Genomic DNA, 288,358 nt, shown 5'->3' with positions numbered 1-288,358 from the left:
CCGAATGCCGGTTGTAAAAAATGCCCCATAAAAGTGGTTCAAGAAATTTTTTATTTGACTAGGACAGTTTTGATGTATCACAGAGCAAAGTTGTTGAAAACGCTGCTTTTCGCTCCGCTGGCAACGTGGGATTCTGGACTGAAAGTAGCAGAAATAAATCAGGTTTAGAGTTAAAGATGTAAGTTAAACTTTAAGTGTTTATATTTTTAAAGGACATTATAAAAAATCTGGTCCTGCGATGAAAATTCCGTCCATAAGTCAGAACGAGGCCTCTAAGTTGAGAATCTGTATCTTAGAAGGTGTTAAAGAAACATTTCCTATAAAATGTTCAGTAATTCTGTTTTTGCCTTTAAGACAGAAATATCATTATTTAAAATAAAAACAGTTTATTTATTGAATTTGATCTCAATTGGCATCTAATAAGGTTTTCGCTAAGGAATACTTAAGGATACTATTCGTTCAGTCCAACATAGATAATTATAACTACCAAAATTTTCTTGCATTGAGTGGAATTAAGGATCGAAACGAATGAACTTGATTCTTAGGACATTTGAAGATACAATGGATAAAAGAATGCATACAAAATATAAGCGTTGCATAACGCAAGCAAGCATGTCTTCTAGTAATTAGAATCTAGACTTTTATGTTATGGACAATAATTTACAAGCAAGAAAAGCAGGTGAACATTGAACTTTCTAGCAGATGTTAAGCAAAATAAAATACACCTCGTAGTTTGCCTTTCGTAATTAAGATTATTCTCACCAATTTGTTAATGTCTTGTTTTTTGAAAATTCTCATTCATTAAATATTATTGCGCTGAAAATTTTACGAAAGACGAGGAATATTAATTACTCGCAGGGCTTTCTTCAGTCAAAACGGATGAGACGCTGCCATGTAATGTGAATAATTTGAGTTTATTGGAAATAGAAGCAAGAATGCATGTCCCGCGCTTTTCAAACGACCTTTCCAAATCAAAAATAACCATTCGCGCTTAATAAGCGTATGCACTTCCAGCCTTCACTCCCTGCTATTCGAAAGCACTATATTACGAATGAGCAAAATGGAAAAGTGCCCATAAAACGGGAGAATCCTTCACTTTCGGAAGACGCATTTTTTTCAGCGAAAGATAGCGAACATCATCGGAGGAGACATTGCAAAATGGCTCAGGGAACTTGTCGTCCAGGTATAAAACTCTGCGGGGAAACTGTACAAACAAACAATTAAAACTAATTTGGATGCGGTAATTGTCGATTAGACGGCTTAGAGAACGTGACAAATGAACAGAGTCGGCTTCGCAGGAATTTCTTCAAAAAGCTCGCAGAGTTTTCAATCCACCGACTTCCCTGGTTCTCTGGGAACAAGTTCTAAATAGAGCCATACATTCGCTTTTAACGTTTTTAATGTCTTCGCTGCTAAATGGAACGGAAAGTTTTCTGCCTTTCTCTCCTTTCATAATGGCCCTAAAATTAAAGCGTTTCTGCAATTTTCTTCCGAGCCTTATAACCGCTTCACCAAGAAGGGGGGTGCGGAGGGAACCGACCCCACATTTAAGAAAATCTTAACTTTTAAAATATATATCGGATTTTTAACCGTACCTATGTAGTACCACTTGCGTTATTGCCGAAGCGGGGGGAGGGGGAGTTGAATCAGAAACGGAGGATTGTTATTGGTCTGGGTTGTTTTCTATGTTGTTCCACCAGTCGTTAGCAGGGGGTTCGGGAAGGACCGCGTTTGGAAGTACTTTACACTTCATTGTGTTTTTCCCTTTTGATCGCGCCGGCTTTAATCGGCGGCTCCAGAACGTTCTGGAATTCGGAAACCCCCTCTAATGTGCCGCCATTAACGCATCAACCCCTCCTCCACGCCGATTACTCCACTACCCTATTTGAAATTAATGGCCAAACAGCGAGGCTCCTTAAAGAGAAAGAGAAGGAGAGAACTCAGGAATCTTTAAGTACAGATTTCACGATGCGAGGTCCTTAATACCGAATAGCGTTTGCTTCTAATGTTAACAAATGAAAAACTACCCGCCCCGAAAGCCGTCGATAAAAGACAACCCGCCAGCATAAACTGTCGACGATTATAGACGTTTTTAGGACCATTTTTCGATATTGTCGATGACAGTTTTCTTGCCTTTCGCTGCGTTAAGAGTTAATGGCTCAGAGATGCGAGCAAAAATTTCAACAGAGGAAAGTCACTTTGCCCGGAATGTTTTGTATTGCTCGTAGACATTCGAAATTTGCAACAAATAAGTTCAGATTCCGCTATTTGATGTAGGAGCGAATGCTAGGAAAAGCCATTATCACTCTTTCACAAAAATTAAGCACCAAAGAGAGCATGTGTCATTTTTCTGAAAAATTGGATTTCAATAGATATTTAGCTGGAACATTTGGCAGCACTTTTTGAAACGAAGAGCGGAACGGCCTAAAAGTTTTTTTCTTCCGCCATAATGCTGAAGCAGATCATTCCCGTTCTTGGAAGCTAATTAATTTAACTAGGGATAGTTTTCGAGCAAACTTTTGCTAAAGACATTTTTGCCTATAAAATGGCAAAATTACCCCAGTTCTTTAATGCTACTGTAAAAGTTCGAAATGCAACAATTGAACAGTGATTAAACTTATTGCGCTTGAAATGTAGCTAATGCATATGAACGAACTAGTTCGTGTGCAAACAAGGAGTAATTAAGGTTGAAATTAGAATTAGAGCTAGATTGATTTTCTTTACACACATTTGCAAATTTTATATGTAGTGCAATAATTTTATTTGCCAAAGCTGCAATCTCTTATTTAAATAGCAATAACTTGAATAAAAATAAATCTAAAATCCCATTACTTGCGTAAGGAAGAGTGATCTAAACCTGACACCCAAAAAAGTGACTTAAATCTGATATCCAAAAAACTGGTCCTAACGCACACATCTTTAAATTAAAAAAAAAAAAAATCCTAAAGCATTAACAGTTTTTCAAAAAATTTTAGTGTGAGTTTTTTCTCTTTCGAGGGTTATTAACTATTAAATTATTTCAGAAAATTGTTAATGCTTTAAATATATGTTTTGTGTTCAAAAAGGTCTAGTTGGGGAATTGTTCTTTTGTTATCGACTTAAGGGAATTTCACTCAGCAGAAAAAAATCTAAAACTTTAGTTTGAATATCTTCCAGTTAAAGCAGCATTGCAGCACTGCACATGCGGCGTGCAAAAGGGTAATTCCACCAAAAAAAAAAAAAAAACTTTCATGAGGTACGAAAAGAACCAAGATATGGGAAATCCCTTAATGCTTTGGTTTCTTAACCTGTTGTTAAGCGATGCAATATCATACACTAGTTCATCTGCGACGCCGCGGGTGATTTGTAAAATAACAGCAGTAAACTAATGTTGCTATAGTTCCGTAAAACATAGCATATAGTGTAAGTATTTCTAACAAATATCATTTTCCCGCAATTTTTGCAAGACATTCATTTTTCGATGTGTGCAATGATATTTTCACCATCCTTATAAATAGCTAGGTATGCACAGTTACATGCAGGGTGTTTCAGTTAAATGTTTCAGAACTCCGAAGAGGGTTAGGATGCATCCTGAAGAATCGAAATCACATAGCAATTCGGGGTCAGAAATGCTTTCCCTACCCGAGAAATTAGAGATATGCCAGGAGTATTCCTGATTTTTCGTGGTTCCATGCGCCGGAAGATGTGAGATGTGCATTGTAGCAGGTTCAAAAACTTCCAACACTTAATTGGATCCATGTACCTTTTGCTTTTTTACATGCATGATCAAAAATATTTTTCACTAACGGTTTCTTTTCCTTTATGGTGCTTCTGTGTATATCACCACTTTAGGAAAGCATTTCCAACCCCACATCGCTATATGATTTTGAGTCGTCAGGATGCACCCCACCCCTCTTAGGAGTTCTGAAACGTTTAACGGAAACACCCTGTATAACTGTTCTGTGGTCTCTTCGAAGTGCTTCTTCATATTTGCATCTATCTAAAACTATCTCTTCAATTAATTAGTACATCTGAAATGCCGAAGCTTTCTGGTTCTTTTGAGATAAAGGACACGAGTTGTTACTGTAACTTTAGGTTTAAATAGTGGCACCCGCACAGCTTTGCCCGTAGTAGAAAATTAAAAGGTCTTTTGGTTCGCCTGTTTATTTACAAATAATATATGATGAATTTCGCGGCAATTGGCTTGTCCATGTTACGGTTTCAAGTTGTGATAACTTTGTAATTTACTCGTTCATCTTATGATAATTTTGCTCGGGAAAATGCTCTTGAAATTGGAATAGAAAAATAACAAAATCGAATTTTCGAAAAATCGCTTCTGGGTGCACTTTCCCATGCTACAAACTAACTTTTCGACAAATTTCATGAAAAGCGGCCGAACAGTCTAGGCGCTATGCGCGTCACAAAGATCCTGACAGACAGAGAGAGATCCGGACAGATAGACTTTCAGCTTTGTTATTAGTAGAGATAACTAGCTAAAAGAAAGTTAAAAGTTTTACTCTTCAGGATACACAATTTATCCTACATTTATTTTCATGTCCAGATTAGTATTTTTTTTAAATCTCTTTATGTACTATACAATGCATATCTTTTAATACACTGAAAACAGCGTTAATACCTTCGTAGGGTTCTTCTGCTAAGAATGCAAGATGTGGAAATCTAAAACAAATTAGTGAGACTTTGTAATACGGTTTATGGATTTTCTCTCTTCAATCAAGTTGGCCTAATAGACTCATTCCTCAAAGTATGTTTTTTTCATCGATTGTCCCCCATACTCTCTCTCTCTCTCTCTCTCTCTCTATATATATATATATATATATATATATATATATATATATATATATATATATATATATATATGCAAATTTTAAATTTTTCATTTGCTTTTTTTTTCTTTTTTTCTTTTTTTTTTGCATTTTTGTCATGTATTGTACTTTAGCTTGATTGTACAAGCTCACTTATTTGGTTCACGCTGGAAAAAAATAAACACGAAAAACACGTCTTATTAAAACATTTCCAAAAAGTTACTATTGAATCCAAAATGCATTTCTTCATATATCTCGAAAACTCATTTCCGCAGATACTGCACTTATACTGTACATATATATAGTGCATAACACGGCAATATATATATATATATGTATACCAACACTCAAACATGCTCATTATAATTTTCGATTTCATGAGCATCTTGATTAAACATTGGATGCAATTTCGCCGCATTCTTGCCTCAGAAGGAAGAAATAGAACCAAATTGCTCTGTTGGAACCTCACCCAAGACGGCCGTAAGTTAGAGAGTCATGGCGTCCATTATGTTCTTTCCGACCGCAGGGCCATTACTGTTAATCAATTTGGTGATTTCGCGGCTAAACAATTCATGGTGTGTTCTCCATCCCCCCTCTCGCTTGGAGCCTCCTGTCTTCCTTCGCCGAATCTTTCCTTTTCCTCCAACGAAATGCTTAGCCAAACGGAGGACAACTTAATTGCGGTAGAGATAATTGAAGTAGGAGACTTAGCTGCTAGAAGTATCGCTGAATGAAAAATCCAGCGAATTGAGGTCGCAGGCTGATATGAGGAAGTGTCCGAAATGAATGAATTTCTCCATTTTATAGGATTCTATAGCGAATTTATTAAGGGGAGTTTATTGGGGGTGATTTTATTACGGACTATATCTTGTGCATTAAAAAAATTAATAACTGTAAGCAACTTAATCAGTTACAATTTGTATCATTTTATTAATGTTGTGGTTCAAAATGAGGTCAATAAGAGAGTGTGAAGCAAAGTGATGTAAGGGAAAAAATTAAAAATTTGTTAAAGTACAAATAATAGCAGATCCTCTCTTTTGCTTTGGGTCCAGAAATAATATTAGTAGCGCTCGTAAGTGCAGTTGTACAGCATGAATTAGAAAAAAGAATTTAGTGAAAGTCTATCAAGGGTCTGAACTTTAAACGCGTTTTACTCAAAACTTTATAATGTCTACTTACATCCCATTTCTTCTTACTGCCTTGTACGGTATCGTGAAAATCCGAAATATGGCACATTTTTACATCAGTAGGTAAATATCAGCGTTAACATAATAAAAACATCGGTGAAAGATTGAATATTTCTGGTGAACTGCAGGTGAAAGTCGACATTCCCCAATTTTTATCTTTTACTCTAATATATATGTATACACGATATGGTTTTTTCCGTATAACGTTCCACAACAGCTTTCTCAATCAACACAACTAAAACCCCGAGATCCCCAAGACAAGAAGATTGGTAATGTTAGCAACATTTCTCAAAAAAAAAAAAAAATATATATATATATATATATATATATATATATATATAAACTAATTTGAGTTCTGAAATTTTGAATTCAAATTACGTTTTTCGCAATCACGAGTTGCGACAGGCCCTTCTTATTGGGGGCTATTGTTTCTAGAAACGGTTCCTCCTCCTGGGCGGTTACGTGTATGCAGGCGTATGTGTGTGTGTAGGCACGCGTGCGTGCATGTGTAGGCTTGTGTGTGTGCGTAGACCAGTGTGTGTGTGCGTATACCAGTGTGTATGCACGTAGGCGTGTGTGTATGCGTGTAAAGGCTTGTGCGTGTGTGTGTATGAGCGTGTGTGTGTGTGTATGAGCGTGTGTATGAGCGTGTGTGTGTGTATGAGCGTGTGTGTGTGTATGAGCGTGTGTGTGTGTGTGTATGAGCGTGTGTGTGTCTGTGTGTATTAGCGTGCGTGTGTGTAGGACATGGACGTCACCGACCTGGAGAAACTGATTCCAGGTGGCAGTGCTCGGGGCAGCGCCTGCAGAGGACAGTGGTCGGTGGTGCTGCAGAGGCCCCTGATCCAAGCTGAAAAAAGCACGGACATCAAAAACGGTCAAATGAGAACAATAAGCAATCGTGTTTGCCCAAAAAAGAAACTTATTGAAAAAGTAGCACAGTGCACAATGCAAAGGAAGATCTAAACCTTCTCGTGGCAGGTGTTCTCTAAGAAACATACAGCCCTTGAATAGAATATTAGCTCCCCTCACTGATGTGCAAGTTTCACATCGTCTGCTCCTTCTAAATATGATGCTGCCAATGAGTTGTTGAGGTAATGATGCTCATTCCTATTGCAGTGCCAATCGCAGCTTCAGTATATTACTGGCCTCAAATTACCTGGTGCCAAGCGTCTCCCCAGAATGTTCTATACATTCTCGATGGAATATATATATCTGAAAACCTGGCCTGTCAATCTATGCGTCCAGTATTATCATTCTCCAACCTTGCAATGTTTATAGTGACCATATTAGTATTGGACATTTTTATTTCTATAATAAATATAATGATCGCACGACAACATAATAACATTGAAACAACTGGTACCTATCGGTTTCTTTTGCGCAGGTGACTAAGTCGCCAAATGAGATACAACCGATGCCAAACAAAATATCCATCCTAGAAAGATTGAGAAGGGTTGATTTCAAATAGCTTTTTAGTGTGATAGTATTTACAAAAAAGAATAAATTTATGGAAAAAAATTGGAAACTTATGGATTGAATCGATTTTATAATAAATGCCTTACATTTTATGTCATCAAGAAATTCGAAATTTTCTGTAAGTTGCGAAAATAATTTGCAGTAAAAAAGAAAAATTAATTAACGTAGGCAGGAACTGAAAATCTATGTTTCAACAACTCATATATTTTTTTCAATCACTAACCGTAACAGAATGATTTTACTTTTAATACAGTTCGTAATAAATAAACAGAAATAAATTAATCTAAATTTTTTGTTTTAAGCAGTTTAATTAACAAAAACTCAAACACGTGAAAATGTGATCCTTAGTATTTACGCGTTTTAAGTTCTTAAACTAGTAAAAAGGAAAAGCGAACGAGATCAACAATACCCAGTTTATCATAAACAAGTACATAAAATAAATTTTTTCATCAAATTAGTAATCATATTTTATATGGAAGTAAATAAAAGCAAAAACTTCCCAGCAACATGCTTCGGTACTTAAATTAAAAAAAAGTGAGAGCACTCTCGATCATCTTGATGCCAAAGATATATTTTATTCCCTAAGATACCCACGGTATAAGTAATTATTTTCATAATCTTTACTCATGAAACGAGACAATTTATAGTTATGAAATCCAAAGTTTTTGTTTATATTGTAGCCTTACCTTTTTGGGGGGGGGGAGGGTTACTGCATCAACGAAGAGTGAAACCCATAATACACTTTATACTTTGATTTTTCAAAAAAACATGGAAAATTGCCTTTAAAAACTTTTTTTCCTAATTTAGAAAAAATAGTATTGACGTTACTATGGTTATACTGATTTTAGGTGACAAGGGACTATCAATTTTTTTCACAGTAATTTTCAACGAATTTCATTGAAATTTGCAGCATAGTTACATGTTGCTAATACTTACACAAATACAAAATTTCATTAAAATATTTTAAAATTTAATTCTTTTTCAATTTAAAATGTGAGTTTTTAACGTTTTTTTTCATATTACGACTCGCGCCTGAAATTTCATCAAAATGACAAAATACTAGCAACATATGATACATAAAACAACAGAAAATAAAATGTCGGGAGTTCTTTTTCAAAATGTTGTGGTAAAAAAAAATTAGAGAAAAAACCCAAGAACTAGACATTTTCGGTAAAATATGTTCATACTTCAATAAAATATAGCAAATATTTTAGACACAGTTAAAAAAAAACAAAAACCATCTTTCTCATCAAAATGTTAAGAACCCTTTCAGGTACTTTGCATAAAGTTTTTAGCCAATTTAAATAATTATTCATTTCAGTGGAACAGTTTGAAATTTGTAAACATGCCAAAAATGATGTTTTGAGAAAATCAACATTTACTATTTTACTGATAAAAATTTCATTATTAAATAAATTATTTAATTTTTCATACAAATTCAAAACAAAAATGGTCTTATGATCTATTTTAGGGATTCAAAAAGTAAAATAAAACTAATTTACTTAGAATCAGCGTGAAACAAAACTTAATTTGACAGCTGGAAGGAGAATCGAAAATGTAAACAAAGGGGAGTGGCTACCACAAAAAGGGTCATAACTTCGTCAATTTTTCACCGATTAAAAATTTTTTTTTTTTTTTGCAAAAGGTTTAGCTAAAAGTCTAATTTTTAACTGACAAACCACCAAATCCCGAGTTAAACACTAATTTAACAAAAGGTGAAAGTCTTTAAAACTAAACCTGCTCAGTTACGTTAGTTAGTAGTTTATATGAGGCCCCGACTTCAAATGGTTATTTAAAAATAAGAGATCGTGCATAATTAGTTAGGTATTAAAATAATTCATCGTATAGTAATTTAAATCAGTGTTTATTTTATAATTCGGTGTTTAGTTTAGTTGATTTTCGTACTGGAATTGTAAAACAAATTTGATTTATACCTTTGGGTAGGAAATCGTAAGTAAGTATGACCAATTATTTTTTACTTTCTAGTTCCTCTTTGTTTTTTGAAGTTGGTTCTTTTTTTATTTGAAAATAATTTATTAGAAATATAATAAAGAGAAAACATTTTTTTTTGACCAATTTTACTCATTTGAAAGGCCTTTGTCGCCTTAAAAGTAAGATCGTTTTTCCCTTTGCGTTGAAATTTTATGTTAGCAACAAGCAGTATGAATAAAAAACATAACTGAACCTACACGTGGAAATTAAATATAGGGGAGAAAAGCGTTGTAAAATTTCTAAATTCATTCGGTTACATGTGTTTCAAAAAATACAAGAGTTTTTTTTTGTAAATTAATGCATGAAAATCTAAGCTTCGGAAAGAAAACATCATGCTAGTTCGGAAAAAACAATTTTATCCCAAATCTCATGGCAATGTGCATTTATAAAGTTACTCATTGTAACTTAGAAATACATGCAGTTGTTTAAATTTGGAAACTTGTTCGTTACTAAGTTGCTTTTACCTCATTGTATTCTGATTTAGTTGTATTGTAAAATTTGAACGTTGAAAAGCGATTTAATGTTGTATCAATGACATCAATGTTATTAATGCATGAAAACGTAAACCTCGAAAAGAAAATCATTCGAGTTTAATTTTTGTTTTCTATCCCAATTGATTTTTGTAACCCAGAAGTACATGCAGCTGTTTAAATCTGGAAACTTGTTCATTTTAAAAATATTTTTACCTCATTTTATTCTGATTTAGTTGTAATTATAAAATTTGTGCGTTGAAAAGCGATTTAATGTTGTATCAATGAGATCAATGTTATCAATGCATGAAAACGTAAACTTCGCAAAGAAAATCATTGGAGTGTCAGAAAAGAAAAATAATTTTATCCCAAAGCTCAATGCATTGTGCATTTATAAAGTTGCTGATTGTAACCTAAAAATACATGCAGCTGCCTAAATTTGGAAACTTGTTAGCTATAAAGTTTTTTTTTAAACTTAAGGGGGTCCGGGACACATTTTGAAATTTTTTTTATTATGTACTTTAGAGTTTTGAAATTTTTTGAACTGATTCATCATTTATTTAATAAGCAAAATCATAACATAAATATATGAAAAAAAATTATTTTTTTATTTAAATTTAATTAGTTTTTTTCAAAAAAATGGGGTTGCTTTAAATTGCTATAACTCAAAATATTGTTGGTCAATTTTCAATTTTTTTTCAAAAAAGTATGCACAAATATCTAAGCTTTAATTTTTATTCGGCGATTTTAAAAATATTGATTCAATAAAAAATAAAAAACATTTGAAGAAAAATTTCGAAAAATTCAAAGATACTTTTTTTAAAAAAAAAATCATAATTTTTGCAGTAAACGTTTTTTTTAAATTCGCCGAATAAAAATTAAAGTAAATTGCTTGAAAAAGATATGCTCCAAGTTTCATTACTTTATCTCTATCGGTTCCTGACTTATAAGAGTTTGAATGCAAGAAATCGGGAAAAATTGCATCATGGAGAAAAACGCGTTTAAAGTTTTAAAGTTATGTACACATTCGTTAGATACATGCAACAAAAATAACTATAACTTTCGTTCTATTTAAGGTAGAAACAAGATTCAAACGTCCTCTTAAGCAGAAAAAAACGGAGCAATTTTTCAAATTATAAAAAAAAATTGCAAAATTTGAGGATTTTTGTGTCCCGGACCCCCTTAATTTTATTCTGTTTTACTTGTAATTATAAAATTTGTGCTTTGAAAGGCGATTTAATGTAATATGAATGATTGGTGTCTGCACCGATATAAAACAAGAACGATTTTGTGTAAAAAATGAAAAATGTAATCTCTCGTTTCAGAGCGGTCCGGCTTACCTAGAAAATAAAGATTTCCACACCTACTTATAAAATACCGACCCATGAAACTTTTTAACCAATGCTCAATTCGTAAGAAAACAATTTTTTTACGTATACTTCAATTGTAGTTTCTGTTACATTCAACGGTGAAGACTGATATTAAATTTATTGATTTATTTAGCAGAAGCGTTTGACCAAGGAACACAATTAAAAATTTTGAATCAAATTTGAGAGCCAAAGTTTGTTAATTGAGAAGAAGACTCTGGGAAAGATTAAACACAAGCTTTATAGGAAACACTTACCTCCATAGCAAACTGATGATTTAATATTAATCGTAGTAACTGTGTTACAAGTAGTAACGAATAATATATGGTTGAATTGTAAGCTTTGTGAATGAAATACTTCAACAATTTCTCAAGTATCTAACACATTTCGTTTTACTTGATCATTCTTGACAATCTCCTCCATTTGAGTCAATTTTTTTGTTACATGTATGCATCCAATTTGATTATGTACCACAACTGGGAAATGCAAAACAGCAATGCTTCCTGTATTTCCACAATGAGATAAAATGCGAGGTCGGAATTATATCATCCAAAATTAAACGATAGTGAACTGCTCCTGGAAGATTCCTTTTTTCTCTCCCACAGATCATTTGCCAATTATTTTCCACCGACTAATACCATTCTTCGGGTGTCTTGAGCGTCCTTTTCGGCAAAGTTTCACAGAGAATTGTTGGAAAGTCCCTCCTTCACGAAAAGGGAATCGGATCTTTTCGGAGAATGTTCTCTCCTTTCACCCGTTGAGTAATCTTCGTCCCCCCCTTTCGCCATCAATTTTCTCTCTCCCAAGCCCCCCACCCGTCCTTTTGCCCTTTTCCATTATGGAGTTCAAGTCCTCGTGAGGCCGCCTTAATTACATGCACCTCTCTTAATTGTCGCCTCTGCGCCTCTTGCTAAAACCGAGCCCAAATTAACCGTCGCCTTCCCTCAAAGGAAATATGCAAATTGCCGAAAGCCGAGACCCCCTTTTCCTTCCAGAACTTTTAAAAGAGAGGGCTTCCTGCCTGGGTTAGTTGATGCGATGTTGAGGTCGCGCGTTTTGAGCGATATTATATTCCCCTGGAGTGGAACTAGAGTTTAGGGGCCACACCAGGACGATGGCTTTTATTGAGTTTCGCGAAGAAGGAAGATCTCTGCAGCTTGGAAATGATAGCTTGTGGCGGTCGCACCGCAGGGAAGACCTGTGGGAATTCTGTAACAGGCTTAAATTCATTTCAGACTCGTTCTGAAGAGCCCCAGCATTGCTCTTTAATTTCGATATTGGCGAGCTAAATACCGCATATGTGGGTTTCGTCCTTTGTTCAGTAGAACTTGCAACATAAGATGAATAGAAAATGTTTACGTTAATTCGATCTACTATGCAATTGTTCGGAAATATTCTGAATGGCATGCAATTGCTCGATATTATTCGATATTTGTGGCTATATACTTGATACTTAATTTATATTCTACGTACCATAATAACGTACGAGAAGTAAATGAAACATTTCTATTATCATTTACACAACGACAACCATTCTCATGACACATTACAAAGGCCACCATTCCTTTTTACTTCCTTTTACAAAAAAGGAAGTACTGTATTCGCGAAAAAATTTTCACTCAAAAATCGACCTTAAATTCCATTTTGCTCACCCCCGATTGAATATTGAGTTTTTTTTCGACCCGACCACACGTGCATATATACCTAAGAACTTATAGAAACCCGAAATATCCATTTTGACGATTCCCGAGTTAATTACAACGAGTTTTCTCGTGACATCTGTATGTACGTATGTGCGTATGTACGTCGCATAACTCAAGAACGGTATGCCCTAGAAAGTTGAAAAATTGGTACGTAGACTCCTAGTGGGGTCAAGTTGTGCACCTTCCTTTTTGGTTGCATTCGGGTGTTTCTAAAGGGGTCTTTTACACCTTTTTGGAGGGGAGGGGGAATCATTGTTAGTTTCGATGCAAACTCAAGAGGTGTAATAATTTTGCGGACACTTGGCGATAGATCGCCAGCCTTTTGGTCGCCCAAGTTTTGGCCAAATTTGTCGCCAACTTGGCGACAAATTCGACGATTTTCTTCTTTTTTTTAAAAACTGGTTTCAATTTGGCCACTGTTGGTGATATTCAGAGAGTTAACAATTATATCACATTAAAATTTCCAATAACGGATAAATAACATTAAATTGGTGTAAAAGGAAGTCATGTGATGCACACATCAGCTCGTTAATTTCATCATTCTAAAATTCAAAATGGATGTCTCGAATTCGTTATTTGTTCACTATAACTTGCGATGAAGTTTAGAGCTAAGTATTTACGTTAAACTTATCTATTACTGCTTTCAACATTTTCTCTTTAATTTGGATGTTAGGAAACTAAGTACTACATTTTTTATTTATCTTTTTTTTCTTTCGGGCGCAAAAACGTTGAAGTTGAAGACACTGAAATAATTTATATCCTTGGCCATTCACACATATTCCAAAAATGTTTCTAGCTCTCTCTTTTGTTAGCAGTGGGTGAACAAAAAGTGGGGGATGACGGATGGGATGGCGAAACTCTTGGTGAGGGGTGGGAGGTTTCCCTCCCCGACTGAAAATGTTTAAAAAATTGCTAAAATGAAAGATATTAGCACTTATTTTTATTTTAACTTAACAACGAAAGTAACTAGCTCTTAGAGAAGTAGTTCACATTTTCCAATGCTAACGTTGGACAAGTGTTCATTAATTTTTTTAATAATGTGCATCTTAGTTTTTACTTGGTAACAACAAATGAAGTAAAGTAATAAGTGCTATACAATGGTTCATCTAAGTTTTAACAAGCAATGTTATACGGAAATTCTAATCCTCCAAAATAAAAATTAAATTATTATTTTACATGCTTAATATAAATTTAAGAAACACTAAAATGTTTTTTATATAGTAGATTGAAGTAGTATGTATTTGTTGTTGTTGCTGTCGTTTCCAATGAAGAGCAGAGTGCGAAAAGTTTAGATGCCTCCAACAGTCTTGATAACAAGATCTGCTACTTCTCGAGCCAGATGGCTGTTGTTAATTTCAACTGGAGGTGCTCGAAGTTGGAGGAGAGCGCGAATAACGGCATGGCAATTAAAAATATGATCAGAGGTTGGTTGTGAATGGAGACTGTGCTTGTAGATGGAGTATAATTTAATATTAGTTGGTAATATCTTCATGTCCTTGAAATGTCCACTACGTAGCCTAGCTATTGTAGAAGAGAGGTTTCTTGGGCAGTGAAGGTCGGGGATTGTTGCCTTGCTGAAATGCTGATTGTAGCTGATGTATTTAAAACACTAACATAAATATATGTTCAAAGCCCTGCTACCAACGTTAAAGGCACTTGTATTACTACACGAAGGACATTTGGAGAACACAGTTTGCACATACAAATCTTTATTCTGGAACTGGTGTGGCCATTGAGGTATAATACTATTGATGTGCGTTGCCCATTATTATAACCGGTAAAAATGTCAGGAGGAACTTAAGTACTGTAAAAAAAGGGGGCGCATTGGTACTTTTTTGAACGCGTCACCCCACATCTACTCGCACTTTTAGAAGACTAACAGTAATACAACGCATCGACAAACGTTTATAGTGTGGACAGGATTCAAACATGAGAACTAAGGAGCAGAGTCAAAGAGCTGTACTGTCTTAGTTACTGGGAGACTATAAGTCAGCGAAGATAACAATAGTTAAACGTTAAAGATCATCTTCAACGCTGAGATATTGCATTTCAAATCTTGGAGCAACTGGTTGTAAAATAGCTAGCATTTTCAGAATTTGTACCTCAATTTAAAGTGCAAAACAGCTAATCAACACGAACTTGGACTTCAAGTCATCTAAACATTGCTGCATCTACATAATGTGTATCATATACTGGTTTAAATTTGATTATTTTCTATGCAGTATATTAAAACATGCATGTGTTTTTCATAACAAACTGAAGTCGGATTTGTCGCTGAAAGTGATTTTTCGAATCAGTATCAGAGAGAACGTGTAGTTAGAAACTTCATTAAATATATCCCTCAAGCAGTGGTATCAAGCATTTCAATTGAAATAGGAGATCATAATGACATTGGTTCCTGTATCTAAATGTTAGAAAATGATGTAGTTGATTATATTGTTGTTTATTTGACAGCGATGTAGTTACCTTTCAGGGGTGAATACAGAAAAATCTTTTTGAGGGGGCACGGGAAATTGAATACCCCCTACCGCGCCTTCATAACAATGTTTTAATGACTTTATTTTTAAATATGCGTGTTTTTTAATTTTTTTAAAGGATTTCTTCGGATCAATGAATCTACTTCAAAGTACATGAATATTATGCACTAATATACATTGAATGCGGACGGAAAACATGTTTAACGTTTCAAGCGATTTAAATACTAAACCCAATATAATGTCACCGAGATGCTAGACAATAAGCGGTTTTGTTTAGGAACATTGTCATAATGATTATAACACGAGGGCAAGGTTATTAAATAAACCCATACCTCACTTGAGTTTTTTAAAATTAATTTATAAAGAAAATCACAACTTCATAACATATAAGTTTTACTGAAGAATTCAGAAAACTATTTCTGTGTGAATTTCGAAACAATTGCTGATTTATTCTTCAAGTCATAATATAGTTCAGATAGCATATTCATACTACATGCCGTTTCCATTAAAAATCATGGTTTTTCCAAGAAACTACCACATGATTTCTTCACTTTGCAATTTTTATAAGCTGAAAGAGAAATATAGTATTTCGCTATTAGGTTCCTGGATCAAAATGACTGTGTTAGGTGCGCCTACACATTTTTTTTAAAGTTAATTATTGATTCCATCAAAGAAGAATTCGTGAACGAATCGCGATAATACGGTCCCTTGAATTCGAAACCAGTGAGTTAAATGTATTCTGCAACTCTTGACCTCTAACTCCAGTAATACTTCTTTAGCAAATAAAAATGCTTTTAGTCAAAATATGCTGTTTGCGTTTTGTGTTCTTTTTAATTAACTACGTAAAAAAATGCAAAAGAAAGGTCAATTAAAAAGTGATAACTAAAATAGTGAAATTAATTCATCCTTTTGGGAAGGGAAAAGAGGGCACGGGCCCCTGGGCCCCCCTAAAATCTGCTACTGTTTCCTTTCAATATCGTTTTCAGATTGGAAACTCTCTTGTTCCATGTAATTTCGTCATAATGTCCGAATGAGCCAAGTACGCGGTTATTTTCTGAGATGACCAATCAGATTATGACAAGATTATGATAATTTTTCTGTAGCATTCCTAGTAGATGGATACATAGATTTTTTTTGAAGCGTATTTTGACTGTTTTTCACTGACCAGTTCAATTTTTTTTTTTCAATTAATTTAGTCCTGCTACTTTTTGATCCTACTCTGTATAGCTTTCTCAATACAACTTTCTTTGAAACTTTTGGGGTAAAAAAAAAATTGTAAAATTGTTGTTTACACGATTTAGAATTTTTCTGCTCTCAACCCAAAGTCCAGTCATTTGCTGAATCTTTTTAGAGTAAAAACCATTTCATGCGGTAATTTCTCTTCTCGTATGAGAAACCTTTTTGGAAAATTTCTGTTCTACATAGAGAGATTATTTTGCTGCCTTTACTCCATAAATACTATTTCTTATCTACTTAAAGATAGAAATCTAGAGCAAAATGTTGTACCATAATTTTGTACAATTCTCAAAAAACACCATGCAATTTCAAACCCCCCCCCCGATAAAAAGTTATACAACCCTATCCTTTAATTCCTACTTGCCCAAGCCCCATTTTATCCTTACGCACCAGAAAAGCATCTTAGAGAAACTGCTTTAAAACCTTCCAATGAGGTCTTAAACTCTAAGAGATAGCGAAAATTCAGGCCTAATCTTTGGGCATGTAAAGCATGGAAAGAAAAATTTCGATCATTTTGGTAGGCTTACCGTAAGCACACACAAATGTTCTTTCACGTCACGTCCCAAAGTCTGGTACATCTTTTCAAACTGTCAACTTATGCACGCAAATGGTTACTAAGTTGGTAGGTCCGCTTACTTTCCCTTTCTTATGCCTCCCAAGTAGGGCTGAGCGTGATTTATGTGTAAACTTATTTTCCGTAGTTCGGTTTTAAATCTCTAACTTTTAAATTTCTTTCGTATTAAGGGAATCAGGACGTTCTCGGCAACGAAAAGAGTCAACTTTTTCGTTGCAAACACGAGGTGTTTATTCGTTATAAAATCAAGTGTGACTTAAAAACTATTATGTATAGAAATAATGTAATCTTCTCATCATAAACCAGTAAAAATATTTTTTTTCCTTAAAGAATATAATTTTGAATAGTAAATAGAAAATATATATCATAATCACAAATTGATATGAATTTTATCTAAGCGTACCTAAAGTTCAAAAGAATTTGTTTTCTGAAAAACGGGAAAACGTGTTGACCTTGACAATGCTGGTAAAGCATGCGATACGCTTCCCAAACTGCTTACACCAAAGAATTTTCTAAGTTTACATTATGCAAATAGAAAAAAAAGAGTAAAAGTAACTCAATCATGAAATATTTGATGAAAGAAAACAGTGGTTTGTCAACATTTAATCCAGATACCGTCCCTTTAAAAGGGGCGTGGCTTTTTTGTTTACATTTTGAATAGTAAATTGATTAGCTTTTGGAATCTGATACCCACACAATATATACATTTTTGGAATCAGGGAAGTGTCCCTTATTTTATGCAGCTAAAATTGAAAAATCGATTTTTTTAACGTATAAAACGTCCCGGTTCCCTTAAGAAGTGAGTTCAACGTATCGTGTTGTTTATTTTGCTAAAACACAATGGAATGGCGAAACATTCTCTAGCAAAGGTTTTATGATAGTATAAATTTGCTATTTTCATGATCAAGGAGGTAATCTTTGTTTTTATTTCATAACTTATTATTGTTAAAATCCTCAATTATTTAATAGCGAATTCACTGATCGAGTAACGCTCCTGACGTCATCAGTAATGAAACTCGCGCCACGGCATGGTAATTTGATAATATTTTTTTGGTAATGTTTGACATGCAGGGAAATGCTTTATTTTGACGAGGCTGAACTGGATCCGCTAATTTGACTGTTTTACTGTTAAGACTGTCATTTTAGGAGAATGAAGAAACGAAAAAGTGGCAAGAGTTTACGCCATTTATTGGAGTTTAGGGTTAATCCTCTGGAGTTTGGGATAAAATTTCAACCGTCAAAATATCTTCAAATAGGCAAATGCTTCGTTCAAATGTAGAAGCAATTTTCCCCCGTCATACCTTGATGGGAGATTTTCTAGTTTATACAAGAATTATCAAGGAGTAAGGTAATTTATTTGGGTAATTTTAGAAGATACATTGAAAAATAAAGATTGTCAATTGATCAAATCTATTTTTTTTCCTAGCATTACTTTTATTTTATTTTTTATTTATTTGTGAATGTTAAAACTAACGATAACTTTTTTATAATAGAGGAAATGAATTTATCTCGTTTCATTACACATTTTAAGTGATGATCAGTCTATGCTTTATCGTGTGATTTATTTATCAATATTGAAATTATACATAGCCTAATTCTCAAGAAAACATAAAGCTAATTGGGTTTATGTTTACCCTATGAATTACCCTATTTGTTAATGTCGAAATTAGAAACAGCCTAGTAAGAAAAAATACCTAGTATTATTTTACCTTGAAAGGGGAATGCCAATTAGTAAGGAGATTTTTTTTCCGAAAGTTTATTTTTATTTGACTGTTTATTAGTATTTAAATTAGTCGTAGCTTAGTTATCATCAGTGAGAACCTGAATTTTCTTGGGTTCTTTTTTCATAATACCTCAAAAGGTAATTGAGTGAATGCAATCTATTTATTTATTTATTTATTTTTTTTGATTTATTTACTTATTTATATATTTAGTCACAGCCTAAATATTAATACAAAATTTAATTTACTTGAGTAAATTTTGCGTGATACTTTGAAAAGTGGAAACGCCTAGAGATAAAAATTCTCAATTTGTTTTGATCAGGTTATTGATTTATTTTGAAGTTTCTCATTCTGTAGTTTCTCACTGATGATAATTAGGCTACGACCAACTTAAATATCAATAAATAGGCAAAAAAACCCTCTTTACTAATTGGCCTTTACCTTTCTAGGTAAAATAATATCATAAATTTTATATGATGCTTTATTGGGTAAATGTCGATAAAAATCAATTGAGTTTCTTCACTTTTACAGTTTATCTATTTAGTCATATATTTATTAACAAAAGGTGAAATAAATTAAAGAATGATTATTAATGGTCAAAATCTTTTAACTGGACTAATAACTCTTGCTGCCTTATAAGGTAAAATTTATTAAAATGAAAAGGATCAGAGGATTCACAAAATTTTTATTTATGATATTTTTTTTCAATTAAGAAATTTGAAATTATTCATAAAAATATAGTACAGACTTAAAACTCCCCTCTTATTTATTTATTTAAAGTCTTTCAGAGACATTTCATCAGACTACTTTAAATAAACTTTTGTATTTGATGCCCAGGGCAAAGTGATATTCTGCTATCCTCACCGACGACCGAAATAAACTCCTTGCATTAAAAAGCCGAGCCATCCAATATCCACAGGTGACAGGACTCACTTCTGATGTCTAAACTTGAAACTGAGATCTTCTCAATATTTCAAAAGAGGAATCTTTTCCCCATTTCCAATACATTCATCTTGATCTGTAAAAAAAAAAAAAAAGGCAAAAAAGGCTCGTTTATATCCTGATCTACGCTCAGAGCACAAGCTCTCTCTCTCTCTTTCTCTTCCCGACAGCCATGGAAATAGAAATAAAACGAATCCGTCACATTCGCGCAAATAGCGACAAAGAACCTGGCAATCCACTTTCGTTGTTGAGCTGAAACGGAGCTGCTTTTCATAGGATATATAACAGCAGGATTGAAAAAAAAAAAAAGAAGTTTTCTATCTTTAAATCTTAAGAGTCATCAGTCTTTATAGATTCTCGACACCACAGATTTTAAGACGGAGCCCCATAAATTTTTGATGATTTTAAAGTGCAGCGCCATGTTTGTTGGGGATAAAGTCCACAACACACAGCTTGCAGGAAAATCGTAAGGTGAATAGGTTTTCCACATATATCCCCCAAAGCGCTCCTCCGGTAAACCTGGTGTTATTATTGGCATATCCGTCAGCTATTTGTTGTTTGTTAGTTTTGGATTTCACTTCGTCTTGTTATTTTTAACTTTTTGGAAACTCTTAGGAAAGAGTAGTTCTAAACTTTAAGAGTTTCTCGGCTAAATGAAAACGCTTTAAAGTTATAGCTCGCGACAGACTGCCACATTAGCTTCAAACGTGATCTCTTGATATTGAAATAAAAACGGTGTTAGACTAAATTGTCTTATTGTGTCTTTTCTAGCTCTAGAAAACAGTAAACAGAAAGTTTTAAAGAACAAATGAAAATATACAGCTTCTCTTTTAACTTTGAAGTAAATGGTTTTGATTAAACGTGATTGATATGGTTTTGTTTTAACTTGATGGAAAGGTTGTCTATTAGTAAACTCACTAGCCGATAAAATTAGTTGCTTACACTCATAAGAAACTTCTCTTTTAACTTTGAAACAAATGGTTTAGGCTAAATACAAGAATAATCGATACGGTTTTTCAACTTGGTGGAAAGGTAGTCAATTAGAAAACTCACTAGCTAATAAAATTAATCGTTTATTCTCATATATACAACATCTCTTTTTACTTTGAAGTAAATAATTTTGACTAAAAGTACTGATACAGTTTTGTTTTAACTTGTTGAAAAGGTAGTCAATTAGAATACTCACTAACCAATAAAATTATTCGGTCACTCTTATGCACAACTTCTCTCTTAACTTCAAACTAAAGTTTTGATTAGACGTATTTATATAGTTTTGTTTTAACTTGATGAAAAGGTAGCTAATTAGAAAACTCACTAACCAACAAAATTAGTCATTTACTCTCATATACAACTTCTCTTTTAACTTCGAAGTAAATGATTTTTATTAAACGTATTAATACAGTTTTGTTTTAACTTAGTGAAAAGGTAGTTAATTAGAAAACTCACTAGCTAATAAAATTAGTCGCTTACTCTCATAATATACAACTTTTCTTATAACTTTGAAGTAAATGGTTTTTATCAAACGTATTGATATAGTTTTGTTTTAATTTAAGGAAAAGGTAGTCAATTAGGAAACTCACTAGTCAATAAAATAAGTCACTTACTCTCATTTATGAAGCGGTGAATGAAATGCATACAAACTTAAAAATCTTTAACCTTTTACCCAAAGTTCCAACTCCGGATTGTAAAATGAAAACGGTAATGTCAACTATTAATTTCATTGCTAATTTACTTTTCTTTCTTTTTTTTTTTTTTTTTGGCTTTTTTGCTACTATAACACTTATTTAAACTGAAGCGCAAGCAATGGTATACAATAAGAAACAAATAAATAATATCTTTGCTTAGCAAAGTAGCAGTACAAAACAACGCAGATAAAGCCCAAAACACGATATGGATTTTAGACATGTTCATCGGGTTTTGAGGAGTCTCTTTTTTGATGTAAGGAAGTGTGAACTTCTAGAAGCAAATTCATCCAGAAAAGAGCTTTCCTGGGTTGACTTAACAACCAAAAACTCAGACTTCTTTACGTTGAAAAACGAATTTCTTGAAACTCCGAAACATGTGTCTACAATCCATTTGCTAATTTTTGCTTTATCTGCGTTGTTTAGTATCATCACTAATGTTAGATAATGCTACTCCTGCTTTAAAAACAATTTATTGTTCTAAGAGTGTAAAAACTGAATCTATCATAGCTGTCTTCAATCAATAAAACCGCAAGGAATCCTCAATTAAACGACCTTACTTTTAAGCTGTCTAGCGACGAAACTATTGCTCAAAAATTGAAGAAAATTTGTGCACAACATAGTGAAGGGATGGGAATTTGTTTGTGAGAATAAAAAAAAAGTTCGAAATGTCACCGCCAGAGTGCGTTTTTCTGATCTTAAACACACATCACGACATGTTTGTAGCATTTTCCAGATCATACTGTTGTCAATCAGAGAAAATGCTGTCTCCCGATTCCTGAAATTAAACAAAAATGATAGCCGTCATGTTCAACATGTTCTGACGGAAGTTTTGTCTTTAAACAATCGTAAATGTATAAAAAATGTGTAACGCATAAAAACGCCCTCTAGTGACGAACTTTGTAACTATTTTTTAAGACAAATTTCTTTCCTTTCATTGTATTCTACACAAAATTTCGTTGATTTCTGAGCAATAGTTTCGGCGCAAGAGAACTTTAAAGTCGGGTAGTTTAACTACGGACACCCTGTACTTTTTGTGTCAGCCTCAATCTTAGTTTGGATGGGAAAAGAAATTCAAAATAAAGTTCATGTAGTTATTTGTTAGTAAATTTATGTGTTACTTTGTTTTTCGTTACTATTGAAATCTGAGTTTATATTACAAAATTTTCAGTATGTTTGAAAATTAAGTCCTGAAACACTTTATCTATATATATAAAAATGGACTTTGGTAAATTTGTTCCCTAAGATCTCAGAAACTACCCGGCAGATTTGGCTGAAACTTTCACCGTTTGTTCTTTTTGGTACTGGGGAGGTTTGTAGACCAGTTCGATAAAAATCCGATTGATAGTTCCTTTTTTATTCTAATTTGTCCACATTTTCGCATAAATGCCCCAATATGACGGTTAAAAAATAAGTGCACATATTAAAATTATGTGTCCATCGAAAGCGCTTATTTTTCTGCTGAAGATGGCAGCTGTTAGAAAGTTCTAAGTTGTATGAAAAACGAGTTATGGGCTTTTTTTGTTCCATGTTCGAAGGTTTTCCTCAACCCAATTCATTATTTAGTGTATCATCTCAACTCCCAGTTCATAGTTAGAATTGTTGAATGTTTTTGTGTTTCGTCTGACTGTTTGAGGCTTTTCTCAAGTCAAATCTTAAAGTAACGTTTTTTCCCCAAGATTGGCTAATAATAATTATAGATTTGGTTGATTATTTTCCATTTAAACGGAACTTTAGTATAATTAATGGTTTTTTTTAATTATTTGTGCTGATTGGATTTTTTAATCATTATCCAATCTAACAGCAGAAACTTTGCCAAAATGTATGCAGAAAGATTTCAGTAGCGGATGCATTTGGCAGTTTTTTCAACTGTCACGGTTTTTGAAGTCAAAGACAACGTAATAATGTTTGTCAGCTTTCACCATGTAAACAAAATATCGTCAATCAAAGAATCTTTAAAAACTTTTTTTACTGTAAAATAATCCAGCAACTAAATTAGGCAAATCCATAAACAGCACAAAAACTTCCATTAATGTGACTTTGTGCACAAATTCAAACCATCGCCAAATTTTATTATTTATTTTGGAAACATTACGGATGAAATTGTTTAGCGCCATTTTATGGTGACCAAAAGTATCTTAGCATATGGCGACAATATCTCTTTAACAAAAATTAGTAACATACCGTTTTACAAAGTAAGGAGGGGGAGCATTATCCAAGGTATCCCAAAACGATTCCCGCAAATTCGGTAGTATTTTAAATCGCACCTAGAACCCACAGTAATTAAGATTTTCCAAAATAACTAAAGCAAGTTTAAGGGGATCACGGGCGCGCGGCTACATTTTTTTAAACAGTTCGTTCTTCAATAGACATACAGAGAAGGTAAGACTCAATGTAAAAAAAAAAAAAAAAAACAAGTATTAACTGATAAATCTTTTTAAACATGTGAAGTTTAATTTCATAATTCGGAAATTCTTCAAATTTGTATACGCTTAAATTTTGTGTTTTCGTTTCTAGATGAATACTATTTTGCTCTTTTTACTTACTGCTACTTTAGTTTTATGAGTAAGGAAGAAGCTAGACTTTAAATTACGTCAAAAAGGTGAGTTTTAAGTTCTTTCACTTAAAACAGAAAACAAATGCAAGTAACGATTGTTTCTGATAATTATTGCTAACCCAGGCAACGCCGGGTATTTTTGCTAGTTGACTATAAATTAATAAGCTTCAGGACGTAAGTCCTCATAAATATAGTTTTGGGCATTAATTGGACTAAAACACACTGTACCAGTTGTAGTGTCTTATTAGTAACAATTTGAACAAACATTTAACAAAGTTAAAACTACTAAAATGTAAATTTTGCATAAAGGAAGGTTTTTCTTAATGGGGGTGGGGATGGGGAGTGTTCTTAGAACAAATTTCTTACCCTAATAAATAGAAATTATGAAACTTATGATGGACCTTACAACTTCTTCTTTTGGTAGAAATATTTTTAAAAAATAGAATATATATATTACAATAAAATAACTTTCAAAACAATTAGAAAATTAAATTGACTGAATTGTTGATACTTAGTTTTAATTTTACATATTTTATGCATTCGTAAAACACTACTTTTTCGTAAACATTAACATCAAGTATGTTAATTTGTTTGTCTATATTTAAACTGCAACGTTGAAAACAATTTTTAAGACTCCACAGGTATTTGCATCTAAAATAAGCAACATGCAAAAATACAGCTATGAAAAAAAAAGAGGAGCTTTTCCGACAAATGTGGGTACATACACAACGCTCTTCTTTCATTAATGATTAAAAAAAAAACATTCAGAAAAGTTTCCAATGGTAAAAAAATAAACCATGCTTGACCACACACACTAAATTTGACCTCATTTCTTTACGAGAAAAGATTCGCAAGATAATCGTCATCAATATATTTACGGAAGCAAGTCTCCATCGTTCCAAAACGAACAAAACACAAAACTTACAAGAACTTTTGCAAGCATACAAATTTATCTACAAAAATCGGTCAAAAAAGATTTATGTCGACTCATAGAAATCTCTGCAGGAAAAAATCTCAGAACGATCTGTATGACGGCTTTTGTGGGACAAGCTGTCGACTAGCCAATGTGACCTTAAATATCGATGCCGAGTCGGCAGTGTGTCAAAACTACCAAACATCCGCTCTTTAGCATATGTGAGCCCAAACCTCAGCCCTTGGTGAAAGAGGAAAAGAAATGTTTCGTCTCTTACCAACGTCCGGTCAGATATCCAGGCCTCCTTTCCCCCATTTCCGACCCGGACCATGATGGCTGTCTGACTCTGGGCCGGGTATAAAAATACAGTGGCTCTTTTGTGTTTCAAAACAGAAGCATACATCAAAAGGGAGAGGGGCCGTTTGCGATTAAATTTGGTCAGTTACGCAGATACACCATACTTGGATAAAAACATGCGTATTAATCGAAATTTTCTAGCAATTCTGCATTAGAACCTCGTTGATCCGGCCGCTGTTTATCCGAATCTCTGGTTCAACTAGATCTCCTGTTTATCCGATAGAATTTGGAGAGTTAAAAATATGAATTCACTTAAATAATAATTGAAGGGTTTACAGCAACAAAGAGTTAACTTCATTTTTTGATTGTTGGGAAGTCTCCTGGAGTTAACTCCATGTTGCCTCAAGCGAATGAAGCAGTATACTCATTCCAGCAAATAACTTAAGAACTATTAACCGGAGATATCTCCTTGTTGAACCAAACGAACTTGAGAACTATCAACCGAAGATAACTCTTTGTTGAACCAAACGCCCAAAAAATGGAGTTAACTTTTTGTTGCTGCAAGCCCTTCAATTCTAAATAGTGATATGTAGTTAAAACGGAACTATACATATATATGTGCCAAATATTCGCTCTTTACTTTGATTAAATATACAACTCCAGCATAGGCCGTGCAATAAATTATAGTAACGTAACAAACAATATGACATATTAAGAGTGTCATTCTGGTAGCTCTGCAGCTAAACTATAAATGAGGCAGTGAGAAGCAAAAGGATGTAAGTGGACATTTTCCAGTTTTGAGTAAAACGCGTTTAAAGATAACATCTTAGGTATGCTTTCATTGAAAAGTTTTTCAAAATTACGCGTAAGCTGCACTTACCAGAGCTACTAGTACTATCTCTTGCCCCAAGACAGAGGAGAGGTTTTCTTACCATTTGTACTGGTTACCTCCAATTGTTTAATTTTTTTTTCACTAACATCCCTTTGCTTCTCACTGCCTCATATGGCATATTAATAGTCAGTCCGACACCTCAGCAGCTAAATTATAAATGATAAAGTGTTTGCGAGTAACGTGGGTTAGAAATAAGTATTCTTAAAAAAAAAATCATCTTCTTTATCGCATGAAAAGAAAATAGCAGTCACGAGAAGAAGATAATTAGGCGAAGCTCTGAACTTTTCTGTGTCGAGAAAGTTATACTTCTTAAAACCGAAATACTTGTATATACAGTATTCTTGAACTTTCCCGCTATAAATAACGAAGCATTTTATCAGTTAAGAATTTTTAAAAAAGTAAAAAAAAAAAAAAAGATTAGTGTTAGCTTAGCATATAACAAATTCCGGTGTGTTTCAAAAATCGAACTAGAAAATTTGAGTTTACGTCAGAAGTTTCAGCATTTTAAAACCTTTCGGTAGTGAACCGCCATAATGAAAACAGAAAGTCCAGTTGTTCAGCAAAGGCTAGCATTAGAATCAAAACCCGAAACCTTTGATTTTCATGTATATTATCGCAATTCCAATACGGTTATTTATATACATGTAAGGACTATTACGACCCCCTCTCACCAGAAGATAAGTTCTGACCGCGCTAGTGATATAGATAAGATATATATTCAGCAATTGCTATTTAATATATGAGGCAGTGAGAAGCAAAGGGATGCAAGTGGACATTTTCAAGTTTTGAGTAAAACGCGTATAAAGATTACGTCCTAGGTAGGCTTTCATTGATTGTTTTCTAAATCATGCTGTACAGCAGCACCTATTAGAGCTACTAGTACTATTTCTTGCCCCAAGACATAGGAGGGGTTCACTTACCATTTGTACTGATTATCTCCAAATTTTTAATTTTGCCACTTGCATCCTTTTGCTTCTCACTACCTCATATGTGCCTGAATATTAATCTAATTATTTTTTGCTAAATAATTCATAAATTATTAACAGTTTGCAATGTACTTTTAGCTTTCAGATGTAAGGGAAAGTGGGGCAAAACCACAAATTTAAACTTTGAAAAGAAGTTGAAAGACATTTTGAGATATTTCTAGGACAAAATTTTACCAGCATACTTCCTGATTCATTTGAGAAGCGTAATTCTGAATTTGCAAGTGTTGATGTACGTAGCTAACTTGTAATTGATTTTTCTGTTCCATTTGCAAAATAACCGGACAATGGGTGGGCAAAACCCAACACCATATAAAATCAGTGAAAACAAGGCCAGTTCAAAACGTTTGACTAAAAGTTGTAAAAAAGGGAAAAAGACACAAATTATGCAAAAAAGAACACGAAATGGTGATGCTTTTATGACTCCTCTAGAAAAATTTAGTACAAGTAAAGCTTCTTTCATCTTCCGTTTCCTTTTCTTCTGTTTCAATTTCCAGTTGCCGTTTTTCAGTACTATTGTATTTTGCAAATATGTAGATAACACTGAAGATGTTAAAGTATTATCTACATCAATTTTATAAAAACAATAATATGTTATTACTTTGCATATTAATTATTTACAAATAACTTTAAAGCATCTTGCTTTGAATTTAAAATTCTATTGTTTTTCTAAGTACTTTTATTATACTTGTTCCGATTTGTCACGGAGAAATCTGAGGTCTGGTTGTGCTTATATCTCTACAACTAGACCACTTAGAGACTTCGGGATTTCACTAAATGATTTGCTTAATCTTAAGGTACAACTTTGCGCTGAAAAATTAATATTCCAAAATAAAATTATTATTTCAATTAGGATGGAAAGCAGAAAATTTCATGTAATTTACCTATTAAATGCTTAAATTAAAACCCATTGTTACAAATTTTGTTGTCTTGCAACAGTAATGTTAAAAGCAACCATAATGAAAATATTGAATCAAGGCTTCTCTGAAGCAAGCATGAAATTATCAATCATAAATCCTAGAGAGGAACAAGGATTAAATTTTATTGCCAACTGCTTAAAGTTTTAGACACGTATATAGGTTTTTCCCCCTTTAGTACCGAGCATTTATATGAAAAAATAAGGTAAAGTTTCGTAAGGGTAAAATTATTCTATTTCTGAATTTATACTAAAAAGAATAAAATAACAGAATTTTTTTAAAAATACCAAGCACTTTTCATAATGCACTCAAAAGGACAAAATAATTTTTTTGGGTCAGAAAGGACAATTTAAGAATTCCTGTAGTTTTCGAAAATTAAATGAAAATGACACCACAAACAAAGAAAAGTTTGGTTCTAGTCATTTCAAACCAAACTTTCCCAATAAGAAAAATATGCATGTTTCAACACTCAAAGTTATGATTGAAAGCTAGATAATGATAAGAAATTTTCTTTATGACTTGAACCACACTTTTCTTCGTTTGTGGTGTCATTTTCTTGGAATTTTCGAAAACTACAGGAATTCTCAAATTTTCTTTTCTGACCCAGAAAAGTTATTTTGTCTTTTTGAGTGCATTACGAAAAGTGCTTGGTATTGTTTGAAAAATTCTGTTATTTATAGCTAAATCTCGTTTATAACTTTGTATCGTTAAATTTAAAAAAAAAATGTTCAGTTTAAATGTTATTTAATAGCTAATGCCTTTTAACAGCTTTTTTCTAAATAGAAAGCAAAAGCTACTAGAATGTAGTTTTGCCGCACAAGGTAGTGTGCATTCCAAACCCCCCCCCCCCCCCTCCCCCACAACAGCAAACGCACGATTTTACCCTTCAGCATATAGCGAAACAAGCTTAAGTTACTTTAGGGCTGCTATAATGCAAAACATGATACTTCATTACTTAGCTAAAATATACAAATAAATACAGTAAATTCATATATTTACTTACATTTCACAAAAACATTACTATTTCCGATGCAAAATAGAATCCTTCTTGACTTAAAATGGGGAAAAAAATATCCTCGAATTTTCAATATTTTTCACAATTAAACTACTGGTTCGCCAGAAAAGAAATGTTAATTTAACTACTTTTTGTAGCACATAATTTAATAAGTGATATTGTTTTTAACTGAAAGTAGCATAAATTAAACCAAATCGGGAGGCGTCGCGTCGGTTTGATCCACCTATACGGTTTTATCCTACTTTCCTCTAAATGAGATCATGTCAATCTTAGAATAAATTTCATTTTGTAGATTTTTAGAGACGTTATACTTTCTAATGCGTTGTTTTCTTAAGAAAAAAAAAATCATTTGTACGTTTTATTTTAATGACAAGAAAACTCAAAAGGGTTATTGGTGAAATGTAATTCAAAACTCAGTTGTCATGTTGGTATTGAACGATTTCAGCTTTTTACTCTCTCTTTCTCTCTCAATAAAAAAAAATAATAATTTACGCAAGAAAACTGAAACATGAAACAGAAAATGACAAGTATTTCATTGCAGAATGTTAGCGATCGATAACGCATTTTCAAAATGTTAAGTGTTTACAAGGTAAATTGTCCGTCGTACTTAGAAAAGAGTATTTATACAGAATAAAAGTTGAGATTTACTTATAGTTATGACTTTTTAACTTTTCTTCCATAATAGGAAGTTTGAGCTTTCTTATTTTTTTTGACTGTTAGGTATTTAAATTCTATAGATTCACCAACTGAAATATTTGACGATTTTAAATATTTTTGTCATACGTTCGCATGAGCAGAGAGTAGTATATGGAGTACAGATGAAGAGGTTTTGTGACATGAATCGTAAACAGTTGAGATTTACTTATAGTTACGACTTTATACTTTTTCTCTCACGATATAAAATGCAAACTTTCCTATTTCTTTTTACTATAAAGTAATTAAATTCTGTAGATTATCTAACTGACATATTTGACTATTTTCAATATTTTTTTACAAGTTTACATGAGCATAGAGTACTATAGACTACAGATGAAGTTTTTTTTAAAAAATATTTCTGTAATGGTTAAATATTGTTTCGATAATATTCACTGCAATTCTATCTTTCAGTTCCTGGCAGGGCCGTACGCAAGGGGGTCGTTTATAGGGTTCAAACCTCCTCCGAAATTTTTCATCAAAAGAAATGCCTTCCATTATTTATTTTTTTTTAAATTTTTTATTTATTTTATTTCTTATTTTTATGACAAAAAATATTGTTGTCATTATTATCATTTCAATTTTATTTGTGAAATGAAATTAGTATGACAAAAAAATCGTACAAACTTATTGTGTATTTATGGTAGTAATTGAGAAATTCATTTATTATGTAACAATATCGCGTTTTGTAAGAACATCCCTTCCTCCAATTTAGATAATCTATTGTATCAAGAATCAATAGAATACACATGAAACCAAATTTGATAGACCTTATAAATGCTTCAAAGAATGTATTTGGTAAAACTCCCTCCGAAACAAAAGTCTAGTTACGGTCCTGGTTACAGGTAAAGCAAACAAAATATTGTTCGGCTTAACTAGACAAAATAGAAATGCCCCCCTTTTTTTTTTTTTAACTTAATCCATTGTGAAAATAACACCAAGCATAGTTTTTTCAAAAATCTTTTTCTCAAAAACTTCTCCTCACCATTTGCAAAACACGAAAACGCACTTGGAGAGCGAAAATATGCAAAGCCCACATCTAATGAAACGGAGACGAATTACTGCAGCCTCCGAAGCCAGCGAACAAGAACAGAGATGTCTTCTTCATACGCAGTAGACATTTGTATAGAATCCCCACGGCATTACCGCCAGATATTTTTGGTGATGTTCTCTCTACTTCCCTACTTGAGATTCACTCTTTATGTCCTCCCTCCACCCCCAGATCCTCGTTTTGTCTGTAAAGACCTAAAAATGGGCTCCGCAGTTTTGGCACCACTGCGGTGAATCCTAATTTGACAGCTGACGTGTATTGTATGGGATCTGAACATCGATACGCACACTTTTGCTGTGCCCGCAATCTCGAAGATAGGGAGACAATTCGACGTACAGACTTAGTTCTTTTTTTTTCATTCCATCGTTCTCCGAGAATTGCGCATGTTGACACTTTTTCCTGAAATGAATCTGGGGACTGAGTGATATTTTATTTATCAAGGAAATGGGCTACTTGAAGTACTATTTAACTGAAATCTTTTTTCAACGGCTCGTTTTAAAAGATCATGATACTTGCCAAACATTTTGTTGAATTGTTAGGAGTACTGTATAAAACATACCCAAGATTCTGTATTTTAATATATAAAATAATAAGCGAACTACAAAGTTATTTCTGCATAAACGTGTCCAAAAACGACAAGAAATTCCTTCCTAAAACTAAAAAAAGAAACGAAATAATAGGACAACGTTGCTGTATGCAAACGTTTTCAGTGGTTGTTTTGACTGTAGGAGCAACATGCCTTTGAAAATAGCAGAAATTAATTAAATTTTATATGACACCAAACCAATAAAGAAAGCCACTAGATTAAGTGAGCTATATGGTTAAAAAAACGAGTGAACTTTAAAGCAGTATATAGTGTAAATTTTTTAGTTGGACTAAATTTTAAGGAATTGAAATCGAAGTTTCTGCAGCTTTCACCATCAATTGGTGTAGAAACTCTTAATTGCCAGCCATGGGGCAACGAGTTGCTACAACTTTTGGAGTTCGATGCCTACATTAAAGGCGTTACTCCTTTAATTTAAGTCTTTGCTAGGCAACCTATTTTATTAATCTATTTATCTAAACCCCACCGATCACCACCGTACCAACTCTGGTGAGTGGTTTAGTCAACCTATGGCTTTCTAGCTGTATAGATGGTAGTTCAAGTTCAAGGAGACTACAGAGTCACGAACCCTGTAGCGCCAAAATCAGTTCCATTGTTCAAGCCAAATGAATCATTGCAGTACGTTGCACCATTTTTTGCGCAACATATACCTACTAGAAAAACATAAAGCATTCAAAGAAAGTAAAAAGAAGAATATAGGATCTGACTTTGGTGTTATTACAGAAAAAATAGTAACTTTTTGTATACAGACCTTTTGAAACTGTCGAAAAGTGGTTAATATTTCATAAACTATGAAACATAACATGGTGCATTTCATTTTTGGAAAAACTTCTGCCAATTTTCGACTGTCGACCATATTGAGATGTGGAGCATTTTCCCCCACATTTCTATATGAACCACAAAATACTAAATTTCGCAATTTTAATGATAAAAGTTATTTACATAATGCCTCTTTATAAATAACTTTTAAATAAAAAAAAAAACCGCCTTCAAAAAATATCCAGGAACTAAAAAGCAAAAAATAACCGATTACACTTACATTTTATTTCCTACCCAAACATAGAAATGAAATTTATTTTACAATTCCTGTACAAAAATCAACTAAACTAAACACCGAATTATAAAATAAACACTGATTTAAATTACTATACGATGAATTATTTTAAATACCTAACTAATTATATACGATCTCTTAATTTTTAATAACCTTTTAAAGTCGGGACCTTCCATAAACAACTACATAACGTAACTGACAACCCACCGAATCCTGAAGTAAACACTAATTTAACTATACGCGAAATCAGTCTTTAAAACTAAACCTACTCTGTTACGTTAGGTAGTAGTTTATGGGAGGCCCCGACTTCAAAAGGTTATTAAAAATTAAGAGATCGTATATAATTAGGTATTTAAAATAATTCATCGTATAGTAATTTAAATCAGTGTTTATTTTATAATTGGGTATTTAGTTTAGTTGATTTTTGTACTGGAATTGTAAAATAAATTTCATTTCTATGTTTGGGTAGGAAATAGAATGTAAGTGTAATCAGTTATTTTTTGCTTTTCAGTTCCTGGGTGTTTTTTTTAAGGCGGTTTTTTTTTATTTAAAAGTTATTTATTTTTTTGCTATTTAGTGGTGTAAATAACACGGTGAGCGTCTCGGAGACTTCCGACGACTGTGAAGAATGGCTTTTTCAAATGCGTAACTATGTACAAAAAAAATTGTCTTCATCATTTGTTCAACTTTATTAAAGTTTGCTTTCCGAAAGCAAATGCACGAGTCACTAAAAAAAAAAAATTAAATCGCTCTAAGTTTAAATTTGTAAAATTGTAAATTTTAGAATTGTAATATTGTAAATTGTAATTTATGTTTCACAATTAGTGTCATGTAACTCGTGATAAAAGTCGCATGTTTCTTCACGTGGCCCCACTATTGATGAAGATTAAAAATTCCACTAGAATGAATTTTATGTTTGCTTCAGAGAATCCTTAATTCAAAATTTTCATGATCATTACTCTTTAATATATATTTTTAGTACTTTCTTTAACTATAGGTGAAGAAAGTATAAACCTTTGTTTTATGGCCTTTGTTTATCAATGGGTTTTAAATTTAATCGATTGTGAGGGAAATTGCATGAAATTTATTGTTTTACCCTTAACTTTTCCCTAAAGAACAAATAGGGTAAATCAAAGATTTGGAACCTAAGTTAGATTACCCCTAAACAAAACCACCACTTAACAAAAAAAAAAAAAAAAAGCATAAAAACCGGTTCACTAAGTGAGACAATTTACAAAGCAAAAAAAGTACAAATCGATTTAAATGTGAGTATGATATTTGAAGAGTTCCTTCAATTTCATCAAACCTGAACTTGATTAACATTAGACCGCCGAGGAACTATGCTGTTGCAAACAAAAAAAGACTTTTCCTTATCGGGGCGTGCACAGAAATTTTAGAGCCCATCACAAATGACTTTTCCGGACCCCTCTCCATGTTGTTTACCCCTATATTTCCCCGTTAGTTACAAAAATATTGGGCCCCTCCAGGCTCGGGCCCGGGCCAACAGGTGTCCCTCCCCCCTCCCTGTGTACGCCTCTGGGTACAGGTGTCTTCGAGTATTTATGGAACATTATACAAAGGAAAAACAAATCCGACGAGTTCAGAGCCTCCTCCTTTTTTCGAAGCCTGCTAATTAATATAACCCTAATTTCAAATTGAACTGTCGGCATCGTGAAATAGTAAATCCAGAATATTGGTCAAACTTCAGAAATCATACACAGTTATAATATATATTATAAAAGAATATAAATTAAATCGTGGGGGAGGGGTGTTCTGTATTCAATTCCCCCTCAATTGATCACTAAATATATTTAAAAATTGGAATATTAAATAAAGAACTTTAGATTTTAGTGCCTAAATAAAGTTATTTATCAGTAAATAAAGTATTAAGGTAATTGATTCAACTATTAAAGTAGCAAAATATATTTAATTTACTGCTTTTCTACGCAGTAATACATACATTAGTAATACCTATAATAAAAAATTACCATGAGGCGCAGCGTTGAGAAAATTAATCATCCATGTGCCGCGAGAATTAAATATCGTTCAAGAGAAAGCCAAAAGCTTAGGTGTGAAAGTACACCGATCACAGCAACACCACGTGACCATGACGTATGAAATTTAAAGTTTCTTGGATTTCTCCGAGACCCTTTATCAGATCCAGACCAAATTACAATGGGACCATCTGGGAAGTATACCCTTCCAAACAAAAAAAGAATTTTTCAAATCGGTCCAGTAGTGTTGGAATTGGAATCATTCGAAAACACACATAAAAAGCCGCAATACGAAAACATAACATCCTTTTTGAAGTCGGTTAAAAATGTTGCACACACAGAGAGACACAAAAAAAAATCTACCATTAAAAATAGGTTTTTTAAAGCAGTAGGAATTATTTTTGCAAGTTTTTTGACGTTCTCCACTATCGGAAAAGCCCGAAAGCAGAAACTGTTGAAGAATGTTATTAGTCCACATTTGGAGCAAAATAGCAACGATTCAAATGTCGGATTTAAAATTAATTTTCTCTTACTTAAAATGCTTTTAACTTTATTCCTTGTTAACTAATGATTTTCGTTCCTTCAGTCCGTAGGTTGAAAATATTGATACGATATAATTGTTATTTTGAGTAGAAATATCCGTTTTTGGGTCCTAAAAAGAAATTTCGAATAAAAAAAACTACTCATGGAATTTTTTTCGAAACGTTCTATAAACCTTCCCAGCACTAACCAACACAAACTGAAAATTTCCACGAAATCGGTCCAGTAGTTTCCGAGTTTACCATAGACACACACATTTGGAGTGTCTATTTTCCCCCCTCTTTTTTTTTAATGAGTAGATTATTTATTTTTTACAGATTACTTCTTGTATTGTATTATGAATTTAAAATATTCCAATATATTCGTGTTTCTTTAGAGTGATGTTTAAATTAAATAAAATATCGGAAAAATATCAGAAATCGATTGAAAAAATTTAAAGATATGATTAATTAACTGTACTTAACTATACTACAGATCATTGAAGTTTGAATTAAGAAAAAATAACGTTCAAAAATATTTTCAAAACTGCAATATCTGTTTTAAGAAAATTAACTTTTTCGAAAAAGGTTTTTTCCTTAATTTTAAATAGGAAATTTATATTGGAGGTTTTTTTTTGTAATTCTTTTTCTTATTTTTGCCTTCTTTGATATGGGAAAAAAAGGCTTTTGAGTTAAAGTTACTTCTTTTAAATAAATTTAAAAGAAAAAAAAAACTTTAAATGGAAGAATTTATAAAAATTTGATGAACGCTTAAGAGAGTCAATTTGCTAGTTTTTATTTGAACTTTATTGTTATCTTCACATTTACGTCATACAATTAGAAGAAAAACTGAATGTTTTAGAACAATATACTTAAATTTTAATAGATAGTGTTCAAAGATGATCAGGGAAGAGAGAAGGGCTTGTTCAAATCTGAAAGAACTTTTTGTTTTACTTCGCTTAAATGTTGCTTTTCGTTAAAATATCCAACTGACAAATAAATAGATATATAAAAATTGTATAATCCTAAAAAAACAATGAACTTTTCCTAAATATAATTAGAAAATAAATAAATATATTATAATGAAATAAAAGTTTAGCGAAAAATACTTCCTGTATAAAAAGATAAATAAATTTAGTTTTTTCTCGCATGTTTAAAATGTGAGTTAATAAAATATTTTGCCCTTGTTAACTAAAATGGTTGAACCTCAGCTAACGACCAAACGGCACGACCTTGAGGGTCACGGATTTGGACAAAATCCTAAATATAGGTCAATTCCCACTAGGTATGAGCCCAGGTAAAGCGGTTTGACTGCATAGGCTCTAGTTCGGCTGCAACGGGGTCCAAAGTTGATAATTTTGACCCAGAAATGCAACGGAGTTACCATTAAAATTACCATTTTTATCGCTTTTTCTACTATTGTACTGCAGTATGAGCCGTTTGCATGCTTACCTTTAAATTAATTACTTTGAATACTAATTTTTAATAAACGGTTCTCAAATTCAAATTGGCAACTACTTTTAATTTCACTAACTTGAATACCAAAATAACATAGTTACAGGATATTTATCGTTTGCAAATGGAACTAATTAATTTCGTTTTGTATTAATCGTCTGCTAGTAAAAAGTATTTACCGTATGCTAATAAAAACAATTACTTGAACTGGATATTTATCGTCTGCTATCAAAGGTATCCCACATTGATAAGCAAAAAATGGCAGAAGAGAAAAAGCTCTGATTTATTGCACATGGCACACTAAAGTACAAAAATTCAAGATCGTTTCGACTTTTCAAATAACTTAGATTATGCCTATAAATAAATCCGTGTTCTCCCTCATATTCAATTTACTAACAAAAGATGCCAAAGGTGTTGGGAGATCGAACCTAGTGTCGAATTCTGAAATTCCAGTGGAAACGCCATAGCATTTCTGGGGCCAAACTAGCAAATTTGGACCCTCGTTGCAGCGAAACTAGGGCCTATGCAGTCAAACCGCTTTACCTGCCCTCATACCTAGTGGGAATGGACCTATAACTAGAATTTTGTTCAAGTCCGTGACCCTCAAGGTCGTGCCGTTTGGTCGTAAGAAAGAGATCTGAAACGAAAATGAATTATTATTATTATTATTATTATTATTATTATTATTATTATTATTATTATTATTATTATATTATTATTATCATTATTATTATCATAACTATTATTATTATCATTATTACTATTATTATTATTATTATTATTTTTATTATTACTATTATTATTATTATTGTTATTGCGTTTTTTGGGACGGTGACTTGTAGTTCTTATGCGGTTCTTGAACGAAAGTGTTGGACATATCTCCTTAGTAGAGGGGTCTTAGGGTTATGTAAAATGCCGAGATGATTTCGGTTTGCTATGTTCAGGTTTATCGGTGAAAACCAATGAGTTAACGGGAAGCAGTAAAAACTACATTTCAAATGTGTTGTGTAAAACTAAATCATCGGACATTGTGCAAAGGGGTAGTTATCATTGCCATATTTAAGACAGATATGAGTTCGAGCTCCAGTTTATTCAGCGTCACTATGGGGTGGAAGTCCAACTTAGCTCAAACAAAAACACACAATAGTGGAAGCATCGTATATCGATATTTCAAATTTTTTGATCCAAATTATGAGACCAACAGCCCCTGATCTTATACAGTGGATTCTCTCTATTCTGAACTCTCATAGCACCAAACAAAAGTTTTCAGTTTATGAAGGGTGCTTGGAGTACAAGGAGACTAAATAATGCATATGCCGAGACAATCAAAATGTGTGCAGAATATCTGGATGCTCACATTAAGGAGCGTTCCGATACAGAGAGTAACTGTACACCCAAAAACATTGCTTTGTAATGGAAACTTAAAGGATTTTGTGACCACTACGAATTCAATGTCCATCTGTCACCATTAGCATACTTTGAGGGCCTTCGACCAGTCAGTATTGAACTCTACTCCTTGACCGCGATCATAGTGTCCACTTCGATCAAGAAATTGTCCTTGAATCTTTCTAAAGAATTCATAAAGTTCCCCGGTTAAAGCCAGTTATGTTTCTGGAACCTTCGGAGCAAACTTGATTAAGGTTTAAGTACTAACTTGGGGTATTTCTGATTTACCAAGAAAGCTCCAAAAGGCAACCAGGGCCAACGCTAAGACAGAATTGTAAGTAAGTACCAAGCAGCTCGCTTGCCTGCAATTCGTGCAAAAATGCGGAATCTAGAGACTTGATCGCTCTCTTTGAGAGCTTAGTCAGTCTGAACGGGACACAATCGATCTGAAGACGATACTCTAAGTGAATCCTCTTAGTTAATCTCTAAACTAGTAGCTAAACATATTTTTCACAACAGTGAGAAGTCCATTCGTACAACTTGTAGTAACTCAGGAAATGTTTTGACAAAAATACTTAATTTTCACAGGAAATTGGGGAAAACCTGTGAAATTCCGATACGCTCCACGGAAATAATCAGTGATGTTTCGCATTTTTTTAGAGTATAGACAGCCCGATACAGTTTGCGAGAAACTACCTTACAATGTGTAAGTTTATAATCTCTACTAATGTAATAAAGCTGAAAGTCTTTCTGTCTGGATCTCTGTAGCGCGCATAGCGCCTAGAACATTCGGCCGATTTTCATGAAATTTTGCACAAAGTTAGTTTGTAGCATGGAAGTGTTTTCTTTTTCCATGATTTTATTTTTACCACCATTGGTGAACTTAATTCCTCTACACCAATCGAATTATCATAACATCGCCGAGCAAATTACCATAACGTGAACGAGCAAATTAGCATAGCATATTGGCGAAAAATTCATCAACCATTATTTGTAAATATACAGGCGAACCAAATGACCTTTTAATTTTCTACAACGGGCAAAACCGTGCAAGTAACACAGGTGTTACCATAAAAAGTTTTTACGAATTCGTGTACAGTCTAATCCCGACTTACGCGAGGGATGCATTCCAAACCCATCGCGTAAGTTGAAATTTCGCGTTGTGGAAGAGGGTACGTGTACAATTTTTTTGTATTCAAACCCAATCCTTTTAGAGACCTCTGAACACCACTTCAAACTATTTTACATCATTCCTTAAGTATACATTTTCATTTCTTACCTGAAGCACTGAATTGTACTTGCATTTTTTTTTTTTTTTAATTGTTTAATTCAACATAAGATACTGTTACGATGAACAAAATCAATGATCAATGGGAAAGAGAGACATAAAATAAACCAGTTTGTAGTATTAATAAAATAATGCACTATAATAGTACTGTACAGTAGATCCAGTAATAATATTTAACTTAAAAAATAAGATGATGATGATTTATGCTGCTTATCCAATTCTAAATACAGTTGCTATGCTAGTTCTTTTATATTATTTCCATCTATTTTAACATCCCTTGTCCTGGTCTCTTTGATCCACAAGAGCAGCTTCTATTTTCATAATTTATGCATTTTGCTTACTCTGTGAACTTTTACGGATTTTCTTTTTTTCGGCTTTTAATTGTATACATATGGAAGATTCACTCACAACTAATTGTCGTGCTACCTTCGACACATTTTTTAATTGTTCTAGCACATCTAAAATATTTAGCTTTTGTCATAAACTTTCTCTGTTTCTTTCAATCTTCAAAAACTTTATATGAAACAGCGCTCTTAGGTATCCCTATATTTCACCAACTTTCGCATTAAGAATGAAAAAAATAAATGAAAAATGATTAGCAATTATTTGCATACACTAACAAAACGATGTTTAGACTAGTACAGTGTGGGAACTTCTGCTGTCAGTGATACTAAAGGGATGGTCTATTCACGAAAAAATTATTTTTAGTATTCAGTAACAAAGACGAAACTTTCATATCGTGATTCCTTTTCGAAAATTTTCGTGCTGCGGACGAGGAATTCGCGTCAGATCTAAAATTCGTTACTGGTGAAAAACTCGCATTATAGCCATTTCGCGTAAGTCAGATTGCCTCGTAGCGGGAGTCGACTGTAGTTATCATTTTATATATGCGTTCGGAAGATATCTGCTTGTTTCTTGTGTATTCTAACGATGAGTCTTCTAAGTTACCAAAAAGTTCAACTTTCTCTAGTTTTACTCATTTATCCTTCCTTACAAATAAATAAGAACTATCTCATATATTCCTCAGCCAGTCTAATGACATTGCAATGAATTCACATTCGAAGTTACTTACTCGAGAAACTCCATGAACTGAATAAGATTCCAGGCTCTTAACAAAGAAGTCCAATACATGAAAGAGACTGCAAGCCTATTTGACCATTATCCACGTACCATCTGTGACCTAAGAGAAAAAAAAAGTGCTTTAAAAAGAAAAAGTCTTGTAAAAAAAAGGTCCTTTCTTAAGAAATCGAGAAACTCTCTCTTTTCTGCGGCCTTAAGGAGGCCGGGGCACTCAACCTAAATGACCTCCCGGAGAATGGGGGCCCAGGACCCCTGGCCACTTCACTTTGTCATTCGACTTGCTGTCCGTCCGTCTTCCGCCATTTCCGAGGTTTTTTTACTCCCTTTTTCCTCTTTCCGTATTTTCTCCGAAGAATTTCCTGTCCTTTAAGCATTCAAGGGTAAACTACAGATAGGGTATAATTTTTCATTTTCCTTACAACTATGCTATGATGGTGAACTAAAGATTTTAGACAATAAATTAATGTAAAATTTTCTCGCTTATAAATTTCTTTGAAAAAAATAAATAAACAAATAAAATAAGTAAGTAATTGAAATTGAAAAGTAGATATTTAAGAGAAAATAGGAAACGAAAAGAATAATCAATTAACAGAAACAAAATAAGTATGGTGACGAAATTAAGAAAGTAGGTAAATAAGTTAAAATAGAAAAGGAAAAGAATAATCAATTAAACGGAAGTAAAATAAGTAAGTAAATACAGTTAAGAAAGTAGATAAATAAGACAAATAAGAAAAAACAGGAAAGACAAAAAATAATAAACTAAACGGAAATAAAATAAGCAAGTAAATAAAAATTAAAAAATAGATAAATAAAATAAAATAGGAAATATTAAATTAACGGAAATAAAATGAGTAAGTAAAAAATAATAAAAAGCGGAAACAAATAGCATGAGATGAGTGAGTAGAGAAAAACAGGTAAGTAAATAAATAAAATGAAGGAAGAAAACGCAAGCAAAAAATATAATTAAAACAATTGGCAAATACTTTTTTTTCTGTCAAAAATTTTCTGTTGCTTTATAGATATTCATGCAAATATTCCGCTTTATGTTACATATTTTCTTACTTTTTCTGTGTTAGGAATTTTAAATTAGTATTTCTGCACATTTTTTTTTCTATTCTATCTCTCTCTTACGACTCTGACATTGGTTGAAAAAAAATAATGTACTGAGTTAAAAAGAATTTTTTAAAAACTGTCTAATGGAAGTTAGGTGATATGAAAGAATGCAGCACGGTGAATCAACAAAAATCTTTCTCATTCGTAATAAAAATAAAACAAAAGGTTACATGCGATAAATGAACACAAAGTGTTTTAGAATTTATGTTGCGAAGTTGATTTTTTTAAAGTAAAATGAACTTTTATGATAAATTATAGTTAAATGTTTTGTAATCACGTTTTATTAAAGAATAAAAAAATTTGCACTTAAAATTAACCTGCTCAAAAATTTTCACTTTTTAATATTATTTAGGTGAAATATAAATTGTTGCACGACGAATAAATGTGAAACTCTTTCTTCCTTTCTAATAAGATCTAATAAACATGCTATCGAAAGAAAAAGCATAAAAATTTCTCTACTTCTGCCGTTAAGTAGGAAGAAATTTAATATACCTTTGATAAATGAAATAATAATTAGAAAATCTAAATTAATTAAATTTAAACATTTGTTAGTTTGTTGTGTCTGCCTGGGGAATCGTAGCTCTTTACGAATGGATCAACTTAATATTTTTTTCGGGAGATGAATTAAACGAGAGTATTGTTAGTTGTGCCGAATCTTTGCCAAACTTTAATTACGGCAGACATTAATTGAAAACAAAATTAGTTATTCTTTCGCATATTTTTCATTGAAAATTTACTTGCACATTAAAAATATTGGTATCAATCGAAAGAAAGATTTTTTCTGCGAATAATGAAATTTGTAACTATTACGACATAAAACCGGAAACATAAACTTTTGAAAGCAGTTTTTAAATAAAATTTTAAGCAATTCTCATGATTGATTAAAGTAAAAAACCAATGTAAATAAAGCACAAATTTTGAAGAAAATACAGCATATAGCTATTTTAAGGCTACAATGGAGCCTCTTCATCAGTGAAAAAAAGCTCACCAGCACAATGCACTGCAATTGCACTGATGAAGAGGCTCCATTGTAGCCTTGAAATAACTATGTGCTGTATTTTTTTCAAAGTTAGTGCCTTATTTACGTTGGTTTTTCACTTTAATCATATTGTAGCAAAAAGTTTATATGATAATTTTTTATTTAATTCTCATGATTGATAATAATTTTATGGCTCGCATAATCGGCTCAATTATGCGCTCTGCTCAATGAACGTTCAATGATTTATAAGTTTTATTTATCGACAATTTCTATTCGTTCGCAAATAAATTACTTGAAATTGGTTTTGGTATAAAACAGGGCTGTAAAATTTTTTTCAATTTTTCCTCTTGATTTTGATTTTTCGAGTAGCTTGAAAAACGAGACGATTCGCCGTCTTTTTCAAGTTTTTGCATGTTATCAAGCAAATAATAATAATAATAAAACTACTTAATTTTATCTGTGTTCTGGTCCATCAGATGCATTCTAATACGAAGTGAAATCTTCGAGATCAGGGATTTTTTTTTTTTTTTTTGAATTTAAATATAATGCTAGTTTTTGTTAAACAAGGGAAAAGAAAATTATAAGAGTTACCAATGTTGATATGTTGTACAGATTAAAAAAAACTATAAGTTAATGGACAAATTGCGAATAAATTAATTAAATAAATGTAATGTATTCGATATTACATATTACATGCATGGTCGCAAGTCTAAATTATTTTTGTTAAAGGGTTAAAAAAAAAATATATATATATATAGCTGGAATATTTAATTATTACTGTAAAGAAAATTTAAAAACGTTATGCATGCGATATAAAGGTTAAATACCCCATATTTTCTCTTGTAAGTGTGTCTGGGGGAGGGGAACTATGCATATTAATTTTACGTGAAATTTTAACTTCTCTTTTAAGGATCGAATAATTATGTGAAACTCTATATTTGTATAATCAAAAAATATATACATTTTAATTATTCGTAAAAAAGTAAATTACGAAAAATCAAAGAAAGTTTCACTGTTATTAATCTGTTACAGATTAAGATGATAAGTGTTTCAAAATGAGTTACTGGAAAAATTGCGAACTAATTTAGGAATACATGTGACACATTCCATACGACATACGTAACAAGTATTGGCGTATGTTAGTAATTTTTCTATAAGAAGGTTGAAAAAAATAGCTGCAAATCCACTATAATATTAAAATCTGTTCGCGTCCGTCTGTCTGTCTGTCTGAAGATCGATCTTCTCGAGAACCGCTGCGAATCGAGAGTCAAACGAGATACCGATCAATTCGAAATTTTCCAAAGAAAACAATAGGACCAATTTCGTAATTGTGCGACTTTAATTAGCGAAGATATTAATTAAAACGTTAATTAACAACGTTATTCAGGAATTTTTATTTCTTTCCTGTTGCCATTCTGCATATGGGTGAGCAAGTAAAATTCTAATAATTCTTTTAAAAGAGATTTTTTTGGCTGCTGTCCAAATCTTAAAACAACGTTTCCATCTAGAATTTCATATTAAATTAGTTTAAAATTGGTTGCCCCATTCGAACATAGCTTTTATTTTATCGTCTGTCTTTTTTTTACTTTTTAAATTCAACGTTCTTAACTCTTTTCAGCATATGAAAGTTGTTTCTTTAGCTATGTTTATTGATTGTAGTGTAAGTTTATCATTCACCGGCCTCATATTTTGGTACATTTAGGATGTCCGACTAATTATGTTTATTTTGTTGGACTTTTTCCCGTCACATGAGTGAGTTTTCAAATTGTAATAACTCTTTTTCCTTCCTGTTGAAACACAGTTTGTATCGTTAAAAGAACATGTTAAATTAAGATTGTTTGGATTTCTTTAAGTGAAACAAAGTTGAACAAAAATTATTGTTTTTAAGGATTTTAACTGAAGCTAAATTGGAATCTGATGACTTGGTATTAAGTTAATACTTATTGGTATTTATTTAGTCTTGGTGCTTTATTTTCTTGTAATCAACCAAAAAGTGTGTGTCATTTTATGTAAAAAACTGATTGTAATTGTCCATAAATTAGTCTATCAGATGTAATTCATTTTAACGTGAGTACAGATTATAGTTGATAATGCATATATTTTCTTCTTTTGTGCTAATTGAAAATACTCTTAACTTGTATCATTGATAACTATGATTAACGATAAAGAGATTTCTGTCAAAAATATGCTCTACTGGTGTTTTGCAAACCTTGCATTACGCGTATTTATTGAGCAATTACGATTGCTTATTGTTCTCACTTGACAGTCCTTGATGTTCCGGTTCCTTTTTCAGCTTGGACCAGGGCTGCAGCACCACCGTCCACCGGCGGCGGCGCGGCTGGTCCTGAGCACTCTCCCCCGGAATCCACTTTTGCTGGGCGGTGGCGTCCATGTCCTACACACGCATGCTCATACACAGTCGCCTACGCGCGCACGCCTTTACACACGCCTACGTGCACACACGTAAGCCTACACACACACGCACACAACTATATACACGTAAGCACCAAGGAGGAGGGACATGCTTGGGCGGGGGAGCCATTTCTAGAAACAATAACTCTAACCAGTAGAGTCTTGCCGCAACTCGTGATTGCGAAAAACATAATTTGAATTCAAAGTTTCGGAATTCAAATTAGTTTTTTATATATATATATATATTTTACTCCTTAGCGCTTTAGAAACTGATGTCAGAGTAATACAAAAACATCAATTGGACATCTCTTTCATTTTTTAAGTAGCCCGTGCAACGCCGGGCAAGCAGCTAGTTTCTACTATTATTGTGTGAATGGATTGAAGAAATAATGCATGGGGAATAAAAACGGTATATTCGCTACTTTCTCTTGTAAAAATAAATCATGATAATTTCAAGTGAAATGTTAGTTTAAACTATACAGGGCCATTCCACCGCCACGTGCGGGACAAAAAGACGCTTAAATTTCATTAACATTTCGTCATATCTCTTAATATTTTAATGAATTAGGGTTAAGCATTTTTTTAAAATCTTTACATTTGATACAAAGATACTCCGGACACAATTATACTTTTATTAAACAATTTCGTTATTTAAAATAAAATTTATTTACATGCGTCACGTGCGGGACATCCAAAGTAAACCTCTGGTAACTTGCTTATGAATAAGCTAATATTTTTGCTCCATTAATACAGCAATGACAAAACAAATTATAGATTTTGAAAGCTATGGTTCCAACGTAAAGGAAACATATCTCATTATTTTAGAAATAATTATTTAAACCATTAAAAAAAATATGTTTTGCCCATTCCATTGAAAATGGTCATTTTGTTCCGAACGTGACGGTTCTTATCTCTACATAGTATAAAATGAAGTCTCCAAAAAGCGTCTGTGTGTTTGAACTCGAAAAGCTCAAGAACTACCCGGCCGATTTTGCTGAAATTTTCACAGTTGTTCTTTTAAGTCCTGAGAAGGTTTGCAGATCAGTTTGTAAACAATTCGATGAATAGTTCTTTTTTTATTCCAATTTAGGCCTAATTTTCACATAAATTCCCGAATAGGGGTTGAAAACTTACTTGCACATATTACTATTACATATCGTTCGAAAGGGTAGAATTTTCCGCGTTCTACGCTATTTGTTTCAATGCTCTAACTTTATTACAGCGGGAGTTATTTGCGTTTTCAGCTCGAATTTTTTTAGGCTTAGCTGAAATTTAGGTACTATTTTCTACATTAAAGAAATCAATAAAAAGTGAAGGAATTGCCTTACAGCTTTCTTTTTGACGCCATTGGAAAAAACGACCTTTTTTACTCCAGAATTAACTCGACCTATGGTCGAAAAAACAAGCTTTTATCTCGAAAGGGAAAAAAGTTACAAGCTTTTTTAAATCAATTTTCAGAAATCTCGATTCCATTCAAATTGTGGACCATTTTCTTTCGCATTTTAATTCCTTAAACTTATTTTATTTTGTGTTTCCATGGTTACGCATTTTAAATCCATCTTTCTGGATTTAATTTCTTAAAAGTCTTTTAATATCTGTCGTGATTGTTTAGAAAGGAAATCATGATTTTCTTTTATTTATTTTTTATGCCTGATTGTTGAATATACGTCACTTGGCACAATTTTTATTTTCAAGGTGGACCGGGCAAAGCCGGGCAACGCAGCTAGTCTCTACATAGTATAAAATGAAGTGTCCAAAAAGCGTCTGTGTGTTTGAACTCGCAAAACTCGAGAACTACCAGGCCGATCTCGCTGAAATTTTCACAGTTTGTTCCTTTAAGTCCTGAGAAGGTGTGCAGACCAGTTCGAAAACAATTCGATGAATAGTTCTTTTTTTATTCCAATTTAGGCCCAATTTTTATAAAAATTCCCGAATATAGGGGTGAAAAATTACTCGCAAATAGTAACATTATATATCGTTGGAAAGGGAAGAATTTTCCGCGTTCTACGCAATTTGTTCCAATGCTCTAACTTAATTGCGGCGGGAGTTTTTTACGTTTTTAGCACGAATGTTTTTAGGCTTAGCTGAAATTTAGGCACTACTTTCTTCATTAAATAAATCAATAAAAAGTGAAGGAATTGTTCCACAGCTTTCTCTTTGACACCATTGGAAAAAGCGACCTTTTTTACTCCAGATCTAACTCGACCTATTGGTCGAAAAAATAAGCTTTTATCTTGAAAGGAAAAAAAGTTACAAGCCTTTTTAAATCAAGTTTAAAAATCAAGTTCAAATCTCGATTTCATTCAAATTTTGAACCATTTTCTTTCGCATTTTAATTCTTTAAGCTTATTTTATTTTGTTTCCATGGTTACGTATTTTAAATCCATCTTTCTCGATTTAATTTCGTAAAAGTATTTTAATAGCTGTCGTCATTGTTTGGAAGGGAAATCATGATGTTTTTCTTATTTATATTTTACACCTGGTTGTTGAATATACGTCACTTGACACAATTTTTATTTTCAAGGAGGACCGGGCAAAGCCGGGCGACGCAGCTAGTATTTCATAAAAAGAAATAATTTTGAAGAAAGTTTTTGCTTAAGAAGTCACACATGCGTTTGTGAATTCTTAAGCAACAAAATTTTGTTCATCATCCTTTTAAATTATTTTTTTTCATAAAATATATGAAGCGTCACGTGCGAGACAAAATTACCGTTTTCCGTGGAATGGTCCTACAAAAGAAACAATAGAAAGAAAGTGAATATTTATGTTCATGTATTATGTACATTATTATGTATATTATACTTTAAGAATGTAAAAAATTTCATTTTTGGAATCGAAAAAGAAGTATTAACAAATTCTTGAAACTTCCATTGTTGATATATTTACAGCAGGTTAAAAAAAAACATTTTGCGCAATGCGTTCGTACGAAAAAGTGTTAACTAATGAAGTAAATAAAAACGATGTGCTCTATACGGCCAAAGTTACATTTACTGACGTATGTGTATATCCTTCCTAATAGATCGAAATGAGAAAACAACTCCAATTTTTAACTTTCATATTACGGGCGAGTTGAAAAATATGATATATTGTTAATAAATACGAAATATTTTACGCTCTCTATTGTAAAGTTGAGAAATAACTACATGATAGTTTTGTGTGAAGTTCTAATTTATCTTTTAAGAAAGGATATAATAATAAAAAATACCAGTATCTAAGCAAATTATAAAAGTTGTAAATTCTAATTTTTGAGAAAGAGTAATTGAATAGTAATAAATTATTATTATTCTTATTTTTTGATGTTGTTCAGTTACGCAATTTAGAAAGAAAATGTTGCGCAGTGAGCTCATGGAAAGTTTTCAGATTAATCAATTGTCAATTTATGTTATGAGCTTAAACACACTTAATGAAAGAGTTTGAATTTTTAAAAATTATTACCATTTTTGCTTTCTCTTTGAACGCCGCTTATGGTATTCTGATCAGAAATACAATAAGTAATTTTTAAAAACTGGAAAAACAAACTAAAATAAAAATTAAAAAATAAATTAAAAAATAAATAAAATAAAATGCAAATAAAAAAATAAAAATAAAACTAAAAATAAATAACAATAATGAAAATAAATATAAATAAAAGTAACAAAAAATAAACTAAAAGTAAAAAATAACACAGAACAAAAAATAAATAAATAAATAAATAAATAAATAATAAATGAAATAAAATAAAATAAATAAATATATATGTAAAAAAAATCGAAAAATAAAATAAAATAAAAATCGTAAACTTTTAAAATGTATTTTTTCAAATTAAAAAAAAATAAAATTAATTAAATTTAAAAAAATAAAATAAATTTAAGAAAATTAAAATGAATACATTAAACTCTTATTGAATACATGTAATAGAACTGATTACAGAAATATAGAAAATGTGTCCAAGATGCTATCGCTTTATATATTTACTTTTATTACCATCATTTAAGTTATAGATGATTCTATGTCTCCCAGAAGATCATTAATGTATGTTTCTATGCTTAATTCGAAGCATGTACGTTAAAGTGGATTGACTGAGTTTGATGTGTTATGAATACTGATTTTATTTTAAATATTTATTTGTAATTCTTCTGTAATAAACGTTTTTACTATATATTAATAGCCATGTATAATATGTGACACACTTTTTATATATAACTGCACAGCTAATGCAATGTGCATGCATTTAGTATGTAACATTTAAATTCAATGATTAAGGCATGAAATGTATATAAAATATACTGTCGTAATACACTAAATATCAACAACTAAACTATCAGTAATCTGACTTATAAACAAAACACTTCCATCTCTGGAATTACAATGGTGAGTTTGCGTGGAACCAACGAACCTTAGCGTATGCTGCTGTTTCAAAATGTGGTGAGAGAAATTCCTGATGCTTTAAAAGGACAACAGGAAACCGCAACCAACCAGAAGGGTTGGGAAATAACTAAGCTGATGGAGCTTACTAACAAAATAATATAAACAGTTTAATAGGAAAATGAAAGGAAATGGATATGCTTATTGATATCAATGTTAGATCTCGTTCAGACAGGGCTATTCCATAGAAAAGTCGCCATTTTGTACCGCATGGGACAGCTGATGAATTTTCTTTAAAAATAATAATTTTAAAAGATATCACACGTATTTCGTTGATAATTTCTTAAGCAACAAAATTTTAATTTCTCTTTAAAACATCCTTTTTAAAGAGATAAATGAGCTTTTATGTGGGAAAAAAATGTCTGTTTTTCCGTGGTCCATTCAAGTTATTGGCCTTTTAAAGTTTAAAACCCTTTAGAAATTGTTAGATATAATATTTTGTTTTGATTATATCTTACTTACATTTTAAACCAAAACTCTTAAATTGTTCCAACTTATCTCTATTAAAGTGAAAGTAAAGTTTTCTTCAGAAGGAACTAAATTTGACGTTTCGATTTAGCGATCGTGAAAATTGAGATTTTCTGGCTGTACTTTTTGCTTTTCTACTTTTACACAATCTGCCATAAAACTACTTACACTTCATTCTGTAATACAGCAATATTTATACAGCCTGAGTAAAAACTTTAAGGCCAGTATAATTTTCTTTGAAAAAAGGAAAATGAAATTAAAGGAATTTTAATATTATTGTATTAGTAATTATTAATGTTCACTGGTAAGAAATAACGCAACAGACAGGATTTGTAAAGCATGCAATAACCAGAAAAGCAATGGTTTATTCAAAGTTAGCATTTCAGCTAGAGTAAAAACCTTAAAGCCACTAGTATTTTAAAAAACTGCAAGTACTTATACTGTAATAAATATCACCTCAGTTAACAAGATTGTGGAAACCCTTCAACTTGCAGTTTTGTGATTAATTTCTTCAAAGTTTTTGTCCTACTTGTCACGATATCGTAAGGTAAAAAGTTAACTGTTCAAGAAAGAGGGAGATTGAAACTTTTTCTTCAACAAGGATAAGTAGGCGTACTGTTGCGACAAAAGAGGAAGATCGAAGACTGAAATTAACATTTTTGTTTGATTTAAACACATTTAGGGTAAAAAGAAAACCCGGGAAAACATAAAGCTTTGTCCTCGGTCATGGAGGAAGAGTTTGGAAATTATTACATTACCTGAAAAGTACTCAACCAGGAAACTTATTCAGACGATAGGTTTAAATGTTTGTCAAAAACTATATATAACACAATTAGAGGGTGTGGAAATTTTATTAATGCTGCAAAATTGCTTAAACATCATTTATTGAAAATGCATAATATAGATCGTTTCAACTTTAGATAGGAAATCATGAATTGGGATAACCAATGAATACAAATATTTTTTTCTAACGAAAAGAGGTGGAGTTTGATGGACCAAACGGACGAAAGTACTATTGGCATGATTTACGAAAAGAAAAAGAAATATTCTACAAGCACCAATTAGAGGGAGGCTCTATCAGAACTTGAGAGTGCTTCGCTTACAATGGTGTGTGCTCAGTTGCGTTTGTTTCCGGTAAAATGAACTCACAAGCATATCAAAATGTCCTCCTAAGTCATCTTTTATCAAATGCTGAATTTATTGCTGGAGAAAACTGAAAATATCAGCAAAACAATACATCTATCTATCCGAGTAACAGTGCAAGAAATAGGCTCCAAGTAAACAATGCTAAAACTTTGAAATGACCAACTAAGTCTCCAGATCTTAACCCAATAGAAAACTTATTGGGTGACTTAGCAAGAAGAGTTAATGCAAAGGAGAGACATTTTACTTCATCAATAGAGCTGAAGTCTGCCATCGAAGATGAATGGCAAAAAATACATCACGAATTTTGCCAAAAACTAGTTTTATTCATGAAAACAAGAATATTTGAAGTAATTTGAAGGAATGGCTCCCACACAAGCTTATAAATATTTGAATTTTTGTCCTCATATGCTTTTTTTCTATGTTGGCCCTAAAGATTTTACTCAGGTTCAAATAGTGATCTGTAATATTTTCTGATAATGAAACACTTACAATTAAATTTTTTTGTCTTTTTTACTTATATTTAAGGTTAATAATTATCACTCATATGACTTTTTGATACTAAGATTAAGGTGTGTCCAATTTCTCAAAGAAGTGCACTGGAGTTGAAGTTTTTACTCAGACTGTATATATATATATATATATATATATATATATATTAAAAACTTTATTACGTGTGAGTAAACTTGAATATTTCAAGATAAAGATGTCCCAAATGTATTTTTAAAATTTTTTTAGTAGTTAACTTTTTAATAGTCACTGGAACATGTAGGAACTAATTTTTCTTAGAAATACCTAAATATTCTTAAAATGGTATTTTGCTGATTGTAAATATTCGCTTGATAAATGGAAATTACAAACTAAATAATAACGAAAATTGAGCTATAATTTTCTGAAAAAAAAGGGGGGGGGGGGGTGTTGGGTTGTATTTATGCGCAGAAGTAAATAACACAGAGCTAAGGGTGAACTTATAGTTCCTTTTCAGGAATGTGGAACCGGAGTAGGAGCCGTGGAGTCGGACGGATTTTAGGGTAAAGGAGCCAGAGTTGGAGGGTTTAATCGCAAGAGTCGCAGTCGGTCATTTCGTCCGGAGCTCATCCATGGCTATTGAGTAAGAATCGGAGGCATGGAGTCGGAGATTGATTGATTTTGGGTTTAGAGGAATCGGAGTCGGAGTCGAAAACTCTAAAATTCTAGGAATTAGAATCGGTAATTACTAATCCCACTCTGCATTCCTGATCTTTATGCAATGCACATTTATATAAGCCTTCTTTCATGAAGTTCTGTGATTAAATTAAGTGTTGAATCTTGTCATCGTTGTTTCTCAAGACACCGACTTTGTTTTTCTGAGGGAACAACCCCCGAGGAAGAGCAGTAAAGCAGATCAGATTCACCGGATCTCTTCTCCAGACAATGGTGCAGTTGCGGTGCCGACCACATCGTCCATAAAAATTCCCCCAAACAATGAACTGCGGACGGTCGCCGAATACGAATATCTAATTATGCGACTCTTTGGAACGTCCCACGTGACCTGGCCAATCGTCTATCTTCCCCTTTTGTCCGCTCAAAAGCTCCCCCCCCCCCACTCCAGCTAGGGACTTTTTTTATTCCTGCTACAGATTAGTTAGTTACTTGTTCAGATGGTGCGATAAAAAAAATAATAATGTGGTGTATATTTTGCTGCTGACATATCTGACAGAGTGATCGAGAACAATTAATCATCGGATTCAATCCAATGAGTTCTTTCTCAGCTACTTTGCGAGTTTTCATTCCGATTGCTTTCGCAACGATGCCGAGGATGGGAAAATTATATATAATCGAGCTAAGATTTCTCTTCAGATGGTTACACGATAATTACATGTATTGCGTGAAATATATCTATGTAAAATATGTAAAGAGCACCAGAAAATAAATGTTGTTGAAAAATATTTCTCTGTGAAATATGCGCATCACTAAAAGGCATTGTTTTGAAATTATATTATTTTCTGTATTACGAGTTGTCAAGCTGCTCTGAAAGCTACGAATTGATAACGTTTTAATAGAGAAGTTCTAACTGGTACTAAGGTTTTCAGTCAACCGACTGTTAATTAATCATTTACTTCTTTATATTATTATTATATATTGAAATGGTATCCATAAAAAATTATTGTAATTGCACAAAGATTTTCCGTCAACTATTAGTTATATAGGGGAGACCGGGGCAAGATGACTTTGATAACGATTTTTGTTGTTTATTAATTTATTTTTAAGGATAATAAAATTTCCTTTACATGAGCTGTTAGAGCGGTCCTTTGCAGTGTTAAAATAATACCATTTAATTTTTTAAATGAAATAAATGAAGAATATTTTTATTTTTTCATAACCTTGACAAATAGTCATCTTGCTCCAGTACTGGGGCAAGATGACTTTGGCCACGGGGCAAGATGACAGCACTGAAAAAGGTTGAACACAATTTATTTTTTGAATATATTACATATTTTAACAAATTTTCACTGTGTTTTTACATCTTAGAAAAGCATCAAATTAAGTGTAATGAATTGCAAAGAAATGTTGAAGTGTTTAATTGTGCAGTTAACAAAAGTCACAAATAAAAATGCCATTTTCATAATTGGAACATTCCCCACGCCAGCACTCTTGGCATTACAGCACTAGAACCATTCTTTTGTTAGAGGGTCGCAATATTCCTCTTTACAAGCAGGACTTGTAAAGAAGAAGTATTGTCATCTTGCCTTGTAAAGTACATAATTATATATTAAAGTCTTATCCACCAAAAATTATTGTACTGTACAAAGACTTTCCGTCAATTATTAGTTATATACTCAGAAATCTTTTCTGAATAGTAGCTTTTCATGTTTTTTATTATTAGGGAGAAACAATTCTAAAAATAATCTTTTAATTGGTGACAACATAATCAAAAATTATTAATTATTCCCAAAAAAATAATATTTATGAAAATTTAATCATTGAAGTACACCTAGACTAAGTAAACAATGGCTCATTATTAAAGTACAATAAATTGTTGATGTGCTTTGAATCAAACATTTTTATCATATTCCAAATACGAGTTATTTTTCTTTTTGTAAGAAAAAAATAGATTATCTTCAGAATTTTGAAGAAATACAATGTCGCAGAGAACAGCATTTAAAAGCCGTTGCCTGGTTTTAACATAAGAAAAACACTTTTTTTCCCCTTACTTTAGCTATTATTCATTTTAAAAATGTATGTTACGGAAGTTTGCAGTTTTGGCCGATCGCAATCTCTTTGAAGATAATTCGGGGGAAACTTGACAAGGTCAAGTATAATGGTGAAAATATATCCACAGCTAGGAAATGATGCAGAATGTATTGCAGGATGAAATAATTTTTTGTTACATTGAAATTTCATACTCGATAACTATCATTTGTACTTTTTTTAATTGGTGCATCTTGCTCATTCAATAGCAATTTAACAGTTTGTTTCAAAGTGATGTAAAAAACAAAACCCACCGACTATTTGAAGAACATTGACTGTAGTTAACATGTCAAACTGTAGTTATTTTCAGTGATATTGATGCTTTTATATCTAATATCTCTTCATCTTTAATTACACTAAAGCTGAAAGCCTGTGTCTCTGAATGTCTGTGTCTCTGTATGTCTGTTACGGGCATAGCGCCTAGATCGTTCGGCCGATTTTCATGAAACTTGACACAAAATTAGTTCGTAGCATATGGGGGAGCACCTCGAAGCGATTTTTCGAAAATTTGATTTGTTCTTTTTCTATTCCAATTCTAAGAATATTTTATCGAGCAAATTGTCATAACGTGGACTAGCAAATTACCATAACGTGGATGAGCAAACTACCACATGCGACCATGGGCGAGCAAATTAACATAGTAAATTGGTGAGAAGTTCATCATCCATTATTTGTAAATATAGAGGCGGACCAAATGACCTTTTAATTTTCTACTACGGGGCAAAGCCATGCGAGTACCGCTAGTTTTAAATAAAACCATTCAGAAGGTTGCCACTTTTTTTTAAAGATTGTGATTAAACAAAATTTTGTTTTTGTTTCGAGGTAAAAATTTCCCCTTTTGATTATTATTTGGCGATTTATCTTATTTATTTATTTATTTATTTTTTTTGGATTTTCGGTGTTGTATTTAATTTATTCGAGAATTTTTGATTTGCCATTTCCTTTCTTTAAGAATGATTATTTTGACAGGAACTTTTACAGTATTCTTTTTCTCTAATTAAAGCCTGATTGTTGAACATGCGTCACTTGACATAACTTTTATTTTCGAGCTGGGCAATGCAGCTAGTCTGTTATAAAGTTAAGAATTATGTCTGGAACAGGAGAAAGTACGGTCATTTTATTCATATTTCTTTCAAATATTTTTTAACTTTATGTGCCTTTTTACTATCATATACGTTCAATTTCCATATTTGATTTATTGATCAGTTTTTTTTTTTATGTGCATTCAGTTACAGCATGTGATTTTTCTACATATAAAGTTATATGTGATTTTATACACAGCATACAGCTGCCTGTAATTTTCATTCATATTCAATAATAGGTGAATTTTATACATATCCGCAAGGAGCATCAAGAGCAAATAAAATATCAATAACAAATATGCATGAATGTTTAAAACGATGGAGCGTTTCTCTTTCAGCTTTTCAATTGATTTTGATTTTTTCTACTTTCAAATTTGTTTAAATCTAAACTACTATATAGTTTCATAATTCAAATTTTACTGCTGACAAAAAATTATCCTCCCCTCCCCAGATGTATTTTTATTCTCGCTTATTCATAAATCAGTACAAAAAAGGAAAAAAAAAAAAAGAAACAGCTGATATCCTGAATAAACAATTAAGCAGATCCATTTACCACTTTTCTCATCATGTTTAAAAATAGAAAGATAGGATTGATTTATAATTTATAACCATAGATTTTTAAAACAAAGTGACAGCGTTAAACAAAAACAAAAAAAAAAAAAAAAAAAAAAAACCTTATTTGTTCAAACTACGACTAACCATCGTTTCTATTGCAAAGACGGTAATAGTAATATACAGTCGATTCGCGATAGCTCGAATCTATAGCGATCAAAGAAAACTTCGACTTATCGGAGTTGGACTTACCCACTAATTTCGGTTTTCGACATTTTAATATTAAAAACCAATTACCAAATATGTTCATATAACAGACAAAATGGCAGCACTTAAAAGTTTTTAAGCACAATATGCACAGTTTAATCAAAAATGTTGAGAGAAAAAAAAATCAAAAGCATGGTTTTGATTTCGATACTGCTGGAACCACTTGAATAGAGCTGATTCTATTTCAGGAAAGATGCACATCTTTATTCCTTTCTAATTCGTATTCATGGATTCTACCGCTGTAGAAGTTTCTCTTTTTTCTTTTAATATCATTGTCTGAGTGTATTTGCTTAGACATGTTCAATAGTAAAGTAAGCTTTTTCTGTCTCTCAGGAACTTACAGCAACTGATCCAACTAAAAAATGAAGGGAAACTCATCTTAGGTCAGCCTTTAAATAAAGGTACAATCATTTGACTTGACAGCTTAAAAGCAAATTCTTGGTCCAGCAACATGACAAAGTGTAAACAGTAGAGTACAACAAAAGAAAACAAACTATCTCATTTCCACACGTGCAACTCCTTTATCGTACATTGGCTCAACAGCTGATCTTCTTGCTTTAGAGATCTATTGTTCAGGAATTGCAAGTGACGATGAATTAAGTTTTCTCTCATAGTCACTTGTTTCTTTTTTAATCTTTTTTTTCCGTTGCTTCGAAATAAATTTCGAGTCATCTTGTAAAAAACTTCGAGTTAAAAGAAGTTTAGTTCGAGATATTGACAATAATTAGCATGGAATTAAAGACAATGGGGTCGGTACTTGATAAAAACTTCGAGTTATAGTAATACAGTGAAACCTGTGTATAACAATACTGTCTATAACAATAAACCTGTCTATAATGATATTTTCCGTGGTCCCATCAAAATGTCAGCATTAATGATCAAATAATAACTGATAACTGCGGTTAATAACCACCTTCAATACACGACTACTTTTCCAAACGACCAAAATTTTGCTACTCGAAATGACCCTATTTCCTTCAGAGAAAACGCATTTCCCTCTTCTTACCTGCGCTGATTTTGACTTTTAACTGGATTTGACTAATCACTAGCGTTGCGCCTATGTGTTAGAGTTTTTAAGTATCTTTTAAATACTTCTTGTTGCGGAGTTTACAGCAATTTATTTCGGGAGGGTCCCAAGGGATAATGAGAGGTTTTCCGAATCAAATTTGATAATATCATCCTTTGACTAGTGAGGTGTCATACCCCCATGGAAATTGAAATTCTAACACATTGCTATTTTCTTTTACAAGATTGCGCTGTGAGCAAGGTTGTCAGGTTTTACTAAGATTACCCATTTTTGATCTCACTTGGCTAGAAAAAATTCAAAAGCATTAGCCATACCAATCTAACTTTCTCTCAATATTTATTAAACATAACGTGATCAATTCTAAGAAATGCAAAATTTACTGATCAAAGGATTTTAAAAGAATATTAAAACAATAGAAATAGAAAATATCAAACTATTTAATTAAGGATCAATAAATGTTGCACATAAAAGCACAGGAAATGTCTTAACTGTAAGTGCTTCAGTATAGTTGCTTGTAATGAAGATTTCAAATATATCTAGAAGGGAGAGCGCTTTTCTGTAGGTTGATTAACTTCTTGAACAGTTTTGGCTATTTTCCTTCCTGGCTGTGAGTCCATATAATTTTTTTTTTCAAACCAAATTGAAAGTGATGGCGCACAATAGGGTATGTCAACGTTCTATGCAGAGGATAATTTCGCTGGTTAGGTTATAACAACCCCCCCTCTCTCACTAAAAGAGTTAGAATGCTTCCTCATTATTAAGCAATTAGTTTTTTTTTGGGGTAGTTATTGCTATTTTGTATTTATATCGATTATTTTCCTTCTATATGACGTAATTAATTTGTAATTTTTTCATCAAATCGTTTACTACTATAAATTCAAAATTTATAGTTGCGTACAAAATTTTGTAATATTTTCATGTATGGCGCTTTAATTGAAATTCAACTAAAAGTCACTCAATTTCAGATCCCAAGAATGTAAATCTTGAAAAAACCAAATTCTTCTGAAATATTTATAGCAACAATTCTGAAACTAAAAGCATGTTACAAAATGAAATGGATGAATTAATTAGCATAAATAAAGTTTTATCAGTTGCTTTGAAATGTTCGTTCACACCAATTAAATCTTTTAAAGGAGAGAGAGATAGAGAGAAAGATAAAAAATGTGAAACAGTACAAGTTTTCTTAAGAATACAAATAATAAATATTAATCAGAAATCTGCTGGAAGAAAAATGAAACATAAATAAATAAATTAAAATCAATAAATGAAATAAAATACGTTTAAAAAACGTAATAAAAATAAAAATATATAAAAGTAAATAAAAAATTGAAATAAATAAAACGAATGAAAAATTAATTTTAGAAAAATAATAGTTAAAAAAAAATTGGAACAAAGATAAAAAACGTGTTTAGGAAAAATTTGAATTAAAATAAAACAGATAAAAAGACAGATTTTTTTTTCTCCTTTACGGTGCCGTTTTAACGCATCCCAAGATTCATGTCAATTGCTGCTCCCATAGAAACTTTTATTCAAGTTTAAAGATCCCGCACTTCTTTTCAAGAGCGGCAGCATCGTAAGGAGGGACTGGCGCGGAGGGATACATCTCCGACAAACGAAGCAGACGATTCTGTTGACGCCTCTCGCGAGAGCGGCGATTTAGCAGAGAAGAGCGTGGCACTCCCGCTGACGCGAACCGCCGCGGTTAAAGTTAAAACCGAAAATCGAACCAAAACACAAATAATCGCGTGAAGTAGCTCTGAAACATTTCTGCAGACGACTTGGCAGGATGCTGTGATCGCTCTCTAAGCAGCAACTTAGCGATCGGCCGTCGTCTGGTTGAGAGGGAAAAAAACAAAACAAAAACAAAGTCGGAAAGTGTTCGAAGTAGGCCTAATCGGGCACGGCCGACACCGATGCACTTGTCGGCGGAGAGCGGCTCCCGCGATGCGATGGCTGAGTTCTTCGTGCCCGTGGAACGGACACTGACGGAAGTTCTGAGCGAGCACCCGGGCGAGTTGGTGAAGACGGGCAGCCCGAATGTCGTCTGCTCGGCCCTCCCGACGCACTGGCGGTCGAACAAGACGCTCCCGGTCGCCTTCCGGGTGGTCAGTCTCGGGGAAGTCGTGGACGGGACGGTGGTGACGGTCCGGGCGGGCAACGACGACAATTTTTGCGGAGAACTCAGAAACGCGACGGCTGTCATGAAGAACCAAGTGGCCAAGTTCAACGATCTCAGGTTTGTCGGCCGCAGCGGAAGAGGTGAGATTATTTTTCAAAATATTTATTTTCATTGTTTTGAGACCAAGGCAGGCCCGCGTCATATGGGGGAATCAATTGCCCCCCCTCCCCCAAATGACCGTCAACTGCGCCCTCCTTGTCTTTGAAAAAATAATGCTTTTACAGGAAAGGGGGCGTGGTGTTGTTGTTACCCGATAAAATTTGCATAGAGTGTACACACTTTGCTTCTGCTTGTAAAAACCTGCAACCGCCTAATCAGCGTGTAAAAATCTGAAATGACGGACCTGTGCCAAATTTTTGCAAATACTCCTAAAATTCAAAAATCCCTCTTAACACTCTCAGTCATGACGTCGTCAGTAGGAGAAACTAAATAACACTTATAAAAATGTAATTATAATGTGTCAATGCAGCACAGTATTAGTTAATTTTCTTGTCAGTATATAACAGTACCGAAAAAAATGTTTTTCATTGACAGATATTTATTTATAGTTTGCTTACAGTCAAATGAAAATAGCATTTTCTTCCAAAAATTGAAATTACTTGTATGCGAATAGGAAACTATCTCTATTTCTACTACTTGTTTCATAAAAAGTTATTAAAAATGATACTGAATGCCTTAAATAGTGTGCTTTTTTATGTGAGATAATCAGTTTCCACTCATATCTTTCTCTTTCTGATTTAAAGGAATATTATTTTAGTGTCGCCCCTCCAGACGAGACACTAGTTTTCTCAAAAATAAAATTAACATAATTTTCTGAGTATTTTTTGCGTTCTTTTTTATGTATTTAGAACCAATTAATACACATTTTTCTTTTGAATGTATCATTCAAAGTTGGTCTTTTGTCTGAAGATGATAAAGTTTAGTGAAAAAATCTGTCTAATACATATTTAGCAAGTTATTGTTGCAAGCAGCACCATAAAATAAAAAAAAAATAAAAAAAGATAAACTTGAAACTGGAGAGGGAGGGATGGAGTTTTTTTCTTACTCTTTTGATATTAAATTGAAACACAATTATCAGAAAAACAAAATTTTTTGTATGACTAAACCCAGAAAACTATTGTCATCCTTTCCAAGGCTTGTGGGCCATAGTTTGGCTTGAAATATTTTACAATTTAATGCCATTCTCATCAGTTTTGCGGAGTTTTACAAGTTAAGTGATATTCAAGAGAAATATTATAATTGATTGACTTGTTAGCTGCTGTAGGCGAAGTAATACACCTTTTTCAATCATCCTTCCTCAATTACGACCAACATTCATCCCTTTATCAATTTTAGAGCAAAAGGCATGACAGATTTGTATTAGTCCCACTTGGGAACACTGCAGCACCACTAAAAGCTGTTATTTCACCACAGTCTATGAATTTATATATCAATGTACGATAATATACAGCAACAGCTATTCTATGTTTGTTTGAAGTAAATCGCATTTACTTTGAGTCATTTATTTATTTATTACTTCAATGTGATTGAAATATTATTTCAATAATTATTCAGGGTGTTCGAAAAGTCCTAATTACATTCTAAAAATTCATTAAAAAAAGGCTAAAATTTGTCGTATGAATATGCGGCTTGAGCTATAACACGTAACAGGTTTAAGATTTTTTTACGAAACCATGAAAAGAAGGAAAAAAAAAGAAAAAAATATATAGTGTAACTGTAAGTAATTTGTATTGACGACTGTATCCTCACAGTTAGAAAAACAAAGGTAATGTGAGGTGTTTCATCATTTTATCTAACAGAAAGCAATACATTTCGTTTCCAGAGTTCAATGTTTGTACCATTTGTAGACATGGGGTGAGCAGGAGTACTGCTTAGATATGTTTTGAGCAACATATTCATACCTTCTGGTATTAAAGGTTACTAATTTCTGTTTAATAAAACGATTAAATACCTCACATGCCGTTAGTTTTTTTTACCGTAACGATACAGTCGTCAATGTTGATTACTTTTTTCTATTCCTTTTTTCCCTTTCTTTACGATGTCATAAAAAATTCTTGAACCTGTGAAGTACTAAGCACAAACTACAATCTTATGCGACGATTTCTTACGTTTCATTGAATTTTAAAAATAGGTCAAGAACTTTTCAGACACACTGTACATTTACATGAAATACTCCGAAAGCTCAGACAATTCCAGACGAGGACTGCAGTTTCGAGCTTTTAAGCACTCATCAGCCCGGCATAGGAGTGACTGAGCTGGACGAAACTGCAGTCCTCGGCTGGAATTGACTGAGCTGGCGGAGTATTTCATGTATTTCTGCCTTAGCCCTGGCTATAGAGCGGTAACTTACTGAATACTTTTTTCTGTCTTTAAAGACAACTTTTTGCTTGCTGGAAAGATTTGTGCTACTTTAAATGAGAAGTTCTTCCGTGTTCATCACTGTATACCACGTGTTTAGATAGAACATGCGATTGCAGATTTAACAAAAAATTAGTCACAAAGTATAGCTTCTGAACTACTTTTATTTTAATGTGGTTTGAATTGTATGCGTTTATCTTATAAGACGGCGAAGCGAAATAACAGATGAAGCAATTTGAGGGGTGAAATAAGGACTCCTAAAGCGGATAATATACTTCCACAAAAGCATTCATAAAAAGTAACTCTGAAACAATTTAACTAATTAAATCTTTCATAAAAATTACAGTACAAAAGTTTTTAGGAAATTACAGAAGTTACTTTTGTCATGAGCAGTGTTAACATACTCCATATACGCCGTATACTCTCAAACATTTTTTAGATATGTAGCGTATACCCTAAAGCTTCAAAAATTTTCATATTATGTGTATGATCGCATATACATATTGTGCGTAATGGATTACTGGGAGTATACCCTCAGAAAAATTGATGGGAACTGGTCATGAGTTTCATTTTTACACATTTAAGAAAGAGATTTCTTGCAAGTCCGAAACAAGAGTGGGTTAAATTTTGTTGTAACTAATATCCTTAGTTCGTTGTTTCTTTGTAATTATTAGTCAACACGTTAACTCTTTGAATTTCACTTCATTGGTGAATTTACCTTGTCGCAATTGCGAAGAACCCTTACGTCCCTCAGTATTTCGATTAATACAAGCTAGCTGGACAAAAGTCAAGCTCAGAACTCATCATTTCATCACACGAAATTAAAGTGTTCCTTCATTCACATAATTTAATTGTTTAAGATGGATATTATTTATAATGGTAAGTGCTTTCTTTTCCTAATTTGATTACTCTCTCTGATAATTAAACAATATTAAAATTTTTTGAAGATAAACGAAGGAGTTCTTTCTCGTTTAAAACATTTCAAGTGGTGGTAATGATTTTACCCGTTTGTACCCGGGCCAAATTTTCTGTATATGATAGCTGCACTTTTCCCATTAGTATTACGGCGTATTATAGTCAGCACACTCTAGTACAACACATTTTTTTTCTCTAGAATACTTTCTTTCGAGTAGGGATTTCTTTGAAGAATTATTGAAGCACCCAAAGCTTTGGGTAAAAAAAATATGTTGTACTCGAGTGTGCTGACTATAATACGTCTTATTATTAATAGAAAAGCTGTAGCTACTATATACAGAAAATCTAGCCCGGGTACAAATGGGTACAATTCATTGCCATCACTTGAAAGTTTTGAAACAGGCAAAAAATCCGTCGTTCATCTTTTATATATATTTTTTAATTATTTCACTATCAGATAGATTAATTAAATTAGGGAAAAAAAACTCTTACTAGTATGGAAAATATCCATCTTGATCAATAAAATCATATGAAATTAGGAACATTTTAATTTTGTGTGATGAAATGATGACTGGAACTCAACTGATTTATTCAATTACAAACGTATACGTACCTTTGAAAATTATTACTCACGCGACGAAAGGGAGTTAGACATAAACAAATAACTAAGTATCATGCTTTGGTTTATTGTTTGAGTTATCCCAACACCAAAGATTAGAATTTTGAACATGACTTTTGTCCAACTAGCTTGTAGTAATCGAAACACTGTGCGTCCATAGGGTTCCAGAGGGGATTGAAAACTGAGCGTGTTGAATATTTTATATAGTTGTGCGGTAGACAAAAGAGCCCTCTAAAACGCGTTATGACGGGCCCCCAAACCTGTACATTCATCACTGGTATTTTTTTTTCGTTTTATTCCTTGTAAGATTGGCCAAAGATGAGCAATAAATTGTTATATCGTTGACGTAATACACATATGTTTTGAGTGACAATTTGATAGATTTTTAGTACAGCATCCCAATAGTTAAATGTTGAATAAAGTTATAAATATGTTAACCAATAATTCGAAAATTCCGATATTGAATTAAAAATTTAAAAAAATCAGAAACGTTTCCCCCCCCTTTTTTTTTTTTTACAAAATGTCACTAATTATGCTTGTGCACTACACAACTGATCTTTTATCAAGAACATGCTCATGAAGCGGGAAGAGTTGACTAATTTATTTTGTAAAATTTAAGGTATTTAAAAAGATAGAGTAGGAAGAATTAAGTATAAGTTATTGTTAAATAGAATAATCTAATATGTTGTTCAAACTAAATTCAAATCAGAAAAAAAGGAGAAAATGAAAAAAAAAAAAAAAAAAAAAAAACAACAAAACGCAAACTTATTAAGTCTTTATGAAGCTTTGTTTTTTCAAGGAAAAATTTTACATCGTGTATCTTTCACACATACATATTCAACATAATGACTCTTCAAATTGTGTAGAAAAGTGAAAAAAAAAAAAAAAAACTTCATTTCATGCCTTAATTTTTTCTTCGTAAAAAAATTAAAAATGTATTGAGCTTTTGAAGAAAGACTTATATTCTAAATTTTCACATCACTTCTTTTAGTTTTTCATATTTATTGTCATAAATGCTTTAAGTCAGTGGCGCCCAACCGTTTTCTGCCCGTGGGCCGCACCTCATATTAAAATCCTTTACGCGACCCAGAACACATATAAAATTTCAAGACAGTTCTCCCTTTTCTAATAACATGGGAAAATATGGAAAAGGAAGCAAAATTACAAACAAATAATAGTTGCGATCAATTATTTGATGCTTATTTTATAAAATGCATTTGTTTTTCATAAACCAATTTCTCAATTTTACAGTAAGTTACAGATGAGTGCTAAAAAGCACGAAACTGCAGTCTTCGGATGGAATAACTGAGCTGGCGGTGTATTTTATCAATTTCTAAATATTTGGCATGAAATTTGTGACACTGTCACTAATCTTGCTTTTCGGGTAGAAAATACAAGTTGTTTGAATCAGCTTCGCGGACCGGATGAGGCCCATGAGCCGTAGGTTGAGCACCACTGCTTTAAGTCACAAAAAAGGCAAGAAATTTTCTTTGTGTTGAATTTTGTCGAAAAATATTAAGAAAAATTAAATTTTCATAGGAGAAAACAGCCTTCATCGCGTTTCGTTTACTCTTACAGAAATCAGGAAATGAGTTTTTTTTTTCATGCGAGGGTAATAAAAAGGGGGTTTTGCATGACTTTTCTTTTACGATTAAAATTTTGTAATATCGTATGTTATGCATAAAAACTAAATGCATATAAAGATTAGGTTCATCCTTTTAGTTTTTTTTTTTTTCACATTAACTAATATTGAAAACCAGTTTAGCTTTTTACAAAGAAAAATAAGTTTTACATCAATTTTCTTTCGTTGTTAGATCTCTCCACAGATTTGTTACAAATTATAAAATGACGAAAAAAAAATAGGGGGGGGGGGCGGAGTGGGACTGGAGCTTAACTTTATAAAAATTTAAGTGTTTTAGAAAAGAAAAAATAATTAATCATTTTTTTTAAATATTACTTTTCTGTATAAGTATTATAAGAAAAATCTGACAACTCTAACGAACTTGAAACTTTTACTCATCGTTAGAGCTGAAGTCGATGATTTCAATAACATTGAAATGGTAAATCTCTTTTCAAAATATTTCAGTCATTTAAATTATTAATCAAATAAATTGAACGAGATTAAATTAAGATTTAAAAGTATATATCCGATATTAGACTTATTTGATGAAGCAATGTCACTACACGAAACTTCGAAAAAAATATTTATTCTACTAGAGGGCTCCGCCACCTGCTCGTTAGCTCTTCCCAACCCCCAATTATGGAATCTTCTTTGGTTCGCGCAGATTTAAATCGTCTGCTATTAAGAATCAGATTAGAGCACGCATTACGGTTTGAAAAAAAAAAAAATGAAGATCTTGCTTACTAAGCAAAACAGAACTACTTGATTAAAATAGGTATAGCAAGTATATATATTTTACACTTTGAAGATCACCTGTTCCCCGGGATCCAAACGAACTTGCACTAAATTTCACGACACAATTACTATGGGGATCCAAAGCAAAAGCAAACGGCCTTTTTGTATATATGAAAAGTCATTTTCGAATACGTTGTCTCCAGCAACTTTTTGATCTTAAGCTCTGCGCTTAAATTAAGCTTAACGTATGATTTTCGCTAAATTAGAATTCCTTATAATGCCGTGTTAAGCGCAAAAGTCGTATCTGCATCAGTTCAAAATGAAAAATTGCCGTTTAAGGTTGTGTGCCTCCAAGTATTTGATACAATTGCAACTTTTTCAGAATTTTTTAGAAAATATTTTCCATTCACAAATGAACATAAAGCATTGTATTTAGGTAAAATATGTGACAAAGAATCACTTGGTGACTGTAACTCCATTTTGATAAAAAGTGCAAGCACTAAGGGTGGATTCAGGGGAGGGTCAAAGGGTCAGCTGATCCCCCCTGTGACAAAAATATTATAATTTTTATTAAACTTCAAATTTTTAGATAAAAAAATAGCAATGAAATCGATGTTAACCTTTTTGTTTTGCTTAGTTCTGTCTGGTATTTCCTTTCGACGTCATAATTCAACGGAGTGACTGGGTTCGTTTATTGAACTATTGCTATTTTGAGAGTTTTGTTAATTTTCAAAAGAACAATCATCTCTGATGAGCTTAACGCTCTTTCGGACCACTCTCCCATCTCAAATCACAAGACCGGCCTGTTTGCCTAAAGAAATGTGTCTTTTGATGAAAATTTGAGGGAATATGATCCATGGCGCATGTTTTGCCATTAAAAGATTTAGAGGAAGAGTATAATTTGAAAGGGTTTTGATCTCATTCGGGGGGGGGGGGGGTTGCTTCGTAGTATGTGAAGGGGTGCCATGGGATGGGTACCCCTGCTTAACTGATACCTTTTTACGGAGGAGGTATAACGCTGGCCATTGAAACTTGCCCCCCCTTACAAAAATTTCTGAATCCGCCCCTGCTTAGCACGGCAGTATAGCTCCTGTTACAATGAATTGAAAATAGTAGAACAAACTCCATCTAGTGCAATTAAAAAATAATTTTGTACCAAAATAATCGGGGGTTGAAATAATTTTGTACCAAATTTCATGGCTATTTTTAGTATAAAGAGAATCGAGAGAAATAAATACTAATTCCAAAGTAAATTCTTACCCTTACCAATGATTGCAATATAGATGCTGGATTTTGGGACATAATGTTTAATTTTGTTTCTCTTTAATGCAATCGCTAGAGATTCTTTCCTTAGTCATGGTTTCTCGTGCGTTTTTTTTTTTTTTTTAATTACGTCGCGATAACACTCTTGTAACTTTTGAAACAATATTGCTAGCAGAAAAATTATATTTAATAATGTATTTCAATTTCGCGGGATATAATCGTTTTAAAGCAATGAAATTCGTTTGCGGGAATAATATCTTCATCAACTCTTATGAACATAAATTTGTTCACGATAATCCTAGTTATGTAAGAAAACATATTCATGTTTATTAGTTATAATTTTGCGGCAAAACTGTATTAATGAAAGCATCACTATAGTAATCTTTTTACACGATTTAAGATTTTAAAAATTGCTTTTTAAAGTTTCGCACAGCCATATACTTGATTTACAGGCCACTTTTTCAGATATTTAACAACTACTTTCCGTGTTCCATGAAATAGTGTATCTAATTAAAATATAATACTAAGAACCGCCTGGAGACAATAATTCAACTTAGATAAAAAGAGCAGAGATATGACTTCTGTGCTAAACGTTTCTATGCTACAGAACACGAAATATCCTTTTTATTTCTAACTAGTGGTACCCGCACGGCTTTGCCCGTAGTTGAAAATTAAAAGGTCATTCGGCTCGCCTGTATATTTACAAATAATGGATGATGAATTTCTCGCCAATTGGCTATGTTCATTCGCTCTCCCATTCCACGTCATGATAATTTCGTAATTTACTCGTCCATCTTATGATAATTTTGTTCTTAAAATTGGAATAGAAAAAAAAAATCGAATTTTCAAAAAATCGCTTCGAGGTGCACACCCACATGCTACAAATTAACTTTGTGCCAAATTTCATGAAAATCGGCCGAACGGTCTAGGCGCTATGCGCGTCACAGAGATCCAGATATCCAGACACCCTACAGACATCCAGGCAGAGAGACTTTCAGCTTTATTATTAGTAAAGATAATCAACTTTTACCTGGTAAAAACGTTAAGATTCATTATTGATGTAGGTGTAATAATTTTCATATCCAATCTAAATGGCAGATGAACATTTCTTGAATCTTTTTGTGAAATTTTCATGTTTATTACGAGCATAAAAATCTCCAAAGAGTCACAATTTAAATCTCAAATCTCGAAATTAAACATAGAAGGCAAGAAAAGGGTCATTTAATTTGATTTACGGACAGGGGAGAGATAATTAAACAGTAAGAGTTTTGAAACTACCCCTAAAATGCGGCTTCCGCACATCCCAATTCATTTTAAACATCGTCATACATTGCTGAAGGTGACGACCTTTAATCGTACGCTGCTACAACTACTGGTTGCTTATGGCACCTTTTTAGGGTGAAACGTTGCAGCATTAGAGGTACCTCCTTCAGGGTGCTATTAGGTGCCAAAAAGAGCCACATTCATCACATGACTCACACAAAATAAGAAAAAAAATCCACGTGAAAATGTAAGTTTCAATTATTTTTTAGTAATTTTAACAAACAGACGAAGTGGCCTTATTAGGAACACGGGTCCTCAATAAAGCTAACGCTGAGAAAACTATATTACTATTAAAGAAAAGGGAAATTCTTTATTTTCAGGCCAAAAATCAAATTAAACCACATTTGATGAACTCAAAAACATTATCAAAAAAATTCATATCTCTTTCAAATCAAAGGAGACGGATCAATTGTCACATTCGGGGCACAGATAAATCGGTATATTCTATTTTTGGGCCATTCCACGGAAAACTAATTTTGTCCCGCACTTGATGCTTCATACATTTCATTAAAAACAATAATGTAAAAGGGTTGTGAACAAAATTTCATTGCTTAGGAATTCACAAACGTACGTGTGACTTCTGAAATAAAAAATTTCGTCATTACCTTTTTAAATTATTCCTTTTTTTTTTATTTAAATTTAGGAACCGTCGCGTACGGAACAAAACAACCGTTTTCAGTGGAATGCCCATATACATATTTACTTTAACGGTTTAAATTATTATTTCTCAACAAATGAGATATGTTTCCTTTATGTTGGAACTTTAGCTTTCAAAACCTGCTTTTGTTTCACCATTGCTGTATTAATAGAAAAAAAATATTAAGTCATGCATACGGCAAACTACAGAAGTTGACTTTGGATATCCTCCACGTGACACATGCAAATAAATTAAATTTTATGTAATAAAGTTCTTTAATAAAATTAAAACTGTGCCAGGAGTATCTTTGTATCAAATGTAAAGATTGAATAATGTGCTTATTCCGGTGCTGTTGAAATTACAGAGTCGAAAGTCGAATTGTCCCGCGCGTGTCGGTGAAATATCTCTTTTAGCCACTCATGTTGCACATCTTGAAGACATTACATTTTGGTGCATGCATGATTGGAAGAACATTTTTCTGGGTCTTTTAACCAGAGTCTGAACCAACTCAGCTCAGTTTTCTGGTTTATGGTTTCAAAGGAAGGACTACTTTGACAAAAATGATCCATGCCTCACTCTCATTTGATCTGAGAAGCTTGAAAAACATCCTGACACTCAATAACTTTCCTGTCGCATGAAAACACCAGCTTTAAACTTTTGCTACGGAAAACTTTTGGGAGCAGAATTTTAAATGCTTGAATATTGCAGATTTCTTGCCTAAAGCTGTCAGAAATTGATCATGAAAACTTTTTTTTAAAAAAAAGTGGCATCAGTTCCTTTTATGAGTATACAATTGGCTCCTATTAAACGGTGTGCTTCTCTTTAAGAACTCGGTGCATTTTAGTCAATATCGTTTATGTTTTAGCCTCATCAGGACTCCACAAATAAAATTGTGTATACAAAGACTTTTCGACAATTATATCTAAAATTCATCTACTGAGAAAAGTAGTTTAAAAAATAAGGAAAATCATAAAAATCTACAAAAGTCATGTTTTAGAAAAATAATTAAGTACTTTTATAATTTCTTCTACATCATACTTGCTACTCAACCAAGAACCTGAAACCGAGATTTTTTCAATATTTGTTACATATTGACTTATCAACTCCGAAAAGTCAAAACTTTACAAATGAGTTTTTCTAATTTTGTCAACCGAATTCAACGCCAACAACACAATACCAATTAACTATGTCAATCAAATTTGTTTCGTATATTTAATCAATATGAGTTTTTTTATTGTACTGCACAACTGCTAAATGCTATATTCTCACTTAGATTCGTGAGAGTATTTTTTTTCCAAAACAAACAAACAAACAAAGCTTTGCAGCTAAGAAACGTTTTTGAAATGCTACAAACTCATTTGAAATTTCAAAGCAGAGAGGAAGAGGTATTCCAGTGGGAAAATCTAGATTGTATCTTGAGAGAGCGGAGAGTGGCTATTTGTTTTAACTATATTCTGGTCGCACAGTTTTTCATTTGCAGAATAAATAGAGGAAAGAATAATCTCACGAGAACAGTCCGCTCTAGATATAATCTCATATTTTGCTTAATGTGAAGCCCTGCTAAAATTCCATAATGTACTGAATCATATTCCCAACTCCAGAGCTCGAATACGCTCCTTGCGGTGATTAACAATACTAAAGAAAAAGGTAAAACATTCTATTCCGCGTGTTTTCTTTGGGGGTAAATTACAGGCTTCAGACAGTTTATGATGTAATGTAATTTCAGAAGAATAGAAAAGAAAACTTCCCACAAACACGATGAAAAATTACTGTCATTCACTAAGCGTCAGAGCAAGTTATAAGTTACGGCATTTGTTTGTTTTACCTTTTTCATCCGCCATTAGGCAGCACCCCCTATAGTTTATTGGAGTTGCGAATTATAAAAACTGCCGCTTGGTTTCTCTTATTACTGTGGGAGGTTTCAAACTTCATATGTTGAAGAATATTACTCTACGGGAAGGGTTTCTCTCGCTATTTAGGAAACTGATATCACTCTGATTTTCCGGAATGAAATTTGAATCATAGTACTTCGTACTAGAGCTGTGGAGTCGGAGTCGGACTAAATTTGGGGTAAATATTATGAAGTCGAGGGCTATAAAATTTCTGGAGTTAGAGTGAGAGTCGGTCATATTCCCCTCCCTAGTCCACGGCTTTGCCAGGTATGAGGAGCATAGTTTAACGCTGTATAAAAAGAATTTTATGAAAAGCCAGATCTTTATTTACTACAATACCTACACAGTTTCTGAACGTATGTTGAGGATTACTCTACGGGAGTTATTTCACGCGCTATATAAAAAAAGAATATCATATAGATGTTTCAGAATAAGGCTTAATCATATAGCATATACTACATAAAAATGATTTTATGAAAATTCAGATCTTTATTTACTACAACGACGTATAGAATTTCTGGATGTATATTGATGATTACATTGCAGGAATTATTTCTTGCGATAGAAAGAAACAATATCACATAGATGTTTCAGAATAAGTTTGAGTTTCTGTACTTAACACTACACGAAAAGGATTTTTCGAATGTCAATCTATCGCACCCCGGCAAGAAAAATGACACAACACTGAAAAAAAAAAAAAAAAAAACTGTAGAAAAGGATGTTTTACGCGATAGAAAATTTGAATGTTTTAATAGGTTCAAAATCATTACGATGTGATTATTTCTGGTTAGTTTTTGTTGTCTAAACTAATAATGCTTACTTGGTAAGCATAGGTTTGAAAATTTTCATTCTAAACTATATGAAATTTTAATGATTTGTTAGTATTGATTATATATTTCCTGCGCCACCACACACCAGTTATGTAAGCTAACTTTGCGAGTTTTGTGGCAAGAGAGTAAAATGAAGATTTTAAATTAATATTTAGTACGTTATTCCGAATTTCAAGTAATGTCACTTTCCTTGCCGGGGTGCGATATGGTAATAACTTACGTAGTTTCTGTACGTACATTAAAGATTATTCTGGGGGAAGGGTTTCTCGTACATTTTTTAAAGCTAATATTACTTAGCCTTTTCAGAATGAAGTTTGAGCCATAGTCTAGGTTTATGTTGAAGAGTTGTTGTTTGGAACTGACGGGAGCTCAGCTTTTGCACTTATTTTTAATTTTATGCTAGATTTTATGGATTAAATAAAGTTCATTCTGCTTTCACATTATAATAGGTGAGGCAGAAGAGTGTACGTTTTGAGAAAAGAGCACGAAATTGTTAAGAGCGAATTTTGTTAATTTTATCATTTATGTTTACGAATGGGAACTTTAACAGTGCCAAGCAATGTGTTCCAATTGAGAAATTCTCTAAAGTATATAGGGTCTGGTGGGGGAAAGTGGTCAATGGGGTAAAGTGGTCATACGTCAAATAAATGGCTATAGCTTGGAAATAAACGTTCGAATGAATGCGAAACTTTTATTTTAGAGTAAAGCAGTTAGAAACTACATTTTGAATACAAAATTTTACAACTGGAAAAATTTTATTTGGTAAAAAAAAATATTTTGCGTGAACATGAAAAATTTTAAAATCGAAACACCTATTTTAACATCCTTGGGAAATTTTGTTTGTTAGAATTAGGAACAGATTGACTGTACAGGAAGCTTCCTACATTTCTCAAGAACTCTTACTCATTAGCAGTTAGCTGAATCTATTTTAGATAATTTTTTAGAGCAATTTAAGTAAGATGGGGTAAAGTGGTCATAATATTAGGCTTAACGAATATTGTTCTTCTAATGTCACTTAATCTTAGGTATAAGGCAGATACAAATTAAATATTAATTTTACTCAATATGTATTGTTTTTACAGTAAACGGGGTTAAATATACGAGTATATGCGTTATACGCATATATACTCGTGTAGACATGTACATAGACGTATTCACATAAATGCGCCAATAAATACATATATGGGTATCTGCAAGTATTTTTTATCCACACAGCTATACATTCTACTATACACGTATATGCTCGCTTATACTCGTATATATAAGAACACTTATATACTCAGGTAGACACGTATATACGCGTACGTACTCGAGTAGACACTTACATACAAGCATATGATATACATGTATACAGGGTGAGTTTGCATTCTTGAGCAAATTAATAAAAGGTGTTAGAGGAGAGGAGAAGAAGTAAGAGTTAATAAGGAACATATGGTCACAAACACAATGCTGACGCGCTACATGCACGCAAAGTGAGAAACTGATGGATGCAAAAAAAAAGGCAAATTTATATATATATATATATATATATATATATATATATATATATTACACAAATGCAATTTTATACAACATTTTAGGACTTAAGAAAGTTTTAAACCGATTGATGAAATTTACGGCCTTTAGCTGAAAAAACATCATGCGTCGCATTTACAGATCCCTCTCTGTTGCAATAACGAGACTTTTGAAAAACTTTAATCAGCCGCTGGGCCTTTGTTGCGATGCGGACCGTAACTTTCAACAACTGCTCTAAATATTCCTTAAAAACTAAAATGTTAAGTAAAATCATCTGTGTGCAACAAATTTGTGCCCTGCTTTGCCTCCTGGCTTTGTGTGCATGTAGCCCGTCAGTGATTATAACTTCCTTATGATTCTTTGCTTCTTATCTTTCTTCCTCTTATCTTTCTATCCTCCCCTCTCACACACCCCTTTGATTTTTGCCCAAGAGCTTAGATTCACTCTGTAGGCCGACTTGTATATAAGCGTATATTCTCGTGTGTACATACATGTACTGGTGTATACACGTTAGTGTATGTCTATACGTCTATACAGGTATATAATCGTGTGTACACGTGTACATGTGTATATACTCGTGCTTCCATATTATATATACGTGAGTAAACACGTACAAAGACGCACTGGATGTATCCACGAATTAACTCGTGTACATCCGTATATGTATGCATGTACGCTTATATATGCGTATATACGTCTACTATACACATGTATACTCAAGTATGCACGTATTTTCTCGAGATACAAGTGCATGCGCGCATATGATGTTCGTTTATACGCGTATATACTCGTATATACACGTGACACGTACATATACGTGACACGTATATACATGTGATACGTATGTACTCATGTAGACACGTATAGACTCCTGTAGGTAATCAAGTATATATGCTTATATACTTGTATATACACGTATATACTTGAGTAGGCACGTTCATGCATGTATCTAATGTATACGTGTATCTACTCATATAGAAACGTGTTTACTCGTGTATAACACGACACGTATATATTCGTGTACACACGTATGTACTCGTGAATATACTTGTAATTATAAAAACAACTGAAATATACAAGTATTAGGGTTTTTTATAATGGTTTTGCTACTATTTTTAACTATGACCACTTTACCCCATGCTATGACCACTTTCCCCCACCCCATGGGTAAAGTGGTCATAAAAACATAGGGAAAAGAAAGTTCTATAAAACTACTAAAATCAATATTTTTCTTCCTAAAATTTAATGTACCGTGTTCTTTAATAATGCAATGTAAAATAACAACAAAAAAAGTTGAAGTGTTTAAAGAATTTGTTGCATTTATTATCCACCTAAGTTGAAAACCTACGATTTTATGACCACTTTACCCCACCAGACCCTACATATTTTCAATAAAAGGGGGCGCCGATACGATTTGAAAACATTGTTAATTACTGTCAGAGGTAGATACGCATAGATCGTATAGATAGACAGATAGATAGATAGATAGATAGATAGATAGATAGATAGATAGATAGATAGATAGATAGACAAATGCAGAGGTCGATATAGTAGATGGAGAGCAAGAAAGAGACATGCCCGTTATTTAAGGAACTTCAACAGGGTGTCAATGCCCCCCCCCCCCCACACACACCATGACTTTGAAAAAACAATGCTTTCAAGTAAAAGTAGAAGTGTTTTTTGTTATTTTTCGACAAAATTTGCATGAAGAGCAAGCAGTTTGTGTCTCCCCTCCCATCCTTTAAAAATATTCCAAACGACAGAACTGAAGATAGATCTAGAAAATATTTTATTTAAATTAATAATGATATAGATTGATTGATACCGCCACGAAACATTTAAGCAGCCGCCGAAGGCGGCAACATTGGCGTAAAAAGGCAGATGATAATATTGATATATTGAGAAAAACATTGATTAATACCGTTGCCAAATTGTCTATGCAGCCGCCGAAGGCGGCAACCCTGGCGTAAAAAGGCGGACCAGCTGGTCGCCGAAGGCGGCTAGTTTTCAATAAAACTTTCATTATATTAGGGAAAGTGCCCTTATGCTTAATACCAGAAAAACAATTCCTTAATACGATACCTTTAGATGAAGCAAATATGTAAAGTATTACCAATTTTCTAAAATTATTTAGAATCAGTTTTTTTCTTCATAGCAAAGAAAATATTTCTAAGTCGGGGGTCTCCCAAACTTTTTTGATTCGCTGTACCCTTTGAAGGATTAGAATTTTCTCACGCACCCTAATCTATCTCTTACTATATAAAACACATTTATACCGTGTACTACGTTGAACATTTTGCGGTACCCTTGCCCTTCCTTGTAGCACCCCAGAGTGCCGCAGTACGCACTTTGGGAGCCCCTGTTCAAAGTCATTAAAAAAAAAAGCAATGCTTTGAATATTTGCTTTATTTAAAGATGTCAGCTTTAGGAATTGTTTTTGGGTGTCAGTTTTAAGGCTCTTCACCTTTGGTAGAAATGTAGTTTTTCTTGTCCCATCTTTTTGCTATTATTATTAATCTACTCGCTAAACGTTACTCGCGTTGTGAAATAATGGACTGGTAAAGACGTGAGATGATCTCATTTATTTTTAGATGCATCTTACTGCAAATATTTTTCATCAGCCTGTCGAGCTTCCAAGAGGACTGGCATTTATGGCACTTCAGCCTTAAACAAAATATCTTGCCCCGCTGAAAGCCGCCATGTTTTAATAGCTGGGGCGCCATGTTTGATGGCGTTTTTAAGCCTAACGATGCAATCAAGTCGATTCCCAACAAGCATTTAATGAAGGAGGGAAGACAAAGGCCATCCATTAATCACTGCCATTGACATCGGACACAGCGCGATTTCCAGAGAAGGGAAAGTTTTTTCTTTTTTCTTCTTTGCATCCCTTCTGTTTTTGTTCTGCATTTTTGAAGCTCGCGTGCCATGCAACTGTTGTATCTTCAACAACTTGTATCCTTTCCTAGGATGGGTTTCATCAAATGAGAAAAAAAATGTCGGCGGGATACGTCAGGCTTGTTTTGCGGAGACTAATGGATTTCTGACTTTTAATCAGGTGTGCAGGTTTAGGTGACATGCAGGACAACCTCTTCTTCCATGTTCTTCTGTTCGTTGAAAACTAGTTGTGGAACTAACTGCAGCTGCTTCTGAGATTCTTAATGAATACTTGTAGAGATACTTGCCTTTGGTTTTTCAATGTCCGTGGCTTTACGTTTTTGTTTAGCATATATTCTCTTTTGTTACTATTTGTTTTTAATCTCTTCGTAGAATTTGCGCCGAATGAATTCATTTATTATTTTTGAAAATTAATTCATTACTTCTTTTACACTTGGACCTCTTAATCCATGTAGACAATCAGGTGCAATGACACATATATAAATAGATTACTATTTTCAAAAATTGTAAAGGAAAAAAACGATTATGGATAAGTGAAGCATTTTGATGCCACTTGGGATTCTATACATCCGAAGGATTCAAATTTACAAAAAACAAAATTTGAAAAGTAAAAAACAAGTAAATATGGTTTAATGAATTAATATTCATAATTAAAGTACCTTAGCCTTAAAATAAAATAATAATGTACAAATAAACAATCTGAAAAAAAATCTCACCTCCGCCCTCCCTTGAAAAGAATAAAAATAATAATTTTAAAAAAGGAATTAATAAAACTAATTTATGAATACGAAAAAAATCAGATCATAATATTTATTTCAAGAATTTTTATGAATTTCTTTAGTCTCAACGCAGTGAATGACGTGACTCGCTCTCTACCAATCACAAAGCGAAAAAGTCTAACATTAAGACCAATGCAAACTAAAAAACAATAAACAATGTTGATTGCTCAAGAAATTTCCGTTCATTTTCAAGAACCCTTTAGTGCGAAAAATGAAAATTCACTATTTTTCTGTTTACCCTCTCTCAGTTAGAAACGCACGAAAAAGCAAATCAAGTTTAGAAAAACGACAAAAGTTAAACTTTTAACAATTATCACAAGTTAACAATACTGGTTTTTTAAAGAAAGTAAATTTCATGCTTTTTGAAATTAAAAACATACGTTAAGCCCCAAGAAGACATCACAAAATAAATATGAGTTTTACTATCATCATGAATTCCCTAATATTTATCTATGTTTTAAAAATATTCATGCATAGCACATATTTATATTAATATTTATAACCTGTGGCTGCGGTTTTTGAATCCACCAAATGGCGGTGCACGAAGTAATTTTCCCTCAAGTTATGCTGATGCACGTTTCTGTGGAAATTTGTCGTTTAGTTGGTTTTCTGAATTTTGTCATTGGGTTGTTGGCTAGATTTTGTTACCATACTTTCCTCTTACTTTAGGAAAATTAAAATAGGCTAGTTTAAAATAGTAAAAACTTAGTTTCAAGGCTTTTTGCATGTTTGTGCATTTTTATGAATATGAAAAATGTAAATTAGTTTTCCATTCAATTTTAGAAACTTGATTTTTGTTTACAAAATGAATGATTTTTTTTTCTTTTGATTTTATAACAAAACCTCAATTACTGAAAATAGTTCCAGCTGAAAACTAGCGTATCTGAATGAAAAAAAGGCAATAAGAAGATTTTTTATTAGTAGTTGAAATTCTTAAAAATATTTACAATATATTAAAAAAAAAAGAAGATCTTAAATAAAAAAGTAAACCATAGCACAAATTTTTGCAGGTTTGTACATTTAAATGAATAGGAAATGTAAATTAGTTTTCTATTCACTTTTTAATCTCGACTTTGGTTTGGTTTTAATTTGAAAGATGTTTCTAAAATTTGCTACAGAAACCACAATTATTGAAGTTAGTTCGAGTTCAAAATTAACATACAGGCGTCCCTCGTATAACACGGTACTTCTACAACACAGTTTCGATACTACACTGTACAAAACTTTAATTCATAACTAAACGGTTTTGATGTAACACGAATTTTAAAAGAAGGAATTCCAATTTTCTTCCATACACTGTTAGAAAATGTATGATAACAACTGTAATAAGTTTTTACTTTGTTTTTATGAAACTTTTACGAAAAACTATCTGTCTTGGGCTCAAAAGTTTGGTTTCCCCGTATAATACTAACTTTTAAATACATACTTTATTTTTCTCATCAGTGTTCTAAAAGCGAAAAGGTGAATATTATTTTGTTCCCAATGCATTGTAAGAAAATAATATTAGGATTAAACATAAGCTAAATTTCGCAAACAATAAATAAAAAATGTAGTCGAAACAAAATATGAAATAAAATAAATCGAATGATTGTATTTATTTTATTTTAAATTTTGTTTTGTGTTAGTTGCTCAGACAAACTTGATTGCTACAGAAAAGCTCTCGGATTTTTTTCTTATATAATGTGTTTTGTTCTTAGTATAGATAGAAAAGTGGGTTAAGTTTCTTCTTGTTGTGCATAACAGTTTTAATTTGAAGAATGTAAAATAATTAAGTTTTATCGTTCATAACAGCTCTTATTTTTAAATCAGTGGGTCTTTGTATGTTCTGGTTGCCAGTTTTTGTTTGTATGTTCGATTGAGCCGAAATTTAAGCTAGTATAAAATTTGCACGTTATGAATACGTTTCGATATAACACGGTACACATTCCTTGATTTACATTATTTCAAGGTTTCGTATAACACGGTTTAGATATAACACAGAACATGGTTTCGACATAACACGGTACACATTGACATGATTTATGATATATACATGATTAATTAGGTTAAAAAATGAGATAAAAAACCATTTATTAAAAAATTCTCGTATAACACGGTTTCGATACTACACGGAACGAATTAACTGTGTTATAAGAGGGATTCCTTTAGTGTCCTGAAAGAAGAAACTGCAGTAAGATTTTTTTTATCAGTAGCTGAAAGTATTAAACATGTTTTAAATTTATCAAAAGAAAACAGAAGTAGCTAATTGAAAATAATAAAATGTAGTTCCATGACTTTTTGTGTGTTTAGCAGTGAAACTATTAGTGAACGTAAATTGAATTTCCATTCAACTTTAGAAATTTAATGTTTTCATATAAATTGAAGGTTTTCTTTTTTGCTCCTCCGGCAAACAGACAACGACTAAAAATAGTTCAAACTTAAAACAAATTTAATGATCTTAAATAAAAAAAAAAAAAAAAAAAAAACTGGCAGCAAGATGACTTATCAATTGTCCCAAAATCTTACACATTTACTCATTCAGTGTCTAGGGGATCTAACAAATTAAGATTTTATCTGGTTTACGTAACGTATCAATTGTGGTAAATTTTAAAATAGAAATTAGTGCTGTATTATATATGTGTATCAAAATTATAAGGTGGTCCTCCTTTAGAGCAAGAAAATGGAAAAATGTGGCATATGCATAAAATTTTGCTTATTTTTTAAAAATACATTTTAACTTTTTTTTAGCAGTTCTTCAAAGCTGCTTTTTTTTGTTCTATCAACATTCAATCCTATTGTTGTATACTATACACTATACAGTACAGTATACCACTACATACTTGACAAAACAGAATAAAAACAGTGCACTGCTGAGAAAAAAACCTTAGTCTACAGTCAATCTTTTTCACTGGAACCCAATTGACGCATATATATTATTTTCCAATTTATCTTGGTATAGCTCAAAATTCCGAACTGACACAGAACCAACATGAACTTTCATATACATCTATATTCCAAGCGCATCCGACATTTTCCTTGTTGGAGTCATTCTAGGGATTGTTACCCTCAAAACTCCCTCACTGCACCCCTAATACATCCATGATACATTAGGGGCGCATAGCTATACATGCATGAATGCATGTAAATATTTACATATTCACAAAGTATAAATATTTAGTTGGTATGTATATTTTACTATTTGTCGAACCTTAGTATTTGGGAAAAATCAGAATTGTATATTTATCTTTACTTACTGGAAGATCAAATCGCTCAAATATTTGTAAATATTTGATGACTTTCAAGTTCTAAAAATGATTTTAAACGCGGTTAATTTTTCGGAATTTATGTGTAAGTTATGGTTGCTGTTTCGCACTCACAGTTTATAAGTCCAATTCTCTCGCATCAAAATGCGGTTGAAATTATTATTTCGCTCATTAATTCGACATTTTGCGGAAAGCGAAATTCCCTTTGTTTTGAGATGGAATGTTTGAGCCAAGGAATAAGCAACGGAATGTTTTTATTGTTGCGCCTGTGTCTACAAACGGAGATATGGTGTGAATTAATTTTAGTATTCCGCATTTGAGAAGATGCGGACATAATATATGGTTAGACGTTACTATATGCTCACAAAGTAAACAGACCGGCTGGCATTGTTTGAGAGGATTTGTTTGCCGAGTTTTCTTTCTTTTCGTAATCTGGCATCTTTCTAGTGTTTTGAATTAATTGTGACATTACCAACTTCCTAGTTCTGTATTTTTATATTTTAAGATAAATATACCATGATATTTCCACATTGTTAAGATAACTTAGTCTGTACTTTAAATCTAAACAAATAAATAGAAAATTTATGAGATTTTCTGGTTCATCTCTCAAACCGTTTGATATTTTGCTTACATGTTTGATACAAGTTGTAGCAGGTAACAGTTTTCTTAAGACACTTTAAGAATTAGCCTATCAAAGAAATTTTTAACTTGTAAAAACTTTTATTGTTTCAATTTAATATTTCTGCCCCTGAGACATAAAGGGTGTTTTTGATCTCATTTTAACTCGAAACCAGCATGTGAAACGAGCCAATAAGTTTTATTTTCCATTGTCCGACCTGCTTACTGTTTGTAATTGGATTTAGTGCTCAAGAACTCTGAATAGAGAATGATTAATAGTATAGTGCTGAGATTCTGGTTTTCGAAAAATGAGCATACTGTCCTTTACCCAGCAGACAAAGATTTGTTTTTGAGTTTTTTCAAGCCAATTTAATTTTTTAAAAACATTTTTCCAACTTTTGCGCATTTTTACTTCCTTTTACAAAAAAAGAAAGTATTGTATTCGCAAAAAAATTTTCACACAAAAATCGGCCTTAATTTCCATTTTTCTCACCCCCGAATGAATGTTGAGTATTTTTTTCGACCCGATCACTCGTAGATATATGCCTACGAACGAACAGACACCCGAAATATCCATTTTGACGACCCCCGAGTTAATTACAACGAATTTTCTCGTGATGTCCGTATGTACGTGCGTATGTATCTCGCATAACTTAAAAACAGTATGACCTAGAAAGTTGAAATTTGGTGCGTAGACTTCTAGTGGAGTCTAGTTGTGCACCTTCTCTTTTGGTTGCATTCGGATGCTCCTAAGGGGGACTTTTGCCTCTTTTTGGGGGGAAATCATTGTTAATTTCGATGTAAACTCAAGTTGTGTTATAATTTGTCGGACACTAGGCGATATATCGCCAGTCTTTTGGTCGCCAAGTTTTATCGCCAACTTGGCGACAAATTTGGCGACTTTTTTTTCTTTTTTTTTAAATCTGGTTTCAATTTGGCCACTGTTGGTGATATTTAGAGTGTAAACAATTGAATCACATTAAAATTGCCAATAATGGGGAAATGACATTAAATTGGAGTAAAAGGAAGTCATGTGATGCACACACATCAGCTCGTTTTTTTTTTTTTTTTTTTGTACATTTTGTATCAAGCATAAAAATGCACTTCTGAGTCGAGTATAATTTTAGTTATCTTTTTTAGAAGTGTCCATATAAATGTGTTTTTGTCGTATAATTCACCATTGAATCTAAGCACAAAATCAAACGTTCTTCTCCTTCCGTAACATACGCGTGTTTTTAGTTTCAACGAGCTCTTTTTTCATTGAAAAAAGAAATGAGCATACGGGTGCTTTTGATAGTTGTTTTTTCGTTAATGAGCATTATTTGAAGAGGTGGGCAATGTCGTTCTTTTTAATGATCCGTTCATCAGAGGATCGTTCATTCTTTTGATCCGTTCATTCAATTCGTTCTTTTGAACGACTTCGTTCATTTAGAAAAAGCTTCAGGTGATCTCTCTTTACGACACACTCAGGTACGTTCGAAATGTTTCATTAGATCAGTAATATTCTTTGAAGGAAAAATAACTAAAATGGTCTAAAAGTAAGATATTATGACCATGAAAAATGAATCAAAAACTATTTTATTCAGGTTTAGATGCATAAAGCAATTATAGTTCTTTTTGTGAGATATTTCTCATTTGCCGAATGGTAAGATATGTTTTCCATTCCAAAAATTGCAAGTTCCATTTCAGCATTTCAAAAAATTAAGTTATTAAATTTTTCTATCTATTGGAAATACTATATGTATATATCACTGTAATATACATATAAAATTTCCAATAGACCATGTATAACGAAAAAAAAGTAACACAAATATATCGGTAGCTCAGCCGGAGTAGCGGATAACTTATTTTTTTTTTAAGAGTCATCTTAAATATTAGGGAGCTTCAAAATTATTCCACAGCATCGATAAGAACAGGAAAAAAAAAAAAAACAACACTTTTTTAGTCGTGGAAAAAAAAATTCGTGATTAATAATCCTTATTAAAAATCACTGAAAATTGAATGTAAAATAAGTGACTTGGAAGTCGCCAAGCTAGTTAAAATAAAGCCTAATAAATATGGATGGTAGTTAATAGAGATGTTATAGAACAAAAGGGTCGCTAGAAAAGTGTTAAAGGGTATTTTTAGAAATAATTTTGGCGATAGAAAGTGTGAGAATGATTTTAGCAGGTGCGTGGGACAGGAGATGGAACGTCCAAACATTTTGTTAGTAGCCTAAACAAATTGCACAAAACATTAGTAATGAATGCGTTGGAAAATTGCAAATGATCTGCAACGAAAAAAGAAAATGATGAATAAAGCAGAAATTAAAATGGTTCAAATGTATACATTGTACTGCACTGAGAAAAATGAAATTTGAAATTGATTCAGACATAAAAATTTGAAGATAAATGTAACTTTTTTAATGCGATTTTATCACAAGTGAATCAATACAATGCTCCAAACTGCTCACCGTTCAAAAGAACGATCGTTCATTTTTTAAGTGAACGAGCGAATTCGTTTATTTTAAGGATTCGTTCTTTTTGACCCGTTCGTTCGTGAACGACACATCCCTAATTATTTGGCACGGTTAAGGATGCTACCTACTACCTTCAAACACGAATAGACAATTATTAACAGGCCTGTGTAATAGTCATTAAAAGTTCTTCCCTAACTAAACTGGTTTTTGTCAAGAAACTATGCCTTAATATCTCTGATATTTGTTTCTCTAAGAGGTTAAGAATAGGTTGAACTTTAAAATTTGAAAGATATTAAAATACGTAATTTAATAGATATTTATTCTATAGATGTTTTCCTTAATCACCATACTAAATTTTTTTTAAATCCCTAGCTGATGAATTATTTTTACTTCAACCACCTTTCTAATCATGAATTTCTTTAATATACTTATTAAATTCGATCTAGATATATTTGAAATTGTACATAAAGTCAAACGAATTTTGCATTAAAAAAAATCTTCCCGACTGAAGCAAGACGTAGAATTTTCCTATTTTGACTAACGGTACCGAACGTACTAAATTTGAAAAATGTGCTAAAACACAACTTTCTCAAAAGTTCTAGCTCTTGAGAAACATGTTTTCGATTCAATCTTGATTTTTCATAAAAGAGCTGCGCTAAAACTATTTCCTGGTGGTATTTTCGATTATTTTTGCGATTTTTTCAAACAAGGGGGGGAGGGGGGGGGGAGCTATTTTTGTATCACACAACACAGTTTACGATTCGAGACATAAGATGCATCGAATCAGCATTTGCTTATTGGCTTGTCTTAGAATCTCGCAAATCCTGTCACACGTGTCTGTCGTCTGCCTAAGATTTAATCTTTTGATCATTTCTTCAGGACTCAATTTACATTTCCATAAATAGCAGAAAAATATTATTTTCTGCCTCAAATTATGCGCGTACCTCCATTCAAGCGTGAAACGCAACCATTATCAGTGTTCAGAATTAACGCATTTCCAACCATTACATGCTGGAATGTCGGTCCAACCAGACTTCGCTCAACTATCCGGTTTAGTTAGTTCCCTCGAATTGTCGAACTTGATGAATTATGCAAAGTGGCGTTTCCTCAAAACTTTTAAATAGCGCAGGACTTTGAGTTCTAACGGGCCCTGAGCTCTGAGGTCCTGCAGTAGATATTCTGAGGGTAGCGGGGATTTGCATAAATCTACATAAGTTCGACATTTTCGAGCCTGGGGTGGATTCGGTGATAAGAGAGGATGGTTTGGTATCGTTAGCAAAAGGGAAGACGATTCGTTTTCGAGATGGCTTTCGATAATAAGAAAAGGCTGCTGTTTGGGGCATAAAGACAGGAGGAAAATGGCTGTCATTTGGTTGGAGTTCTGTTACTTAAATTTGGAAATGACAAAATTGTTTTCTGCTTGAAGACATGAGAAGAAAGGTTTGAAGCAATTATGGAAGGCTATTAGCCTACCGCAATGGTGAATAATGATACAATTTTGCACAAAGTACTTAATATTGATCGGAAAGAAATCTCGACAAGGAGAATGTTTTTGCAAAATTCATGTAATCTGTTTGCATATAAGTGTTCGCAATTGCTTTTTTCCAATTGAGCTTTTTCGCATTCATGTGTTGTTTTAAAAGACTGTAGCTGAGACAGAAAATAATGAAGCTTTATTTGGCAAATATTTAACAGATATGTAGCTATTTAAGTACAAATCCATGCAAAACTACATTGTTAAAAATTAAAAACACTTTGTGTAAAAAAATAAGTGACACAATAAAAATTATGAAAACACAAACGAACAAAATTAAGGTAGGTTAGGATTTCTGTATTAAAAGAAGCCCATCTTTCAATACGATAAAGTTTTGATCATTGGTTACGGCTGCTGAGGGTCAAAGCGCAAACTTTTCCTGTCTGACGCTGAAGTCTGGTAACCAAATTCATACTCAAATAGAAATTTATTGCAGTATTTTCGTGTCCATCTAACTTGTGGAGCGGGGCAAAGATAAGTGAGCTCAATTCGTAACCAGAAAATAAAGTGCAAGTTTCTGTTTTATAGTCAACATATTACAAAGAGAAAAGTAGACATGACTTTCCACCAGTTGTTCGACTAATTTCCATGACATTGACTTTTAATTGCGAATCAGCTGAAGATAATTTCTGACTCATTCAAATATTTTTTTCACGCTATGAATAATGCATCAAATGCATAAAAGGAAATTTTCAATACCAGATAGTTAAATATGTAACCTTCATTTAAACATTAATGCAAACGCAGCATTGTTACATGCAATCATGGAAAAGTCAATAAGGTTGAACCCCAACGTACAGACAAAAAGCAACGAATATCAAAATGCTCGAAACTGATAATGAATTTAAAAAACTCTGCGGGAAATAAAATATATAGCGTCGCAGTGTGTTAAAATAGTTAAAAAGCGTAAACAAATACTAGAATAAAGAGTCCTACAAACATCATATGTATGGACGGAGACCAGATCGATTTTAAGCAGGTGGAGATAATTTTGTAACATGTAGTGCAATCCTTATCGAGTAATAATTGAAGTGTCTCTAGCTTTTTCTTTTCTATTCAACATGTAAGCGTTGTGCAGCCAAGGTATCAAATCCAACCAAATGGTATATATATCTTTGAAAAGTATAACATGCGGCAAAAATACAACTTAAAATTATGTAATGGATATAGCTAGTGTTACTTTAAGAAAAAGTTAGCGCTTCTTTTAGACCAACTGATATTATTAATTAGTAAGCCATTGGCCTTTCTAACACCAAAACGTGGTCCTTCATGTCACTAAGTATTCACGGTGTCAATTTGTTGTTTATATTACTGTTTAAAATTCACAAGACAGTGCTATAATTTTTCATTTGAAGGAACATAAAAAACTCCATCGTTAAAAATTTTTAAACTGACGAAAAGTTGATTAGTTAATTGATTTTTGCAAAATACTTCATTCTTATAAGTTATAGACTTGAAAATAGAATGAATTGAAATTTAAATTGCTTGTTCGGCAGTCAAACTATCAAAAATGAATTTAAACTAAGCAAAAATTCCTAGCTACATTTCCAACACTTCATATTTTCCATATGATTCATTCAGGATATGACTAGTCTTAGAAATACGGTAATGAAATGTTTAGTTGCAAAATCCCCCCCCCCCAATTGGAATTAACATCAATCATTTTGATTTCTATGTTTACACCTGTTACAAACCCAGCAAACAGGTAACAAGAATCCCTATCCCAAGTATCGAAGTTCACCTGAAGCAAGACCATCGCAAACAAATTCTCTTCTGGCTGAGGAGGCGGGCGCGAACCTTCAGCTTCGAAGACCAGCCCTTAACTGGCGATATTGCTCTTTAAGGACACAGAATCCCCTTGATTTAGGGGCCCTCTGGGTGAAAAGGCCGTAATGGAGGTTTTGTGTTAGACCAACGGTTAACGAGCCATTTTGGGCTGCGGTCCAGTAATTTAAGAGTCTAATATTGGGGAAATTAGCGACAAGATTCTGAATGCAAGGGAATATTGGAAGTTTCGATCCGCTGCTCCAGAGGAAAGTTGGGCACTTCCCGAGAAAGAAAAGACGGCTTAAATGTTGTTTAATCTTCGGTTGGATAGCATATTTTTTGTGAATCACCAGTTTATTTGAATATAAATTTTGGAGTGAAGCGATACTGCAGACACTTCTGCTTTCTTTCAATGTGTTATTAAAAATATATTTTCGCTTTGAGTAATATTTTATAAATACTCTTACTTTATTAATATTTTTCAAAATGTTTGATTTTTTGCAAGTACATATTGAGTAAACAAAAAAAAAAAAAAAAAAAAAAAAAAAAAACCCTAAATTCTTAAATTTTTCTTTAACTTTCTATGCAACTCCTTAAAAGTTTTTCACTTCGTTCAATAAAGTTCATGCAAAAATTAGTGAATTAAGTTAGCAAATGCTTTGAATAAAAGCAGAAGTTATTTTAATGATGGAAATTATTTAAGTTTTCTTTGGTTTGTAACATCGAAACAATAGTAGCAATACCTAACTGCTGGCACCAGATGTAGTAACTTCATATGAATTCGTATCCATGTAAGTCTTTTTTGATCTCTGGTTCATATGCTGAGTAAACATGTGTCTCATAATTTGCTGGAGATCTCAACCGGATTTTTTTGCAGTGCACTTCAAGTTGGGGTACAAGTTTCTACTTCGTATTGAAGCACTAGTAGTAGACATTGGTTAACCTCTTGACATACAATGACGTCTCGGAGCCGTCAAAATATCTGCGATAGTTCATAAATGATGTCTTGGAGACATCCCTCTACAATGGCACTTGAAATGAATGATGTCTCAGAAACTTCAAAGCCTTCAATGGTACATCAAACGAATGACATCTTGGAGATGTCACTGTGCAATTGCAGTTGGTTTTACAGAGGCTCAAGGAAAGAATGACGTCTCCCAGGCGTTATGGTACGTCAAGAGGTTAAAACAGTTTTCGGATAAGGTGTTGGACTTTTATACACACATTTAATTCTTATACATATGTGAACATAGATTTAAAAACATTTTTTTATTTCTATGGTCCAAGATTCACAAGCACTTGAAAGAGTAAGCAGCGTTAATTCCTTGTTTACCATTGTGAAAAATATACTCGGTGGCAACTTGTCTTTCTTAAGCCTTGAAAATATATGGCTTCTCTTCCACTTTCATTAGCAGCCATGTTTTTATATTTAGAGCCTGACGTGAGAGACGTTAACTCACATCAAGCACAATTTATAAAACCTGCTTGTCTGGTATCTTGCTCGAAGCACGACCGATTAGAACCGTAAAAATTTTACTTCGCATCTTATCTAACATTTGCTGATTCGGACGTGCGGTGTGCCGATGTACATTGTGTGGCTTCCGCTAAAAGGATTACACTGTGATATTAGTTTCCACACCCCTGTGAGTCGATGTCATGCATGTTTAAAAGCGCCGTTAAGCAGCTTTCATTTTCCGGCTGACAAAAGTTGATTTCCAGCAAAATGATTCACCAAATGCCGTTTAGAAAGATTTTTTGAGGATTAGTAAATTGGATTGTATCTCTAAGAGTCCGTAAAGTTATCTTCTGCTTTGTGTAAAGTTCAATTTATTAGAGAAAAAGAAAAAAACTTTTCAATTCAATGTGTTTACATTTGCTTTTTTATGTTAAAGTAATGATTTTTAATTTTATTTAACCAGATCTAAATTTTGTGCGACTTTGTGGTTTCGCTGTTTATGAATTTTCCGCTTCACTTGACTTAGATTTTTTTACTTTTGGCTCCTGACTCTTTTATTGTAAACGTTTTATGAATCTTTGATAGACTCTTTTCGGTTTTGAAAACTGAAAGATTTTCTATTTGTTGGGAATTTGGTCAGTAGCATTGTATTGAATTACCTTGAGAATTTTTTTTTTTTCAACATTTTTGCTTGGCATTTTAGAATGAAACAATTATCGATAAGAAACACGTACTAATTCACATTAATACCCAACTTTGATTTTTTACTTTCGGTTTCTGACTTACTGTAAATTTGGGTGGTTCGAAAAAAGCGATTTTTTTTTTAAATTTCGAAATCGCGTTGCCTTTCAAAAGTTGTAGTTTAGTAGCCTCATTCAGAGAAAAAAAATAATAAAAAATTTAAGTTGACATCTTCAGTTCGCGCATGAGGCTGAAAATTTGAAAACATATGTTAAAAATTGAAAATTTCAAAAAATAATAACTACAGTTTTTTTTTTTTTTCATAACGCAACAGCCATAAATTGTCAGTATATTCCGTAGTTTGAACCTAAAAATATTTTATAGCTTTTACAACAGAATCTTTAGTTCGCGTATACGCCTTAAATTGGGCTTCAAATTTCATGGTGATTTTAGCCCAATTAAAGGTATATGCGCAAACGAAAGATCTTACGTAAAAGCTATAAAATAATTTATTAGATTCAAACTACGCTATATACTTACAATTTATGGCTTTTTCCTTACAAAAATATTTAAAAAAAAAATAATTTTGTTATTTTTTAAAAAATTCGATTTTTAGCATATTTTTTCAAATTGCCAGCCTCATGCGCGAACTGAAGATGTTAACTTCGATTTTTTTTCATTTTACGCCAACTGAAGATAACAAACTACAACTTTTGAGAGGTAACGCGATTCCGAAATAAAAAAATCATTTTTTTCAAACCCATCCACACTGAATGTTTTATGATCCTTCCACAGACTCTTTTGCCACTTTTAAAAGCTAAAAGTGTTAATGACTAATATTAATTTAGGATGTACATTGTATCGATTTTTTGAGAGATTTTTTTTTAATTGTCCTTTGGCATTTTTGAATGAGACAAATAAAAAATGCGTATTTGTCCACATTACCACCCCACTTTATTTTTTACTTTTGGTTCATGACTTACTCTAAACATTTTATAATCTTTTGTTATCAACTTAATTGGCTGTTTTGAAAACGACTAGGATTTTCGAATGTTGTTTATATGGTTTGCAGTGCTTTATTATCTTCACATACTAAATTTAATATATTTTTTAGCATTATGGAATGAGACACTCATAGATTAGAAACGTGTTTTTTTCCAATTCATAAAAATAATAACATAAAAGATAAATGACTAGTCTCACTTAGCGTACTTTTTAAAGAAATATTAAATTTCGAATAAAAATGATTTAAATTTCTTTTCTCCGAATTTCAGATACTTCTAAATTTTGCACTTTTCATCATGTCATTTTTAATCGTTTATCCGTTGTATGATGTGTTTATTTTATTTATAACTAGTGATACCCGTACGGCTTTGCCCGTAATAGAAAAATCAAAAGGTCTTTTGGTTCGCCTGTATATTTACAAATAATGTATGGTGAATTTTCTCGCCAGTTGGCTTGTACCCATCTTACGGTTCCACGTTATGATAATTTCGTATCTCGCCAATTGGCTTGTGCCCATGTTACGGTTCCATGTTATGATAATTTCGTAGTTTACTCGTCCATTTTATGATATTTTTTTTCTTAAAATTGGAATAGAAAAAGAACCACATCGAATTTTCGAAAAATCGCTTCGAGGTGCACACCCCCATGCTACATACTAACTTTGTGCCAAATTTCATGAATATCGGCCGAACGGTTTAGGCGCTATGTGCGTCACAAACATCCTACAGACATCCAGACATCCTCCGGACAGAGAGACTTTCAGCTTTATTATTAGTAAAGATGATGTAGAATTTAACTTTCCATTTAAAATTTTTGTCATTAAACGATGCCAGCCACCATGAGAGAGACCACAAAGAGCGCCAAAACGGAGTAGAAGATGCTTGCTACCCATCATTTTCCAGACTTACAAAGTGTGCAAAAATGTAAGGTAATAACTGTTTTGTGTAGATTTAATGGTTAAAATGTTTCAGCTGCAAGAAACGTTACGTAATTTCTCATCCGAAATTTAAAAAAAAAAAAAACGTAGTCGTTGCAAAGAAAATAAAACGATCTCTTGCGCAGAGCTCGTATTCTTGCATAATCTCATGAGCAGTAAGCGACAAAAAACTCAAACTCTTAAGAACCAGGAAATTTTTTTTAGCCTCCAGCAAAATTATTTCTCATAGTTTTCAGACAAATTCAGTGTAACATGGACTTGAAAACATTTTTTGTGCTGAAATAACACTAGTCGCCAATTTATTTTTGTAGTCGCCCGAGTGACATGTCGGAGCATAATTGCCGGTGAAAAACCTGATAATGAAATGAGTTTCGACAAGAAAACTGGTGCTATTCAGTGTGTTTCTGGAGTAGTTTCTACTTTTGATTCAGTAATGTTTTTAATTGGGAAGATTTAAAGTTTAGGGTAAAGTTCTCCAAGAATCTGCTATGTATATATGCCTATTTTGCCTGAAGAAAAACCAAATTACATATATACTGAAAAACATGAAGTATGATTAGTTTTTTTTTTGCTAAACTCGCCTACGTGATGACATAAAATTATATGAAAACAGATGTTTCCAATGTTCCGTTTTAAACACCTAGAGCTTTTAAAATCATAAAAAAAACAAATTGTTAACTTATGGGTGTCATCTTGTGTAAAATTTGGGGAATCTCTTTGAACTTATTGTCTCAAAAAATCAGAAAAACACAAATGATTTCGCAGAACTTTCTAACTTGCGCTGTTTGTTGGATCCAAACTCCTACATTAAATAAAACAAACTTTGTGAAGGAATAAGTGTAGACTTATGAATGAATCTACTTTATTTCCCTTTTCCTATTTGCCACTGCTACTTTATATTGACACCACATAAACTTTCTTCTTCTCAGGATAACGCGGGGAAGACATGTTACAAATCTCTTCACCATCTCTGCCTGATAAGTTTCCTGAAAAGATCCATTTCATCCCCAGGAACGCAAGAAAAGGGAAAAAACCCCGAAAGAACAAAGAAAATTCCCGAAGCAGAAAAAACAGAAGAACAATGACCAAAATCGGAATCCCTGGTTAAAGACAAAACCCGTATCTCGATGGAAATAGGGGAGGGCGAACGAAAATTTCTCATTCTAACATATTCGCCTGCTTAAAGGCTTCATGGTGGTACTCCCACAAGATAGGACACGACAGCTCCTTCCGCTCCGAGCGTAATAGGGTTTTCTCGGCTGCTATTTTTAACGAGTGCCTAGAAAACAGTGTGTCCTATCAGTCCTGATGAATTTGACCGAGATTATCTTCCTGGTGGCTCATTTTTTCTCTTTCAGGAGGATACATCCGCTGTTGCAGTTTTTGCTCGGTTCCTATCACTTGATTAACTTCCTGGACTATGTATCACCGCCGGAAGGGTTATAGGGTTTTTCGATAGGGGCGGGGGAAGACACAATGCCCGATCGGGGGGTTTGGTGAGGCAAGTCGTGCGGAGGGAATACGTGTGAGGAGCAGGGGAACCGATGAAAATCCCTCACTGAGGATTGCATGTCGCAGGGGCTATCGACAAATGAAATTCAGTTCTGGTGATTTCACCAGCAGAAAATCTTTATCTTTCCAGTAATTCTACACTACAAACAGTCTCTAGCGCAGCCAGGAATACCTTCTAGAGGGGTTTCTTTTGTTCAAAGTTACCTGCTGGAGGTTTTTTTTTTTAAATCAAAAATACCTTCTTGAGGAATTTTTTTGATCAAAAATCACTTTCTGAAGGGGATTTTTTGATCAAATATACCTTCTGAAGGGCTTGTTTTTTGGGATCAAAACAGCCCTTTCATTTGCATAAACTAGTGTATTAGAATTTGAGTTTATGTCAAAACCAATGGCTCTGGGGGGTGTTTTCACCACCAAACCCCCCCTTTCGCTCCGCCACTGAACACAGAAAATGTATGTTTTGGCACACACATGAAGTTGTCAAATACGTTCTCTCAATAATACAGCCGGGGCACGAATGTTCTAGCAAACTGCGTTTTAGTTACAGAATAACTCGATTTAACGATTTCCTCGATTTAATGACACAATTCACTGGTCCGGAGATTTGACTGCATTGAATGTCTATGCTCCTCAACTAAACGATATACTTGATTTAACGATAATTCTTTTCAGTCCCTTGACAATCGTTAAATCGAAGTTATACTGTATTTAGAAAGATTGATAATGTCTGTCTTCAGAGTTTTACTTTTGCAAATATCTTCCCAAATAGGAAACATGATTTACAATAGTTTGCATATTGTTGTTACGCCCGCAAAAACAGCAATGTGAACTAAAATAAGTTACGTCGGATTTGGAAAAATTTCCCTCAAAAACTTACTGGATTCAGCAATGAACTAAGATGTAGAAATACATCTTAATAATTGAGAAACTAGATAGATACATTATGCAAATAAATTAACAAAGATGAAACCTTTCCTCATGAACTCTCAACAATAAGCACTTTTGTGCTGCGGAACATAAACGAATTCAGCGCTTCCGACTCAATGAATTTATCGTAACTCCTCTACATTGACTTTTGGTTTATCTCATGTCTCCACTTGGCCATCGATAATTTTGATGAAATTTTTGCCGGGTGTATGCAGGGGTGTTATATGGAAATATGTCAATTTATAGCTCACAAAGTAGTTCAGTAGGGCATCGAACCATTCTTGTAGAGACATTTTTTTTGTTATGACAGAAATGACTAAAACATCAAGTTTTTGCTTTCATTGCACATGACTACAGTTTAAGATTATTATTATTATTATAATATTTTTTTTTGCAAAACTAATAATGTTTTAGTGAGTGACATGCAGTGGCGTATGCAAGGACATCAGAAGTCTCCCCTTTTTTGACCATAGAAAAACCTAAACTAGCCATATCGATCTCCAAAATTTAATCGTATCCCTTTCTAAAAAAGTTTTCTGACTACACGACTGAGCACATGTTTCTTTTCTTTTTGAGGACCATACTTAATATACAGGCAATTGCAAATCCATTTTGGTCTTGTTTCAAGTTTCATTTGCACTTATCATAATTCTCAAAAAAAGATGTGAAAAAGCTCACTTGCTGATTGCAACCTGGCACAGCATACCGTGCCCAACCGACGTTGTAATTTTTATTTTATTTTTAATGCATTATTCAGACTAAGCCATCTCTGTTTTCGTTAATCCAACCTTCAGTGTGAAAACGTTGCCGAATTTATTCCTGATGTTTATCAGTTTATCAATTGGAAAAAGAAAACTAATGGCTCATTTTTGTTTTACCAACTGAGCCACAGTTGTTTTACCAAGAAGAAAATTCATGGATGGGAAAAGTGTCTATTATATTTTAATTGCTAATGATCCCTGTTATTTGAAACTTTCAAGCCTAAATCAATACCATGAAACATACAATATGGATCATTCCGGTGAACATGGTACATTTCAGTTTTCAAAACTTTTTTTTTCAAAGTCATCTATTCCAACAAAAATTAGTGTCAAATAATGGCAAAAGGGTTTAATTTATCTGAACTATAAAAATTAATTAGCTCAACTCGGTATTAATATGCAATTTTCTCAGTTCTTTTATCAGAAATGAATGATTTTGTTCACTCTGTTACACCATTTAAAAACAACAACAAATTCAAAATTGTCAATTTTTTTTTATTTAATATAAACAAATGGAACATATCTTTCATACAAATGCTTAAAATGTCATTGTAAAAGGCACATTTAAGTTTTATTGCTAATTATCTTACTAAAAAATACAAAAATTTAAAAAATCATTTGCAAAAGTTAAGATTATTATATGAAACAAACTTGAAAAAAGATTGAAGATGGATTATTCTAGTTAGCAATTGTGTAGTTTTATGCAAATTAACCTTTAAATTAAATATTAAAAAATACAAACAAATCAGTTAAAATATTCCTGTAACAGAATGGACATACCTGTAACAGAGTGGACACTATTATTGAAGACTAGCTTTTGCCCGCGGCTTCGCTCACGTTGATGTAGTTTTTTTTCAATTGATTCAAGTTAATAGTCATTACAGGCAGGTATGATTAAAACTGAAAATTAGGGGGAAAGGGAGTAAATGAAATGTTGGCAAAACTGAGAAGAAACCCAAAAATCACAAAAAATAAATCACGAAAACGTTCAGGGGTTGTAAAGAAGTCAGTTTGGGTAATTCCCAAAAAATCCAATTCGAGTTAGGTCAACTATTCTTAAATAAAGTGAAACAGTTCCCTTATAATCCCGATCTCCATCAAATACATAATATCCAGCGCTACACCGGCAATCTAAATTATTGTATAATGTGTAACTTCTTACCGTAGAAATCGTCCCAAAATAGGGTCAACAATGATGCTACCCGAAATGTTTCCAATAAACAGTAAAAAATTGGCAAGTTTTGAAATTGTGTGCAAAGACAAAGTAATGGAAGTTTTTGCGCTGTTTATGAATTTGCGAGTTAGTTGGCGAATTATTTTACGTGTTAACAAATTTAAAGAAAGAAATATTAAAGAAATGGCGATATTTGGTTACATGGTGAAAACCGAGAAACAGTATTGCGTAGTCTTTAGCTTCAAAAACAACGACAGTTGAAAAAAATGCCAAATGCCTTAGCTATTGAAATGATTCCACAAAGCAGTTTGGCTAGATTCCAGCTGATCGATTAAATACCAAGTCAATACAAATAAATAATAATAAAAACCATTAATTGCCTCAAAGTTGCATTAGAATGGAAAAAAATCAGCCAAATCCATGTATTATTTGCCAATCTTATGCAAAAATCTTACTTCAAGATTTGACTTGAGAAAAGCCTTGAACAGTCACGAAAAGCAAATATAGTCAACAATACAACAATAGTCGTTATCGACAGGGAGTTGAGATGATACACTAAATATTGTATTGAGTTAAGGAAAGCCTTCGAACATGGAACTAAAAAGCTCATAACTCGTTTTTTATTCTACTTAGAAATTTCGAACAGGTGCCATCTTCAGCAGAAAAATCAGAGCTTTCGATGGACATATAATGTTAATATGTGCAAGTATTTTTTCATCCCCATATTAGAGAATTTATGCGAAAATTGTGTTTTATTGCCCCCCTAAGGGGGTTTTGCCCCCCATAATGGGACGAAAACTACCCTATGTGTTATTCTGATGCATAAGCTATATTATTGTAAAGTTTCATCAAAATCCATTCAGTAGTTTTTGCGTGAATGAGTAACAAACATCCATACATCCATCCATACATCCATACAGACAAACTTTCGCATATATAATAGTAGTAAGATAGAAGTAATCTCTATGTTTAAGCAGAGAAAATAGACAATGTTTCCTTTTTTTAATTTTGTATTTAATTCATTTTTCCTATAAATTCGTTAAGCTACGCTTTTTGAAAAACATCAATAGCGTATGGGACTTGTTTACTGTTTCCATAAATATTGTCCACTCTTTTACACAAGAAGTGTAACAGAGTGGACATGTAACAGAATGGACAAATAAGTAGTTAAATTTTTTTTTCTAAACCTAAACATACAGTAACAGTTAAAATAGTAAAACAAAAGCAAAGAGTAACTCTAAAATTACTACTTTATATGTAATTTAGATTTTATTTTAAAATTTTAATTAGCAAAATTAATGTAACATAGTAGACATTTTGTTACTCAAATTTACTACCAGAGACAAGGAATGAGTACTACCTTGCTTGTTGATTGTTGAATACACTAGGGTTAGCTAAACATGGAGTTTTTACCATCTTGTCATCTCAAAAGTATTACTAGTTTTTTTGTAATTTTTTTTTTATTCTTTAATGACTGTAACAGAGTGGACATTTCAAAATTTGTAAACTGTAGAGACAATTGTAAATTCCATGCATTTTCATTAAAAAAATATTTTTCTAAAAAAAAATTATTGTTTAAATTGTTCCAATAAAGGTGTTGCAATATAATTGGATTTTTTTTTCTGGTTATTGCATCTAAGCAATTACTTAAATCACTTTTTAACTGTCACTGTTTTGAAGCTGGGACATCAAGATTTTTGCCTTTTTGACTAACATATTTTTTTAAAAAAATTCCTAAATCAAAATTTTAAAAACAAAAAATAGCTCATGATACAAAATTGCATGAAGAATAAAGAAAAAAATATGATTAATTCATATTAACTATCAAATTTTCTGTAAAAAATCCAAAAGTGCCGGACATGAAATGTACCATTTTCGTCGGAATGACCCATATACAACGCTAAAGTTTATGAAAATAATGCTTTCTTATTAAGATGCAAGTTTTTTCCCTTTCCTTTTCGTTACCTTAAAAGCAACTGATGAAAGTGCAATTTAATTCAATTTGTGATTTTTAATTGGTTTTATAGAATTTAATGGGGGTGGGGGAATTCTAAAGCTTTTTGCTTACAGTTTCTTCATTTGATACTGCTGTGGCAAGCACAAATTTGTTTTCTTTTCCCTCAAAACATTTAAGAACTCAATATTATTTTGCTTCAGCGAAAAAGAAAATAAAAGAAACAAACAAACAAAACAAACAGTATGTGAATTCTACCGAAACCAGTCCTTTTTTGAAAAATAAAATTCCAAGTGTTTGCTGATATCTTCATCTTTCCAAGACATCCCGAGTTCCACAAACACTAGACATAACCTTTTTCGATATTTTCTCTTTTAAAATGACTTTTTTCCCACCCAAACTAGGACATATTCTTCCCAGAACGCAATTCCTGGGCTGTAAACCGGCAAATTCCAGCGGAAAAAAATCGTCTGCAATGAGTGCATGCTTCGTTTTGCGCCCATTGATTTGTTTATCTGGATATATAAGCCGCTTAACTTCTTCCCTTTTCAAACGGATGGCTTTCCATCGCACTCTGCAGGGATTTTTTTCGCCCCCTCACATATGCTCGGTGCTGATATTTTATCAGGGGGTGTTATTCGGGGAGATACGCGCCGCTGATTGAGGGAAGTGTTTCCCAGAGCACCTTGCGAAATGTGGATCCTGTTTAATGCCTCACTTTGCCCAAAGCGTTGGTTTCTGTTTTCTTTTCCGTCTCCTCAAGAGGAATAAATGAAGCAATTTTAAATTTGAACTGAACTGAGTTTGAATTATGTATGTTATTCCTCCAAAGTTGTTATTTTTTTGGTAGGAAGGCCATAGTTTATTAAATAATTCATTAAACTTTTTTTTAAATTCATGAAACAAAAATAAGGTACAGTCGAATCTCGATAATTTGAAGTTTATAACTCGAATATTCCTTTATCTCAAAGTTGTCATTGGGTCCCAAACTCTTGAGGCTGTTATGGAAACTTCCGATAACTCGAACTACCAATAACGTTTTAGCCGGTCCCGTATGACTTCGAGTAATCGGGAGTTAGCTGTAACCCCCATTTCAGAAAATAAATAAATAATTCACATTTTGCATGTTAAAAAAAAAACCTCGCGCCTGTAGGAGATCCTAAACAATACTGACAGAAAAGAAGGATAAAATGCGTCAAAGTTGCAGTTTTAGTTCATTTCTCTGATCGGTGCTCCGGCGAGCCGAAGAAATTTACCGGTTCTCAAAGATTTTTGTCCATCCGAGTTAAAAAACCTTCTTTGCTCAAAATAATTAAATAAAATGAAATAAAAATAATGAAAGAAAGGAGGAAAAATAGTAATACTTTTACGATATTTTTGTTTTCTCCGTGAATTTTGCGATTAGTCCACGTAATTTTCCCTGATTTCTCTCAAATTATTATTTACTGAAATGTAATTATATTACAATAACTACATACTTGTCATTACATTTAAATAGTGTTATGACAGTTCCTTAATCCCAAATACAGTAAAGTTTATATCTTGTTTAGTTTCTTATCGGGTAAGCATTCTAGTAAAAAGGTTTTTAAAAAATGTCCCTCGTCCCTGAAAGTTTTTAAAAAGCTTTTGTCGGTCCAAGGATCAAAAAGGGTTGAGAAACGTTAAACTGATAGATGTGCTAAGTTTGGAGAAAATTGAATCATAAATGAACTAGTAGGCAATGAAACGTAGGAGGGTCTTATTTGGAGCTCTTACCTTATTTTATTATATCTTAAACAAAATGTAACCTAAAACATAGTTCTCAAGTAAAGCACTGAAGAGCAATACCAATTTCATAAAACAGTTACTTAAAAAATGCAATTTTATCACTAGCATATTTTATTATAACATTTTTGGTAATCAAAACAAATTCACGAAGTTATCAGGCATCCATAAAATATAACACCCTGCTACTGTATCTAGGATATTTATTTTTCAAGCAGTAAAAATAGTAAAAAATTGTGTGCTTCTTTCATTGCTGATTTTTATTTCGCTGTTTTAATGTGTTTACTGGAGCCACCTCTTGATTTATCTTTTTATATGCTCCTATTAAGGTATTTAATTTTGTGTTAACCTTTCCAACAATGATGCTTCAAACGGTTTTTATTTTATTTAATTATTTCTTAAACTGATATTGTCATTTGAAAAATATTTTTTCCAGGATTTTATTTCTAATTTTCTGCAATGTGATTTTTTAATAAAATTATATTTCACTTTCATCTGGACCTGCATAGATTTTTTTTTCTTTCTTTATCTAAAAAATCAATTTAGTTCGAATGAACGGGGTTGTTTCCTTCAGTCAAAAGTACTACTTTTAGTCACTGAAATTGATAGAATAAGCGAAATAATAACATGGATCCAGGAAATACTTTCATTTTCCCAACAGTTATTTTTTAATTAATTTTTTACAATGTCCGATTTTTCAAACAAGGCATGGTCTTAATGACGTCACAAATGATGTACTTTGCCGCATATGTTACCGGATTTCCACGTTATGATAATCAACTATTGCGCTCTACGCTTGCTATCAACCATATTGTTGCCAGTACACGTGAGTAAAGATGATAATTAAATATTATGCTCTGTGAATGGCAACACTGAATGGCATTTCATCATTTATGATGTCATCGGCAGAAGCGTAAACAATGAAAGCGCACCGATTTAAGTAATTTTTTAAAAATATTAAACTTAGTCAAATAGTTTAAAAAATGGTCAAATCTTTTGTTTTTAAGAGGGCTCTTTCAGAAAAAATACTTTTAAAGATTTGAAAACGACCCCATTGGTCTTTGCTTTTAATTTTTCTATAAAAATTCGTTTGACATTTCATAGAAACATTTAGGTCAAAATATTCTAAAGTATGTACATCTCTTTTTTCTTTTCCATCCTTTGAAAAAAAATTGTTTAAAGTAGTGTATGCTACATTTTAGCAGAAGAAGAAGAAAAGAGTTTTAGTCCAGAAAATTCGAAACTTCTCCCGTGATTTAAAATGATTGTCTTTTCCTTAAGTTTTGCTATACGTTATGCATCCCCTTTGAGGTTTACCGCTTTGAAATATCATGAATGGGAATAGAACAGACATTTTTGGACTTCCCCCTCTCGAAAAGTTTTCGACTTTTCTCCGTTTTCTTTTCTAAATTTTTTCAAATGCAAAATCCTACATGCTTTGGAAAAAATTCAGTTTGGCAGTTTAAATGTACTGAGCTTTTCCAGGAGTGAATTTTCAAAGAGAAGAATGAATTGCGAAGCTGAAAGAGGGCTGGTTTTAATTAATTAGCATTTTATTTGCCCTAAATTCATTGCTGGGCAATTTATTTTACGGTAACGGATGTACCAGTTGCTGCACAAAACAGCCATCAAAGACTTCGAATTTGTAAAGCTGAAGAGTTGGTTTGTTTGAACGCACTAATCTCAGGAACTACTGGTTCGAATAGAAAATTTCTTTATGTGTTGAATAGTCCATTTATTGAGGAAGGCTATAGGCAACATAACATCACGCTAAGACTCATAGGAGTGGATCAGCAATAAGTTAAATTACATCAATAATAATCATGATGCATTTTTTGTTGCATCAATAGCTCGAACTTTTGTTGCCCGTATAACTCAGTTGGTAAAGCGCTCGGTCAGCAACCCTGGGGTTTCGGGTTCCATCTCGGCTGCGAGCGGGAAGATTTTCAGCATTTATTAACCGGCTCATTTAAAAATTAATTAATTAATAAATCAAGGGTTGTGTATCATATATATATCACAGTGTAATGTACTTAAAATAGTATTTTAATACAGGTGTTATCTTATTAACGCGGTTGAAACCGCGGGGCACACTGCTAAAAGTAAAAAACGCAAAGTATAAATTGTTTCTCAAAATTATTGCTGACCCAGGCAACGCTGGGTATGTTTGCTAGTATATTATCTTCTTGTTTCATTGTTTGAACTTTCTGACGAACATGGACTACTTCTATGAGATGCAAGTAAATTTTGAAGATTTCCCAAAGACATTTTTAAGTAACATGTATTTGCTCGGTAACCGACATATCTTCTGAGATACGTCCGATATCAGTAACAGATTTTTAACAATGCTTTGCCTAAATACAGTGAATCCCCAATTTCACGTTTTTCAAGGGACTGGGTTAAAAAACGTAAAATACGGGAAATACAAAGAAAGCAAAAACCAAATAAAAGAAACTAAAGATACTAAAAATGACTCTTTTAAAAGATATGAAATCTATATTTTACGAAAATAATATCATTCTTCTCGTACATACCATTTTAAATCATTTTAACACATTTAGTTGCGAATCCGGGCGCTAAGGGTGAAAATAGTCCGTAATAGTGCAGTCTGCAATAGTCCGTAATACAACTTGTAATATTAACCGGAAGGAGCAAACGCATTTATGTTTTCATAGATTTACTTTTAACATCGTGGATTTGCTTTAAAAAGCACGAAATGAAACAAGTCGTTTATTTTAGAATAGTTCTTTCTTTCTAGCAGTTTTTTTCTCCTTCCCTGGGAAAATGTAAAACTGAGACCCAATGAAAAAAAACGTAGAATGCAGGAGAACGTAGATTCAGGAGATATAAAATCGGGGTTTCACTGTAATAATACATAAGACGCATAAATACTACTAGGTACAATATAAATAATTATACACAGAAACATTATTTAAATAGTTTTTCTGGGAACATTCAAAATTTAGTTGTATTTTAAAGATTAGAGTTTGTTTTTTATTAAGTTTATGTAGCGAAACAAGAAGCTAACAATTTTGAACTCTTTGTAGAGTGTTCTGGGAAAAAAAGTATGAATCACACGGGAGAACTCGCGCGGGGTCCTGAGACACCCCAGTCAACTTAAACTTTCTATTTTCGAGTGTGCAACTCAACTGATATTAACTATATCTTCAGTTGCTTATGTTCTAAGTGTTTTCTTTCTGGAGTACCCGTCAGAAGTTGAATTTTTTCATTTTTTGAGCAACCGCATTCACTATTTGGAAGGTCATCTGTAGCTGAAAGCCCCCCCCCCCCCCCAATCCAACTAATGGCCATATCAAAAAGTTTTAAATCTCTTGCGTTAACTGTGAACAATTTACTTTCTAGGTTTACTCTAGTTTTGTATTTGACAAATGCCTTGAAATTTAAAACGGATATGAATTAAGTGTTTTTTCTGTGCTGTTTCTTTAATTTTTTCCCTTTATTTTTTTAAACATAGAGAGTTTTTTCTAAAAAAACCTTGTTGTAGTAATCACTTTAAAGTCTCTTGTATTACGTCAAGGTACGACGGGTGAAAATTGCTTCTACATTTGAACGAAGCAATTGCCTGTTTGGTGATATTTTGGGAGTAGAAATTTTAATTTTAACTCCAGAATATTAACCCTAAAATCCGATAGATAGCGTTCATTGTTGACCTCTTTTTAGTTTCTTAATTCTCATTGGTTGCGTTCGACGAACCTCACCGGTCGACCGGTAAGTAACCGGTTACAAACCGCAGCGTTCTATCATCTATCGGTTACCTCACTGGTTACCATTTTAAGCTGTTGATTGGTGGATTGGAGCACGTGATCATTAGTTGTCACGTGATTAACTAACCGGTCGCTCCCGGTCGTGCTCGTCGAACGTAAGCATTGAATTACAGTCTTACCAGTAAAACAGTTAAGTTACCGGATCCAGTTCAGCCTTGTCAAAATAAAGCATTTTCCTGCAGGTCAAACATTGCCAAAAAAAAAAAAAAAAAAAAATCAAATTATAAACAATTTACTGAATGTTTGATGCTTTAACGACATAGAGTAAAGAAATAACACAGAGAGGCCCCGCTATACTAAGAAATTGAAGCCAGAAGTTGCAACGCTGTATCCCAAGATCCTTAGCTTTTTGCTAAATATCTTGAGACATATTTTGTTTCAAAACATTCCATTACTGAATCTCAGTTGTTGTTAATTTAACTTAGATATTGTTGCAAGTTTATGAAGCACGTTTTTGAAATTGCATTAGAATATGAATTAAAATGCAAACCAATCCGCCAGTTACTTTATTTGGTCCTTTTGCGAGATTAGTGAAAATTATTTTCGCGAAGCGATCATGTTGTCATGACCCAGCCTGTAATTGAACCGCTGTATCCCATAATTTTAGCTTCAATTTCATATCATTTTTACCATAGACGGGGCCTCTCTATGTAAATTTCTTTACTCTATGTTCAACGATGAAATAATGCCGTTATGCATACTATATCGCGAGTTTCATTGTTGGGGTACGTCAGTACGTTACTCCATCAGTGATTTTGGCTGTTATATATAAGAGGATTTGTATGTAAAAATATCCATTTTGGAAAATTGTTAATGAACTTTTGTTAAAATTTACTTATATAAATCGCACTAAGCAAAAGTCAATAAATAGGGTCGTGCAAGTACCCCGCGCGACCCTTTGTGTACTATTTAGTAAGCGAGTGGGTAAAGTGGAATTGTCCAGATATTTAGTTGCTAAGGAAAAAACCCACATAAATGCAAGCGAGATGGTAGATAATTAAAAACAATTAATTTACTCCTTCTCCAAATCTGTAATCTACTAATCCTAACGCTTCTATGTTTCTATTCAATGAAATTTATGTAAACTTATTCGACCTCAAATGCTGATATCCATTGTACCGACTGGTTCCTCTCATTTTTATTCATTGTCAATGGTTCCTACCATAATTGCTTAATAACATACTGCAGCATTTTGTTAAATGTTTTTTCTTTGAATACTTTTTAGATCAGCGGTTCCCAACCTTTTTCTTTTTGCGAACCCCTTGGAACAGGCAAAAAAGTTCGCGAACCCCCTGATGTTGAAATTAGTAGCATGTAAGAAACAATAAAAAAACAGCATGTTTGCTTTCCATTTTTTGCAGCATTTGATTGCAATAAACAAAAATATAATTGTAAAATGTCATTAAGTGCAAACATTAATAAAAAGTTAAAACTACATCTACAAGAAAAATTATAAACAAGAAGTTTTATAAACCAACTATTTTTTTAAGCATACTTTAAATTGGGGAAAAAATCCTTAATGCGATATTTGTGGCTGTTTGACGGAACAAAGAAACTGAAAGTTTGGTTCAATGTCTGACAGTTTGAGTCTTAAAGGCTCTGCATTCAATCTGCTTCGGTATTTATCTTTGAGATAAGTATAGGAGGAAAATCCTTTCTCGCACAGATATGTTGTACAAAATGGTAATAAAATTCGAATTGCTTTTTTGGACAAAGCGGTATAGTCATTTCTTACACTGAGCCAGAAGTCAATTAACGAGAGCTCTTTAAAGGTAGTTTTCAATGAATTATCACAGGATAACTCGATGAGCATTTCCTTTTCGGGTAATGTCAGGGTGTTCTCTAAGCATGGATTTCCTTCAAAAGGATTGCGTATCCAGTTGTTTGAGAGAGGGACGTTACGCCTATTAGGAAAATACTCTTCAAAAGTTAGTTCAAGATGTTGCAGATGTTCACATACATTTCTTTTAACGCTTTCATCAAGTTTCATTGAGTTTTCTGATAAAAAACTACTAAGAGAAGTGAAACAAGAAAACTCACCCATTTCCAGGCATTGGATCCAGAAATTCAATTTTTTTACCATAGCTTCAATTTTATCATATACAACGAAAATATTAACAACTGCACCTTGCAAGGATAGATTTAATTCATTTAATTTTGAAAAGATGTCAGCTAAATATGCAAGCCTTTGCATCCAAAGAGGATCGAATATGCAAGTGGACAAGTGAAATGGATGATCAACAAAAAATGCTTGGACTTCTGACTTCAATTCAAATAAGCGTGTCAAAATTTTGCCACGGGAAAGCCATCTAACTTCTGTGTGAAGAAGTAAAGTAACATGAATGCTTCCCAACTCCTCACAAAGCGCGTGAAATAGACGGCAGTTTGTGGCAAGTGATTTTATGAAATTTACAATTTTTACCGCATCATTCAAAGTAGCGGATAATTCTGCGGGAATACGCTTACATGCTAATGCTTGTCTATGAATGCAGCAATGATTCCATTCAATTTTCTCGTTGATCTTCTTTACTCGCACCACAAAGCCAACAAATTTTCCTGTCATTGATTTTGCACCATCCGTGCATACACCCACACACAAAGATCAATCTATTCCATTTTCTTCAAAGTAACTGTTGACCAGTTCGAAAATTGCTTCTCCAGTTGTGTTGGTTTTCAAAGGTTTTGCAAATAGTACATCTTCTTTAATTGTATCGTTAAAAATATACCTAACATAGACAAGTAATATTGCAGCGTTTGCTACATCAGTCGACTCATCAAGCTGGATCGCAAAATTATTCTCTTTTATTCTATTCACAAGTTCTTTCTCCACATTACTTGCCAAATCAGTAATTCTGCGTGATACTGTGTTGTTTGATAACGGAAACAGGTCAATTTTTTTTTTGCTGACTTTTCTCCCAGCATACACTTAACAATATCTTTAGCACACGGTCCAATTAAATTTTCTGCAATTGTATGTGGCTGTCCAGAGATTGCAATCTACGGTGATCAACGGGTTCGCCAATTATATAACTAACAGCTATATAATTCTATAACTGACTCGATATGAAGCTTCAAGGGCCATTTTACTATCTTCGTTGGATTCTAACAGGAACGTAGAGACGCTACACTTTTTATTATATTCCAATTTTCTTTTAAAATATTCGATAGGTTTGTCCTTGTGTGTCGAATGCTTTGTTTCGAGGTGTCTTCTCAGAAGTGACGGTTTCAAACTGCTGTTCGCTAGAACTTCGTTGCAGAGAAGACAAAGCGGTCTAGGTTCAGACTTCTCTAGTAAAATAAAAGCCCATTTGTAAATAGTCACTGTCATATTTTCGCTTTTTTCCTTTTTTCTCCCCTAGTTCACTTTTCTGTTTAGTCGGGGGAGGCGGCAGTTCATTACAGCTATCTATTTCAATATCCTGTGTTGATTCGAAAGTTACTGCTAATGTTGAGGGTTGATCGATTGACTGCTTGTCCATTTTTCGCTCAACCAAACTACCAGTTTTCAACCATCGATCCATAACAGCAGAAAGTTATTAAATCATAAAAATTACCAACACGATTATAACTTCACAAACAGAGTAGCAAGTTCACGTAGCAAAACCAATTGCAAACAAAATCACTTGTTTTCAAGCATCTCTAAAGTATCTCTAAATACGTCTGTTAACAACTATTTCCCCAGAACTATGAGCATGCTGATGTTATATATTTTTGAAAACGAACAGATGGGTTAAATCCAGTAATAAATTTTAAGTTTGGAGCCTTTTGCTGTCATGTCTGCTATTCGATGACTGAATTCGACGGAAATTCCCGAGTTATATTTCAACCAGATTAGAAATAATACCCCTATGATGCATTGTTTGAGAATTCTTTATTTTTTTCGACATATGTATATTATGTATATTGTTTGATTGACTCCACGCGATGGCGCCTTTTTAAGGTCATCGTGATCCCCGCCACAGCTTAATACAACGTTTCTGCATGACGCCTCGCAATAAAGAAGGAAGGATATCTCTTTTTGTTGTCTATCGAAAAAAAAATGAGAAAATTTCTTTTTAACCAAGATTTTAAAACCGCTGAAAGATTTTTTTTTTTTTTTTGAGCTTAATACAAGAGTCTGGCGCGTTTTCAAATTAAAAAAAAAATTAGTAACTATGTGTGCAAATTTAATATTTCATAATTTTTTACCAAACTAGGAAAAATCCGCCATTGCACCGAAATTTTCGCGAACCCCCTTCCTGCACCTCGCGAACCCCTGGGGGTTCGCGAACCACCGGTTGGGAACCTCTGTTTTAGATTAATGATGTTTTGCTGTGAATTATTAATGATAAATAAAACGCAGATCGTCTGTAATTAGGCCAAAATCATCTTGCGCCAATTTATATTGCCTGTTTTATATTAAATTTAATGCATTATTTTACATTACATTGCGTTTGATCTTTCGTTTTTTACAGTTGTGAGTGTTTTAATTTATTTCATCAGCCAAAATACATTCATTGGAACTTGTGTGCCCTTCTTTCCTTTCTTTTTCCTAATCTTTTTATCTTTTGTTATTTTTTTTTTACAATTCAAACGTGTCAATGTGTCTATTTGCTTGTAGAGGTTTAAGTTAAATAAATTAAATTAATCCAAGAATAAATGCAGTTTTTAAATCATTTTTTTCAATAACTCATGCTTGTTATTTTAGATTATTCCTATTTTGTCAAAGTTAGGTAATCTTTGGCAACCAAGTTCAACTTTGTTTGACTCTGCTTAGCCAATTTTAAGTTTTAATGTTGTCATTTCAGAGAAAATCATATCATCGTAATCATATCTATATAAGATAACCTCATACTTGAATCACTACTACACTTAAAACGCAAAAAAGTAGTCCTAAATAAATCAATTTACTTAATCAATATCTGTATGTGAACCAAATAATTTAGTTCGTTATATTTCGATACTTTGTTTTCAGTTTCAGTGTTTTATTTCGATTACTCACTTTTGTGTATTACAAAAAACAGCTATATATCCATTTATAAATATATTTAGCATTTTAGAGAAGTATCTGAATGTTCAAAGTGAAAATTCTTGCTTTATACAGATTATGTTCATTTAATTTAGGTATAATTAATATTTACTTGTTGTTATTCTAATCCGAAAGCTGCTGCATGATTCAATTTTTTTTCTACAGTTTACATTAACTAATGTTAACGTACTTATGCAAAATTTGCTACTCAGTATAATTAGTCTAATTTATTTATACGACTTATTCTCATTACATTTAATTGATTATTATTAACTTGCTGTTTGAACATTCTAGTCGAAACTCTGCTGCATGTTTCAACTCTTAACCTTTCCCATTAATTGCTTGACTTTTGTTGATGTAGGTGAATGTGAGCCTAAGTAAAATAGTGGAGCAAAGTGAAATGGTGAAATATTATATATAAATTTTAACGCCACCTATCTAGTAATATTTTAACTATGTAAGTAGCACATAGTGCCTATTCCAGTCAGGAAAAATATAGGTAACACCGAAGATTGCACATGGTAATACAGACAATTTTCAAAAAATAATACTTATTTGTTAAAAGTCGAAATTTATTTTTGTTATTATAAAATGATAAAGTTTCTGTTATTAGCATTTTAAATATTAATTGAGACATCCTTATATTCGGTTCAGTATTAATTCAGTCAATATTTAGCTTATTTGTCTTTTAAATAAAATCTGCAATTAGTCAAGTACATGTGGGATTATGTGGAATTTGGCAAAGTGAAATAGTTTATTTCGTTTACTCACTCACTCATTTACTAAATCATTTATGTTTTCATTTATCAATTAATTCATTTGCCATTCCTTCATTTAGTAAATGAATCACTTATTTATTCATTCATTTACTTATTTATTCATTCATTTACTTATTTATTCTCTTTTTTACTTATTCACTTATTTTTCTTCATATATAAACTATTCGATTATTATTTTAGTATATTTTTATTTATTTATTCAAACTTTTATTTGGATCAAAATACTTTTATAATCCAATACATAGTAATTCAATGAAAAAACATTTTATTTGCATTTTGCCCCATGAAAAAAAGATTTTTTTTTTTTTTTTTTTGGAAGACGAAAATTTGCTGCCAAAAATAAAAATAATGTTTCAATGCATGTTTTATTGTAAAATACAATGTTCTTTCTTTATGTACTGTAATGTTCAAAGTAAATTTCCAATTTGTTCATTTTGAAAAAGCTCAGTCATTTGAACTATTTTACTTTGCCCCACCTTCCCCTACTTATGTAGAATATGCAAATATTTTTTATGAATACTTTTTTTTAAACATGGTGTAGAAGATTCATAACACATTTCAACTTAATGAGTAATGAAAGTGGGTAAAAAAATGGGATTTGTTGCCGTATTCGAAAATATAAAGAAGTTCTAGAAAGAAAAAAAAAACACGTTTTCTCCAACTTTAAAGCAACAAACTTTTGCTACATCTATTCAAAATCAAAAATAAAGCAAAACTGTACAGTTAGAATTCAGATTAATAATATATTTTTTGCTCAAAACCGTATTTCCCTCTCTGATCTTTAATTCCTCGTTAATTTTAGATGGGTTGATTAATATTGGAATGCAAAAGAAACCGAAACCATATTTGAGCTGGTTTAAAATATAAAAGTTTTTTCGCCCAAAAAATAAAAGTAAATAAAAAAAACACCACAAAGTTGACTTTCTTAAAACTGCCCTTTAAAATAAAAAAATATAATGAGATTGAATTGAATGAAACTTGTATTTGTATTTAATCAGTTAACATGTTGAGAGTACGAGATTAAATTTTTAACTAATTTAAACAAGACAAAAAATTCGTTTTGTCTTTTTAAAAATTTTTTTCTAGATTTTGTAAAAGCACTTAGTATTTTTTTTTTCTCTCTCTCTTTTTGGATTGAAATCTTTCATTAATTTTTATTTTTAATACAATTCGGTACACTTTACTTTTAGTAATTTAGTGCAATTAAGCTTCATTATCCATTAAGAGGACGAGCGTCGGATTAATTTCTTTGGAAGAGTAACACAGCGGTTAAGCGTTTTTAAAAGCTCTGAAGACGGCAGAGAAAAAAGTCAAACTTCTAAAGGTATTTAATTCCCACATTTAGGAAAGAGAAAAAAGAAAAGGACGCCAGGTGAAAAACAAAATTAAAAAAGTTCATAAAGCGAATTAAAGCAGGAGTAATCCAAAGACATTAAAAACAAGCAGTCATTAGAAATAACGAAAAAATGTGATTTGTTGCTTGCAAAAACCAGTGCCGTCTGAAAAAAGGAAGTATTTACCTTCATTAGACTTAACAGTGAGCTTAGCTTTTTAATCCAATATCATCCGGGTATTACACGTATTTAAATATTAAAGTAACCTCTTAAGAAAGGGTTTTTTAGTCGCCATTTTTTATTCGCAGTTATACAAAGACGAAAAGAATTCGTTGGATAACAAGAAGTTTTTTTTTCCTGTCCTCGTCGAATAAGGGGCTGAGAGAATAAAAAATGGCTTAACTGATTCTTTCCACGCAAATTAACTTTAAAGGCATGATATTACGTGCAGGTGAATGTTTCTAAAAAAAAAGTGAGGAAAAATAAAGCTTGTTTTAGATCGTGGTTCAAGGCACCGAGGGAGTGTTGATGACTGATTTCGAGCTTTTGTAAATTAATGTCAGTTGAGAAATCAAACTCGGGGGAAAAAAACGTTCTATGTTTTATTTTAGAAAACAATTGAGACTTTTTAAAAAATATTACAACACTTTTTTTCGTTATTTTCCAAAGAAAAATTTCGACGGCTTTGATTTGGTGAGACACAGACATTTTGTTTTTAAATAAGAGGATCTAATCTAATCTATATTTAACCTTTTAAGAGTAATTAATGGACATATTTGTCAACAAAGTCCAAGTTAATTTTATAAATTATCAAATAGAAATCATATATGTTTTTTAAATGTTATTCAGACAGCATCTCAATGTTAGCCCCCCCCCCCCAAAAAAAAATCAATAAAAAAAGTGCTATATATATAATACATAATATAAATATATAATACTGTTTCTTAAATTAAACAACAAACTTCAGTAGCTCAAGAACTTATGGCCCTAAAATAGGTTAAAGTTAGGGCTGCGCCGACAAGCAAATTGGCCATTTATCGACTACCGATTACCGATTAATCGGCTGCTATTAATCAGCCGATTAATGAACATAATGATTTTTTTTTATATTACCAATTTCTCCATTACTTTTTTTCTCTCATAATTTCACCTTTAGCAATAGCTAATATTTTATTTCTGGAAGATAATTGATTTTTCTCCACTTTCCTAATTTTACCAAAATAAATTCAAAATTCATCCCATTTCTTTGAGCCAATTTTCATACTATTGTTAATAAAATTACACTCCATTCACTAGACATGAAAGTTTAAAAATATTAGGAGGTACCTCGTGGTCAATTGGCTAACTTAGGATCACTTTTAGTATTTTAATGCGTTTTTTTGTAGTCTTTTCTATTAATATTTTACAGTGATGAACAAGTTACTAAAAAATATTTCATAACTGTTAACTTAAACATTAAAAGTTCTAACTAATGTTCGACAGAAAAATGCTTGTTGTGGTGTTGGAGATCTCAGAAGAATGATTTAGCATTTCCAATCGCAGCAAACGAAATTCAGTTATTTAAACATAGCAGAGCTTAATTTTAATTCAGAAGGACTAATGTGTAAACTAAGTTCAAACTTTTGATGGTGGTAAATATCTGAAAGAATTTTTTTAGCTTTCACTTTTCTAAAATTTTATAGCTTCAACTTGTTTCGTTTCATTTTAACTAAGTACTGTTGATGTTTCTCCAACGAAATTACTTTTTGAAAAATCAAACGAAAAGAGATACAACTATAATAATAGTCGGATTTCTCCCTTGGCAGTATTTGCGTTCAATCTTTTCTGCCTATCACCCAACGGCCCGAGTCTCTTATTTCATTACGCATTTATTTTCCCTGTTTCAAAATCTAAATTTCAAACATTCAGTTTCACCCGTCGCACAGATCAGCATTGGAATTAAGCCCGTCGCCAAGTCGAAAGTCTCGCAAAAGCATTTATCCTTCTAACTGTTTTGATCTTCAGTCAAATGAAATTGGCCACCAAATGCCACTGGAATGTGCCGCGGAAGCTGTAATTGTATTAAAGATGAGACTTAACCAAATTAGAAGCGGAAGACTTAGGCCTTGAAATCTCTAATCGCATTGAAGTATATTAAACTTCCCACTGCGAAGCCGCCTTTGCAAAATGTTTTGTTATTTGGTCGAGTTTTACTTTGAGGAATTCCCTTTTAGCTAGCCGATAGTTATTTATTCTTGAGCGCCAAGCGTTTAATTCAGACGTTGTACTAGAGTTGTCTTCATGAGGGCCATGGCCTGAAATAACTGAGCATGTATTTGATTCGCTGGCTGAATTGAATTTTTGCGACAAAAGGGTAAGAATAATTCTAGTAACTCGAACAAAATACATATTAACGCAATATGAACGAGTATGAACTTCCAAAATATTTTTAAAATTTTTAATTCGCTAACATTAAATGCTCAAAATAAAGTGACAATTATGAGCATTCAAAAGCTAGAGCAGTGTTCAATGCTAGTGAAGTTACATACATATGAACGTGATAATTATTTCAAAAAAACATTTACAAGCTAAGACTCGACTCAATGCAAATAAAGTAATTCTCAAGTGTATTTAGTACGAGTGATGTTGAACGGATTCAATGTTAGTGAAGTTACTACATGAACGTGATAAACCTTGTTTTTAAAAACCATTTACTAACTAACTCGACTCAATGCAAATAAAGTAATGCCCAAGTATATTTAGTAGGATAGATGTTGAACGGGTTCAATGCTAGTGGAATTACAACATGAGCGTGAATAAAATTGTTTGAAAACCATTTTCTAGCTAATATTCAATTCAATGCAAATAAAGTAATGCCGAAGTGTATTTAGTACGAGTGATGTTGAACGTGTTCAATGCTAGTGAAGTTACTACATGAATGTGAAAAACATTTTTTTAAAAAGCTTTCACTAGCAATTAAAGTCATGCACCATATGTATTTAGTACGAATGATGTTGAACGTATTCAAAACAAGCACATTAATATCAAAAGCAAAAGAATTACAAATATTTTTAAAAATATCTATTGGCTAGTATTTGGGTCATTTAGTTGAAGTGACCTCTAGGGCATTATGAAAGTTTTGTTTCTGACACTTTTACTAAAAAAACAGTGATAATGAACTCAAATATATATTTTACAACAAATACAAGTTAGCGCTGGAACTCGATGTTTATGGTATTTATTAAGATATTAATTACTTCTTGGTTTCTTTATTATTTGAGCCAATATTGAAAGTTAATTTGCTACATTAGAGAAACACACAATAGAACGAACTGATGTGTGCATCACATGACTTCCTTTTACTCCAATTTAATGTCATTTCCCCATTATTGGCAATTTTAATATGATTTAATTGGTTGCTCTCTAAATATCACCAACAATGGCCAAATTGAAACCACATTTAAAATTAAAAACATTGCCAAATTCAATTTGGCGACAAAACTTGGTGACCAAAAGACTGGCGATATATCGCCAAGTGTCCGACAAATTGTAACACCAGTTGAGTTTAAATCGAAATTAACAATGATTTCCCTGCAAAAAGGGGCAAAAGACCCCCTTAGGAATATCCGAATGCAACCAAAAGGGAAGGTGCACAACTAGGCCCCACTAGGAGTCTTCGTACTAAATTTCAACTTTCTAGGATATACCGTTTTTGAGTTATAATATATATATTCGTTGTAATTAACTTGGGGGTCGTCAAAATGGATGTTTCGTGTGTCTGTAGGTTCCTAGGCATATATCCACGTGTGGTCGGGTCGAAAAAAAAAAAAAAAAAAAACTCAACATTCATTCGGGGGTGAGAAAAATGGAAATTAAGGCCGGTTTTTGAGTGAAAATTTTTTCGCGAATACAATACTTCCTTTTTTGTAAAAGGAAGTAAAAACATCATTTGTAGAAAAGATGAAGTTAAAATTAGTTTTATAACTGAGATGCTTACGATATTTCATTCATAAAAGTCGTTGATGATGGTGGAAAAGATGGCAAAAAGTAATAATACATTTGAAAAAATTTTAAAGAATTTTTTAGGCTTTGTTTAATTTATTTAAAAGTAGAAAAAAAAAGTGAATATCTTCAAGAAAACCAAACATCCTTGGCGCAAATATCTGAAAACGTATATTTAACAATCCGAAATTTTGAGCGTATCAATTGCAATTGTCCACAAGCGGAGGCAGAAAGGATTACTGAGAGTTGGAGAGGGCAGTCGATTGCAATTAACACCCCCTCTCTCAAAGATAGAGATCGAGTCGGTAATTAGACAAAACCTCCCCCGTTTTCATCAGGCAAGGCTATCAGGTGGTCTGGGAGGGGGGGGGGGAGCACAAAAGACTGTGGTAATGAGATCGCTTCGTCGCGGCGAGTCATTTGCAAGTCATCGGTTTTTGCTGACTGGGAATTTCGAGAACTCATTTTGTTTTGTTGGATGGCTCGGTTTTGGTATTGGGTAGGATTTTTGCTTTGTGGCTCAGACCTGGATAAGAAGTTATGGAATTAGAGTTAAAGTGGTGGCGGGTTTGAATCACATAACTCTGGAATAATTTTTGTTGGTACGTTAATAAAGAGTTTGCTTTGATAGAGATTATTTGCGGAGAGTTTGAAAAAGCAGTTTATCTTTTAAAGCGAAAATGAAACAGCGGTATTATTAAGTATCAATTTTTGTTCAAGAACAAAGAAAAATAAATATTTTTCTAATTCGAAGTTTGTGCCAAGAAAAAAAAATTTTTTGAACAAAAGCGGATTAATAGTAGTCAAACTTTATAGGTCAAATATTTTTAGAATTTAAGGTACTATTTTAGAGCGTCCTAGAAGTGAAGTGCGTTTATAAATTTGTGTAAACCCCCCCCCCCCCTCCTCAAAAAAATATGAAACAGCGAAGTGTTTTAGATGAGTCATTTGCAAGGCATGGGTTTTTGCTGACAGGAAATTTCGAAAATTTATTTTGTTTTATTGGACAGCTTGAATTTCGTATTTGGTTAGATTTTTGTTGGCTCTGAATAAGAAGTCACGGCGTTAAAGCGAAACTGATGGGTTTGAATCACATAAGTGTAGGATATTTTTTGTCACTAAGTAAATCAACCGTGTGCTTTGATGGAGAAAATGATTTGCGAAGCGCTTGAAGTTTGGCAACAACAGAACTGTAACAAGCTCTCTCACTCTCAGTTGACAATATGAGAGCCCCTTACATAATCTTAGTAAAAGTTTCGTTAACATTCTAGAATTTTCTATTCAGTAATAATCTACTAAATTCTGGAAGTTACTGGGTTATCCACAGGGCAATGACTTCTGAGAAAACTGGGCATGAACTTAATTTGCTGCCAGCTCTCATCCCCACTTATTCCATATAGCAATGTTGTAAAATATTGGGTTTGAATTTTGGGAAAGTGGTTAAAATTATGTACATTAAAAAAAAACATATTTGCATCTTGTTATAGTGCGATATGAAATTACTTCATTAAAAAATAAGTCACAGATTTGATGCCCTCCAAATATTGATAACTGTGCTCCATGAGCGCACTCCTTTATCTGGTTCTGGTTATTGGCTTCGAATTATGTGTGTTGGACTCGAAATAAAGTCAGAGTAACTGAAGTCATTAATGTAATTTCATATTAGGTTTGAAATGCCGTTAAATTTGACTACATTTGGCAATTTCTCGCTGAATTGAGTGAAAAATATTAGTGATCAAACATGATGCCAACTTGGCAGTATCTCTTAAATTTCTCGTTTAGCTCGTAAACAATTCTAAATGGTGCAAATCAGAGAAAATCAACATATAGGTAGAGCATCAGCAACAAAGATAATCTTGAGTGAAAATTAATGCAATAAACGCCAAATTTACCAAGATTGTAACAGATTGCGCAGATAAAACACATGAATAATAACTTTTTACGTTACTTGAAAAAATTGAAGGAAAATGAAATTTGTTTGAAAATATCATGCTCCACACTTGCGTACATTATTACAAAAAAAAAAAAAAAAAAAATTACCAAACGTGATCTGAATTTTTCAAAGCTTTTATTTATAAAGAAGAGAAAGGGTAAGAGTTATGCAGTTGTCTGAATATGTATATCTGATTGAAGTAATATCTCTAGGAATATTTTGTGTGAAATTTTGCGGGAAATGATTAAGCAGGAGATACGAAAACAATGGTTTATGCCACGGAAAAGATTTTTCGCCTCTGTGGCTTAGTCCACATTTAGTTGAATCATTTATCATTTTGGTTGACATGTGATCAAATTTAATGAATGGCATTAGATTACTGTGGCAACGTTGTATGTAATGCGTTTTGCATTGATAAAACATCGAAATGGATGAATGAACTTGATGATAAGGTGCATCACTAAAAGGCTTTTCTTTTTTGCCACTGTCGCTTTCCGAACGGTATTGTTTCAAGGTTTGGTAACAAATCCTGTTTTACTGATGTTGATAATATTCGCCAAGATATTTTTTTGAAAATTCAGTTGCTTTAGTTACGTACTCTGAAAGCGTAGGGAAAAATCGGGTTACTGAAAACTGTTACCGATCAAATATCAATATTGTGGCTTTTCCGTATGAATTTTTTTTTTAAAGATATTGTACAGTTCATGGAAAATACCAAAAACTCATCAGTTTGCTCGATTTGGCCATAATTAATAATAACCATGAAATTGTGGGGGGGGGGATAAATAAATTAATGTCTATGTTATAAAAGGAATTAGTACTATTATTTAATGTTTCTAATGTACACATTGTGTTCTAATTATTTGTGCAGTACGATAATTTAACTTAGAATGTACCTTTTTCGTTTGGAAGAAAGAATGATAACCAACAAGAGGGGACTACCTTATAATCCACAAAAAAGATAGCTTTATTATATACATGGTTGGCTTTGTACAACCACACAGAATGATGAGTAGTTACTCTTAAAAGTTTAGTGCATTAAATCGTGATAATTTTTTGTGAGTAGGTCAAACAGTTCCGTTCGTTTTAGTCAAAGCTCTACGAGTATTATGCTTGAGATTTTCAATATGATTAAATAACAAGCCAAGCGTATCAAACAAAATGTTAGATTTAACCGTGATTTGTCATTGCTATGTTTATATTAAGAGAGTTGAACTGTACTTATTTCTTGATATTATCTGCAACCTGCGCACAGGTTTCCATTTAGAAATATTTGCGGCATTTTGGGATATGTTTGAAACTTATTTTTCTGAGAATAATAATAGACTCAGAGAAAGAAAATATTACCTACCAATAGAATGAAATAAGCTATCTAAAGAATGTATTAATGAAAAAAGCACCAAAATTAAATGTAAATAATAAACAATCTAGGAACAGCGCTAAGTTGCAAAATTTAGGCCACATGATCAAGCTGAAAATACTTAACGGGTATGAAGAGAACAAAAAATTGTTATTTTTCAACTATATTTTCAACACATTGACACAAGTGCAAATTTGAGTCTGAATATAAATTGAGGGGGAAAAATGGAAATACAGTGATTGCAACACTCCTAGATGAAAATATGAGATATAATGGTGATCTGCAAAAAACGATGGGAGCAAAATACAGTTTAGGTTGTTATTTTTAAAAAACAAAGAATTATTGCAATATAAGAGGTTTTTTTTTAACAATAAGGGTTATATAATACTTCAACTTCATCGATTTATAAATATTGTTGTTTATTCTATCATCAGCACTGAAAAATTAAGCATCAATGTTATACAAATAATGTGATTTGATTTAAAACCTGTTTAAAATGAAATTAAATAATATTAATGTATATTCCTGGACAAAAAGTTGCACGAATAAATGATACATTATTAATCCCAGAATTTTTCTATCCACTTTATGCTCAAGACAATGAATTGCAATTTTAAATTTCATTAAAAACGTTTTTGTTTCAAAATACATTTTATTTCAAGGCATGAAACGCTCCATATATAGTAGCTGTTGACAGTTCCCATTTAGAATTAGAATGTAATGAAAAGGTAAAATGAGGGAAAATATAGAACACAGAGAGAAGATTTTTTCTCTCTCTCTCTCTTCCCTTTCCCATCCAAGTGCTCTTTCTAATTCTTCCAATCACCCCAGAAGAGGAAGATAATAGAAAACTAGATTGGGCAATTAGCAGGCTGGGAGGGCTACACACAGATGGGGGATTGTAACAGGATTAAAATTTACTCCCGGAAAAGAAGGTTGGAGGCGCCTGCAGCTGCTTGTATAAATCCACTTTTCTGGAGATGTGTTCCGCTTGTTAAGACGCAGCGCTTTCTTTTTGGAGTCCTTACTCCTTAATCAAATATTTGACTTAAGAAGCAAATTTAATCTTGCACAGCAAAGTGTTACTGCGGGGAAATTTAGACCAAACCCCAGTTTTCCGCGTTTAATTGCCTTTGGGATTTGTATGATTAGGTTTTAGACTTTGAGACTAGTTTTCGCGCGAAAAATTCTCTCCCCTCTTTCTTCTTCCACAGCACAGTCAGTAGTCTTCTTCTCTTTCAAAAAGAACGGATCTTGAGTCTGTGTTTACTGTAATTATCTTTTCCGTGGAAACAGGGATTATCAGGTTAGTTAATACTTTCGGCATATTCCAGCAGATAAATATCGCAGCCGCAAGAGACGATTGGATGCCTCTTTTTTTTTCTTCTCTCTCTCTCTCTCCCTTCGCCCTTTCGACAATTCTTCATTTAAATTACGACGCGGATCAACAGCTTGTTATTGCTCCTTTTTCAGTTTAAGAAGTTTGTTGCATGCAGGGTTAAATGGAATTTAGACGAGTTTTCCGTGGAATATTTGAGGTCTTTAGCCGAAATCCATTTGAAATGTGAGTTCCAGCTAATTAGTGCATTGTACAGCTTTTCCAATATGAGGGCTTCGCTCCATTCTTATTGCGTTAAGCTTCCACTCTGAAGCAGTTTTCATTTGTGGATTGGGTTTTTGCTCTGAACCTGTTTTAAATCGTCTTTTATGAATGCAAGCCATTTAGCGATTTAATTCATATGTAAATCTCTTTGAAGTCTCACACTCAGTGGGAACTCTTTGGTTAATAATTAAATCCAATAAATATTTTTGATGTTGGAAACTTAGATGTCTGTAAAATAGATCCTTACTGCATGCTGTTTTGCGTTTACAATTGCGTGATCATCAAATGTCTTTGTTATACCAAAAGCTTCTATCCTTTCAATCAGAAATAACAGATTATCTAATCCAGTAAAGCAGAAGAGATGCGTATTATGTTACAAATCATTTCATTTTACCAAACTATATGGATTTGCCCTGCTCAACTATTTCTGTTCATCACTCAGGTAAATAACAAAAGTAATGCTAGCATTTAAAAACTTGTTTCTGCTTGCTGGAACAAAAGTGTCGTGAATAATTTTCGCATCTGACATTTTTTACTAGTTTAATTATTAAGCAGAAAAACTTTGCTTTAGGTACATGAATTACTTTAAAATTACACCTAAGCAGATCATTTTTGCAACAAAGATATAAAAGCTGAGCGCCAGTTACACTTAACTTTGACATCCTTAACTTTGAATCCTGGTTTGGTCCATTTCTTTGCAAATCGTCGAGTAATTTCTAAAACGAGAATTTTTGGAGAGTTTTTTTTTTTTCATTTGTTCATACCCCTCTGAACGTAACTCATACAAATATTTTAAATAAATCTTTCAAATAGTACAGTATCACTATTGTTGAGTTATTTCTTAGAAGAAGAAATGTTTCGTCCAAATGAATGAATGCTTTGAAACAACTATATCGAAGTATCGATATTTTATTTGGTAAACACAAGCTACGACCAAAAAATTCTTTTATTTCATTAATAAATAGTAAAAATTAATGCATAGGAACCAGAAAAACTATTTAAACTTAATTCTCCAAAAATTTGCTCCATATATCTTTATTATATTTTCAGAAGTTCTAGCTTTCCCACAAACATTCCTTACAGATCCATAATAGAATTATCGTTTTCTCTCATCCATCTCGAATCATCTGGGCACGTTCAGAACATCCGGTTATTACTTGGGTGGACCCCTGGAGCTATTATCGGCAATCGTGTAGCTAATTTTCTTGGCAGTGATACAAACTACTCTTAATAGATGTTATGGCAGACCTACCTGTGCGAATGTTACTACCTCGAGAAACAGTTAAAGATGACCTTTTCCACCTTTGGCAACACTTAACATCTGCCGATCTTCAATTGGAGATTCACATCTGGCTGAAGTCAATTGGGTAGGGACCACATGTCAGCGGTCGAGCTGTTACATTCCGGCGGGAAGTCAAAGTTGTAATTTTCCTTTGACAAAAGCCGTAAATATTGTCATTATTTATGAATGCTGTCATTATTGTGTTTTAAATTAAAATAATCTTCATTGGATAAAAGGGAATATCTTGCGCGTCAGAAGACATGGTTACTTTATTGTGTTATAATGGTTTATTTATGAAGTCACACTATTGCTTGTGTAGATCGTGCTGTATTTGTTTTGTGCAAGTATAATTCAAAATTTTGGAAAATACTATAATTGTCAGAAAATTGGCAATACGATTGAAAATTCAAGAAATAAATAATATTTGTAAACAATTAAAAACAAACGAATATTTTTTAAAGCTATGAAATTGTATTTTTTTTCAACAAAACATAAAATTGAAAATTTTCAAAAAATTATGAAATTGTTTCAAAAAAGCATGAAACAAAAAAAAAATATTTTGATAATATATGTTTTAACATTCTTAAATGATTAATCTTTGCAGATTATATTCAAACATTTTAGCCTTAGAAGGCACATCAAAGATGGCAAATATTGGTGAATATTTCCCGAATTTGATAAGTAATACACAATTTACAAGGAAGAAGGAAATAAAGAAATCGATGTTTGGAGTCTATTTTGAAAAATCGGGAGCTAATAAAATATTTTCAAGTCTATCAAGTATCAAGAGATGCGAATTCGAAAGCATTCGTATTGATAGAAAGTTGCAAAATGTTTTTAGAATATGGGAAAATCTATTTTTATCGTAAAACAATTCCAAAATAATACAAAGAATTGTCTGAATTTCGCAGAAAACATGAGAAAATTAAATCCAAAATCTGTAACAGCAGCGTTAAAATACTGGCTGGAATTTGAAAGGTATGTTATGGTTAGAATATTTTGTTAGTTTTTAATTGTTTTAAAGCCCTTGAAATCCGCTAAAACTTTACCCTAGGATGAAAAATTTCTTATAAAAATGAAAAAAAAAACAATTAATAATAAGAATCTTCAAACTCGTTTCAACACGAGAGTTTTGAAAAGTACGTTTCCTGCAGAAATGGTTTCTTGTACAATGACGTGAAATGCAAGAAATCATATGAGAAAATGTTTTGAAAAACAAGGTGCTCCTCTCTTATTAACCAAACTTGATTCCATTTTTTTTTTTGCTTGGTTGTACAGATCAATAATAACTATAATATTAGATTATCTGACATAAAATTAAAACTCTCTCTTAAGATTCCCAAACTCTTATGAACCAGTTAGTGGATTTTCGAGATGCAGAAATTCGTGTGCATCATGTAAAGGATTCCATAGGTATTGATTAGCTTGAGTACCCTTGGCAAAATTAAATCGCTGGTGTAATTTTGCATCGAAGAGAACCCAGGTACCTCCATCTGGTGGGAAACTTGGCGTCAAAATTACCTGTATTGTTCACATCCGCGCATTAATAGGGCACATGAAAGTCTGAATTCCATATCAGAGGATTGCACTTGGTCTGCAAATACAACCTCTAACGCAGCCCCATTAGAAAAAAAAAAAGAGTTTTTATATTTTACATTAAAAAAATTCTACAGAAATGTCCAGACTATTAAAATTGCCAATTTAATTGCACTTAGAAGTAAAAATGATTAATTATAACATGAGGTTTATCGTTCGAAACAAATTGAGTTCATGACTCAGTTCAACTCAACTCCTTCAATTCATATTTGTAACTCTTATAAAACTTTGTTTCACAGATTATTAATGCTTTTCCAAAGCCTTCATAGTTTCCTCTTTGGAAACCCTCTACATACGTCTACGTTGTCAACACTACATTTAAAAAATTTTGATCTGCCTAATAACTATCATTTGGCATAAGCACTTAGGACAACAACATTAATTTTATCTTATTTCAAAATTGCGTAAAATCTGGCGAGCCAATTAACAGTTAATTTGAGGGAGCAAAAAAAAAAAAATCCGCCTGACGTTATGGCTTGCCATGCATTCAAATCAACCTCCGCAAAGTGGCATGTCGTCGCATGCCCACCCCATCGAAAGGACCCCGATGGAAGAACTGCGATAAGAGCTGTGACAAATGACGTGGTGACAGTTCAGAATGCCACAGAAATAAGAAAATTAAGCAAAAAAAAATAAAAAACATCTGGGAAAGAGGGCATTACATTGCTCTGGATGTGCGCAGCTTAAGCCCAGCCCCGCCTAGAAACGCTGGGATCATTAAAGCTGGCAGGACAGGAGACCCTGACGCGACCGATGTTGGTAATTAGAGCTTGATTGTCGGTAGATTATATGATAATTTATATGATAATTGCCCGATTCTGGCTTATAATATGCTAAACGGTGGGTTTGTGTGGAGTGCTTTGGGAATTTTGTTTGGCCAAGGGAGAGTTTTTCCCCCTCGGAGGTCTTTTCTCATCTTAAAAATAATAAAAATAAAAAAATTAATTTGAATTTTGACCTCTTGAATTCAAATTATGTTTTTCGCAATCACTAGTGCGTGTGTGGATGTAGGTGTGTGTGTGGGGGGCATGTGTGTTTGTGTCTGTGTGCAGGTATGAGTGTGCGAGTAGTTGTGTGTAGGTGTGTGTGTATGTGTAGGTATCTGTATGTATGTGTACGTGTCTGTATGTATGCGTGTGTATATGTGTTTGAGTGTGTGTTTGTGTGTGTATGTGTGTAGGCGTATGTATGTGTGTGTTGTGTGTATATGTTTGTGTATGTGTACGTGCGTGTATGCATGCTTGTAAGAGTAGGATATTGACGCAACCTGGAGACGGTTTTCGCTAGAGGAGCAGCATCGTGAAGCGGCCGGTCGACGGTGGTGCTGCAGAGGGTGCTGGTTGGGAAAATAAAATCATAGGAACGCCAAAAACAGTCAAATAAAAGCAATAAGCAATCGTGATTGCTCAAAAAAAAAGTCTCTCAGTTTCGTTTTTAATGTATATTTTTAAGTTAAAATCTTAAGTTAGCTTGCTTGTGACGTTTCTATATTATATTCGTTACGGGAAAAAGCCCAGATTCAGTGCAAATTATTGTCCTGTTATATTAAAAGTTGACATTCATCTAAATATTAGTATAAGGATAGCCTCGTAGAATCGGTAAACTAATGCATACCGATTCTACGAGGAAACATATTTTAAATCTAGTCACCATTATAAATTTGATTTTTTGCAGTGATTTTAACTTCATGCTTAGATTTCTGCATCGCTCTCACACCAAATAATACGATCAAGTTATGAAATTATTTAAAGAACAAAGTTAAAAATCTCTCAGTTTCGACTTTAATATATAATATTCTAGTTAACTTCTGAAGTTAGTTTGCTTGTGACGCTTCTAAAATTTTCGTTACATTAAAAACAACTCGACATTCAGTGCAAATTATAGTTCTGTCATAATAAAAGTTGACATTCATCTTAAACTCGGTAAATATTAGTTTAGCGTACGCCTCGTAGAATCGGTAAAATAATGCTTACCGATTTTACGAGGAAATATATTCTAAAACTAGGCATCAATAAATAAATAAATAAATAAATAAATATTAATATATATATATATATATATATATATATATATTACATATATTTATATTTATTTATTTATTTATTTATTTTTATGATTTTTAATTTTATACTTATATTTCTGAATTGCTTTCATATCAAATAATGCGGTCAAGTTACGAAATTATTTCAAGATCAAAGTTAATATTAAAATACTATGTGTTTGTTTATACAAATAATTGACTGAACGTTAACTTGTATTCATTTAAAGGGAAAAAAATCAAGTGTGTTCATGTTCATGTGCGTGAGTAAGAAGTCCTATATCTGAAATTGTTTTTCATTGATGTAAATTTTTAACATTTGATTTATTTACGTTTAAAACTACTTTGATTGATGTAAAACGCTCGGTTTGCTAGATGAGCATAGTAATTTACTAAAATAAGAATTTAAAAAAAAATTGTGAATAATTTTATAAAACTTGGAAAAAATAGCAAAAAAAAGGGGGGAGGGAAAAAACCCCCATAAATTAGTTGCGAATTACGAATTAGACGTAAATATTTGGTATTTCGATTACAATCGATCCATTAACCATCTATGAAGGCGAGGAACACAATTGCTAAAAATAATTTTTGTGACGAAGAAATACAATAAATATTTTTGGAATAACATCACTGCGTTGCTGAGAACGATGCTAGAAAGACAGTTTTACAGATATTGACGACAGATATTGTGACATTTCATCAAGATAGTAAGTAAATTTAGAACAGATATTTTAAACAATGCACGATACAATGAAAAAATTTGAGATAGTCCCTACAACCTACGATGAGTTTCGGGTGATTCGACAATCTATTTTCAATTTTGGTTTTTCATTAGATTTGGTACTCTACTTGTTTATGAATAGGGAATCACCGGTTAATTTTCCGTAATCGGCAATCGGCCAAATTTAGGCACTTTAATGAATTTTATAATCGGTAAAAAAAAATTGTGGTGGTTTAGCTAATTGAGTAAATGCAAAGGTGGCAAGAACCTTTTTGGTGACAAAAAGGTGGCGCCCCTCTTTAAAGAAAGTGGTTTCTAAGGGCATTGTTATTACCGACTTCTAGCGACTAAAGAATTTCATTTGTTTTGGCCTTCACCGGAATAGTACTAATCATGATTTAAATCTGAAAAAAAAAAGACAAAAATGTTCTAGTTAAGGCTGTGTAAATATTTATCATGTACATAATAAACTTAATAAGTTACTTCCTGGAGCGAAATTCAGTTATTCAAACAGATAGCGACTATGTGTTCACCAACTTTTACAACAAATTGACTCAGACGGCTGTTGGCCTAATCAAATTTTCGATGTCTTCTTTTGCCTCAACTTCTGGGAAACAGAGATCTAACTTCCAGTGAGAAAACCAGAGCCCTTCCTTGCAGTTTCCAGCCGATGCTTTCACCTTTAATAAAAGGGGCCGGCTATAAAACCGCACCCTCGGGGAACACTCTCCTTTCCTCTTTCTTGTCTTTTCCCGCGGAATCAAGATAGATTGTTCTCTAATCACACACCCATGGCTAAGGGGATGATTACAGAGCATTCGATTGCTAATCAGGGACATTGTGATTACCGACTGCCACTGGATTTTCAGCTATCATGTTGGAAGATCGACTCCACAGTTGCCCTCCTCCCCATCTTTTTGTTTTATTCCTCCGATAATTTATGCCACAGGTACACCGCAAAAGTATGCTTGATGGCCAGGCCCAGGTGTGGAGGGAAGGTTTGCTTGACTTGCTTTTTGCGGTTCCCGTATGTCACGGTAGGTTAATCTAATGCAGTTAATGGTTTCTTTTGTTTGACTGACTTTCAACCAGGGACTAAAATGAGTATTTCTTTTTCTTTCCCTTTGTTACTTAAAAAGGGAGGGGGATATTTTTGAATATAACACTGCAAATTTCAACTTGCATTTTTGGAATAATGCATAGTAATGTATGAAAGAGATATACGAAGAAGAAATGCACTCGTTAGTCAACCTCTCTCTCTCTCTCTCTCTCTGTGCTTAGAGACATATATTTTTCTTTACTTTCTTTTTGTGGTCCCCGTATGTCACGGCAGGTTAATCTAATGCAGTTAATGGCTTCCTTCGTTTGATTGACTTTCAACCGGGGGCTAAAATGAGCAATTTGGTTTCCTTCCATTTTGCTTCTTTTTCGAAACAAGGATAGTTCTGACAATGACACGGAAAATTTAAACTTGTACTTTGAAGTAATATATAATAGAGTATATGAAAGAGATATATAGTGAATAAATGCACGCTATATAGTCGGACATGCGTTTAGAGAGAGAAATTTTTCTTCACTTTTTCTTTGTGGTCCTCGTATGTCACGGTAGGTTAATCTTAAGCGCTTAATATTTTTCGTTATTTGAACAATTTTCAGCAAGGGGCTAAAGTGATCTTTTTTTTTCCCTTTCCGATTGTTTCTTAAATTAATAAAAAAGGACGGTTCTGGCAATGGACACTGAAAATTTCAACTAATAATGTTGGAGTAATATATAATAGTGTATATATACATAGCGTCGGACCTGTGCTTAGAGAGGGAAATTTTTCTTCACCTTCTTTTTGTGATCTCCATATGTCACGGTAGGTTAATCCTAAGTGGTTAATTGTTTCCTTTGTTTGAATAAATTTCAACCGGAGGCTAAAATAAGTATTTTTCCCCCTTTCTCTTTCTTTTTCTTTAAAAAAAAAAACATAGTTCTGACAATGAAACTGAAAATTTCAACTAGTAATTTTGGAGTAATACATAATAGTGCATAAAAGATATATACGCAGAAAAAATGCACTGTATGGAGTCGGAACTGTGCTTAGAGAGATAAGTTTTTCCTCACTTTCTTTTTGTGGTTTCCGTATGTCACGGTAACTTAATCTCAGGCGGTGAATGGTTTTCTTTGTTTGACTAACTTTCAACCAGGGGCTAAATTGATTATTTTTTTCTTTCTTTGTTTATTTTAAAATATGCGATAGCTCTGTCAATGGCACTGAAAATTTTACTTGTATTTTGGAGTAATATATCATAATGTATAAAAGAGATATACAGAACAAATATACACTTTATATAGTCGAACCTGTGCTTACGTAGATAAGTTTTTCTTCACTTTCTTTTTGTGATCAGCGTATGTCCCTGCAGTTTTTTTTTTTTTTTTTTGACTGACTTTAAACCAAAGACAAAAATGCTAAAATTGGGATAAATACTTTTTTTCTTTAATTTTTCTTTCTTTATTTAATAAAATAAGATTAATCTAACAATGGCTCAATAAAATTCAACCTTTACATTTGTATTTTGCCAAAAATGCGCTTTAAAATCTGAACCATGAGTAAAAATAAAAGTTTTTGATTTTTTTGTTTTTGTAGTTCTCGTATGTAACACGGTTAATCTTTTATTTTAAAACAAAAGGTAATAAACAGAAAAATAAATAAATCACTTTAACCCTTTCACACAGAGTCCGAAACCTGCTGAAAAAATTAGTTCAATGACACAAATGTGTTTTTTACTGATTTATTTAATTACGCCTGCTCTGACTTGGTTTTTGCTGATCGTATGTAAACCGAGCTATCGCTAGTAATTTGGTTAAATTTTTGACAGAAAGTATAAAAGCTTCGATTCATTAAAATGAACAGCAGTATGCTTTTTTGATGCAGTTTTGGAATAATTAACATTGAAAGTGTCTTCCTTTTACACGTTTTATATTTTCTGCAATTTGAAAAAATATATGTCTACATTCCCATACGTGTGTGAGTGTGTATAAGTGTCTCTGTGTGTAAATAAAATTGAATATTTTTGCATAATAGTGGCATACAGTGTGCTATGAAATTTCAAGAGCCTCCATGCTATCATCATGCATATAAAGAATATTTTGGTGGATTTTATTAACATATGGCTGTAGTTCTTCGGCTGCATTTTTTTTTCACATCATTGGCAAATCATTCCATTACAGTAATCTTCTAATTCTATGATTCTTAATGGGAGATTTTTTTTCCAGACCATAAGATGTAACGTAGAACTCCTTTAGAATTATTATTATCAAAACTTTCTACAGTTGCAAATGGTTACCTTTTCCCGTAAAACGTCCCAAAGTCATTAATAATTAAGAATAAAAGCCTAAATTCCTTAATGCAGGCGTGAGCCCTTCACACTTCATTAATTATATCTACCTTCATTAAAAACATTTCCCATTGAAAATTCTGCTCGATAAATTTTGAATATTCATAAAAACGGATGTGCGTCAGGAAGAAAAAATGGCGCTTAGCAACGTTGAAGATCATATTTACCTTTAAGATGGATATTCAAATTTAATTTTTTGCCATACAGCCATTGGGAGAACAAAAAAACTCATTGAAAAAGTGAATATTCATACCTGCTTACTTTTAACAAGAGCTATGTTTTTAAGAAAATCATCGCATATTTGAATAATTAGCCCCAAATTTAGTTTCAAAATCCTCACTTCGCTTGTTTTCAGCTTAATTAGCAGAGTTTTTTTTTATGTCTTGTGTTTTGTGAGTTGTTCATTTTCAACTAACTCACTCATTATGCTAATATAATGTGATACATACATCCAACAACAAAAATGCTCGCGATTTTCGCGAAAAAAAAACCTTTTTATTTCGGTGCTAATAACTCCTTAAATGACATGGTTATGCGAATTCATCACTGATATTGCAGGAAATTATTATTTCTCGAAGTGAAAAAGGGGGAAAAAAAGCATTTGTTTATTTTGTTAATTTGCAAAAGAGCAAAGTATCACCGCATGGTATGTGTCTTCCGCTATATTTGTGCATTCAAAAACTCGTTTCTTTTTCTCCCAGGAGGTTCGAAATAATGACCCTGTTCAGTATTTTTTTTTTCGACTACGCGTTTCGTTGCCCTTTTGTGCATTTCTTTTATGTGCGGAAATCTTTGTAGTTTAGTTCCCAAAGCATACATAAATGCAAACTTATTCCGATTTTTTTTCCCGCGATTGCCTCTGGAGATATTCGCCTTTTTCTCGGCAAAAACGGGAATCTGTTTTGTACACCCCAAGGTAGAAAAACCCTTTCTTTTCAATGTCTGTACATTTTTTCCGTTCTTTAAACAAAAAATTAATTCATGCAAAGCATTGATTATGTTGCGATGAGGCACTTTTTGCACAAATGGGAATGAATGATATATATCATTGAGTGATTGCGCTGTTGTTGTATAATGCGTTGAAAAATAATCGTGGAAAAAAATAAATCAAACATTTTAAATCCATTTGCAAAAAAAAAAAAAAAAAAAAAAAAAAAAAAGAAAAAAAATCTTTAATGAAGCTTCATAGGCTATCATATCAGATTCTTATGTATGTGATGCTACTTTTTTTCAAAAAACTTTTCAGTAACGTGCATTTTGATGATAACTTTTAACAAATGATGTACATCATCTAAGCTAAATTTCTTGTTTTTTGAAATAGTAAAAGTAATCTGTATTGTGGAAAAAATAGAGTACTAGTCTTCAGTTGATTTTTACTGACAAATAAATTACATACATTAAAAATGTAAAAAAGAATAAATAAATAAAATAGTATTTTGAAAAAATATTCGTATTACGATATTTCGCAACTTTTTTTTTTTTTTTTTTAGCATTGCGGAATTAATATTTCCTGATTTCCAATAAAATGACAGTATTTCTAATGGTAATTTAAGAAGCACATTAAACAGTTTTATTTAAAAAATGCTTGGTGGACTTTCTTTGTTTAAAAAAGCATGACTAACAAATAAATAAAGTACCAAAATTTCGACTGTAAATGCAATAACTAAACAAAGTTAACTCTTTTTTCAAGAAGTTATTGAAATATATTTTGAAGAAAAAAGCATTATTAACTTCTTCTGAATTTTTCCGACTAATAAAGAACGACAATTGAAACGAGAACAGAAAGAATTAAAATAATTCGATGCTTTGTTTCTGAAATAGTTACACAGGTTCAAACGAAATTTATAAAATAGCTGTTTCCTAGATTTAACTTTAAAAATCGCGTAAAATTATGTGGCAATTAACTAGGGAGATTTAAAAAAAAAATAGTACTGCTTTTTTGTTTTGTTAACCAGTGGTGCAATAATTTAAAGTGATGCACTTTAAGGTGCACTTAATGTGACCCATAACTTAAATAGTGCAATATGGCTGCTTACAGTTTGGTTTTTGGTAAAGTTAACTTGTTTGAATATGATCTAACTATGAATTTACAATTTACTAATAATTCAAAATACGAAAAATTAAGCTTCTTATTGGAATGTGACTTATGCATTGGGTAATTCCTTGGTCATCAATGTTTTTCAATTAAAAATTACGTGACATACTTGAATTATGTTCATTAATTTTATACTTTAATTTAAAGCGGTATGGCAAATTATATTTGATATTAGTTATTATTTTACTCTGAGTTACTAAATTGATGTTCTTTTATATTTTCAGGAAAGAGCTTCACTTTAACGATAACACTCAGCACTAGTCCTCCTCAAGTGGCAACTTATGTTAAAGCCATCAAAGTCACTGTCGATGGTCCACGAGAGCCCAGAAGTAAGGAAAAATTTTGTGTTCTTTGGCTAAATGTTTGAGTAAAGAATTATATCTAAAAAGTACACCTCATTAAATATACTAAGTTTACTGGACATCTCACAGGGTGGGGGAGTATGTAATGCGATGGGTAGGGACCGCATAAAAAAGTCTCACGTAGAAAATAACCCAAAAAGTTATCTTTAAACGAAATCGAAATAAACCAAGTGATGATAATTTTGCCGGGTCGGAAAAAAATTCCCAAATAAGGAAATTTTTGGGAGGTCACAGTGACTTCCCATTGGGATGCCCCTGTCGTGACTTGAAGATATTACCTCGTACTCGTTTTATAAATAATTTCGCCCGTGGTTATCAATCTGAATTAAATTTTCATATACCACACAAAAAAAAGTTCATACAAAAAAGAAAAAAAATCGCACAAAAATGACCGCACAAAAGCAGGTTTAGGTGTACTAAATCATGCATGTTCAAGAAGTTAACTGGAGTTGTTCTATTTCTTTGTTTAAGTATTTTTTTAAATTTTGTATATGGAATTAATTACAAGGTATTCGCAACAGAGTTTACAATAAAAGGCAGCTAAAAAAATAATTGTTTGTCTACTTTCGGTGAACATCAGTGGTATATTTGTAATTATGTAAAATTAACGTTAACGATGTCAAAGATTAAGAGTAAAATAATGAATCAGGTCGAAACTTATCGAACGTATAAGTTTCATATATTTATGGGCAAAAAAAAAAAAAAAAAATGAAAAAATAACTTAATTAAAAAAGAATAAAAACACGGAACTTCAAATACATTTATCCAACAAAAGTATTAAAATCTTGAAGCAACCACTGTGTGCTTGCATTTTCGATTGCATAGCGAAGCTTTCATTTATTGATGTGGGGCTACCTATCAGGTCAGTCCGTGGTTCTCTTCTGGCCCAAGTGATTGAAGAGCCAGTGTGCCCAACCAATAATTATCACCACCGACAGCTTCGACTTGCTCTTGTCCCCACCTGCCACTCAACGAGCGGAGGGGAGTTGTAACTGACCTGCTTGTCTAACTCAAATGATGACTGATATGTTGGTAAACTGTTTCCTTATCGCTTGCTGCTTCATTTTTGCTGCAGTTCAGAAAAGTTGGAGCAAGAGTTAAATACCAATTGTTACGATAAGTGGATTGAGCTGTTTTTATGCTCTGTTTTCTAACAGAAATTGGCGGGAGGAGTGGGGGAATTTAAACGATGATAACCAATGCAATTGGATATTTTGTTTCTAAACCTTTTAATAATTTCTACTTTCCTTTATGTATAATAACATTCTCAATTTTCCGTGTGTGTTTATTACCCATACAATTTCCTCAAAGAAATACTTTTAAATCATAAAAGTGGAGGAATCATACGCATTGTAATATGTAAAATGTAGAAAACTAACTAATAAGAAGATTCATATAACAATTAAAATCAAATGTAAATCAATTTGTTTTGATGATCGAGTATCGTAAATTGTAAAATCTCTTCTTTTTTTTTTCAAATTTTCCAATTCCTAATGTATTGTTGGTGGGGGAAGTATAGTGTGGCACTCATAAGTTGAGCTACGACCTTAACAGTATTTTCCTTTTTTGGGGAGTTATAGGGAAAGGAAGCTAATAATGAATTGAGTTAGGTTAGTTTCGCAGTAGTTTTTCAAAAGTATTTCAACCAAAGACGTGGCCAAGAAGGTATAGGAAGATCATTTCCCGCCATCCTCCTTACAAAGTTCAAAATTGTATAAATGAACACACAACCAAGGACCTAAAATTGCGCATTTCGGCCTTTAATTTAGAAAATTTCTTATGACCCCCCCCCCCCTCCCCCCCAAACAAGAAACTTCTCGCTACTCCATTGGTCCAACTCAAATTCACTCCAAAGACACATCCATTCTTCTCTAAACTCTCCAAAAAGAGGTAGGGGAAACTTGGGACCATAGGAGAGGTTCGACCCACCCTTTCCTTTTATATTTAAACATTTATTTAAGTGATGAGCATCATGAGGTAGCATTGTATCGAGTAGAATCAAACCTTGTATCTATTTTTAATACTTTTTTTTTTGAAGAAGAAGAAATCAAGGAGCAATTATATCTGATATATTTTTTAGGCAAAAAAAGTAATTTTTTCGCCTCCTTTTACAAAAAAGGAAGTATTGTATTCGCGAAAAAATTTTCATTCAAAATTCGGCCATCATTTCCATTTTGCTCACCCCCGAATTAATGTTGAGTTTTTTTTAACCCGACCACACGCGGATAAGTGCCTAAGAACGTATATACACCAAAAATATCCATTTTGACATTCTCCGAGTTAATTACAACGACTTTTCTCGATACGTCCGTATGTACGTATATATGTGCGGATGTGCGTAGGTATGTCGCATAACTCAAGAACGGTATGTCCTAGAAAGTTGAAATTTGTTACGTAGACTCATAGCGAGGTCTAACTGTGCACCTCCTCTTTTTGTTGCATTCGGGTGTTTCTAAAGGGGTCTTTTGCTCCTTTTTGGGGGGAAATCATTGTTAGTTTCGATGTATGCTCAATGATGTTATAATTTGGCGGATACCTGGCGATATATCGCCAGTCTTTTGGTCGTCAAGTTTTGTCGCCAAGTCGGCGACAAATTTGGTGATTTTTTTTATCGGGTTTCAATTTTGCCACTGGTGGTGAAATTTAGAGAGTAAACTATTGAATCACATTAAAATTGCCAATAATGGGAAAATGACATTAAAATTGGAATAAAAGGAAGTCATGTGATCAGCTCGTTTTTTGTTGTATTTTCATCTCTTCTGTACTTTGTCACTAACATAACAAAAGTAAATTGAATTACTTGTGTACTCAGACTAACATACTAAAGGACTGCATACTTTATATTTATTTTAACGTGCTTTTTAACTTCTTTTGCGAAATTGGCTGTTAAGGGAGGTTTGATCCATATCAATTCTGGCAGGTTTGACCCCGGTCAAACCTTCCATTTAGTTTCATTTGAGGGTGTAGCAATTTGCAAACTGTAAGCAATATTTAATTAGTTTTAAAACTGTTTTTATTCAAATGAATTAAGTTTTTTGTTTTTAAATTGCAACCAGTTCTTTGATATTCATTTGAAACACTACCTTTTAACACATTTTTCTGATCAAACAAAACGCTACTGAAGCTTGCTTTTCTCATTTGTTGACACAAGGTACTCAACCGATCTCTATTTTACTCAACTATTAGCCAATTTTATTTTATTTTAACTAAATTACCTTTTAAAATAATCAGTTATCCAATGTTTTGAAGCATAAAAATGCAAATTACTGAAGACACGTGTTTCGGTGTTACAAAGAACACCGTTTTCAATGCAAAGAAGTGTGAGTTTCTGGATGAAAAGTCAACCGAGAAATGCAGCATGGTGGAACAAGAGAGTATAAATACCAAAAAAATCAAAATTTAGCGAAACGAAAAAGATAAAATGACACCTGGAGCTGAAATTTATTATATAATTCCATCAGGAAAAAACTGTTAAGTAAGAAATTACCGAGAAAACCCATAAACAATGCAAATTGTCCAAAAACGAAACCACTCTGAATAAATTAGCAATAAATTTACTGGCGGGAAGAAAAATGTATGGAAGCAATGGAACCAAGGGCGCCCATATGGGGTGCAAGAGGGGCTCGAGCCCCCCTTGGAAATTAGAACTTCCTTGCTTTTAGTACTTTTTCCTTTGCAAAAATATAAAAATATTTCTTCTCCAGCCATTAATGAATAAATAATTAAAAAACGTCAAGTTTTAATGACTTTAATCTGTCCTGAAATCTGCCTCCATGGGGAAAATATCCTGCTAAAGTATTGCTAAAATTTCTGAGCCCCCCCCTTTCAATTTTGCATATGAGCAAAATAGCCCATGAATGGAACAAATAGAGAAATGCAGAAAAAAACAGAGTGAAGGCTAAAAAAAATAGGAATACGTTGATCCAAACGAAATAAGAAAGCAAAAAATGAAAAAATAAAAGTAAGAAATGTACAGACGTTTGTATAAAAATAGAACAACTAAACCAATTTTAAAAATGGAGTCCACACGGAAGAAAAATACGGAATAGCAGTAAGATCGTTAACTAAAATAAACCAGTTCTTTAGCATGTGGAAAGATTCCCAAAAATCAAGATCCAACGAATTGGGGCAATTTTGGATAATTTGATAAGAGTTAAAATCAAAAGAGTGATTCGAATCCCAACAGTGCTAAACAATACTGGATTTATTCAGCTGTTGTTTTTTCACATAGCTTTGATGCTCTTTTAACCGAAATTTCAAAGAACAGCGGGTTTGTCCGATATATCCGAATCCGCAATTGCAAACAATTTTATAAATCCCACAACAATTAAGAGGGTGGATAGAATCTTTAAAAGAAGAGAAAGAAAGTTTATTAATGCGAGAAAACATCACTCAAAATTGGAATCGCTTCAGAATCTTAGCAACTTGAAAACTAATGCCAGGGAAGAAAGGCAGAACAACCAAATTCTTAGTGTTAAAAGATCTATTAAGAACAACATTTTGAGATGGCAAAGTTTTTTATAAATGGTATTAACTAAGGTGGGCGGATAGTCTCTATCAACAGCCACAGCTCTTAAATAGTTAAGTTCCCCGTAAGAAGCTCAGGTGAAGAAAAAATATTCATTGCACGATAAACAAATGTGTTGAAAGATGAATATTTTTGATTAGGAGGGTGAGACAATAATCTGTGTGGGGGTTAGGAAACAGCAAAATGTTTGAGATAAACCGCAGTTTCAAAACCGGACTTAGTTCGAGAAACGAGAACGTCCAGAAATTGAAGGCAATTGCTCTGTTTTTTTTTTTTTTTTTACAAGAGAATTGAATATGAGGATCAATGGAATTTAAAAGAGATAAAGCTTCATCAATACTAAGTTGTTCGTGGTTCATAAGAACAAAACAGTCATCAACATAGCGAACATAGAATTGAAACTAGTTTCTGAAGCAACATGACATCAAAGTAATGCATGTAAATATCACTAAGGATGTGGCTAAGTGGGTTTCCCAGAGTCAGACCATCTGACATAGTATAAAATTTACCATTAAAAACAAAGGAGCATTGCTTAAGACAAGTATGAGTAAGAAAACCTAAATCCTCAATTCCCTTAGAGGTAAAATGAAATTCAGAAAATCTTCTCTGAAGGCATAACAATGAACCCTCAACCAGAACGTTCGTAAGTAAAGAGTTCACATCAAAAGAAGCCATAAAATAATTATTTGGAATGAAATTCTAATTTAACATATTTATAAACACTTTTTTTTCTGGCTACTTTTTTTAATATTTAAATGAGTTAGTAATAGAAAATGATATATGTTATAAGATTTCTAAACAAAAGGTGAAATGCAACAAAATTTAAATTTCACATCTGAGTATTTTCTCATAAATTAAAATTACTTTTCAATGTAATAAAAAAAGTTGCGCTGTGGTACTGCACCAAAACTTTTATCCATTGTGTTAAAAATGTGTGTCTGTTTACCAATTGTTGAATATTTAAATTTGTTAGCAATTCGATTGCCAAACAATGAAGTATTCGGCTGAACTGAATATTCGGTGTGTCTGCCGAATATGCTGTATTCCAACAGAACATTCTGTAAAGATAAATTCTGTCAGATAATTGACTCTTTACTGTAGTTGACAATTCTGTATGTTTCGTTGACAGACTAAGTCATTGCAAGTTGTATTTAAGAAGGAACTTCTCATTCACATGAATGTCTAATGATTCATTATCTCATCACAGGGTAGATTTAATTGACAGATAATTTCGCCTAACTGTACGTTTCATCACTGATCACTTCATCAACTATTCAGGTCAGTAGAGAGAAGATTTCGTCACCTGTGTATCGCAGCGAAGAACGTTTTCTCATAAGACCCGCTTCATCAACTAGTTTATTTCACGTCAAATCATTACAGCCATTGTTTACATTAACAAGGTTTTTATTTATTTGTTTATTTTTTTAAAACGTTTTCTAGTACTTTTCGCTGATTGAAAGTTTCATCAAATGTTTCATTCGAACAATACTTCTTCAAATGTTACGTTTAATTGAAATATCACTTCATCTACTGTCACTGCTTTTATTAGCACTCTTAAGGAAATATATTTAACGATGTGCGCATTAAAAATGTATTGCGTGCATTTGTTTAGTATCCGTAGGAGTAACGCAGCCGTGAAGTTATACCTCATAATCAATAAAGAAGTAAAAATGGTTTTGTCCATCAAAAAAAAGAAAAGTTCCTCATCTATTTTTTTTCAATTTGCAAAACATTCTTTTCAGCTCCTTTGAGCTTGTAATTTTTGACTCTGACTCAAAGGAAAACATTCTGTACAAGTAAAAATAAGGGAGAACAACATAAAGTTGCACAAAAATTGTACATTACTGCAGGCACGTGTTTCGGGGTTGCAAGGAAGCTCTTTGTCAATGAAAAAGAAGTCATCCCATAAACTCACTTATTTTGCATTGAAAAAGGGCTTCTTGTAACCCCCAAAAATGTACCTGCAGTGTGTGCCGTTTTACTTTGTTATTTCTGGTTTTTAACCCCCGACTCACAAAGGAAGGGGGTTATAAGTTTGACGTGTCTGTGTATCTGTGTGTCTGTCTCTGGCACTCTAGTGCCTAAACGGACATACCGATTTTGGAAAAAAAATAATTTGTTTGAAAGGAGAGTTGATCGAGAATGTTCTTAGCTAGGTTGATGAGCCCTTGTTCCCGTTTTTCATTTTTTCTCCTTATTCGGAGTCGTTTTGTATTCTTGCATTTTGCATTTTCTATTATTTTTTCTTGAAATATATTTGTATTGTTTTTTAATCCCCGACACACAAAAGAAGGGGGTTATAAGTTTGACGTGTCTGAGTATCTGTGTGTCTGTCTGTGGCACTCTATCGCCTAAACGGATGGACCGATTTTGAAAAAAAAAATTGTTCGAATGGAGAGTTCATCGAGAGTGTTCTTAGTTAGGTTGCATCTTTGGATGACATTAATTAACGAAGATATCAATTAAATTTTCCGCAGTATTGCAGTGAAAGCATAGTTAAAAACTTTTAAATTTAATATCAAAATAAAGAGAATTTTTTCCCGTGTCTAATAGAATGTGTTTGGAGCTGCCATGTTTCATAGAAATAAAACGCAATGATTTAAAATTTTATCTGTTGCCAGTTTCTATTTAATAGCAAATAAAATACGTCACATTGATGTTTTATGATAAGGCTTTTAAAAATATTTTCAATTTTCACTCTTGATTTTACAGTTGCCACTCAGTCGGGGTTTTTAAAAAAATTTAATTTAATCGTTGCTTGTGTTTCTGGCAGCCTTGCGCTGACAATACACTTTTGTGTTTATTCTTTTAATTTTATTTGAATTTGTAACTCATGTTTCATATATATACATATATATATATATATATATATATATATATATATATATATATATATATATATATATATATATATATATATATATATATATATATATATATATATACTTGTTTAGCTTTATAAAGAAATACATTTCATTAAATTCATGGCAGCGCGTTTCCTTAAATACTCCTTTGAAGGAGTCCGAGTCTCTATTGGGTCAAGTCGTGGTGGATCTCGCATCGGATGATTGAAGAGATCTAGAGCCGAACCGATAATTATCGCATTGGACAGCACAGAGTTGTTCTTGTCCCCACCTGCCACTCAGTTCGGGGAAGGGGGGGGGGGGGGGGCGTCATCCTCTCTAATCCTTACTGGGGGTGGCGACCGACTCAAATGATGACTGATCCGTTCTGGTAAACTGTTGTGTTGTTCTCTCTCTTGTTTGTTACAGTTCAGGATTGTGACATACAAATTTACAGATTGAGATGTTCTTGGATTGTTTTCTCTTGACTTGATGGTTGGATGGTAGGGCGGAAGTACTGATAATTATTTCGGTTGGTTCTGTTTATTATTAATTCTGTGAGATTTAAAAAAATAAAATAATGAAGATTGCTTTTTGGTTTAATTTTTCAGTGGATTTTTGTTTTGTGATTGGTGGTTAACGAGTCACATCATACATTGCTATTGATTTAAGAAATCGTATTTATAGGAAACAAAATACGGTCTTTTTTTTTCTTAAATGCAAAAATGCAATATTTATTTCATATTTATATTTATTTGCCTATTTCTTTTTGATTGGATATTATTAGTACGTAGTTTTGTTTCTTTTTAGATTTTGACTATTATTAAACTTGAAATGCTTAGATACGGTATTTATGAATGACCATTCTTTAAATAACAACTAACTTTATTTCTTTCTGGGAATATATTTAACTGAATTTATTTAGAGTATGTTTTCCATTCTGATTTTCTACACTTTAAATTAATAGGTGAATATTTTATTACTATTTTTTAAAATGTATTTTTATTTATCACTACAATTGAGATTATTTCCTTCTGTACAGATAATTTAGTCTTTGATTACTGTTTCGTGTGCTATGATATAACTTTTATGGTATAACTTTTAAAATTGCTATTTATTAGTATTACTTTTGCATGATACTTAATGGTTTTGCAAAATTATTAATAAAAAAAAATCGGAGCAATCAACTGTAAAGCCTTAAACTTCGAAAATAAAAAAAAGAACGCTTCAAAGAAAATAAATAAAAGTAAAATAAAATCAATAAGCAAAAGCCGTACAAATCTTGATTAATTTGATTAGCTTGTCAGCTTGCAAAGCCATAGCCTTAGTTTTCTACGTAATATTTAAAAAAATAATTCTGAACTCCGTATGCATCTAGTTTTAAAAGCCAATATTTTTGACACTGGTAATTCAAAGGTAGGTAAATTACGAAATATTGCATGTTACCTTAAGCAAATAACCGAAGAACTGGTCAATAAATGTGAATATAAATTGCTAACGTCAAGTGACGAAATGATGACAGAAGTCTTAAGGGGGTCCGGGACACAAAAATCCTCAAATTTTGAAAAATTTTTTTATAATTTGAAAAATTGCTCCGTTTTTTTCTGCTTAAGAGGACGTTTGAATCTTGTTTCCACCTTAAATAGAACGAAAGTTATAGTTATTTTTGTTGCATGCATCTAACGAATGTGTACATAACTTTAAAACTTTAAACGCGTTTTTCTCCATGATGCAATTTTCCCCGATTTCTTGCATTCAAACTCTTATAAGTCAGGAACCGATAGAGATAAAGTAATGAAACTTGGAGCATATCTTTTTCAAGCAATTTACTTTAATTTTTATTCGGCGAATTTGAAAAAAAACGTTTACTGCAAAAATTATGATTTTTTTAAAAAAAAGTATCTTCGAATTTTTCGAAATTTTTCTTCAAATATTTTTTATTTCTTATTGAATCAATATTTTTAAAATCGCCGAATAAAAATTAAAGCTTAGATATTTGTGCATACTTTTTTGAAAAAAAATTGAAAATTGACCAACAATATTTTGAGTTATAGCAATTTAAAGCAACCCCATTTTTTTGAAAAAAACTAATTAAATTTAAATAAAAAAAATTTTTTTTTCATATTTATGTTATGATTTTGCTTATTAAATAAATGATGAATCAGTTCAAAAAATTTCAAAACCCTAAAGTACATAATAAAAAAATTTTCAAAATGTGTCCCGGACCCCCTTAAAAGTAAAACACGATCTAAAATCTGCGCGGTATGCATTTTGAACTACTTGCTATTTACTTGATTTCCAGCATAAAATGTTTTCAGTCTCGTTGGAGCTTTAATTTTTAACGTAATGTGAGATACTTCAAAAATTCATTTTAAAACTTCGTGAAGTGGAAAAATTTATTTACTTCGTATGTAGCGATTAAAATTATTCCTAAAAAACCACACAGTTTTTGAAATTTGATTTTTTCTGCTGCATTTTTAATGTCAAATTTATTGCAGTAGAGATTAGTAAATATTTTGCTTCGAGGAGAAAGCAATGAGTTACGTTTATATGTGAATCACATTTGCTATGATTTTTAGTTCAAAAACATTATTTTAGATTGGAATTTTAATTTTTTTAACTTTTCCCCCTTTGTTCAAAATAAATGATTAATGATTTTTTTTTTAAAAATCATCGGAACGCTGAAGCATTTTAAAAGGACTAGGGTACTCCACACTCTGCTCGCTTCGCTTGCCTGGAAGATGCGCTTGGCGCCCAGACTTGAATGTCCGTTGACGAAGATTATAACAGTATGCGAATATCTCATATTATTTTTTTATGTGTTTCAAGTTGTAATTTTTCGGGCAATGATGAAGAGGTTCTATAGCACTCTTAAACTAGATATTTTCTGTATTTTTATCAAGATTTGTGCTCTACCCATGATGACAAGTTATTTTATTTTTATATTTTAGGAAAAAAAAACTTTTGATAATTCTTCATAAAAACCACAGTATTATTTTTTTTCTTAACCAAAATGCATGAAAAATGACGAAGAGGTAAAAATGAAACTGAATTATTACCTCAACATAAAAACTTGTGAAACTGCGGCTTGTTATAATGATTTCATTTTATGTTGAGTTGGCTCTAATTTTACTCGAAATATGTTCTATAGAGGTTTTCTCACTTGTTATAGTATGAAACAGTCCGTAGTGCCCCTATAACTTTTACACAGTTTCACAGAAATGTTTCCTTAAAATTTGGAAAAAAAGTGTTATATTCAACCATTGCAGTCTCGATGTATTTCATATAGGTCGCAATGAATAGGAGTTAAAGCAACGAAACAAAAAAAAAAAAATTTATATATATATATATATATATATATATATATATATATATATATATATATATATATATATATATATATATATATAAATGAAATAATGATGAAAATATACAACGCATTACAATTTTTTCCTTAAGATATAAAACCTCTAAGTAAATAATAATATGTCTTAACATTTACTAAACTTTATCTAGGCAGTTTATTAGTGCGCATGGATAAAAAAAGAAAGAAGACAACGAAAAAGACTACGAAAGAATTTAAAATGTGAGAAAAACTAATATTAGGAAATGTATAGTCATTTATTATGACGCTATGAAAGCTCTAATACAATAACTAATAACAAATCTTAGATTAGTAATTTTTACTCTTTTAGAGCTAGTTTACTTCGAAACGCTTGTTCCTAGCTTTTTATCTGCTCTAGGCAGTCGAATAGAGTGTATAGATTAAAAAAGAAAGAAAGCAATGAAACCAACAGGAAATATGTTGTCAATTTGTCGATGACGGGGTGAAGGCTCTATGACAGTGGTGCCCAACCTATGGCTCACGGGTCACATGCGGCCCGCGAAGTAAATCCGTGTGGCCCGTTGATTTATTCAATGTTACAAATTAAAAACCATCATTAGTCACAATGTCACAAATTTGGAGCGAAACATTCAGAAATTGCTTTTTGAAAGATAAATGTAATTGACAAATTAAGCATCAAGTAATGAGGACAGCAATTCTTCTTTTGTTATGCCATGTTTTCTCATGTTATTTGAAAAGTTTCAAATATTTTGAATATTTATATGTGCTCAAGAATTATTTTGATATGAGGTGCGGTCTTCGGGTTAAAAAAGATTGGGAATTACTGCTCTCATACAAAAACAAAACAATTTTAAATTAATCATTTTTTACTGTCTTAGAGCTAGTTTACTTCGAAAAAAATGTTCCTAGCTTTTTATCTGCTCTAGGCAGTCGATAAGAGCGTATGGCTGGAAAAAAAAAAGAAAGACTACAAGAAAAAGGTTCAGAAAATACGCATAAGAAGCTAGCAAAAGACTGAGACGCTTGCATCTCAGACACTACTGTCAGCTGTAATTTCCACTCCAAAACCGATCGGCTTAGGGAAATGTAAGTGAGTTATGCATTTGTGGCACACACTCATTGTCCTACGCATTCAGCAAACTGGATTTTATGCGGAGGGATTCCTATTATATATTATGCCTATAACGCAATGTGCTCTTGCCTCAAATCCAATTTGTAAACTGCCGCGACTGAAACCATGCGAAGATACTACTGCACCAGCTAAGAGTAGCTAGTCACAGAAATGTGGTTTATTTCCAGTGATTCGCTCTCGGCGAGAACAGCCTCAAACGTTGCTGGTGTTGCCGATTTAAAGGAGTTGTGATAGATGTGATTTATCGATTGCTGTCTGGAGTTATATTTGCTTATCGTTCCCGGTGTTGTGCGTATTCGAGTGCTGAATATTTGATAAGAATGGTGAAGTATGTGGGCGCTGTTTTCATCAGCGTACTTTATACTCGGATTACTTTCGGAAAAATTAAACGGGTTTAGCTTATGTTCGGCTCTTTTACAAATAAGTACAGTAGAGTAGTTTGTCGAAAGGCAAAATTAAGCACTTTTTATTTAAAGACTAGTGGTATTCTCACGGCTTTGCCCGTAGTAGAAAATTAAAAGGTCATTTGGTTTAATTCTATATTTACAAATATTAGATGATTTTCTCGCCAATTTGCTATATTCATTTTTGCTTGCCCATGTTACGGTTCCTTGTTATGATAATTTCGTAATTTAGTCGTGCACGTTGTGATCATTTGTTCGGTAAAATGTTCTTAAGATTTTAACAGAAGAAGAACAAAATCGAATTTTTGAAAAATCGCTTCGAGGTGCACACCCCCATGCTACAAAGTAACTTTGTGCCAAATTTCATGAAAATCGGCCGAACGGTCTAGGCGCTATGCGCGTCACAGACATCCAGATAGCGACCCACATATCCAGACAGACTTTCAGCTTTATTATTGGTAAAGTTTCTGAGAATATTGTTAAAAACTACATAATTTGGTACATGGCATTACGAACATTTCTGTTCATATATCGCTCGTTTGGAAGAAGAGTGCCACAATACGGAATTTTAAATTTCTTTTTTTTTTTTTAAACGCGGCTTCAAATGAAAGATTTTTTGTTTGAATACTACCCACTGGAGAGCACAGCAAATTTACTTTTCGTACAGCAAATTTCCTGAAGAGTTAAACTTCAAACGCTTCTCCTGTAAAATTTCCTTTCTTCGTATGATGTCACTCTTCTTCCAAATGAGCTATATACTATGGTTGTTTGCTGAAAGTTGATTTGTCTAGTTTGATATGTAGAGCTATAAACTTTTGGTGAAGAATTATATGAAAGATTTTCTTATATCATGTTCAGTAGTTCATCTTTTTTACTGCTTGACTTTATCTTTAGATATATCAAATTCTAGCGCTGAAAAATGCCACTGTAAACCCATATCATGATCGGTAAAGTGGAAAATGGTCAAGTTTGACGTATCAACTTTTGGCAAACAACCACTGATATAATTATTAAGCAAGACTTGGGACAACTTATTTGGTTCCTGTTTTGATCTTCTGTTGGGTTGAGAGTAAAAAAAATGGCCAAGACCAGTAGATGATGTGGTCTCATTAGTAGGTTACCAAAAATTGCTTTAGCCATTTCTTGTTTCTTTTTTTAAATTTCGAATCAAGTGATCCATTGCTTTGTGTGACTAAATCATAGAAACCTATAAAAGGTCCGACTTTTTTGTTTTTTCGAAAAATTTCCCTCTGCATGTACGAAAACATGTTACGTTACATGAAGGAATGTAACAAAAAATGCTTCATATAAAATGTAATCTTTTAAAGTATAGGATCAAATATTTTGTAGAATTGGAACAACAAGCAATAAGATGCTTAAGCTGAAAATGTTGCAGAAATAGTGCATTTCTTAGCAAAGTGAAGCATTAAGTGTGAAACGTCGAAACAAATTGGAGCATTTAACATCTAAATATAATCAAAAAGAGTTAAAAACAGCAAAAGAAAAAAAATGAATGTTTTGACGAAAAGCAAAAAAATTTAAAAATTGAGCACCAAGTGAAACTAAAAGTATAAACTGAAAAAATTAGACAAATAAGCATACATTCAGAACTAAAACAAGTGAAAAAAAAAACATCGAGTCAAAGACCAATCTACGTCTCGAGTGTGAACAAAATAAAAAACATGAATTCCAAGTAAAACAAAAAGCATAAGGGGTCTAAAGACCCTTAACCTTCTATAAATAACTTAAAAAAATTAGAAAAATTAGCATATGTTTTACAAAGTAAAATATTTTAGGCAAAAGCATCGAATTGAATCAGATCCACTCCTCGAATGATAACAAAATAAAAATAACAACTAAAAATATAATATCTCAAAGCAGAGGCACACATTTTCTGAAAAGTGAACACCAAGTTAAGCAAAAAGCTGAAACTGAAAAAGTTAGAAAAATCAGCATATGTTTTAGCAAAGTAAAACAGTTTACTAAAAAGCATCGAATCGTATCAGAGCGATTGACGTCTCAAGTGTTACCAAAAGAAAGAACATAAACTTTTTACGAAATCATTTCATGTTCTTTGTGGCCAATCTGGCAGCTGTAAATTGCTTTTAAAAATGCCCTCTCCTGAGCTGAATAATAATTACTTCCATTATCAGTTATTCCCACTTTCCTATGCGTAGTAAAACAGATTAAACTTTTTTTTTTTCATTTCATTTTCTTCGGGAGATCTTAGCGGGCAATAAATTCAATGCCATATTCTGGCTGGAAATGTGTGTCAAAACGCCTTGTAATTACAACGTATTGAGATAATAAATATGATGGTTATTTTAATACAGAAACAATTTCGAGCTTCGCGTTTAAATTATCAGCAATAAATATTGTAAAGACTTGATGGTGTACTTCTGTGGAAATCAATTTGAAGGAGGACAAGATTGTGCCCAACAACATATGCCGTGGTTTTAGAAAATTACAGGATCATTGACATGGTTGAAACATTGATTTAAATGCTTGCCTCATGTGATGGCTAGTGTTTTGTAATTTTTATGTTCTATTAATGTCGCATTTTTATATTAATGGTTTTTTCTTTTGCTGCTTTTAACTATAATCGTTTCTAATAGGATGCTCATAAGTTACGTTGAGTTACGTAATACGTGTTAAGTTGAAGTTGTTGTAATCTTTTGTATGAGCTATTCTCTCTGTTTCTTGCACGGTTGGGACATTTTTACGTTACATTTGCACCTAATTCCAGGAATTTTGGAGTCGGAGTTTCAATTTCCTACAATTGAATAGTAGGAACTCTTGTGTATGACATGGTAGAAACATTGATCTAAATCCTTGCGTCATATATGATAGCTAGTGTCTTGTAATTTTTATATCCTATTGATGTAGCATTTTCATATGGACGGTTTTTTCTTTCACTGAATTTAACTATTCTTATTTCTAATAGGATGCTGTTATATTACGTTGTGCTACGTAATATGTGATACCTTCAAGACTTTGTAATCTTTTGTATGAATTATTCTCCGTTTTTCTTTGCAAATGAATAGACTTTTCCAGATACTGTTCAAACCATTTTCAAGGGTGTGATTTTTTTCGATACATTTTCATCTCATTTCCAGAATTTTAAACTCTGAGTATCAATTTTCCTAATTTGAGTACAAAGAACCCGTGTGTATCATAATATGAAATATCAACTTTCTGTTTAAAAAAATGTGTGCCATAACGACGCGCGACAGAAGTGAACACCTGCCCATTTTCTTTCACACCACGCTATTTTCCTTCTAGAAGAAAATAGATGGCAAACAAACGAGACAACTAAACAATGCTAGAAGTCCGTTTTTCAATTGTTGCCAAAAACAGTAAAAAGTTTTAGTAATCTTTTAGTTCATTTTGTTAATAAAAGATAACAATCTAATTTCAAGGCGGAAATCAAGCAAGGTGGATTATGTTTTAAACTGATGACTTGACTTTAATTATGCGCTTGCGTAATATATCATATGAGGCAGTGAGAAGCAAAGGGATGTAAGTGGCAAAATTAAAAATTTGGAGACACCAGTACAAATCGTAGGTGAATCTCTTCTCTGTCTTGGGACAAGAGATGTTACTCGTAGCCCTGGTAGTTGCTGCTATACAGCATGATTTAGAAAAAGTTTTTAATGAAAGCATACTTAGGACCTTCTCTATAAACGCGTCTTCCTCAAAACTTGAAAATGTCCACTTTCATCCCTTTGCTTTTCACTGCCTCATTTGATAAAAAAATTGGTTCTTACAGCAGTTGCTTAACATTTTTACAGTTGCTTAATAACATTATCCGTGCTAAAAATAAAAGGAAAATACTTTAATTTCAAATGTTAGTGCTTCTAAGATTTAATTCTTAACTTAATAGAACTCCTGAATGAAATTTAATTATGTAAAAGGAAATATCGGCTATCATATTTAAGAGAGGGCGGGGAGAGAGAGAGAGAGAGAAAGAAACGTTACGCTCAAGGTCTGCATTCAAATATTTCTCTAAAAAGGATATTTTTTGCATTAAATGTTCAGTAAAATAAGTTCATCTCAGTCAAATTTTCTCAAGTATGAAATATAAGAAGCCCTCAAAATTATTGCCTTTACACAACTTCTAAACCCAGACAGATTTTCCATTAAAACCTCATTTAGGCACATGCCAAAATAAAAAGAAAACCTCTTTTATATAACCTTCTGTGATTGCATTGTCTTTAAAAAAAATAGCTTCCCGATTACATTCAAACTAGGGGGTGTTACACACTACTGCGTGCAGCATTATCTTCCTATCCTCAAACAGTTCCTAATGACTATACTGAGTGATAATTGTGGCACCCCGGCTTGACCGTTGATCCCACTTCCTGCGTCAGCTCGTTTACGAAACCAGGTCGTTAGTGCCCTGTGCAGTACCTGTGAATAAATGTTCCCACGCCGTTATAAACGAGAAATAAATTGTGATATATTACCACGCTGTCAGTGCAAGATCTAAAACTTTCGTGGTTTCTGAAATATTTATTTAAAAAAAAGTTGAGTCCTTTTTCGTAAATACACTTTTTCAATTCTAGTAATTGACCATCTATGGTGTTTTGTTAATTAGCTAAATGCAGTATGTTTATTACTGTACCGCAATCTGATTAAGTGATCCTTTGAGAAAAAATCAGGTACACCCCTAATGCTCAGAAAAACTTTTAAAATTTTAGTGAAATTTACTTGTCGTTATTGCAAGCTAAAAATGTCATACTTGACAACATTCAACTACTATAACTTCTAAAATATAGGATTGCCATATACTTGTAGATAACCCGAATCCCATCGCCTAACTTCCTTCCGCAAATCTGTACGGATATATAAAACATTTTTGGTCAAATGAAAAAAAAATTAAGTAGAATCTAGATTATTAAAGAAAATATTGAACAATAAAAATGATTCAGGTATTCTTTGTCAGCAGACATACCGTTCCTCGTTTGGTTTATAGGATGGTGGCTCTTCATTTATGCTTACGTGTTTATCAACTCTTTGTTGTTTTTGGTTTATTATGCGGTTTTATAAACTCTTTTTCTAAATTTATTTTCTTATAAATTACTTGTTTCGTTAAAAATTTAGAGCTTGCGTCCATATAAGTTTCTTTAACCGTAACAGGGGAGTTGAAAAAGTACGACTTAGGACATAACTGTGGGTGTGAGTTCTCGGAAACCGCTCCATTTAAAAAATTCTTACAAATCGCGAAATTAAGATACAGCCCTGTAATTTCCCTTAGATTTTCTTTGAACTTTTATTAACACGGGGAAAAAATATTTTTTAACTTTAAGTCGAAATATACCTTTTCCGAGGAAATTTTGCTAGAGTCTTAAGATTTTTCGAGAAAATCATATGCTGTTGTAAATAACTATCTACTTGTAATGAAAACGAATCTATTATTTATTAATGATTTCATTTTAAATATTTAATATATACAGCACATTTTAGTACCAGAAATTTTATTATATCACGTTACGGGAAATTTTTGACAGCCCTTTAACTGTTAGTATTTCGCATCATAATTCGATTAATAATTCAGCCTTCACTGTCCCTAAAACATTATGCTTAACGTTTATGAACATTTCAAGCAACTCTCAACCTCATCTAGAATATTTTGCATCTTTTCCACATAACGCGGATAAGATTAAATGAACCTATATTCGCGGTTTCTAACGTTAAGCGCCATGTCTACTACTGACGAAAATTGTAACACTGAAGGGGAGGCGCGGTCTCACAGAGCGTTTCTAAGAATGAAATGAAATTTAAACCATATGCACTTGCCTAAAGATACTCATAATCAAGGAGGGTGTTCAAGGACAAAAAACAAAAAGTTATTGGGAAGAAACCATTCAATCGGACTGAAACTGAAATAAGGGTGATCAGATGAACTTTTGAGCGATCTGTGAGACCGCACCTCCCCTGTTAAGGGTTAATAAAGGTTCAGAATTTTATAATTTCTGCCTTTTCTTCCCCATTTTTAATTGCTTTTCCACAATAAAAGAAGAAATGTATAATAGTTTTAAAATAAAAACCAGGCTTAATCTCCAGTAAAAAAAAAAAAAAACCACTGAAACGTCAACTGGTACAAAGGGGAAAGGTTAACTCCGTCAAAATATGAAAATTAGGTTTATCACATGGAATGCGTGTGCATCTGTCTGTCCATCTAGTAGTTGATGCAGTAATCACCTTCGATACGAACAAAATGAAACCAACCCATCAAACCAAATGGTTCCAATATTCATTCTCACATACAATTTAAACTGATAATATAGTCTAAAATATAGTAAAAACAATCAATCATGAACAAACTATATCCCAATGATATTTTAACCATTATCCATGCGATTTTTCTTACTGGTGGATTAATCGCAATAAAACAACCATCATGTTTTAAGGCAAAATAAGCATTAGTTACAAAAGGTTGATGGTCTCTAATAGGCGATATTACAACTTCAATCAGTTAAACTCATCTGGAATGAATACCATTGGAGGATTTGCTGCTGTGTAGTTCAACTTATTTCTCAGATATTTTCAAGCGAGCAAAATAATTACTAATCAGCAGCCAGTTTTCCTCCGGAGTTTTTAATCGGCAATTATACCTCCAGTAAAATTGGAATCTTCCTAAGCCTATATATTGTTATTACTACCTCAAACAAAGGGAATTACGAATGGAAATCAAACATAATAATTATCGTTTTCGTTTTACCATTGTAAGAGGTAATTTGCTACTGGTGCGCATAACCGGGAGCAGTTTCAACATTTCAGCAAAATCGCCAGTAGCATTTGTTTCAAAAAGAAAATAATAAATGCGAGATAGATCGGATCGGCAATTTCGTTGTCTTTTTTTTCTGAAATAAAAAGAAAATGCAAAAGAGAGCAAGAAACAATCTTTTGCATTGACCTCACCCTAAAACCTGTGGTTGGCAACTTCCTGGATGGGTACGGTTACCGTGAACCCCTATATCAGCGAATGAGAGAAAGAAAATACCAAAGGGCGCAATTTGAGGGTCATTCCGTGAGACATTTGCTTACATTAACGAGGGAGGAGGGTCTTTGAGGGTTCTTGCAGATCCCTTTATAGGGTGCCCGAGGTTAGAATCGTCTGCAGTTACCATAGCACCCACTTATTACGTGCAAATTTGTTGTGTTTTATGGTCAATTGTGTTCTAGCTAATGTAGCTTTTTTACCATTCTAAATGACTTCTGTTTTAGCTGCTCTATCTTGCCTCGCGTTATCTGTTGAGAGGGATGGTTGAGTGATTGTTTCAGTCTAACGGGTGAAGTTAATGATGATTTTAAGCCTCTACTGCAGCGGAAATGGAGCATCATTTAACTTTTTTTTTTGCACTTCTTAGAATTTTGTTAAAATTGTATTGGATTTACTTCCTTTAAAAAAGAAGCTCTTTCCTCTTTCTTTAAAAACATAAAAGTGGAAATAGTAACAGATTTTAAATATTTGATTCTCTAATTAGTAAATGGAATTTTATTCGTCAGAAATTCAGTATATCAGTCAATGGAACACGCCCGAGTTTTAGTCTAACACATAACTTTAATGATGATCTTTAGTTTTCACTGCAGTGAGGATATAGTTTCATCAACTTTTTTTTTGTATTGCTTAGAAATCTCTCTGAAACAGTTTTGAATTTACTTATACATTAGCGTTGAAATAGTAGCAGATTTTAAATGTTTGATTTTAACTAGGCATTGGAATTCCTTTGTTAGAATTTCAGTATTTTGTCATTGGATCACACCGAATAGAATATCAGTCTAATGGCTGACTTCAATGATGACTATAAACTTTTGCTGCAACGTAAACGGAAATATAATACCTTTTTTTTATGTTACTTAAAATGTCTTTAAAATGCTGTCGAACTAATTTTTTCAAGGGGAAAAAAAGCCTTTTTCTCTTTCTTTAAAAATATACGTTGATATAACAAAAAATATTACATATTTTATTCCAATTAGATAAATGCATATTCTAAATTTAAACGAATCTAATTAATTTGTTGTAGATAGATATGTGCCCATGATCAATGATAAGCAAGAAAATGTATTAGATCTCTTTATGGGAATTTCAACAAACATTTTCTTCAAGTTGAAAACTGTGGAGTGTGTAAAATTGTTAAGAAAAGAAATAAAAGGAGTTAATTGTTAAAATGAAAATACTATCCATTACGTATAGCCAACTTCTTGCGCAATGTTAAAGGATTTATTAAACTTAAATTAGTTTTCAAAAATGCTTTGTAGTGAACTTAAAAAGAAAAAAAACCTGGTGGCTAGCTAGTCATTCGTAAGAATTATTTTCATTATCTAAACGTAATTAAAATATTTGTTCCTTATAAAAAAAAATACATATTACTTAACTTAAGGTGTACTCGCATTTTTTTACAGCTAGAAGTCGATTTTTAAATTAAATTTGAGTTATAAACATTGAATGCAATATGCACGACCCAAACTTAATGAACGTTTTCAGCGACGGTGAAATAGAAGAATTTTTTTGAGTTTTTATAGCGGGTTGGGGGTAGTGGGGGGGGGGGGGGAGGTTGACGAAACTCTTCTAAGCAGTTTGCTTTTAAGTTTGCTAACTATGATTTAATATTTTAACATTCAAAACACATTTATTGTAAACGTTGTAACCATTTTTGCTCAATCACCTTTATAATTTCAAAAATATTTATTTAATGTATCATTTTACAGTATTCGCAGTCAATTTATTCCATAGTGTTTTTAATCTTAATTAAAAATCTATGTTTAACAGAAAATATACTTATGTTATTAACTAACATAAAAATATATGCATAATAATCAAATGAATCTCCTATTCTTTTCCATAACAGTCCATTACTGACTAAAAATATCAACTTTTCATTTTTATTTAATGTTCCCCTTTTTCTGTTCCTTGCACTCTTCGTTAAAACTCATCATTACTTTCCTCGTAGCTCTCTGAAATCATTATATCGGAGAATAAAAATATTTTATTTTGAGCAAAGTTTCAATTTATCTCGCGCCAAAGCACTCGGTAAAGATTGCATTATTATTTTGTCCCTCGCACAATAACTCTGGCCAGAAAACTCCACATTTATTACTTTTGCCCGGGCAACATTTATCCATGTGTGCTTGCATATGCATCATCATGCGTATGCATCATCATGCATAACTTAATGAATAGCTCCGTCGATAATGCTGCATTGTTAACACCGCTAACAATCAGGTAGCACTCATCAAAAGCAAGTGAGTATAAATAAAGAAAGAAGTGCGGCGGCGATTATGTGATGAAAATGTTTTCAAAAGTATCTCTCTCTCTCGTTGCTTGTGCGACACGGGAGCATTAATACTCTTTTAAAAGTTTTGTAAAAGGATAAAGTTAGAAAATTAAAATATCTCCTCCCTGCGTGCGATTGTGTGCTTTTGTTAACCTAAATTGCTCTCTTTTAATTTGCTGGAGTTGTCAAGGGAACTTTAAGGGTTTCAATTTACCCTCAAGGTTGCCATATCTGGCTCGTTATCGTCAAAATCGGATTCAGTGGTCATTTTTTAATTGTCTTTGAATTGATATTTCGTTATACAATGACCATTACTTTTTTTTGTATCGTCACGGGTTTCACAGAATTCTCCCTCGGAGATTTTTTTTTTGATATATATATATATATATTAGGCCAGTAATGCTGAGAATTTTTTTCAAAAAATATTTACGTCATTTTAAATTTTTAAGCATTACCTGATTCTCCAAAAACTCTGTTAATTATAAAAAAAATAATGAACTACAAGCTTTTCCCCCCTTATTTTCCCCCGTTTCATTGCTTCTGGTCACATCACTTTCAATTCTAATCAGTGCTGTGCACTGCTGGAATGTCACAATTTGGAAAAATTTTACTCCGTACTTGTTTTTGTTTTCTTTTGATAATTAGCAATAGTTTGAGAATATATTAAGTTCAACCCGTTTCAGAGACATAGTAATCCTTACTGAAAAGGTCTCGTAGACAATCGAAAATATTATTTAGTACTAGTTTGTTCCCTGCAAAAGCATGCTTTGCTGCATATAATCTCAACCATACATTATCCTGGGGAGAATTCTCTTGCTTATTTACTTTTATTTTATTCTCCATATTGTCTCTGCTTTTGTTCAAAAATTTAAACCATTCATTAGAATTTTTCTCAGTCACTAAAATTTCGCCTATTAATTTTTCGGTGAGCATTAGAATTTTCCCCTCAATCATTAGAAAATTCCCGAACTTTTCTCGTCGTTAGAATTTTAATTAAATTCGAAGGATTGTTCTTTTATTTTGTAGGATCTTTTTCGCAAGTGATTATATTTATTTATTTTTTAAAATGAACCTTAAGGGTTTGCGCTTCAGTGTGTATTTACAGAATTTTTCAAAAAATTACTCATAGGGGTGCTTTTATCATTGCATCCTTTGAAGCCATATTTTGAAGAGCATATGCCGCGTAAGACAGAATAATTGCATAGTACGAACAATTGTAACACTGTGGAATTAGGCTAGATTTTCACATTTAAAGATCTAAACAAAATGAAAAGTACTTAGTTCAGTTTTTCATTAAGTATAGACGTTGTACTAAAAGCTATGCTACACTCAAAGAGAGACAACTGGCGTAAGCGTAAGATTTTTACTGTATATTGTGCAGGAAAAAAATCTCAAGAGAACGCTAAGCGTGTTGCGAAACTCATAAAACTTATTTTATTAACACAATACTAATGCTTATTCACTTATTATATCAATATCTCTTCTAAAATAAAATGGATCGAGCTGAATAGAAAAGAAAATCTTGTCAACAATATTTAAATAGGATGATTTTCTCACGCTTGGAACTTAATCCGTTCCGATCTGTGGTACAAAACTCTCTTACCTTAAAATACAATTTTCTACTTTATGTATAGAAAATGTGTTTATCTACTTTCAAAATGAAAATAAGTATCACTTAAAGTTGCTATTGTTACAATTATTTTAATCCAACAAGTTAGCACAGACTTTAAAATATTGGTATTTAGCTTTTATGCTATTGCACCCTTTTTGGCGGAATATGTTAAAAAATGATTCCATTCATATTATATTTTTATTGTTTTTTAAAAAATTTAAACATTGCAGTTAAAGAAATAATGAAATAATTAAAATTATTGGTATTATATTAAACGCATAATGACATTTGAGGCGAAATTAAGTTCATATGTCATTTATTCTTAGTAGATAAAGCATTCTTCTGTGCTTAGAGACGTTAGAAAAGGTAATAAACGGAAATCGAAAGGCAAAATTAGCTTTCAAAAAATTTAACTAACTTATTATTCAACTAAAATATTTGGCTTGGTTCTTTTAAACTTTAATTAAAAGTAGAACCATGCATGCAAATGTGTTTCAGTTGTGAGATTTGCAAAAAAAAAAAAAAAAAAAACAGCAATTTCTTTGTTTTTTTCACAAAAAACTATTAATCAATCACGAATTGCTTATTGCTCTCACTTGACCGAAGTTGATGTTCCATTGATTTTGTTTTTCCATGCTAAAATGCAAACTTCTCTTATCCACGGGAATCCATGAGGATGGCTCTCCTCCTGTGTAGGAGAGCCATCCTCCCAAATGTCCATTGTCTCCCAAATCAATTTTATTTATATCCAACTCTTTTGATTTTACACAATACTCTTCTGGAAAAAACAGCATCCAGCACACATCATCTAATGTCTAGTCCCTGACACTCACATTTGTATTTTATCCTCTGTAGTTCAAGTTATGTTTTTCGCAATTATGAGGAGTCATTTGTGGAAATAAGACCATCAACGAATCATTTCTTACTGCTATTCGTGAATGGGAAAAAAGCATAATTTGAATTCAAGACGTCAGAATTCAAATCAATGACAGGGCCTGGATGCTGGATGCTAGATGTTATGTGCTGGATGCTAGATGTTATGTGCTAGATGCTGGATGATGGATGTTGTATGATGGATGCTATGTTGAATGGTGTGTGCTAGATGATGGATGTTGTGTATTTGATGATGGATGTTGTATGCAGGAAGCTGGATGTTGTGTGCAGGAAGCTGGATCAAAGACCATATATAGCTTCGCATAAGACTGGACACTCCGGTAGAAATCAATGCTTTCGCGTTTTCTCCCACTTCAATGAAAGTCGTTGAGCACATAAAAAAAACTTCACAGGCGTGTTGGCGATTGAATTTTGGAGGAAAAAATGTTTTATACTGTGTGCAGCGATTAATCGCCAAGTTCAGCCACTGTGCGTCGTGCGCCGTGTGCCGTGTTTGAATCAGTTCTTCTCCCCTCCCTCTGGCGAAGGGTGGTAATTATATGGGCATTTAAGCCTCAGAGAGGGTCATTAAGAAAAAATGAAAGCAAATAAATAAGCAAAAGGAACACAGAAGTGTGTTGTATCAATAACAGACTGTTTACGAAGATGCAAAGATCTTTCTCATTTCTTTTTTTGCTGTTTTATTTACTTTTATTTTCCTTTTTTACTGCCTATTTATTTCTATTTAATTCATTGACTTTGTATTTATTTACTTTGTGAAGCGAATGCAGAGATGTATTTTCATTTTTGTCACAATTTTTTAACTTATAAATTTTATAATTTCTCTATTCACATTATAATTTTTATTTTTTTCATGTCAACAAATCTTGTATTACATTACAATTAAGTTCAAGATGTCAAACTAGCAGAAAGAAAAAGATGAAAATATAATGTATTTAAGTTAAGGAAAAAGTGTTTGAACACAACGTGGGCTTATAATCTGCGGACGGTTAGAAAAGGGTTATGATCCCCATGACTCTCCCCTCGTATCCCCCTGTTTAATACCGAATATTGATCGCGTCAGGGCCGGATTTAGAAGAGGGAAGGCGGGCAACTGCCCCGGGGCCTCCACAGCAAAGGGGCCCCCACAATAAAATTTTTACAAAATATCCTCTTTTTTTTTGGTATTTCTACAAAGAATGATTGCACAAGATAATATTATTATGGATATATCAGAAAGGGGGGGGGGGCTCCACTCCTTCGTTGTCCCGGGGCCTCCACACTTCCAAATCCGGCCCTGGATCGCGTGAATAACAAATAATTTAAAAATAGAATGGCTAAGTATTTTGTATTCAGTTCAGATAAAATTATCGACGAAACTAAAGTATTATTAATGCATATTTTTTAATTTTTCGCTAATATTTTAGGTATTTTTGATGCATATTTGTTAGAATATGTTAATAATTTTTTTAATGCATATAACACGACTTACTTCGTAAGATTCTTGTGCTTACTATTAAGAAATCGTGTTCTATTGCGTGCTTTATCTTTCCAACAGGTTTCTAAGTACAACTGGAAAAAACAATGTTTTAAATAATAATTATTTCTGAAATCCGCAGTTACATATGGTTCTTTATTTTCCTTCTATTTATGTTTAATTTCTTACATTCAGTCGAAACGGATCTTTAATCGACAACCGATTGATTTTTTTTCTTATTCCTCCTTTCATGGCATAGAATTCAAGGATACCTTCATTATAAAGTTTAGTAACCTAATTTCGTTCTTTCATGTTATGTCCTATGACTTGGCGAAGGTTTTTCAAAAAATAAATAAAAAGTGAAACAAAATACTAATAATAATCATTAAAATTATCAAACTGCTGTTGTTATAAATCTCATTAAATTAGGATACATAAAGCAATAGAAATAGATTTTTTTCTCATTCTCCATCCATCCCAGCGCCCAAGCGTTGGTATCTGAGCCGTAGAAATGTTGCATTCTACTGTAACAGTAAACGTAGATATAATTCCTCCCTTTATTTAGCCTACCTTTCATGAGTTATTTTTATTTGCAACTGTACAGTTAAGAAACTTTGTTCATCGGCTCTTTGGGACAAATGCAACACTTATACTGCTGAAAAGTATGAAACGAATCTCACAGGAATGCGTTTTTAACGAACTAATCTTGTTACAACAGGTATTTCAGCATTTTAATATTTGAATTAATTTCGAAGAAAAAAATTTCATTTTCAGGATAAAATGATAAAAAACAAAATAATAAATAAATAAAGCATATGTTATAGGAATAAATGATTCAAAAAGAACGTGAGCGAGTACTTAAATGTTTCAATTTTTTATATTATACAAAGATAAATTATTTAAAACGGTGACTACTGCTTATTCAAGGGGACTATAAATTCTATATTTACCGGATTATCAGTATTCAAATGTGTTATTCCGAACTTTATGTATTTCGCTCACTCCTAAAAGAATTTGACCATCAACCCCCCCCCCCTCTAGAAATCCGGAACGTTTTGTAGCGTAAAACAGAAGAAAGTTTTTCTTTTTTTTTTAATTTCTCATGTCAGTAAAGGAAAAGAAACAATTTTTTTTAATTCTGAATTTTGAAACTATGAAACGAGTGAAAATTTGAAGAAACACAGAAAAAGCAATTCTAGTTCTCATTAACTACAAAGCATATTTGAAATTTAGACCCTTAAATAGGACTTTCTGCTATCTTTCCAAATTCAATTTTGGGTCGTCCAGGGTCAAGGCAGGTAGGTCCCTTATCAGTTTGGTAGACTTTCCCTCCTCCAGGAGCGTGCACAGAAATTTCGGGGCCCGTCACAAATGACTTTTTCGGGCCCCTCTCCATATTGTTTACCCGTATTTTCACCCCTAGTCATAAAAATATTGGGCCCTCTTCAGGCTCGGACCAACAGGTGTTCCTTCTCCCCCCTGTGAACGCCCCTGCCTCCCCCCCCCAAACTCTTATAAAACTTACACTGCACCGATTTCGAGCCGGGGACTCTCCAAGGACCGGGCCCCAAGTTTCTGATTAGGCTATTATCTGGTTACCAAGATGTGCCAAATTCAGCTCCTTGATACATTCTGAGTAAAAAATGTAAAAAACATGATTCTCGCGTTTTTGCAGCACATTTTTCCAAGATGATTTTTTGTGACTGATGTGTTGCTATTTTTTTAATATCGGATTCAGTAGTTTGGAAGTTCCTCTGCTATTCCACCACATGGGATTTCAATTCGACACAGGCTCTTAACTTGACAATGTTCTTATGAGATGAGAACACCTAAGAAGTTTTTTTGTGAAGGAAGTAAATTAGTGCGGTCGACGATAAGAGTTTATAGATTCTTTTGTGTGAAGCCCAGGGTAGGAAAAACTCTTCTGCCCCTGCTTCTGCGCTGTCTTCGGCTGCGAAGGAGAAAGGACAATAATAGGAGATAACAAAGAAAAATTGGTGACAATGAGGCAGATAAGCAAAGCTGTGGACAAACGCGGGAAGATTTCACGCAAACGGCTACTGCACTTTGAAATACTGATTTACACCCTGAAGATGAACTCAATCCTTTGAAATTTGAATGCAAGGCAGTTCGATATGGAGTTAATGTTAGCAAGCGTAAGTATAGAATTATGAAAATAGTTTTGAAAGTCTTGTGATTAAAAAGAAAAAAAAAAAAAAAGTAGGTTTCATCCACAATTACGGGGTTGCGTGACATGAAATTTTTCAAAATGTTAACTGAAATTTTAAACTTAAAAATATGTTTTTCCAAATTAGATTTATCAACAAATTAATTAACATTTACGCAATTCATGTACATACGTGTGCGTGTGTTTTCCTTTCAAATTTCACGAAATCGTAATTCTAAGCGAAGGAAATTTTTCAAATTGAAGTCGTAAAGTGCGAAAAATGCCAAAGCAAGCCATCTTTTGTAACAAAGTATAGAAATTCGAAACACTCTTCCCGGCATTCATTTGAATTTTGAGGTCTTGAATTCAAATTACGGCCGCGATAAAAACCATTAGTAGAAACAAGAAATCCAATGAGCAGGGTCTCAAACTAACCCCCACACTCCCTTAGTTCTATTTTTACTATTTTTTCTAAAAAAAAGTCTATGAAATAGTTTTAAAAAATCAAAATTTTTTGGGAATAACGTTTTGAAATTTCCATCCCGTTCGCTGTTGCGCCCCTGGAGAGAGTTACTCCGGCCAATCCCTATTTACGCCACTGTTTACAAAGATTACTTTCACAAATTTCTCAAATGTAAACTATATTATTATACACAGGTATACCATTATTATATCAGGAAACCCATAATTTATGGAGCCGTCTTATATTTTGGCGCCCGGGATGATCCCCCCGCTTGCTCTCCTCTTCGCTGCACTATTTTGCAGAAGTTGATAAGGTTTAAAAAACTTCTCAGTCATCGACTACATTACTTAAAATTTTTTATCTCGCAAGATTTCCCTTCAATTTTCACTGTGAAGTGGGCGACAAATTCGTTAGATTGAATGAATTTACAATTATTTTTTAAATTCTCACTCCTGTTAATTTTGTACTAGGGGGCTCCACTCCCTGCTCGTTTTGTTCGCCAACCTCCGCTCGCCACTTGTGGCGCGTAACGATTGGTAATTTTAATGCTTACTCCTTGGTGTCCTCGGAACATACAGGGTTCATGATATTCTCAAGACTGGATGTTGAAAGCCCAAAGCGGAATGGCTTTCTCTGGATGTTCGATATCCAACGAGACCAGTTTCGACCTGAGACATTCCTAATCCAGAGGAGATTGGGTTAAAAGACACACAGACAAATGCGTGTTTACCTAAAAATTTATTTCTCGTTAAAAAAAAAAATGTCTACAAAACTGATTCATTTTAAATCTTAATGTAACTTTCTTGAATTTTTAGATCTCTTCTATTTCAATTTATTTTTCTTTTACTTTGTATATTAATTGGGTTAAAAAAAACGAACTATAAGTCAAATAAATACTTATGTGCAAAAAGTAAAATGAGAAATAACAACGCCAAATAGCACACTTTGCAGATTACTGCAGATACGTGTTTCGGCGTTACAAATGAATGTCCTTTTCAATGCAAAAGAAATGAGCTTATGTTTGAAAAAACATCGGAGAAATGGTTAGGTTTCTTTTGTCGGGTGTCTTTTCAACCAAAAGCTCATTTCTTTTGCATTGAGAAAGCCGTCCATTGTAACGCCGAAACACGAGTCTGCAGTAATCTGCAATTCAGTCTGTTTGACGTGGTTATTTAATTTTCACAAACAAATGGGGTGGTTTCCTTCAGTCAAAAGTAGTACTTGTAGTCACTGAAATCGATAGAATAAGCAAAAACTATAACTTGGACCCAGAAAATACTTTCATTTTCCCAACACTTATTTTTTAATTATTTTTTTTAAATGTCCGATTTTTCAAACAAGGCGTGGTTTTAATGGCGTCACAAATGATGCAGTTTGCCGCATCTTTCACAACGTTTCCACGTTATGATAATCAAGAAGCGAATTAAAATTGCGCTCTATGCTTGCCATCAACCATATCGTTGCCAATACACGTGAGTAAAGATTTTTGTTTAAAATATATTTTGATATTTGATCTATTACTGCATCTTTTTTTTTTGGCACAGTTTGATTTGATCAAGAAGAAAAAATTTGAACTTAAAATTAAAAAATTCTTAGTAGTTCACAACATTATATTTTTTTCTTTTTTTTTTTTTTGTTTGTTCGCAAAAACTTAAAGCATTAATAAGAAAAAGCGTTGGAATTAAAGGGGCGTGTAGAAAAATTATTTTGTTTAGTTTTAGTTTTTGACAGCCCACTCCAAACGTATTTGTACTTTAGACTTTCTATGGCATTATGAAGAACACATCGCCGCTTAATCAGCGTCCCGTTAAATAGATTTTCAAAAGAATGGGAAGAGGATGTAAATTGAGTTTCAAGATTCCGTAGGAAATCTGGAATCAATTAGGTTTTGTTATCATTGTCGCGGGAACTGAAACCGGTGGTTAGTATCCCCGTCCTTTCTAACCACTTTTTCTAAGAATTCTTAGTGTTGTAACCTTTGCGCCAATTCCAAGAATCTCCAGTTCAACTTGGCGGCTATAGCTCTGAATGTCAGTTTTTTTCAAGCACCAGTTTTCATTCTACTTATGCTTGTTTTCCTTGCCATGCGTAAAAACCGGTCGTCGAGTGTCCAATCTTCACTAGTTCTATTATCTTTGGCTGGATGTTGTGTGCAGGAAGCTGGATGTTGTGTGCAGGAAGCTGGATGTTGTGTGCAGGAAGCTGGATGTTGTGTGCTGGATGCTGGATGATATATGTTGTGCGCTGAGTGTTTTTATTATTAATATTTTTTAATCCAATATTAAGGTTCTGATGCCTCAATAGCGTGGAAAAAATATAATTTGTAAATTGTTTGTATTCGACAATTTATGAAACTAATTTTGAACTGAGGTTACACATCTATCCCATGGTATTTAAAGGGTTAAAAATAACTCAATGGGTTGAGGTAAAATAGTTACTCGTCCCACCACCGCAATCAACCAATAAACATAGATTGAACCTCAACCAGTGATTATATCCAAGGGATTTCTAAATTGATGTTGTGAGAAATAATTTATCTACTAAATGCGTATGTGTTAATTATATGTATAACGAAAGAAGCGGCACGCCCAAGAAATGTACTTGTAGAAGAAATGATCCTGAAACGAACTTTTAGTCTGGAAATGCCTTGCGGCGGATATCCTTACTGACGAAAAAATGCCACCGTTTATCAAAAATTACATATATCATACTTAATGTAAAAATACTTTTTTTCCCTCTCGATAAATAGTCGGCTATAAATGCTTTTTTCTTTCCGAAATTTAAACGAAAACAAAGAAAAAAATAATTCTTTACTGGTTCATGAGAATAGGATAACAGCAATTTGGTTGGTCTTTGGTTTTGTTTTCGAGCAACTTATGGCATCTGTGTCCGAAACTGGTCTTTGTTTTAGTCTATCACGTCATGTTTTTAATCTACATTGGAATCAAAGTGACCAATTGACAAAATATACAATATTTTTGAAAAATTTTCAGACAAAACATTTGTTAAGGTAAGCAACAGTCATCAAATTTAGCATATACAATTTAAGAAAAACCTTTTGCGTTACAGATGAACACGGAATCATTATACATTCCTCATCAATCCTTTATTGTTATTATTTTTCGCCATGAAAATAGTGTCAATTAATTTCACAAATAATAACTAATATTTTTGAAAAGAATTTCAGTTTAAAGAGGTTTTTGTTAGCTGACAGGAGAGCAATATAGCTTTCTCTGATACGCACTCTTCGCAAAAATTGGACATATTCATATAAGGTGAAGATAGAAAAAAAAAACTGACGTGGAAAAATAAAATTAGCTACAGCTTTAAACTTAATCGGCATGTTTGAATCTGAAACTGCTCACAAATTGAGCTTAACAGACATTGGATTCAAACATTTTTCTCAGCGAAATGAACAACTTTGTTTGGGGGAAAAAACTTTCTAAAAGATAAATTTTATTTACAATTAATTTCAAGATCCCAAAACAAATTTCTACCTGACATTGGGCACCGTAAAATTTGTAACTGCCTATATTTAACGCTAAAAGGAGATTTCTTGCCTTTCACTGTAATTAATGACTTTGAAACTGAACTAAATCTTGGCGTCAAGTTGGCGCTCTTGCTCCTTGCGGCAACCCGCGTCCAATGTGGGCGGAGGGAAGGCAGTCCAACTTTTGCAGTTGTTAGTGTTGATTCCTCAACTTCATCTTCTTCCACTTGACAAATCTAGAATAATTGTCGAGGAATTGGTCTTACGGATAATCACTCACCTTCTCTGTTTCGTCTGCAATTTTTTCCCTCTCCTCTCGTTTGCTTGATCATTTCGTGTTCTTTTTTTTCCAGCAGTCATTCCCCCTTTTGTCGCCTAGTTACGTCTCTCAGCGAGAAAAATTTGCAAGTTCGTTACTGCATACACCGACGAATTAAATTCTGCGGTTTCTTCTTGTTATTAGGGCTTTGAATAAATTACTGTTTCCGAAACGGGCGACGGAAAAAAAGATACTCTTTCCGTCTATGGTATCAAACGGAACTTTTCTCCTTTTGTTCATGTGTCTGTAAAGAATTGTCGTTTCGATATTTGGTTAATGTAATGTGATATCTGAAGGTGTTAATGAAGAGCACTGTGCGTAAATTTTAGTTACATGTGCATCGTTTTCTTCACGTATCTGTTACAAATGATTTTAAATTAGCTAAAATTCAGCGAGTCATGTAATTAACAGCATATTTCACTTGCGTTTCAGTTGAATTCGCAATAATTGCAAAAGTTTTAAGGTTGAATGATATTAGCTCACGCTTTGGAAGGAAATAAGAAAAATGGAAAATGGCTTCGAGATTGGTTTTATTTTTCAGTGTTTTAAACAACTCGTTCTGAAAGAGTATTGAAATTAAATAAGTTTCGAGCATTGAACATATTGTATTGTCGATTTTTAATAATATTTTGAATTGTTGGTTAATGAAAATAATTTGTTACATACTTATTCATTTTTTATTAGTTTCCGGCTGAATCATAGTTTTATATATTATCCAAAACTTGAAGAAGAGGTTAGAAAAAACCAAATTACAGAAACACACCGGGTAACAAAAATATCAAAAAACTTGATGCATTGAAAAATGAGTTACATAACATTGAAAAAGGAGTAGCGTGGTATTGAAGAAGCATTTACATGAGACCTTTCTTTCACAAAAAAAAAAAAAAAAAAGAACGAAAAGCTCCTAACATAAGAATGTAAACACATTTGACAAAATATATGTCTCGGATGACTTTAAACCATAAATTTAGATCTTTTTGCCATGAAAAAGAGGTTTCGTGTAACACCGAAACACATATCAACAAATTCTTGCAATTTTGTTACTGCTAATAATATAGCTTTTAATAATTTTGCTGCAAAATAACGTTGCTTGTTATTTTAATCACAATGGGTTTATCTGTTCCTTACTGACTAATTATTAATTGTCTTAAATTAGATTTTTAAAAAATAAATTTTGGAAAAAATCTAAGTCTGTTCATACTTATACGTATAAAAACAATTTATAACTTTCTTTGAAGTACAAGATACTATTTGTATAAGGTCTTCCACTATTTTTATTTTTTCAATATTTTAAAAATACTGTTTAAAGTGTATCTATAATTGTTTTTTATATTTTGATCCGTATCTTATAAAGTTTCCCCCTCATTGGTACAATATGAGCTAAGTGCATGTAGTTGGCGTTAACATTGAAAACTGAAAACGATGTTCATGAAAAAATAAATCCTCACAAAAAAAAATCATCATGTACATGGGTTGTAAAATCATATTTTCAATTCTAATGTTACAGTTTAGAGAAAAAAAATAAGTCTGAAGCAGTTTGTTTTAATCAGGACAAGGCTTTATAAACATTATGTATTTTGTTGCGTAAGATTTTCCTATTATGGTCAAAATATCAAAATGAATTCATAATTTCTCGCAATACGACTTCAATGATGATATTTTCCATTATAAATTATGAATAAAGCTAACTTTGCCACTTTTCTCGCACCACATTTATGTTCAAATACATTGGACCGAAAAATTGACTATACATTGGCGGAGTTTATTCTCAATTTCCTCAGCCTTCATTATTTGCAGAACTGAATATTCCCTTTAAAAGAGGCTGAGCTTAAACAGGTCATCCAAATATGCATCTTCCACCTTGGCAAATCATTAGTGAGGTTTGCCGCACCTGACCGTTGAGCAGAATCAATATTGTAGGGTCCTTACGACTCGGGCCTTAACGAGCTTCAATCGCGTCCACCGCACAACATCAACATTTGCATAATTACGAGAGGAAGTTGTCCACTGAAAGCCAATATGCAACACCGCTTGATGAGGAGAAAGCCAAAGGTGTTTGTCTCGCACTCCTCGCCCTCCAGCCCTCCAATTCTGCACTCGCCTTTAAGAGGAAGGGGACGTGTATCTGTTGCAGTTGTAACCTGATGGTGAGATTTTGTGACGTGCAATCTATAGTGCATCTGCGTAATAATAATATATATTAAAAAAATCGTTTGCTTGTTATAACTAATTTTGTTTAAGAAAAAACATTAAATCGAATTGTTCTACAGTTACATTTTTATTTATCGTCTGCCAAACTTAGCTTATGTTACAACAACGTACTGGTAACAATATGCGTTGTTGTACTTAGATCAGTAACACAGCGAATGGGGCGGGTGAAAACGCCCCCAGAGCCACTGGTTTTTTCGTAAATGCAAATTCTAAAAGGCTGTTTTGATCCCCCCCCCCCCGCAAAAAAATCCCTTCAGAAGGTATTTTTGATTAAAAAAAATCCCTTTCAGAAAGTATTTTTCATCAAAAAACCCCCTTAAGAAGTTAGTTTTGTTCGAAACACCCCTTCACAAGATATTTTTCATAAAAGAAACCCCTCCAGAAGGTGTTTTGTTTTTTGATCAAAAAACCTCCACCAGAAGGTATTTCTGGCTACTCTAGTGATCATTGATTCTAGGAAGAAATGACACTTAAAAAAGTTAGATATTTGGAACTGTAAAATATTATATTCTTTTTTTTTTACAAAATAAAATATAATTATTATTCCTATACAATAATTCTAAGTATCCTTCTGCTACTGCACTTAGTTGTGCTACGGTAGAGGCAGAAACAACTATTGAATTACTTCATCTCTTGGGAAACATCAAGTAATATGATTTAAATAAAGCTTTTCGAACTTGATTGCTGTATAACATGCCAATTGTGATCGTTTAAGAATTTTTGCTTTAAAGGACAAATCATATACATCAGTCACGGTTCCCAAACTTTTCCGATTCGTCGCATCCTTTGAAAATTTAGAATTATCTCGAGGCACTCTAATTCTTCTCTGTTGTATACATTGATAAATTGATAGCTTGGGCACTTCATGTTCCTCTTCACCACTCCCTGCGGTACCTCATGCAGCCACGACGCACGTTTTAGGAACCCCTGATGCACGAATTAAAAATGCGAGAACCCTAGACTCTTGAAACTAGTTCAGTATTGGTTTAAGGAGAGAAGGAGGGAATACTTGGTAAGTGATAGCATAATAACCTGAAATCTTAAAGATGTTAAACCAAAATCATCAAAGCAAAACTTTCAATATTTAGTACAATAGTGGCCACCCGTCTTGTCTAATGGTCAGAGAAGTCTGACTGCGAATGGGGAGGTCCTGAGTTCAAATCCCGGATCGGACATGGATGTACGTTCTCTCTCCTGTCCTTGTCCTTTCTTTGTGTGAATGTGTTGTTTCATGTGAATGGTTGCCCGCCCTATATACGGGTCTTTTTGGCATGTGGGTACTGCAGAAGTCGAACTTCACACCAAATTATGGCACAGTTTCAAAAGCGAAGCAGCACACCCCATATTGCTAGCCTAGCTGGTACAAAACAACAGTACACTGTAATCAAAATAGTTGCTACATTTTAGTACTAATTTTCGTCCTAAACATAATGACTAATTTGAGATGGATAAGAGCATAGTTTTTTAGAAACGTACAACTATTTTGGTACCACTCCAACATATAGCTTGCACCAAGCTCAACTCACCAACTCATATCACTTACTCCAATCCCAATCCTATATAGCTCCTCCCCATTTCTAATACACGAACTTATTCCTTTGAAGCGAGGGTGGGCGGCGAGGTGGATGGGTTTATTATTGCCGGAAGGGCCTCGAACTTCATTACCCCCTCTCTATTTACAGCTGACCTCTATTGAATACGGACCAACATGCCGCACTGTCAACCCACCTACCGGAAACCATTTTAATAGTGGATCACTGAGCGAGGGGTGAGAGAGCCACTGGCTCCCTATTTGTTGAGTTCGATTCCTCTCTAGGGGAGCAGGGTAACCGCCTTGCTGCATGTGTGCTTTACCCTGGGCAAAGAGGGGCACAGCTGTCTGCGACAACTCTCTGAGTCCTCGTCCTATTTGCATAAACACCCTCTGTCTCTTCTCCGTAATGCACCCCTCCTACACCCTGTGTTCCTGCCTCCGTAGAACACACGGGAGATGTCTAGCTTTGAAATTGCATATGTATCTTAAATTATGTACTGTGAATTCTTTTTTTAGGGATTTTTTCGTTTACTTTTCAGTAGTACCTGTCTTCATTTTGCATGTGCAGAAATAAAAGAGGGAAAAATATGATTTACAGTTTACCGGGGATAAGTTTTTCACTCGCGGCTATTACAAAAGCAGAATTGATTCCAGGGATTTTCTTCAAATGATTTTCTTTTCAATGCCACTCGTGGAGTGTGTCTTCTCGCGAGCACGCGTTTGCTTTGGTTGACATTTTCGATGTGTTTGTTAAATTGAAGAAAATTTTGTTTTATAAAGTAGAACTGCTTCGCAATTTCTGTAATCTTTTCTTTTTCCTGATAGACAATTTTGATTTACAGAACTATCTTGTCATATTCCATCAAAATTTTGATATACATCAATTTTCAACTGTCTAAGGAAAATATATTTTCTCTAAAACAATATCGTTTTCATACAATTTACCTACAAAAGTTACTTGAAAATTGAATGTTAAATTAAGCACCACATTCGTGCCTTTAAATTTATTTCCAAGCGTTTTACTAACTTTTCACAAAACAATTGTTATAGAGAGGAAGCGCATGACTTAAATGCTACAGTTGTAGTTTATATTATTATTTTTTTTAATCATGAATAAATACATGGCTATTATTTCATTTCATTAAGGTAGGCGAACACCCTAAATATTTTTTTCTTCAATATTCATTGCACCTTTCTAAAACTTAATACGAATATTAAATATGACATAAATAACGCATTAGGACTACTTATTTGTCGAAAAATTATTTCTACAGGTTTTTTTTTTTAAATAAAAAAGCCATATTTCTAGCAAAAAAACTACAATCTGCTTAACACTTCCACTGCATTCAGTTTTCCACAATTTTTAAAACTTTTTTTGTCGAAGAGATCTACCAGAATGTGATTTGACCGGAAACAATTAACTAAAAACAAGTTTTATGGTAAATGTTTGATTATTTCCCCCGAAAAACGTGCTTTTTACCCTCTAAATTTAATTGATCATTATTTCAAAACCGCATATTGAATGTACATTAACTTTTCGAGGTTTATATCACAGTAATATGTTCAGTTACCATTTATGCAAGTTTCAAATCTTTGCAGTTAATACTTTTTTCTCTAGAGCTGTTGGCGTAAATAAAATATCTAAAAACGTGGTTATGAAAAAATAAAGAAAAAAAAAACAAGTTTTCTGTTTGAGCGTAGTAAAGTTCTTCTAATTTTCTCAATAATTCATCAATTAAAAAAACAATTGCGGATTTATGAAGAAAAACACTGGGGGGGGGGGGGGCTCTCTAAATTTCTCAAAATCTCAAAATTATGATGTTTTTCTAGCATACATTAAATTATTACATTACTGTTGTTTGGGGATAATGTCTAGTACTTTCAATTACGAGTATTTGCACACTGAACAGTTTTAGATTTGCTTTCTCTTCAAATGTTTCATAGCATTTGTTTATTTATTAAAATTTTTGTCTGTAAACATAAAAGTAATGAAGAGGAACACAAACATATTTCAACAAAAAGTGAAATATATGAAAAAATTGAGGAATTATTTTTATAATGAAAAATTATTGCATTTAAAGTATACATTATTTTTGTTCCTTACTTTTATTATTTATATGTTTATTATTAAAATTACGAATGCACATCAAATAAAGAATAAATATTTTCCAGTCGCATAAATTCTAGACAAAATAATTTAACAGCATTTTTGTTGGAGAAAATATGTATTCCATAGCAAGCCTTTGTGATACCTTTTTAGACGCGCTATGATAAAATAAATCGATTCATTCATCTATAAGTTAATAAATATTAGGCGCATTTGTTAATAGAAGTTGGCTGCAAAAGTTGTTGAAGATTAAAATATCCGCTGATTATTTTCATTGAGAATTCAATTTGCAAATTTTTGTTTCACCATTCAAGATGAGGCTTAGTACGTTTTCAGCTAAGTATCCAGCTCCCGCCCTTCTCCTCCACCAAAAAAGTTAATTAACTGAATAAATAATATAAATATTTAAAAAATAGTATAAATATAATATATTAACAATCAAACATTCACCCAAAATTACAAAGTGGGAGGGGTGGGAATCATTCCTGAAATGAAAAGAAAAAGTAATTAAAAATGAAATTATGTGTGTTGTAAATATTTTTCGTAAAACATAATGGAATAAGAAAGATTTATTATCAAAGTAAAATAGATGAAAACAGTAGGAGGTTTTTTTTTTTTCAATTCAAATTTTTACTTTTTCTTTGCTGTCTTTTACGCTTTCCAATTTTATATGTTTATGTGCCAAAATATTGAGTTCAAATATCATAAAGATAAATATTCGTAAAAATTTTTTATGCTTATTTTTCTTTGTAAATTAAAAGTAGTGAATTTAACACCAGAGCAAATAAACATCGCATGAGGTTGCAATTGTTGTAAGTAACAAAACGAATCTTTTTTTATTTTCGACAAGAGTCTTTTTATTTTACCCGAAACAATAATACGACAATAATTACTACTTTATTAATACTGTAGTTGTAATTTGTTGTTTGAAAGCAAAATGCTATTAGATAATTAAATCAAGGGTGCAATAACTGCTCTTGTATTTTACTTTAAAATGTAATTCATTTTGAAAAAAACAGTTACAAAAGATGCTCAAAAGTCGTTGCAATGCAAATAAAATCCGATTTCAAAAGTTTATTTTTTCTTCGGGTTAAAATCATTTTTTTTATTTGCCACATCTTGTGCTACTGTTTTCCCCACTTCAAAATATAAAACTAAAATGAAGTATCAAACATATTTCAACAGAACAATATTCTTTTCGAAACCTTAAAATATCAGTAAATAAAATTCCCTCAAAAATGTAGAATGATTTTTTTATTGTTCATATTTTTCCTTTCGCTGAGTATACTTCAGAAGATGTTGAATTTCAATGTACTTAAGGTAAGGCCACTCTTACGACCACAAGAAAAGAATGATTCTTTTGCTGTATTTTTTTTCAAACTTTTTCTCCTGCGCTCCCTTTTTATCCTTTCTGAAAAGGATACCCAATCTTTATATAAAATTTTGAATTGCAAGACATAGGCCAAACAGAAAGAAATTCTAGAAAACGAAAGAAAACATTCGAACGGAAACAAAGTACAACAAAAATGGAACGTCGAAAACGAATGAAAGAAACTAGGTTTGGGAAAAAGGGATTTAACGGTTTTTGTGGTCGAGTTTAAAAGATGATTGTAGTAAATCGGAAAACCGTCCCTTCATAGAGAACGAGCCTCAAGAAGTGCTATTGAAGGCTCTTTTGTTTTTTCAAGGCTCTTAGAGTAGTTGGTTATGGCGGACTTTAAGGATGAAATCTCGCGAAGAAGTTTGTTTTAAAATGTGATAAAGGAGTGAGACAAGTAGTTGAAATCTTTTTGTAGTTCTGTTATTTTTCGGTGTGTAGAGTGATTGACTCAAAACTCACTTATGAAAGTTATAAATTTCAGATAAATTGAACAATTGAAAAAGATAACAAGTTGCTCCGCAAGCGTCCGAATATAAAAAGAGATGTGAAGTCAAGTTTAAAAATTTCGCATCTGATAGAACAGTTTCAGAACCTGTGTTTTAATTTTGTGATACACATTTATCCTTTTATTTTTAGTCTGTTTTCAACAAGGTCGCTACTTCGTATGTTATGTGAAACTTAAAAAAAATCACATATAAACTAATTTAAAAGTGGGCATGCAAAAAGGAGTGTAAAAGATTTGTAACCAGCAAGGAAAAAAACTACTAAAAGTAAATTTTTGTCTCAATGATCACAGAGGTTGTTTACAATTATTTTTACTCACCTATGTTTTTTAAATCTTTTTGTAGTTCTGTTATTTTTTGGTGTGTAGAGTGATCGGCTCAAAACTCACTTATGAAATTTATAATTTCCGTATAAATTGAACGATTGAAAAAAACAACAAGTTACTCTGCAAACGTCCGAATATAAAAAGAGATGTGAAGTTAAAAAATTATGCATCTGTTAGAAAAGTTTCAAAAACTCCATTTTAATTTTGTGATGCATTTTAATCCTTTTAATCTTAGTCTGATATCAACAATGTTGCTATTTCATATGTACAGTAAAACCTGTGTAAGTTGACCACTCGCAGTGCACTACTTTAGTGGTCAACTTAAACAGATGGTCAACTTACAGAGGTTGATTGATATGATAAGGGCTAATTCCGTGGCTGAAAAAAGCGGTCACCTTAGACAGGTGGTCAACTTCAAATGTTTTACTGTATATGCGAAGTCAAAATTCACAATAGTTCAAAAGGTGGATATTCAAAAGCAATGTAAAAGATTTGTAATCGAAAAGGAAAAAAAAATGAAGATCAATAGTAAACTTTTGTTCCTCATTGGTAGCAGAGCCTGTTTACAATTATTTTTACTCACCCACTTTTTCAAAATCTTTTTTATGCGCTTTATTAAATATAATAATATTAAATGCTTTTGGATACAATTGAATCGACGAATTGGAAAACCTGCCATGTTTTTGGTAAAACCCAGGAGATCGAACTCATCGGTTCAGTTTCATGTGCTGCGTTTACCACCTAAATTATTTTTTTTTCTAACGCAGCACGTTTCCGTTTGTAAACGCATCTGATTTAGTCTTTCAAAATACTATGAAAATATGTTCGAAGTTCTGTTTTACCAATATTGAATAAGACGCGTACAGAAAATACTATGAAATCAAATCTTAACTTACTCTGATGGAAAATTATAACACATTTGCTTTTCCTGCATTTGCTGTATGCTTGTTTTGCGCAGTTTTGGATGCTTGCGGAAACTTACTTTTTGATGTTATATTCTATAAAAAAAATACTACCTCGGCATTAAGATATTTTTACCTTATTTACCAATTTTTACTTCCTTTTACAAAAAGGGAAGGTTTGTACTCGCGGAAATTTTTTTACTCAAAAATAGACCTTAATTTCCATTTTGCTCACCCCCGAATGAATGTTGAGTGTTGTTTTTGACTCGACCACACGTGGAAAAGTGCCTAAGAACGTATAGACACGCGAAAGACCATTTTGACGATTTCCGAGTTAATTACAACAAGTTTTCTCGTGACGTCTTTATGTACGTACCTATGTATGTGCGTATGCGCTAATGTATGTCGCATAACTCAAGAACGGAATATCCTAGAAAGTTGAAATTTGGGTACGTAGATTCCTAGTGGGGTCTAGTTGTTAACCTCCCCTTTTGGTTGCATTCGGGAGTTTCTAAAGGGGTCTTTTGCCCTTTTTGGGGGGAAGTCATTGTTAATTTCGATGTAAACTCAGGTGATGTTATAATTTGGCGGACACTTGGCGATATAACTCCAGTCTTTTGGTCGCCAAGTTTTCAAATTTGGCGATTTCTCTTTCTTTTCTTTATTTCTTTTTTTATTTTTTTCTAAATCTGATTTCAATTTGGCCATTGTTGGTGATATTTAGAGAGTAAACTATTGAATCACATTTAAATTGCCAGTAATGGGGAAATGACATTTAATTGGGGTAAAAGGAAGTCATGTGAGGCACACATCAGCTCGTTTTAAGATGTTTGACTGCAAAAGATTCGTTGTTTTTTCAGTTGAAGTCCAGTGTTGCTAAATGGTTTTTCGAACATAAATCAATCTTAAATTATGACGCGATTATTAAAGATTTTTTGCCTTGATTTTAGACAAGAAATAAACCCCAAAGAATATTTTTAAAAGCTTCTAGGTTTTGTGGATTAAGTGAAACTGATTGAAAAATGGAAATGTTTTACATAATATTTATGCAGTTGTTATTGAATGAGTTACGGATTATGATGCTATCTTGTAAGTTTAATTTATAAGCTCGTCATGTAATGCATGGAGTTATGCACAATGTATTTACATTGAGTTACGGCATACATTATTAAATAATGCTTTATTGATTTTAATAGTGCAGCACCATTGTTTAACCTCAAATGAACTTTCAGAAAAAAGAAAAAGTTTTCTTGTGTGATTTAGAAGAAAAATATTTCTTCAATATTTTTTTTCTAAATATTATTTCTGAAATGAAATTTATCTATCACAAAGAGGACACTCTTTTGGGCACCAATTATAAATAACACTAAGTTCTAGTAAAACATCCTCTGAATCTGTTGCAGAAATTTGTTTTTAAAAAAATGTACTTGTTTTTCCTACTCATTATTTGTTCAGTATTAATTTCAGAAAGAAACTCATTGTTGGGTATTCCAAAGAAAATATGACATTCTATCTAGCACGTGACAGCGTCCAATCTTTTATTTAAAAAAAAAAAAATTAAAACACTGCAACATTTTTTGCCTTAGAAATCTCATAGCTGTGTGGTTTCTTACCACTTTAATATGAAATATAGAGCTCTCACATGAAAGCTCAATTTTTTTATTTCAAAAAACATAAAAAGAGTGCAAAATGTTTCCCTAAGGAATCACATACCTATAGGATTTGTTAGCGAGAAATAAAATCTTTATTACAAGTTTGGATCTTTACTAATAATAAAGCTGAAAGTCTGGAGCTGTCTGGATGTCTGTTACGCGCATAGCGCCTAGACCGTTCGGCCGATTTTCATGACATTCGGCACAAAATTAGTTCGTAGCATAGGGGGGAGCACCTCGAACCGATTTTTCAAAAATTCGATTTTGTTCTTTTTCTATTCTAATTTTAAGAACATTTTATCGAGCAAATTACCATGATAGGGACGATCAAATTAACCTAGCAAATTGGCGTGAAATTCATCATCCATTATTTGTAAATATACAGGCGAACCAAATGACCTTTTAATTTTCTACTACGGGCAATGCCGTGCGGGTACCACTAGCACGAATATAAGGCTGCCACGCGTAGGGCAAATTGCTTGATTTTCCTCGGACTGCCCATGTTACGCATTTGTTTTTACCCTCACACACCCCAATCAGATAATATAGACCATTTTCTTTTATTATTCCCCATTTAATGTGAGTAAAATTACAGTTAACGACAATCTGGTTTTGAATTATGTACAATTGATGATCTATTGTTAGCAAAACGCAAGTTCCGAATCACACCTCGGAGATGATACTCGCGATTAAAATTCCTCACTCCGCCAAATATTCCGAAATCTCTCCCGAAAGATCCCGAAGTCAAAAATCTCATCAATAATCGACTAGAAATGACTGTTTTGTTACTTTCTCTCTCTATCTTTTCATCCGCACATTCGCTACAAACCCATTCTTTTAACCATCATTTTGTGTGCAATCATTGACAAAATGCGACTGGAAGAGAGGAAGAAAAAAAAAATAACAACAACAAAGTAACAAAATAAATGAGCGATTTTTCAGAAAGATCATTTCCTTCTCAGCAAAAACAAACGAACAAAGGCCCAAAGGGGGGAGCAAGTCAGAAGTCATCTATTCACCTGAAAATTCGTCAAATCTTCACGACTTGAAAAACGAATCCGTCCAATTTAAATATCCATTTATTATTTCGCTTTTTTTTATATATATATCCAGCCGGTCGGAGGGGGTAGTATCGCAAGTGGTGCGTGAAGGCTTTCATTTCGGAGGAGCCTCGACCGGAGCTCCCGAACCCTGTAATCAGGACGCATTTCTTAGGTTGATTTGACACCAAGAGGGGAAACCCGCACACTCATTACTCAGTCGGCAGTGAGGAAGAGATACAGGCACGCGGCGGAAGAAAGTAGTTCCCTCCGCGTGAAATGCTATCCTAGATGGTGACAGAAGAGAACTTGGTAAATTAACCTCGTATTTCCTGTCGGGAATATAATTTCGTAAATGCATAATTTCTAGATAAATTTATTGACAAAGTCATAAAAATAAAATGTGAAGTAGTTGTCACTTAATTTCGGCTCGAATTAAATGGATTGTTATAAGTTTTGAGGGAAAAAATGTTCTGGAATGTCCAATCCTAAAATTTTTGTTAGAGTAATTTATCATACATTGAGTGAATTATAAAAAAGTCCTGGAAACTATTTTGTTCGAAATGATTAATCTTGAGATTATTGCCACATTAATGTAATAAAAATTTTAGATTTTTCCAAGCTCTGAAAATTATTTTCTTTTCAAAATGTTAAATCTTGAAATTTTCGCCCTATTAATATACTATAAGTTTTAGATCATTCAAAGCTCTGAAAACTCTTCTATCCTAAATGTTCGTGTTGCATTATTTCAGCAGAAACTTAATAGATAATTTAAAGGTTTAAAGACTATTTTTTCGTGATCTGGTCATGCATTTCGTCATCATAAATAAAATATCGCAGTTAAATGAAACAAAATTTGTTGTTTGAAACTGCTTCTTCCAATTTCATTTCTTTTTTAAATTTTCATTTATTTATTTATAATTTTTTTTTGTGTTCATTTTGAAAACTCGTTGTTTCATTAACTAAAGATATCATCTTGTCCATATTGAATTAGATTGATTCTACCATTTCTAATTCCTGAACGCGGAGTTTATTACTGCTCTTAGAATAATGTTTTTGAAAATTTTCTTTGTTGAAAGAGAAAGAAATGCGCTTTTAAATGTTAAGAAAACTCACAATGTTTTTGGTGCCATGAATATGTCTCTTTTTTTAAGGAAAAAGTGACACAAGAAAAATTTTCTTCACGATATAAATAACTTGCAGAATTCTGAAATTTTATGTGACATTATAAAACTGCTTTCATCAAAATAGAGGGGGGGGGGGAGAGAAAGATATAAAAAGAAAAATAAAATGTTAATGATTTTTTTAAACACTAAAAAACACTAAAAATAATGTATTACTTGCAATGAGCATACTCATTAGCATTTAAAAAATGTTTATGAAGAACTTCTTAATTTAAAAAATGTTTTCTGGAATTATATGCGTTATAATGAATTTAAAAAAAAGGGTTATTTTTTGTCCAAAAATCACTTTTTTTTTGACTTAAAAATCCATTAATATTTTATGAACATAGTAAAAAATAATCAAGAAACCTTTGCCTATGTTCTATTATAAAAGCAGCAACGGACTAAATTTGAAAATATTAAGAAAATTGTGAAACAATGCAAAAATAAGCTTACAGCCTCGGAAAAAATAAATGCATTTCATAAACAATGCGAGCTTAGGTAGGTTGGGGCTTCTAAGAATCCTCTAAAACTAACAAGTGCTTTTATTCAGATAATAATTAATGATGAATTATGAGAAGAACTTCTTATCCTAAAATATGCTAGTTTTGGTGACGAAGGAATAGCCGATTAACGGATATTCTTTTCTTTTTATTCTTTATAATTTTATGTCACATTTAGTACCGATAAGTTTATAACAAAACTGGAAATCAGTTTTAAAATCTTGTGTTTTTAGTTTAAAAGCAATTTGAAACTATTTTTGAACACTTAACCAATATTTTCGAGATCTTTAGAGGGCGAGATGTTTTTTTTTTCCTAAATTTTTACAGAAATTATCTAGTTTATTTTCTGAAAACAATTCATGGATAATAAACATAAAAATGAATTAAAATATTGTTCCGTCTAAGCAAGCGAATTTTTCATGACCCATGTTCAATTATTTTCAATTGCAAGGCTCAGCAGTTGAAAAATAATCAAAATATTTGGGTATTATTGCAATGCGAACATCTGAGATGATGGGTACGTTAAAGCAATAGGACAGATAATTTTTATCTTTGAATTATCTCTATTATCTAAATGCTTCTTTCAAACTTTGAAATTTGAAAAGGTAGCTTTAGATAACAAAATAAGAGGGTAGGTTTCTAATATTCTAACATTAATTTAAAGATAGTTAAAATCAAAAATATCTATCATCTAAAATATCTATTATCTAATAATTATCTTTCTAAAGTTATCTTATTTTATCTAAAATCATTTCGTCGCTTTCTGCAACAGAACCCACGGTTCTAGAAGCAACATTGTAAATGCAAAATGTTTAAGCGTATTACGGTGCCTTGGTATAGAGACACAGCGTGTTTTGACGGGAAAATAAGTTTATTATGCGAGAGTTACAGCAAACAAAAACTACGTTATGTCAATGAAAGAACTGAATTTTAAAATGTAAAGATCTAACTAAACTTCGTAAGGTGATAACCACATGAGCTTTCATTTTATGCAAATGAAAACTTCATAAGTTTTAATGCTCTAACTTTACAGCGGCAAAATTCGACGAGTCAGCGCAAAAGTGCCAAAATGCGAAAGTTGCACATATTTTGCACGAGATAAGTGATGCCTTAATTATTATAGGGAGTTTCCAGTTTTTATGCGAATTAAATCCTGCCAGTAAATCAAGTTCATAGTCACACTGTTACACATTTGCAGCATATTATGTGTTTTGGCACATGTCGATAAAAAATTCGGAATTCAATAACATTATTATTTTTAGCCATTTTTAAAAAACGATCGTGGCAAATACTTGTAATGCATTTTATTCATTAAATGATTGGTTTAAGTTAATACATTTCTTTAGCTTTTTTAGTGCAATAAATAAACCTGACTTCAAATTAACATATGGGTAAAATCGGCTCTTTTAAACTGGAACTCTTTTAACTTTACTATCTAAATCCATTCTGAGCATAAAGCCCAGAAAAGTTTCCATTTTCTGAGGCAAACGCTATTTATGCAGAATACTAAACAGTTTTCTGGTAATTCTCCCTAATTACATTTAAACGTTTCCGAGCGGACTTTGCTGATCTTTTAAATCATTTGAATTCCTCGAATTTCCGCAAAATTCGCTGATGAGCGGCTAGGGGTAAAGATAGGGGAAAGGATAGCTTCAAAGTGCTCAAGGTAAATCCATTTGTGTAGATAAATAAATAGGAGCTTTATATTCGTATGCTGTGGCTAAATAAATTACTTTCAAAAATATTGAGAAGTATGAATGCCTCAATGAATGCCTTTGTGGCTAATTATATGCAATTATTTCGGACAGTTTTACCTCATTGTATACATAATTTAAAATTATCAATATCTTCTTTAAGCAATATGTATTTTTACTGAGAGTTATTAACTTAGATAACCTTATCAACACACCGGAACAAATGTGACACATGTTTTAAAATTTAAATTAAAATAAAATTCAAAAATCATTTACGTCTTAAAATATGTTTTGTGATTTTTAAAAAATTGTCCTAGATAATGAAGTAGAAGCTTTATATTCGTACGCTGTAGCAAAATAAGTTATCGGAGAAAAGAATAAGAGGTATGCACGCCACAATTATTATCTTTGTGACTATTTTTATGCAATTACTTTGTGCACTTTTTATTTCCTCGGCAATCGTTGATCAAAATTGTCTATATCTTCAGGAAATAATAATAATAATAATAATAATTTAGAGTTAGAATTAAGGTTCGCTTCTCCCCTGCACCGGAACAAATGTAACGGATGTTTTGAAGTTTTGAGTGAGATAACATTTCCGTTACATTTGTTCCGGTGCAGGGGAGAAGCAAACCTTATATATATATTATATATTATATATTATATATTATATATATATATATATATATATATATATATATATATATATATATATATATATTCTTACACAAATTACGTACAAAAATAATGGTTGATCCTGAATTTAGGGAACCAGAGGGCCTCAAACATAACACTTTTTCATTGTTTTCGACAAAGTTTGGCGACCCCTGAAAGGCTGCACTGAAGGTCAGCCACAAAATTTACGATACGTTTCAATTTAGATTCTAAATGTCATATTGTCAACACAAGAACGTTTTCGGCTGATGCTTAATACACAGAAATAATCGCATCAAAAAAAAAAAAAAAAAACGCTGATTTGGAAAAAGCTACGTCGGGCTCCACTTTACGAATTTTTACAGGTCCCCAAAAGCTTTTTTTTTTTTTTTTTTTTTTTTTGCGGAAAAGAAAAAATACGTGTCTTCTAAAATCGTTCAAAGACAAATCCATCAAATTTTTATCGCCATAAAAATTTGAGCAAAATCAAAAATGGTGTATATTTGGACACCCCATTTCGGCCCGGTTCTTATAAAAACTGGCTCATAATAACTTAGCATTTACATAAAAGTGTCGTATGTGGAAAGTAATGTTAAACAACAAAAATGTCTTAATTCGTTGTGAAATGATTACACTCCGTTTTTAAACGTTTTACCAGTTCAATGTTTTACAAAAATACCAAAAGAAACTGATGAAAGGCTTCACCAAACACACCCGAAATGCCTTAGCTTTGTTTCGAAAAAAAAAAAAATCAGATTTGTTCTACTGTACTGGCACAAAACACTCATTGGTTTCCAGAACGGATGACATGCCGTCAGATACGCGTACATGACAAAAGACACTTCGCTGTGGGCATGCTTCTCAATCCATAACGATCCCTTCAACAAAACCCCATGAACCGAAAGAAATAAATTCACCCCAAGACCACACACACAACTCGAACCACAACTTATTTCATTCTTTTCCATCTCTCTCCAAATGGATCTTCCAAAGCGAAATAATTCTTCGTTGCGGCCAGTTTGTTCCAACATTTGGGAAAGCTGTCATCTTCAGATTTGAACTAACTCAATGCTCAGGCTAAGATCTTTTTGGTTTAAAACCATCATCTTTTAAGACCGCAAAATCCATTATATCTCTTTTTATGACGTATCCTTTATTTCTGTTTCGTTTTCCCCCTCTGTGCTCAAGTTCTCTTCCATCTTCTTTCATTTTGAGAATGAAGATTTTATTTTATATGTTGTCATTTTTTATCTTCCTCTCCGTAAATTTATAAGTCGTCCGTTATATCTTCGAGGATGAAGAAAAAATTGAGTCGAAAACATTTTAAGCTTTTTCTCATTCATTATTCTCTTCTAAATTTATGTATTTAATACAGTAAACCATGAACCTGTTTCGAACTGATTTAAAAATATATTGTTTTTGAAACTTGGAACCTCTGCCATAAAATAAATAAATGAGCAAACAAATAATACAAAATAAAAGAAATGCAGAATGACCGGGTGACCAGACCAGTGCTCATAATTTGATAATGACTATGGTTGAGGCAAACCTAACCTGGCAGCACTGTGAAGGTTATGCAGATCCTAATCTTAGCATTATGATGCTACCAGGTTAAGTTTTCCCAAACTATAGCTTTAGCTTACAGTTAAAACTTCAAAATTCCTCTACAATCAGATGCTTCTTTACTTGAAAACCAACGAGAACAATATTATCAATGGGGTCGTTTCCAAAATTTAAAAAGTATTTTTTTCTGAAAGAACATGCTTAAAAACATGGGATCTAACCATTTTTTAAACAATTTGTTTAAGTTTAATATTTTTAAAAAAATTACTTAAACCGGTGCGCTTTCATTGTTTACATTTCTTGCCGATGACATCACAAATGATGAAATGCCATTCTGTGTTGCCATTCACGGAGCAAAATATTTAATTCTCATCTTTACTCACGTGTATAGGCAACGATATGGTTAATAGCAAGCGTAGAGCGCAATTTTAATTCGTTTCTTGATTATTATAACGTGGAAACGCGGCACAAAATGCGCCAAAGAGCATCATTTGTGACGTCATCGAGACCACGCCTTGTTTGCAAAATCGGATATTTAAAAAAAGTTATTAAAAAATAACTGTTGGGAAATGAATTATCTGGGTCCATGTTATTTTTTTGTGTATTCTATTAATTTCAGTGACTAAAAGTACTAGTTTTGACTGAAGGGAACAACCCCATTATATTGGGAACGATGGAAAGCTACTGACAAAAGCTTACATTTTAATAGCGAAGATTATGATAACATAAATAAAAGAGCTATTTCTGAAACTAAATTTTGTTGCCTGTGGAATTAAGTGTAAATAAGACAGATAAATGGAGAATTAACTTGTCGAATATTTTAATAATAATGTCCAATAATTTTTCGAACATTTTCTAAATTAGATTTTTTTTATTTCTTCAGTTTCAAGAAAACTTTCGTCGTCTAATTGCAATTCGCTATTTTGCATAAGGTCGTAAGAAATTATTGATGACAATTATTCCCGTGTATTATTTCCCCTGTGTAAAAAATATTTGATCAGAAGTATAAGATTTTTTCCCCTTAAAAAGTTTACTATTTTTTCCAACTCATAAAATATTCATTGCATAAATTCCAAACACAAACTGAACGAAATCGCAACGAAATGTTCTTGAAACAAAACCATTTTTATTTGTTACGTAGGTGTTTTGAAACTGGTCGTTAGCGATCAAATTTCGAACTTACCGCATTCTTATCACTAATTACAACTGTTCAGCTTCATGAGCGGAAGCAACTGCTGTTGCCAAAAAACAAATGAGAAAACGAAAAAAGGAAAATTAAAAAGGAAAAAAAAAACTTTTCAAACACCTCCATTATAATAAAAGTACACTTTTAGATTTGAGTCTAATTACATGCTTGGGATTTTTAAGAACCACAGGGAGATAGTTATTTCGGCAAAGTGGAGAAGATGAGGAAAAAAGTTAAATTTTTACAAATGAGTGTGTATAGATACATACATAGATGTTATCATTTTAAAAAGTGGCAAAAAAGCGAAAGAAAACTGCCGATGAATTTGTAAGTGAGCTTTGTGTTTCCACAATTTAAATGAGCAAGAGCTCGTGTTTTTAACCCACATCGCTTCAGGCATGTTTTACGCCATCTAATTTTTAAAAATGTACATTTTCTACTTCTCGGTTTTTTGCTTTTTTTTTTTTTTCCTTTTCTAAATTTTGGTTTTCGACATTTTGTTTCGTGTCTTGGGATTTTAAAAACACTTAACAGCGATGAAATTGTAAGGTACTGTTAAAGGTTGATGGTGTTAATTATCCTAAAGGCATCGTTGACAAAAACTCGTAATGAATATCGGCGTATTGTTTCGCTGCTGAAAAGACAAAAAGAAATGGAGTGCTTTCACGGCTAATTTTTTGCTTGGAAAAACTTCATTTTAAACTCTTTTTTCTGTTTAATATCTAGATATGTGTTTTTTGTTTTAAAGTTTTATCTAATAAGGTACGCTATACCGTTCTTTTGTTTAGCAGGGTCTAGATTTCTATCGTAATTTTTTGATGCTTTTTAACAAGTCTCTATGGGTTTGAAAAATAATTTGTAACACCATATTTGCTATAAGCAAATATACATATTTCAATTCGTTTTTTTTTCTTCAGTGACGGAATTTATTTTTCTATTTATGAAAAAAAAACTGAAATCATTTGATTTTTTTTTAAATGATAAACACAAGCACAATGTGCAACATAGTGGAATAAAAAATGTACTGATGTTAACGCTTCTGGATACGACTCTACAGTTTTCTTTTTCTATCCGCACAGATCTTATACTGCTTTATAAAATTGTACAAACCAGTGTGATATTTCTGCTTCATTGCTGAATAAAAAAAAGAAAGACACAAAAGCAACTGATTGCCTTGACTTTGAAAAAAATTATCTTAACGTGCAGTTTTTTCAGTCAGTTTTGGATAATGTTCAATAATTGATTCTATTGTTGCATTATATAACTATATATATTATTTTAGAGATAATCTAAACATGTGTTTTATTCCCTGTTCGTAAGCAAAAATCATTACTTACGCAATGGCCACTTAAAAATTAGCTTTTACGTAATATTTAAAACAGATTACATAAAAAAGGTACATTTGTTTGTTTTTTACTTTATTTGATATGAATGAAAAGGTTAATATTAATGTTGAATGAATTAATTTACGTTCTTTATTGTTAAGTAGTTTATTTGCATTTTTTTTTTGTCTATGTTTAAAGTAGGTTTGTATAAAAAGTCTATAGAAACCCAAAATTGAAAACCTGAATACTTAAGTGTATTTTTCAAATTTAAAAAAAAAAAAAAAAAAAAAAAAAAAAAAACATTGCCTTCTGTATAATTTGACTAATTAATCAATTTGCATAATTCAAAGCTTATTAGCTTATAGTTATTGTTTACACTTATTAATATTTAAAAAACAAAATTCAATCATATTTCTTCAAAAGTTTTTTTTCTGTCTCTACAGTTAAAATAATTTTAAAAAATTGTATTAATAAAGCTGTTATGGGTAAAAAAGATGCAAATATTTTTTTCGGAACATAATTTTTAGTTAGAAATAATGTAAAAAAAATATTCGTATTCTACTTCATGCAAAAGAGGTGTAAGTCATTTTTTCTAAACATAATTTTCCATCACAAATGGTGCAAAAAAAATTCTCGGAAATCGTCAAAATCGGATTCAATGGTCATTGCTTAATTGTCTTTGCCTTGATATTTTGTTATACAATGACCAATGCTTTTTACTTCCTTTCACAAAAAAGGAAGTATTGTATTCGCGAAAAAATTTTCACTCAAAAATCGGCCTTAATTTCCATTTTGCTCACCCCCAAATGAATGTTGAGTTCTTTTTTCGATCCGACCTCACGTACATAACCTAAGAACGTATAGACGCCCGAAATATCCATTTTGACGTTTCCCGAGTTAATAACAACGAGTTTTCTTGTGACGTCTGTATCTGCGTATGTGTGTATGTATGTCGCATAACTCAAGAACGGAATGTCCTAGAAAGTTGAAATATGGTATGTAGACTCCTAGTGGGGTCTAGTTGTGCACCTTTCTTTTTGGTTGCATTCGTATGCTCCGAAGGGGGTCTTTTGCCCCTTTTTAGGGGAAATCATTGTTAATTTCGATGTAAACTCAAGTGTTGTTATAATTTGGCAGACACTTGGCGATATATCCCCAGTCATGTGGTCGCCAAGTTTTTTCGCCAACTTGGCGACAAATTTGGCGATTTTTATTTTTATTTTTTTAAAATCTGGTTTTAATTTGGCCACTGTTGGTGATATTTAGAGAGTAAACTATTGACTCATATTAAAACTGCCAATAATGAGAAAATGACATTAAATTGGAGTAAAAGGAAGTCATGTGATGCACACATCATCTCGTTTTATCTTAAAACTCTAAAAAAAATGCGAACAAAAGTAATCTAAAAGAAATTACAGAAAATAAAAGCTATCTAAAATATTTTATGTATTGTAACAACTGTAAGAATAATGTACACATTGTTATAATACTGTAGTAGTCTTCATTCTTAGCAACTGAAGGATTCGTGAATTAGTGCTTCCGTATCAAATCTTTACCAAACCGCTGATACCTAGATGAAGCAATGATTGGAAGATAAAGAACACAATGAAAATTATGAAGAAAAAATGGCGCAGAAATGGTGAGAACGACCTCTGGCGAGGAAAGTTTGACGTCTGGATATCAGAACGATCAAGGGAGATCATTTGTCATTCGCGGACACGCCCAGTTAATTCGAATCGCTGAGAGCAGTAATTTTATGGGTAAACACACAAAAAAGGAACGCCAAGATTGCCCGCTGAAAGGCCATATTTATAAATGAACGCTGTAGATATTCCAGTTCCATGTTTGATTGCCAAGTAGCTTTTATTTGGTGTTGCTTAATTTTTCATAACTATATTTTTAATTTTTTAAAAGTTATTTTTGAGAATTCGTTTAAAAATAGCTAAAAGTATTGCTGTGACCTTGAACGAATTTTAATCATCAAAAGATGACGTGATATATTGGCTTAACGGCTCCACGTGAATAAAATATAATTTATTTTTCAAAAGAAAAAAAAATCACCTTTAGTGCTATATACTTAAAAAGTTTTTTTTTTTTTTTTTTTTTTTTTTTTTTTTAATGTGAAAAAAAAATCGTTTTATCCATCAGTTCATGGAAGAACTTTTTATTATTTTAATTAAATTTTCTTATGCGTCCATAACTTCATTATATTGTTTAACCGACATTTATCTTTTTCTGGGACTTGTTTTTCATACGAAAAATAAAAATGTTAAATTTTTTTAGTTCCATTAATAAAAACCATTTTTTAAAAATTAAAATATGAAGTAGTTTTTTTTTTTTTTTGAGTCCAAGTCGATTGCGTAAACTTGCTCCGAACACGGGGCACGTTGAAGCATATTTTTTTGACACCTAACGTGGTTCTGTTAGTGTTTTTAACGTAATATCTTACCATCGTTGAAATAAAGCAAATTTATTACAGACTGAATAGTGTATAAAGTAAAAGCTGAACGGGCATGAAGACAGCACTACATGATTTTAAGCTATAAGATACAAGCTTTTAACTCAATTAAAAATTAAATGGTGATTTTTCAAAACTAAATAGCCTGAAAATACTAAAAAGTTTTGAGACAGTTCGGAGTGAAAAAAGCGTCAGAGCCCATTTAGAAGTAAGACACAGTAAGAACTTGCGTAAAGGTGCTCAGACGAATGCGTAAACTTGACCCGTCACTAAGTTTGGATATATTTTTAACGTGCAAAAATATTTAATAGCATTTCAGTTCATACAAATACAACTCTCAAAAAAGGATAAAATTCTGCAATTTTTATATATTTGTTCTTTCTTAACTAAGTATTATTCACAATAAGTTTCAAAATGTTTAACTCAAAATTTACTCAAATTGGCAGAAAACAGATTATTCTTTCTACATGCTAGATCGAAGCTCGACTGATGCTCAAAAACTTGGGAGGATTTTTACCAGGGAGCAGCATCAATATGTTATGACTGCTGGTTCTCCAGCTATAATTCGTTTTGAAAAAAGGGAACTGCGTAAACGTATCCCATGCGTAAACGTGCCCCGGTCTACCCTACTCTGAAAAATGAAACATTTCAGAGGAAAGTACAATGATGTTTCTATATAAAACCAAAATGGTGCTTTTATTACCCTCCATTACATCATTTGACAAACTTAATAAAATTGTCGCGCGGCATTACTTATCTTGCTGCCGATATCATGTGTCCCGTCATAATTGAGAACAATAGACACGATGTGTCTGAGGAAGAGAAGAACATCATCAAAAAAAAAAAAAAAAAAAAGGAGGAGGGGGAGTAAAAAATAAGTTCTAAATTTTAATTTTGCACAAATCGGATTAAATTCGAGTGATTAAGGAAATATTCCTTAACATGAATAATCGACTAGTCTTCAAAAATATTTAGTTTTCTTATTTTTTTGGCTGTGTAAATTTACTTTAGTGGTCAAAGTTATATACAGTAAAACTTGTCTACAACGATACTGTTGGGACCTAAAAATGATATTGTTACAAACAGGTTATCGTTATAGACAGGTTTATTGTTATAGACAGTATTGTTATAGATAACTTTCACTGTATCAGCACATGATGTAATTTAAAGCTTTCTCGAGCAATTTAATCATCACTCTTTTGTGCTTGAAATTTCGTTTTGATAACAGCGACAGGAAATTGTTCCTACTACCTATTATTTGCCTTAAAATTTGAGCTATTGAATTTGTTTGAAAACTTATTTCTCAGATCTGTAGAAAACATAGTTTTTAATAACATAATAAAGATTACACTTTAAAAGCTATGCCTAGTAAAAGAACGTTTGCTTTTTTTCAAGAAAAAAAGTACAGAAGTCGAAGTAGTACTCTTTTTTATTTAACTGATGTCTAAAATGTCTCTTACTGATGCAAACAATGAGATCATCAATTCAACGGATTTGCTTGTTCCTTCAAACACAGATTAAAAAGTCTCTTTGCCCGACATTTTCAAACGAAAACCAAGCCATAAGCTGGTTATATATTATTATCCTTCCAGAAAATACTGTGAGACACTTATTTACCTCTCATTATCATTACAGCGATGAGCGTCCTAATACCTTAATTATACATGACAGCCCAGCTGATCATTCTACACATTCACTCGCTGATCCTCAAAACTTCGGAAAAAAGATTTCGCCAGCATAAAAAAGTCGGTAAAAACTGCGATTTCTTTGCTGGAAAAAATTGGCAACTGCATAACGAGTGCAGAAACAATGTCGGGTATGGTGAGGAACAAGCCATTAAAGCTGATTAATGTAGGTATTAGTGTGGGGAAAAAATTAATCCTTTTGTCCCTATCGCTGATAGCAGGCGTTCCTCCACACTCTATCATTTGTTGTGGAGACTATCATCTTGCCGATGGACTGACAGTTTTGCTGATATCTTGCCACCTCATGGGACCTTCCAATAAATAAATTTTGAGAAATGGGTGCGCGTAGAATGTAGTCAAAAGTATAACGTTCAAGTTTCACAATGAATGTGATTTGCATTTTTCATTTTAAACTGAAAGGACTTAGTCTTGTTTCTAGCAGATTGTCCCTCTAAAAGTTTTAAATAATGTCCGACTTTTATTATGGTTTAACGATATTACTAGTTCTTCTGCTATAAAGTATAGGTGTTTTAATTGCACTTATTTCATCTTCGAGTACGAAGCGTTGTAGTTATGGTAGCAGATTTTTTCAATGTCATTGAGTATTTTTTTAAACAACCACCGCACCCATCCGCAATTTATAGGTAATGCAGTTTAAAAAAAAAACTCATTTAGATTCAACATCTTTTTATCCTCAAATTGTGCACTGTGCGACAGCGACACTGTTATGGATCATGATATACATCTCAGAAAATGCCCGGAAGTGTCCGGAGATATATATGCCAGCTACTGGAAAGCCAAAGAAAAACTACAGGGACTACAAACTGATTGAGCTCATTTTCATTCAATTTTTTACTTGTTTCTACATTTGATCCTTCTCCATTTTATATTTTCATAATTTTTCAATTATATCTTTTTATATTTTAAATTGTTACATTTTATGTTTTTACATTCTACGCCCTGATTACTTCTCTTCAGTGCTATCTATTCACACTCTAGTAAATGAATTTTTCTATGTCATAGAGCTAGCTAAAAGAAATAAAAGAATTCTTTGATATTACTTTTTCATTTTTTTTTTTTTGAAAAAATAAATGAATGAATTCTCCCACAGATTATAGAGTTATTCTTTGTGAACTGTTTAAAAGTGTTGCAATGTGGAAATAGTTTCAGGTACCCATGGCCAGGTAAATACATTTTTCTCAACTTATGGTTGTGACATTTATACTTTAAACCAGCTTTGGCTTTCAACTGTTACATATTTGAGTATAAATAACCATATTAATGTAGAGTATCAATTTCTTATCTGTTTAAAAATCATACGAAATATGATTAACCAAAAGCGGAAGCTAAACTATTGTTGCATAATAGCACCTTCAGTGTTAAAATCACATCCACCTATATTCAACTGGTAATGAAGCAAGGCGCATAAATAAGCTAAAAATACTACTGGAATCCAGCGATGCGTACATAAGCCACCGCTGCTGGCAAGAATATAATTTCCAATGTAAAATAATTCATTGTGACTAGAGAGAATATAGTCTTTAAATAGAAAAACTATTTCTTATGCTATTTTTATATTTTCGCAATTCTCCAGTTATGAAAATTCTTAAGTCTCATTTTTGTTACTCAGAGCAAATTGTTAAGAAAACTTTCAGCTTTAATTATTTAAATTGCCAGCATAGTTTCATGAAATTACAGATGTTATTAAAGTCAATTTATAACAAATATTAATATAGTACAGTAAAAATAGGGGTCGGACCCAAACATCCAAAAAAAAAAAAAAAAAAAGCTAAACCTGGTGCAAATTGTTTATTACCCTCCCAATAAGAACAGGTAAAAAGTCCCACTCCATTGTGCGTCGGGTTTTGGAATGGGGGGCATCTAAAAATTGCCGTTTTGGGTATTTTTCCAGAATTTTTAGAGTAAATTTAAAGTGAGAATAATATGTTATACTAAATTTAAAAGCATGAAATTAAAGGTGTTTGACCCCCAAGAGGGATGATATAACTCGCCAATGCTACAGAGCCCCCCTATCCCGGTAAAACGAAGCAGTACCCCCGAAACCCCCTCCATAAATTTCATATGGAAACATTATGTTATGCTAAGTTAAAGTTAGAAATCGAGTGTGTTCATCCTCCAAGATCGATGGTGCACCTCCTCTCAAAGCTACAGCATCCCCCCTCCGCAAAATAAAATAAATCCTCACCCCCCCCCCCTTTTATTTCAATTAGAAGTATTATTTCAATCAAATCTATAAAATGCATTAAATCAGGACTGTCCACCTCATAAGAACAGTAGCTCACCTCCCAAAACGAAATTATATACTAAAATACTATCCCTCCCCCCCCCCGCCCCCTCTGATGGTGCACATTTAACTAAATGGCCAGAAAAATTACGCTGAACTGTGTTTTGCTTTCAAATGATTTCTTCTAAGCTTGTAACAAAAAGTCTTCGTTATCAAGATGTTTTTTGAAATCTAGATCCTCAGCAAAATCGTTATTGTTGCAGATATGTCTAACACAGTTTGTGCATATAATTGAGCACTTCAGTGCACTTTCAGACTTTTCAAACAATCACTATATCCAATGAACCTCTCAGAGCAAGCACAAGATTTGAGACGCAGAAAGTCTTCTAGAGCAGAAGGCTTGGCTGTTGTAATAGGACGCACATTATATTTCTGTGGTGCTTTCTTTGCATCCATCAAAAATGACACTAGCTTTCCCATACTTACAAGTTACCTAGCCCTGCATTGCTGGCATATTTCCTTGAAGCTTACAGATTATTACCAAAAAAATGATCAAGCAGGTATCTCCTATCTATTACATATGAGGCAGTGAGAAGCAAAGGGATGTAAGTGGCAAATTAAAAATTTGGAGATAAGCAGTATAAATGGTTGGTGAACCCCTCCTCTATCTTGGGGCAAGAGATGGTACTAGTAGACCTAGTAGTTGCTTCTATACAGCATGATTTAGAAAAGAAAATCAATGAAAGCCTATCTAGGATTTTATCCTTAAACGCGTTTTATTCAAAACTTGAAAATATCCACTTACATTCCCTTGCTTCTCACTGCCTCATACATGACACCAGCTGTTTGTTCTGTGATGGTGGATGAACCTTTTGCTTCAGATAATAGCACTTTAACGATACAAGATTTCTTCCCTTCTGAAACCAGATTCATCGAATACTGATGTAGGATCAGCGCATAACTCGCACCAGAAGTTTTTAACATTTGTTATTCCATCTTTACAGATAGTAACTACTCTCGTAACAGAAGCTAAAGACATAACTGCTTACCTCCTTTACAAAGAAATGCCACAAAATTGCTTGCCTTCAATATCCTTTGATGCTACTACCCGAACGTTAAAGTTCTCATCGCAACTCACCTTATAATCAGCGACCAATACCACTACCAACTTGAGAGGTAGGAAACTTCTGGGGGCTTTAGAAACGGATTGTGATTTCCAAACTGGGAGACAAAAAGCTGTAAATATTTAGCATTCTATTGTTGTATTACTCATTGCTCTCATCAAGACTTGTTCTATCGTTGAATCACTACAGGTTCTAGACCACCTGAATTTGTCACTGCGTTGCATCGTTGGATAGCTGATGTTTTAGCTGATGTTTGATATGATCATTTTTTTTATTGCATAATATACTCAAAAGTTTGAGATAGTGTTGCAAGTATATGTCTGCATATTTAGCATAATTCACATAACCAGCTGCGTAAAAGAGAGGTAGCTCGGTGTTTGCAAATGAGAACCCCCACCGACTTAGAGGATGCAGAATTGCAGCATTGCCCGTCTCACTGTTGGCAATTTTGGTTTGTCCCCCCTTACGATGATGGCAAAAGATTTTAGAAAAGTTGAAGTAAGTTAATCAAGAAGAAGTAGGGAAACTTTGGTCAGTTTGGACTTTTTTTATGCTGCACAGGAATTTTGTTTTCCAGCGCTCTAAACAGTTTAATAACTTCAAAGACAAATAATTTGGTTACTGAGCTCGCTTAGATCTTTTAGAATTATCATTCTGACATTACCATATCATTGTGTGGCATTTTGTACTTCGGAAAAGTTTAAATCAGGGAAATTTTTTTCGCGAACTTCAGTGCAATAGTTGATTTTAGAATGTAAATTCAGGGTCACCCCCCCCCCCAAGTGATGGCGCACCCCTTAAGTGTGACGGAGTATCCATCCAGAATAAAAACCCTCAAACAAGAAAGAAATAGACCTTGAAAAAACTGCCTTAAAAATTCCAATGACGCAAAGCTGCTCCATAACCCCCCCCATCCCCCCCCCCGCCTGTGCACCCCTGTTAATTGGAATTTTTTTCTGTAAGAGTTTATTATTTTACTAATATAGAGTGGTTTCTGCGAGGTTTGAGAATTATTTTTAAGTAATAGAAATTATTTTTATTTAAATAGAGGATTATTTCGTCCCCCCCTTCCCCCCAAAACCCGACGCGCAAAGTGCTAGGACTTTTTACCCCTTCTTGCTGGAAGGGTAAGAAGTAATTTGCAACAGGTTTCGCTTTTTTTTTTTTTGGATGTTTGGGTTTGGCCATTTTTTGGCCTAATTTTACTGTACTATAAGTGCTGGAGTTAAATGTATCTTATTTTTTTTACAGTCCCCTGTCCTTCAGACATTTTTTTCAAATGCAGACAAATGACTAACTTAAAATATAATAAAGAACATTGTCGATATAATTAGAGTCGAACCCGCTTAATGGAATACGCAATTTGCCACGAAAAATTATTCTAATAAGCGGGATATTCCATTATCCGGGATAAAAATAACACACATCAACGGTGTAGTACACTGAAATTTTATTACATTAAGCGGGATATTTTATTATCCGAAATTCCAATAAGCGGCTCGACTGTAATTGAATTAGCAATTTTTCAGCTTTTCACACATAAAAAAATCAAATGTAATATTTCACTCAAAAATGTAATCGGAACTGTCTCTCAGTCATCCGTCCTTATAATTCCTTAATGTTTTTTTTTCTTTCGAAAAGCATCTGTCCGGCAGAGTGATGTGTATTTCTAAGAGCTTTAAATTAGCTGTGGAACAATTTAAAATTTTAGTATCATTTACATATTTAAAAAAAAAATTACCATTCCCTTCAAGTATTCCTAAAATTACCCAGTGAGGATAAATCTAAGTATATTTGTCGAAATCATATAAAATATTGTGCAATATTTTAACTATAAAATAATAGTAATAGACTTAACTATTCTACCAAAAGGGGAAAACGTTTAAAGTGTAATTTTCCTAACCATGCTTAACTGATATTAATCATCACAGTACCTTTCAAGCAACTTTTTTCAATTTAAGTAAATTCTATTGTAAATTCTATTTTTCGCTGAAACCATAACATGCTTACTTACTTTTTAACCAATAATTTATTTCAAAAACTTTTAAATATTGCTTACTTTTTTTAAAAATTCAAAACGTTTAGGAAAATTTCAATTTTTCAAAATCCTTAAGGCTTTTTTGTTTTTAAACTAATATAAAAAAATCTTTTTGCTAAACGATCACAATCATCATCTCTAAAAATCTGTGCATTCATTTGCTTTTGTGTTTACTAGAAAATTTTCTGTGACCAATTACGTAAAAAATCGTAATTTTTTTCAAAAAAAAAAAAATTGATTTTTAAAGGTATAACATGCTCTAAAAATTTGAATAATTTATGAAATGCTTATCCAATGCACAGTTTTGTTAAATATATTATCTTAATTGCAAAAAGTATTATTTTAAAGCTGGATCTTTAATAGGAAAAAATCCTTAGGGATTCTTATGACACGAAAACACGAAAAAAAAAAAACGATCATCGAGAAAAATCAAGTGAAAGTTTTCTTTTTGCATAAGAACACATAGCGAACATGACCTAAAACCACTCATAACTTTTTAAATATTTGAACTAAAGCAATGAAACTTTTCCCCTGTGTTTGGACTGGTGTTTAGTTTCGAAATAAGCTTGTTTTTTTTTTTTTTTTAATCGTTTGGTCATTTTTGAGATACTGTAACCCCTTAACATTTTCCGCATGCTAACTAGTAAAATTCCCAGATACATAGAAAGGTGCATCTGGACAAATGTGTCCAAATGCTTGAAGCATTTTTTTTCAAATATATAAGAAGAAAATTATTAAAAAAAGATTCTGAGCTTTTATAGCTCATAAATTTTATAGCATCATAATCATAATTTTTAGGTAAAATTAATAAATATAACATGTGTTTTGTGAAATTTGTTATAAATTGATTTAAAAAGTATTACATATTTCGCTTAAATGATGATACCCATCATGAAATATACCAAAGGAAAATTATTTCAAAAGTTGAAAGACATCCAATTTTTATATTTATCAAACTGTGCTGTGAGCTGTGTTCCTAGCGAAAGATGACATAAATTAATATAAACAATAAGAATGTGCTTGCGGTTTTTTCATTTATTTTACGCTGCAAGAGTAATCATGCCTGGAAAACCAATCGATAGCAATTAAGAAAAAAGTGGAAGAAATGTGAAAATAATGAACGAAAACTAGAAAACAATGGACTTATTTTTGAAATGGAATTTATAGGAAATATAGGAGCGTTGCGATGCATATAACTGCATCAGAAATTGCACGGGAAGTCATTGACAAGAATTAACGTGTTTGTTGCCTGAATGGATAAAAGAAAACAATGAAATCATTTATAACACTATAGCTGGTTCTACTAACTAGTTCAAAGGCATGGTGATTGGCAAGCTTTAATTCCTATTAGCACTGATTAACTTTGAATTTATAAACTTAGCCTTACTATCAAAAACGGAGCTGTCTTTTCCTTATTTTTGCCACTTATTTAGTATTTTCCCGACCCTCTCCCGTCTCTATTTTGGCAGTGATCACCTTCTTCCTGGAAACTTAAAACCTCACTACGCCTGAGACAGTATCACAGCTGCCCCCGAAGTTAAACAATATCTCCCTAACTCTTCGTCCCAACTATGAGCGCGTCGCAAACGAGCTTTCCAAAACTTCTTCCATCCTTTTTTTCCATCGCTTTCTATAAAAAAGGGATCATCTCAGCTTTGGGGGAGGGGGCTCGACAAAACGTTGGAGGGCGAAGAAAAAAAGTTGGAAATTGAAAATGAAGGAATGAAGAATGAAATAACAACAAAAAAGTTCTTTGTCCTTACCTTCCTTCTCTGTTTTGGCAGTTCTCTCCTTTTTCACGTGATTTTTCTCAAATCTAAGGACATCAGTTGCACTTGTGTGGAGAGGCACACCAAAGTACCCAAGAGTCTAACGAGTTTCAATATACGGAATTTTTCTGCTGAAGGTGCGTGTATGTGTGTGTGTGTATATATATATATATATATATATATACGTTCAATAAACTTTGCTTTCACTTTTCTTTCGTGGTGCTCTGAGACCTCGCTTCTGACGTTATTTGTCTTTTTGCTGACATTGGGAACCAAAAAGGGAATGCATTGCATTAAATTAAAACCTCGAAGTTATTAAGCTAAAACCTCGAAGTTATTAAGCTAATGAAAATAATCTTTTTTTTTTTTTGGGTGCAGGAGGAGGGGTTGATAAATGTCGTATTATGGTAGTTTACAGCTATTAAAAAATATTATTGAGAATAGAAATATATATTGACATAATACAAGCCACTGAACGTCAAACTAATTCTAGTTGCAAAGCTTTTAACATGCCTGATTATACAGCTGCCTTCCTGGGTTTAGTCCTAAGTTGGTCTGGACTAAACTCTCTGCTGTTCGTCATTACGGATTCAAATAAAGAGTGCCTGTGAAATTAATGAGAAACTTGGCATTATTTCACTTGGTGTTTGGTTAACGTGATTCCAAAACCTCCAAGGATGGGCATCATGTAACACAAGCTACCCATCATCAACTACAAAAAAGGAGAAACACTATAGCAACTGAAGAGTTCGCGTGACGAGGACATTAAATTAAAATAAGTGATGTAAAGGTATTATCATGCACAATAGGGAACACTAGCAATTGCCGTCTCGTGTTTTGGAGTTTTACGAAACCTCTTCTGATTTCGAGGCTAAATCATCTCGAGACCACAAAGTAACCTGCCGGCTCACTTTAAATTGAACTTTAAGTTTAATTTCCTCTACAGTTTTCAATGCTGGAGAGTGGAGATTTAAATAATATTATGATGCTAAAAATCTTTCGATTTAAAAAATCTCTACCACAAAAAATTTTGCCAAATCTATTTCATCAAATACTATTCTCACATTTCCTTGCTTTAAGGGAACGGTTCCTCGTGTACTTAAAACTTGTTTTTTTTTTTTTTGCAAATGTTTGTTTTCTCAATTTATCACTTTGAGTTCTACTATTGAACAATAAGAGCCATCAATGCTATCTTCTAGTTGAATGATGTAGAATTAATTCAATTACATAAATGTACTTTGTATGACTAAGTTATAAGTCTGCAATGAGCATACAGGGCATCAACAAACTTAAATGTTTATACTTACTTCGTAAACGCATACAGTGTTGCTGTGTAAACGTATATTCTGTTAGGAACATTTACGTATCTAGCAATAGTGATTAATCGTGGAAAATTAGTAACAAGTTGGTGTGATGGACACTGATTCAATTATAATGGTTCAAGTTCTCATTGGTACAAAGAACTTGATTAAGATTCGAAAATTTGGGGAAAGTATTTGAATGGCATTCTTGTGCTTTAAAAAGATTGTGTGCGTTCGTGGAAAGAGCATAAAGCGGTTTCTTGTGTCCTACCCTTTACAATGGTATGAGTTCTCATTGGTACTAATAAGAATTTGATCTAGATTCTGATATTTGGGGAAAGCATTTGAATGCTGTGCTAGTGATTTGGGAAGATTTCGCGTGTTAGTAAAAAGAGCATAGGGCGGTCTCTTGTGTCAGATGGGGACACTGACAAAAAGAGCAGCATTAATCAGCAATTCGCATGTGATTTGTATTAAATGTTTTTAACGATAGAAATACTTGGTGACTTGTGTTGCTTTTGAAAACTCGTTCATTTTTGTATCTGTAATTATTAATTTATTATAAACCACATCGTTTTCTCATTCATTTTCTCTAGTTCTATTCTTTTTGATGTAAGCGATGCAAAAGTATTAATTTAGGTTTAATTTCAAGGTGCTGTTGACAGTCGTACCAATGCACGCATTTACTCTTAAATGTGGAGCAACATTTAATTTCTATCATCATTGTACTTGCTTGTTTGCTAGTGCTTAACTTTAAAATTCAAATTATAGATAAACAATGTGTAGACTGCCATTGTTGCAGAGAGTTCCAAAACATCGACGTAGAATTATTATTGATCAAAAATTCAGTATTTGTTGAATCATAAAAAAGTGTTGTAAAAATAATTGAAGAAGCTTAACATATTGATTGCAGTGATATTTCCAGGACAGCAGTACCACCTCAGAGCTTTTGCATCCGCATTTGGTCAGCGGTCACCTTTCCTCGACCCCCGGTTAGTGGACCCCCTTAGAGAATGGGAACACATGCGAAGGAAGACAGCCGAGCAGTGGGCTCTTGACTTGCCAATGAGGATACCTGGCCCTCACGCTGGTAAGTGGACTTTTTGTTTCGGTTTTATTCTGTGGCAAATTACAAAAATTCAGAAATCGTTTAAGAGATATTTAAGGGATCAATACGGATATCAAGTTTTGAATATCCACACACACACACACATATATATATATATATATATATATATATATATATATATATATATATATATATATATATATATATATATATATATATATATATATCCTATAAAACCACAAGCATTTGAAAGGTTTAGTGTTGTACTGGTGTACTTGCAAATCTACAGAGACTGAATACTAATTTGGAGAAAGATACCATTACTTTAAAATGTAACCAACAAATATCCGTTTTGGAGTCATCATTGCATCTGAACATAACTATGTCATGAACTTTTAACAAGATAATTCCGTTTCTCCTTTACGAAGACAATTATTCTATAAAGCAGCTGTTTCTATGTAATTCATAATGCCCCCCCCCCCCCAATCATTTTGGGACAACATTGCACATCAAAACGAGTTAAGCAACGGGTCCATACCATTTTTGCCAAGTTTAGAACTAGGTATAAAAATATAAATTTTATGAATACTTTTTTCATCCTACACCCTTTGTGGCCAGTCCCAATTTCTGTGGTGCCTATAGCTCCTCTTCCATTCAGGGGCCATGGTGCATATATGTATGCAAACACACCCATACACTATGTATATATAACTTTTCCTATTCGCTTGAGGATTAAATAAAGGTCAAAAACAATTAGGGTGTACTATGGAATTATTCCTAAAAGTTATATCAAAATATGGAAACTAATCTCTAGTTTGAAATACTTCAAAATGTTCTTTGCAAAAACAATGACCTTCCAACAAAGCCATGAAAATATATCGGCAAGAATTGATTGAAAGGAAGTTATTTCAACTACTTTTTTTCAGTTCATGAGAAAAAATACGTACCTATGATATTGACACGATTTTATGGTAACTACTACAAGCTAATATCACTGTAAAAAAAGGGTCACTACAGCTGTAAATGACCTTAAGCATTTGCGATTGTGTTAGTTTCAATAATTTTTATTATAAATTTGATTTTTGTGTAACGGAATATTTCATTTTCAAACCTAAGTTTTTGAATTTTCCGAACATGACCATTCTTTACTATAACAACCTCAAGACATGTTTATAGATCTGTTTTGAAAATTAGGAACTAATTTTGAGTGTTTTAGATGATTTAAAATATGTGAAAGTATATTCCAAAGGAAAAAAAAAGGACGATAAAAAATGGAAAATGTATCATTAAAAAAGCCGCAGCAGATCGTTTTGTGGAGATAACAATTGTTAAACGTTTCAATGATGTACGTTAACCTTATACTTATTAATGTTACTCAGGTAAAACAACTCAATCTACACCTTAGAATACACAACTAACTTCGCATTTGAAGGGAACTTTACGTGAGAAAACTTAATTAGACTGCAAAAATTTATTCAACTCACTAAGTCTTTTAGACTTAACTAATTCGTTTAGTCATAAACCGAAGCAGCTATCTCAATTTTCTTGTTTAACTAGCAATTCATCAAATGCAAAATGCTTTTTTATCGCATTGATACTTCCTGTTTCCAGCAAAGGAAGTTTTAGTACACTTCAAATAACATGGGATCAGATAAAAGTATCAGAGCATGTGTGGTGTTTTTGATTTTGTCCTCGATTTCTTTTTCGCTCTTTTATTCATTTATTAAACTTTGTCCATTTTTTTATCTGATGAAAAAGAAATATGAAACATTGTATGCATTTTTATTTATTTAGTAGTCATGCTTCATTTGATACTGAATACAAATTTGTAATAAAAGGTATGGTAAGAAAGTATGAAGTCAGAACGGCAACGTAGGTGATGCTGTCAAATTATGTTTGAAATTGAATGAAGTTTATTTTGATAATTTTTACACATAAACTGAAATAGATTATATGAGGCAGTGAGAAGCAAAGGGATGTAAGTGCCAAAGTTAAAAAAAAAAATAGATATAGCCAGTACAAATGAGGCAGTGAGAAGCAAAGAAATGTAAGTGGCAAAATTAAAAATTTGGAGATAACCACTACATATGGTAGGAACCTCTCCTCTGTCTTGGGGTAAGAGATGGCACTAGTAGTCCTGGTAGTTGCTGCTACACAGCATGATTTAGAAAAAAAATTTCAATGAAAGCCTACCTAGGATGTTATCTTTAACGAGTTTTAGTCAAAACTGGAAAATGTCCACTTACATCCATTTGCTTCTCACTGCCTCAAATGGTAGGTGATTCTCTCCTCTGTCTTGGGGCAAGAGATGGTACTAGTAACCCTGGTAGGTACTACTGATCAGCACGATTTAGAAAAACCTTTCAATGAAAGCCTATCTACGACAGCAATTTTAAACGCGTTTTATTCAAAACTTGAAAATATCCACTTGCATCTCTTTGCTTCGCACTGTCTCATATATCAATAAATAATACTGGATATTATTCATGGTCCAGAATGCGCAAATTTTGATTAAAGCGTATTTAGATACAATAAACTATCGGTCTGCAGAAAAACAGTTAGTTGAACTCTTTAACATTTCTTCTGGTTTCAGGCTGTCAACAACTTTTAACTTCATTAGTTCTTGAATAAAGAAGTTAATTCTTTTCACTAGTTTAATCATTACAGTTATTATGTGTTTTACTTCATATTTGTACGGTTTGAGCCTCTGTCTTACAAAATAAATGTTTCTTTTACCCTAGAAGGCACCAGAAAATACATCAAAAGTAATATTATCTTTCAGCTACTAATAAGTATATTATTTTACCTTATCGAGATCCTTTAACAACCATTTCAAAAATGTTCTTAACCATTTAATGATCAGAATATTTGAGGGTATGAATATAAAAGAGTATTTGCTGTAATACCAATAATATTTATTATATAGTAGTTGAATAGGGTAACTACCCAGTAATTGGCACTTTAAGAGTTTGTCCTTAAACTTAACTCTGTTTTCATCTCTAAGAAAATAAATATTTACTTGTAAATATTTTTGTATCAAAGAATGCACATTTGTGCATTTATTTAGTACACTAAAAGCAAAAATATTTGAATAGATCCTTTTATAAAAGTACATGTATAAAAAGTAACCAAAATCACCAGTAATGGGCACCTGATACCCCAGTGTATGACACCTTGTGATCCAGTGATTGGCACGTGTTAATAAAATTGGAAAATCACTTTATTTTTCACTTTTAGATTACATACAAATTTCAGCATCAAAACAGCAGCAAAACAGTAAACATAATTAATTTTAATTTAAGTAGGTAATTAAACATAAATTAACGTTAAACCACACATCTTGACGTTAAAAACGTTTTTTAGGGGGGAAAAATATTGAGATTATTGCTGTTTCATCAGTCGGCATGCAGTTTTGATTTTACGAATTATAGCTATTTTCAATTAAAAAGGAACATTAACCCGATGATTCAAAGGGACCACAAAAAATGGAACAGTTCTCTACAATCGCAATATTTGACTGTGATAGCCAAACATATTTTTTTTTAATTGTTTCTTATATAAATTTAACTGTAGATGCTGGATGATTCAAATTTATAGCAGAACTCATATAATATTGTTGCTGCAAAAGTATCAAAAATCAAATTAGTGACACATTGCACAACAAATTAGAGACTATAAGGTAATGTACCAATTACTGGGGACTAGCGAAACTGAAGCACCACTAAATGGCATCCATCATTTCTTCAAAAACCCAAAAAGAGACAAAAATTTACTTCTACCCACTCAAAGTAACATCTTTCAACTAAACAAAACTTTTGACATCCAAAATGTAAAATATATTTTAAGTCGGATTTTAATGTATTGATGTGCATGCTTCCCTTAAGCTAGAGAAGAAGTTTTTGCAACAAAAATGGCTGGTTTGACACAAGCCACTATTGTTTCTTTTCCCTATGTATTACTACCATTTAGTAGCATGAATTGAAATTATAATATTTAAGGTAAATGTACATTCAGTTGGTATATAGCCTTCTACTTTTAAAAGAATGGACATGTATCTTATTTTAGGACATTTTTGATGGAAGTGCCAAACACTGGTGACCTGCCAATTACTGGGGGTGTTACCCTATCACTTCATTTTACTGTCCAGAAATCAAGCTCTGCTTTCCTCATACAAATTAATCAGCGTTGAAATAACAATTTTATCAATAAAAAATAAATACATTTGTGTTTGAAAATTAAATGAATGAATTACCAACGTTTTAATAGACAAAAAATTATATTTTTTCTTCATTAAAACGCCGTTAATAGAGGAAATGGAAGGAATTTATTTTTTAAGGTAACGTCAAGGTGCTGTTGAAGTAAACTTGAAAAATAAATAAATAAAAATATAAATAAAATTTTCATAAACCAACAATTAAACAGCATCATTTTAAAATCATTTGTTTCCAAATGTTGAATTTAAAATACATTTCCAGTAAGAAAGTCAAAGACCAGTAGAAATAAATCTTTGAGCCACAGTAAGGGAACTAGTGGTCACTGCTTCAATCGATGTGCAAAGTTTTATTCAAATCAGCGTTCGATGTTTAAGTAGGGTTACTCGTTAGTTAAAATCAGAAGCTTTTATTTAGATAAGCAGCGGGTTGAGAAAAATGTGCGTCTTATCACCAAACCCCTTATTATGCGTACCCTTACTTATGTGATAAAATTAAATACGAAAATTATATTAAATAATGGATGAAAAAATAACAAATAGGCTTGTAATTTCCATTTTCATCTCTGATGCATGAACATTTATTCAAATGAAGTTATAAGAAATCCAACTTGACTTTTATTTTACATATTTATGCGTTTCATTTGTTACTTGTTTTTATTAAAAAAATATTATTTTTTAGAAATGGCAATGCAAAGGATTTTTCTTTCTTCAACGCTGTGTCACAAAATCCAGAAATAAAAATGTATTAATCTCTGGATAGAAAATACTTCGATTCTTTGTCAACTTTGATCTCCATAGGGAGCACTGAGAAGAAACAAAACAAACACAGTAAAAAGGTTAGCCAAAATACCACGCCGCACGGTCTTGTTCTCTCAACTCAACTCTCACTGCAGCGCCCCAAGGGTGTGTATAAATACAACTTCGAGAAACATCGGAAGATATCTTTTTTTATCTTCAAATTTTTATGCATTTCACTAAACAAAGCTAAAGAAATTATGCCAAGAAAATGAAAGATAGAAATATGTGTCTAGTTTTTTCAAGAAAAAAAACTTTAAATGATTTTTTTTTCTTTATTAATATTATTTTATGTATTTATTAGGTTTTAAAATCAAGCTTAAAATTTAAGAAGCTTATATGATATATTATCGCGCGTAAGATTTTTTTTTTATGTTGTGTAAATTTAGAGACATCTCGCACTCAAGAATAATTCCTTTATGAGCATTTTTCTTTATGTTGCTTACTCTGAAGCACAATAATTTTAAAAGTTATGAAGTTGTTTGAAAATTCAAATCGCTTAAATGCTGATTTTTTATCGCAATAAGATTACAGTTTAATCGCTTTAAATATATCTGAAGAATTTATTGTAGGATAACTTCAACTTTCCTAAGTTTTTGTCAAAGGCCCTTTTAGTTTTAAGAATTACTCCTATCAAAACATAATCCGAAATTTTGCTACTAGGAACTATTTTTAAAACTGTGTAAATTGGGTTCACAGCAGGAGGAGTCACAATCTGGCCGGCTCTTTCGTATCAAGTAATAAATGCAATAAAATATTTGTACTTTGTGCGTTTGATCAAATTCAAAAATAAGAAAAAATATAAGTGCTGTTGTATTTGAATTTAACAAGCGGATAACTTTAAAAATCTCAAAAAGTGTTTATGCGTCACTAACTTTCCACTAATTCGCTAACAATCGAACCTTATATCGTTTATCAGACTTGTACATTATTATTAATTATCAAAGCAGTAATGAGTAAGAAAATACTAATTAATATTCATAGCAGAATAGACGAAACCCATTGACGTCAGAACATTTATACACCCTTGTCACCAATATTCACTGCATTCTGAAGTGTATAATCAAGAAGAATATCTTACGATATGTTTAATCATGATTATAGTGAACAACCGACGTAAACGAGCTGATGTGTGCATCACATGACTTCCTTTTACTCCACTTTAATATCATTTCCCCATTACTGGCAAATTTAATGTGATTCAATAATTTAATCTCTAAATATCACCAACAGTGGCCAAATTGAAACAGATTTGAAAAAAAAAATGCCAAATTTGTCGCTAAGTTGGCGACAAAACTTGGCGATCAAAAGACTGGCGATATATCGCCAAGTGTCCGCCAAATTATAACACCACTTGAGCTTACTTTGAAATTAACAATGATTTCCCCCCCCAAAAAGGGGTAAAAGACCCCTTTAGAAACACTCGAATGCCACCAAAAGGGGAGGTGCACAACTAGAACCCACTAGGAGTCTACGTACCAAATTTCAACTGTCTAGGCTTTACCGTTCTTGAGTTATGCAACAAACATCCGCACATACATACGTACATGCAGACGTCACGAGTAAATTCGCTGTAATTAACTCGGGAATCGTCATTATGGATATTTCGCGGTTCTATACGTTCTTAGGCACTTAAAAACGTGTGGTCGAGTCGAAAAAAAAAAAAAAAAACCTCAATATTCATTCGAGGGTGAGTAAAATTGAAATTAAGGTCGATTTTTGAGTGAAATTTTTTTCGCGAATACAATACTTTCTTTTTTGTAAAAAGAAGTTAAAAAGAGCACAAATTCTCAAAAAATAATACAACATACAGCTATTTGAAGGCTGCAATGGAGAATCTTCTTCCGTGCAAAAACACACAAAGAAGAAAGTCGCACTGCTTCATTTACGTTGGTTTTTTACTTTAATATTACTTTAGCACAAAGCTTATTTGATCATTTTACATTTAATAGTTATATGAGCAATATTTTTGATCTAGTTGTATCATGAATTTAAAAAAAAAACTCTAATACGAAAATGAGTTTTAAAAACTCAAGCGAAATAGTACGTATATTTTGGATGTTTTCTTAGAACTCTAATCTCGAAGAAAGAAAGTCTTAGAAAGCACAATCGAATCACATTAATGCCATCAGTGTACTCTTTGTAGCGTTGATTTGATCCAGTTTTGAAGTTACTCATAGTGTTAGTTAATCTTTCGAAATACTCAATCATTCATTAACTAATCGCAATTTGCTAAATCATTGGAGAATTTTTGCAGTGGCTCCAAAATGAAGACGACATTAAATTTCAATGAATATTGACAGCGTTGAAATCTGATGTTAACTTGAACTTGCGAGAGGATTCTCTAACACTTGCAAAAAGGAAAGCTATGATGTTTTTTGTATTTTGAGAAGTACTTCTGAATTTTTCTAATAAATGAATTTTAGCATTTTTTTAAGCGATAATCTTTATTCTCAACGTTCCCGTTCAGCAAAATACATTTATAATTTATTTTATGACACAAATTAATGTTGATCCTTTAATGATATTTTGTTTAACATTCAATTTGATCGGGTTTTTTTCTTTAAATCAAATCAATATTTTTTGCATGATGACTATTGGAGTATTTTCTATCATTCTAACTATGGCATACAAAATATGAAATAATAATTTTTTTTTCACTGATTCGGTTATTTAGATTGCAATTTGCGAGAAATCAAAGAAAAAACAATTTATGTTGTAAACGATACTCATGTTTGATAATATTAGTTTTTATACATAAATACCACTTTTATGCAAAATACAATTATTTAATCAAAAACCGTAAATAACTTCTAAGTACTCACATGCATTAAAAATAAATAAGTAAAACCCCGAGTATAACATTGAAAAGATTTTCCTTCAACTTGAAACAGACAAAAGTATTTCACGCAATTGAATATCAGGCTGATAAATATCACCTCCCTTTTTTATTCTAAGAAGCTTCCAATTTGTATTCCAAATTTCGATTCACAAGTAGAAGAGGAGGGAAAAAAGATAAAAAACCTCAATCTAAGGAATTTGAAAGTTAAAAAAGAAATGTAGGTCGCCTAACGAAGTTAGTGGTATAAATGTACCCAAGTCGTTCTTCAACTAAGCAGTTTTGTTCTCCTCCTATTTCTACTCCAGCCAGCTTATTTCAAGTTCCACATCAGACTGATGGAGCAAACCTGTGATATAATGAAACTAAAAAAAAAGACAAAGCGTAAGACACACATACAACCGCACGTACACACGTACATACATTGCGTTGAGGAAGAAAAAAAGAATCTCCACAAAAATTCACAAAGCCGAGAAAAGAAAAACGGGACCCGAAATCAAAGAAAATTTCCCAAGTTGAAAGTTTCTCCCCTTTGTCACCATGGCTTGGTAACTTTGTTTAGTTGGGGGAATTTCTATGGAAACCATTGAACTGCGGAATTTATCCGCAGAAAGTATTGAAAAGCTAGGTGGCTGAGTTTCAACTTGGGATTGTGTGGATAGCAGCTTAAATCAGGCACCTAGCAGATGAAATGAAGAGAGGGTGGAAGGATTGGATGCGATAAATTTTCATGTTTGTTAAAAGTTTTTTCCTTCTTTATTCCCTTTTTTTTTCGTCCGCCCCTCCTTTCCCTTTCTCAAACTTAGTTGGGGAATTCGGATTGGTTTCTTTAAACAAGTTTACTTGAAACGTGAAGTAAAATTCTAGAACACATAGTTTTTTTTTCTCTGTCTCTAAGCAGTCGCGAAAGGTGTGCAATTTAAGGCAAAAAGTTTCGGCAAACAGTAGAAGAAAATGACGCTTTCCATCTTCGGTTGGAACAAATCTTAGCCGAAATCATAAATAATATTGAATACCACTTATCGTTTTATTAATCTGTTACTTGGGATTTAGTCAAAACAATTATCGCTAATGTTTCAAAGAAAATTAAATCTGCAGAAATAATGGCAAACTAAATTACAATGAATTCTTATTTATAGTTGAACAGCTTAGTGGAAGAACGTGTAACGTTGACAACTATACTAATATGAGCAAATCAATTTCTTAGCTTTGCTGATTTTTTCTTTGTTTATTTCAATCATAATTTTTTACTTCGATGTTCTAGCGATTCGAGTCTATCATTGTTCCGAATTTCCAGCTGTTAATTTCGCTCTGCAATAAGAAGTTTTCTCCAACTAAACTTGAATTACAGATTTATGTGGTCTAGGCTTTTTTTATTTGAACAACAAGCTGAGAAGAAGAGAAAGTTACATCTTTAAATAAACAAATATTCAGATATATCTTCTTTTTCATTAACATCCCTTAAGGTCTTCCACTAAGCTGTTCAATTATTATCACGTCAAGACATACAGGAAGCTCTCGTTCTGATTGAACTTCTTCCCTTGTTTTTAACTAGTAACGTAGTCAAAACTGTTTTCGATTATGAAAAGTTACAAGGATCGAGCAAGTAGTCATACATTTAATTATAGAGCGCAAGCAATGTGAACAATCTGCACCGTTGATGATATTTTTGGAATGTGTCATTAAATCTCAGTCGTACCCGTGTAATCGTAAATTGTATTTGAATCTAGTATAGAGAAGAAAACTTTTCAATACATTTTCAACTAGATTTATTAAATACCGTGACGTTTAAATATAAGAAGGACTGTCATAAATAGGGTTTTCAAAATGTTCCAATAAAAAGGCATTTTAGACTTAATATTTGATGTGCATCATATAAATTTTTTACATAGTTTTGGCATCAAACTTTTTAAAAATTTTCATTGCTGAATCTTATGAGACTGAGTCAGGTCAGACATTCTCAAATGTATAAAGTCCAACAAGATTGGTAAATTCATACCAGGGATCAGGGATATAAGCTGCCGAATATAAATGATCAGTAACACTGTAGTTACAAAATACTCTTATTCCTCTAGTTCAAATTATATTTGGATGCCATGCAAAATTCTATCAGTAAATATTAAAAATTCAGTTTTTTTTTTTTTTTTTTTTTGTTGACTGAATTGTAGAGTTTTACTACAGTGAGTAGAAGATATTAATTTTATCTTAATAGTACTCAAATACAAAAAAAAAATCAACTAATTGAAAACTAATAATATACTGATAAAAACTGAGAATCAAAAAATCTCCTTGCGACTTATTTTAATTTTTTAAAAAAATATTTGCATTATTAGACAACTTGGCGCACGTATTGAAAGATTTTTTAATTAGTTTTATTTATTTTTTACTGCATTCCCCTTATTTTTTTTTTTTTTTTTGAAATGCTTTAATATACTTCGCATGAAAAAAATGAACCAATAGTTGATAAATAGTTGGAACAGAGTTTCCCAAACTGTTCTCCGCGGAACCCCGGGGGTCCGCGACTCCATACCACGGGTCGGCGGTGCTATCCAGTAAAACGTTAAATATAACTGAAATAAAAGGACAAATGACGATATTTTAATTCAAAAATAAAACACATTTATGAGGGAAAAACAAGTTCTTGCGTAAGTACATGCAGGACGCAGCCCCCCCCCCCTCCCCCGGAATTCTCGGAACTAAACACACTTCACACTGCCGTTTAAACTCGCGTATTAGTCGATCTTGTGAAAAATGTCTACCTCTCCACTTTTAGAAGGAAAATCGGGAAAAAATTTGAAACCCACGTATAAGGTGAACCCCTAATTTCAGAAAAAATTGGGAACATTTTTAACGGACATCGTCGGGAACACCTTGTTTTGTTCACTAACTCTAAAAGTTCATTTTTATTTGGAGATAACGTTTTTATTCCCAATTGAACATCAAATAGAATTTTACTTCCATAACTCAAAATAGTAATGTAAGAAATGAAAACCGGACAAGAACTCTGAAAAATATACAGAACAATGAATAAATAAATTAAAAGGAAAAAAAGCGTAGAAATATGTTTAAAAAATAGATTTAACTGTGTCAAATATTTTTTTCTCTCTCGCCGGGGATGGAGGGGAGGAGGGTCCCGCGAAGTTCGTAATTCTTCCGGAGGGGGTCGGCGGAGGTCTGAAACTTGGGAACCTCTGAAGTAGGCAATTGTAACATCAAAGTAAAGTTGGAACAGTATCAAATGCCACGTATAAATTACATAACTTCCGAAAATTATTAGTTTATCACAATAAAAAGTCAAATATTTGATAAATAGTTAGAAAGTGGGCAATTGTAACATCAAAGTGAAGTTTTGACAGTAGCAATTGCCACTCATAAATTTCAAAGTTTCCGAAAATTCATTAGTTATCGCAATAAAAAGTCAAATAGTCGGTTAGAAAGTGGGCAATTGTAACGTCAAAGTGAAGTTGTGATAGTATCAGATGTCACTTATAAATTACTTAGCTGCCTAAAAGTCATTAATTTATCGCAATAAAAAGTCAAAAATTGATTACTAGTTAGAAAGCGGGCAATTGCAACATCAAAGTGAAGTTGTGACTGTATAAAATGCCATTTAATAAAATTCATTATTTTATCGCAAAATAAAGTGAACTAGTCGATAAATAGTTAGAAAGTGGGCAGTTGCAACATCAAAGTGAAGTTGTGACAGTATCAAATACCACGTATAAATTATATAGCTTCCAAAAATTAATTAGTTTATCGCAATAAAAAATCAAATTTGCAACCACTTTTCCCTCCTTACCAGTTAATACATGATACAAGTCTACCTCCACCCTTGAGACAAGTTATTTTCTTGAAGAAGAACGTTTCTTATGAATTCCATTGAATGTGTATAACTCTGTTTTATTCAATTTATTCCCTCATTCTAACTCTGTCATCTATTTAATATAAATGCATTCATTTGTCTGCAAAAGAAAACAACTCTAAGCTCCATTAAAAAGGCAACAAATGATAACAGGTTCCAGAAAATTACATCAGGGCCGCGTAAATCCCAGCATTTGAAAGCAATAATGTCTTCGAAACTTCCAAAATTGCAGTCATGCTGCGTTTTCATTAACGTCCCTTGTTTCTTTTACTACTTCCCGGGTTTTTTAATACAGGAAAAGCGGAAGAACTCCAAGTGGAAGTCTCTTGATACAAAAGACGCACACAAGATCTTTATTAATTCGACCACATAATAGCCAAGCATGTGGTTTTGGCGAAATAAATGAGATCTTTGGACCTCCTGGGGCCAGTGGTGGAAATGAAAGTTGCCGCACGTCTGGTTCAGCTGTCGGGAGGAATTTTCCCCGGTAAAAATTGTGAAAACTTGCTTCCTGGGGACAGGATTTTTAGACACGTCTTTTCCGAGATTCTTAATATTGTGAAAGAAAATAAAGTAAACTGGTTTCTGGAAAATTTATACCGTCGCTTGGAAAAGTGTTTTCGGAAGATGAAATTACTTGAAGTTGTGTTGCTGCCAGGATTATATTCTTAATCTTTTACGTTATTCATGAATGCTTGGGACAAGGTTGTGTAGTATTTAATCAAAATGATAAATGTTTAAAGTAACTTTAAAGCATGATTATGCATCAAAATACTTTGCCAGCATAAATGTTTTTTTTTTTTTTTTTGAAAATAAGAGTAAGCACGCCAGAAATAAAAAGCATAACATTATTTATTTTGCAACTTATTACAGAGGTAATGTTATTAATCAAGAATTCAGGCAGTGAAAAGCAAAGGGATGTGAGTGGATTTTTTTTAAAGTTTTTAGTAAAACGCTTGCAATGTTCAAACCTTTCATTGATATTCTGTTCCCAATCATGGGGTATATCCAACACTTGCTAAGGCAACTAATGTCATATCTTTTCCCTAAACATATGCGAGTTAGTCCTACCGTTTGTACTAGTTATGACCAATTTTTATTACTATTATTTTTTTATTTTGGCCTTTACACTCCTTTGCACCTAAACGGTTTTATCAAGTATAAAAAAAAATGTATGTTGGAACTTGTTAGAAAATACAGCCTGTAAAAGTATGTCAGACGACTTGCAAACCAAAATTTCATTTCAGATGGCTATAGTGGTTGGATTTTAAGGAAGTAACTGTTTTTTGTTTTTAATTATGAGAATAAAGTTTTGTTAGATATAGTTTAAATGTGGTTGCATTTTTCAGATCTATATATTTCTTATGTACCTTATTATTATTTTTTTAGTGTTGCATCCATTAATGTAATAATCACATAATTTTTGTTTTAATTTCACTTTATTTTGAAATTTTTAGACGATTCCGTTTTTCGTTTCGATTTCTGTAATGAAATACCAAACTGGCTTTAGTTGCATTATAGTTCTGATTTCGAGCTGATCTAATAAAATACAGCTTCAAAAAATGTTGCTTAAGTTATCAAAAAGTTTTTCAACTTTTTTGTTTGCTTTTAAATCGCATTTATGACATAAATAAATATGCCTCTGTGCAATAAAGTAACAGTAGTAAACAGCGTAGAGACAAACTCAAATAATCAATTGAATAGCATATATGTGTGTCGGAGTTTCAAAGAACTTTTTTCTTCTGAGCTGTGAGAGGTAAAGTCATCCAAGGCTTTTCTCGGATGACTTTACATCCCAATGCTCACACTTCGTTGCACTAAAAAAAGGAGTTCAATGAAACCCCAAGACACGTATTAGAAATTCAATTGCTTATTTGTACTTTATCTCTACATTGTCTACTACTGTTACATATTATCATTTATTCAAAAAGGAATTTTATCAAAACAACACTCCTATGCTTTATTTATTAATTTACTTTTTCTTTAGTTCTTCTTCATTTATGCAAATTCAATTTGCTATTTCATAATTTCTGAGATAGTAGGATTGTTTCTTCTAATTTATTTTATCCTTTCCTAGTTGAGTGTTAAGTTCAATATATTTTTATTGTATTCTTGTGTTTAATCAATTGGTACTTTCACAGATCCGTCCCATGTTGCTTTTCCGTTCAACAGCGAAGCGCAATGGAATCCTCACGCGGGCCATTACCAGAACTACTTAAGCCATGGCTTACCAAATGCTGGATTTCCTGGTTGTCCTCAGATGGATGTCACATCAGCTCATGATTCGGGTCACGCCACTCCTCAAGCCACGCCCACAGGTCAGAAACGCCTACATATTTATGTTTGCTTGCCTTATCCCATTGTCTCGTGTCACGATATATGATTTATTACACTGTCATATTACCTCGCTTAACCGCACACTTGGGTATACTTGACGCTCCCACTGCTGTTGCGGGTTTACATAATGAGTACACGAAAAGCTCAAAGTGGTGTGACATGGCTTTTGTGTTGTATTATGTCATCAGATTTACTTACCACATTGAAATTTATAACAACAACTCAGCGCTTTAATATCAAACAACCTAGCATTTGTAACGGTAGCAGTTGTTAAGTGTGGGCAAAATTAAGTAGTTTGATGTCAGCTAGTTGAACCCTCTCTTCAAGGTACGTATTATTAAGCCACATAATCCAGGGATGTCCACCTGGGGGGGGGGGGTTCATGGCACAGACTGTGGCATTAAAATTTTGAGGGGGTAAGGTTGTTTTGACGAGTATTTTTTTTCATTTTAGTGGTCTCTCGCTTTTGGGGACTCTTCGCAATGTTTAATGGTTGGGCACCCCTGCACAATCATTCATTAGTTAGTTATAGAGGTACGAACAAAATAACTCGGTCAAGAGTAGTGTAGTTCATATACTTTTTAATCTGTAGTTAGTGTTATTTGAAAACCAGGTAACATACTGTGCTGTTCTACTAAAGAAACTGTACTGTACTGTTCTTCAAATACTTTTCTTAACACGATCATGCTTTGTTATCTAAGGTAACACAACATGGTAAAACTTCGGCGGCACTATACATATTGTAAGAATCTATAAATACATCCTTAAGAAGAAAAAACTACGTGTGACAGTTTTGCGAGTGATTTAAATGAATTTAAGACGGAAAATCGGTGTTAATCCTTTTTCTTTTTGTATTTAGTTGACCATTGTGCTGTTTGTTTAGTTTGCGAATATCGTATTAACAGTTTTCTTTACAGAGAACTTTCGATAACACGAATATTTCTTTGTCTCGAAGGTTTCATTCTGCACTGAAGTTTTAAGAAGGCTATGGGAACTTCCCATAACTCGTACTACCAATAACTCAAAGGCTTTAGCCTGTCCCTTAGGTCTTTGGGTTATTACTGTGTATCGAAACAGTATATAAATTGATTCCATCATGAAAAATCCTTGGTTTTCCCTTAAGTACTTGTTGCATCTCAACATCATATACAGAAATGAACGCATTAAAAAATAAATTTGATTTTATGATAGCTGACTGGAATTGCAATTTGTCGTGATATTTTAAAGACTCATTTTCTTCTAGTGTTAGCATTCTATGGATCGCATACAATGTTAGTGAGGCGTAAGCATGTAAAAAATACAATTAGTCAGCCAAAATCAAACAAAACTCAAAATTATTTAATTTATATATTATTACACTATGGATAAAAAAGTAGATCTGCAAACCAGATGCAGCACATGGACACAAGATCGTTTTTGTTAACTATTGATAAGTATTCATCACAACAGAAATTGTCATGAGTACTACGTTTCTTAAAACTTCAAAACGAAACTTATGGTGATTCACGAAAACTCAAAACTATACCTTATATCTTCATGCCACAGAAAAAAAAATTCAGGACTTGAAGAATTTTTGAAGAGACTAACTTGAGTGTGAAGTCATTACACTAAGCGATAAATAGTACGCGCTCTTTTCCTCGCCAACTTTCCCAAAGTAAAAATGCCAATTAGAATTCTATTCTAAGTCGGCCAGCAGAAACGGGTACTGGTGACACTCACTCAAAATGGCAAGAAGAGCGATGAGACCGTCTTCTCTACTTGTTATCGACCAGGAAAAATTTCCGATTGAGCTAAGAACAATTTGAAAAGTCAACAAGACCGCTTTTACAATTTCCGAAAAGCAAGCAATTGACTTTGAGCTTTCATTAGTAGCAAAGTCCCGTCGATCAATAGGAAGTTAGGCCCGGTTTCAAAAGGAGGAGGGGGGCATTAGCTATATTTAAGGGGGAGGGAATAAAGTCTGAGAGAGTTTTGGAAGAAAACTCCTCGCTATAATCATTTTAACATTTGAAGTGTTGACAGTGATGGATCCACGTGCCACCATGCAGGGGGGAGGGGAACCTCGGCAGTGAAGACTTGAGGAAAGATGGATTGTGCTTAGCTGCGGCTGATGCATATTAACTCATTTTAAATGATACGCTGCACTGGGGGCCGCTTTAATTGCTTATTTTCGGTACCTTAAGAGTAACTTTCCAGGACGGCCGTGTACGGTCCGCGGGCACGCCAATGAATATGTTTGGTGGTGGCTAATCGATCGCTTCCCCAATTTGTATCCAATGGATGTTTTTGATAAAATTCTTGAACAACGAGGGCTCGTTGATGGAAACAACGATAGTGGATTGACGGACAAAAAAGTTGGTGAAATCATTTGGTAATTATCGGCGGTTTTTTGAAAGACTAAAATGGAAGTTTTGGGGAAAGTAATTATTAAGCAATTTGTAAGAAGTCGGTGGTGCTTAAAAGCTCTGTTTAAAAATTATACGGCTTGTGAAGGATTGCTAAACTGTCGTTTGAGGTATCATTTGCTTCAATAATGAGATATTTTTCGCCAAAAAAAGAAATCATTATTGGACGCTAAACTGTTTTAAATAAGTTGAACTTTCTTGACACTGAAGTGATAAATTCAGATTTTAGTAATTGGGCCTTGTTTCACCATATTTTTTTGGAGTAAATTTTATTTTCTTGCTCCTACTTTCTTTTTCTTGGGAGTAAAAGTATTTATTTAAGAAGCATGATCTGAGAACTGATTTATAATAGTGGCATGACTATCAGAAATCCTTACTTTGTCAATAATTTTATAAATATCTGCAAACTATGAGGTACTTATTCTTCATCCCTAGTATGCTCTTACGTAGCACATAAAGCTTTTTACACATATAAGGTTGTTTTAGATCTTAATTGCGATAAAAGTGTGCCACAACTTATATTATTATATGCATAAATATGATTTGTGTGCTTGCAGGAATATGTAATATTTCCCATATAAAAGACTAAATAATGTTGAAAATGTTATAAACACAGCTGAACTAATACTTCACGAGTCTCTGCATGTAAAATTTAATAGGAAAGTTAGAGGTCTTACTGCAGAAATTTTGTTCAAAACAATCTATGCAGTTTGCATGCTCACTGTTTAAGGATGCAGTATCAAGTACACCGTTTTAAAAGGTAGAGGGAGGGAGGTATTTTTGTTTAGCATTAAAGGAAAGAAAGGAATTTGTTACGCCTTTTAAAACCGATAGACAAAGTAACGCTTCGGTTGAAAGCCTCTTCATTTTGCAACCTTCTTATACTGACCTAACATGTGTATATTGCTTTTTAAATAATGGTTGAAATATGTATTAATCTTGCAGCTCGTTTTTAAAAGCAGTAAGAATTTTTTTAAACACTATTTAAACCTGAAAATTTCTTTCCTATGAGTTTTGTTATAAGCTAATTCTATTAAATTATCGACATTGATGACAGTTACTGTTATTTCCTATAGTTAACTCTTCTTCCTACAGTTTCGTGATTTTTATGTTTGGAAAACAGACTCAAAATTTTTTTTGAAAGAGGCCTTCATGCCTTTTTGAGTTCTTATGAAAGTATTAACTTTAGAAAATTCTTGCATACGTCATTCATGATCTAATTAGTTAAATTTAATTATATTTTTAGTGATATGAAATTGAAAATAACCTTTTTAAAGAATTAGGAAGTTTTAAATATTTCAAACTTTATAAATTGTATGTTTATAGTTTTAAAAATCTTGCTTTAAAAATTATGTGTTACTAGTAGTTGAAATTGAAAAAAGAGTGCATTTGTCAAAAAAAAATATATATATATATAATTGAAAAATGATAATTATTATTATGAAATAATTGAAAAAGAAATAGTTGAATCAATAATTAAAGCCTTTCTTAGCTTCATCATTTTTTCATTTCTACTAACAATAAAAAGAAAATTTTTATGTTTAAAGTCTTATTTATGTTTAAATTCGCTCCCAAAGTGTATTGCGTTAAACTTAGGAGAATTGTCAATTACTGAAAGAAGGATGGGGAGAAGAGAGTTGTTATCAACGAAAACTAATAATTCATGGATTAATTTTTCCTGTAATATCAAACCGTGCATTTCGGAATCTTCCAAAAATGTGATATAAGTTATTTTCTTTTGTAGCAGAAGACATAAAATCACGCAAGTCTTCTGTGAAATAATAAAAAATAGCATTTTCACAATTGTAATTTATAATGCTTTAAACACAACATAAATTTACCAACTGTGAAAAGGCAGCATCCGTATAGGAGAACTGTTTTCATACTTTTGGAAGAGCGTAAATTGCGGTCAGGGAAGGATAGAAGAATGAATAACCGTGCGTAAAAATCTTAACCAAAATAAATATTTATTCCGCTCTATAAAAAATAATGCTAATGCAAAAGAAATGTAAACATTCTGGTTTTACAAAGAGAAACGAGCTGATGTGTGCATCACATGACTTCCTTTTACACCAATTTAATAATATTTCCCCATTATTGGCAATTTTAATGTGATTCAATAGTTAACTCTCTAAATATCATCCACAGTAGCCAAATCGAAACCAAATAAAAATGTAAAAAAAAAATCGCCAAATTTGTCGACAAGTTGGAGACCAAAAGACTGGTGATATATCGCCAAGTGTCCGAAAAATTATATCACCACTTGAGTTTGCATCGAAATTAACAATGACTTTCCCCCAAAAGGGTGTAAAAGACCCTTTTTGAAACAGCTGGATGCAACCAAAAGGAGAGGTGCACAACTAAACCCCTTTAGGAGTCTACGTACTAAATTTCAACTTTCTAGGAGATATCATTCTTGAGTAATGCGACATACATACGCACTTACATACGTACATACAGACGTCACGAGAAAACTAATTAACTCGGGAATCGTCAAAATGAATATTTCAGGCGTCTATACGTTCTTAGGTGTATATGCACGTGTGGTCGGATCGAAAAAAAAACTCAATATTCATTCGGGGCTGAGCAAAATGGAAATTAAGGTCAGTTTTTGAGTGAAAATTTTTCGCGAATACAATACTTCCTTTTTTGTAAAAGGAAGTAAAAATTTTTTATATTATTTTATTTTGTCTGAATGCAATAATTTTGACTTAACTGCCATTTATTTAAGGTGCGCGGAAAGATAGTTGGAGTCTTTAATTTAACTTCTTCTAAGTTCCTTAAGTTACAAAATTTCGAAATTCGTGAACGAAATCATTAAAGAAAAAGAGTGACAAAGCTTGGCAAAGCAATACTATGTTCAAAAACATTTCTTTCAATTAAATTACTATTATTTTCAGTATATAAAAAAATATCTATGTTGTAGATCGCGTTTAAATTTGATGCTACATTCCTAACATTTTTTCTCTCTATCACTCCAGGTCTAGTTCCCGATCGCCATTCTTCAAACCCACCCGCACATTTTCCAGCCATAAATGAGCAGCAAGCATCTCCAGGAGCAGTCCTCAAGGACCCTCTTTTCGTATCCAGGTACAACAATGCAGTCGCAGCAGCCTCAGAACTTTGCCTCACTGATCGTCTGACCGAATTACGCCACGGACTGTCAGGAAACAATCCTGCCGCGTGCAACTCCTACCCCCCACACGCGTTGAACAACACCTCGTTGGCATTCTTAGCAGCCGGCACAGCCACCCACAACAGCAACCTCCCGTATTTTTCAATGACTCATGGCAGTTACAGCATGCTGTCCCATGGTTTCTATGGCAACGGCAATCAAGTAAGGGGTTCCAATCCTTCCTTGGTGGCCGCAGCAACTGCAGCTGGTATGTACCTCACCCCTCCCATGATGCCGTCATCCTTGTTGTACTCTCAGCTTTACTCGTCCCAGAACCAGATTCAATCATCCATGCATCTTCTCAACAACAACAATGAACCTGGTAGCTCATCAGCTGAGGAAGACACCACCATGATTCAGAGGAACCTGGACAGTGGTGGACCGTCCGTGTCCAGAGACTCTAGTACTGGTGATTCGGTGTTGCAATCGGAATGTAGTAGTGATCACAGCACTCTTGACGTGCGGAGGAACGTGACGTCAGATGTTCAACAAGAGGAAGGACTCAAAGAACAAAGGCATAGTCTATCTTCTATTAACAATAGTTCCGAGAACAAACCGGAAATTTTCACATCTGAATCAAACGGTCATGTACAAAGTGACTCGAATTTGTGGCGTCCATACTGACGAATACTTGTTCTGTGTATAAATATTTTGAGTTTCCGTCCTTTACTCCTTGTGATTTCAAAGACTAAAATTTTGTACGTTGTAAAAAGAGAGCGTCTATATGTACAATTCTAAATGAAAATTGAGGTTTAAAATTATGTCCCCTTACAAAATACCTTTTTCGTTGTGTAATTATGAATCACTTGAAAAACAGTTTCATTTATTACACCTCTTAAAAATACAGTGCAGTCTGATACAGTGTTTAATGTTTCGTGATATTGATGCGTAAACTTAATAATGTCATTTAAAAATTAATCTGTGGTTATTTTTTTTCAAGAACTCAATAAATTATTCACAGTGTAATAGAGCAAATAAGTTAAAATTAATAATAATAATAATAAAAGAACTTTTTAAAAACTTCGAGTACTGTACTTACAAGCAGATAAGTTTCAGACTGAAAGCAGCTGTTATGATCATAACGTCAAAAATAAAAGAATGCTACGCATCTATGTTGACGGTATTTTTTAATTAAAAATGGAAAAAGTAGAGTAAAATTAGGGAAATTTGCATTTCAACTTCATTAAATGCTAATCTGAATTAGTTAATCCTCATACAGCACAATCTTTTTCTACCGGAATCGTTTCAAAATATGGAGGTTTTCCCAATAGTAACGGAAACAATAATCCATTCATTAAATTTACACAAATCACGTTTTGTATTAGTTTCAGTATGTTAAACCCCAAAAGAAGGCTCAAAGTCTTACTTTGCACTCTTGTATCAAATTGTGATTTGCTTTTTTTTTCTTTTAAAAATGTTTCAGCTTCAGATTTCTTTTTTTTTTCGTCATTTCTTTTATTATTATTATTAATATTCTTTTTGAGCAACATTGTACAACTGTTAGCAAAATGCATTCCAGATTGAGGTAGGGAGTTATGACTTGCAAAATTCCGAGTTGTCAATCTAAATTCTCCAAATGATGCATCACTGACTTTCAAACAGTAAAACAGCAAATAAGGCTTGAAATTTTCGCTAGAAACTCATGCACGTGAAAATCGGGAATGAGCAAATTTTGCTAGAGTTGCGTTTCCCATGGAAATCACCGGATTAACAATCATAGAGTTAATAATGAACGATAGCTTAAAATCCTACGTAAAATGATACGCACTTAACATTTAAAATTACCAAAAAAAAAAAAAAAACATTTTAAATGAATAAAAACTTATAACACATGCTTTACAGAGAGTGGCCAAATTATTATACTCAAACAAACTTTTCTGTATTTCCATATGTTGTTTTTATTGTTGTTACATAGTTTTATTACTTGAACACATTTTAAAGTTTATTCAAAATGTGAATTAAATATATTAAACGTAAAGTACTTTCTGATCGATTCTATAAATGAAGGAAATAAATATTATTCAACATTTAGCAAACCCTCCTTTTGCTGCTATCACGACTGGGAAGCGGCGTGGCATGCTTTCAACGCACGATATGGCTACTTGAGTTGCCTAAAAGTTCAATAAAATCGTTAATTTTTTTCCAATACTCACACTCACAAGAATCTTGGAACTTCAAATTTTAACGGACACTGGCACTGAGGTCTGTCACATTTAAAATAATAATTTTTTAAAAAAAAAGTAAAATGTTGCTAGAATAAACTTTAAACTTTTCCATAAACTTTAAAATGTGTTTAAATAATAAAATTATGTAACAAAAATACAACACAACAAAAATACGGAAAAGTTTATTTGAGTATGATAATTTAGCCACCCTCTGTAAAGTAACTCAAAATATTGTCTAACATTACTTTTGTGCTCCGTAGGATTAAATTTACATTCTGAAATATAACTCATTTTTAGTTTTACAATGTAATGGTTTTTGTTATGCTTCTACTTTACTGCTGGAATATTATGAATCAAAAATAATTATCATTTTTACCTGCAAATTAGATTTGTTCAGTTTATTTTACTATAATCTCGTTTGTTTAAACATGAGGGGAAAAGTAACACTTTGGGGTGGAAAACGAAATTGTACGAACGCTTTCGGAATGTCAGTATTGGAAATGTATAGAAAACGAAAAGTGATATCTTGATATAAATATCTCACATAAATTATCTGTGTACATAAGTGTAAATATCTGTAAATATGCATGGCATTTCTTTAAAAAGTAAGTCATGAACATTATTTAATACTGTATATATTTATGTTAAATTTATTTCGTGCGCCTTATGTTGTCCTTTGTTTTGTAAACGATAAGTATCTGCACATATTCTGCAAATAAATTTTAATATAAATGCATAGTTTATGTTTTGAGTGACTTAATCAAACGTTCGACGTCATCATTATTTAAAGTAAAATTTTTTTTTTATTTTCTGAAAACATCAGCATTTTAAATGACTGATAGCGTTTGAAGGTTGCACATGATTTGCTACCCAAAGCTGTAATTAGTAGTTTGAGTTATAGACGTACATGTAATATAAGAAGTGTAGTAAAAAAGATAAAAATGAAAAAGGGATTTTTTTTTTTTGAAAAGGAACTTTTTTTTTAGTTTTTATTATTTATTAAAAGTATTGCTCACTACAGAGAAAATCCAATTACAGCGGCAAATAACATAAAAACAGCAATTAAAACAAATTATACATTTGAAATATTAATTTGTATAATTTGTTTTAAAATACTAAAACATATAGACTGAAAACTAAAATGGCATGTTGAAAATATCTAAATCAGGACAATAAATGTTAAAAAATTTGTAAAATTTAAAAAGACAAAATTTATCAACACAGCTAAATCAGGTAAAAATATTTTTAAAACATGAACGACTTTTAAGAGTCCCATTTGGGACAGCAATTTGAATCGAATTTATTTATGTTAATTGGACGTTTACTTAATTAATCTTTGCACCTAGACTTTAAAGCATTCCTTTTTATACAGCATATTTTATCTTCTAGCTATATATGCTCTATAGTTGTTGCTTTGTGTTTCAAAAAGTTATAATTTTGTTTACATTTCAGTCATCTTTCAAGATTGTTTTTTATCTAACATAATATCATACTTAAGAACATTAATAAATCGTTGCATTTTAAAAAGAGTAGCGCAATACTTGAAGCAATAATCAAAAAATAAAAATCCAGCAGGATTGGGTTTTGAAGTGACAATACTGGTTTCAACTCTCAAAAACCCTTAGGGGTGAAAAAGAGCGTGCTAAAGAAACGCAAGAAGTATGAACTAGTAACAGTTGTCAAATATTATGATAAAGCTAAATCATAGTATTGGCATGAATTAAATCGAAAACCAACATGAAGGAATTGTGCTTTATTTACACTGGTTTTATAATTAATTCATATTGTAGCACAAAGCTTATACGATATATTTTAATTCATAGTATTGGTAAATAGACAGTTTTTTAACTATAGGAAGTTAAGATAAAATGATAGGATTAAAATCTCAAAGATTTATGCTGAATCCATATGCAAACACTTTTCGTGTTTTTCCCCTTAATGTTTAAAAACTAAATTTAAATAAACATGCATTTTTCACGCTGTAATTACGTATTAACACTAGATTTGTTTCACACAAATTAAGAATATAAGGAAAAACTATTCTGCCAAGGGCAGGTAAATGGCCGTATCTGCAGAAATGAGTTTTCGAGATATTTGAAGAAACGGGTTTGGGATTCAATATTAACAAAAGGGTAATTTTGGAATTTGACGTTTTTTTCGCGCTTTTTTCCCAGCGGTAACAAAATAAGCACGTTTGTACAATAAAGCTAACGTACAATAGGTGACAAAAATGCAAAAAGAAGAACGAAAATTTTGCAGTTACTGCCCTTTACCTGCGCACGGCGGTATGTATGTATTCATATTTGCATCATGATATCGAGAATAAAATAATGTTTACCTTGGAAGTAAGTAAGAGGGAGACTAGTTATTTAATTGTTGAATATTTAAACATTTAACCCCAACATACTATATTTCGAAGTTTTTGGCTTAACTTCATCCTCCACTTATAAACCAAGCAGTCAACTATATTTGGGGTCAACTATATTGGGATTCAATCGACGAAATAATTTTTAAGACGGTTGCGAGGTAGTATCTTCAATTGACGACATATGCACCACGATGGGAAGTCACTGTGACTTCCCAAAAATGTCCTTACTTTTGAAATTTTGTCCGACTACTCGGCAAAAATTATCATCACTTGATTTATTTTGATTTCGTTTAAAGATTATTTTGTAAGTTTTTGGGTTTTTTTCTATGTGAGCCTTTTTTCATGCGGTCCCTATCCACCGAATAATAAAAAATATTTTAAAACTGTGTTGCGAAAACAACATTTTAAAGCTACTCGCTAAGTTTAAAGCAATTTTTTTTAACGCATTTTGCCTATCCACAGCATAAAAACAGGTTTGGGTGTACCTTAATACAAGTAACATATACTGCAAAAAATATAAAATCAATAGGCATACAATTCATAAATTGTAATCATTTATCACTGGTAGCAAAATAAGGATCAAGTAGTTTTCATTTGTAATGAACCCTACTTTTTACTATTCATTTAAATATTTTCCATAGAATCTGGAGCTTAAAATCCAATCCTTTATTTTCACTCTTATTACAACTTTTCCTTATACATCCTACACTTTCTCCAAGAGTTTAAATAATTTACGCGGCGAAGTTCTTCAGTGTGTCACTCAAGCCCCAAGTATGACAACCCACCCTTTTCCTCGCCCTTGCCAAGTAGGCTTTCCAACCATCACCGTGTGGGGACCACAAAGGGGTAACGCACCGCCAAACCGTAACCGTTGACTGATGACCCGTCGTCAGTTGCTGTCCCCGTTTAAAAGTCCCCCTCCCTTCTCCTCCCTCTTCTTTCACTCTTCCCAAATTCTTGCTCTTTTACTCCTAATTGGTTTCCCAGAAACAGCCTAGAATTTGCATTTTCCGGGATAACTTGTTCTTTCCTCTTTTGCCAAATTGATAATCTAATCTGGTTGATTGAACTTCTTTTTTTCCACTTGTCTCCTTTTTTCATCGTTATTATTTGATTTTTTTTTCAAAACACATCTTCCCATCCCCCATTTTGTTCCTTTTAAAGAAAGTCTGTCCTCTTGCCAAAGTGGCCTTACTTTGGCAAAGAGCACCAAAGTGATGAGTGATTGTTCTGCTGCTTTTTAACAGCCTTAGTTTGCTAAATGCTCTAAGTTACGGGTCAATGAAGATGCGCCATTTTTGGGCTCGCTCATTAACTAGTCAACAATTAGTCACCATCAGACTTATTGGCACCACATACAGCTAACTATTACTATCTTTTCTTTGAAGTATAACACTCTTTAACATTGTTAGCGTTTTCAGCAATGTTGTTTAAATGCGAAATTCTAAACTAATTATACTTTTTCCTTGCTTTCAACATTTGAGTGCAATCAATCACATACTTTAGGCAGTCAATAAAAGTAATTTAGTTTACTGCTTAATTTGTTTTTAATTATTTTAATTACATCATAGCTATATAAATAAGAACAAATTAAAATTTAATTGCCAAATCAATCACAATAATTGTATCCGTAAAACTTTTCATTCAGATTAGACAAAAAATGAAATAAAAATTTATAATAATAATAAAATTTTTGATAAAGTCATATTTTCTAAATCAAAAAACCAATCGTTTTAGAAAGAGTTAAAGTTTCTCATTTGTATTTCTAGATTTTTTTTTTTTTTTAGTGTGTGTTCGTGTGTGTGTGTGTGACTTCTATCTTTACTGTGTTCAAATGATTCTTAGCGCAACATTACCTATTTTTAGGTTACTATTTTTTATCACTAGATGTCTTTAAATGTAACTAGATTACTAGAATAATTCACTTATTTATTGTTCATTTTTTTAAAACTTCCGTTTGAAACTGCAGATCAAGGTAGATAGAGTTTCAAGGTAGTCTCGGTTTTTTCAGAGTAGAAAAACTAATCTTCGTAAAATTTAATACTTTTGTATTGACAAATTTTGTGTCTCGGAACCTCTAAATTGTGTTTGCATATTGAAATATCTAGCAGTTACGTGCTCAACAATTAACCTTGACATTTATCTGCTGAAGGCAACATGTGTAGAAAACACTTATCCGACATAATAGAGACTAGAGGTTGCATGAAATAAAGAAAAAAAACGAAATAAATTGTGAGTACGTACTGATAATGTTTTATTCACAATAATGGCAGTTATATATAAATTATAAAGGTAAAAGATTTTTTTTTTAAATGAATTTTTTTTTTTTTTTACTCTGGCACTCTTCATAAGATAGGGGAAGGGGGTACCTCATACTTGTCACGTTTTTTTTTTGTCCGTATTCATTTTATAGCACAAGGCTAAATCGTTTCTTGCAAGAGCCGGTGGAAAATTACTATCAATAGGATTTAATACTAAAACAACATCACTTACAAAAACATTTACTATTCAAGTTTCACGCATAAAAATTTCAAAGTAAATCACACGTAAACTCGGCATTTAACGCTTGGTCTCAATTAATCAGAAACTATAAAAGGCTACGTCCTCGATGCCGCAAACTGAACAGACCATTCTCAACATCGAGTGAAACGACTTCAAAAATTCACATCAAAATGGTGGGAAAAGATGGTCTTAGTCCAGCTTTTCCCAACTTGGAGAAATGTGTATTCTATTCACGAAGGGTAAAAAATTATGTTGATCCTGAAGTCTTGAAAAATACTACATAGTACATACAAGTAGAATTAGGAAAGAAAGTACATAGTTAAGGGTTTCAATCATTTAAGAAATTTTCATAGAATTTTAAAGTAAGAAATCTAAAATATTATGATAATTAAATTTTGAGAAACTTTAAAATAAATTTAAGCAGAATATCAATTTAGAAATAAAAGAAATTTCATTGTTGCTATCCTTGCTTTAAGATTCGAACTTTTTTTTCGGTATTTATATACAAAAGGATAAAGAAAAAAAATCTGTAAGTTCATTTCCGGAGAAAGAAGCATTCTAAACAGCTACTGGAGAATAATCATTGTTAATAATATTTCTATGCAACATTATTAAACGCATAGATTTACATATCTTTAAAAATGACCACTTAAATGTCAACGAATTAAGAGAAATAACTCGAAACATTCTTGAGCCTATAAAAACTTGGAATTCAGAGATTCGGCAGTTCAGAAAACCAGGAATTGCGGGATTCTTTGATTTGTCAGAGAAAAAGTTCTACCCTCGATTTGCTAATAGTACTAACTTCATACAGAAAGCAACAGCAACGAAAATTCCCGTTTTTTTCCCGCAGACATTCGCTATTATTGCCACCGTTGTGAAGTTGTCTCAACGGTAAGTACTGTAATTCTGCCGAAGTAACGAGACAGACACCTCCTCGATCCCTTATGGTCTGTGACTGGACTGTGTGTCCCAGACTTTCTGGATTTTACGTTTAGTCAATCAAAACAATAACATTGATAATTCTATGGACAAAAATCTTAAAGAAACTTATCTTGTATATTAAATTCGGCACAGATGTGTTCTCATTTCCAAGGGTCCCCCCCCCCTAAAAGCAAGGGTGCACCCACTCCTCCTAAGTATCGCAAAAACAGTCCAATCAAGAGCACCCTCCCCCCCTCCAGAAAAAAAGAGAAAAATACTCCTTAAAACAAACTCCTTAAGAATTTCAATGGCGTATTCTGTGCTATAACCACTCCCCCCCCCCCCTTGGTGAGCACTCCTGTCATTTCTTCTCTACGTTTGCTTTCGTTAACTTGTATTCGTATTTTGCAATTATTTTCAAACACAATTATTATTCTGTAAAAAAAATTGCTTGTTTAGATTAAGAAAGTCATTAATTAATACAGTAAAGTCTCGAAAGTTCTGTCTAATGCGGACAGAAAAGAGAATGTTTTCGTCAAACTGTCGGGTTATCGGAAATGCATGTCAGCAAATTTTTGGAGTTTTTTTTTTTCGCCCTCCAAAATGTTGCCATGTTTTCTCGAATTGGCTGTGTTTTAAGAGCTGAATTTTACAGAGTTTACTATATCACAAGCATTACAATATTTTGTTGGTTTTTTTTTTTTTCAAAATATTTTGATGTTTTCTGTTTTTATGAAGATTAAATTAATCATTCCTTTTTGTTTAGACCTGCTTCGTGGATTTATGAAAAGTAATGAACTATAAAAATCAATGCATATGTGTAAATGCGCATCATTGCAAGTTTACAGCAATCCGAGCATAGGAAAAATTAACATAACTTATTTTTAAAAAGATTTTTTTTTCATTGGTACATGCGAAATTAAAATATTGCTAATAAAAGTGAAAATTTAATTTTTCCTCCTTTTATTTTTTAAAAATATCTTTCTCAATATTCAATTTAAGATCATAATATATAAAAACAACCTATCATATTTTTTTCATTGAAAAGTCATCTGTTCAGTCGAACTTTTTCAATCAATCTGTATGCAATTCTTTCAAGAACAAATTATATTAGAGTTCAAAAACAAACTTTCGGTTTAACTTTACACAGATTTTTTCCTTTATTTTATTTTCCTTATATGACTCAGTTTTAACTTGCAAAATGCTTAGAACGTAATTTCTTTTTGTTGAGACTAATTACATAAATAATTTCTATAAATATAGGTATAGAGTTAATATACAATAAGAAATGCGGTGAAAAAATGTTTACTGAAGTTGTCAAAGTAAGAGTTTAACTAATAGATACGTTAACTAACAGAAAAAAAAATGTCGACTGCAGCATACTTTGTAAATCAAGTCAAGGCTGTTACATTTTTGGTCATCTGCTAAAATTATCTTGAATCCAATCGTATAAAAAACATTGAAATATAAACGATATTTATATTGTTTATGTTCTAAAAAATCATACTATGAATGCTTGAATTACTACCCTACATATATCCTACAACCCTAAAAACATTTTTCTACAGACTAAACGATGTTAATCGCTATGTTTCAATCGTCAGCTGTGAGTGCAATGTACGAATCAAATATTTTTAATAATGTGCTTTAAGAAAACTGCCTCTTTTCCCACGCTTTATTCAGACATATCAAAACATTCTTAACTCTTTACAATGTACTCTTTTACATCAAATTATTGTGTGTTGCACTTTGTAATTATGTCCTTATTTTAAAAAAGTTTAAAACGAAAAGATTGGAAACGTTTTTATCAGATGCTATAATTTATTTTTGAAAAAAAATTATAGAGTGAAATAAACTTCTTTATCGGACTCTTATTTGATGTAACATTAAGAAACTCTGTTGAGAATTGCATATTTTTATCGTATTCATAGCAATTTTTAAAATAGAGTTTCCAATGTGTCTAATCAGTAATATGAATTTTAAGTTTCTCAAAATGAAAATCGGAAATTTGTGACCGAATCATACATTAAAGGGCTGTTTTCATTTAGTGACAGTTGGGGTAAATGGGAACAAACTTTAGTACCACATGTGTGGTAGTTTTTGAACTTAAACTATTGGTAAGCAAAGACTTGCCAACATAAAAAAAAAGACATAAGAAGAGTTCCGCTTGCTCCAGACAGCAATGCAGGCGTTATCAATGTTTGAAGATTACTAAGAGAAAAATGTTGCTTACAGTTTAGTAGTCATACGTTTTCCTCTTCAACAGGTCTACAAATGCGAAGTATCTAGTTTTCATTGTCCTGTGTCCCAAAAAACATTTATTTATGATTTTCGCCTTCCCAGCTATTTTTATTGTATAATTAATGGGTTTCGATTTGCTACGTAAATACTGTAAAATTGAGTAAAGGTAAAAAAAAGACTGAATTTTTCATTCTTCATATTTTTTGAATGATTGCATTTTAGCGTATTAAGTGTTACCTTGCAGACGTGTTGTTTACATCCAATGAAATAGGTTACGGTGTGCTTTAAACTTAACAGCACTTTAAGCTTCGGTCATATTTTAACTAAAAGTCTGACGTTTTAACTGTAAATAGATTTAATTTATTTCATACTAGTGGTACCCTCACGGCTTTCCCCGTAGTTGAAAATTAAAAGGTCATTCGGTTCGCCTGTATATTTACAAATAATGGATGATGAGTTTCTCGCCAATTGGCTATGCTCATTCGCTCTCCCATTCCACGTCATAATAATTTCGTAATTTACTCGTCCATCTTATGATAACTTTGCCCCGAAAAATATTCTTAAAATTGAATAAACAAAGAATAAATCGAATTTTCGAAAAACCGCTTCGAGGTGCAAACTGCCATGCTACAAACTAACTTTGTGCCAAATTTCATGAAAATCGGCCAAACGGTCTAGGCGCTATGCGCGTCACAGACATCCTACAGACATCCAGACGGATAGACTTTTCGCTTTATTATTAGTAACTAATGGTACCCGCACGGCTTTGCTCGTAATAGAAAAATTAAAAAAGATCTTTTGGTTCGCCTGTACATTTACAAATAATGTATGGTGAATTTTCTCGTCCATTGGCTTGTACCATGTTACGGTTCCGCGTTATGATAATTTCGTATCTCGCCAATTGGCTTGTGCCCATGTTACGGTTCCACGTTATGATAATTTCGTAATTTACTCGTCCATCTTATGATAATTATGCTCGGGAAAATGTTCTTAAAATTGGAATAGAAAAAGAACAAAATCGAATTTTCGAAAAATCGCTTCGAGGTGCACACCCCCACGATACAAACTAACTTTGTGCCAAATTTCATGAAAATCGGCCGAACGTTCTAGGCGCTATGCGCGTCACAGAGATCCTGACAGACAGAGATCCGGACAGAGAGAGATCCTGACAGACAGAGAGACTTTCTGCTTTATTATTAGTAAAGAAGATAAATTGCACAGTAGGGGAGAGTGATGTAACTTAGGATTTTTGTACCTTGGGACACAGATAATTTCTAAGAATCTATTTTTAGCAGCCATCTTTTGTAATCTCTAATAGTAACCTTCACCTCTAAATGGTGCCATAATAAAAATTAGCATCAATTGATTAAAATTGACGATTTTGTGAGAGAAATAAAATTTCTTGACTCGAAAGTAAATATGTTCCTCATTTTTATTTCATTTTTTGTCTTTGTATTTGTAAAACTAATCAACTAATTTTTATTTTGTTATAAAAGAGAAGTACTTTAAAGATTTTGGTTGTGAGAAAATGATCATAGTGCATCTAGATTGACCACTATTTCGGTTTTTCTTAAACCGCGTGGTGATTGTACTTTGGAACAACCAAACATATTGTAAATTAAGACACGTTAAGGCGTAACTTATGCATAGCTCCTGATATTCAAGAAATGTTTAAGAACATGGAACAATGTTCTAATATTACGTAGCCTTTTAAACACATTTAATGTTAGATAATAATTCGTTATTCATAAATTATTATTCATTATTCATGATTTAATTTATTGCCAAGATTTTTTTTTTTTTTTTGATGCAAAGTTGGTTTACGTATATGGCTGCTTCCTGAATCTTGAAGACTTTCCTATAGTACAGAAGGATGTGTCACAAGGTACAATAGGATGTTGTACCTTGGGACAGCTTGGGACTCTTACTAAAAATGGCTGGCAATATTTTATTTTCAAACTGTCTGAATTAAAAATATATATATATATATATATATATCGCATAGAAATTTGTTGGGGTATTTTAATGTGACTTTTAGATTTAAACTTTATTCAAATAAATGAAGTTGAAAATTAAAATATGAAAGATGTCCGAAGGTACAACACTCTGGCCTAACATTTTGACTACACAGCCGGAGTAATCATTTAACATCAGATATTCTTTATTGGATGTGTTTCTTTGGTTCTGAGTTTAGGAAGTTTTTTTGAGAATTCATTTATTCATTTATTTATATACGGAAAGTTTGGGCTGTTTTAACCCTGTAATGTGGTCGTTTCCAAAATTTTAAAAGCATTTTTTTCTGAAAGAGCATGCTTAAAAACATAGGATCGGACCATTTCTTAAATAATTTGTTTAATATTTTTAAAAAAATTACTTAAATCGGAGCACTTTCATTGTTTATGCTTCTGTCCGATGACATCACAAATGATGAAATGCCATTCTGTGTTGCCATTCACAGAGAAAAATATTTAATTCGCATCTTCACTCGCGTGTATTGGAAACGATATAGTTGATAGCAAACGTAGAGCGCAATTTTGATTCGCTTCTTGATTATCATAACGTGGAATCGTGGTTGAAAGATGCAGCAAAGTGCATCATTTGTGACGTCATCAAGACCACGCCTTGTATCAAAAATTGGACATTTTAAAAAATTAATTAAAAAACAACTTTTGAGAAAATGAAAGTTTTTTCTGGGTCCATGTTTTTTTTTTTTTTTTTTTGCTTATTCTATCTATTTCAGTGACAGAAAGTACTACTTTTGACTGAAGGAAACAACCCCATTATTGTTGATTGCTTGAAAAAGGTCTCCATTAGGTTTCAGGGTTTCCTTATTCAACTTTTATTGAGTATTTGCAATTTTGTTCCTTGACTTGTCTGTTTTCCTCCAGCTCTTTACCATGTGTTTGTTATGTATTACGCAAAGTCACACCACTTGACAATTTGAAATCAATTTTGGCCCAAAATTCAACTGTCTCCCGGAAGAGAAAATGTGCTAAATACCATTTGAAACTCCGAATAAACATTATTTTTGTCATTCAGGACATATTTGCGTCACTTTTATTTTTTTCTAAGTCAAATAAACTAAGAAATATGAAGTCTCATACTTCATTCTTCTGATGAAGTCATAAAAATAAATTTCTGCTCTTTACGGTTTAAAAATACAGTGTACTATAAAAATATATATAAAAAGTTATCTGAACTGGCTCAAAGATTAATTGAGCGGCAATATCGTTTGCAACCGGGAAAAAAACACAGAACTGATAATAGGGATTGCTGAGATCAAATACAAAATACAGAAGCACGTTTAAAGTATAAATGTTTTGAATATTTAATTCAAAATTAAAAAAAAAGTTTACTTTAGATGGTAAAAAAAAGAGCGAGAGATTTAATAGCCAGGTATAACAGGTTTTGTAGAGTTGGTACCACCACATCTAGGTGGTACATCACTCTCCCCTACTATGCAATTTATATGAAACTAGAGGACCCGACAGAGGTTGTTCTGTTCAAAATTTGTAAATTGAAAAGTTAAAAAATTTCAATAAACTACCAAGTGTTATAACCGTTCTGTTTAAAAAATAAGTAAAAAGAAAATGTTTTAAGTTGCTTGGTGTCAGAATGCGTATATTTATTACAACTTGATTTATCTAATGCCTACTGAGCAGTTGTTTTATTAACTATTTTTTCTCCCGTACTTGATGGTTTGTTCCTTCAGCCATACTAAAAGGATAAAAAGCGTCCTCAGATATTAAGTGTAAAAAACTATCTACCCATCTAGAACGAACGGGAAAGCGGGAAATCCCGCTGAAACATCCCCCATATGAAAAAGAATAAAACAATCGAAAGGATATCGTTTTAAAAAATGATAAAGGTAAAAAAAAACAGCTCATTGAATAAGCGAAAATCACTCATCCCCCCCCCCTCCCGATGTAAAATATACACATTCTTCAACTAAAATGACTAAACACTCTTTAAAAGCGAAAAACAATTCTTTGCAATTTGAAATATTTCGCCAAATAAACAAAAAATACAATTAATTACATTAACAGTAGCTTTCAAATGTAAACAAATGATCACGCAACTCTATTGTTTAAAGCCAAAGTCGCCAAGCCACCACGTTACTGTAATCCAGCTAACATTGAGCGAAGCTAACTCCGACCGAATAGCGATCCGATCTTTTGAACGAAGACTTTTAAAACTTCAAATATTGCCTAATATGTTATTTCCACCAAAGATAAAGATCTTCCACGGCACTGATCTTTTGTGTACAGAACTACCCTGTTGTAATTTATGTGGACGAAAATAAAATTTGTTTCGTCTTTAAAGTCCATCATCTTTTCCTTTAAGGATTATCAAACTAATCAGTTTATTATTGAAGTATTCTTGACATTGGTGCTTAAACTCAGATGGATTTGAGCCGAGAAACAAATGTTGCTGGGGCGGTACTTTCTGATCATTTGGGGTTAGGAAAACCTAAAGCACCGATCTGGTCACATGGTTCAACTATGACGACAGACCACACGTTTTGCGTGAACTTTACTTTACCAGTACTTTACTTTAAAATATATCTCGGGACCTAAAATCGTTGCTTTCAAGAAATGAAGGCTTCACTCTCTCTCTCTCTCTCTCTCCGTTTTATCTATTCTCAATTGACATACCACAATAGGAAATTTCATTACAAAAAGCAGAACTGGCTTTTTTATTGTCATTTGGCAACGGGTTAAATATTTATTTCAGTTCTCGCTCAACAATAGATTAAAATAAATATTAATCATTTGGGAGATATAGCCATCCAATGTTGAAATTAATTAATTAATTAACAAAAACGTTTACAATTCGATCCATCGCGCTTCGAAACCATGCTTGCCACAACTCAATTACACACAAAAAATTTGATCAAAATCGGTCCAGCCGTTTAAAAGCCTGATGGTGACAAACGTCCGCACAGAAGATTTTTATATATTAAGATAAATGAAATGTATTTACACTAAAAGCATCAGACTTTTTGCTAAAATATGACCGAAGCTTAAACCCTGGAATGTCATTTGCACATAACATGTTGCAAATCGTGAACTGAATTAACATTACTTGTATTTTCCCCCTCTAATGCATAGAAAAGAATAGAAAAATTTGTATTGAATACATACTGTTAGTAAAAGAACATTAAATCCAATGTCATGGATTACGGTGATAGTCGACTATAATATACCTGAATTAAATTATTACAATGTGAAAACCTTTAAACGTATTCTCATTTCGATCGAAAATTCTCCGACTATAATTTTATGGTGCAGATGCAAGCTTTTTACTGTGTTAAATTTTAGCGGCTTGATTATTGAGCTCGTAATAAAAGTGATGAAAGCGTTTGAATATATGACATGTTTAGATATCAGCCGCATGGCTATCTGTGATGTGAGTGAAAGACTTTTGCAAGAAATCTGGAACATTTGCTTAATGAAAACTCAGTACGCTGCACCAATCAAACGTTTTGGAAAACAAATCGGATGATTCAGGCATTCAACACATCTCCTTTACTTCGGAAAATCCGTGATAGTTTTTCAGGAAGAGCTATTGTTGGTATACCATCGAGGATAACTGGGGGTGTAGAAAAGACCTTCATGAGTAATCATGAGATATTAATTTAGTATTAGAACAGGAGGAGAATTCTTGTTACCATATAGGATAACTGGGGGTACAGAAAATACCTTCATGATTAACCTTGGGATATTAATTAATATTAAAACAGGAGGGGCATTCTTGTGTTACCGTATAGGATAACTGGGGGTGTAGAAAAGACCTTCGTGAGTAATCATGAGATATTAATTAATATTATAACAGGAGGGGCATTCTTATGTTTAAAAGTTTGATAAGAAAAAGTGTGCAATGCATGCCTTATTATACAATAGTATGCATCCCGTGTTTTCATACACGGATATCATTTATGGAACATTTGCTTATTATAGTATATTTCCGTTAGCATTTTCAATAATCGTCATTTTGATTAAGTCTTCATTGTCTTTTTAAGATAACAAGGTTTAAATGCCCTGGCAATCATTGTAGATGTAGAAAAGATTTTCAAAGGGAAGATCTTTTCTTCAATTTGAAAATCAGACAAAAAAAAAGTGTTTGTTCTTTGAATCGAACAAAATAAGATGATTCATGGATAAACACGAGTCATTTTAACACTGAAACAGAGGAGGCATTCTTTTCAAAAGCTAGACAAGAAAATGGCTGCTTGCGTGCCTTGTTTGCATAAGTCCACATCATGTTACACAAAATTCCATATTTTTCATTCTTGTGGGAAACGTTGCTGCAAATTACTCCAAAGCAATACATTTTCAGGAATATTCCGATGTCTACCATTTCACTCACCTATATACCGTCCTCAGGAGATTTCTAGCAACCTGGTCGTTTCTACACTTCAAGTAACCCCCCTATGGAACACCGAAAAAATCAAAACATTGCTCTTCCTAATAAACTGTCACGGGTTTTCCGCGAAGATCTTCTGCTGTAGCATACTGTATTTTCATGAAGCAAGAGCTTCATGTACAGTAAAACCTGTAAAGTTGACCACCCTTGTAAGTTGACCTCCTGTTTGAGTTGACCGCTATTTTCAAGCACATGATTAGATCTATGTGATATAATTCAACCTCTATAAGTTGACCAGCTGTTTAAGTTGACCACTAAAGTAGTGCACCGCAAGTGGTCAACTTACACAGGTTTCACTGAATCGCATTCTAACCATCCATCATTTTGATTATATCGGCTTTAGTTTGACTCAGTAAAAGCCACGCATACATATAAATGGCGTAACTACAAAAATTTACAAGAGTTCAGAATACACCATATTTACGAGATAACAACCCTGTTCTGTTACTATCTGGAAATTTAATTTGCATTGACCAAGATGGGCTGACTTATCATACGCAGCGTGGGAAATAACCCAAGGTGTAATCTTTATACTTTGGTCTCATATGTTTAATCACAAATTAGATTATTCCTTGCCTATCCTTAGATGTGTAATCCGTCATACCTTTTAAGGGTGACGACTATTCGGACGATGTTGCTAATCTAAAGTTTTAAAGGCGTGCTGCTTTGGAAATAGGAACTGGCGTTCTACTGAACCGTGATTAGCTAATCAGTTGCAATTTTTTATCCTGCTTGTTTTCGTTCGAAATTTCCATACGACAATTATTTGACGGTGATGTTCTGGAGGTGTGGCTGGAAAAAAAAGCAACTTCAGAAAGGACGACTTGTCCTGTTGAGTATGTCTCAGAGCTGCTCCTCTGACTCTGAGATTAGAATATAATCTCAGTAAGTACGGTCAATTATGTCAAAACGGTCAATTGAGAAATTATTTTAATCTTATATCAAAGCAATTCAAACTCATTCAAGCTTTATATATGAAATCATTTAATGAGTAAACCATTACATAGATAAAATCTTTAACCTCTTCCATTAGATTCCAGTTGCTAAACTTATTTCAAGAATGATGAAATAAAAATCAAATAAAAGAGAAGCACAATACAGAACTAAGCGAGCATAATTTCCCGTATACCAAGACAGGCTTTCTAACAACTGATCAATATTCTCTTAATTAGCTAAGATTGTAAATTATGTCAAACATACCTTTTTTCACATTTTAGATTTACTTCTAAAAAACAAAATAAGAATTTGTCTTCTGATGTAAAATATTCGTGAAAAATAATTACAAAAACAAAGTAGCAGCACCTTGTAAACAATGTAAAAGGAGAAAAATAAAGCGCAACGGATTTCATTTTCCTCCCTTGCCAAAAATTAAAAAAAATAATAAATGAACTTTAGGAAATAAATAAATAAGCACAAAGTTATCAATGCTATTAATATAAAACTGAAGAGTTTGTTTGTTTGAACGTGCTAATCTCAGGAACTACTGGTTTGAATTGAAAAACTCTTTTTGTGTTGAATAGTCCGTTTATTGAGGAAGGCTATAAGCTATAGAACATCACGCTATGACTAATAGGAGTGGAGCACCAATTATTGAAATTAAATCAATAACAATCATTATGCATTTTTTGTTGCATGAATTTTTGTTGCCCAAATAGCTCAGTCGGTAAAGCGCTGGGACGTCAGTCCTAAGGTCTCGGGATCGAACCCGGCTGCGGGATTGACTTGCGCCAATGTTAAATTTACAACCGATGGAAATTTTGGTTTTTGATAATAGCTTTTTTTCCTATTTCTGCAAAAATTGAGAGTATGTTCTGAATATGCGCAATTTTTAAAATTTTTTGGCATTAAAATATATTTTTCATTGTTGTTGGTTTCTTAGACAAAATGTTTGAAATTCTCTTGTAGGCTTTAATGTTAATTTTTTTTAATATTTAAAAAATATGCTTAGAAATGTTAATTAAAAATTTCTTTTCTATACATGTTCGTCATCAGGAGCTTTTTTCAACAAAGATGTTCGAAACAAATCCGTCCCTCATTTCGGGATTTATCCTGGCTATAAATTTCTCCATTGGTTTCTCTATTAAGTTTTTTTTCTTTTTTTTTTTTTTGAACTGTTCAAAATTAGCGAAAAGCTGTTGAAATCAAAAAGTAAAATAGGGAATGAGTTGTCTAATTTTTGTTTGAACCGGACGATTCACTCAAAACTTATTTTTCAAGCAAACAGACCGACAGACGCACAATTTTCCCATCTCAAACTCTTGCTTTTCAATTTTTAATTTTTCAATATTTGTTTAATTATATAGTTTATTTTTTACTTTTTGTTGTATATTTTTGGGATGCATTAAGTTTTCTTTCATGTTTTTTTTTTTTTCTTTTCAGTTTTAAAAAGTAGGCTAAAATGGAATAAGAATGTAAATGTATGCCTGGAGAATTTCTGCTGACCAGGATTCTTACAGCAATTTTTAGAGTTAAGATACTTCAGGAAGTATAGATTATTTTTCAAAACCACATACTTTATTTTATTTTCAAGTCAACTTCATATTAATATGAATGTATTGAAAAATATTCATTTTAAAAAGGTACAAAAACTTAAGTTTACTCAATTTACTTTTAATATCATCACTGAATTATATTTTTATGAATTTTATTTTGTTTATTAAATTTACTTTCTATGATTGAGATCATTTTCGCACATTAGTGCAATATACTAATATTAATTTTCAATTTCGATGTATTTGAAAAAAGTGTAATCTTTATAAATAAAACAAAGAATATACAGGGTGTTCCGTTTTAACCTGCAAGACCTTTATTTTTGCAACCGTTAGACCTAGATGTATACTTTCAATTGCAAAAATGTTCAAAATCATATGCAGAGTTAAGATATTGAAAGTTTGAAGAAAAATAAAAATAAGTTAAAAAACACCTTTATACGGGCCCCAGGTTTCCTAACCTATGCTTAGGGAAATAATCTAAATTCAAAAACAATTCCAACACAAAAAGTTTGAAATTAGGTACGACCAATATTCACCGAGATATGAAACACAGCTTTTTGTGACTTACACCACTTTTCACTTGCTCTCAATAGCACTTTTTTGGGGGAAATACAGTGGTTAACAAGTGTTTAAAATAATATGTGTGTATAGAGTGGTTTTTTAAGTTGCTCGAGGTTTTGTGTGTGTTGTTGCGTATCATGGCGTAACACTTGCATTTATTTTTGAATCGCAATGAAAAATACAAATACCTTCTTTTTCTTATTTTCACAACCTGTCATTCTTTTGAAAGGGTGATAAGTTCCAATTTCATTTTCAGTATGGTCCCTTAAAACTTTGAATTGGAATACAGTCGAATCCCGACTTATGCGAGGGATGCGTTCCAAGACCCCTCGCGTAAGTCGAAATTTCGCGTTGTAGCGAAGGCTACAACGCGAAATTTCGACGTACGCGAGGCTATTGTGTAAATTTTTTTAATAAGTATACCCAATTATTTTAAACAATTGTAAACACCACCTAAAACTGTTAAAATTCATTTCTCAACTATACATTACTGTTTCATACATAAAAAAAATGAATTTTTGTTAGTATTAAAAAAAACTCTTTTATTCAACCCAAAATACTTCTAGGATGCACAAAATCGATGATTAATGCGAAAGAAAGATATAAAATAAACCAGTACAATACACACAGTATGTAGTAAGAAAAACAAATCCGCTAAGTTATAATGTATAGTAGATCCATTAATGATATTTGTAACTTAAAAAAGTGAAGATGATGATGATTTATGCTGCGTGATCAAACCGTTATTCTTATATATTTTTAAATAAACAATACAGTTGCTTCACTAGTTTTTTTTTTTTTTTTTTTTTTTTATTATAACGTTTCTATCTGTGGTAACACCCCTCTTCCTGGTTTCTTACATTCACAATACAAGAGCAGCTTACATTTTCATAATTTTTGCATTTTCCTTGGATATTACTCGGTGAACTTTTACAGATTCCATTTTCTTGACTTTTAATTGTACATATGGAAGATTCACTAATAATTGTCGTGCCACCTCCAACACATTTTATAGTTGTTCATGCACATAATCTTTAGCTTTTCTTTAATTTTCAGAAACTTACTTTTTCTTTCATCTTCACAAACTTTAGATGAAACAGTGCTTTTAGGTGTCATTATTTTACATTTTGAATGAAAAAATAAATGGAAAATGAAAAGTATTTGTATAAGCGATGTTACGACTAGTACGATGTGGGAACTTCCGGTCTCAGTGATGCTAAAGGGATGAAGGTCCATTCACGAAAAACAAATTTTAGCAGCCAATAACAAAGACGATACTTACACAACGCAATTCTCTTTTGAAAATGTTCGCGTTACAGGCGTGGAATTCGCCTTAGATCTAAAATTCTTTACAGGGATAAAAATTGCATTATAGCCATTTCGAGTAAGTCGGATCGCGTTGTAGCGGGAGTCAACTGTATTTCCTTGAGTTTTGGTCGCACAAATGTCAAGTTGAATAAACATTCAAGCTTTATGGTATAAAATTTAATAGGAAAATAAAACTAAATACAAAACAGTTTGTTTCTCCTGCTTGTAAAAATAAGCTTGAAATACCAAAAAAAAAAAAAAAAAAAAAACCATGTTTTTGTGTTATGCACGGGACATCCGATCCTTACTCAAACAAATCCTCCTTTAAAAAAGAAACTAAAGTAACATTTGTTTTTGTTATTGTTTTGTTTGTTAAAGGAAACATAAATGTAAATTTATTAAAAGTTAAGGAAAAAAATGATTTAATGCTTTTTCAATTAGGCAAAAACATGTTGATTGTAATGATAAAATTTAAAAATCGTAGTACTGACTTTCCAGAACTGATTCCATATTAAAAAATTCCGTTAAAACAAATATTTTATCTTCTTTCGTGAGGTTTAACTAACACACATTGATGTTACATGAATAAAAAACATGTATTTTTTTTTTAAATTGGGGTTCAGAGGATTTACAGCGGAGAATGGCCCATTTATTGAATAACGAGGCAAGTTCAAGTTACTCAAAGTGTTATGCAAAAGGGTTTGCTTTTAACATGGTCAAAAATGGATTCCCAATTCGGTTTGGAGTTTTAAGCGATTTCGGGGATAACGGTTGCGGACGCCAGTTGGTGACTTAAACCAAGCTACAAAGAGAGAAAAGAGCTTTTAGTCGAAACTAATTCCTCCCCTTCCCCCCCACACAGTATCTATATAACAACACTTCGCAAATTACACGCCCGAATCATCGCGCCCTACTCAGCGATTTAGCAAATCATCTTTTTTCATCAGTTTTTTTTCCCTCTTTCATGCTACTCATCCATCCTAATTTCCCTTTTTGCTCATTGTTTTTCTTTCATCAGTATGGGGATAATTTTTTTATGAGACCCTTCTCTGAGTGAGACATTTTAAGTTAGCAGAAACAAAATTTGCGTTCGAAGAAGAAAGCATAATATATCGCGGGCGACTAATGGTGCCTGCTAGATTTTGACGAAAAATATCAAATTAGAAAAAAAAAAAAAAAAACTGTTACAAAATTAGAAAAGAGACAAAATGGATTCTTTTTTCAGACATTAAATAGATTTCGAATACAGGGACAGATTAAAAAAATATCATGTCTTCACTTAGAAGATCACATTAGGGAGGAATATGTGTGAAAGAAACTTAAAAAACGGGTGAAAATTTATGAAATTCTGAGGAAGATTGGAAGAAAAAAATGCTAAATGGACACTTTCACTCTGCTAGATTAGGTGTTATTAACGATATTTTTTAGTGCCACTTTTAAATTTTGGTAATGATCAAAATTTAATTTTCGTAATGTCATAAAGTTACAGAAATAATCTTATGTGGATGGTATCTGCAGTCAAACTGTTTTAATTAAGGTAATTAGTGGTTCTGCGTTGCTAATTTTGAGAGTTATTTTTAGATATTTCATATTTATTTTAATACATTACTGTATTTAGAGATTTTTTCAATGAAAAACAAAATTACGGATTACAAGGGCATCAGGTACATCCGTCTCTAGGCGGTTTAGAGAGGGCATGTCTATCCCAGTCAAAACACTTGTTAATGGAATGTAAAGATAGAAAAAGTGACTTTTTTTTAAAAAAAAAGAAAAAGTATACATTATCTGACGGCATTATATTTCTTATTGTATGGCAGTAATATAAATGTTGAAATATTTTTCGTTTGTGCAAGCTAATAATCTGTTTATTAAAGTAGTCAATAGAAAAATCATTTGTAGTTGATAATGTGTAATTTGAACAACGTTGTAATTTGAACGACGTGGGTTAACTTTTCACCAATTTATATTTTTTAGTGCGAGACGTTCATAAGGTCTTGAACTGATAAAGAAAATTCATTAAAAAAACTGTTTAAGATAACATAATTCTTTTGCATTTTGATCCGTGTCTGTTAAAGTTTTTATTTCCCATTGGTACAATTAAGCAAAAGACATATAGGTGGAGTTAACATTGAAAACTAAAAATGCTGCGAATGAGAGAAATAACTCTCTGGTGCGACATAAGGGGGATTTTGAGGGTTTCATCTGATACTGATAATGTAAAATTTTACATGACATCGATTTTTAGTTTTTACAAGTTTACTTATATGTAATAATAATTATTAATGCCCATAAAAATAAAATTTAGGTAGGTGAACAAAATAAGGCTGATCGCACACTTTTTGATGCAGAATAGCAAAAAAATCATTGGATCGTGATTTTATCGTTATTAGAAATCCTTACTTTGACAAGCCGTTTGTTATCGACAGGCCAAAATGTAGCAACAGTTATTACACAAGCGTTGTCAAAAGTACCAGATTTTATTTTAAAGTAAAATTCGTTTCATCATGGTTCACTAGTTATTTTTCAAACGCAACACGTATTTATAATTTATTAATTAACGGTTTTATTATAGCAGACAAGTAGGATTGTATGTAACGAAAATATTCCTTACAGTCTGATTGAAGACTGTGTTTCTGATAAGACTAAATCGCCTTTTTTCTTTTAATGCCTGTGAAACACACGTAATTATTCGAATACTACAAGGGATTCACTTCAAGGTTGAACTTGCTTCACTGATCCCTTACTTTGTTAATTACTTATTCCATATTTTCAATTCTTACAAGCATTTCACTCTCCCTATAATTGTATTTATACTTCTTTTTCAAGTTTTGTGTTGTTAAAAAATTATTTTTTATTAATCCACTCAAGCTCAAATACATTTTTAAGAAGCCCTTGACTATAACTTGATGTTAATACAGTTTTTTCAAGTATTAATTCATTAATTAAATTCAATTTACATTTTGCCATTTAGTATTTTGATTCTGTCAAATGTATATGTTGCGGTAAATGTGATAAATCCGGTGATTTTGAACAGTCCCCGGTGTTTGTCCACAATCCCCAATAAAATTGATAAATGTGATAAATTATTGAATAGTTAGCCATATTTATCACATTTACCGATTAATATATACAACCCCCGACTTGTAATGGGGAATTTAATAAAAGTCGATAGTTAGCCAAAAACTTTTCACTTTGCTCAGCTTTTTGGCCTTTTTTATTTTTATTTTATGACGGATAGTATCTATATCCGACGAGGGCTTTTTGCCAGATGCACTTGTCTGCGTCTACGCATTTATTGACAATGTTAGCATGATTTTAATTTCAGTTAACCTCTCACTAATCCAAACCCTATTAAACTGGATTTTGGTTAATCCAGATAGCCATTTAAATGTCCACTATATGAATAAAATTCAATTTTGCGTAATAATGAATCTTTGTAGGCTATATTTGCTTTATTTTTATTTTATTTATTTTATTTATTTATTTATTTTATTTATTTATTTATTTTATTTATTTATTTATTTTATTTATTTATTTATTTTTTTTTACGTATTTTTAAATTTTACTCTTAAGTTTTATATTTTATTCTCTTTAATTCAAAGCACAATTTTTACTGCCTACAGTAGTTTGTTTATGTAACTTGGATCATTTTTTCATTAATTTTGTTTAAACCGTACTTTCACTAATTCCTACAACCTGGATCACCTTTTTGTAATGATTAATAAGGTTCTGATGCATTTCTGATGTGCTGGCAAGACCTTTTTTTCGGGATTGTTTGCTTTCTCGCTTTTATAGAGTTTCTAATAATGACCGATATGCTTCAGTGTTTCAATTTCAAGCTTTCGTAACTGTCATGAACTCAAAAAAAAAAGTGCACACTTCGTGCACGATTCGTTAATAAAGGTGAATTATAGTAAAAACAAAATTAGTGGAAAAAATTCAGAAGAGTATAGTAGACCAAGAAGATATGACGGGATGACAGTTTTGTCAATGGTTTAAAAACTAATCTATCTCGTAAATAAGACAGTTACAATGTTAGATTTTACGTGTATTTTGAAGAAATGTTTACCGTAATTAATAATGCATATTTATCAGTAGACCATGGTGGCAGAAACAGAACATTAAACGAACCCTTAAGATAGCCCCTAAGAGTATCTTACATAAGTAATATTACCAAAGACGTTTATATCTTTCAATATAATTTACAATACATATTCTACACAAAAAAGTAGGTTTTATAAAATATCTAATTAAAATAAAGGAAAAGAGTTACTTTTATTCATTTATTTTGTTTGAAATATTACTGTATGTTTTAAAATCCAGCACGACGTTTTTCTAATTAACTACTCATTTTCAGAAAAGTTGAAAATAATTTCCCTTCTTTAGCATTAAGACCTTATTCGAAAAATTATCTGAATTTATTACATTTTCTATTACTAGTCGGCGATTGCAGAGAAAAAACCCGTCAATTTAAACATTTTTGCTTGGTTTAATGGTGATCATGTCATCCGGGGCGACAATTTGTAGTACAGCCCCACCCCCAGCCTGAACGCTCCAAAAAAAAAAAAAAAGTTTATGCAAACATGAAGTTCATACAATTGTCAAAAATAAATTACAATTTTTGTGGTAACTCGAGAATTTATATTAAAATATAAGTAAAATTATGAACGCCTTTTATAAAATTGCCCCCGCAAATACTGTTTTCAATTTTCTTTAAAATTTGATAAATTTAGCAATTTCAGATTTTTTGGGGAAATTTATCAGAATTGCAATAGTTGCATTTTTTAAATAAAAACTCTAACTTTTTTGAGTTTCATCCTCCCCCTCCCCATAAAGGTGTAATTTAGAGTAGACCGCTCCTTCCTTTCATTCCCGTAGTGACTCTTCCGATTACATTATTTGCGATATATCATCTAAATTGTTTGTTCTAAGATATTTAGTTAACGCAAAGCAAAGCAAAACCACTTTTATTACTTTTTTTATTGACATATTTTTGTAAGCTTTGATAGATATCAAACCTTGTTTTAATTGCAAGTGTTGAAAATATTATTTTTTTGGAATTAAACAATCGTTACTCTACAGAATTATCCAACTTTATTACATTCCCCATCACTAGTCGGGGATTGTATAAATAAACCGGTAAATGTGATAAATATTGAATAATTGATCACATTTACCTAGTTTTTTGGTAATTGTGTATGATCACCGGTAATTATATACAATCACCAATTTATCATATTTACCGTAACATATATAAATATTTATATTAATTTCTATGATTTAGTAAAAAGTTAAAATATAAAAATGCTCTTCCTTTACCTAAGTAGGGATTAACTATTTTTTTTATATTACTTGAATAGTAACACATTGTAAACTACAGAAACCTTGCATTAAAAAAAACAGGCCATCAAGTTTTTTAACCTTAAGTCATCTTTTAGATATTTCTTCGTTACCACAGCGATATAAAATTTCATGAAAATTATCATTAAGATAATTATAACCATTATAATAATTAATCTCGTAATAACCATCGTATTAGAATGCGGTGGATGCAACAAGACAGTTATTATGACAATAATATTAATTTTTATGCTGGTTATGTTTATCATCATAATTTCAACGCGACACTTAAGCACGATATCGTTAGAAAAGCACATATATTTAGTTGTCTCCGCTGCGTTAAGGCCTAATTTGAGTTTATAACGCAAAAGTTATCTATTTAAGGGACAAACCTATCCTTGTAGCATGGTACTACTGCGATTAGAATATGCGCAGTCTTCATAATGCTGTTACGCTAGGGTTGTCAAACCTATAGTTAACTTAGTTTTGCTGCTCATTTTCAACATGCCTACTTCACAAACCTCGTATCAGAACGAAATTGTATAGTGTTATAACAAGTATAAACACCGGCATTTTGTATTGGTTACCTTCCGTACTTCACGTATATGCGCACACGAGAGCAATACGTTGTAAAAATTCACTTACGTCAAATATGGCTAACATTTCGACTCACCCTAATAAAAGGAAAAATGAAATTTTCTTTTTACAGATAGCCAACTGCAACATGATACCGATGTCAGTGCGTTTTTTTTTTCCTTCCACAAAATATTTTTTTCTCGATTTTTAGTGCCTGACTATCGTTCTTACTAGCTTTGACCTTCAACAATTAATGGCGTACGCATGGCGGTGTTCAGGGGTTCCAGACCGACATACCACCCACGATTATTTTTATTTTCTATAATTCTATTTTAGTAGTATACTCACTACGTGCACATGCAATGACACGTGCCAACAAAGTCAAAAATTATTTTATTAATTTAATTTCACGATTCTACATGACTAAGTAACGCGGATATTCTTTCGATGCAGTGTAAGTTTATTTAGATTTTTAATTGTAAAATATATTTTTAAAAACTCTATTTAAAAAAGGTAATCAATGTCATGAAAGAAAACAAATTACATTATTGTCTTACGTGAAAAACGTATTTTAGTAAAAAACAAAATATTCTGGAAGTGAAAGATGCTTGGTCTGCAGTAAAGGATTTGCGTTTTTCTTCTTTTTGAATCATGAAAAAAGTAAATATATAAGGTATATTAGGTGTAATTTTCGTTTTTAATAATACTTTTATTTAATTAAAGCCAATTTACTTATCATGTAGTTTAATTTTAAATGTTTTTCCTCCCGACAATCGATAAAATCAAAAGAATGTATATGGAGGCGTATTGGCGTGGTACGATACGAGAAAGGTCGACTTTAGACCTTCGACCCCCTCTTTGAAAAATTCCATTGATACCAATACCAGTTGCGATGGCACATCAGTAGAAAAAGCTAAGAAGTTTAATTTGTGTTTTTCCCCCAGCTCCATTTTTTAAAACTTTTCAGGGTCTCACAATTCCTGACTGATGATTTTTTTTAGGTCGCGAGGAGGGTAGAAATCGGAATAAAAAAATTTCCACACTGAAAAATCAGCTTTTTTTTTCTTTCTCTCGTTCCATCATACTTGTACTAGAGCTGTTTCTATTAAAATCAAATTTTTGTCAGCAAAGCTCCACCGTTTTTACTTTTTTCCATCCCCTGCTTTTCCTTCCTTGTTTCTGACTTTTTACTACATCATGTTTAATGTTTGATCAGAGACACGCCTAAGCTAATGCACGAAATGAAGAGATAAAAATAAGGGGAAAAAAACACTCAAAGTAAGGATGAAGGGTTAGGTAGGGAGGAAATTATTCCCCAAAATTTGAATAGTGATGCTTTCATCGGAGTTTGTTATGCTTTGGCTGAAATGCAAATCCTGAAATGTCACTCTTTGGAGTAAAACATAGATTATAGACGAAGATTATTATTTTTGTTTCGAGTTTCTTCGACTGTTACGCTGCGTTTTATTTTTTGTGTGCTTCAAAATGAAATTTTGCATAGGTAGTATGCAGGAGAATTGAATATACGAGAATACTTTTTTGCATATTTCAGTTATGTATATTTTTTGCTTACTGTATATATCATGCGAATTGCTTATCTTAGCAAACGTCAGACATTATGAAGATCATTTAAATTTCGTCAAAAATTTTAAAGTTCCTCGAATTTTGAAAATGTCATAGATATTTGATGAAAAATTCACCCTTTTCCTCCTCGGGCGCAGAGTGAGGCACAGATTTTTTGGCGAATTAGCGTCAATCATATTTTTTTACTTTATGAGAAATCAATGCGAAGAAAACTTCTTTAGTTAAATTTGAAATTATAAAGTGACGATCCTAGTAGTGGTACCCCCCCCCCCTCCTCCTCTCTCCTTCTTAAAAAATAATGTCTTTAAAATTTTTAATGATAGAAAAATATTGTTGAAAACTCCGTTGCATCAATCTGGTAGCACAAAGTTTTAAATTGAAGTTGAGTCCGTATTAAACTTGCGTTAATGTAAAGCAAGAATTTTCTTTAAGCCTAACCAAATATCTGTACTGTCTGCCCACAGAAGACGTGGAATATGGCAAGAGACCTATTTAAGACGCTTCCATCTGAATTAGCACTAGAATTACGGGAGGGGTCATTTTGACCCCAGGCACACTTACTCTGCTAACTGCTCCTCAGAGTTACCATAAAAAGGTTAATTCTACCTTGACTTTTCCTAAATCATCTTGCTGTATTATGATATAAAGTTTTCAAAGAATTGTATTTTTTTTAAACCCGAACCATAGGGTTATACATAGAAGTGTGCAGGTGTAATTTTGACCCCTTTGAGAAAAAAAGAAATCGAAACACGTTTTACACAATATCAGGCCATGCCCCATAATGCGCACTTCTCCAACTCCTTTTCATTCATAATCCGATTCATCTATTTGTTTCAAATAAAATAAATACGCATACTTAACGTCGTATAAAGTAATGATTTTTAACAGATAAGATTGGGACAGCGTGATTATTGCAAAACTAAATGTTTTCCGAAATGTAAAAAAAATCAAAAATTTACAGTGCGACACAAAAGTTTAGACAATGAGCAAATTCACACAGATTTCGAAATCTATTCATTCAGTTTTCCTAAGACTACTTTAGTCTAAGGTGCTATGCATACTATATAATATTTATAGTAATGAAAAGTTGACTTGTGCATTTTACAAGTTTTTACATTGTAACAAAAAATTAACATTTTCTCAAAAGTTTAGACTCAAATGAAATAAAAATTAAATAAAGCCGTTTTAAAACCTGCTTGTGCATCCATTCTTCTTTATCAATTCATAAATACGAGTTTCCATCGAAGAAACTAAATCTTGCATGGTTTGGGGCTGAATTTCGTACCATACTTCCTCAATAGATCTCTTAAGTTCCGATACAGAAGTGTATTGTCAACCATTGCTGTAAACTTTGCGACACATGATGCCCCAAAGATTCTCTATAGGGTTAAGGTCTGGGCTATTTGCTGGCCAATTGAGAACTTTTATATTATTTGAATTTAACCAAAATTTTTGTGTTTCCTGCAGTGTGAACCGAATCATTGTGTTGCTGAAATTCCCACCGAGGGCCCCCTATAAGCTCAGCAAATGGTAGGAGATTATCCTCTAGAGTCTTAGTGCAATGCTGTGATGTTTGGCGACCACTGGTAAAGATCAAAGACACTTGTCCATTGTAGCAAAACGCTTCCGAAACCATCACAGAGCCACCACCTTGTCGGCGACTAAAAAAACATCTGGGTTCCTTCCGTAAGTCATGCCAGTACGATGTCCAGCCATCTGGACCATCCAGATTCCACTTTTTTTCGTCGCTAAATATTACTGATATCCATTTCGATCCATATGAAATTATGGTTTCGAGCCCACAACATTCGTTGTGATTTATGATGTGGCTTTAGAGCTGGTTTCTTTTTCATTTTGCAGTGAACCATTGTCCCTGTTTCCAAAATTCGTCTACGAATCTTATCCTTTGATACCGAAAGCCCCAAGGAGCTTTGAACTTCACGAACAGTCATTTGTTGGGTACTTGCTAGTCTTTGGATCTGACGATCATCCCGTTTATTCGTTACACGCGGCCTCCTAGAGCTGCGTTTTGCTTTATTATTGCAGTGACTTGATAAAACTAGATAAATAGATTTCTTTGATCTATTAATAATAGCCGAAATTTCAGGAACAAACTTACCTTCAGCTTTCAACTGCCAAATCTTAGTTACCTCATCCACTTTAATCTGCTCAGCTCGTAGCATCTCGACTACCAAGTGTTATCGTTGGCAGGCCTTAAGTACAAGAGGTCTGTGATGTCATCTCTTTTAAATTTGCATATACGAAAAAAAATTCACAGAAACTCGTAATAGTGTCTAAACTTTTGCAACAAGCAAATTTCTATTTTTATCCAAATCAGTATTGTTAAAGCATATCAAACAATTGTATTTTGGTTATAGTATTTCAGAAGAGTTTTTGAATATGTTTGCAGACTTTTGTATTTCTACTATCGCAATTCTAAATTCTACAGCTGAAGAACGTCATTATCTAAACTTCTGCATCGCAGTGTATAATCTCTATACTGCGGTTCAGAACTCTCTTTCGACTTACAGATAAAACATCAACTCTAAGTCAAGTGCTTCTGACATCCTCTGTAGCCGTCAGATAAATGTAACCTTTAAAAAAATCACAAGTACCCCATATTAGAAGCGCGTCATAATGGGTGTCTTTATATTACAATAAACATGTAATCACATTAAACTAAGTGGGACAGTTTGACCCATGACCTTTCGGAATGTATTTCAGTTTAAATTTCCGAAATAGCTTTGTTAAATAAAAAAAAAAAGAAAAGTAAAGAAAAAAAAAGTCTATTTGCTACTAAACTAACCTGAGTAAACAAACAACACCTGACTTCTATTTATGACAGTGGCAATTAGCAAATTAAAGAACTTCGAAGAAAAAAGATAACATATTAAAATTTAATCTGCATCATTTACTGACTTGAAAAATCTATGGTGGATCAAATCTCGCCTATGGTCAAACCTGATGAAATCCATTACATAGCTAGTGCTAAATATATCAACAGTTTAATGCTTACAAATTAAAAACAAACAGGAAAACTCCATTCCTTGAACTCCATTCTGAGTACATTTAAATCAAAACCCCTTATTAATTATATGAAAATATCATGTTTGAGATTAGAAAAAATAATTCAAATCGTGAAACAAAGCGTTAACAATGAAGTACTCCTAATATCGCCTCAACCTTTCTGTTTCACAACAGCAGCAAACATCTTTCCTTCTGCGAATAAAACAAAAAGATAAACAGCTTGGTAAATTACAAAGGAAGAACCTAGCTTAAAGTTTATACACATATCCATCTTTACTTCCAGATCATTCAAATTAAATAACAGGTCTCATTACCCGCTTCTCTTGAGCTTCCGCAGCTAACACCTCAATCAAAACTGGCGAACGAACTCGGTCTGGGTTAAAAAATAATTCCTGAAGTCGGGGAGAAAAAAAAATCTGGGCGAAATGACGGGAGAAAAAAAGTAATAATCTGACGTGTATAAAGATGATAGAATTGGAGAATCATTGGAACTCCTTGGGCTGGGAGTTATTCGAATTTTTATATTATTTTATTTAATGTGCGACGATTTTGCTTAAGTACCCCTTTCCGTAACGGCTTACAAGAACTTAACACGCATTTGAAGGTACCAGCGCGAGTATTCCAGGGGGGGGGGGGAGGGGAGTTTCGAAGATCAGAACAAAAAAAAGGTGGGATGTGGGGAGGGGTTTTCCTGAGAACACGCTCTAGTAGACTCTCTTCGCATCATCATGTACGACGGTGTTAAGAGACCTACTCGCGCCTCGTGCAAAAATTTCCCTCGGTGGGAGGGGGCTTGACGGGGGGTCTCCGAGAAGAAGAGATCAAGTGACGATCCTCACTTCGAATATGATTGTGCATTTCGGAATGATGAACTCCAGAAAGTATCAGTGGGAGCGGAATGAGCGAAAGAAAAGAAAAATTGCGAGCGAAGGAAGGAGTTCGAATTTGGAATCCTCGCGGATAAATTTTTTCCTGTAGTTATTGTCTGCTGAGCGGTCGGTGCGAACCAGAAAAGTGACTTATGAAGATGTATCGCGGATCCGGAGATACTTCGTACCTTAATGATTCCACGGACACTGATTTCACGCGCTTTTTTTTCATGTTTTTTGTTCGTTTTCTTGGAATCTTTTTTCACCTCCCCCTGACAATGTCTTCCTTTTTATTTTCCCCATCCCCAGCCTCGGCGGATTTCTGATTCTTCCGAAGCTTTTTTTTTTTCTTTCACGCTTGTCTGCAGTCATCAAGCTTGTCACTGATATCTTTGTCGTTTAGGCATTATGCCCGTGTGTCTGGCACTAAAGAGGAAAATACGAATTGGTTCAAAATGCTGTTAAGAGAGATAGATCATACAGCAGATGACACTTTCCAGCCTTGGCAATGGTCATTGCCAGATGCAAGATGCGACAATTGCTTTTTTAAAGGAGGTAAAAATTATTTCCAGTAACTACCTTCGCGAGAGGAGGGCTGAAGTATCAGAGGCATCGAAAAAACGATACAGAATTGTAAAAAGTATGAATGTTAAGATTTTTATTTTTGGAATGTTATTACGGTTCCTTGAAAGATGCTTAGCGTGAACTCTTGCGCCTTTTTTTTTCTTTTCTTTATAAGTGGACTACTTCTTCAAATTCGGAATCGACAATTGAATAAATGATGCTTAATAGCCATATTTAAAACGGATAGCCTTAATAGCAGTAATCATTTTCGTATTTCCTGTCGGTTGTTAAGGTGGTAATTTTAAGAAAATGATATTGTAAATGGTGGGATGTTAGCGCTGATGGAATTGCATTTTTTAAAATTCCTACTTGAATTTTATTTTTCGTTCCTGTTTTTGGTTTTTATTATAAAATGTATTATTGGTTCTGGTTTCTGAAGTTCACGAAAATTACAATTGAAAGGTAAACATTGTGAATTAATGATATTTATAAGCATTTAATGTTTCTCAATTATTGAAAAGCGCTTTGACTAGTCTCAATTCAGCTTATAATTTTCCTTGTGAATTTCTTCAAAGAATCGTCCGATTTTAAAAACGTTGGATGAAATTTTGTTAATTGACATCATATTACCATCTCTCAAATCTAAGATTCTAGTTTTGAAACCCTGTTAATTTAAACTTTAGAGTCATTTAGAACTATTTTAGATCTTTAATTTCTACAGTAGTTTTACTGCTTTATGGGATTAAGGGATTAATTTATTTAGGGAGTCGTCCGAAAATAATACCAAGCCTTGAAAAAGAATCAGGGGGCCATGAAAATGTGACAAAGGGAGGACAGGAGTAAAATGAAGTGTGACATGACACATTTCGTTTTAGTAATGTGCTTATAAAAAAAACAGCGCGACATGTTTCAAAGAGAGAGGAAGGGAGAAGGAAGTTGGGAAAATTGTGACACTTTGACGCAGGGGGTGGGGGTCAAATTTGTTGAAAATAAGAGCGACATCATTTACGGCCAACCCTTAAGTCATGAAATAATTGAATCGGTAGTTTGAAAAAGGGAACAAGTTCAAGCGAATTGTGTTGACGCTTGTTCCCTTCTTCAAACTACCGATTAACTTTATTGCAGATTCTATTAAGTGTGTCAAGTGTGCTTTGTAAAAATAGTAACCTTTGCTTGAATGCCGAGGTATGTAGTAGTAAAATATTTTTTATCGTAAGATACAGACACCCGTTCAATACTACTCTAAAAATTATCGATTCGCAATGCTATGTCAAGTTTGCTACAAGTGGCCTTTTAAATTGGTACAGTTACGTTATTGTTATTCATTTATTGCAAAATAGCTTAGGAGGATCCGTTCAAGTTCCGTACAGTCATTGGTGACTGGCACTAAGTCTTCTATTCAGGACATGGGTATCATTCGTGACTGACAGTGTTACCGTTTCGTTACACATTTTTCTACTTTGTGAGCCAAATTGTCTACGCAGTAATGTTAAAGTTCATGACATTCTTGAAAGAAAAAGCTTATGTTAAGAAACACATTCGAGATTATTTACATCTATCTAATTAAACTTCTTTAAAAAAAATGGCCAAATTCTTATTATGTCAACTTCATCATAATAAACAAAATCTTATTCTATTTTTTACGCTGTTGCCACAAGTCAAAAGTTAATTTTTGTTGCCTCGAAGTGAAAAGGATGATCATTACTTGGTTTCAAGGCTTATCTCTATCAGATAGTATTAAACGGGATATGAAACTGGGAAAAAAAGCTAGAGAAATCAAAAATTAAGAACGAAATTGATCCCTAAATTGCAGGCCCTCACACGTGGTGAAAGACAGGTTTGCGTTTGGCAAAAAATCTTTTGTTTATCTCGATAAAGTAACAAGGACGGAAATAGCATCACGTTTTTGATAGAAGTCAATTTAAAATGTCTAGCTAAAGTTCATGAAAGTCTAGTTTTCGTAAATCAACTACTTATTCATTTCCTATGCCGCCTGCCTTGTCTAGTGGTCATTGAAGTCTGACTTCGATGAAGAGATCCCGGGTTCGAATCCCGGCTCAGGCATGGATGTACTTTCTCTCTCCTGTCCTTGTCCTTTCTTTGTGTGAATGGGTTGTTATGCTGTTAACGGTTTCCTACCTCAAAACGGGTCCTTATGGTACTTGTGTATTGTGGAAGTCTGACTTCACACCAAATTACGGTACAGTTGGAGCAGTAATGCAGCGCACTCCAAACTACCAGCCTAGCTGTCGCAAGAAAACAACAATACGTTTTCTATCGTAGTTTTTAACTAAGTTTGATGCCTTTTCGGTCATTGGTGGCTGACAATATTTTTTTCATTTATGACTAACAGTATAAAAGATGATATGAAACTAAAAAACGTAAAAAAAAAATAAAATAAACAATCATCGTTATCAGCTTAGGATCTTAGCATTGATGTACTAACATACCAATAAGTTAACTTGATTTTCTTGAAGTAGTATGGACAAAAAATGGTCAAAATTGTTAAAAACGTATGCAGTTGCAGATTATTCACCTACTAGGCTATAAATCATTTGGAAGCAATTGTTAATGAAAAGCATGGAAGAAAACGAGCTGATGTGTGCATCACATGACTTCCTTTTACTCCAATTTAAAGATAATAGTGCCTCGGAGTGAGCAGAAAAACATTTTAAATACTTTCATTCCAAGTCTGTTGCAAACCGAAGCAAAGAAAATGTTAGATACAGATAAATTTTCCCAATATTGGCAGTTTTAATGTGATTCAATGGTTAACTCTCTAAATATGGCTAAATTGAAACCAGATTTTTTAAAAAATCGCCAAATTCGTCGCCAAATTGGCGAAAAAACTTGGCGACCAAAAGCTTGACGATATATTGCCAAGTGTTTGCCAAATTATAGAACCGCTTGAGTTTTCATTGAAATTAACAATGTTTTTACCCCAAAAAGGTGTAAAAGACCCCCTTTGGAACATCCGAATGCAACCAAAAGAGAAGGTGCACAACTAGACCCTATTTGGAGTATGTGTCAAATTTCAACTTTCTAGGATATACCGTTCTTGAGTTTTGCGAGATACATACACACATACACATAAGGACGTCACGAGAAAACTCGTTGTAATTAACTCGGGGATTGTCAAAATGGATTCTTCAGGTGTCTATACGTTCTTAGGCATGTATCCACGTGTGGCCGGGTTGAAAAAAAAAATCAATGCGAGCAAAATGGAAATTAAGGCCGATTTTTGAGTGAAAATTTTTTTGCGAATACAATACTTCCTTTTTTGTAAAAAGAAGCAAAACGTATCAATGAAACTCGTAATTTTGTGGTCTAATTGGGATTTTTACTTTGTCTTCATTTTCACTCATATTTATTGATACTGAGATATAAAGAAATTAAAATATCTCCTCAGCAAAGATACATAGAGATAAACTTTCTATCTTTCGTAAAATTTGAAAAAAAAAAAAAAAAAAAAAGAAAGAACATGAAAAATAACGAAAGTAAAAGATTACACAAATAAAGAAATATACAAAAGTGTGGAAAGTGTTCAAATTTATTTACCACTCCAACAAAAAAATATTCTTTTAATAAAGAAATAAACCAAAATATCTATCCTGGGAAAACAAATTTGACGGTACATTTATACATGATATCTGTTAAATATTTTAACAAAGTTAAAGAAATAATTTTTAACTTTTACTCTTATAATTTCAACAATGGTTTTATAAATCTACATCGTTTTAACGGATTATTTATGATTCATAATTACAAAGAATTCATAAATCTCTCTAAAAGCTATTTGATTTAGAAAATTAATTTCAAAAGAAGCATAAAACTACATTACTTTCATAATTTCAAGATTTGCATTTACATTTGCTGTGTCGTAAAAATCAATTTAACTTCTTGATAGCAAAACAGTTTCTCAAAACGTGCAAAATACTAATATGACCGTTATGAAATGTGCAATTAAATTTATGTGTGAAATTAAACAAAAAAGCAGACATCATCTGGGAGAAGCGATACTTCTTAAAAACACGAACCAAATTCAAGGAAGTGACCTTTTTTTTGAAAATAAGATTGTGCTTCAAAAATAACGATTTCGTTACTTGAATTACCCCAATAATTAAATCACACGTCAATTATTTAAAGCACTTTTTGAAATATTAAAAGAATAGCTTTCAGTAATTGTGACTTCTAAATTATCCGGTTCATTTAAAAACGGCAAACAACATCACGCGATACTTTCTGCCAGGGATCTGGAAAAAGAAAACCATTTTTGACATTACCGTAAAAATCGTTTTCTAAAAATCAATAAAGCAATTGTTGCCAAAATCCGGTGGATAAGAAGCTCATTATAATACAACAATCACAGGTTGTTTGCTAATTCCTTTAAGAAGCTTCTCTCAAGAAAATTTAACTTTTATATTAAAATCTTCTGACATCTTTAATTGTTTCTAACTGCTAACGACTGAACGGAGTTCTTTTTATGCCAAGGAGCGGATTTTTGCCGGCGGCCGTTGGAAAGACGAAAATTTTAAGACATTAACCAGGGATGAAAGCAAAGTTTTCGGAATAATTATCAACAAACAGTAAAAAGCTTCGCAAGTTCGTTTTCCCATTTTAATGAGGGGGGAGACTAATTTTCGTCTCTCCGGCTTTAATTGCCCCAGTCGCACAAATTAGGCGAATCGGTGCTACTGCCTGGGCAATGATTTTCCTTTGCAGTTGTCGGCATTACTTTTGTCGATTTGCACGTAATTGCTCCGATACCTGAAGGCGTGGAAAAATCCGGATTGCATAATTAGATAGAAATGCCGGTGGGGTGTCTTCGCGCGTGGGTTTTGTTGGTGATCGTAAATACAGGGTTCATCAGCAAATTCTTCACCAGAGGTGGGTTACTGCCGCTGTCTACAGTTATTTACCGAGCCGCTGACGAGGGTTTCAATTAATTGCCTCCGTGCAAATAAAAGGGGACAAAAAACAAGAGTAATTTTCCAAGTTTCGAGTCTTTTTGAAAGATTTGGTTTACATAAAATTAATAAGTCATTTTATAAAATGAACATGTAAAAACAATTAGGTATTTCTAGACGGCAGATATTTGAAGAGTGCGCAATAAGCACACATTTATTTCTATTACTACGCGTTTGTAAAGAGCGACAAGTTTTCAAACGGTTAAAATTAATTACCAGTCCAGTAAAAAGGAAAACCTGGTAAACTATTTAGTCGCCAGATGCCAGCAGTAACAATTTCATTAGTAGATTTTTTTCCCAATGGGGCTGTATAAAGACACACCCAAAGAGGCGTCTGGGCCATAACCAGACCTATTGCGCTTCCCTACACTGCATCAGTCTTTTCATGTATCACCATTAAGCCGCTGATGCATGACAAAGCAGGTTTTTTGACGCCCAGTTTCCACCAGATGGAGGCACCTGGGCTCTCTTTGATGCAAAATTGCATTAGCAATTTAATTTTGCCAAGGGAATTCTAAGCCAAACGAATACCCTAGGGATCTTTTACATGCCTCATAATCATATGACATTGGCGCTGATGATTTTCTGCATCTCTAAAATCCACCAACTGGCCATCCCAGGCCAGAACCTGGGTCCACAAGCGTAGAAGGCCAGCGCCTAACTATCACGCCACCAACCGGCTCTTTCATTGGTAGTCGCTGTTTTGAAACATTCGCCATTTTTTTTACTCAAAGTGCAAATTGATATATTATTTAACTTATTGACGCTTATAGAAATAAGTACATTTATTAATGCAAGTAATATGTAAAAAAAAATTTAAAAAGCTCCCTTCTGAGTTTGGTGGAATATATTTTACCAATTTCTGTTTGCCTTTTGTACACTTAAAGGCCAGGCGTTTAATTTTTAAAGCGGCAATCAAGTGGTAATTGTCAGCTTGGTTTGAAATCGTTGTTGTTTTTACCTTTTTGCCCTATGACCTTATGACAACTGCTATTTTTTTCTTCTACATTACAGATACAAGTTCGGAAAATAAAGATCACGATCAAGGCGGCTAAAATCATTCTCACTACTCAACTTATTTACTCGTATTTTGGATGCTTTTACAACTTCAAAAATTGTTTATTATTGTTAACTAGGAAATCGCCCGTCACGGTATGACGGGTGAAAATTGCATCAACATTTGAAAGAAGCAATTGCCTGTTTGTTGATATTTTGACAGGTGAAATTGTAACCCTAACTCCAACTAACCCTAAACTCCAGTAAATAGAGTTTATTGCTGACCACTTTTTTGATTCTTCATTCCCCTAAAACAGTAAAACAGTTAAGTTACATGATCGAGTCCAGCCTTGCCATAATAGAGCATTTCTCTGCATGTCGAAGGTTATCCAAAAAATATTGTTAAATTATCATGGCGTGGCGCGAGTTTCATTGCGGATGACGTCAGGAACGTGACTCGATCAATTGCTATGCTAGATATGAGGATTATTATGAGCAGAAATTTTATTTTATAACCTTGTCAGCAAGAAAGCATCACTGGGACTTTTTTTTCTAAGTCAAAAAAAAATTTAAAACATGAAGTGGAGCAAAGTTATCCAGACTGGCTCAAAGAGACCCTGAGTAACTATAGCACAGTCAAAAGGTTCGCAACTTTTTCTCACATGACTTGCTTGCTTAAAAGAAGAGGCTCTGCTGAAACGTCGAAACACGTGTTTGCAATTTTCTTTGAAAATTAATGACCCTTATTTGTTTGAACAATGCATAATATGGAAAATAAAGTATTGCATTTTTGGAATTCGTAGAAAGGTTTTTGTTTTTAAGACTTTAATAAAGATCTTTGCAATAGTAGGTTACGAAAGTTATAAATATTTATGTAATTATGATTGCTTGCAGGCGGTTGTTAAATTTTCGTATTAGTAATTTTATTTCAATAAGTTATTAAAATTATTGCTCAACATAGAGAACCACAAGGAGTTTTTAATACAATATAAATTAGTAAATAATGTGAACAAAAGTTTATTGAAAATTTATATTTGATTTTTAATAAAGTGAATGAGGGTGAAAATTCGGGAAGGACAATAAATTCAGTCGAAAAAAGAGAGGAGAAAGAAGTGAGTGAAAATAGAAAAAAAAAGAAACGGTGCTATTAAATGGGTTTCATGGAGTAATTTCCAAAGATTTCAATTTTTTAAACAGCAACATTTGTAATGTCATCAAATTAAGACAGCTATTTTAACTGCATGAGATTTCAATAAAGTAAAGAGTTGACAATTTTTGTGTATAATCAGTTAAAAACACCGGAGAATAGGTCTTCGAATCATATGACTGAAACTTTTCCCTGTAAACTATATTGGGGAATGTGGGGAAAAGTGGAATGGTTAAGATGTCTAAGTTTTTTCAAAATGAAAAAATTGAAAGTTTGTTTTGAAAATTACAGTACGCAAAGAAAAAACATTGTGTTTTATAATAAAACTTGCATTGAGACATTATTTTTTATTTTTGGCAGTAAATTTGAATCTTCAAAAAAAAGTGAAAAAATTTCACTTTTTTTTTTTGTGGGGCAACGGGAAAAATAAAATATTTCTTTAATTAGATATTTTCTATTCGATTATAAAATGTATGTTTGATCAAAAGAATCAGTAAATAAAAGATGAATGAATAAATGAAAAGATAATGAAACAATAAACGAATAATTAAATGAATAAATCAATTAATAAATGAAGAAAAATAAATGAGTGAGTTAAACAATGAATGAATAAAAAAATAAGTGAATGAATAAATAAGTGAATTACTAAATGAAGGATTGCAAATGAATTAATTAACAAATGAAAATGTGAGTGATTTATATTAAATGATTGAGTGAGTAAATGAAACTATTTCACTTTGCTCCGCATGTACTTGAATAATAGTACAATTTATTTAAAAAACAAATAATCTTAATATTAACTAAATTTTTACTGCATTGAAAAATAGGAGGTCTCAATGAATACTTAAAATTTTAATAACAAGAATGTTATCATTTTATAGTAAAAAAAGGAATTTTTGACTTACAACAAAATATTACAATATGAGTACCATTTTTTTTAAATTGCCGATATTACCAAATGTTTTCATCTTCGGTGGCATTTTTTTCCTGGCTTGACTAGACTACATATGGTACTATATAGTTAAAATAATACCAGATATGTGTAGCTAAAAGCGGAGGAAATATTCCACCATTTCACTCTGCCCCATGTTCCCCTACCTACTATAAAATTATTCACAAGTTCAAATTAGCATGCTAAAAAAGAGAAAGAGTACGAAAATTAAAATTATCAAACGAAGACCAACCAGTTGAAGCGTACCGACGACAAAAAATAATAATAACATAAAAAAAGCAGAACTCTAAAAAAACTGCACCAAAGAACTGCTGATTTTTGAGTTTGTAATTTCATAGCGTAATGCGAAATGTTTGCACGAAAGTTGCGAGGTAGGAGCGAAAATTTAATTATGATTTTTCGAACGGCAGAAAGCGAAAAGCGGTGCTTTCTCGCCATAATTCAAAATATTTTACAAAAGTTGCAGGATAATTTCACACTTCCAGCAAATACGCGTATATTTGGATACGGACCCCGACTTATGACTTCCACTACATTCGAAGATGGCTTTTCTGCAACTTGCAATACTAGAGTAAACTTCATCACGATTTGAGAAGACACAGGCTCGGCTAAAATTAAAAAACAAGAGACACCCTTTCGCAGAGGCGTCTAATAATAATAATAAAAGAAGGCAAAAAGAGGATAGAAGTTAATGCCACTCTCCTTCGTCGAAAAGCCTCGGAGGTGAACTGCGTGCCTCATTACGGAATCTGTTACAAGATACAGCCGAAATTAAGTTTGCGCCAAGAGCACTCGGCTGAGTCCGTTTGACAGAGAAAGAGAGAGAAAATCACGCCGTCGGTTCTGCGAGAAGGAACCAAGAGTAAGGGTTTAATGAAAACTGAGATCAAAGCAGACGCTTACTAGCATAGTGCACACTGATTGGGGTGGCGAGGGATAAGGATTCACATTTTTATCTCTTTCAGAAATTATCAGCTGATTTTTTTTTTTTTTTTGTCCGGACCTCTTAAGACGCAGAGAGAAGGTTTTCCTCCAAATCTGAAAGCTACTCGCATTAAATGCATGGTAATTCAGATGCAGAGTTAGATAATTAAATTAACGTGCTTCAATGTTTTTCGCGCAGATTCAACACATGTTTTACTTAGAAGCGAATAGATTAACGCACGAAGAACCACTGAATAACAACTTATTTCTGGATTCATGAGTTGAAAACAAGTGACGAACTACAGGGTGTCCTGCAAAAGACTGAGTGTTTTCAAAAATTTATAACAGGAAAATGGTAAATGATAAAAAAAAAAAAAAAAAATTCTTGCAGAAAATTCATGTGGTAGGCAGTAAATTTTTATCCCTGAGTTCCAAATTTTAGTTGAAAAATTTTCCAATAGATGGCGCTGCAGATAGTAAGCTCGTAAATCAAAATAAAAAGATAGAAAACTACATCATATTTTTTCGAAAATAATGAAAAAAAGAACAAAACAATATTTTCAAACAATCGTCGTCTGAAATCACATGTCGCAATTGGAGGAAAAATCGGTGGATTTCAATTCTTTTTTGACTTACAGGCTTATACTATCTGCAACGCCATCTATTAAAACATTTTTGAATAAAAATTAGTAACTCAGAGAAAAAATTTAGCGCCCGCCACATGAATTTTCTGCAAGAATTTGTTTTTTTTTTTTTTTTTTTTTTTATCATTAACCGTTCTCCTGTTATAAATTTTTGAAAACAGTCCGTCTTTTTCAGGACACCCTGTAGTTGCTCTTTACACCTGCATCGTCTAGAAATCCTAAAATTTTATGCTATCAGGTAAAGTCTAAAAGAAAAATAATAAATCTTTTGGTTAATGCCACGAAAAAATGGACATTTTATCCCGCACGGTACAGCTATTTAATTGAAAATAATAGTTTAAAAGGGTAATGAATGAATTTTTGTTGCTTAAGAAATCACAAACTTATGCTGTGATTTACTTATCAATGAAATACATGAGTTGTCAAGTGCTTCTTGAGCTGTCAAATCACTTGATATGTATTTCATTAAAGAGTTATAATTTTAAAAGTAAGGAATAAGATTTAGCGCTTAAGAAATCACAAACTTATGGGTAAATTCTTAAGCATTAAATCTTGTTCATTACTTTTTTAAATTAATACTTTTTAATAAAATACATGAGTTGTCAAGTGCTTATACAAATTTGGCATTTCTTCAATGGAACTGCGTTTTTGAGGAGACTAATTGGGGAAAACAGCGTTGAGTGGGAGTTAAAAATTCAGGGTTCAGGGAATAATCCTTTTACTGCTGTTAACTTCCAAATTTCACATCCATCATTTGTTGAAAAATGGTTTCTTAATAACAACTCAGAAAAAAGAGAGTTCGACTGCGGTCGCAAAATTGTTTTTTTTCCCCTCTAGTTTTATATGCGTTCAAAACAACAATCGTGTGTGAAGTTAATTACATTGTACATATAGAACTATATTGCTTAATAAGCAAAATCAAGTCTTGTATTCTTAACAGTTTAAGTTCCAAAATTTCTCTGTGGTTGTTTTTAATTCCTCAACTGAGTTGCAACCCTATTTCGTTAAAATTCATGCTTAAAATGTTCTAGACATTCTCTATTATAGAGGTAATATCAAAAATGAGAACAAAGCAGCTCAAAATCAATGATTTCAAGATTCAATTCAGTGCTGAATTGCAAGTATAGATTTAGGTCCTGTTCTCAGGGAAAAATTCGATTTTCTCTATCAACAAAACATATAAAGGCGAAAGGATTTGATATCTTTCAGACATATGTGGATTTTTACCAAAAAGTTGAACTACATTACCACTGTACATTCAACGACAAAATACCGTTCTCCTCAGCTTCATAAACATCAGCATGAAGTTGCAAGAGATTGGACTTTGCACGAAATGGATAAATTGGTCTAATTTCCCGTAAAGGTGTTCAAGTCCAGGTCACTGAAGAAACAAGGAATAAAATAGTGATGCTGAGAATAAAAACCTTGCAATGCTGCTTTACATTAAATTTTCGTTCATCATAATCTTACTTTCATGTGGGACTAGAGTAAAAAATTAATTTTGGCGAAATGTTAATATTTTGATTGAGACAGAAACACCAATAAGCTTCGAGTATTGTGTTATTTCGCACAAAATCTTTCCAAAAATTCTTTATTTTCTGTTTTTATATTTCTGTATGAGTAACTTGATTCCATACTTAATTGAGGGCAGTCCCACGAAAAAACGAGTATCTTGTCCCGCACGTGACAGCATACATACTTCATTTAAAAGATAATTGAGGGACGAATTTGAAAAAAAATTGTTGCTTAAGAAAACACAACCGTATGTATGACTCCATAAGCAATAATGTTTGTTTATTACCTTCTTAAACATTTTAATGAAATATAGTTTTCTTGTTGAGAGGTAAAGATTTACTCCTCCCATGCTATCATCGCTGGCTGGAGGATGGTTTTTCTATGAATCTCCAGTCAATGCAATACCGAAGAATGAGAAAGCAGATATCCTTGCCAAAAATAGTTCGAAATTGCAACAGCAGGTCAAAATATTCCTCATCTTTATTTCAAAAAATAGGGGATGGGGAAGTTAGTATCGAACGTCTTTGTTGTAAATGCTGTGCAATGAAACATATAAAGAACAAATGAACAAGTGATAAAATAAAGTTTAAAGGAAATAATTTCAAAGAATAGAAAAAGAAACGCCATACAAAACATACAGCAAAAGACGTGGCAATTTGAGAGCACAACAACTTGAAATGCGGCAAAATTAAGGGTGAAAATTCAAAACAATTACAGTTGAAGTTATTGAAGACTGTGAAATAAATAACTATGAAATGGAGGTAAGTGAATATTATTGAAACTGTATCGTGAAGATGCAAAAATTTAAAAAGAGAAAATTTAAATGTTGCAAAAAAAGCAATAATTTCGAACAATATTTTAAATTACAGGAAACATGAGAAGATGGTTAGCCTTCAGCAACGATTGAGATACTTTTTTACATATTAAAGTATCACCTGCGTAAAAGAGCTAATTTATAATTGTAATCTTTTTTACGTTGAATGAGGTTAACTTCTCGTAATCTAGACTGAAAAGAAGCACCTGACGGAGTACATGAAATACACCGCCAAGGAGCCTTACGGAGTATTAATTCTTTTCAGGACAAAATAATAAACGACATCCAGATAAAAACTCTTCGACGCCAAAAAAGAAAAAAGAGATTTTGAATGAAATAATGAGATTGAAAAGAGGTACTAAAAGGATCAAACATTGTAAAGTGTTCCGAAATTGACGCACCTCACAACGCATTCTTCATTCACTCTTTTCAAATGAGGTCTTAACCATGGACGAATGAAAATTATCCCTTGTGTATTAGTTCCGAAATTCTCCCTGGAGCGCAATCGGGAAAAAGGAGAAAGATGGAAAAAATATTTTTTTTCCAGAAAAAAGGGTCATTGAAAGCTGCAGGAGAAGCCAAAAAAAAAAAAATCTGCATTCTTGCGGAGCCATTGTCTAGGCATGCCGTTCCATTAAAAGCGGGAACCTGGCTTGAAAAGAATTGCGCGGGCCATTCTTTAACGCCCTGAATTAATATCGGCACCGAATCTAAAAGCCCAAAGTTTTGTGGACATTTTTCCCCACCCCCCGCTGCCCTACTAGAAAAGGCTGTAATTTTTTCTTTTTTTTCTACTCTTCTAGGATTAAACCTTACGGAAAAAAAAAAAAAAAAAACTAATCAAGAGCTTTCTTGGCATTTTCAGAAAAGAACGAAATGCCCCCCTCCCCTCCCTCCCATGTCCAGGATTATTATTATTATTATTATTTATTTTCACGATGTTGGAATAATGATCAAGAAAAGAGAAAAAAAAAAAAAACCTGCGGCAACGAATATGGTTGGATATGGCATGAGGTGTGATGGCAATAAAACTGATCTTGGCATAAGAGGAATTATGTGGATTATTTTGCCGCTTCTCTTAGATACTTAATTAAAAGACATGTTGAACACTACTTTATATTTTTTATTCATTTAGTTTTATCCGAGGATTTTTCATTTTTTATCACTTTATTTCTAATAGTGCTAGCATAGTTTTTTTTTTCTTCTAATACATGGATGTAAGCTTGTTAAAAGAGCTGTTGAGCATCTTTTGTGTTATAATAGGAACATTATTTAGTGCGTATAAATTTGCTTCAATTTCTTAGATTACTTGCGACTTTCTTTAATACTTTTCACGTTTTAGACATAAGAGTAATTTCAGATTTGCATTGGTCTTTAACTAAATGTGCTAATTTGTGTACTTTGTGCTCATTCCATTTGCACGTGAGCGACATTCTTAAGTATTTGCAATTTATTCGCAGAACTCAAAATGTTGACTTTTGTTGATATTTCTTTACTAATAATAAAACTGAACGTTTGGTTGCAATGCTAATGTGGCTGCATGAATTCAAGCCACCAAGAAGTCCACGAAGGGAGAGTTATAGCGCAAAATGCCTCAATTAAGTTTTTTTATATGAGGGGGGGAGCAGTTCTTTTAGGGGCATTTTTCTTGTTTTTTGAGAGCTCTCGTTTTTGAGTGGGTACTCTGTATATCCCGTGGGTATCCCTAAATAATCGCCAAACAAATTGCAAAGTGTGCGAAAATATCAAAAAGTATATCGGAGAATGTCAAGCAGCCGCTGCAGGCGGCTAGACAAGCTAGAACAACCAGGTCGGTATTCGCAGCAAGCAGAAGGTAACGACCCTCCGTGCCTTTGATTTCCCTGAAATACGTTGCCAAACTTTTCTGTTTGGGATGCACGCTTGACTAATGATTACCCAGTGAGCACGGGAGTTGGTGAGCACGAAGCAACCCCCCACACCCGGAAATAAATACAGTATACAGTCAACTGTAAATGTTATAAAAAAATATACAGTCAACTCTCGATAACTTGATTTCTCAAGAGACCGGCTAAAACGTTCGAGATATTGGTAGTTCGAGTTATGGGAAGTTTCCACATAAGTCTCAAGAATTCGGGACCCGATGTAAACTTCGAGATAAAAGAATATTTGAGTTACAAGCTTCAAGTTATTAAGATTTGACTGTATGTGGGACTTTTGTGTACATTTTCAATTTTGTTCAAATGCACAGTTCTTATTACGCTTTCCTTTTCAATAATTGCACAAGAGTTTCGTAGAAATTTGCAAACATAACTAAAGCCGTTCTTTTAAAGCCAAATTTTATTTGATCACACTTTCAAAGCAAGACATACGACAAAAATAATTTATCTCCTTAATTCATGCTATCATAAATTTAATTTCATCCACTACACGTCACAGGCAACTTCTAGCGAAAGCTTACAGCTTGTTTAAGAACGGAGAAAGCTTATTTCACAATTTTAACTGTAACAAACACAACTGTACTTCGCGGTGTTAGAAAATATGATGTTTTATGGAAGAAAGTATTTTGCTTGAACTTGCTTTGAAACTCTCAATCCGCACAGGGAACCTGGAAAAGCTTTTTTAATTGAATAAACAAGACATGCTCATAAATTTAATTACTAAGAAAATCTAAGCTTTGAAATAATTACATTAAAATTTGAAGTCAAACTAGAGAGATATTCTAAAGCAAGTCTCGTTTTTGGAAAAAGCCAGTAAAATTTCCAAGTTTCTCCAACGACAATCCATATTTTTTTTCTTTTAAATTTATGATTAATAACTTATGATTATTAATTCATTGATAAATAATGACGTGACAGGAAGCAATAACTCACAAATAGTAATTCGTTCATTATGTATAAATAACAATGCATCAAGAGATAACTTACAAATGAAATTACAACTCTCGATTATTCCATTTGTTTTTCTGACACAATTTTGTTATCTTGTTATTCAGTAAAAGGTGAGTAAATTTTCTGTTGGGTGAAAATTAACTAATTTTTTTGTGAATCGAAAGTTTAGTAAATTTATCGTTGAGTGATAGGAGAATACATTTTTTGTTTAATAACAGGTAAGTTAATTTATTGTCGAGTGAAGATAAGTACGTTTGTTGTTGAGTGAAAGGTAACTGTTTTGTGAAGCTGAAGTTTAGTGAATTTGCTGTTGAGGGAAAGGAAACTTTTTTTTTTTTATGAAGCAGAAAGTTAGTAAATTTGCTGTTGAGTGAAAGGTAACTTATTTGTTTGAAAAGCGAAAGGTTCATGAATTTGTTGTTGTGCAAAAGATAAGTAAATTTGTTGTTCAGTGAAAGATGTGTAAATTTAGTGTTTAGTGAAAGGCGACTAAATTTTTTGTTGATGGAAAAATTAGTAAATTTGTTGTTAAGTAGACATTTACGGGGCAGATAAATTTTCAAATAGTTTCGAAGATCACGCAAATGAAAAAAACTAACGTATTATTAAACTGAAAATTTATTTAAAACGAGCTGATGTGTGCATCATATGACTTTCTTTTACTCCAATTTAAAGTCATTTCCCCATTATTGGCAATTTTAATGTGATTCAATCGTTTACTCTTAAAATATCACCAACAGTGCCAAATTGAAACCAAATTAAAAAAAAAAAAAATCCCCCAAATTTGTCACCAAGTTGGCGACAAAACTTGGCGACCAAAAGACTTTCGATATATCCCCAAGTGTCCGCCAAATTATAGCACCACTTGAGTTTGCATCGAAATTAACAATGATTTTAACCCAAAAAGGTGCAAAAGCCCCTTTAGAAACAACCGAATGCAACCAAAAGGGAAGGTGCGCAATTAGACCCAACTAGGAGTCTACGTACCAAATTTCAACTTTCTAGGACATACCCTTCTTGAGTTATGCGACATACATACGCACATACACACGTACATACAGACGTCACGAGAAAACTCGTTGTAATTAACTCGGGGATCATCAAAATAGATATTTCGCTTGTCTATACGTTCTTAGGCACTTATCCATGTGTGGTCCAGTCGAAAAAAAAAACTCAACATTCATTCGGGGGTGGGCAAAATGGAAATTAAGGTCGATTTTTGAGTGAAAAATTTCTTCGCGAATATAATACTTCCTTTTTTGTAAAAGGGAGTAAAAAATAGTTAAGTTGACTTCCGACAATATCTTCCGATACACAAGCTCACATAGTTTATCGAGGAAAATGATAACCATGAAACAAATGTATGTAATCTCTTAAATTTTTTCTATCTTACAACGCTGTTTAAATTTCTTTATTTCCAGCATTTTTTTTTGTTGTTGTTGTTGTTTCATCACACAAGTTTTCTTGATTTAGCAAAATTATTTTAAAATTTCTCAGGACAGCGACATTAAAATTCAAAGCAAAGCTTTTTTATTGTTCTAAATCATGCTACATAGAAAATAAATGAGACGAGCGAATTCAACAAAAAATGAATATTAGCGACTACATAAAATTTCCAAGAAATAATTCTGCATTTCTTAACAACTTTTTTTCTCCAGAGTCTCGGAAAAGACAATCATTTGATGCAATATTCTGAAAAATGTTGACTCCATTATAAAAACTTATTTCGAAACCTAATTTCCTTCCTGCAAAACAGGAATCTTCCATCTTATTAAAGTGAAGTAGGTGCTCAAAAATTTCGAAAATAATAAACCTGCGACAAAATTGGCTTCCCGTCCTGCTCGCCAAACACAAATTTCCCCGAACGTAAAAAAAACCACTTTTCAAAGGGTTACCACAAGTTATTTTTTTCTTTCATCCAATTTCGATGCATCGGGACGAAGCTATAGGTAACTATACAAAACGAAATTCGCTGCAAATTTTTAGGAAAAGCAATAATCATGGTAATTGAATAGCTTCCTCCCTCATTTCTTCCTCTTTTGTTGAGCAAAAATTAACTTCGAAATTGCAAGGTAAAATGATTGAGCTATAAGTTTCTTGATTGAACGCTTTTCTTAAAAAGTACAAATCATTCTTTTTTTCAGAAGTTTATTGAGAGTAATTGAATGGAGTTTATTAATTCTGTTGGAATAAAGCTGTTGTTGTTAACGTGGAGTGAAATGTGGATATATTGACGTAGTGTCTCAGCTTTTTGAAAAAAGTTTTATTGGGTTCATATTCGACATTCCTGCTTTTTAATGAGGTGCAGGAACTTTATACAAGTATCACTGCTGTTTTTTAGAAGCTTAAAAATTAAGTGCTGTTTATAATTTAAACTGGATTCTTTCAAACAGTAATTACTTTAAATATTCCTATAATACTAATTATGTATTTCAGTTATTATTTCATTTAGTAGTCATTGAGTCGTCCGGCTCTGCACGGTCTACCTCGAAAATAACAGTTTGGTCAAGTGATGCGTGTTCAGCAATCTGGTTTGAACAAAAAAAAAAAAAAAAATCAGTAAAATTTAGCGGCAGATTACAGAAAAATAACCAAAAAGTAAACATTTTAAATCCCCCGATTACAAGAAAATTCTTTAAAACAAAAGCCAGAATTTTATTTGCTCATATTCCAGAAAAAATGGCAGCATATCTTTCTTCTCAGTGATTTTCTTCATGCTACAAATATTAATAAAAGCATTGTTACGGAAAGTTGAGATGAAGCACTGAATAATTATTTGAATGGACGAAATTCTTCGAAAAATAGGGATTTTCTGTCGGTATCTAAGTGTCATAATTCATAGTTTTTAATTGATATCTTCGCTAATATTTATCGGAGGATTATGTTAAATAGCCAAACATAAAGACGGGAAAATTACGAATCCATCGATACCTGGTTCGATGGTCAGTTCACTGGCGCTCGGGAGAAGTAACTCGGGCCTAGATACTGTCCAACCACGGATTGCATGGAATTTTCAAATGTCCAGATAAAACGAATCTATGTGAATAAGGGGGAAAATTAAAAATTTGATGCGCGTATTCCGCTTATTTGAATGAGACTGTGCTTCTGCAAAAGCTGACATCAGTAAAAAATAATAAATTTGTCCATTTCCGGCTGTAAAACGGATGTTTGTCTTTCCATATAATCCGTGGTCAGACAGTACATTCATAGATACATAGGTACATACATAGAAACGCTCAGTTTTTAATTATATAAGAAAGACATCACGTCACCATTTCAAAAGAATTTAAAGAAGTGTGTAGCATATATTAATACTTTACGCTCTAATTTTTGTTTATGAATTAATACAGTGAATATTTTTTGTCATAATTATTATTTTGGTTTTGGGTTTACTTTTGATGACACATGACATCTCAATTTTGAAACACAAAGAATAATGGTAAACTTAAGTACCTGTGTATAATGTAACATGGCTCCACTAGATGACGCTGGGCGCTTAACACGTCTTGACAATTTTTGACTTTTCTGTGTTAAACTGATGTAGCTCGTGCATCCTCCAACCATAATCAATGTTTCAAAGATTGTTTATATTTTTGATTGGACATTGCCCATTTTGACCGCAAGAGGCGGCATTGGGAACCACTGCATCCACCAATGAATGGCAAAGTAATGGAAACAGGGGTGCTCCGTAGCGCCCTCTTTGTGCCATGAGTTTAAGCGATTGCCACGGCCGTAATCATTAAGTGGGGTCATGAATGTAATTAAATTTTCTTCCTACGAAAAAATAGAGAAAATTTTCAGATTGAAGACTATACTGCCATGGTGAGGTAAACGACAGTATATGTAGAAAACAGTTTTCGAAATATTTGAAGAAATGCGTTTCAGATTCGACACTAACAATAAGAAAATGTTCGAATTAGACGGTTTTTTTCGCGCTTTTTCTGCACCTAAACCAAATAAACAAGCTTGTTCAATAAAGCTACCATACAGCAGATGACAAAAATGCAAAAATATGAAAAATGAAAAAAAAAAAGCAGTTACTGCCCTTTACCTGCAAACGCCAGTACACGTTTATGTTGTTCTGTTCACATGACGTCTCAATTTCAAAAACTTAAATGTCAATGTAAACGCTGGTTTATAATCTACGTTGCATTTTTCCAAACAGTTGATTGTATAGACAACAACTGCATTCGTTTAAAGGAAATTTCGCTTTACAAATTTTGTTTGAACATGCGTAATAATACCATTATTATCAAAATTCAATGACTATAAATCGTAAAACATTCACTGACTTTTGTTTGGAAAATCTCGCCCTTAAAAATTCAACATCATGCTTTATTTTTTTTTTCTTTTATTAGAACAATTAGTAATGCCAAAAAAAAAAAAAAAAACTTAAGCACTATGCTTAACGTAAAATTTCGAATTCCATATAGATCCTGATCGATCAGTGGATTTTCTTCAAATAAATTTTATCACAGCGATCTTACGACATAGAGCACCTCAAAGATTTTTTTTTAAAAATTTCGTGTTTAAGAGCATTTTTGGAGCAACTGAAAACAGGATATACGGAATAAGTTCGAATCCCATAATGTAAAAAAAAGAAGAGATTAAAAAAAGTTTTCATAATTAAAAAATCGAAAAAAAATGTTAAAATTCTGAGTTTATTATTTTTTTGCATCTACAATTCGAAAATGAGTTATTAAAAATCGAATTATAATTCACCAAAGACCCTACGTTAGCAAATGCATGGGGTTAATAGGTTGAGTAAACTTAAAACACCATGCTTCGCTATCAAAAGATACAACTATAAGAGTTCTCAAACGCATAGTGAAGCATAATTTTATTTTCAAGCGTTTTTCCTTGACTTTATTTGATGATTTCTTTTTTGTTTCGTGCAATGTTTAACAGTTTTTTTTTTCTTCTTTCAATAACGCGTTGTATATTCAATACATCATGTTTAAAAATGAGTGAAACATTGAGCAAAAACTATATTCATTTTTTTTTTTCACTGCCTTGAGATTTGAAGTCTTGTATTGCGAACATTTTGTTACAGTTAAAATCTGCAATTTATTTTTTACACATTCGTACGCTTACATATAAAAAATTGTTTGAATACAAAATGTTCTTATGAAATGATTATAAATAGTGGAGTTTCGTTGAAATATTACACCTAACAGTTCGAAACAATAGATTTGATATCGTTCATACGGATGAAAAAGCGTTTTCTTTTTTACTTCCTTTTACAAAAAAGGAAGTATTGTGTTCGTGAAAAAATTTTCACTCAAAAATCGACCTTAATTTCCATTTTGCTCAACCCTGAATGAATATTGAGTTTTTTTTTTTTTTTCGACCCTACCACACGTGCATACATACCTAAAAACGTATAGACACCCGAAATATCCATTTTGACGATTCCCAGTTAATTACAACGAGTTTTCTCGTGACGTCTGTATATACATATGTGTGTGCGTATGTGCCTCGCATAACTCAAGAACGGTATGTCCTAAAAAGTTGAAATTTGGTACGTAGACTCCTAGTGGTGTCTAGTTCTGCAGCTCTTTTTTTTTTTTGGTTGCATTCGGGTGTTTCTAAAGGGGTCTTTTGCATATTTGGGGGGAGGGGGAAATCATGGTTAATTTCAATGCAAACTCAAGTGGTGTTATAATTTGGCGGACACTTGGCGATATATCACCAGTCCTTTGGTCGCCAAGTTTTTTTCTCCAATTTGGCGAGAAATTTGGCGATTTTTTTTCCTTAAATCTGGTTTTATTTTGGCCATTGTTGGTGATATTTAGAGTTAACTATTGAATCATATTAAAATTGCCAATAATGGGGAAATAACATTAAATTGGTGTTATGGAAGTCATGTGACGCACACCATCAGCTCGTTTTATTTTTCAAACGGGGCATTTTTTTCCCCCAAAAAAATGAAAATAAGTAAATAAATAGAACAGATGTAAATAAATAAATTTAAAGAATAAATAAAAATAAATGATTGAATAAAAAAAAAAAAAAAAAAAATTAACCAAAAAAAAAAAAAAATAAATAAATAAAATAAAATAAAATGAAAACCGCTAAAAATATGTGCCTTGAAAACATTTTGAGCATAACCCAATTAAGGAAGATACATGATTAATCTTCGAAAATTTATATTTGTAATGGAAAAACTGGGCACTTACATTTCTTAAAAAAACTTCTATTTTCGAGCAGATTGTTTGTGCCTAATAATTAATATTATGCTTCAATATAATGCTTCTCAAAGAAATTACGTTTAAAACAGTACGCTAGATATACTTCATCGATAAAAAACATGGATGCTTGAAATTGAAAAATCAAATAACAACCGTATTTTAATAATAATAATGAGTGATCTAATATTTTTAAATGAAGAAAATCATAATTCTTATATTGAATATACAAAATGTACATTGAATTAGCAACCATAAAAATATATGAATGTTTTTAGAAAAAAAAATATACTCATCAAAATCCTCAACATTGATGTGGCTTCCCTATAATTTGTAAAGGACTTTGCATCAATTTGAAATAAGCACCGTCTCAGACAGTAATTCAAGTTCTGCTTCTGTAAATGATCTTTACTAAAGTAGACGAAAAAAGCAACGATCCTAATAAAAAAAATCAAATCGATAGGAGAATTATCAGTTTCTTATAGGAATTATGTCTTGAAAAAAAATGTATTGAGTTAATGTTATGAGTCAAGTGAGGTCAGTTAATTTCGCCACCAGTTTCAGTTTGTTACTGAGATAACTTTGTACACTGGGATAACCACATATAAGGCAAATATCGCTCTAGAGATGCTGGCCAGTACATGAGAAGAGATTGAATACTGTTTGAGTATACCGTTACTTGCCGTATATAGTAAATACCCTTTGAAAGCAAGTAAATCTTATAAATCTTGTTAAACGAGCTGTTTAGTCCACATTAAATGTATTTTTCAAGCTTAATTTAATGGTAGCTACCAAGATACACCCTGAATTATCTTAGAAAAATTGTTTAAAAAAAGGTAACTGACTGGTAATAAATAAAGCAACATAGCTAACAGTTGCCATGCTGTTAACTTTTTTTTTTTCAAACCATTCAAAATGCATTTTAAAAATTTAACTAAACCATTACATTTGACCTAAAAAATACAACTACCCAGTGAAAAAGATCTTTTGAACAACACCTATTTTCCTTTGAACGTTACAAACCACTTAATGTTTTGCTTTATAAATGTCAGTCAGTTACCAGTGGAATTGATCCTATGCAAAAATAGTCCACAATATATTGATGTAATTCCACCTCTCATAGCTAAACCGAAAATATTGTCAATTTTTACCCGATGCTACTTCTTTACATCAACCTTAATAAAAAGAAAAACTCCCGCGTCTTCTTTCATTTTGTGCCGCAATGTGGTCTCCATCTCAAAACAGAAACCAATTCGTCTCTCTGAGTCTACATCTCCCGAGCGACATTTGCGTGTGTTTTTATCTGTCTTCACAAGATCCCTGCGTGCACGAAATTTAACCTTAGGTTTCATTACCCTCGGGTATCTGAATTCTATTTGGAACACTTAGATGTTCACCGGTTTCCCTTGATTTCATCGAATTTCTCCTAGAAAAACATCATAACAATCAAGAGTAGTAGCTCTATCGAAAGCAACTTCAAGTACTGCCACAAATAAATCGGGAAAAAAGAGATAGTGTTCTTTTAAAATATTTCTTCCGCTTGTAAAGTTGTGCATCGACTTAAACTTGAATACTTATTTAATAAGTTAGGGACTCGCCAAAAGTAATATTATTATGTACTGTCTTTATTTCTGGTTAGATAGCAGTTAAAAAGATCGCCTCTTGCGTTAAAAAATACTTTACTTTAAGTTTTAATTTAAAAAAAAATTCAGTCTAATTTCTTAAAAATTAGTAATTTCAAAGCTTAAAATAACGTTAAAAATTTTAGAGTATATATGAGGTAGTGAGAAGCAAAAGGATGCAAGTAGCAAAATTAAAAATTTGGAGATAACCAGTACAAATGGTAAGTGAACCCCTTCTCTGTCTTGGGGTAAGATATAGTACTAGTAGCCCTGGTAGGTGCTGCTGTATAGCATGACTTAGAAAAAAAAGTCAACGAAAGCCTACCTAGGACGTAATCTTTATGCGCGTTTTACTCGAAACTTGAAAATGCCCAATTAGATCCCTTTGCTTCTCACTGCCCCATATGTATAATGATTACATATAAAATATTGGGCAAGCAAGAGCTTAGGTACATACAGTCTTACTACCGATGAGATGGAAATGTAAACATCCGGTTTACAGGCGGAAATGGATGCATCTATTAGTTTTCAGGGATATCAGCTTCTACAGATGTGAGTTAGCCTTTAAATACTAAAACAGAGTAGCATTAAATTGGCAAAAAATGCGAATCAAATTTTTATCTCCCCTCCCCTCATTCAGATAGGCTTGTCTTCACTGGAAGTTTACCAATTCCATATCATGTGTGCAAACCATCAATATGCAATCATGCTTGCTTAGAGTCTTTTTTTTTTTTTTTAAATGAACCAGGATGTTGAAGGGCACTCCTTGAGGTCAATCATTAATCCCATGGAGGGATTACCTAGAGTCCACTTGAGACCTGAACTTTGAATGCAGGTTAATAAAAACAAAGAATTGCCTGAATATCTACGCCAACTCGCTGTTGAGAGCATCAACGAAATTCCAGCATGTGATATTCAAATTTTTTCTGATGGCAGCAGAAATGAACAAAATTCTTATAGTAGCGGCGTCTTGATAAAGGCTCCTGATTTTACAAATAAAATTAGGATTAGGAATCCTGATTTCTGCTCTGTATTCAGATCGGAGCTAATTGCTATTAATGTGCCTCTTAAAGCCATCATTCCTCTAACTTCTTCTGCAGATATATGGATCTTATTAGATAGCCACAGTGAGATCCAGCACTTAAGTAACTGGTCAGGCATTGGTGTAAGACTTATGTCTCAATCCTTTCCTCTCTTAAAGAGCTTATCCAACGGCACGAGATATTCTTTCAATGGATCCCATCTCACATTGGTATATATGGCAGTGAAATTGCAGATACTTTGGCCAAAGAAGGTGCCTCTGAAGTGCCAGCGACCAGTAGTACTTTGACCTTCACAGAGATCTGCTCCAAAATAACAAACTCAAATTTAGCACCTGTGGAAGACCCCTCCGACTCACTCAGGGTATACTCGGCAGACTCCGGGTGGTGCTTTTAACATCAAGGTGGATAGAGCTATCCAGTCTGCTATTAGTAGACTTGCAAGTGGTCATATCAAGAGCCTTTCTTTTGATAAAGAACAAAAATTATATCTGATGTGTCTATAATGCAACTTACAACAGGCCTCTCCAGAACAGCTGTTTAACTGCGCGGGCCTTATCAGGGAGGACATTTATTCTAGTCCTCTTCTGGTGCTTCACTTTTTGAAGGTTTTTGGACTCGTGGACTTGGTCTAGCCAAGCGGTTAGATAAGGAAATATAAGGCAAAAACAAATTTTTTAAAATAAATTTATAGATGGTTTCTGGTATTAGGAACCTTTTTTATAATTTTTCTCATGTTATCCCGGTTGAGAAAAATACAGCTGTAAAAGGCTGATTATATTAAATGCCTGGTTATATTTAATACCATCGTATTTCAAACATACAATGCAAGTGCATAAAAACAATGAATCAGATATACGTCCGGTCCTAGTATTTCTTTCCAACAGTTTTGTTTTTTATTTTATATGCATTTTGATATTTACTTTGCTACGTAATTGGCTAATGTTTAGTCTTTCAGGATTAAAACTTGAACAGTTATTATCAAACATATTTATTAACATGTTAAAAAAAGATATCTTTATGATGTTCAATATAGTTACAGACAACTTGAGCTGAAGATGTTTTATTCGAAGGATATAACACCCATGCTTTTAAACATTTTTTTAACTAGCAAGTACAAAATAAATTGTTGCATTTATTTATTTTTTTAAATAAAATTAAAGTATTTTGATTTAAAAAATAATAAAATAAAACAGTGGTCTGTTACATTTCCATTATAAATCGTTACAGATACATTTGATACTACCAATAATTTAATTCTTGTCATTTCTAGGTTGCATACTTCGATACGTAGTTTGAAATGAAATTTTTATATTTTAAGATAAAACAAAGGGGCAAAGTACAAACTCTGTCAGCATTTAATTTACAGAGTTGTAAATGACACTGATGATATACACTTCTACTAAATTTGATCGAAAAAATGAAGGGAAATGGATATATAAGAAAGATTAAATTGATAATGCACGTATGATTCAACAAGAATAACTTGTCTCTCATAGCATTTAAAAATATGTGCGAAAATATAACCTAAAAGAAACACGCACATTTTAAATTATTCACTCTCTTTACTCAAAAGTTCAAAGTATATCAACAATCTTTTTCATAATGCATTATAACTAAAAGAGAAAGCTGCATTCAATATTTGTATTTTTAAAGAAATAAGACGTAGCAATAAAATTTACTATCTCTGTAAAAGAGGGAAGAAAATATGATTTCAAAGTTTTACAAAATTTATAAAATGTAAAAAGCTGTAAGTAAAAACCCAGTAAATAGTAAATATCATTTCAATTTTGATTTTTACTTCAAAGTAGAGTTTAATGAAAACAGTAACGCAGTGTGGAACTTCAACTAAATGCAGAATTTTTAGTGTGCAGATAGCCAATCTTCAAACAAAATTTAGAAATTGTTAATAATAAACGAATTCAAAGTGACATCACAACATATTTTTGGCAGTCGTTGCAGATATTTCGCATGAAAACGAAACTTTTATTTGAATAAGTAATAATTTAACCAATTTAAAATGTACTTTCCTTGGCAAAACATGTGTTTCCATTCGAGATATGGCAACCCATAGTCACAAAGTCGGAAATCAAATTCCGAGATACAGATCTGGAAGGGAAAAAATAAGAGCAACGCTTTCGATTGCCTTCCTAACAGAAGAAGGGGAGAGGGGAGGAATCCACACTTTGAGGCAGTTTTCGTATTGCCTCAAATCACTTTTCGAACATCGCGACAAAAATTAACTCAAATAGAACCGTATTTCTGCACAAATTAGCTGTTCTAAGCCCAGGAGGTAGCAAAACTCAACGCTCTGAAAACCGTTAAAAATGCACGAGGTTCTGATTATTCCTGAGAAAAGTCGACGATATTTAAAGGTGTAAAAGCGCAAATATAACGCCTTCCTCGTTAAAAAGAGAGAAGGTATGATATTGAGAATCTCTCGCTCTCTCTCTTACTTTATTTTTTTTTATCTTTTCCCGGAAAATCTTCTCCTATAAATCCTTTTCCTTCGGTTCCTCCGTACACACGCAGCTTCAATTATTCATTGCTTGCTCGCTGTGCGTCTTTAATCTATTTGAGAAAAAGGGGGTGGGGTTGGCTTCTACGTCACTTCAAGGGCTGCATTATACATGGCCGTAGCTTCAGACACGACAGAAAACAGGATGGCGCTCAATTATTAAGGAGCTCTATTTCTTGGCGGTGCTGCTTAGGACAGGCGACGAGGGAGGGGGAATTTTTCTTCTTTTTTAGCCCCCGTTCTTTCTTGAATGGGGGGCTAGATTCTGTTCGCTTTTACGCGAAAGGATGTTTAAAGGAGTTCTTCCATCTACTTACCGAGACCGATTATATTGTTAAAAGCTCTTTAGAATTGGTGGACTTATTGTTTGGAATGCACGTTCTGGGTATGGTAATAGTTATATCGGAAGATACTGAAGTTTTTTCAGTTGTCATTGAAATATCAGCACTGTGTGCTAGAAATGCAGAGAATTCATAGTCCAAGATCTCTTGGACTATGCACAAGATATCTTGTCCAAGAATAAGTATGAGTGATTACAGAGTATCTGGACATCTACTTTTAAATCTTTGAACTAGGAGCTTGCATGACTGTATATCTGCTTAAAATGTTATTCCATTTGGCAAAGAAATATTACGGTCATTTTTAAAACTGAGCGGACAAAAATCATGCTTTTTCATAGAAAAGGGGGAGTTAAAATCGAAATGGTGAGAATCAACTTAAGAATGCAAGAGCGGGAGAACGCTGAGCACACCGTTTCTTCCGATTGAAAAGGAAGTAACATTATCACCTGCTTAAGGTATGTCGAGAGAAGATATTGTAACGGATTCGGTGTGACTTCCAACTTTCTTGAAAGGATGACACAGTTCTTGATTAAAAACACAGAGAATTTATTTACACTATGTACAGGAAAGATCGTTAACAACTGCTAAATTATTCAAGCAATAATCACACAACACCGTAAACTCAACGTTTACACACGTATTTACTTCCAAATACGAAAACAACACAGCGAAATGCCTCGCAATAAACAGAGCTAATACACTCTCAGAACAAATTCTCAATCGAAACTCAACTCTTTATGACGCGGAACCCTTTTATAAACATCGAAAGAAATCTCTCAAATATTCCAAACGCTTCTGGAAAATAGTAGACCGTTATCAAATTTTATCAATGAACAAAAAAAAAAAAACAAAAAAAAAAGAAATAGGGGGCTCGTATACTTTAGCCATATGTTAAGGGGTTGTATATTCATTACGGGAAACAATTTACAGGTTACGTTACTACAATAATTACTATTTACATCATTTGTAACATTGCCCCCTTCCTAAGGACTGCACGTCCCGGGCAGTACAATCCCCAGAAAGGGTGCCAAACTTCTATCACAAGTTTACAAATATACACATTAATTAATAACTAACAGATACAGAAAACACAATAATAACAAGAAATATTACTAAACATTAAAAGCAAAAATTATCTACAACTTTTATGTTATCAACCATGGTTGTTTACGTAATACTCATGAACTATGACCATAGTATGGGGCTAACCGATCATAATGTACAACCCTAGGTTTTGCATTAGGTGATTTTTGGATCCTCACTACGACGTCATTCAGTCGGTTAAGGACTTTGTAGGGTCCATCCCAATGCGACTGCAATTTCGGTGAAAGACCTTTCCGTCGGATGGGATTCCATAACCAAACCTTGTCGCCTTCGTTGAATTCATGTCCAGTAGACCTTGTGTCGTATCGGGTGTTCATCTTCTCCGCCGCGATGTTGATTCGTTCTCGTGCGAAGTTATGAACGTCTTCCAACCGGGCCTGGAGATCCTGGATGTACTCCTCAGGCGATGCAGGCGCATCCAGAGGACGACCGAAGACGAGATCACAAGGTAGCCGAAGCTCTCGTCCGAAGAGCATCTGAGATGGGGCAAATCCGGTAGTCTCGTGGACAGCACTGCGGTAGGCCAGCAGGAACAAAGGTAGCTTCTTGTCCCAATCCTGTTGATTTCCGGAGACCATAAGTGAGAGATTATTCAGGATCGTGCGGTTAAATCTCTCCACCATGCCGTCCGATTGTGGGTGTAGTGGTGTTGTCCTAGTTTTCTCAATTCCGAGAATTTGACATAGGCCCTTAAACACAGCAGAGATGAAATTCCTCCCTTGATCGGAATGAATCTGCAAAGGTGTTCCGTATCTCGAGATCCAATGTTGGACTAGAGTCTCTGCTACGGTGGTAGCCTCTTGATCTGGAATGGGATATGCTTCCGGCCAATTGGTGAAGTAGTCGATGGAAACAAGAATGTATTTGTTCCCATCAGCAGTTCTTGGTAGAGGACCCAGGATGTCGATCCCAATTCGTTCGAAAGGAGCTCCAACGTTGTACAGATGTAGCTTCCCTCTGCTTCTCTTCTTCGGTCCTTTACGAGCAGCACAGGCGTCACAAGAATGGCACCACTTCTCCACGTCATCCTTCGCCTTGCTCCAGAAGAAGCGCTCCCGAACTTTATTGAGGGTTTTCAAGACACCAAAATGTCCTCCAGTCGCACTACTATGTATTTCTTTCAGAACATCTGAAATCCTTGATCGGGGAAGTAGTAACTGCCACCTAGATGTTTTGCCGTCGTCAGATTCCCATTTTCGGTGTAGCACGCCGTTCCATAAATGGAGCGAGTTCCATAAAGCCCAGTATCTTTTTGTTGCAGGATTGAAGATGGAAACGTCCTGCCAGCTATGTCGCCGACTGTCACTTTCCATGAACTCCAAAATTGGTTTTATGTCGGGGTCTTCAAGTTGATCTTTTCGAACTTGGTCGTCACTCCATGGATCAGGTTCTGATGATATTGGAGTCACTGTCACCTAATAGGCGATAGGGCTAGTCGTTCCATACTGTTTCTCGATTCGGGAACAATAGTGGCAGTTCTCAGGACAGGGTCTCCTTGATAAAGCGTCAGCATTACCGTGAGATAACCCTTTTCGATGCTTGATCTCCATGTCATATTCCTGGAGCCGCTGTATCCATCTGGCTATCTGACCTTCCGGATTTTTGAGGTTCAAAAGCCAAGTTAATGAGGCATGATCTGTCCGAAGCAGAAATTTTCGGCCGTAGAGGTAATGATGGAAGTGTTCTACAGCTTTCACTATGGCCAGTAACTCCTTTCTGGTGACGCAGTAATTTCGCTCCGACTTTGATAAGCATTTGCTCCAGTAAGCGATGACATGTTCATTTCCGTCAATTTCTTGGGGTAAAACAGCTCCGATGCTCTCGTTGCTCGCATCAGTGTCCAGGATGAAAGATTTTTCAGGCTGAGGATAGGCGAGGATAGGCGTTGATGTTAAAGCCTCCTTCAGTCGTAGAAATGCATCTTCGCATTCTTTGGACCATTCAAACTTTTGCTTGCTCTCCGTCAGCTTATGCAAAGGTCGTGCAATGTTGGAAAAAACATTTACAAACTTCCTGTAGTACGTGCAGAGCCCCAGGAAACCTCGCAGCTGCTGGATGTTTTCGGGACGACTCCAACTCTTGACCGCAGATACCTTTTTTGGATCGGTTTGTACACCTTCAGAAGAGATGATGTGACCAAGGTAGTTCACTTCCCGGCGGAACAAATTACATTTGGAGGGGCTTAACTTCAGATTGGCTTCCTTAAGCTTTTGCAGCACCTTCCTAAGATTTGCCAGATGTTCTTCGAAACTGCTTCCCACGATGATGATATCATCTAATTAGACCAGACAGGATTCGTAGGAAAGTCCTCTTAACACTGTCTCCATAAGACGCTCGAACGTAGCTGGTGCATTGCAGAGGCCGAAGGGCATCACTTTAAACTGCCATAAGCCTTGTCCAGTTGTAAACGCTGTCTTCTCTCGGTCATCAGGATGTATCTCAACCTGCCAGTAGCCGCTCTTCAAGTCCAGGGTCGAAAACCACTTGTGTCCGGAAAGAGTGTCCAAGGTGTCGTCTATCCGTGGAAGAGGGTAACTGTCTTTCTTGGTGATTTCATTCAGCCGCCGGTAATCGACACAAAATCTGGTTTAGCCATCTTTCTTTCGGACCAAGACGATGGGAGAGGCCCAAGGACTGGACGAGGGTTCGATGACATCATTTTCCTGCATCTCTTTCAGGAGGGTCTCAACCTCTTCCTTCTTGGCGAACGGTAGTCGTCTTGGATGCTGTTTAATAGGGGGTGTTCTCCTGTGTAGATCCTATGCTGCGTTAAATTCGTACGGCCAACATCCTCCGATGTAGATGAAAACAGATGCTTGAAGTCGTCCACCAATTGTTCCGCAGCAGTTCTTTGATCTTTCGATAATGGAGTACTCCCAATTAACTTCGATATAAAGGACTCAGAAGACACAGTCTCGGGGGAACTGACTATTCTAATGATGCAGTTTACTGGAGTACAAGTTGCTAACACTTCACCTTTCCGGATATTCCTTGGCCTTTCACTCACGTTGGCGACTCTCACAGGAATTACACCCTTAGAAAGGTCCACAAGCGTAGATGCTACCAGCACTCCTTTTGGGCTGTTGCTTAAGTTCGGGTATTCAATGAGTCCAAATCGAAAACTATTGCTTTCTTCAATGGAGCCAGGTATTAATGATTCTGACCTTGAGGGAATCGATAAATCTGTTTGGGCTATTATTTGATGAGCGGATTTTACATTACTTTCTGCGGGGAAAACGGCTATGTCTTCTCTCATCGAGTGCAGCTCATTAGTCTTGAAGTCGAGGTTGAAGTCATGCTTCTTTAAAAAGTCCAATCCGAGAATGAAGGGGTCTGTGATAGCAGCAACGAATGCCGTATGATGGTAAGTGGCATTTCCAAACACAATTTCTAAGTTTACTTTACCTTCAAGCTCGATCTTGTCACCTGTCACAGTTTGGAGGGTAACGCAGGGCGGCGTCCATAGAATGTTGAGTCCAAATTGACGAGCCACATCTGTTCTAATGATTGTAACATTGGCTCCAGTGTCAATAATCAGTTCGCAGGGAAACCCGTTTACGTATGCGTAAACAAACAGTCCATTACTGCCGCCACTCGTCGATGAAATCTGAAAAACTTTAAGATGGGGCTCATTCCAATTTGGCGACCTCCGCCCCGCGAGATTGCCATGGCTTAGTTTTCCTGGACCTGAGAGGAAGAGGCGCTCTTCCCTCCGGTTTCTTGGCGAGCTTCACAGTTTCTTCGCAAGTGACCCTCGCCGCCACATTTCCAGCACTTAAGTGGTTGTCGATTTTGGTCCTTGGGAGCCGAAATCCTTTTGAGGGTTCCTGCAATTTCTTTTATTTGCTTTTCCAGTTCAGCAAAGCGTGACGAAACCGGATCAGGCTCATCAGTTTTCACGCCACGGATTGAATGGCGATCCTTGCGGGTTGCTTGCTGGGCGGCCTCCAACTTCATCGCATACACAACAGCAGAATTCAGGTCTTTGATATCCACCATCCGTAGAGCTTTCTGGATTTCCGGATCTCGAACCCCGTCGATGTAGTAGTTGAGTGCCAGGTTGTCTCGAACATCCGCAGGACAGTCGCAAAAAGCAAGATGAGACAGTCTCTCGACGTCCGCAGCTAGCTCTTGCAGGGTTTCTCCGGTTTTCTGGAAACGGGACTTCAACTGGAGTCGGCTGAAATCTTTCTGGCACTTCTCACCGAAGCGAAGCTCCAACGCAGATGTGAGGGCGGCGAAATCCAGGCGCTGGCTGTCCGGAAGGGTCTGAAGAATGTCCGCTGCGTCACCTCTCAGGGATGCTGCAAGATGGCAGGCCTTGGTAGCAGAGTCCCATCCGTTCGCTTCCGCCACTATCATGAATTGAGTTTTGTAAACCTGCCACGAAGTTTTCCCATCAAATGTGGCAAGTTTAATGGACGGTCGAGCAACCGATGTGGGAGCGCCAAACTGTATACAGAGCTGCTTTCCGCGATCGCCAATCTCCTTTCCATGTTTTTAATTTTCTCATCCACATGATTTTCAACTGTTGCGATACGCTTTTCTACTGTTTCAAATTTTTCATCAAAAGCATCAACTCGATGCTCTATCTCATTAAATTTATTTTCCATCATAGTCTTTACCGAAGTAAGGTCGTTTTTAATTTCCTCTTGGTTAGAAGCTAAATCATTTTTCAGTACCATTAAATCACTTTTCAATTGTTCTTGATTAGCCGCAATGTCATTTTTTAATTGTTCTTGATTTGCAGTAAAACTTGCAGTCAAATCACTTTTTAATTGTTCTTGATTAGACGCCATATCATTTTTTAATTGTTCTTTATTAGCCGCCAAACTTTCAGCCAAGTCACTTTTCGCAGCATTAATTGGTTCCAGAAGTTGTTTTAATTGGTCATCCATTGCGCGAGTAATCACCATAAAAACAAAGTCTATAAATTCCAACAGTCTTTATGAAAAAATGTCCAAAGTCACACTTACTCCAAGAAAGTCCAGAAGAAGCCACACGTTGGGCGCCAATTGTAACGGATTCGGTGAGACTTCCAACTTTCTTGAAAGGATGACACAGTTCTTGATTAAAAACACAGAGAATTTATTTACACTATGTACAGGAAAGATCGTTAAAACTGCTAAATTATTCATCAGCAATTAAGCAATTATCACACAACACCGTAAACTCAACGTTTACACACGTATTTACTTCCAAATACGAAAACAACACAGCGAAATGCCTCGCAATAAACAGAGCTAATACACTCTCAGAACAAATTCTCAATCGAAACTCAACTCTTTATCACGCGGGACCCTTTTATAAACATCGAAAGAAATCTCTCAAATATTCCAAACGCTTCTGGAAAATAGTAGACCGTTATCAAATTTTATCAATGAACAAAAAAAAAAAAAAAAAAAAAAGAAGAAATAGGGGGGTCGTATACTTTAGCCATATGTTAAGGGGTTGTATATTCATTACGGGAAACTATTTACAGGTTACGTTACTACAATAATTACTATTTACATCATTTGTAACAATATAATTGCAATAGTTTAGGTGGAAAATTATTAAGTTCCTAAGATTTGTGGGCTCTATAAAAAGTATCTGCCAAATTTGAAGTACCACACATTTAATATTTTATTCCATTTACAATGTGACCTAACTTTTTCCTAGGCTAACTAAACCCCAGACTTTCTAACAAGACTTATGGTCGCTGCCCTTAATGCCAGCAGCACCAGGTATCACCTGATATGTCAAGGACTTAACTATAAAGAAATTAATACTCCCCATCCCCTTATCAGACTTCATTAAGGTCAACGGATTGATCGTTCTTGTATGACTCCGAAAAATCAGATAGGATATGATAAAAAAATTTTTAGTAATGCAGAGTAATATTTAAATTATACAGCCGATGTTACTGACATGCGGTTCTTCTCAGCCTCGACACGTAGCTTTTCCAGAAGCTCTTTATATGCTTTCTAGCACACTATTGTGACGCTTTCTTAACAGCAACATTGATCTCACGAAACTGGTTAATGTTTTAGAAAATCTATCCTTTATTGCATGAAATTCTGAAATTGTCCTTTTTTGGCAGCACTGAGGATTATTCAGAGAATCCAATTCTACTGGCACATACTTACCTCTGCGGGATGCCAGGAACTGAGCAGCACTTTTAACACTGTTCTGAGGCTAGATAGAGCAGGAACAAGTAGAGACATCGTGCTTCTTGACAAATAATAGAAGTATCTTCTTCAGGCTCTCTTTTATACAAATTTTCTTCCCGATTGTTCACTTGGAGTCGAAAATTGAGCTGTTATCGCCTCACGCACAAATGACTTGCAAAACAACAAGATACTGCTTATCAAAATTTTAACATGTAATTGTTGCTCCCGGATCAAGAAGAGTCTTTACATCAGCTGCATCATAATCCTGTCGGCCCAGAAGTGCCTGACAGTAAGACTTGAGGTAGGTTTTGACATCACTTACGAAGTTCTTTTTTTTCCTTCCCTAGAAAGTCCTTTAGATTTTGAGCTCTTACCTAAATGGTATAGCCTGTTTTCTTGAAATTCTTGGTTCTTTTTTCTTCTTGCGGCATTTCAATCTAAAACACTGCACTGTTCTTCATATCAACCACTCTTGCTTGGTCCGCTCTTTACTGAATATTCCAATTTTTACATGTGGTTTGGAAAATTTTTCACACAGGCTAGGATTACTCGGACAAACTTTTCATCCACTGACAGATATTGTGTCAAAAGACAAAAGATTGTAATGTGGCTTTAACATGAAACTGGCTGTTTTTTGAGGCATTTTGTGACCTTTTGCAATCATTTATGCTGAAAGATCTTTATTTTTAAACAACTTTCGCTATTCTACTTAATTATCTGCCCATTAGAACTTCACAACGTTCTTCTACATCCATCGCTGTGGTTTTATGATAGCTTCTAATGAAACAGAACTGTCGTTAGAAGTAAAGAAGGCTTTAAAGAAAGCAGACACTAAAAATGATCAATTTTCATAAAAGCACAGTTACAACCCTTCAAAATTTGCAGATTGTTTTGAGTTCAGGCTCTTTAATCTTTGCCTCTAAGAAGTTGAAGTAAGTTAGTAAGCATATTATTTATTCAAAATATTACAAGCAATTATGTGAAGACAAAAAATCTTTAAAATGGTCTCTTGTCAAACCTACCAACGCATTTCTTTCCTTAAATCAAAATTAATTATTCAAGTTATATTTTCTTTGGTTCGTAAACGACATGAGACTAATATTCAAAACATTGTCAGAAGCAGCAGCCTGAGAAATTTTCAGCAATGTATTGTACTGTACACATCACTGTTAAAAACGGCACTTTGAGAAATTTACAGCATTAGTGGTACTTTTTAGTGCATGATAGACAGCTTGATCGACGCGTGGTATAACTTTTTAAAGGAGGAAGAGGTGAAACTGTTCGTTACAGGTGAGAGCCAGGACACACATCAAATCGTCTAATAAACGATGATAATAATAATATATATATATATATATATATATATATATATATATATATATATATATATATATATATATATATATATATATATATATATAAACTAATAACTACGACTAATAAACCATGGCAAATAAACAATACCCTTATTGTATCAATGAAGATACAGTCGAATAAAACAATGTGAAATACATTTCAAGGTTTTGCGAAGACGACACGGAAATCTGCTATCGCAGTTATGCGTGTGTTGTGATTGAAAATTTTGTTTCTTTGTTTTTTAAATGCGACACAGTTAAGTATTTTTTAGTCGAATGTGAGTTCATACGATTTTCATTTATTCATGTTTAAAACTATTTATACGCAGTTTATGATCAGTTAAAGTCTAATGTGAACATGGTATTTTTGCGGCGGAAGGTTTTATGAAACTTTGTTAGTTCTTTGTATACAATGTCACACGTAATCTAGCAGACGACAACTCATATCAGAAAACTATGCCTAGATTTTGAAAGCTTATATTTAGAAATTAAGAGTTTGTACTAGGTCTAAGTTACTTAGAACGTAATTTTAATCATCAAACAAATTCTTCAATTGACCGAGCTTTTTTAGCTTCTAACATGACAAGTTCAACCTTCTTGATGAGTGAAAATGATGGCTAAAAGTGAGAGATTATTTTTCTAATAACTAACATTACAGAGTTAGTGTTCGTGAGTAATAATTCCGAAAATGTCTACGAAAATAAAGTTGCATTTTGTTTATTCAATATGGGTACCGTAAACGGGGGCTACTTTTGGACCGAAAATTTCATATTTTTTACGAGTTTTACACTTATTTGTTGATTAAATCCATAATGTTTACTGATAACCTTGCCTTTACCACTTTTCAGCCGACCTGCTCTCACCTTACGCCTTTTTTAAACAACAATTTTTTTTATGTGCATTTTTTCTATTTTTAAAAATTGGGTCCAAGCCGCCCCGCGCTAGGACTACTTGGTCCAACTCAGCAAACTCATTAGAACAAGCTGTAAAATAGGTGGTGGTATCAAGAAAGACCAATGATTTTGAAAGAAAACTCAAAACATACATTTTAGTGAGCAAATTATTTATATAAAATGCAAACTATTTATATAAATTAATATAAAATCAAAGTATACATGTAAAAATATTTTTAGGTAAACATAATTTCTCAAATAGAAATATACTCTAACTACAGCTAAAACCAATTGAAATGCTCAAATCAATGAAATTATTTAAACATTAGAAATAAAGAAAAATCCTCTCTTTAATGGCTTGGGTGGATTAATTTTCTCTGATAATATTTTGTACCTGCTCTTCCTCGCTACTAAATACTACAGGATGTCCAGGCTTGTTTTGTGAACGATCTTCTAATTTTCTTTTTCGAGTTCATAGGTATACTTAAGTCAAAATGAGCTGATGCCCCTTTCTAAGATATTTCTCCGGAATTAATTGAATCTGGACACAATTTTAATTTTTCCTCCTAATAATCCGCATATTTCCTACTTCAAAAAGTTCTCTTTTACTTTCGGACTCTTTTTATCCCCAGATCTGCAAGTAAACGGGTATAAATAGTAACTAACCTCTTTATTTTAAGAGATTACAAACCTTACTTAACATAATTTAGTGATGAAATGTGGTCCTGGGCTACTTAAACGCTGTGTTCAAGTAGCCCCATTTTAAGGCAACCAGTGCACTTTTACCAATTTTTATTAGTTGTTGCGTTAATTATATATCTATAACCTTAAAACACTGCTATTTTATTAAGAAATAGAATGCAAACATAAAACTATTTTTACCTTGATGATTTCAGATGTTCCCATAAACTTACATGTGAAAATTTGCAGAAGGTAAAAACAACTTGCAAACATAACCTCAATCAGAAAAAGACGGTATTAGCAGAAACTTTGTTTCATGCACCAGTCTCTGTCTAGTTCTGCTACCTGTCATGGAGAAGGTTTTTTAAGTCTATACATTGAGTTTTTAGGACCAGGACGGATTTTAAACATTTTTTTCTCATTGGTTCAAGTAGCCCCTGGAGGCGTTTACGGTAGTTTACTAATGGCCAATAAGGAAATAAATGGGTATAATCTTTTTAGAATTGGAGTTTGGCTTTATGTGTCAAGATCTTGAGGTAGAAGAAAACAATTTTAATGAATTAACTGAGTGAAGTAGAAATACAAACGAAAGACACTAATATAGAAAAAAGTTTAATGTTAGTTTTATTCTTCAGATATTATTGAAGTGGTTTTTGAGTTCTGCAAATTTGTTCGATCCCTATTGTCAGATAAGACATATATTAGATGTCATAATCCTAAGTATTGCAATTGATTATTATGTCTAATCTTAGTTTGAAGGAAACTCAAAGACCAGTTCCAATACCACCGAGAATAATTGAATTTCAAAAAAAAAAAAAAAAAATCCACTAAAACCTTTCACCCATTGACAGCGCAAACACCAGCAAAATGTAACGGTGAATAAATCCTGACTTCTACCCGAGAAGTCAGACTCTCTCTCCACTGTAGACAATCGATGTTGACCGGCTGAGTGTTAAAAGACTAAAAAAGCAAAAAGCGGGCGAAACAAAAAATAAATCACAGTAAAGAAAAGACATCCTTGGCGTGTGGGGAGGTAAAACAAAATGTAAAGAAAAACGAAGAAAAGGGAAAAAGTCTCAAAGTGGACAGTGTCGCGATAGATGGTGTCTTGCTGTCAGCAGCGGTCACACAACACTTTATTATCGGCCAGGAACAGTTATTGTGGTTCCCTGAAAAGCTATTTTTCCATTCGAAGCCAACAATCTCGCTAGAAAGGATTTTTTCCCACTAGAAGAGGAAAGAGCTTTCACTTCGGTTTTGTTCTTTACACTTGTACCGACCGTGGCTCTTTTGGGGCATTTCTCAGCCAGTCTGGTTTATTTGATTTATTTTCTCCTATGATAAAGAACGCTTCGTGACTGATATTGAACAACATGTTTAAGAAATTTCAATAGATTGTTTGATATGTTTTAAAAACCGAAGTTTTTCTTTTAGCGAAAGAATTTACGGTAACGTTCAAATATGTTGTTTATAGCAGTGACGTACCTAGCATAAGTGATGCCCGGGACGGTAATTTGTGGTGTCACCCCCCCCCCCTTACAAACGCAAAAAAAAAAAAAAAAAAAATCTATGTAATCATGAAAACATTAAATTCATACAATTTTTAGAAACAACAACATTTTAAGTGGGCTAATGTACAAAAGACAAATGAACGCTTTCTATTCAACTTGTCCTAGACACATATAAGGTAGTGAGAAGCAAAGGGATGTAAGTGGACATTTTCAAGTTTTGAGTAAAATGCATTTAAAGATGAAATCCTAGGTAGGCTTTCATTGATTTTTTTTCTAATTCATGCTGTACAGCAGCACCTACCAGGGCTACAAGTACTATCTCCTGCCCCAAGACAGAGGAGAGGTACCCCCTACTATTTGTAATGGTTATCTCCAAATTTTTAGTTTTGCCACTTACATCCCTTTGCTTCAAACTGCCTCATATGTGCAGGCCGTCGAGAGTTCAAAATAATAAGGGGGTTGAGTGTGTATTTCATTGATGGCCCCTTAATTATTTCTAACGTATCTAAAACACAGGGAAAGATAATGGGGTTCAGTTTTTTGGCATAAGAAAAAGTTAATAGAAGGTCAAAGTTGAGACAATATGAATATGAACCTAATCCCCTGTGTGCAGTACTCACTCCATGATGTGGGGTAGAAAAGAGGAGGGGGGTCAGGAGGTTCTCCCTCCCCCCGAAAATTTTCAAATTTGTGTTCTCAAAAATACATTTTAGCTTTATGGTTTTCAAAAGCTTGCAATTTCACTTTGGGTGCCATCCCCAGACAGGTGACACCCGGGGTTGACCCCCCGCTCCCCATAGTGACGCCACTGTTTATAGACTTACCTATTTATGACTAGTAGAAACGATTCCCCAAGATGTCTCTTTTAGTTGGTGCATGTAGCACGTTAGCAGATATGTAATATTCTAAAAGGATACAGTAATGCGATATCATCTTGACGAAATTAAATAAAATAATTGACTCTGTCGATATTTTAGTTTGCTAAACTGTGGACCACCGTCTATACTGATAAATGTTGAAACAGATAGCAACTGACGAAGAAAAAGTGCATTTTATTGTACAGCAAATATATTTGGATCACCTAAGTAGACAGTGACTTGAAAAATTAGTAGGCTTTAAAACAGTTCTGAAATACTGATGACTCTAGATAACACGAAGTCCCAAAAGACCAGTAAAATATTTGAGTTATCAATAGCTCGATTTATCGGAAGTTCATTTCCAAGGCTTCTTAGAAGTAATTTTTATTTTATTTTAAAGATATTGAGTATAATAGATTGAGTAAAACACTTATAGTTTGCATAAAGTTCATTATTAATACTACATCAAAAATATTCTTGAAGATAATAGTTTTTATTGGCAGTTTATTTTAAAAGCAATTTTAACTACTGTTTAAGACTTAGGCTCATTATTGACTTTAGTTCGCATTTATTTTAAACGTCTTCTGTCCTAATACTTTTTTTTCTTTTTTTTTGAAAAAAAAAGGATCCTTCTTTTAATTTTTACCAAACTTTCAAGTTTTTCAAAGATTAGTCAGCTCGTATATTTATTCTGATCTCTTATTATATGAAATTTTAGCTCGTCAACCAAACTAATTGAAGTTTTAGTTGGCAAAAGTTGCCGAATCGGACTCTTTTCAATATGTCTTGCAACACTGTGTGCATTTAGGAGCACTATTGTGAATAAATAATCCCTCTCCTACAAGCTGATAAGTAAAGCAATGTGTTAAAGAATAAAAGCAACTTTTTTTCTTGCTTAGACTGTATTTTCATGCATAAAATGGAAACGGAATCTTCGTAAAAACTTCCGACTTAAAAGGAGTACATTCGAGATATAGAGACAACTTTGTAATAAAAACACTAAATTATGTCGGGACCGAATGAAAACTTCAAGCTAAAGGAATACTCGAGTTATAAGGCGTCGAGTTATCAAGAGTCGACTGTAATTGATATTTGATTTTTTTCTTTTATTCTAATTCATTTAATTTTGTTTACTTATTCATGTATTTGTTTTTATTATTTTTGTATGTTAAGGAATGTCTTTTTAATTTCGTTATGGTTTTGATAAGTGTAAAATATTATTTTTCGAACAAAGTATGTTTTTCCTTATTACGGCGAATGCTCTGGAAAATGAATCTGAAAATAAGTTTGGTATGTAATATCAGTAAGATTTTGAGCAATTTTTTTTAGAACTCATGCATGGATTTATCTAGGAAATTGCGATTTAAGCTTTAAGAAAAAGTTTATTTAGCAAAAAATTGAGACAAAAAGAACATTGACTTGAGATTTTCTCGCACCCTTTCTCTTGTTTACCTTCAAAAAAATGTTTTGGTGCCAATTTTTAATTTTCCAAGAACTGTTTCAAGCCTCATTGCGAGCTGATGTTTCAGTTTTACAGTTTGAGCCAAAACTTTGCGGAATAAAACATGCAGTTTTGTAAGACCAAAGCATTACAAATTGAAATAACACATTGTAATATCACATTCTTTATGTATAAGAGAACGTTCTAAAATCGCAATCTATTTTGAGAAATGCAGTGAAATCCCGCTTCAACGAGCGTCAATGCAAATT

At 32.9% G+C, this 288,358-nt stretch overlaps 1 protein-coding gene across 1 annotated transcript; it reads left to right on the top strand.

Moving 5' to 3' along the window:
* The first annotated feature begins 58,920 nt into the window (after positions 1-58,920).
* Positions 58,921-215,494, top strand: LOC129225670 (runt-related transcription factor 3-like). Its single transcript, XM_054860144.1, has 5 exons — positions 58,921-59,266; positions 129,479-129,583; positions 194,841-195,005; positions 208,835-209,011; positions 214,417-215,494. The coding sequence occupies exons 1-5, from the start codon at positions 58,921-58,923 to the stop codon at positions 215,232-215,234; spliced, it is 1,611 nt and encodes a 536-aa protein (XP_054716119.1). The 3' UTR covers positions 215,235-215,494.
* The last annotated feature ends 72,864 nt before the right edge of the window (positions 215,495-288,358 follow it).

Source organism: Uloborus diversus, chromosome 7 (genome assembly GCF_026930045.1).
Source record: "Uloborus diversus isolate 005 chromosome 7, Udiv.v.3.1, whole genome shotgun sequence".
NCBI lineage: Eukaryota > Metazoa > Arthropoda > Arachnida > Araneae > Uloboridae > Uloborus > Uloborus diversus.
This window is presented reverse-complemented; position numbering and strand designations above follow the sequence as displayed.

Excerpts from the sequence above, each read along its gene's own strand:
- LOC129225670 (XM_054860144.1), top strand. The coding sequence starts at position 58,921 with ATGCACTTGTCGGCGGAGAGCGGCTCCCGCGATGCGATGGCTGAGTTC. Across the intron at positions 59,267-129,478 it reads TGTCGGCCGCAGCGGAAGAG|GAAAGAGCTTCACTTTAACG; the intron begins GTGAGATTATTT and ends TTATATTTTCAG. Across the intron at positions 129,584-194,840 it reads TGGTCCACGAGAGCCCAGAA|GACAGCAGTACCACCTCAGA; the intron begins GTAAGGAAAAAT and ends TGATATTTCCAG.